Below are 220921 nucleotides of genomic sequence, written 5' to 3'. Positions count from 1 at the left end.
GCGCTGCGGCGGCACGTGGCGCCTGGGGCGCGACGCACCGGGACCCACCGCAGCCCCGGGGGCAGCGGGACGGGACCCCCCCCGGATCCCCTCGGGATCCCCCGGTCTCCTGCCCCCCCCTTTTCCTCCCCCCCCCCGGGCCCCTCGGTGCAGCCTGGCCACGCCCCCGCGAGACCCCGGGGTATCCCTGAAAAACGGGGGTGCTGCGCTGCCCGCGGTCCCCGCGGCCCTGCCCAGCCCCGGGGGGGGGGGGCGAAACACGATGACACGCAGCGGGAGCGATGCTCCACGGGCACCCCCAGGACATGGCGTTATCCCCCACCACGCAGCGTGACCGGCCGGGTGGGCTGCAACGGGCCCGTGGTGGGGGGCACGGCACACGGAGTGTCCCGGTGCTGCCGGGGCAGAGCCCGGTGTGGGGTCTCGTCCCCTGGACGCAGCTCAGGGAACCCACGGCTGGTGCCACCCCCGGCTCCACTCCTGCCACTGCCTCCCGATGGCTGGGTGGCCGCTGGTCCCCGGCCAGCCGGGGAGAGGAATGGCCGCAGGACACCGCTGACGGGTCCCTCCTGACGAATCTTGCTCTGAGTCACCCATCGCTTTAAACCTCCCCTTCCCTTTCCAGCATTGGGGGGGGGGGGGGGGGGGGGGGGCAGACCCTCCAGCTGGCCTGGAAACCCCCTCCACCACCCTGCTGTGGGACTTGGGGCACCCCAAACCCCCCGAACCCCCCCGGGCACAGCCTTTCCAGCCGAGGGCTGTGGTGCCCAGCAGCTGTGGGATGGGGGTGAGAAGGTGGCCCCGTGCCCCTGGTCAGAGCCCCCCACCCCGCTGTCCCCCCCCCCAGCTCCCCCCAATGCTCCGGCCCCAGGTGCAGCAGTCCTGGGGCTGCTCTAGCTTACTCCTGAACGGGATGAGCTCTGCCCAGCCCTGCGTGCTGGGGGGCTGCGGCCTCGGTTTCCCCCCGCCACGGGGCCCCGGCCGAGCCGCTCTCCCTCTGCAGAGAGGGGAAAATCCAGGGGGATGAATCAGCAGCGGGCGGGAGTCACGCTGGCGGCGCCGGGGGAGCAGGAAATCACGCTCGCCGGCCCGGCACGGCTGTGAATTGAGGCTTTGATTCCCCCAGCTGCCGCCGGCACAGGGTGAGCGTGGCCGGCCGGGTCCCGGTGGTGCCTGGCTCCCGACTGCAGCGCCGGTGGGGTAAGAGGGGCCCGGTGTCCCCCACGGGAGTCACCATGAGGGGACAGAGCCACGTCCCTGGGGCAGGAGGGGCTGCAGCCATCGCTCCCCACCAGTGCTTCCCAGCACATCCCAGTGCTGTGCCGGTCTAAGGCAGGGCTATGCCAGTATGCACCAGTTGCAGCTCCAGTCCCAGCATGAACTGAGATGGAGAAATGTCGGGTCCGGGCTGTCCCCGCCGGCTCCCCCTGCCCGGGGGGGGACGAGGCCCCGCTGCCGGGCACATGCCAGCCCTCGCCGGCAGCTGTGCTGAGATTGGGCTGAAAACCCAATAATCCTGTTAGTGGGAAGAAGGCTGCTTTTTCCCCTAATCCAGTTTGCTCCCATATGCCCTCGCCTGCAGTGTTATAAGCTGCTTTAGCCGCAGATGGGGCTGCACCCGGCACACGCCGGGGCGCGGGGGGAACCCCCCGGCTTTGGGACGGCACCTTAAGGGGTGCAAGGGCCACGAGTGCTGCCGGGAGCCTCCCCCCGCCGCCCTCCCTGGGGGGGACATGAGGGATCATGTCCCACACGGCCACCAGCTCCTGACATGACACATGGTGCCAGGAGCTGGTTTGGGTCCCAAATGCTGGATTTGTAGTTTTGAGCATTTTTACAGTCACAGGCTGCAGCGATGGCTTATTATCGGCGGGGGGAGTGACGGGAAAGGGCTGCGCAGTGGCTCATCCCGCCACTCACTAATTAACACTCAGGAACAGCTTGTTTAAAACCCCGGGCCCGGGGGAAGAGCCAGGCACCCTGCGAGGATCGTCCATCTCGATCCTGCGCCGCTGCCTGGACGGGCTCCCAGCTGCAGGTTTTGGGGGGCTTGGGGTGCCCCCAGCCCGAGTGGTCTGACAGCTGCTGGGTGCCAGGCTTGGGCACGGGGGGCTGCGGTGGCCAGAGCCATCCAGACCTTCCTGGGAGCAAATGGTCTTCTCTGAGGGCAAAAGCATCCCTAGGGACATCCCAAGGGACATCCTGATGGACATCCCGAGGACCACTGTGAAGGACATCCCTCGGAGCATCCCAAGGGATACACCACGCTGCAGCAGGACCGTGGTACCCCCGCAGAGCCTCTCCGTGGTGACTCGATGGGCACGGGTCCCCATCCGCACCAGCCAGGGTGGGGCGACAGTGGAGGGACAGAAGGGGGGGACAGAGAGGGGGGACAGGAGACCCGGGAATGGGGGGACAGAGATTTTCTGTCCCCAAGCTGAAGGTGTTGCAGAGCCGCTGTGAACACTGGGGGTGTCTCGGTGCAGGAGACCTGAGTTTTGGTGTTACAGTGCCCAGGGGGGCCACCCCCCCCAAATACCTGTGAGTCCCCCCGCCTTGTCTGGGCCTCCACAGCCCCGGGGGTCCTGGGGGGGGGTCCCAGCAGGGGGGACTGGCACCAAGCACCCCTGTCCCACCTTCCTGCCCCGGTGCCCACCGAAGGTCCCGGCTGCCCCCAGCCCACGGGAGGGTCGTGGGGACAGGAGGGATGATGTGGGGACAGAGGCGGTTCCCGTGGCCGGTGCCAGGGAGCCGTGACATCCCCGCGGAGCTGTGACTGTCCCCACGGAGCTCCGAGCATCCCCATGGACTTGTGACTATCCCAGCAGAGCCATGGCCACCCCCCGGAGCCGTGACTGTCCCCGTGGAGCTCCGAGCATCCCCATGGACCTGCGACTATCCCAGCAGAGCCGTGGCCATCCCACGGAGCCGTGACTGTCCCCAGGGACCTGTGGCCGTCCCCACGGAGCCACGGCCATCCCCGCAGAGCCGTGACCGTCCCCACGGAGCCGTGCCCTTGCCAAGGCCCTCGCAGCCTGCGGCGGGCCCGCTCCCCCCCCCGCCCCCCCCGCCCCCCCGCCTGCGCCCGTGTGCCCACGCGGCTCCCGCGCCCGGGGAGCAGATGGTTTCCGTGGCAACAGGCGTGATGACGCACGCGCCGCGCTCCCACCCCCTCCCCACGGGAGCGAGGGGCGGGGGGCACCCACCGGCGGCGGGGGGCTGCCGGGGCACACGCGCGTGCCCACGGTACGGCACGTGCGTTGGGCGCCGACGCTCGTACGGGCGCGCGCGGGCTTGCACACGCACCGCGTCCACGCACCTGCGCCCGCGGGGGTCACGCGTGCGTCGACACGCGCACCCACGCACGCGCCCGCGCGTGCCCCCATCCCTCCTTTTTGGCCCCTTCGGGCCGAGCCGTGACCCCCCCGGCGTGGTCCCGAGCCCCCGGCCGGGTGCTGCTCCGCGGGGACGCGGGAGCATTTCTCATCTCTTTATTGAAGGAAGACTATTTCTAGAATAAAGGCTACATCGTAATGTCACCTTGTCCCCTGGGCGATCGGGTCATGTTGTAAAAAGCCGGGGGGGGGGGGGGGGGTGCGGGGAGCTGGGTGCAGCGCGGGGGCCCAGCCTGCCCGGGGACACCCCCTCGGGGACAGCCCCAGGGACCCCGACGGAGGGTGAGCAGGGCCGGAGCGAGGGGACAAACCCCGCTGGGACGAGGGGCTGGTGAGAGCGCGGGGGCCCCGCTCCGGCCACGGGGGAACAAGCAGGGCTGCACCAGAGCTGGGGTGGGGGGGGGTATCGGGGGTCCCCGGGGTGTGGGGCCAGGCCACACCGCAGCAGGGATTCTGCGGGAGTTGGGGGGGGGGACGCTGACCGCTGGCAGGGCACTGCGGCAGGGAGCGGCAGCGCCCATCACCGTGGCATCGAGGCCCAGTCGGGCTGTGGGGCTCATCCTGCGTGGGAAGTGGGCAGCGGGGGCCGGGGGGGGGGGGCGCCCGGCTGGCTGCGGGGCCGGGGGTCTCCCACCGGAGCTCACCAGGATTGTGCTGGGTCAGGACCTCCCTCAGACCCGATGCTTTGTGCTTGGGCTGGCGGCTCCGGGCTGCGGCACCGGGACGGGGCTGGGGGCTCGGGGCTGCGGGGGCAGGAGGGGCCGCGGTGCCAGGACGGGGCTGGGGGCTCGGGGGGCAGCGGGCACCGTGCGGGGGCTGCTCCCGTCCCAGGACTCTGCCTGCAGGAGCAGAGCGCTATGGCGTGGGGACAGGGGCGCGGGGAGGGCTTGGGACGCGTGTGACTGTCCCCAGGGGTGACGCCGACACCCCCACGTTGCACCGTCCTTCCCACCCACGAGGACCGACGTGGGTTCCCCCACCGGGGAGGGGACGGGGACGGGGACCGGCCGGTGCCACCGGTTGTGCCGCAGAGCGTGCGTGGGGGGGTGTGCGTCCGTGTGCTCCCCGGCGGTGCCCGGCCGCGTGTCCCCGGTCCCGTTGAGCCGGGTGCGGGGCGGTTGAACATCCCTCAGCTCGACGGGACGCCCCGTCTTCGTCCCCAGACCTGGGGCGAGCGCAGCCCACGCCGCCGGAGCGCCGCGGCGTCCCCGCACAGTCACAGTGATGGCACGGAGGACGAGGAGACGGTCCCGCTGCGATGCCACGTCCAGCCGTGGGGGAGGAGAGGGGGGGACCGGAGGGGGGGTGCGGGCCAGTCCGGGGCTCTACATGATGCTGCACTTCCCCTTGATTTTGTCTGTCCTCTTCTGCTTGCTGGAGCGCTTCCCGTCGATGGTGAGGCTCACGTTCCTCCTCTTCTCCAGGTTCAGCAGCTCCTGGAAGAGCTCCTTGACGTTGTAGTTCATCTTGGCCGAGGTCTCCATGAAGGCGCATTTCCACTCCTTGGCCATGGCCTCCCCCTCCCTGCTCTCCACCTCCCGCTGCGTCTCGTCGCACTTGTTGCCCACCAGCATGATGGGGATGCTCTCCACGCTGCCCTTGATCTGCACGATCTGCTGGTAGATGGGCTTCAGCTCCTCCAGGGACTGCTTGCTGGTGACGGAGAAGACCAGGATGAAGGCATGGCCCTTGGAGATGGAGAGACGCTGCATGGCGGGGAACTGGTGGCTGCCCGTGGTGTCGGTGATCTGCAGGGTGCAGACGCTCTTGTCACAGCTGATGACCTGGCGGTAGGTGTCCTCGATGGTGGGGATGTAGGTGTCCCGGAAGGTCCCCTTCACGAAGCGCAGCACCAGCGAGCTCTTGCCCACGCCGCCGGCGCCGAACACCACCACCCGGTAGTCGTTGCTCTGCTCCGGCATTTTGCCCCGGAGATGCTGCTGCCGCTGCAAGGGAGAGGGCAGAGGGAGGTGTCACACTGAGAGCGGGCGGCTTTGGGATGGACCCCCCCAGGCACCGGGCTGGGGGGAGAATGGGGCAGCCCCCCCTCAGATGCCGGCTCACAGCCCCCTTTGAGATGCAGCCCCCCCTGCTCCAACTAGGCCAACGCGACTGGGGGGGTCTCAGCACCCCCCCCCCATGCCCTTGAGATGCCCTTGCCGGCGGCCGGGGCAGGACGACACTCGCCGCCCGCCTGGGGTGCAGCAGCATTTGCTATTTTTACCAGCCGCCCGCTGCGGCCATATGGCCGAGCCGCGGCCACCGGCACAGCAGCTGCGGCCGAGGCTGCCGGGCAGCGTGCTGGGGTGGGGGGGGCACACCGGGCACCAGTGGGACCCCCAGAGCCCCCGGACAGCAGGAGCAGCCCTGTGGGGCGGCCGCCAGCCCAGCAAGGAGCCGGTGGCACCCGGAGCCACGGACCGGGCTCTCCCACGCGCGGCTGCTGCGGCTGCTGAGTACGGAGGTGCCATTTCACACACACAGACCTCGGCGCCTGCCACGCTGCCCGGTGCCCTGCCACCCCGTGCCACGCTGCGCTGGTGCCCCGCCACCCCGTGCCACCCCCTGCCACCCCACACTGTGCCCTGCCACCTCGTGCCACCCTGCCCTACCCCGTGTTGTGCCACCCCGTGCCGTGCCGCTCCGTGCCATCCCTCTGCTCCGCTCCCACCCTGGGCGATGCAGCGGGGAGCGGAGAGATGTGGGCACCGGGGGAGAGCGTGGCATGGCTGTGGGCTCATGGCCTGCAGGCTCAGAGACCCCCACGGCTGCCCTCACGCTGCCAAACCTCGGTGTCCACTCACGGGGGATGCACGAGGCTGGGGAGGGTCCCTGCTTGTGCCCCCCCCCCCCCCCGAGCAATGCAGCCCCAGGGTGTGAAACGAGGGGGCACAAGGAGCCGCCGACGCTGAGCCTCAGGCTGAGCATCGCCTCGGCCAGGCCCTGCCTCAGTTTCCCTACTGCAGCACAGGAACGGCAGCATCAGCTCTGCCCCATGAGGTGTCCCTGGTGCACGCAGGAGCATCTCGGAGCCTCGTGGCCATTAAACCTGCGGTGGGACAGGGTTTCCAAAGGTGCCCTGCCAACGGTGATGAGCGGGGTGGGAGGGCAGGGAAGGGGGCTGCTTCGGGCAGATACTGGAGGGGGTCAGGTCTGTCCCCGGCTGGCTCTGCTCCTGCCACCCTCCACCTCAATTCAGGGACCCACAGGCCTGGAAGCGGGGGGACAGCAAAGCGCCTCGGGCAGCCCCACGCTGGTGGCCGACCCGGGCACCTCTGGGGGAACCAGCCCTTTCCCACGGCCGCTACATCCCCACCCCACAGCACCAGTGGGTCCGGATCCAGCAAGCAGCCCCAATACCCCGGAACGTCCCCAAACACCCAGGCAGGGGCTGGTGCCTGGAGAGCCAGGCGAGCAAGCAGCTGGGAGCTGGGGAAGGAGCACATCACCGTGGCCTCGGGCACCCAAGGAGCTTGTCCCATGGGGGGGTTCCCCGGGGAACAGGGCAGAAAAACACCCCTTGGATCGCACCATGTCGGAAGCATCACCGGCACACCGGGGCCAGGGATGGAGCAGGGGCCATGGCTGAGCCGGTGCGTGGGAACGTCAAATCTCAGCCAGGGCTGGCGACGGTCCTGCCCGTCCCACCTGCCCACGGCGCAGCCGAAAGCGCCTCCAGCCTCGTGGCCACGGCGTGGGGCACTGGGGCCGAGGGGCTGGGCTGGATGGGCCTTCACGGTGCCCGGGGGATGCTCAAAGGCCCCGTGGCCTGTGCCCAGCAGCACCCCAACCCCAAACAGCCCTCTGTGCCTGCAGGTCCGGACCACGGCCTCCCCTTGGCTCCTGGGGATGGGGCCACCGGCCAGCCAGGGACACAGCTCGGGCCTGATCCTGCTGGGGGGCTCTGCACTGCCCCCCTAGCATCCTCCCACTCGGACCCCCAGCGCCCTGGGAGACAAGCAGGCGGTGGGGAGTGTGGGGGTCGGGATGGAGGGCAGGGCAGGGGCAGGGTGGAGCTGCAGGACGGAGATGGAGGGGCAGGAGAAGGGGCAGGAAAGGGGCTGCATGGAGGGGCAGGTGCAGGATGGAGATGGAGGGGCAGGGACAGGATGGAGGGATGGAGAAGCAGGATGGAGGTGGAGAGGCAGGGACAGGATGGAGGGATGGAGGAGCAGGATGGAGATGGAGAGGCAGGGACAGGATGGAGGGGCAGGATGGAGATGGAGGGCAGGAGAAGGGGCAGGATGGAGATGGAGAGGCAGGGACAGGATGGAGATGGAGGGGCAGGATGGAGATGGAAGGCAGGAGAAGGGGCAGGATGGCGACGGAGGACGGGAGAAGGGGCAGGGAAGGGGCCGGAGGGAGGGGCAGGGGCAGGACGGCGGGCAGAAGGGGGAGGACGGCGGGCAGGGGCAGGGACCGGGGTCCCATCGCCCCCGTCCGGGGTCCCGGCCCTGCTCCCCGGCCCCGTGCCGGGGGCACCCCCCCCCGGTCCCCCCGGTCCCCCCCGCCGGTGGCGGCTGCCCCGTCCCCGCTTCCCCCGGCTCCCCGCCGCGCCGGTCGCATTGCGGTGCCCGCCGCCTCACCGTGTCCTGCCCGGGATCCGCCCTTGGCTGCGGGCTGCGCGGCGGCCTCAGCGCATGGCCCGGCCCGGGGCGGCCCCGGCGCGGCGGCTCCGGTCCGCCCGGCGCGGCGGGGCTCGGCTCGGTGCGGTGCGGCGGAGCTCGGGCCCGGCCCGGCGCGGCGGGGCTCGGTGCGGTGCGGCGGGGCTGGGCTCGGCACGGCTCGGCTCGGTGCGGTGCGGCCGCCGCAGAGCCGATCCCGCCCCGCCGCCGGCCCCGCCCGCCGCGCCCGCCCCGCCCGGGGCCGCCGGACCCCCGGGCCCAGCCCCGAGCGGCTCCGGGACGGGGCGGCGGCGGCGGCGGAGGGGACGGGCGGGATGGGGATGCACCGAGAGGGACAGGCGGAGAGGGATGGGGACGGGGACATACGGACAGCGACACGTGGACAGGGATGGGGACGGGGACATGCAGACAGACAGGGATGGGGACACACGGACAGGGACACACAGAGAGGTATGGGGACAGGGACACACGGATGGGGATGGGGACAGGGACAGACAGGGATGGGGACACACGGATGGGGATGGGGACACGTGGACAGGGATGAGGACAGGGACATGCAGACAGACAGGGATGGGGACAGGGATACATGGACAGGGATGAGGACATGTGGACAGGGATGGGGACACACGAACAGGGACACACGGACAGGGGCAAACAGACAGGGACACATGGAGAGGGATGGGGACAGGAACACACGGACAGATGGACAGGGATGGGGACAGACAGGAGTACCTGGGGATGCATGGACAGGGACACATGGACACGAATACAGGGGGATGAAGACACACAGACAGGCATGTGGACATGGACCACACAGGCACAGGTGGGGACACGCACACACATGAATAGGAACATGGATGCACAGACAGGGATGCACAGCCCAGGGACACATGGACAGGGACAGAGACCCACAGATGGTGACAGGGGGACTGAGGGACACACAGACAGGACAGATGGACACCGACACCCCAAGCTGGCAGGGCGCAGGCAGTGGCAGGGTGTTGTAAGCCCCCGTGGCAGCTGAGGGTGGCCTGGGCGGCAGGGTCCAGTTTTGGGGACAGAGCTGCCCGTGCTGCCACCGTGCCATGCCAGCACAGGGCCGGGAAGCCGTGCACAGTGGCACCGCGGGGCCTGTGTCACCAACTGCAGTGTCCCCTCCCTGGGCACCATGGCAGAGCGGAATCAGGAGCCCCAAACCCCCCCCGGCCAGGGGCAGAGCTGCTCCTCACAGCAGGACCTGGGCCACAACCCCCCTGTGAGGGGACATCCTGGGGGTCCTCAGATGGCACTCGGGGAGGAGGGGGGCCATGGGACCCTCAGCCCACTTCCCCAGTGCCAGCTGAGCAGGATTGGGGCCTGAGCAGCTTAGGGGTACGGGCTCAAGGGCTGACCGTCCCCAGCGAGGCCTCACCACAGAGGGGCCGGCTCCTGCTCCGAGGGTCCTGCAGCTGAGGCGCAGCCCCCCCAAGAGCCGTGGGGCTCTGCTTCAGGGGAAAATCCAGCTCCCTGCCCCGCTGCTGGCACGGGGTACAGGGTGGCTGGAGCTTGAGGTGACCACAGGCCCTGGGAGTCGAAGGTCCCTGCTAAGGTCAGGGTCTGCCGGCGCTGGGGACCGTGGCCGGGGGCTGCCGGTCCAGCGGAGGGGCTGCCAGGCCGGGCTGCGTGACTCACGCTCACTCCTGAGCAGCAGCAATTAAAATCCGCAGCTTCTATTAATAGCTGCCGGCGGAGGAGCGGGGCCATGGCGGCACCCACGCGGCTGTCAACACGCATCCCATTGAGAAGCGCTGCCGGGCCCAGCGGGAGCAGAGGCGGGGGGGACTACGGCCACCTCTCCCCCAGCCCCCGTGGGGGACAGCAGCCTTCCCCCTTGGGGACAGGGCCCAGTGCGGCAGCCACAGGGACAGGGTGGTGGGTAGCCAGAGCCCCTTCCTGATGAAAAGCCACCCTGCCAGGCAGCCCCCCATCCATCCCTGCAGTCCCCCGCAGTGTTATTAGCTGGACCGATACTACTCGTTAGAGGAAATGAATGAGTTTCCTTGATCATTTTCGCTGCGGCTCCTCCTCCGTTTCATTCAGTCCCCAGCTCCCCGCCAAGCCTTACACAACAGGGAGGCTGCCGGCTGCACACGCAAGGCTGAATCACACCGATGGTGAGCGGGCTGTGGGGTGGGAGAAGAGGGGGGACCAGATGATCCTGCCCCCAGCCGCCTCGTGCTGCCACCCACCCGGTCCCCTTGGTGGGGTTTGCCACCCCGAGGAGGGGGCGGGGGGGGGCTCAGCCCACCTCAGGGATGCGCACATGCACCCGCCGCGTGATCTGGGCACCGAGCAGCCGGCAGAGCAACGGGGGACTTCAAATAAACAAGTGACACAAAGGGGAGAAGGCCAGAGCCTTTATTGGGAGCAGCAGATGGGACTTGTCCTTCTCCACTCCTAAACCAACCCAGGAGCACTGGACTTTGCCCCTCACAGGTGAATAACCCCCCCCCCCAGGCATGGAGGAGCACCCCCAGGGTGGCAGGAAGAGGGTTGACAGCTCAGCAGCTCACAACACTTCACAACCCCCCAATCCTGCTCCCCCGGCCAGCCCTGAGCCCAGATTCCACCAGAAGAAAGGGTATAAGATGGAGGCTCCAGCCCCTTCCCCCCGCTGTCACGCTTCCCCCAGACCCAAGGACCTCGGGGGGGGGGGGGGGGGGGTCACCCATCCCTGCTTGCGTTAGGGGATCCCTGCTCATCTCTTGGGCACTGGTTAAGAAATCTCCTCCCATGAACAGCTTGTCTTGGCTTTAGTACATCAGCCCCTGGAGTGCAGATGGGGCCAGGTGGGAGGAAGGATGAGGAAGATGAGATGCAGGAACAGGGCACTAGGATACACCATGACCTCAGGGCCCTGCCTTCACCAAAACCATACTCGCATTTGCTTAGATACAGGGGGGAGAAACAAACCATAAGAAAAGCATGAGCTGCAGAAATTCAGAGGCAGAAGCAGGAACCCCATGGTTGTGCTTGAGAAGGGACACTTGGCGCTGTGCCCCCCAACCCAGCATCACACCTCACATCTCCCCCCTTGGCCCACTGGCCCGGGACAACCACCAGCACAGAGAAACACCCGATGGGAATGATGCTGCCCTGCATGAGTTGCCTGCGAGAAGTGAAATAACACACAGAGGTTTACCACGTCAAGGCAAATTACATTCTCATCAGGCCCTGCTAATTTGTGTCATCTGAGGCCTAAAATAACCCTCCCTCCCCCCTTCCACTCCAGGTTTTTCAAAGCAAGATTAATTGACTTTGGTATGTTGCAGCAATTAAAATAGCAAGCACCAGGAACTGTCAGATGATCCTCATCAGCCTCCATATGCTGCAGCTGTGCCAACCACTGGCTCCAAGATGCTGCTTCACAGTCTCACCCATCCTTCTTCCCACTTGGATCATGATAACAGGGACTGCGCCACAGCTAAGCCCGCTCTACATCGTTATAATTCCATCAGCACTTCTAAAAGCTTTGCTTTGCCTGCAGAAGCCGCTGCAGAAGCGAAGGCTACATCTAATTAAAATGCATCCCCCGCGAGAGGCCAGCAAGGAGCCTGGCTGCATTACCCTGCCGGGCTGCAGAGCGGGAGCCGCTCTCTTGTGTTACAGCCACAGGAGGTTCCCAGCTCCAGCCTCTGATCCGAGCTCCTCGCCTAGGAGGGCAAATCCAAAGGATCACGACAGGATCCACAGCAGGCTGAGCTTCCCCTGGGGCTGCACTCTGGAGAGACAGAAAGATCTGCTCATGTGCAGTCAGATTGCAAGCGCCTCTAATCAGCCCTTCCACAACCTCACAAACCCCCAGGGAAGAGATTTCTCTCCTTTGAAAACACCAACAAAACGCCCTGCAAAGCCTCTGTAGCGCAGTACAGCCACGTGAGCCTGCTGACAGCGAGAGCAGAGGCTCTGGGAGCAGCCCCAAAGACGTGTTTGATGGTGACTGCTAAACCCATTTCACTGCAGACCATTTAAACACAAGCACTTGCCCTAAAATATTAATGCTGAAAATTGCTGCTGCCCGTTTCTTACAAACTAATGGATCCCGGACTCCGCAACTGCTGTGAGAGGGCCTGCAGACAGGGCCACGAGGATTTTCAAACAATACTTTAACACACTGCTGGAGGTTTTCTTTAGGGAATGCTCAACATATGGATGAGATGCTGAGAACGAAGCATGGGACAGGGGCATGGCCCAGCCTCATTTCTTCCATTAATCACTCTGAGAAACAAAAGCTCCCAGAGCCACTCATGGGTTAAAATGGAAGCTCTGCTCGGAGGGAGCAGTGGCACCAGGCACACCGAGCAGCCCCAGAAGGGATGTTATTTTTGGCAGCTATTACAACCAGGTTTTGCTCAAAACTAAGCTAGCAAAAGCAGCTTAGTGCAGCTGTGCAATCCGTGATCCCACCTGCTTTCAACTTTATTTCTGCTATTGTTTCTCACCTTCTCAGAGCCTGAGAGCCAAGGAAGCAGGCTCTCAGCCATAGCTTCTGCAATGAGTGTGAGGGGAAGGAGGGAGGGGGCTGGCTGTGCAGATTAACAGAAAGCCACATGCTTGATGAGCTCTTTGAAGGCAGCCTTAGAACCAGATTCTTAATGTTTTGTGTTGACTAATCTCCGCACAAGCTGCTGCACCAGCAGATCCAACGGGCAGGGACAATACCTTGTGACACCTACACTGGGACACTCCTCATTTTTATCTCCCTCTGAGCACAAAGGAAGAAGTTCTCCTTCAGGTCAATATGGAAATAGTGCTGGACTGTGATGTTTCACTTGGCTGTTGAGCTTCAGTGTCCCGCTTGGCTGAAGAGGAGGCTCATCTCTGGTGCCATTTGCAAGGGAAGGAGGTGAGGTTTGCTTTCCATCGCTCCCATGCTCACCACTTGAAGAAGACGAGCCCAGCCAGAGCTGTGTAGCCCAGCACCAGAAAGAGAACCTTCAAGAGACGGTCGTTCTTGTCTTCCAACTCCTTTGCAAGGATCTCAAAGAAGGTGATGAACAGGAAAGTGCCCCCTGCAATGCCTTGCAGGAGCAGGGAAGTAATGTTGCTGGCTGCATTTTGGGTGCTTTCAATCCCCATCCCAATGCTAATGCCCAGAGGAATCATCAGGCTCACCGTCACAGCCATCTTCACAGCATCCTTCAGTGGCAACGAGGTCTTGGCCATGCTGATGCCCAATGCCACCGCTACCAGCGTCTCGTGAATTGCAACTCCGAGGAACAAGCTCATGACTTTGCCGCCCTCCTCCTGCAAGCCCAGGGCCAGTCCCTCAAAGATAGAATGCGTACACAAAGCAAACACCAGCCCGATGAGCCGTAAGGGGCTGGAGCGGGAGAGCTCCTGGATATTCAGGCCGTGGCTGTGGGAGTGGTGACCATGTTCACTGTACAATGTGCGCCCTCGGGAAGATGCAATGAAGGGACTCTCGTATTCAGAGTCACTCCCAACATCCGAACCGGCATTGAAGGTCTCTAAGTCAATGAAGGAGGGCTTTTCCTTCTGGAAGGTCAAGATGAGCTGCTCCACAAAGACCGTCACAAAGAAGCCAACCATCATGATGGTCTCAGCCACCGGGTAGTCTGTGGTCACGTTCCCCTGCCTGAGAACTTCATCAAGCTGGAACGAAGCAAACAATCCACAGTGAATCAGTCACCTTTGCCCCTCTAAAGGGAAATATTCCTATTGTGCTCACACACAACTCTAAATGGACACTAAAAATTGATCCATGATGCTCTAATACCCTGGTATACAGGCCTCAGCATAAGAGACAGGGAACCTATTTCCCTTCCAGTGGAAGGTTCGTGGCTGTCTGCAAGTGTTTGGAACACAGGCTCGATGGCAGGAGTTTAAGCCTTGCACCACAGGCAATGCTCAGCCTCCTTCTGCACCAAAAAAAGTCTCCAGTGACTCCACCTGGACAGACAGCAGTAGCTGAATGGGAGGCAGGCACAGCTCACCCTCCTGATCTGAAACACCAGGCACAGCACAGCTGTTTCTGAGGAGGCTTTGTAGGCCACTCTGGCAAGGAGTGGACCTCTAACCCTCCACTTCCATTTTCCACAGGGGCAGAGGTCTGGTGGCCAGGGCTCCTGCAGGGCAGGAGAAGGGAGGGTGGTACCCCCCGTATAGGCGTCCCTAACATACTCAGTGGCACAGGTTCATTAAAATTGCTCATAAGCAAGAGGCTCATAAGCAGTTACCTTTTCTCTGACGGCAGGCAGCAAGGCATTGAAGCAGGTGGCCAGGAAGACCCCTCCTCCAAAAGAATTGCAGAGGGCAAGGACCTTCTTGGAGCGATGAGCTTTCTCATAATCAGCCTCAATTATCTTGACGGGGAGGAGGGACCCAGCCAGCATGAGGACACAGATGCCCAGCAGACACAGCACTTTGGCAACCATGATCTTCATCGTGCTTCCTGGTGAACGCTCGCTGCCAAGGGCCCTGTGGACAGCACCTGGTGGGGGTCCCTCTGGCCGCTGTTAGAGCAGGCACATCAGCAGGTGACGGCACAGACAGACCTCAAGGGAAAGGTACTCCTGGGCTCAGTACCTGCGGACAGGAGTTAAAAAGAAAAAAAAAAAAAAAAAGAGGTTTTCCTAGATAAGCATATACTGTGCAGAACAGCACCTTGCATCTCAAGCTGCGTGCCAGCCTCTATACAGCAATGACCTTAACTCCCCAGAGGCAAGGAGTGGAGATGACAGTGGCAGCACCTCACATACAATGGCAGAGAAAAACTTAACTGCAGCAACTTAAAAACCTTGTAAGAATTGTACTGGCCACGCAGAACTGGCACAGCCTCAGTTTTTAGAGGTTCCATTTGAAACACCTACACCATGACAGACACAAAACACTTGATCTTGCAGTAAGATCCACCTGAGTCCAACTAAAGGATCAAGTCTTTGTATTTTAACCATGAGAAAAGAATATGGACTTGAGCTGGTGGTTTTTGTCACCCAGAAATTAACTTAAAGATCTCCCTTCAACATCCACACAGGTTTTTTTGTACTGCCCTTGAAGCAAGACTATTGGATTCATTCATGCTCAGTTTCCTGAGCCACTGTCACCGTCTCACTAGGGTGGGTTGCAGCCTCTACAGTTGGTTGCTTGTTCTGAACCAGGAGTCAGGGGAAGTTTCGATTGCCGATCGATATGCACATCTCTAAAGGGAAACCCTACAGAGAAATTCACTGCAAGGTTCTCTGTTGTCCATAGGGTGTACCAAAAGAGGGGGCAGAGGTTGTTTCATACAAGAGAAAAATGCCAAGATTTGAGTTGCCTAGGTCACAAAAATTGACTCAATCTGAAATGTAAAAGTGTTTCCCTGCAGGTTACATGCAGTGGCAGTGAAACTTGTTTTCCTAAAATCATTTTACAAAATAACAATGCTATTTATAAAATCTATTTATAAAAATACATAAACGTGAACAGGTCCCTCTACTGCTGCTCATTCTTGCAGCAGCACAGCCAGCACCTCAGAGGATTTCACTTACCACTTGCACCAAATTGACTTGTAAAGTCAAATCAATGGCACCTCAAGAAGGTTCCCTTGCAGGTCACCCAGGTAAGGGCTGCCAGACAGCCCCCAGCACTGACAAGATGCTGCAGTGTGCATCGGGGTAACAAACTAACACTGAACACTTCCAGCCACACTGACACCCACACCCGTGATGGACAAGGTAAATAATTGGATACCTGTTTGTTGGAGCGGCAAATTAATTTTAATACAAGAGATTCCTGAGGCTAAAGTCTCCCTTGAGGGCTGACAGCATTAATCACTATCACCATTTCTGCACAGCGGGCGGCATAAATGGTGCTTTTATTAAAAGGAAAGTGGGAGACTGAATGACTCTGTACTTGGTAAGGGAGTTTAAAGCCTTTTTCCAAGTTTGCCATTCAAGCAGGAGTGAACAGAGAGGTCATGGCGGTCAGGCCATCTGCAGCAGGTCTGGTTCTCAGCCAGGTATCCAAGGGAAGCGATGTTCATCAGAAGAAAACCCTGCTCAGATGACACTGATTGACTCACTCCCTGGTGAACCCAGCAGACAAGCCAGGTCTGAACAAGTCCAGAGCCTGAAATCTCGGTGTACATTGACAGGGCTTCCACAGCAGGCAGCCTGTCACTGCAGCTGACGAGCAGGCTCCCTCTCCAGAGGCATTGACTCCAGGACTGCCAACGCTCATCAGCACTGTGCTGACACAGCTAACGAGTCACACCGCCTTTGTAAAGCACGCGCTGCGGTTTCAGCGTCAACAGAACGACAAGGGTTTCACGTCGCACGGTGATGGTGTGTTGTTATGCCAAGCTTCTCAAATGAACTCTCAGAAAACAACGTTAGCAACAACGCCTTGGGATCACAGATCACAAGAGCTTGTGACTGCACCTGCTGGGTGTGAAGGCACCACCCACACCTGCTGTGTTAGGCAGCCAGACAGCTCCCAGGACAGAGGAGAGAAAGAAAAACCTCCTTTTTCCAGAATTCACACCTCCTCTGGAACACACCTGGCTTCCACTCAGAAATTCAGAAACCCCTGATCCAATTTTTTTTTTTTCCCTTTTCTTTTTTTAACCCAGCAACAGCCCCCAACAAAGCACAGAGCCTCAAGCTCCCGACAGCAGGTGGAGCAGCCGCCCTCCAGTGCCCCCTGACCTGGGGCAGAAAGCAGCTTAGCGAAAAACAAAGCGGTAAAGTACAAGAAATACCTTGTGTTTCTCCTCGCCTGCTCTTTCTGACAGCCCAGCGTTCAGAAGCCAGCGCCACCAACGTCTGGACTATTTCACCAGCCTGAAAACTTCTGTAATAAAGAATTAACTCAGGACAGGTACTGCTTGGCTTAGTGGCCCATAATGAAACATTCAAGCAATGAAAAGTGTTATATAAAGTACACAGCCCTCTGTGGGAGGGGAAAAAAAAAAAAAAAAAGGGTTCCTTATGTGATCCTTTAAGTATCAGTTTTTTCTGCTAAAAACACGTGCTCACGATGCCCCCAACACAGCGAAGACAGCACGATGCTGAAACCAGGCTGGATTCCCCCAGAGCCCCACTTGTCCCAGTACCCTCCCAACACCTGAAGCCTTTTGAAATCGTCCTGGTCACCCTGGAGAAGGAGGTGCTGGGGGGGGGGCTCCTCCCAGGCCACCAGAGCAGACATAAACCTGCTTGAGCACCCCCAAAACGTGCAGAAATGGGGGGCTGGGGGGGGGGGCGACAGGACTAGAAGGGTCACTGGGAGAAGGGGGTCGGCAGCCCGGGGCTTGCTTCAGCCGGGGAGCGGGATGTCCCCTCACAGCAGGGACGGGGCCCAGCCTGAGCCCCCCCCCCCCCCCCCAAACCCGGCCACCGACCCCCCCCCCCCCAGTTACCTCAGCAACAGCCCCCCCAGCCCCGCTATTACCCCCGTAACGCCTCCCGGCCCCCCTCAGCCCCGCCATTACCTCACGAAACCGCCCCCCGCCCGCCCTTACCCCCAACCGCCACCCTCCCGTTACCCCGGCAACGGCCCCCCCCCCCCCCATCCACTCACGCGCCGGCTCCCGCTCGCGCCCCCGTCCAGGCAGCCTCCGCAACGTGCTCCCGCCCACGACGCCCTCCCATTGGCCGCGACGGGAAGTCCGGCTTGCCCATTGGCCGCGAGAGCCGCCCTTCAGCCCGCCCACGCTTGGCGGTGTCTCGGCGTTTGCGGGGAGCCGCCGAATAACGCCCGCGGGAAACACGGAACGGGACGGCGGGTTCCGGGGCACCGGCGGGCCCGCGGAGCTGTCCCGGGACGGCTGCGAGGGAGGCGGCCAAACCGGCAGAGGAGACCCACGGCCGCTACATTCCCTATTCCTGCAGGTTTTCGGCTGCTTTTAGTTAAAGAAACACATCAATTCAGTTAGAATAGCGCAGAAGGCCCCAGGGAGAGCAGAAGCGAACCTAAAAAAATATCACGTTTTCTTGCTGTCAGCAAAGTTAGGAGATGTGGGAGTTCAGAAGGAAACCCTCTCTGCCTCAAGCAGGCTGCCAGCTCCCCGCTTCGAGTTCAGCCACAGGCACAGCGGGGCAAGCCATACCCAGAGCTGCAGCCACCAAAACGCCAGTCCTCCTCCATCAAGGACCGGCCAGATCCTTACCAGAGCAGGAGAGCTTCCCCCTGGAGAGCTGCTCCTTGGACTCGGTGGTATAAAAAGAAAAACAACGAGAGGCTTGAGGAGATAGATCTATAGCTACAAAAGAACAAGCAGGGTAAGGAGAGAAAACAGCACCAAAATGATCTGAAAAGGGAAGAAAAAAAAATCCCTGCAGTTTCCTCCTTTTGGACAATTCTTGAACTCTTTCTTTCCACACTGTCCCACAGTCTGAAACTTCACCTTTTGTTAGGTTACAAAAAACAGCCAGAGAGAACTTAAAGGGAGTAGGGGAAGCAGAAATGGAAAGAAAGATTTCCTATTTCTGTCCTGCAGAAATACACAGGGGGAGCATTTCAGCAGGAAAGAACACAAAAAACCTGGAAGAGGCAGATAAAAACCCATCTGTAGGCTGTGCCTGGCAGTGGCCCCGGCCCCGAGGGATGACCCCGCACAATGGGGGATGTGGAGGGATGACTCCACAGTCAGCAGTGCTGGAAATGGGCACCGCAGCCCAACGCACGCCCAAACCAGCCCCAGGCACACAGGTCTTTCTTCAGTCACCTGGGCAAGAGGGATAACAAAGAAAGTGTCCAAATATTTTATTCTTCACAAGTTACATTAACCACATATTACTTTATGGAGCATTTACAAATCATTTTTTTTTCTTGATATTAATCTTCAATTATACCTGCTCACTCACACCACCGGGTCTCCTGAAAGGGCGTTTTCCATCTCACACCTACCCACCCTCAGACCAGATGCTTTTTGCCCAGCAGTCAGGCCATGAACACGCCTTCCCCCCCCACAATTGAATAACTACTTTAAAAACAATTCTGAGGTCGATATAAGAGCCTCTGGCCTCAACTAGCAACTTCTAGGGGAGCTGGCCAGAGCCTTCTGTTCACCCAAGGAAGGACACAGGTAACTCTAGAGGGGCTGAAAGCTGCGGGTCACTCGAGTTGGCTACAGAGCTTTTCCCTCATCTCACACACTACATGCCGAGGCATAACGGCTCCTCACCGATCCCCCACGTTGAACCAGCAAACACTTGATTTCTGACTATCCAAGCAGCATTTTTATTCCTTCTGCTCCCTACTCAGGCGCCCTCTATTCCTACCATTAGCACAGTCAACCAGGCTGATTACTTACATGCATAAAAGACAGATTAAAAAAGCAGAAGAAAAAAACCTTTTAAAACACCAAAAACATCATATCTTTCTTACTGTCCACCTGACTAGTTCACAGATTGGATCATTCCAACAACATAGCCATAATTACTAAACACTAGACAAATTTTGTCAGGACTGGGAAAGATCCCCAAGAAGCGTACCAGGAAACACTCACTAAAGGAGCAGTTGCACATGGGCACGTTCTTCCTGGCCAGTCCCAACCCCCCCCCCCCCCCAACACATTTACACTAACCTTTGAGAGGTGAGCACCAAACTCCTGTGTATTAACAACAGTGGCAATGTTGCTACAGACCTGAATGAGAAACGCAGTCAATCTAATCAACAGAAACCCTGTTCCTGGAGGCAAGAAGATCCCATGATCTCCACAGTGTTCAAACACTACCATCTCGTAACTGGCAGGAAGATTAAACGCAGCAGGACGGGGGTTAGGTAGGACTTGAACACTTCTTTGAAGTGGCACGTGGGCAGGAAAGTGAAGACGTCCTGTAGTGAAGAGTGCATCGTTCTTCAAAAACGGGTTAAAAAATTCCCATGTAGCAAATAACATAGAAATGTAATAGTGTAGTTAATTTTCTGAGTTTCTTTAGAAAGACTGTTGATGCTGGTTTGTGTTCAGCTTGCTGGATCTTCCAGAAGAAAAAAAAGACTAACGGAAAGGCTGAGGGGGAGGAGCAGGGACGAAGACTAGGGAAAGAAAGCGTGAATCTGTCTTTAACATGCAGGTCATATAAAGTATTTTGTTTTTCCATTATTTTTTTTTCCCCCTCTTGGACACTTCCAACTCAAGAAATGGCAACACACACATGGCTTCCAGTTTTTAAAGCAAAGAACATAGTTCCCACGGACTGCGCTGCAGAGACAGGAAGACAAGACATTTGCAAATTCAATCTTTAAGAAAATAAAGTGTCCCTTTAACCACCATGAACACTAGATAATGAAACTCTGAAACTCATTTGTCAGTCACACCATGTGTGAGGCAAGCTCCTATTCACTACTCCTCAGGGCTAAGCCTTGCATCTGAGGCACAGTACTAGCAGTACTGATGCAGAGAACCCAGTCTGTACAGAGGGGAGACACACCAAATTGCTGCTGTACTGTGGCCAGCTGAGTGGGAATTTAAGTATTTGGCTGCAATATTTGTCTTGTGCCTTAATTTAGCATTCTCAGCTACAGCCTCACCTGGAGTGCTCATTCCTGCTGATCTTCGTTACTGGCACTTGGAGTTCGACTCCTAATCTGGCTTCGTAGCTGCTCTATTAGTTCAGGATTCTGCTGCTGCATCTGCTGAGCAAACTGCTGGCCCCTGAAGGAGAACAAGCAACAGTCCTATTAGTGTACTCACACACACTCTAACACAGTCTGGTGCTAGGGAATTCTTGACAGCCAATTGTCAAAACTCTAGCAAGTAGTTCACATCACCAAAAGAGGCAGCACTTCACCCAACATTTAAGCCTTTCTCAACTGTTAAATTAAGGTTCCACTTCTGGTCAGAAAAACCCCAAATCCATTTACTAACCAAGGCAATGGGAAACACCCAGCTCTCTACTCACGCTTGTATGAGGCTGGCAAGATCATTTGTGGAGGGGCTGGTGCCTGCTGCTCCCATGGCGTTGTGGCCACCAGAAATCATCCCGGACATGCTGTGGAAATAAGAGTCATTGCTCAGAGCAGGAAAAAACAACAGAGAAATTGTTTGGTTTACACTAGGAAGGGAACATCAGTGTAATGGGAGCACTTTCCCACACAGATCATGGAGTTATCTGCCAGGGAATCTTCTGCAACAACTTTTTGTTCATTAACTACAGAAGAATAACTATAACATTTAAACTGCACAATATGTAGAAATATTTATAATAGCGTCAGTTACTTTATTCCCAGAGATTCCCCCTTTTGTGTGCAAGCCCTGTGTTATGTTTAATTAAAACACTGCCCTTCCTCACACAAGCTATTTGCTTGCTTTGCGTGAAACAAGATCTACTGATAGGACAGCCTCAACACTGATTCCCTCACGGTGAACAGCCCAGAACACACTGGGTCTACATAGCCCTTTCCTCTGGAAGTCCTCAGGCTGCATCTGGCACAGAACCTCAGCTGGCAACAGCAGCGGAAAGAGCAGGCAGAAGCAAATGGAAGTAGGAGCTGACATTCAGCCCTTTAGCCAAATTATCTCACATGGTAATCAAAGGATGAGCTCCAGAAGGTCTCTAACTCACTGCCTACCTGTGCTCTAGAAGAATGGTCAGGAGAGTGTCCTGGTTTTGGCTGGGATAGAGTTAATTTTATTTCTGGTAGCTGGTATAGTGTTATGTTTTGGATTTAGTAGGAGAATAATGTTGATAATACACTGATGTTTTCAATTGTTGCTAAGTAGTGTTTATACCAAGTCAAGGGTTTTTCAGCTTCTCATGCCCAGCCAGCAAGAAGGCTGGAGGGGCACAAGAAGTTTGGAGGGGACACAGCCAGGGCAGCTGACCCAAACTGGCCAAAAGGGATATTCCATACCATGTGACATCATGCCCAGTATATAAACCAGGCGGAGTTGGCCTGGGGTGGGGGTGGGGGGCAGATTGCCACTCAGGAACTAACTGGGCATCAGTCAGCAAGTTGTGAGCAACTGCATTGTGCATCACTTGTTTTGTATACTCCAATTCTATTATTATCTTCATTATTATTTTATTCCTTCCCATCCTGTTAAACTGCCTTTATCTCAACCCAGGAGTTTTACTTTTTTCCCCCCGATTCTCTCCCCCATCCCACAAGTCAGGGGGGAAGTGAGCGAGCAGCTGCTTGGTGCCTAGTTGCTGGCTGGGGTTAAACCACAACAGAGATGTACATGCCTTATTAATTTTATGACTATATTATCTAAGCATCTCACAAACTTTTGGAATTGATACTCATAACCCTGTAGCACAAAGAATGGAAATATTCTCATTCTAACCGAGATGGAGCTGTGAAATCCTGTCTCCAGATCACATAAACACTGTGCAGAGCCAAACTGACTCCAAGCTTCCCAAACCCAATTCCAGCACCACGATCTATCCTGCCTCCCTTCTGCAAACGTTTATACCAAGATCCCTCTTCAGCACAGTCCAGAGTACTCAAAATACATGCTAGCTCAGGCAACTGGACTGGTTTAAAGGCTGCCCTCCATACTTCTGGCCCAAGCACCCTCCTGCTCCCACTAGTTCAGACTTACTGCAAATGCCAAACACACACAGAGCCTCAAATGAGCGATTCAAAGAGGAAATACAAGATGGGATCAAACTTACAGCTGTTGTACTTGTGGATTGTTCATTAGGTTAGATGCCTATTTAAAGAGGGGAGAAAAAAATGACACCCTATTTAATCAGAAATGACTGGGTAGATATGCAGATGTTGTGTGCCATTCAACTACAAACAACGTGAAGGCAAAAATACTTTTGAAACAGATCAATAGGACAAAAATAGCTAAGAGAAGAACAGTGCAACACGCAAGACAAGGCTGGTAATGCAGAACAGGCACCCTTTCCACATCCACCATATCGCAAGGAGAAGCCTGTGAATAAGTCACTGGGTCTTCACTTGACCTTAATGAAATACAAGCACAGTTTCCACACAGCAACACTGAAACGAAGAAATGAAATGAAAACAAATCTGCTAAGAGACACAGGAGCTCCCCACGCAATGTACTGATACATTTCATCCTGAACAGACCAAGGCGCAGACTATACAGCCTGGCTATGATCTGTGTCCAAATTTACCATACTCATGAAGCCAGGGTTGTTCAGCAAGCCAGCTAAATCAAATCCTCCTGGACCTCCAGTCTGTAAGAATAAAGAAACCGCACGCAGATGATGCATCCTCTCACTTCCTGATGCACATTACAATGAACATTAATGCTTTACTCTCAGTGTTATCAGAATCCAGCCCTTAAACCACAACAAAGGGAAGATGCTCTGCCCATACCCTTCCTGTAAAGCTCCAAGTCACAGACAGCCTCGGGGGATTAGGCTCACCAAGGGAGTCAAAGGGCAGATGTCTGCATTACATGACTTACTGATCACCACTCTCACCAGCTGAGCCACAGTAGCGATATACAGCTGTAACCCATTACAATTGCCAAATTAAACACATCCACTTGGTCACCTTTGCACTGGAAAAGTCTTTAGAAAATTAAAATCCCCTTCAAAATGATAAATTAACATGGTCCTGCACAGAGCAGGTCAGCAGTGCAGTCACCAGCTTTCTGGCTCCAGGTTTCTTAAGAAAATAACCTTTGTAAGAAAAAAAGCCACCCAAAGTGCTCTTTTGGTATTGCTAACAGGTCACTAGAAAAAAAAAAAAAAAAGCTGGATTTTAGGAGTAGCAACTTTAATTAAGAAAGGTGCTTAAGGCAAAATTGCTGTTTCAAAACACTCCCTTCTAATCAGTCTCATTTTCCAGCTCTTTCAAATAAGCCCAAGGTTACTGTGCTCAGGCAGTGAAGAGAAGTTACCCTCTCTGGATTTTAGTGGAAATGTTCACAGCAGGACTCATTAACTATCTCCCCTCTGTCTGCATACAAGATTTGCATTCTAAACACAACCCAGGTCATCAGGGCTCTGCCAGACAGCACCTGTTAGCGCTTACAGTGAAGAAGCCTCCTTCTAATCTTACCCACATATAACAAGCATTAGTTTCAGAACTTACTGGACTAGGAGTCTCCTTCATTTTCTGTTCAGCTATTTTAAGGTTTGATTTGTATGTGTCATTGTCTGGATCCAGCTCCAGGGCTTTTTTGTAGTAAACAACAGCTTCTGTGTGTTTGTTTAAACTGGAGAGGGCCAAGCTATTAAAGTGGAAATAAAATAAAGTTAGAGTTGCAGTCTTCCTCCACCCCCCACAGAGGTGAAACACTAGGTATTTTTGCACAGCATTCCAGGGCAGAACACCACTGATAGCATCACTGCCACTAGGTGTTTTGAGATTGAAATTCTGGCACAAAAACCCTGCTCTTACTTACCCCATTCTGCCATAAGCTTTGCTGTAGTTTGGATCAATGCCTATAGCTCTTTCACAGTCTCTCACTGCTCCAGCATAATTTCCTAGTTTACTGTATGCAGCAGCTCTGGAGGGAATGAAGAAAGATGTGCAGAAAAGACTTATCAGCTTGAAAATGCTGATCAAGGTCACCCCTGTTCCCTCCCTGTGGTCTCCTGTTGTACAAGGCAAAGTCAAGTGTAAACTTGACATAAATCCAGGCCATATCTAGGTAAGCAGGCTGCTATCCAAACACCCAGCTCCACATTCTGCTCCTACTGCAAATAAATCTAGGTTCTTACTTCTCCTTTCGGACTTTCCAAGAGGAGCCTGGGCTCCAGGGAGGCATGCAAGTATCACACTTGCTGGCTCAGACAATCTCTCTCAGCTTCCCTTATGCCTTGATTTTTTAGTCATAATGACCATTTCATCCATTTCCCCACACACTCCACATAAGAGGGAAAACTGGTTTTGAAGCCATAGCATGCTCATTTAAGCCTCAGCCTCACAACTCTTATTGAGGGGCACGTGCCCAAAACCTCATGGGACTGACCCTCATGCAGCTAAAGCAAAACTTAGCTAAAGCACCAGCTGGAGTTCCTTGCCCCAAGAAATACCTCACCATGTCATTAGCACGTGCACAGACAAGTTATACATGTAGCCAGCTGTACGTATGTACCCACGATAAGCACATTACTAAACCAAATCCTGATTCAAAATCTGTTTTATTTAACAATTGTCTTTCCACCAACTTTGAGACACTTTTGCTTAGAACTGAAAAATAGGAAATTCGCTTGCATACCCAATTTTGCACACACATCAACTTATATAATTCTCAATAACAAGCCTTCAACTTGTCTCATTTAACTCCTTTGTTTTTATTATTAACACAGCCTCTCAAACCTGGGGTCTCTATGCCACTTAAGAGTTAACTGCATGAAAGCAGACAGTATTTCTTGGCATCCTTATATCTCCTCAAATGCCCAGTAGAGTTTGTTTCCACACCCACATCCTATCTAGAGATGCCAGGGCACAGAGCTGGCAAGGAGGCACAGGGAAGTGTGTCACTATGAGCTTAAAAAAAAAAAACCACACAAAGAGCAAGCAACAGAACAAGCAGTCTACAAAATCACAAAAAAGGGATTTTGATCATTCAAGAGTCTTAGACCTAAGTGGTAAGAACAAACACAGGTGTACAAGGGTGGAGAAAGATAATCAGTACCTGTTGCAGAAATACACAGCATTGGATGGATTTAATTCAATTGCTTTTCCATAGAAAGACACAGCAGCTTCAAAATTTTCTGCCTTCATCTGTTCATTTCCTAAAAAGATAGCAGAAAGGCTCATTAACAAATGAAAAAAGGGGACAAACAAAAGCAACAGGCCTGGATCTACGTTCTACTTAAGAAAACAGAACAAGAGAGCAACCAACCGTTTGCAGCTTTTGCTGGTCAAGCAAACTGCTTGCAAGCGTGAGGCATGTTCGGCAGCAAGGTAGGGGACCTGCATCTTGGCAATTCCAGGTTGCCTGATCCCACCAGCTCCCCTCCCACCTCAGGTGCACCTGAGGCCTCCCCAACGCAGCACTGCATCCTGAAAAGCACTGCAGTGTGTTGGCTCAGAGAAAGCTCTCCATTGTACTTCAGCACTAATCATGCTCTCTTGCATGGCAGAGAAAAGGCAACACACAGAGGAGAGCTCAACAGGAAAGATGCCCTGTTCTACACAGCACAGGCTTCTTAGGATGCAAAAGAAAATGCTGACCCAGCTGTCTGTCTAGGCTCTGTGGCAGCTAAATTATGCCAACCTACACACGCTCCTGGAGCACAAGCAGAGAAACAAGCAGAAATGGAAGGGTTGATCCCATTTGCTTTTTTCCCCATTCCAAGCATTCCCCAGAATTAAGCCTCCCTCCCCATTACCATCTAAACCTCATTATACACCAGCTCCAGAGGAGGTTACCTTCAGTCTTGAGTCTTTCAGCTTCAGCTATGTCATCTTCAGAGGGGGTGATGGGCTCCGAATTTGTTCTGATGTGTTCAGGCTCCTTACAAGGAAAGGGAGAACGCTGTGATAAGGACTCCCACTGAGATGTACCACACCTCCCCCTTCACAAGCGCTGGCTCGTCAAGCCCAAAACATTTCACTCCCACACGCCTCCAAGGGGGCAGCATCACCACAGATATCAAGCAGAGCTCATTGCTTTGGCTGGTTAAATGGAGATTCAGCACATATTTTAGGGCACTCGCTCACCTTTCCTGCAGCAGCTTCAAATATTTCAGGAAGACTCTGGGACACAGCTAGGCCTTGGTCTTCCATTGAGACCCCAAATGCTGTCTCCAGGCACTGGATGGCCACTGGACAGGAAGAATCAGGTAATTAGCTTTCCCCACCCCATCTATATACTTAGCCTCCTCCCATAGCACCTGAATTTTTTACTGTTGAACATACCAGGAAAAAACCCACCACCCTGAACCATGCAATTCCACACACCAGACTTGATATTTGGACCATATCCTTGAATTTTGCCAAAACCTCAGAACTGGGCAAACCTTAGTTCTGGAGATCAAGCTTCTGGATTGAGTCAGTCACAACTCCCATCCCCTCAGGTGACCCCAGATCAGGTGCTGGGAGTAGAAGTTAACCAAACTGGGGCTTTACTAGCCTTCCCACAGCTATGGGTGGCACAGAGCAGGGAGAGATCTGCATGTTTCACTTGCTAGAGGGTGGCTGCTCTGTGAAGCACTGTGGCCACACAGAGGTGCATGGGCACCAACCAACCACCTTCTCCCTCATCAGGCACCAGGTCAGGAAGCTGTTCCCAGCACAGAGAGGAACCCCAGTGACACAAGAGAACTCAGTTTTACAGAACTCTCATGCCACATTTTACAGTCCAAAAGCACCAGGAATAAACCCCTCCTTCCAGCCAACACCCTCCTCCCGCTCTCTCTCCATTCCTGCCTTGCCCAGGAATGTACCCACCACTCTGCAGACGTGCCTGTGCTCTCTTTCAGTGGGACAAACGTACAAGCCAAAGACTAAACCATAAGCTGCTTAAGTAGATCTTTTAACAGCAGCGTGCTCTTGTTACCAGTGAAGCCCTCTGAAAAAGCCTGTATAAATACTCCAGGGCATGCTGTGGAAAAGCATTTTGATAGCACAACAGGAAGGGCACTCTACAAGCATAAAACACTCCCATACAACAGCAAAGTTCTCATTTTACACTACAAGCCTTCTGACTCCACCTCATTTAAGATAAAACTTGTCTCAAACCCAGGGTCAGAGAGGCTTTTGATCCCAGGTATATCCCTTCCTCAAGCTAATCTGCTTTTGAAAGAGATAATGAGAAATCAGCATCCCTAATGCCCTGCATAGCTCCCCAAGAAGACAAACTGATTTCAAATCTTGAGCAAGGTTTGATGTCAGGAACAGCCCAGTCAAGAAAGAAGCAGGAGAGTAACAGCGTCCAAATTTCACCAAGTGTTGGGCTGACAGACCTAGACGCATGAACAGGGAAGTGCATACAACCACCAACCTTCCAAACTCTCCTGAGCATCTGGAGACAGACCCCCATTCTGTAGCTGGTCATGTAGAAACTGGATGATGGAGTAGGCAAGGCGCTTCTGGTCTGCCATTCTGGGAGGCTGTGAGCGGTTTGTTTCAACTTCTTGTAACTCTAAAAAAATCTGTAGAGAGAAAAGTTATATGATGGACAAGAAGTCCAAGAGCTTTTCTGCTGCCCTCCCCCAGTACAAACATGGAGGATAAGGGAGTTGTTCAGGACCAGCCAAGGCCTCCAGAGCCTTCATTAAACTCTCTGCTGCAACCACAACCCCCTTTACATAAATTCTCTGGGCCTCAATTCACCCTCTTGAGCGTGAGCTGCACAGCACAGTCCTGCCCCACAAGGCTCCTGCCAAGGGAAATACATCAAAGGTGTTGCAGGCACTTAGGCTACCAAATGTCTCTGACTGACCAGGACTAGACAAACGGAGCACAGAGGACTTCATCACTAAGAAACCAGAGTCTTCTGCTTCCAGAGCATAATTTGATTCTGAAACAAAAACAAGGGCTGAAGCAATTTGCCAGTGTTAGCAGAGCTGGGGTTCAGGGCTGCCAATCCTCTGCGCTGCTTGCCAGCCTACTGATGGTAAAGAAGAGTGAGGACCCACAGCAAAGCAACCCCCATAAGCACACCCCAAGGCTGGGGCTTCCCAGAGATGCTGATGCTGCAAGTCCTGTAAGCTGCACTGAAGTGCTCTGCCTCTCCAGAACGCTTAACTGGCTTTGTAGGACAGAAAACCATTCAGGCTGATTTAACAGAGAAATTGTTTAAATGCAAACTCTGTGAAAGAGAGCCCAGCAGAGCTAAGCCAGCCCCAACCCAATGCAATACACCAGAGATCCCACCGGTCCCAGGCAGATGCTGCCATGTCTGCCTGTGCCGGGCTCCCGGCCCCAGCGACAAGTGAGGCCAGAGAGCCCACAGACCACCTCCCCGCTCCGGCAGAGAGGAGGGAAGCACCTCTCCTCTCCTGTACCCCCGGGCCCCTGCCCCAAGCCCCCACCAGTACCCCCAGGCAGGCAGGAGGGAGGCAGGCCTGAGGGCCGCTGCAGACCCCAAGCCACCGCCCCACTCCCGGCAGGGCAACCCCACTCCGTGAGGAGAAGACGGAATCACCGGCTGGGTTCTCCCTCCCGGACAGGAGAAGGGGCCCGCAGCCTGCAGACATCCCGCCACAGCCCCGGGCCCGGCCCACACCGGACCCTGGGCGAGAGAAGCGTCAGGCCCCACCGCGACCCCCAGCCCGGCCGTTATCGCCACCAGGGCCAGAAGCAGACGGCTCCCGGTGGGGAAGCGGGCCCGCACCGGACCGGGCCCGGGACCGACCCAGCCGCCCCTCCCGCCCCGCTCACCGGGCGCCCCGACCCTCTCCTCAGCCGGGGCGGGCTCAGCACTGCGCATGCGCTACGCTCCGCCCACCGCGCCTGCGCACTAGCCCCCCCAGGGCGCGCCTGCGCTACCGACAGGCACCACCCGCCCCCGCCCCTCCCTTATATGGCCGGGGCGGGGCGGTGGAGGCGGTGACAACGCAGGCGCGGAGTCCTCAACGCATGCGCAGTCTGCGCCGCTCGGGGGCGGGGTTGGAGGGCGGAAGCGCGGCTGTCGCTCCTCCCTAGTTTTTAACCATCGAGAGGGGGCGTTGCCATGGGAACGGGCGGGCGGGAGACCCGGTCCGGCGTGCTGCTCCCGGAGGGGCTCCGCTCCCGTTCCCGGGTCCGTGGGTTCCTCCCGCAGCCGCCGAGGCTGAGGGGCCGGGGCAGGGATGGGGTTTTACCGTGTGCGAGCGGATGGGCCGCTCCCCGCGTCCCGGATGGGGTGAAAGGGAAGGGGAGAGCGGCCCAGTCCTCCACTCTCCCAGAATCCCTCGGCGCGGCCGCTCTCTCTAGCCCGTCTCTATGGCTGGGGCACATGCTCTGTGCGTGGGGCCGGCGCGATCTTGTCCCGGCCTCGTCAGCAGAGCGGGGACTCCCGGTAACCCCGGCATGGCCCCCCCCCACAGGTACCGGGTGGCGGCGGAGGGGTGGGCGGGGGAGCCTGGGGGGCAGCGAGGGGGCTGGGGCGGGGTGGGAGCACACGGAGGGGGAGGGAGAAAATGAGGGCAAGGGCGAGGGGCTGGCCTGGAGCGGCTTGGGAAGGGGGAGGTGGAGGAGAGAGGGGTGGGGGAAGGAGGAGGGAGCCGGGGGCAGCCCCCCCCCCGCAAGGGCAGCCGTGGTGTCCTGCTGCCCCCCGCTGTCACCTCTCTGCCCCACAGCTCCTGCCCCGGGTAGGGGACAGCCTTTTTTCCCCCGGGCTGTGACAGCCGCCCCCTCCTCCCGTGGGCAGAGGCACTTGCCAAGGGAGTGAGCGGGGAGGGAGTCAGGTTTCTGTGAAAGGCTTGTCATGACTGAGAGGGTAAACAGTGCCCGGAAAGTAATCCGGCTGCTGATTGCCGCCAGCGCCCTGGTGCCTTGGGAGCCCGGTTGCCTGTCAGCGTGGTTTGTTTGCTGGGCCTCTCCTTTAAGTGCTTTTATCGAGCTTTAGCTATGCAGCTGAATTTTCTTTCCAGGCTGTGTAAGACTGTATCTCACAGAGGGTTTCCTCCCCACGTTCCCCAGGTAACGTTGTGGATAGCCAGTCCCCCAGGCTATTGGCAAATCAGCTAAGATGGGACCTGACTGCCGAACAGATAGAAAACATGGCTGCAGAGCTCACGGAGAGGACCAAGCTTGTGTATGACCGGGTGGGCGCCCAGGAGCAGGGTGAGGTGTCCTATGAAAACACTCTCAAGGCACTGGCAGATGTGGAAGTGGAATATACGGGTACGTACACCGAGAGGGAGTTCTGGCTTTCTGGAGATCAACATGTTGTTACTAAGACTTTTTTGGTGGTTTTTTTGCTCTGTACTGTCATCTTTTTTCTTCTCTTGGCTTCCTCAGCAGTATGTTGGGGTTTTTTCCAGTTGATGTTTATATAGCTAGATATAAATACAAAGAATAGATTATATTTGGAACGGAAGAGCGAGTCTAACGCGAGGATGGTGCTTTGGCAGCAGGATGGTCTGCGGGAGGAGTAGCCAGGTTTTCAAGGTTGTCTCCTGCTTTTATGTGTCAAGGTGCATTAGTGGAAACAAATTGTGCATTGGCAGAAGTGGTTTGGATGATCTAAGAAGTCTTCAGCTCTTTTCTAACTTTTTCCCTAAGGCAGCGGATAAATGTCTCTCCATGTGCCTTGTTTAAATACTGCTATCGTTTTAGGGATTATGTGTAAAGTAATGTGACATGACGGCGTCGTGCTGACAAATGGTGCAGGCTTCGATATATCTCTGGCTCATTACTTACAGCAGTAGAGTGCCAAAGTCACGCAGCCCTCCTTCTGCCTCATGGCGTCTGTTAGCTGTCCTGACCACCGGTGTTGCGAGGTGTCACGTCTGTATGAAGCAGAAACCAGCCTGCAAGCTTCTTTCTTCTCTCTGATTTATTTTTCCTAAAATAAGAGGAAAAGCCCTTACTAAGCAGGGGTAATGTTAACTTCAGCAGAACTGTCAGCACTTTCCCTGGGCAACAGAGAGTAGCTGCCTGCTCACCTTCTGCTGGGTGGAGAGTTCTCATGCCTGGAGGGCAGCGCCTTCCCGCTGGAGTTGTATTATTTGAGGTTTTGCAGAGATGGTGGCAGGGAATGTTCTCCCTGTTTTCACTTTTAAAGTGGAAATGCATCTGGACAGAGCACACCTGGGACGCGGTGACTTTTGGGGAGCGCCTGCAGTAAAGGTGTGCCACTTTTAGCCTGGTCCTCTAAGGAAAGGAATCACGCAATGATGCTGCCCGTGTGTCTGACAGCATAGAATTGCTGTGATTCTTGAAACTGTTGATACCAGCTATAGCTGGGGCAAAGGCATTGGGATCTCACTTTGTTGAGAATGATGGATTATAGTGAGAAATCAGTGGACAGATGTGCTTGTCAGCGAGGAAGGGGTGAACAGGCACTGTGGGTGACTGAGCGCTGCTCAGAGAGGACAGCTCTGGGTTTGTCTGACGGCAGCAGCTTGCCTTGCTCTTCCTTTGTGTGGGCAGGCAGGTCAGGCTCCAGGGCTGTCAAACTGGCTCCTGATTAACACAGGCTCTCTGTGTACACTCCCACTCACAAGCAGTTCTGGACATGAAGCCATTGCCTTCGCCGTAATCCCTCTTATGTCTTTCCAGTTCGACGGAACATGCTGGACTTCCCCCAGCATGTCTCTCCGTGCAAAGACATCCGTGCGGCGAGCACCGAGGCTGACAAGAAGCTCTCGGAGTTTGACGTGGAGATGAGTATGAGGCAGGATGTGTACCAGAGGATTGTCTGGCTCCAGGTGTGTGCTTGGGAGGATGCTCTGTTAGTGATACACCTGAGCAGGGCACTGAAAACTCCTGGAATTACAAATCTTTTTCCCTTGTCCCAGAACTTAGAAGTGAATGATGTCGAGTCAGGTCTGGAACTGAATCACTGTGTGATCGTGGCAGAATGGTCCAGCTGTTAGTGAGAACTGGGAGTTGGGGTTTGAGGGCTCTGCCCCCTCCCAGGGCCTCGATTACCCCTTTGGTAAAATGGCATTAGTAAACCCAGCCTGCCTCACCTGGGGAAGGGGCTGGGTAGTGCCCTGAAAAGTGCTGTAATACAGCATAAAGGCGAGATGTTTAAAGCAATCAGGTAAGAACTAATACACCAAACCAAAGCCTTCTTGTGGGGTATTTCCATCTACTTCTGGGTCACTGGTATTACAATAACCCACAACTCCTCCCAGGAACCGACTTCCTGCAACACCTGATCCTGCAGTTCCCTGTGCTCATGGGTTTTGTTTTACAGGAGAAAGCAGAGAGCGCTTCACTGAAGCCTGAAGCAAAGAGATATCTAGAGAGGCTGATCAAATTGGGTAAAAGAAACGGTCTCCATCTCCCTGAGGAAACGCAGGAGGTGAGATAACAGAGGTTAAAGTAAGCACACATAGAGTAAGCTTTGTGGGACTAACGGGACAGTGTAGCGTTAGAGCAGAGGACTGAGGCTCGGACTCTTGATTCTTGCCCCCAATTCCTGTGACTTTGGGTGCACTGGCTGACGTCTCCGTGCTCCTCTTTTTCCTTTCCATTGAAGGGGGTGACATTTACAAAGTGGGATCGACACTGGGAGTAGAGGGGCTCCTGAGAAGCTGAAATTCCAGATTGTGCTGTGTGGGTCAGGAGTGGAAGTAGCACCCAGTCCCCACATGCAAAGGGGCAGTTAGGGAAGGTGCCCCCCTGGAGCTGGGGTCGGGGTGAGTGGACTGAGGGGTACTGAGCTGCTCAGGGTCTCCCTCTCATATCCTGGGCCAGTGGCTCAGTGAAGGAGCTGGAAGCTGGGTTAAAAATAGAAGAGAAGGTGAAATGAAATAGGGGTAGAGGAGGTTGTTGCTTAAACACCTGCAGCTCCCGAGCTGGCAGAAGGTGGCTGGGACCTTGCTGAGGTGGCTGCTTTCCTACCAGGTGTGATCAAAGGAAGCCTGTTCGAGGCTGAGAGCTCAGCGCCTGCATGCAGTTAATTCTGCAGCGTTGCGTTTGAATAAAAGCCAAGTGCAGACTGCTGGGCAATTCGGCAGGCAGGCTGCTGGCTGGAGACGGGCAACGGTGCTGTTTGACTTCTCCCTTTGGACTGATTTTTCTCTCTTCATCTGTATTTTAAAGAAAATCAAAGCTATTAAGAAAAAGCTGAGTGTCCTTTGCATAGACTTCAACAAGAACCTCAACGAAGACACCACCTACTTGCCCTTCTCGAAGGAGGAACTAGGTATGGAGCGCTCAGGTGTATTTCTCAGCTGGTGTGGCCCTGAGTGCCTGGATTCCTCTGGCCAGGGAGCAAGACCCTATTCCTGTGCTCAGTCCCAGAGCTGGTATTTCTGGAGAGGCCTGGGCTCTCCATCGGTCCTGTCTGCTCTTTTCTCAGGGGGGCTCCCTGAGGACTTCCTGAACTCCCTGGAGAAGACAGAGGATGGCAAGCTGAAAGTCACCTTGAAATACCCGCACTACTTCCCTCTCCTGAAGAAGTGCTACGTGCCTGAAACGAGGAGGAAGGTGGAGGAAATGTTCAACTCCAGGTGCAAAGAGGTAGGTGGGCCTTGCTGCTTGCCAGCAGGGCCAGGCGGGATGCCAGGTCAGGTCCAGACACTGAAGGGGTCTTGTCTGAGATTTGTGTTTCTTTCCACTCTGGGGGTCATCCTTCCTTTCTTGCCTGCTTATCCCACTTCACTCTTTGTCTGACTCTACCTTGCAGGAGAATTGCTTGATCCTCAAGGAGCTGGTGGACTTGCGGGCTCAGAAAGCCAGTCTGCTGGGCTTCAACACACATGCGGACTTTGTGCTGGAGATGAACATGGCTAAAAGCAGCAAGACAGTGGCTACGTTCCTGGGTGTGGCACTTGGCTGTGGAGGGGCAGGGGCATGTGCTGGGCCGGGTGTGCTGCTCTCAGCCCCGGGCACTAACCCTGCCTGCCTTTGTTTTCCTAGATGAGCTGGCCCAGAAGCTGAAACCCCTCGGGGAGAAGGAACGGGCTGTGATCCTGGACCTGAAAAAGAAAGAATGCGAGAAGCGTGGCCTGGAGTTTGACAACCGCATCAATGCCTGGGACATGCGCTATTACATGAACCAGGTGGAGGAGACCAAGTACAGCGTGGACCAGAATCTGCTGAAGGAGTACTTCCCCATGCAGGTGGTCACTGCAGGCCTGCTGGCCATTTACCAGGAGCTGCTGGGGCTCACCTTCCATCTGGAAGAGAAGGCTCCAGTCTGGCATGAGGATGTCCAGCTCTACACGGTGAAGGACACCTCCTCCGGGGAGACCATCGGCAAATTCTACCTGGACCTGTACCCGCGGTGAGGCCTTGGGCAAGGCGAAGCGCGGGAGGAGGGCTAGGGCAGCAGGACTAGAGCCTGCCATGCGCCTGGGAAAGAGGAGAGGCCGTCCTGCTCCCAGGCGCGTGGCTGTGCGGAGGGAGCGGTGTGTACTCGGGCAGGACCGTCCCAGAAGCAGGGGGTCACCGGGGGCTTCTGCTCTGAGCAGGACTGCAGTGGCTCGTGGCTGGCTGTGGGGGAGGATCCGTGTAACAGTCTCCTCTTCCTGACCTAGGGAAGGGAAGTACGGGCACGCAGCCTGCTTTGGCCTGCAGCCGGGCTGCCTCTTGCCGGACTCCAGCCGGCAGATCTCAGTGGCTGCCATGGTGGCCAATTTCACCAAGCCCACGCCGGATGCACCTTCCCTGCTGCAGCATGATGAAGTAGAGACCTACTTCCATGAATTTGGGCATGTCATGCACCAGCTGTGCTCTCAGGTGAGGCCTTGCTGGGCTGGCAAAAGGTTGGTTTGTTAACCTTTTCCCTGCCGTGCTCCCCTGTAGGGTTGAATGACACCCCACTCTGAGCTTGCCGTGTCTCCTAGGCGGAGTTTGCCATGTTCAGTGGGACACACGTGGAGCGGGACTTTGTCGAGGCACCATCGCAGATGCTGGAGAACTGGGTGTGGGAGAAGGAGCCGCTGCTGCGCATGTCCAGGCACTACAAAACTGGAAGCCCCATCCCTGATGAGCTGCTGGAGAAGCTCATTAAATCCCGGCAGGCAAACACAGGTGGGTCCCTGTGGAGGGACGTAAGAGCCAGTGAGGAGGGGCAGGACGGGAGCGAGGGCCTGAGTGCTGTCCCCAGCGAGGGCAGAGCCTCGCCGTGGTGTCCCCTGTGTGTGGGGAGGGGAAGGGGACCCTTAGTGACCTGGCGAGGTAGAGGAAGGGCTTTGCCTTGCTCCCTGTGGTGCTGTGGGGACCGAGGGGATTGGGGAGAAGGAACCACATCTGCCTGCCGTTCATCTGGGAAGAGCGAGGGTGGCGTGGCAAGACGTGCAGCAGGCTGGTTGGTGGCACAGTGAGAAGAGGTGCCAGGGGGAGGCAGGGATTTATCCACAGGCAGGGGATGCGGCTTAGGCCTGAGTGGGTGCTGCTCAGCTGGATTGGTCTGGGGAAGTGGGTCAGAAATTGGGTGTGGGGAGAACTGTGGGAGCCTGCCCTGCTGCGTCCCGGCCTTGGAGACGCTCCTGCCTGCAGGCGGGAGCTCAGTTTGCCTCCTCCTTCTGGGAACAGGGCTCTTCAACTTGCGTCAGATCGTCCTGGCCAAGGTGGACCAGGCACTGCACACCCAGACGAAGGCCGACCCCGTGGAGGTGTTTGCCCGGCTGTGTGAAGAGGTGCTGGGCGTGCCTGCTACCCCAGGTACCCAGGGGCTTGGGGGTCCCGCTCTCGCTGTCTCTCTGGGCCTGGCCTGCAAGCTTGGCTCAGCAGGTTCTTTTCAGGGCTGGGGCTTCATGCTGGCTCAATGGGGACAGTTTCTGCTGGCTCCAGGAAAAGCAGGGCTGAAACCATACAAAAATAACTGGAAAGTTCTTCCCTGTTTCCCCTGGGATGGTGAACAAGCTGACCCAGTGCCTACTCTGACACATTTACAGCATGGAGGGGTTTTTCCGTGCTGTGAGCAGTTCCAGCAGCCTTTCCCGTTAACGCCCCTTCCCTTCCTTTGCGGCAAAGGTACAAACATGCCCGCTACGTTTGGCCACTTGGCCGGAGGCTACGATGCCCAGTATTACGGCTACCTCTGGAGCGAAGTGTACTCCATGGATATGTTCCACACGCGCTTCAAGCAGGAGGGGATTATGAACTGTAAGGTAGGGAGGACGTCCAGCACTGCCAGGCTCTCGGCGTGTGGCAGGGGCTGCCTCCCCTGCCAGAGGTGGTAGGAGATGGCAGCGTCAGTGAGAGGGTGAGTGTCCTACACATACCGCCGTCTCTCTCCTCGCAGGTGGGCATGGATTACAGGAATTGCATCCTGCATCCTGGCGGTTCCCTGGATGCTTCCGACATGTTGAGGAAGTTCCTGGGCCGCGAGCCCAAGCAGGACGCCTTCCTGGCCAGCAAAGGACTGAAGGTGGAGAGCAACTCGCTGCCTTCGGCCTGCTGAGAAACTGCTCCAGCCCATTTTGAGTAAAGCCAGCTCCTTTGTCTACGCACCAGTCCTCTCAGGCCAAGCAATACCCGGTACTTCTGTCGCCAAACGCATCCTGGGCCAGCCCCTGCCTGGAGCTGTTCCTCCAGGATCCTGCTCCGAGCTCACCCAGGGCTTCAGGAGCTGGGTTCAGCCCTGGTCCAGGGCTCTGCGGTGACAGCTCTGCAGAGGGAGTTGAATTGCCTTTGTCACCCTCTCCGAGGGGGTTGGGGCTTTTGGTAGCCCACACAAATTGGCTGAACTTTGAACCTGATTGCTGCACAAGGGTGAGTTTTGGCCTCATTTATAGCTGGGGAGGAGGGTGAGAGGAGTTACCAAACTTGAATCATTGTTTTAAAATCCCTTCTTTTTAAGAAATGAGACTTCCCACCGGGCTTGGCTTGTTTTGTGCCCTGGGGCAGACTTACTGTTCAGAGCACGAAACAAGCAGCGTTGGAAGTCGTGCTCTCCCATCTTTGGGCAGCTGGCAGCTGTGGAATAAAGATGGGGAGATCCCAGAGCTTAAAAACCATTGCATTTACTGGAACGTCCTGCCCTGAGCCCCTCAGACGTTCCTGCCAGGGCAGCAGGCCTGGGAGGGGGGCAGAGAGGGCTGGTACAGCTCTTCCCAGAACAGGGGATCTGGGGAGCGTGGCCTGGCCCCCATGCACTGCCAGGCGTCCTCGGGAGGTTGTGCCTTCTCCCAGGCTGTATCGGAACTGCTGGGATGCTGTGCCCAGGGCCATCTTATGGCAGCCAGTGCCTTCTGGGCTCCGGTCATAGCAGCAGAGGGTGTGTTGTTATTGCTGTCACCTCTAAGCCAGGGTGGGACAGGGGAGGGCTGTGGAAAAAAAAAAAAAAAACAAAACCAACAACAAGTGGACAGCTTCAAACAACACGGATGCCGGGGATAAAAATATCAAGTGGGCTTTGTGCCAGGCCTTGAGCGGCTGGGCTTTGGGTGCGGCGCCGAGCTGGGGGATGGCAGCCAGCCCTTTGACCAGCCTTGGGAGCAGCCGGGCTGTGCCACCTGCCCCCCCAGCTGTTCCCCTGTCCCCAAGAACCCTAAAACCGGTGCCCGCATGGCGTGGGGTGGCGTGGCATGGTGTGCCTCCCTCTGCTCGCCTCTGTGGTGCCGTTCCTCCTGGTGCCACCGTGCCCGAGCAGGCAGGAGTACAGCTCTGCTGATGCGTGCAGGGCTGTGCGTTGGAGCTGCTGGAGGAGAGCACTGACCCCATGGGCAAAGGCCGATTTCAGGTTTTGCTCACGTAGGAATCACGTGCAGGCTGGGAAAGGTTTTTAGCAGCGAGGGTGTGGGGCAGGTGGAAGGTAGGCTGCTTCCTTGGTAGCGGAGGGGAGCCGAGGACCTCGGAGGGGAGCTGCGAGCTCCCACCGGTGTGAGGGATTTTGTGGTGTCAGGATACTGAAGGCAGATCTCATTTTCTGGTGTCCCAGCCCACCTCCAGCCTCAGGTGCTTTGTGTGACGCCGTTTGACGGCTGCAGGATTGGTCCCTGCAGTTCTTCTGTGGTTTGAGCACACAGGGGGTGCCGTGCTCGCACCCACCACCCTCGTCAGGGCTACGTGTGGGAGCTGCCGTCCCTCCCCAGGGTCTCACGCTGTGGCTCCCTCCCCAACTGGGCTGTTCCCTTTGCTTCTCCTCTTGTCTGGGCTGCATCACCGGAGCGGTTCTGGCTTCCTTCCCCGCAGCCGCTGATGAGGGTGTTGGAAGAAGGCTCGCCCCAAGTGCAGACAAAGTCGTTGCCGTCACCTCCCTCCCCCAGACACCCCTGGTGACACGGGAAGACTGGTGACACCCTCCCTTGCTGGTCCCCTCTTGTGCTGACATGTGGACAGGTCCGTAAGCAGCGAAGTGGCTCCTTAGTGTTAGCTGGGGCCACGTTGAGCATCTTGTCTTTGTCCCCACCCTCTGTTTTAGGCATAGGCGAGTGTCTGTGTCCCACGTGCCGGCTGTGCAGGGCCGGGCGCTCTCGAGTTGATGCTGTGGGTGTTTTAAGTGTCATGTTTTACTGAGCTTTCAGCATTTTCTTTCAGACCTCTCCTCTCGAGGGAGAGAACTGAAGCTCAACAGGGAAACCGCGCACTTTCCTCCCTCCTTCCCAGGCCACAAATAACTCTGTTCCTCCCTCCAGTAACCCCTGCTGCTGGCAGTGTGGTGAGAGGTGCTGCCGGAGGCTGTGGCCAGGCAGAGTGGGGGGACCTGATGCCTCTCCAAGCGCTGCCGTTCCCTATGCATGGGTGATCCCCAGGAGCAATGCCGGGAACCGGGCTCCTTGGAGCTGCACCTTCTCCCCCCCCAGCTCCTCGTCCCCATCCCGTCCCAGGCTGGTGGGGAAGAGAGGTCCCTTTGGGGTTTGGTTGGGTTTTGGTTTTTTCTGTTAACCTTTTCTAAGGGCGAACTGGTGTGTGTGTGCCGTTCGTAATGGTCACGTCCCATCCTGCTTGTTTCAATGACTGGATTTTAGACGGTTCCTAGTGCTAATAAAGGTTTTCCTAAGCGGATGTTTGCATGGCTCAGGTCCTGCCGAGGAAGCTTCTCCTTTGCAGGGGGAAGACGGCTGTCCTCCGGGATGGCAGGGTGGTGGGTCCCGGCGCTCCCGGCACGGCCACCCCCTCACCAGCGCCGTGGCAGCCCCCCGCAGCAGTCTGCACAGTGGGTCCTGTCCCATGAAGACGGGCACCGAGCGGCAGGCGTGGGGCGGCAGCCTGTCCGGCGTGAAGCCCTGGGGAGCAAGAGGCAATGACACCCCCCCGTCCCCCTGCCGTGTCCGTGTGGGCTGTGTCCCCCGTGCCGGCCCCGCACCTGGGTGAAGAATCCATGGTTCAGCACGTCGCGCAGGCTGGGCCGTGCCGCGGGCTCGGGGGCCAGCAAGCCGGCGATGAGGGCCCGGGCGCGGGGCGAGAGGTGGGGGGGCAGCGGGTACCGAGCCGCCCGGATGCGCCGGTACAGCTCCTGCCGGTGAGCCGCCTCGAACGGGGGGCTGCCTGTCAGCGCCGTGTACCTGGGGGGGTCCGGCTGCTCAGTGGGACCGGGAGCACCCCCCCACCCGCCCTCCAGGTCCCCGCTTACACGGCGCAGCCCAGGGCCCAGACGTCCGAGGGCACCCCGTGTCCCTTGCGGTCCAACACCTCCGGGGCCAGGTAGCCGGGCGTTCCGCAGAGCGCCCTGGGGAGACGGGCACGGTGAGCCCCAGCCCGGCAGCAGCCCCCCCCCGGCAGCACCGCGGCCCCGCTCACCCCCAGCGCCGGCCAGCCGGTGCCTCCCGCCGTGCCAGCCCCAGGTCCCCGATCTTCACCTGCATCTTCTCAGTCACCAAGAAGTTGCCTGTGGAGAGAGATGAGCCCGAGCGGGACCGGTGCGGTTCACCCTCCCGCCGCCCCGGCTCTGCCCCACGCACTCAGCTTGAGGTCCCGGTGGATGATGCCCTGTCCGTGGAGGTATCGCAGCCCCGAGATGATCTGCCGCAGGTAGTACCGCACCTCCGGCTCCGTCAGCCTCCCCCGGGCCCGCAGGATGTCGGCGAGGGACTGGGGACGGAGCGAGCTGCCAGCTCGGGGGCCTGGCAAAGCCCTCGCATGGGGATGCTCCGTTTTGGGGTGCCGGTGCTCGCTCACCCGCCGGCTGCAGTACTCCAGCAGCAGGTAAACGTGGCTGCTGTCGGCGAAGTGCCCGTGGAGGCGGACGATGTGCCGGTGGCGCAGGCGGCCGTGCAGCTCCTGCTCCCGCTCCACCTGCATCGGCACGAGCCCGGCAGCCCCCCCCCCCAGGGAACCCTCTGGATCTGGGGACCCACGGCATGCACCCTTGGGGAGACGGGGACGGGAACCCATCCAGCGACCCGGGAAGGAGGGAGAAGGGGCAAAGGCAGGGCTCTGGGGGGTCTCCGTGAGTGGGTATCACCCCCACCTCCCTGGGGACTATCTGTGTGTCCCCCAGACTCACCCTCTCCCCGATGCCCACCGTGGCGAGCCGGACTCGTGGGATGACCTTTGCAGCGTAGACCCTGCCGCTGCCCACCTCCGTCAGCTGGTAGCAGCGCCCGAAGGTGCCCTGCGAAGATAATCCCGCAGGAGCGAGCAGCCCCCGGCACCCCGGGGCCAGCCGAGGGGCGAGAGGCTGCGGCAGAAGGGGGTCCCGGGTGTGGGGGTGCCCGGCTACGTGCCCTTCACTGAGGGCCAAGGAGCCCAGGGGACGTGGCTGGCACTGGCCCCAGGCACCTGCTCTGCTCTGGCTCGGTCCCAGCATCTCCCAGTTGCCTCAGTTTCCCCTTCCCCAGAGGGGACGTGGTGGGTCCCCCTCGGGATGGGACACCTCGGGGACCCCCTGCAGCCCCGTGGGGTGCGAGCGTGTGACACTGCCGGGGTGCCCAGCAGGGAGGGGGTGCTGGCTGGGGTGAGGGTCTGTCTGGGGGTGCAGGGCCGGGGCCGGTGTGGGGGTGATGGGGGGGTTTACCTCTCCCAGGAGCCGTCCCCGCTTGTAGAGCATCCCGCTGCCCGCGTCCTCGATGAACCATCCGGGGAGCTCGTCCCCTGCGCACCCCCGGGCCACCATCCTGCCCGCTCTGCTGTGCCCTGCGGTGGGGACACCCCAAGGGACACCCATACCCCAGCACCGTAACTCCTTCAGCTCCGGGTTGGGGGTGCCCGGGGCGGGGGGGGGGGCCCTGGGTGCTGAGTACAAGGAGGAGGCACCCAGCACCCTTGCCTCTACCAGCCCCTGACACCCCAAGCCCCCCCAGCAGCAGATCTCGCTGCATCTACCGATCGCTAAGCAGGGACCCCCAGTGGGACGAAGCCCCCCCCCCCCCCCCAGCATCCCAGGGTTACCGGGAGGGTCTTGGATCAGGATGAGACCGACTGGGGGGGGGGGGGGTGTCCCCATCTACACCTTTCCCCTCTGCAACTGGGGCTGATGGGGTCCCCGGGGGCCCACCCTCGCCCGCCGGAGCTCCGGGCCCCGAAGGGTTAACGGGCGGCCGGGGAGGGCTGGGCGCACCTTTGGGGCTGGATATTAATAACGCAGCGGGGAGGGACGGGAGGCGAGCCGGGGGGGGGGGGGGAAGCCTCGCCCCCCCCCCCCCCCGGAGCTGCGCAAGCGATGCCCGATCGTCCCGGGTCCCCCTTCCCCGCCGCCGGGCCGCCGGGCCGGGATTGAGCCGCCGGGACGCCCCGGACGAGGGGCGGCATGGCCGGGTGGGGGTGTCGGGGAGTCCCGGTTCCCAGCGGGGGACCCCACGGTGCCGGGTAAGGTCCTGATTTCTGCTTAACCCCTCGCGGACCCCCGAAGCAACCCCCCCCCTCCCCCGGGTCAGCTCCGCTCCTGGGGGGGAAACTGAGGCACGCCGTGTCCCCCGGCTGCCAGCGGGGTCTGGGCATCACCGGACCCTCGCTGGGCTCTGGACAGCCCCCCCCCCGCCCCGCAAAAGCAAAGGCACTGCCACCCCCCGCCCCCATCCCCTGCCCTGCTGGGGGGACCCAGGCATTCGGGGTGGCCACTCGAGACCCCTGGGTCCCTGTGGGAGCTGCGCGGCAGGAGGAAACCGGCTCGGCCGGGGGATTCCCCAACACGGGGCTGGGACCCCAGCACCCCCCAGCACCCCTATTCACCCCCCTGCACCCCCCCGGGCTGGGCAGGTTGGGGTGCTCCAGGGTCAGGCACTTTGGGACCCGGGGGGGGGGGGGGTTCCCCGCTACCCCCCATCCCGCTCACCCCCATGGCGGGGCCGGATCCGGATCAGGGAGCGACACGGAGTCCCGGCCCCGCCGCGCAGGTCTGGTCCTGTCCCGGCAGGCAGCGAGCCCGGCCCGGCTCCCCGCCGCAGGGCCGTGGGTGCGGCGGTGTCGTCTCCCATTGCCCGCCGCCGCGTGGGGCACATGTGCGGGACGCGGCGTCGCCGGCTCGGCTGCGCCCACCCGCCTGGCCTCGCTCGGGGTCCGAGACTCCGGCGTTGCCGCGTGGCACCAGACCCCACGTCCCCGGCTGGTGCCGCCGGTGGCGGGGACCCTCCCGCTGTGTCTCGTCTTGCCTCCGTCTCCCTCGCCGGGGTCCCCGTGGGGGACACGGCGGTGGCCCTCCCGCCTCGGCAGCGCCGGCAGCACCGATGCCGGGATGTGGGACACCCCGCTGCCGGCCGCCCCGGTCCCTGGGGACGGTGGGGCTCAGCACTCTCTGCTCCCACAGGTGCCGGCAGCCGTGGTGGCTGCTGCTCCTGGCCTGGCTCAGCCTGGGCTGCGCCGGCGGCACGGCGCAGGTGAGGGGTTCGGGGCGCGCGGCGGGACCCCCCAGGCCGCTCGAGCCCAGCCCCGGCGCTGACCGTCACCTTCCTCCACGCAGGGCCCAGCCCTGGGGACACCGGCGCGGGTCCCCGAGCCCCCAGCCCCTGCTCGGCCCCGCCGGCAGCCGGCCCGGGGCACCTGGGGGCCCTGGGGACCCTGGAGCTCCTGCTCCAGCTCCTGTGGGGACGGCGTCGCCCTCCGCACCCGGAGGTGCCTGCGGTGAGTGGGGGACGGGGCAGCATGACCCCCCCGGGATGTCCCCACTCCTCCACAGCCCCCGCAGCACCCACACCCCATGACACAGCTCTGTCGCTGACTCCTCACTGTCCCTGCAAGCCCTCGGCACCGCGCTATGCCCTCGCCAAATTTCAGCCTGATTTTGGAGGGGAAGGGATCGGGGAGGGTGGGGGGGGGGGAGCCGGACCCTGCCGCATCCATCCTGGGGTGCTGCTCCAGCAGGATGTGGCCCCATGCGGGACATCGTGGTCCCCGCTCCCGCTGCCCCGTGGGGACGCGTCACTTCCCGCCCGGCTGCAGCTCGGTGGCTCGGCGGCATCCTGGCCCCGGAGATGGGGAACGTCCCCGTGGGGGACGCAGGGTGCAGGCAGGGCTGCTCGGGGAGGCCGTGCCCCGGCCCCGCCGCGCTGACGCTGCGGCCGTAGGTCCACCGAGGAGGAGCCGTGCACGGGCGACCCGCGGCAGTACCGGCTCTGCCAGCTCCAGGTGAGCGTGCGAGGGTCGTGGCACGGCACGGCCGGCCCCGGTCCCGGCCCCGCAGGGCTCCGTCCTCCCCATCCCGCGGGGCTCCATCCTGCCGCTCCCGCAGGGCTGCCCCGGCGGCTCGGTGCCCTTCCGTGCCATGCAGTGCTCCCTCTACGACAACAAGCCCGTCCTGGGCACGCAAGCCCGGTACCGCTGGGTGCCCTTCCATGGAGGTGAGTCCTGGGGCGGCGGGCGGCATCACCGGGTTGACCGGGGGCCATGGCTGCCACCGGCGTCACCCCTTTCCCTTCCCGCCTGGCTCCGGCAGCCCCCAACGTCTGTGACCTCAACTGCCTGGCCATGGGGCACAACTTCTACTACTCCTTCGGCCGGGTGTTGGACGGCACCCGCTGCAGCCCCGGCTCCCCGGACCTCTGCGTTGGCGGGCGCTGCCTGGTGGGTGTACGTAGGGCCGGGATCCCCGGGACCCCCGGGACCCCCAGCCCTGACCCCCCACCCTGAGGCTGTGTCTCGGCTCCCCGCAGAGTGTGGGCTGCGACGGGATCCTGGGCTCGGGCACGCAGCCCGACGCCTGCGGCCAGTGCGGCGGCGGCCACGACGCGTGTCTCTTCGTGCACCGGCTCTTCCAGGGCACGGACCCCTCCTCCGGTGAATGAACCATTGCCCCGGCCCCCTCCATGGGTGAATGCTTTGGCTCTTGGCTCCCCTGTCCTCCCGTCCCCCGTCTGTGTTCCCAAGGCGTCGCCTGGGTCCCCCGTCCCCTCGTCCCCTCTCCCTCATTGCCGCTGGGGCATCGTCCCTGATCCCTTCTTGTCCCCAACACTTAGGGACGGGGACAGCGGGCTTGGAGGAGACCCCTCACTGGGGTGATTTTGTCTCGTTGCAGAGGGTATGCTCCTCCGGAGGGTGGGGGGGGGGATCTCTGGGGCACAATCCATGGGGTCCCCAGGGCTGTTCGGGGGTCCCTGGGGGCACCCAGGGTCCGTGCGTCCATATCCAGTGTCCATGGGGTGCCTGGCCAGGCTGTAGGGACGATGATGCCCGTGAGGGCAGACAGCCCTGGATGGCACCCCAGGGCCATCATCGGGTGCCCCAGATGTCCCAGCATGTTGGACCAGGCTGGGTTCATGTTGCTGGTTCCTGGGCTGGGGCTGGGGCTGCACCAGACCCAGAGCTCTGTGCCCGGTCCCCTCCCGCCCCAGCCCTGTCCCCCCTGTCCGCGGGCTGTCCCCTCGGGCTGTACCCTCGCTCTGCCCTGACTGTGCCCTCCCCGCCAGGTTATTTTGGGTACATGAATGTGACCAAGATCCCAGCTGGGGCCACCCATATCAAGGTGATGGACAAGAGCCGCAACTACCTCGGTAGGACGTGTCCTGTCTCCGTCCCAGTCCATCCCAGCTGGTCCTGGTTGGTGCCACCCATGGGGGCAGGCAGGGCAGGGCAGGGGGTGGCTGTGCCGTGCCGTGCCGGTTCCCCCGCTCAGATGCTGTTTTAAGCATCACGGGTTCAGTGAACTTGCCGGCCGGCGCTCGGCGCAATTTTCCAGAGGCTGCGGCCGTGGGTTTTGGGAAGGGCTGAGCTGGAGCGGGGCCAGGCCAGCCACCGTGGGACCAGGACCAGGACCCCTGCCCCCAGACCCCCCAGTCCTCCTCCCTATCCAGTCAGGGCCCCGTTCCCTGCCAGCGCCAGGGCTTGGGGGGGGGGTTTGCACACCAGGGTTTGGCTCCGGCTTGGGACCGAAGCCAAGTTCTTACAAGAACGCAGATTTCTCCCGAGCCCCGACCGCAGCTCTCCCAGCCCACGCTGCCCTCCCCGCTTGGGGAGAGGCCTCCGGTGGGGACCCAGGCAGCTGGGCTGCCCCCAGCCCAGCCCAGCACGGGGGTCCCGGGGACCGTGCAGTGCTCGGCCCCTGGACGTGCTCCTTCCCGCAGCCCTGATGACAAGCGATGGGCGCTACGTGCTCAACGGGGACTGGTCCATCGCCTGGCCGGGACCATACGAGGTGGCCGGCACCCAGCTGCACTACACCCGGACCCCCGATGGCACCGAGACCCTGGAGGCGCCCGGGCCCACCGACGAGGATCTGCACGTGATGGTGAGGGCAGGTGTGGTACGGGGATGGGGGCGGCTGGCCCCCGGCCCCCATCGCTCCTCTTAGCTCTGCCCCTGCCCACTCAGGTCCTGCTTCAGGAGCCCAACCCTGGCATCGAGTACGAGTTCTGGCTGCCCCGCGGGCACCCCCAGCCCGGCCGTGTCGACACCAGCCCCCTGCGGCAGCCCCAGCCCCGGGGGGCCGGCAGCCCCCCGCCCCCGGAGCCCCCGGTCACCCCGGCCCCTGCGCCGCCGACCCAGCCCAGGGGTTCTGCCACGGAGCCGCCGCCAAGAAGCCCCCCCGGCTGGACCGTGGCCGGGGCTGCCGCAGGTGCCTGCTCCCCCGTGGGGGTCCCAACAGCCCCCCCATAATCCTGAGGTCTCTGTTGTGGGGAGGGTCCTGGAGAGCCCCAGGGGTTCTCCATGAGATGGGGACCCTAAAAAAGGGCCCCCTGACTAAACCCTCCCTGGGACCCTCGGGAGCCCGGCGTGTCCCCTCTGTCCTTATGGGGTATAGACCCCCAATTCCCCCTCCCGCTGCTGCAGGAGGGGGGTTTGGGGGTGCAGTGTCCCCTCTCCCCCCTAAACTGCTACAGCTTTGGCCCCGCAGGGCAATGCGGGAGGTGCCGCCCACCCAAGGGACGTTCCCAGCGCATCTGGCACTTCTGCCAGAGTGACTTCGGTGAGCGCCGGGGACGGGAAGGGGCTCGGGGTGATGCCGGGGAAAGTGCCCAGCTCAGGGTGCCCAACGCTCGCCCCTCAGTCTTCCAGGGCCAGATCCTGGCACAGCGCTTAGTGGGGCAAGAGACGCGCTACGAGGTGGAGGTGAAAACACCGTATCGGCACCGCTTCCCGCTGGTGTCCCGGGAATACGTGTGGGTGCCCAACATCTGCGGTTGCCCCCGGCTCCGGGAGGGCGGCGAGTACCTGCTCATGGCACGGCGGCACGTCAACTACGAGCGCACGCTCAACCGCATCCTGCTGCAGGACGACGGCTATGCCCGGCCGTGGACGCCCCGTGAGGACCGGCTGGTGCGGGAGGCAGCCCAGCACTGTCCACAGCCCCGGCCGCCCTGAGCCCCCTCCCTGGGCTCCATCGCCAGGGGAGGGGGCAGCCGGCGGGACCCCGAGGGCAAACCCAGGGGCTGGCGATGCTCCTGCCGTGCACCGAACCCTTTCCATGGCTTTGGAGGGGCCAGGGCCCCCCCGTCCTGCCCTCTGCCCTGTGCCGGGCATCTCACCGTCCTTGGGGTCGACTTGGCTGTGGGGGGGCGGGGGGTGTGGAGGATGGTGGTAATTTATTTTTTTTGCAGAAAATAAACCTGTATATCACCTTGTTCGCCGCATGCGCTTTCCTGGCTGGAACCGGCCCAGGGTGTCCCATGCCTTCCCCACCACAGGGTGCCCAGGGGAAGGGGGTCCCCTCCCTCGTCCCCATGCTGAGCCCCCAGAGAAATGCCCCCACCCAGCAGCGTGTCCCTGTCCCTGAGATGGACGCCGGCCAGGTTCTGCTTTTCGAGGTCAGGGACCTGCTGCTTATCTCCCTTCCGGCAGAGGCGAGCGGGTCCCTCCCTGTGCTGGAGCCCCCTCGCCCGTAACCCAACCCGCGGGCTGGCGGGCACAACCGCGGGGCCCGTGGGGGGGACAGGACGTGTCCGGGGGTGCTGTGGGGTGCATCTCCCACTCGGTGCTCCGGGGGTGGTCTCGCACCCATCCGAGGGTGGGTTTGGAGTGGGTGCTGGGGAAAGGCTGAGCTCTCCCAGCTCGTGTCATGGGTGACTGTTCCCAAACTGGGCACGGGGCTGGGGCCACAGCTGGGGGGGGGTACCTGGGGTGGGTGCCCTGAGTGGCAGCTGCCAGCCCAGGAGGTTCCGTAGCACACCGGGTAATTAATCACCAGGAGCCAGAGATGAGCCCTGGGGGCAGCTGAGGCTCCGTGCTGGGCTCCCCAGCTGGTCCCAGTAAAGCCTGGCTGATGCCAGGTGCTCTGGAACGCAGGCAGAAGCACCTTGGGGTGATTAGGACTGGAAAAAAAGTGCCTCCACCCTATAAAAGTGCCCCCTCCCACCACCCATGGCTGGTTTGGGGTTGCTGGGGGAGTTTTGTCCCTGGGCAGGGATGGTTGTGCTGGCTGCTCTGTCCTTGGGGCGGGCGGGCGGGGGGGGGGGGGGAACGGAACGGGACGGGACGGGACGGGACCTGACCCAGAGCAATGCCTGGCAGCCCCAGGGCTGCTGCTCTGTGCTGTCACCTTCGGGCATCCTGTGCTTGGGGTGTCCCTGTCTGGCTGTCCCAGCCATGGTGGGGTGGGGGACAGTCACCCCACGTGCAAAGAGACCCCGCAGGGAGAGCAGCGGGGACCTGGGGCTCTCGGCCACCAAGGCTGGGGCTCGCCGGCGGGCTAAGAGCTGGCAGAGAGAAGGGGACTGGGATGATCGTTGCCCGCTGTGGGGCTGGGAGTCCTGGGAGCGTGTCCCCTGTCCCCCCTTGGAGTCCGTGACCCCCAGGAAGGGCCGGCTGGCAAAGCTGCGTCTCAAGGGGGAGCATTGCAGGTTGGTGTCTGCTCCCCCCTGCCCCAGGGAAAGGGGTGAGTGTGTCTGTGTCCGTCCCCCCCCCAGGGCAATCCCTGCCTGGGGAAGTGGGGGTCACCCCAGGACCCTTCTGTCCCACAGAACCTGTGAGCCCTTCGCCGCAGCCCCGCTATAAGGGTGCCTACTTCTCGGGGCTCCCTGCAGATGAGTGCCAGGACCCTGCTGCCCCCAGCCTGTGAGTATGCGGGAGGGGGTCCACACAGCCCCCCAGCCCTGCAGCACTGCCGACCCTCTGCCTTCCTCCGGCCAGGCTGGTCCCTGCGGTCCCAGCGCCTGGCAGGAATGGTCCCCGGAAGACCCGCAGCACGCTGGAGCGCACCCTCGTCCTGGAGCTGGTGAGCTGGGGGGGGGACACGACACTGCAGCCCTGGGGCTGGGGTCTGACCCTGTTCCCCGCTCTGCAGGAGGGGACCCTGGTCTGCTCCTCCATGCTCGCTGGCTGGCGGCAGGGTGCCATGGCCACCTTCACCACGGTCTTCCAGGGAGACTCCTACAAGGTGGGTGCTCATGTGCTGGGGTTGGGACAGTGGGGTGCTGGGTCCCCGGTTGGGGGGGGGACAGAGGGCTGTGACTCAGGGGTGTGAAGACCCACATTGTCCATGTGGCCTCTGTGCCTGTGTCCTCCCCTGACAGCCAGAGGGGAAGGAGACCCCAGGGGAGAGGGTGGCTGAGCAGCCCCTTGGATCCTGCTTGGGGTGCTGGTCCCACCTGCGTGCCAGGACTTGGGTGCTGGGGCTGCCTGGCGATGCTGTTCCCTTCCAGGTCCATGTGAAGCTGCGTCCCCATGTGGAGCAGTTCCTGGAGAGCCTTTCCAAGACCTACGAGGTACCCGGAGCCCCCACGTTCCCCTGGGGGCTTGCGGGAAGCCGGTGGGGTGCCTCTGCATCGGGGAGGGAGGGACTCAGGCAGCCGGTGCAGGGACCTTTGCCTGCTCCCCCAGATCTTCATCTTCACAACTGGAAAGCGGGACTATGCCGAGAAGGTCCTGGATGTGCTGGACCCCAAGAAGAAGCTGATCAGGTGATGATGGCCTTGGGGAAACCCCGCTGGGGACCTCCCATGTGGCAGGGACTGGTCCCCACGGGCTCTGCCTCCCCTTCCAGGCACTGCCTCTCCCAGCCGGACTGCCTCTGTGCCCGGGAAGGACCTGACCCGCCTGGGCAGGGACATGGCCAAGACGGTGGCCCTGGACCACGCCATCCAGGTCTTCCCCACCCAGGTACCGGCAGTGATGGATTTTGGGAGGGGGGTTTGTGTCCACCGGCTCACTGGGAGCACCATGGCTACGACTGCTCCTCCGTGGCCAGCGTTCACCCTCTCTCTCCCCAGGCTGCCAACTGGATCCCGGCGCTGAGGTGGCGGGGGGACCCGCGGGACGAAGAACTGCTGTGCCTCACCCCGCTGCTGGGACGGCTCGGCCGGGCGGTGAGGACCGAGGGGGGGGGGAGCTGGGGAGGGGATGGGCACCCTGGGCTCCTGCGGCAGGGCAGTGTGAGCTGCCCTGGACCCCCTCTGTGGGCACAGCCCTCCCCTATCCCCGTGTCTCCCCGTGCAGGATGATGTGCGTGCCGAGATCCAGCGTCGGTTCCCGCACCGCGGGCTGCCCACTGAGGACTAGGGCAGCCCAGACGGAGGGGAGCGGGACGGAGAAAACCCCTCGGAGGGGCCGGTGAGGCTCGCACTGCCACGGGAAGCCGCAGTCCAGTGCATCCAGGCTCTTAACTCATCCCGTGGCGCTGGGCTGGTGTTTTGGCAAAGCCGTTGCCCCCAGGCCCCTCCCTTGGTGTTTGCAGCCGTGCTCTGCTCGCGTTCCCAGGCAGGCTGCGAGGCACGGATCCCAGTGCCTTTTGAGGAAAAGCTCCATCCCAGCTCCCTCCTGTCTGCGCTCTGTAAGGTCCGGCCAAGGGCTTTTTCATGGGTGATTATACACTTGGACAAAGGTCTCGCTCTCTTCCGTAACTCCCAAGCACGCCTCAGCTGTGCAAACGCGCTCGGGGATGGCACGGCCGGCGGGGGGGAGCAAACCACCCCCACCCTGCCGTGCCACGGCCGTGTCCCGGGGCAGCGGGGTCCTGCGGTTGGGAGGCTGAGCGCGGCGCGGTGCCGATGCCCCTGGGAGGGCCCCAGTTGGCAGCTCTCCCCGTGCCCGTCCCAGCCCTGCCTGGTGCCGCGTTGCGTGCCGGGGTGCAGCTGCTGCTGTGCCGCTGCCAGCCATTTGCCTCTGCTCGCTGCCGTGGCGGGGTGGGGGGGAAGAGCAGGGCGGCCGTGGGGTGCAGCAACCCTGGGTCCCCTTTTTTAAGAATTAAAGGCTGCTGGTAAACAAGAACCAGGGACCGCACCGTGCTCTGTACTGCGCGGTATGGGTCCGGGCAGTTCTCCCCAAGCAGCGGTTTGGAGCGTGGCTGCCTCCGCTCTGCCAAAAGCTGCGTGGTCTCGCGGGTAAGCTTGTGCCGGAGGAGCTGGCTGCGGTCACTTGGGTGCAGCTGTTTGGAGAGAAGTCACATCTCCTCTTCCCTACGGCCCTCTGCGCGTGGGAAAGGGCACAGGGCTCCCGGCCGCACAGCCCGGCTCTTCTGGAAATAGCTCCCTTGCAGCAGCGTGCCAGATCGGGCCCCCTGGCACGGCTCGGGTCCCTGGGGGGTGTCTGTGTGTGGGGGGGAGAGCACGAGCCAGGCGGGGAGGGAAGCCACAACCCGTGTCCCTGCTGATGTGCAGAGCTGGACACAGGCTGGGATCAGCCCAGGCTCTGCTGGGAAGGGAAATTACCCTTCAGAGAGGGTGGTCCAGAAAGGCAACAATCAGTTTATTTCGGAAGCCAGGCAAGGGCAGCTCTGTTCCAGGCTGGGATCCAGCCCCCCTGTGTCCGTGCAGCCCAGGCTGGTGTCATGCTGCCTTTCCAGCCCGGGGACAGCAGGAGCTACCTTTCGTGACGCAAAAGGCCACGCGGTATGTGACATAGAGGAAGGCTGAGAGGATGAGGCTCCCGCAGACGAGGACAGGGAGAAGGTCACTCTGCAGCCCCTCCTCGGCGGGGAAGCCCTGCGGAGGGGAGCAGGAGCGGGTGAGCTCATCGAAGGTGCCGGCAGGAGGACAGGCCGTGCAGTTGTTGGCCGAAGCGCCCTGGCACGTGTAGCAGGAGGGGTGGCAGCTGGCACAGACGCGGGCTGCGTTGGTGGCGGCGGCTCTCTGGGTATGGCCGTAGTAGCGCGGAGGGCAGTAGGACAGGCAGGAGCGCCGGTAGGCGAACAAAGAGCTGCCGCAGTCTGCGGAGGAAGGGTGGCATCGGCCACGCTGCGGGGCCAAAAGCACCGTCCCCTCCTGCCCAAAGACTCACCCTCGCACGCTCCCCGCGCGTCCCGCCTGAGGCACTTGTCCGTGGCAGAGGCTGCAAAGTGCCTGGCTGTCATCTCCTCATCTGTGCCGTGGAGGTGCAGGATGAAGCCGGTCAGCAGACCTGGGGGCAGAAGGGACAGGATTCGGTGCTGACGGCACCCATGTTCCCACCCTCCAGCGTTTGGGATCTGCAAGCTGGTGGATGTGGGGCTGGAAGCTTTGAGGCTACATGGGGGAGAGCAAGCTGTGCCCCTTTCCTGGCTGTGTGCTGGCCAGAGACACCCTCAAAACAAACAAGCATGTCCCTGTGGAAAAAAAAGGCTCACATAGCCAGGAGGAGCAGGAAAAGGACAAGTCAAAAAGTTGCTAATCAAAGTAGGGGAAGGAAGAATGACCGGGCACTGGGTGACCCTCGTGAATGGCGTTTGCTCCCCCGGGGCCCTGGGCACCCACCTGTGTTATAGGCATCGCCCTTGTTCTCTAGCCGGAGTGTCCAGGTCCCGTTGGGGTTCTCATCCCAGAAGTGTGTGGACATGAAGGTCCAGTCCTTGTAGCCCTGCTGGCTGGTGTCGTACGGGCTGGAGGAGAGGAGAGCCGGGAGTGATGCCCAGGGGCTGGAGGGGAGGGATACGGCCCACGGAGGCCCTAGAGTCACCCTGTTCTTGGTTTAAGGGGGCATTGCTGAGACGTGGCAAGGGCCACAGAAGAGTTTTGGGCACGGCGAGCCCATTCCCTCTGGGGACCAGGAGCAGCCGCTTCAGTGTGGGGGGAGTCTCCCGGCCCCAGGAGAGGCTGTGAGAGGAGGACCCCCTCTGCCCCCCACCCCAGCAGCTCGCAAGTCTCACTGCAACGTGCTCCCTGCGAGCTCGCAGAGCGCCCTTACCGCACGGTCACCAGCGTGGATGTGGTCCCCATCGGGCTGGTCAGAGCGATCACCAGGTCCCCCCTGCGGCTGTAGCTCAGAGAGAGCTGGACCTGGACGTGCTCCAGCGAGCGGATGTGCTTGGTCCTCCCGGAGCAGGAGACGTCTGTGGAGACGGTGAGCTTGGAGCCAATGTTCCTACCAAGTACAGGACAGAGGTAAGGGCATCTCTTCCCCCTCCATGGGCATCCTGCCCTCCACCGTGACCTCTAAGCACAGCCCCGTGGTTACAGCAGAAGTTGTGCAGCGCAGACCACTTTTGGGGAGGCAACGTCTGTTCCTGCAACGGGCACAGCTACAAGAAAGTCCCTGCGTGAGGTCAGACCCAGGGGATATCGGCCCTTACCGGGGGGTGTGAAGAGCCTTGACCGAACACCTCCGCTGGGGCCGAGTTCCTGTCCACTCCTTGGCCATCTCCACCAGCAGACCAGCGTCCAGGAGCCCATAGCCATAGTGGTGGCTCACTGAAAAGCAGATGCCAGCCGAGAGAGGACGGGTGGGCCCCTCTGCACTGGGAGAGCACTGGGGGCTCCTGCCCCAGGTATGCTGGCAGGAGTTTGAGGGGCAGCACACTCCGGCCACGGCCAGGGGAGGGAAGCAGGGGCAGGCAGCGGCTGAGCCCTGAACTCACCCTTGCGTCCAACCCCGTTCACAGCCCAGTCTTCTGCCTGCAGGTGAGCGGGCTTGGAGGTCCTGATGACGAGATGCTGCAGGTCACGCCAGGTCAGTGCTGGGCTGGAAGCAAGCAGGATTTGGGGACAGAGGTGTCTCTGCTTTGGGTTAGCTTTTGAGGGTCAGATTTGGCTCTTCTAAATTCCGATGTGGGTAATTAAGTTTGCTGTCTGGGTCGAAGTTGGTCCCCCCACAACCTCCTTCACTGCCAAAAAGCGAGCAACAGAGACCTCCAGAGGACAAGTCTCCTTCTGCCTCTGGCTGCTCTCCTTCAGTGTCCTGGGAGAAGATGCTGCCCCACCACAGCCCTGGGAGACCTCAGCTCCGCACCCCCCCAACCTCCCTGCTAGCAAAGTCTCCCTTCCTTGTCCCTTCAGGGTCCTGGCGAGGCACCAGGCTCTCCTTGGGGATTGTCCCGCTGCCACGATGTCACCTACTTGGCCTCCAGCGCGAGGGCGATCATTCCTGCGGCCAGCGGGGCCGAGGCAGAGGTGCCTGTGTGCTTGTCGGTGCAGCGGTGGTGCAGGTCGGTGGTCACCTGGGGGGAAGACGGGGGGGTCTCGGCACCATTGCCGGCTGCTGGCGCAGAGGGCAGGACTGGTTGGAGTTGGGCAACTTCAATAAATGCTCCCTCCGGGTCCCTTCAAGCTTTTTGGGGTCTAATGCGGACACTTTAATAAAGGCTCCCTCTCCCTCCCCAGGTAAGGAGGGCTCGGATGAGCCAGCTCTGTACTGGGAACTGGTGTCTGCCCAAGCGCGGCTGCTCTGGCAGAGCCGGCATGGCACTTACGATCTGCACTTCGCTTGTGGTCCTGCTGCTGTAGGTGGTGGTGAGGATGGCGGAGCAGCCCTCGCCGTACCAGGGCCTCCGGCCGCCTGCCAGGACGCTGCCCACCGCGAGGGTATAGATGCTGTTGGTGTACCCGTCGCAGTTGCAGTTGTCGTAGTTGATCCCGCCGTTGCCGGAGGCCCAGATGAAGATGGAGCCAAGGCCACCCCGTCCCTGGCAGGGAGGGAGGCAGAGGGGGATGAGCAGGGAGTCCCTGTGCCGGTGAGGTTCCCGAGGCCAGCACCGAGCTTACTTTGGTGACCCCTCTGTGGAAAGCCTCCGCAGCCAGCACGCCTGGCCCGTCCACAGTCTTCCCGTCATCCTCGGGGCCCCAGCTGGCACTGTAGATGTGGATGTGCTGGGGACGCAGGCTGAGGGACTGAGCCTCCACCATGTCCGTGATGGGACCGTCCAGCATCCGCACGCCTGCAGGGCCAGGAAGAGGAGCAGCGGTGTCCGAGAGGCGGCAGCAGGCAGGAGGCCATGCTGGCTCTGGGTGGACAGGAGCCTCACGCGTGCTACACCGATGTAAAGGCTGAGGGGCATCTTGCTGGCCCCCACTTCACCCCCCCCCGGTTGCCTTGAGCACCTTTCACATGATGCTGCCCTAAGGAGATCAGGCTCCCGCAGATCTGTGCGACTGGCTGCTGCTGTGAGCTGGTTCCCAAAGCTCCTCGTTAAGCCCTTTGCAATTAAGCCCAGTGAGTTCTCCCACCTTTTAACCCCATTTGCCACACTTGCTTCCCCAGGGGAGCCTGAGCCCACGCAGTGCTGGTGCTGCCTGCCAGATCCTGGTGTTGCGGTGGGCATTAAACCCCCAGCGAGCACCGAGCCCCACACCATGGCTGGATGTGCGGTAACACCGCAGCACCCTCCACTCACCCGCAAGCCCCCATCTCCCCCCCAGAACAGCCCTGCCTGGGGCCATGTGTGTCCCCCCCCCAGGGTGCCGGAGCTGGTTTGCAACTTTCCTTCCACCAGCACGCCGGAGCAACAGCTCACCTCCAACTTTGGCATTGTACGCAACGCCTGCTCCGCAGATTCGGTTGTTAGCTGCGGCTGCCACTTCTCCTGCACAGCGTGTCCCGTGCCTGAGGGGCAGAGTTAGCCTGTGAGCCATCCTCTGTGAGGGGTGAAGGGGCCTGGGACAGCCCCAGCCCCCAGAGAGATAAAGCACCCAGCACAGGGTGCTGGGCAGAACTTACCAGTTCTCATCCCCAGCAGCGTACCTGGGCTGGGGATCGGGGTCATTGCTGTTGAAGTCGTAACTCGCCAGAGGGTCCTATTGCAAAAAGAGGCACCGGCATGAGCAAACTGCCTTTCGGCATGGGTTGTGACAGCTCGACATCGGTGCCTGGTGCTTTGCCCGGTGTCTGGCAGCACGGATCACCCTGCCTGCCTGTGAGCTGGCTGCCTGCCCCGCTGGGAGAGGGCAGGGGGTGCCCCTTCGCACCCAGCAACTGTACTGGGTTAACCTGGGGTTGTTGGAAATGGGATTTCGCTAAAGGAGCATAACTTTGCGCATCGCTGTGCTGCTTCATCGTGCCCAGGCTTATGTTCAGTGAGAAAGCCCAGTATGGCAAGTCACCTGAGGGCAAGCCGCACAGCTAGGAGAGAGGAACTACAAACCACTGAAACGATGTTGTTATAAACAACAACTAAGATTTACCTATCCTTTCCTCTCAGCTCTCGGAGCACGTGAGGGTTTACCAGCTTTACTGGCTTTGCAGCTTGCTGTAATTACATCTATTTTGGGGGCTTGACTGTGTACAAGTTCTAACGTTTCCGTGATGTGAGAATGCACTGCGGGAGACATCAAACCTTTTGATTCAGCCACAGAGAGGCTGAGTTCCCACTGCAAAGTCCCACGGGCGGGATGAAGGCACCAGCTCCCACCCTCCCCTGGAGACAACACGCCCTGAAGGAGCTGGTTCCTGCAGCCCACGCTGCTCGGCCCCTCATAGTTACGTAGTTGGCAGACAGGTCCGGATGGTCCTTCTCAATCCCATCGTCCAGGACGGTCAGCACGACCCCCAGCCCCGTGTACCCTTTGCTCCAAGCAGTGAGGATGTTTAGATCAGGATTGATGTCATTATTCTGGAAAACGGATTAAATTTGATCAGCCCCTGGGTAGCGGGCTGCGGGTGACCTTCAAGTCTTCTTCTGCTGCCTCATCACTGTTAGCATTAGTCCTGTTTACACATCAGGGAGGTGATTTGCTTGAGGATTAGACAAGAGACTGGCAAAATCTCACCATGTACCACTGTTTATAGAACCAGGGATCTGTTGGCACCACATTGACGCTTCTCTTCGTGCGCCTCTTTACGGTTTGTTGCTCAAACCAGAGAACCTGGGTGGGAAGCAGCGTTGTTGGTGGCAGGCAGAGCCTGCCCAGCAGGCATGCGGTAACCTGGGTCCCTGCAACCGCCTCCTCCCTACCTTTGGCTCTTTTGTCAGGCGCATATTCCAGCCCCAGTGTCTGCTTAAGGCTTTCTGCCTGGTGCCACGGTGTTTGAAATGATAATAAGGCTCTCCCTCCATCACCTGCAGGCAGCAAAGAGCTGTTGTAAGAGGCAGTTTCTAGACAAGCAGCTGGGCTGCGGACGCGTGCGCCAGCTCTATGTGGGCCGTAGAGATCAGAAAGGCGCATTTAATGCGAGTTGTACGTGGCAAGACAAGCAGAGAGCGTCGCTTGGAGAGAGGGTGGGCTCCCGGGGGGGGGGTTGCGTGTGCCCTTCGGGTTTCCTCGCTCACCCGTGCGCACACAGAGGCCATTACCAACGCGCGCCCCTTATGCTTTCACCCGCCTCCGATGGTTTAAAAGCACTAGAGGGAACGATCGAACAGCCCTATTTTAACATTAAACCAGCGTCCCGCTGTGCACACAGGGTGGGGGGTGAACGGAGGGGACGAGCGAAGGGGGACAACGGGGTGGGACGAGGGTGCGTGGACGGGAGCTGCTGGGCTCGCCCCACTCCCCGCCTGCCCCATCGCCCTCCCCGCGGCACCCGACCGGTCTGCGGGCACCGACCGGGCCGCACCTGACCCAGGCAGAGCAGGCCGTGCCGGCGGGCCAGACCCCCGGCCTCCCGCGGCCCCGCCGCCGCCACCCGCACGGCCCAGCTGCTCAGGTAGACGCGGGGCTCGGCGGAGACCGGCGGGGCGGCGGCGGCGGCGACCACCACCAACCCCAGGAGCAGGAGCAGGAGCGGCCCCGGTCCCGGCCCCGGCCCCGGCCCCGGCCGCGCCGCCATCCACGCCGCGGAGGGCGGGGGTGGGTGGGTTTGAGCCGCCGTTGCTATGGCGACAGCGTCGCCCCGCCCCTCCTCTCGCCTTGGCCCCGCCCCTCTGGGCCCCGCCCTGCCGCCGCATTGGCCCGGGGGCGGCGGGAAGGCGGCGGGGGCGGGGATTGGATCGGATCGGACCGGACCGGACCGCACCGGGGTCGCCGCCGCCGCCGCCGCCGCTGTCATCGCCATGGGCACGGTGCCGCAGCGCCTGCAGCGCCTCCTCGATCGCCCCGGGCCGTTGGGCGACCTACTGGGTCGCCTGGAAGCCCGCACCGGCGTCCGGCGGCTCTACCTGGCCACAGGTGCGACCGGCACCCTCGGTTCCCCGGGACACCCCCGGTTTCCCGGGACACCCCCAACCTTCCTCCCCCACCCCAGCGCGGCCCCCGCTGCCTGCCCCCTTCCTGCTCCTCCCGTTTTAGGGGGGGGTCTCCGAGGGTCCCTTCTCTTTCCTGGGGTGCCCCGGTAGCCCCTCACCGTGCCTCTGGGCTCTGCGGGGGGGGGCACGGGCAGGGCAGGCAGAGCCCCCCCCCGTTTGGGATGGGGGCCAGGGGGGGTGGCCACGCTGGCCGGTCCTCGCCTTCGGCAGGCGTGAAATCCCACACCCCAACCCGAGGGGAGGCACGCTCACAGGGGTCTGCGTGTCGGGGGGCTCTGCCGGACCCTCAAGACCCCTGAGAAGCCTGGCCCTGACAGAGGGGGGGTCCCCGCTCCCTGACCGGTGAGCCCCCAAATCATGGCGGGTCAGACCAGGCGCTGGGGACAGGAGCACCCCTTCCCCATGTCCTGCTCATCCGACGGGACTCTCCTCCCTCCCCAGTGGGAGGGCAGAGGTCCGGCTGTTAACGAGATCCTGTTTGCTCATTAATGAGAAACCAGCCGGCATCTCCCCAGGGAACGTCCTCCTGGCATGACGTGACTCCTCTCCTCTGTCCTTGCCACGGCTCTGACCCTCGGCCCCGTGCTGCTCTCTGCCAATTTACCACTTGCCTGTCCGCATTCTCCAATTTGGTATTTTATATAAAACCTCCCAGGAGGGGCTCAGGGTTTCCCGGTTGCCCACGTCCCACCAGGCCCTTCCCCTGCCTTTTGCCTCCCGGTCCAATTTCCTGGCCCTTTCCCTGCTGCAGGGCTCATTTTCCTGCTCCGAGGGGGGAAAGGGGTCTGTGAACGGGCACGTGTTGTGTTTGGATGCGGTGTGCGGTGGCTGGGCATCTTCTGAGCAAAATGGTCCCGGGGCTTTGGTCGTGCTCAGGTGTGATGGAGTTTTGGGGGTAGGGGAAGAGTGGAGGCACCGCTTCTTCCACCAAAGAGCGATGGTCCCATGTTCTTGGTCCCTGTCCTGGAAAGGAGAAGCTGCTGCTGAACTAGAAATACTTGATTTCTCCCTCCCCTCACTCTGGAGCAATTTCTAATTTGTGTTGGAACCCAGCAAGGTCAGTTCCGCATCTCTGAAGCCAGTAGCGACCCGTGGGCTGCAGTTTGGAGCCCATCTTGCCTGGCCTCTGGGCAGCACAGCCAGGTCAGCTGTGTGGTGGCTTCAGCTGATTAAAAATCATCCCGGAGGACGGTGTCCCCTTCCCAAGGCACGGGGCCGGCCGGGCTGGCCGTCACACCAGCTGCTTGCCCTCCTCACCAGGGAAACCTTTTCTCTGCCAGACTGGCAAAGCCTCGCTCTCTTTTAAGTGCTGTTGTAAGGATCACTGTTCTCCCAAATGTCCCCTCCTGTGTGGGGCTGGGGGGTCTCAGGGGTGAGGGGGGACGGGACAGGCACCGTGGGATGGCTCCAGCCACCCCCCTCAGCAGCTCTTCTTTGTAAGCGAAGCCTTTCACTTGGTTTTTTGCTGTTACATAAATTTCTCTGGGGGCTAAACTTAGCCCGTGAAATCCCTTCTAAGGCTCTTGGAGGAATGAAACCCAGTGCTGCCTGAACCTGCCTGTCAGTTTTCCTTGAAGGGAGGTTTATGATTGCTCCAAAGCCGCGTTGCTCTTGCCAGTCTCCCGGGAAAGACCCAAAGCCCCATTCATGCTCGGAGCCACGGCTGCTTCACACCGGGGGCAGAAATGCTGCAGTGAGCAGAGCGGGGATAATCCGTCCTCTGAGCCCGAGCAAGGGCTTTTCTCTAATTCACCAGCACAGACAGGTTAAGTCCTGGCTTTCCTACCTGCTGCAGGGCAAGGCGCTTACATCGACGGAGGAGTTTGTACGCAGGGTAGGGGAGACGCTGCTGGGCTCTGACAGTAAATGCCCTCGACTCCGGTTCTGCGTGTCCCCCGGCTGCTTTCCTGCCCTCTGCCCCTTCGGGGTCTGTGTTTCAGCTGCCTTGGGCAGGTTGGGAGGGAGCTGCTGGGTGCTGGCATCTCCGGGCCCTCCGAGCCCACACGGGAGCGAGGGCTCTTCACTGTGGCCGTGGTTTTGGCAGCAAGGGCTCCTTGCCCCGGCTTCCCCTATCAGCCAGCTCTCCCAACTCCTGCAAGCGTCTGAGGGCTGGGCAGGCTCCAAACGACCGAAGCCTTGGCTTACATTTAATTTTAATGATCTAATTTAATAACAGGGAAGCGGGATTGGATTGCTGGTTCTCAGGGGGCTGAATCCTTAACGCACAGTGGCTGCTCAGCACAAGCACATGCAGGAGATGTGTACAGGGAGCAGAAAGGAGACGCAGGCTTTGGCAGCAAGGCTGCTGCTGGGCACTTGGCTCCAGTAGCAAGGCTTGTCCTTGAACAGTCATTATCAAAATGCCAAGTGGCTCTGAGCCCCACGCGCAGAGGAAAAGCTCGGTGCCTTGACTTTGGACTGTACGTGTGTGTTCAAGTCTCTGCTTCCGATGACTCTGCAGCCTTGGCCCGGGTCCAGGCTGGCGATGGGTTGAAAGCGCAGCGAGTTTGTTGTGGTAAAGTCCCTTCCAGGCCAGGGAGGGGACAAACGGTGACAGGTCCAGGTCGTGGCTCCCTTGGGGATGAGCGAGCACCTGCACTCCACAGCAGACTCTGCCATGTGCCATGGCTCAGTGCGGCTGCGCAAGCGGCGTGTTGAGCACCTGAGTGGTCTGGTGTGCGGAGGGTCGTACTGGATTTAATTGGGGGTGGTTGTTATTCCCAACTGGAGCGTCCTGGCATGTGCCTCTTCTCACTACTGGGATGAGAATCCTGCTCAGCAGACTGAGCCGGGGTCTCTCCTTGCTGTCTCAGTGTCAGCAGCTACATGACCGTCCTTTCTGTGTCCCCCCCGGCAGGTTCTGCGGCGTTCCTGGGGCTGTACCTCATGTTCGGCTATGGTGCCTCGCTGCTCTGCAACCTCATCGGCTTCGCCTACCCTGCGTATGTCTCGTAAGTACCAGTGTCCCAGCCCAGCCTCCCTGCAGCATCTGGAGAGCGTTCCCTGCCCTTAGCTGAGAGTCTCCCTGGTAAATGAACAGGCAGTTATGGTTGGGAAGCTCTTGAGACCTTCCTGAAAATGCTGGGACCTGGCACGGTCCCAGCGTGGGCAGCAGGACCCGGTAGGCAGGTTTGCTCCAGGGTTTGGAGGACTTGGGAAGGAGGTGCCCACCCTGGCAGCAGGACTGCAGCAGCAGTGCCCTTCCCCTCTCCTGCCGCAGCATCAAAGCCATCGAAAGCTCCAGCAAAGAGGACGACACCATGTGGCTGACGTACTGGGTGGTGTACGGCGTCTTCAGTGTAGCCGAGTTCTTCTCCGACATCTTCCTCTACTGGTTCCCCTTCTACTACGTTGGGAAGGTAATGGCTTTGCCGGGGGCTGCCGGGGCCAGAGTCCTCTCGCCCGGTGGCAGAACTCGGAGGAACCAAGCGTGGTGGCCTCTGCCCTGTCAGCAGGGCAGGGATGGTGGCCGTGGTGGGGCCGCAGTCCAGCGCGGAGCTCCCTGAGGTTCTGATGCCTCCAGCGAGCTCCGGCCTTGGGAACCTGCCTTCGGACCGGGCTGGGGGGGGACCGGCGCAGCTCAGCTGCTGCCCCGTCACTGCCCCACTTCTGGGGGGCTGCCTCGCTCAGCCCCTGCCCTGCCCCGCCATCTTCTAGCTCTGGAGCGTCTCTCCTCCCCGCAGTGCCTGTTCCTGGTGTGGTGCATGGCTCCCGTGTCCTGGAACGGGTCGCAGGTGCTCTACCAGAACGTTATCCGGCCCTGCTTCCTCAGGCACCACCAGACCGTGGACAACGTGCTGGGCAACCTCAGCACCAAAGCCCTGGACGTGGCTTCCAGCATCACCCGAGAAGGTAACGCGGGTCCCCCGGTCCCCGCCATCCTGCTCCGTGCCCGGGGCAGGCAGTTTTCCCCGGAACACAGCCCGGCTCCACTGGGACGTGGGCAGCTCTCGTTTTAATTACCAGCAAGCGGCCATCTCTCCGTGACGGCGGGCCGTGCTCTCGCAGCCGCAGCCGTGTCCCTCCCCGTGGTGGCAGGAGCCGAGCGGGGTGCGGGGGGGGTTCTCTCTCCCCTCTCTGTAATTCTCTCTTTTTCTCTTTGCGCTTGGCGGTCCAGTCCTGCAGACTCTGGTCAGCAGCAGAGCCCGGCTGGCGGCCGAGGGTGGCACCGCAGCTCAGCCTGTCTGTATGTAAAGAGCCGCGGTTCCTGCTGCCGCTGAAGGGAGAAAGGGCCCTTCCGTGCCCATCGCCTCGCCGCTACCGCCAGACGCTTGGCCGGAGCCGGCGGACGGCTGCGGCCACGGCGGCGCCGGCCAAACCGAGCTCCTGCTCTCGCAGGCGCCGGCGCGGCTCACGCGCAACCGTCCCTTTCTCCCTCGGCGCGGGTAGAGCAGACGCTTTCCCTCCCGCTTCTCCGTAGCCGGATCCCGCGTCCTCCCTCGGCCCCGCCATGTCCGCGCGTTCCTCGGCGCTGGCGTCGACTTGGGGTTCCCGTTCGAAGCCTCCCTTTTCGCGGGTGCAGGCAGGGCGGGCAGCTGCCCGCCGGCCTCGGGGAAGGCAGGAGCTGGCTGCCGGCCCGGTGCCGCAGCGGGAGGGAACGGGATGGAGACGCCGGGCGTCGCGGGGAACGGGACGGTGACGCCGGGCGTCATGGGGAACGGGACGGTGACGCCGGGCGTCACGGGGAACGGGTCGGTGATGCACGGCCGGGATGGGCTCGTCCCCGGGGGCCACCGGCTGGGTGTCCACGTCTCCAGGGACAGACCGTAAGGCCATTCCCGTGTTTCCCGCAGCCTCCGGAGCAGCCATGAACCTGGCGCAGGAAGCGAAGAGCAAGTGAGAGCAGCCTCCGGCGCCACCGGCACCACGACCGCGGGCCTGGGTTCCCTGCCCAGACCCATGCCCCACCGCTGCTGTCCCCAATAAACCCCCCTCGGTGTTCCCCGGTGCTCCGCGAACCGCCTCTTCCCTGTGGGTGGCGGCGGCGCCGTGATACCGCGCGGCCCCTTTAAGAGCGGGGAGGGGTGGGAGTGATAAGAGAGAGGGCGGGGCCCGGGGGAGGGGAGGGAGTGTGCCGGGATGACGTCGCTCCGGGGGCGTGCCGGAAGTGAGGGAGCGGGGAGAGGCGGGCTGGTGCTACGGTGGCTGGGAGGAGGGCGGCGGGTGAGGAGCGGGGTCTGTCCGTCCGTCCGTCCGTCTGGAGTAACGGGCGGCGGAGGGGGTCGGTCTGTCTGTCTGTCTGTCTGTCCTGGGGGCGGGGCTTTGTCTGTCTGTCCGGAGGGGCGGGGGAGGGCGTCTGTCTGTCTGTCCGGAGGGGGAGGGAGGGGGCTCTCTCCGTCCTGAGGGACAAGGCCGGGATCTATCTGTCTGTCTGTCCTGGGGTGGACAAAGTGTGTGTGTGGGGGTCGGGCTGTCTGTCTGTTTGTCCGTCCCAGGGGCGGGGTGGAGGGGTCTGTCTGTCCGGGCGGGGGGGGGGTAAGGAGGGAGTCTGTCGGTCCCGGGGGAGGGCTGTCTGTCTGTCTGTCTGCCTAACAGGCAACGAGAGGGCTGCTGTCTGTCCTGGGGCAGCGAGGGGGTCTGTCTGTCTGTCTGGGGGTTGGGGAAATCGGTCTGTGCGGGGGGGGCAACGAAGGGGTCTGTCTGTCTGTCTGTCTCTCCGGGGGAGACAGTGAGGGGGGTTTGCCTGTCGGGGGGGGGCGGCGGGAGGAGATCTGTGTGTCTGTCCGAAGGGCAGCACGGTGCGGGGGGTGTCTGTCCATCTGTCTGTCTGGTGGCCGGGGTGGGCGCAGCCCAGCCCCCTCATCCCCCCCCCCCCCCCCGACCCAGTGCCAGCCCCCGCGCATGAGGCCCCCCCCGTGATGAGCTCCAAGGCCAAGCGGGTGCTGCCCACCCGCCCTGAGCCCCCCAGCGTGGAGCAGATCCTGGCCGACGTGCGGGGCACCCACCCAGCCGACCCCGTCTTCCTCCTCCCCGCGGAGCCCCGCCGGGACCACGGCCCCTCTCCAGGTGAGTCCCGGGATGGGGGGAGAGCTGTAGCGGGGGCTCCACCGGCCCTCGCTGAGCCCCCCACCCCTGCTCTGCCCCCCGCCAGGCTCCCCCGGCCCCACCAGGCAGGAGGCCGCCGCGGAGGAGAGGGAGCGGCTGTACCGGCAGAGCCGTTCCTACGTGGAGATGAACCAGCGGCTGCAGGAGTCCCGGGAGCGGCTGCGGGAGCGGTGCCAGGAGCTGCGACGGGCGGGAGCGGCGCTGGAGCGCGGCATTTCGGAAATGAGGCAGAAAGCTTTCTGAGGGCTGCCCGAATCGGGGGTAGAACCGTTTGCGTTTGATTTACCGGAGGATCTGGCGTTGCCGCAGCTTGCCGGCAACCTCACCGGAGTGCAGGAGGGCCGGGGCTGGGCCGCCTTGGCAGCCTGACTTTTTTCTGGGGAGCCGCGGGACCTGCTGCCCGTGCCGGCGAGGGGCTGTCCGGGCACGGCGGCAGGTTCCCGGTGCGGGAGGAAAGGCTCAGCCCCCGCATTTGGCCCCTGCTGTCCGTGAACTCGACGTCCTTGTCCCCGGCGGGTGGCATGTCGTCTGCGCCCTCACGCCACAGCTTCACCTATGACTTTTCCATCTGGTACTGCCCCGAGGATGACCACATCGCCTCCCGCATCTCGGAGCGCTTGAAGAAAGAGGGCTTTCGGGGTTACGCAGAGCACCAGGACCAAGTGGCCGGGACGTCCGTTGTCCTGACCGCCATCAAGGTCATTGAGGCCAGCCGGGTGGCCATCCTCCTCCTCTCCGCCAAGTCCCTGGGCGACCCGTGGTGCCAGCGCGTTTCTCAATGGAACCTCTATCACATCATCCACCGCCACGGGACCAAGATGATCCCCGTGTACGTGGGCGTGAAGAAAGCCGAGGTGCCTCCCTTCCTGCGGCACCTCATTGAGCTGGAGTACCAGACCGAGTTCTTCTTCGACAGGCTTGTGGACAGCCTGAGAATCTCCCACTCGACAGCGAGCAAAGCCAGGCCTTCCCCCTCCTCCAAAGCGAAGAGCTGAGGGACCGTGGGGGGGCCGGGGGCCAGTTTTGCAGCTCGTGTGGGGACCGGGGCCGATGGCCCCGCAGCGGTGGTGGCGGGAGCAGAATTGTCCTGTACTGCTAATAAAGGTGGTGGGAACGGGTCACCCCAGCGCTGGGGATTGTCAGAAATCTCATTAAAAACCCTTCTCAGAGAACTGAAGATGCGACTTTCTGTCCACACGCCCCTGCTTAGCTTGGCGAGGAGGGAGTAAAGCCAAAGTAAAACCCCAGGGAGCACCGGAGTCGCTGTGGGTGGTTTTCCACCCCTGCAGGTGTTACCCTGTGGGTGTCTCTTCCCCTTCCTGCCCCCCCCCCCAACCTCTTAGCGGGGGTCCGTGCCCCGCTGCCACTCTGCACCGCTTTCACACGTGACGTGGCACCTCCTCTGCCACCGTGGAGCTCGGCGTGGAGCGCGGCAGCGTCACTGTCACGGAGGGATGCGGAGCAGGAGGGTGCTGCCAGCCCGCAGCGGGCGAGGGATGGGGGCGAGGGGCAGCCTGGGGCGGCTGCTGCTGCTGCTGCTGACCCTCCCTTTGGCCGAGCTGGGTGAGCGCCGGGGCGGTGGGTGTGGGGTGGCCGGCAGGGTCTTGGCATCACTGGCCGGGGCGGGTGGCAGCCGGCTTGAAGGGATGGGGTTGCTGGATGCGCTGGGGGGACAGGGGGTGCTGGTTGGGGACCCTCGGCTTTTCCCTTTTTGGTGGGGCAGCCGACTGGCGGCGGCACGACCGGGACAGGCTCTCCTCTCCCCGGCAGCGCGGGGCCGACTCCGGCCGTCGGTCATCGGGGGACACGAGGCCGAACCCCACTCCAGGCCCTACATGGTGTCCATCCAGTTCAGGGGGGTTCACGCCTGCGGGGGAGCGCTGCTGCACAAGCGGTGGGTGCTGACGGCCGCCCACTGCTTCCCTCGGGGGTGAGTCTGGAGCGGCCGCATCCTGCCCGGCGCAGGGATGGGGGTTTCGGTGGGGCTCCGCGTGGCCGGCACCGGGCTCCCACCGACGCCGGCTCCTGCTGCGGGGCAGGATGAGCGTCGTCGGGACGGTGGTGGTGGGGCTGCACAGGCTGCAGGAGCGTGGGGCGGCCACAGAGACCTTCTCCATTCGGGCAGCGTGTCCCCACCCCGGCTACGACCGCCGGACGATGGAAAACGACCTTCTCCTGCTCCAGGTGGGGCTTGCGCCGGCCGCGGGGAAGGGTTTGCCATGGGGCTGGAGGAGCGTGACCGTCGGCGGTGCCAGGAAGCGCTGCCGGAGAGGGGGGCCAAGCGGGTTCACGCCGAGCCGGTGCAGCCGCAGCGAAGGGCTGGGTGACATTTCCTCTTCTCACCTCCGAGCACTTTCACATCTCGGTGACATCTTCCCGCTCCCACGGGCGCTGCGCCCGCTCGGCGCTCCCCCTCGGCCGCCCACCCGCTGCGGTGGGGTGCTCCACCGCCAGCCCCTCTCCGGCCGTGGCGGGGGTCCGACGCTGCCTGCCGCCCCTGCCCGCAGCTGGAGGGGAAGGTGACGCTGAGCAGGACGCGGCGGCTCATCGGGCTGCTGGGGCGGGAGCCGGCGGCCGGGACGGCGTGCAGCCTGGCGGGCTGGGGGGCCCGCAGGCACGGCGGGCTCTCGCCCACGCTGCAGGAGCTGGAGGTCGCGGTGCTGGACACGCAGATGTGCAACAACAGCCGCTTCTGGAACGGCGACATTGCCCCCACCATGATCTGCTTCCAGGGACACCACAGGGGCTCGGCACCCTCCAAGGTGAGGAGTTGGTGGGGGCCAAAGGTCTTTGCAAGGGGACCAACCGGCTGCAAAGCTCTGTCGTCCCCCCCGAGCCGCCGTTCCCGGGTGTGGGGGACTCTGAGGAGGATGCTCACCCCAAGCAGAGAGGCGAGATGGTCCCCCCAGCTGTGTGTGTGTGGGGGGGTCCCTGGCCCCTGGTAGGGGTCCACTCCCCACTGTCACCTCTACCCAGGGTGACTCCGGGGGACCCTTGGTGTGCGGGAAACGGGCGGCGGTGGCCGGCGTGCTGTCCTTCACCAGCCGGGACGTCACCGACCCTTTCAAGCCGCCGGTTGCCACCTCGGCTGTGAAGCACAAGAACTGGATCCGGAAAACGCTGCGGAGGGGCTGCGGCTCCCCCCAGCCCGGGCGCACGGGACAGACAGACCACCCCGTCCTATTTACACAGGTTGGCTTTTAATTCTTAATACTGTCCAGAGTCCCGGTAAAATAACATCCTTAGTACATACATACAGCGATGGGGGGGGGAGCAGGGCACCGCGAAACCTGGCCGGATTGTCCGCAGAGGAGGGCTGAAGCCCACGGGCACGCATGGAGCAGAGACGGGCGAGAGCGGGGCTGGGCGGTGGGGCTTGAACCCGGGGCCGCAGCTGAGCGCGTGGGGCGATTCTGGCCCTCCTGGCACATCCTATGATCGGTTACGGCACTTGGGAGTGGGGATGTGTGTAGCCCCTGGGGACTTTGCCCCCTTTTCTTCAGCCCCCGGCACTGGGTCCCACTGTGCTGGCCAAAGCTTCCCAGCCGCTGCTGGAGCCACGGTCTCCAGTGGGCACTGGGGTGTGCACATTCCCACACCCCCCTGGTGCACATCCCGGGGACCCCATCCATGTCCCCACAGCCCTGGTGTCTCCCTGGCCTCTGTATGTACCTCTATGGCCCCGCTGTGCATCCCCACGGCCCCGGTGCAACTCCCCAGAGCCCCTCGCTATGTCCCCACACACCCCCCCCCCCAGGTGTACCCCTGTGTCCCCTGCACATGTCCCCATCGTCCCATGCGTGTCCCTGCAGCCCCCGCCATGGCACTGGTATGTGGGGGGGGGACCCATAGGTCACCCCATCCAAAGCAGGCAGCGAGCCATAGGGTGGGAGGACCGGGAGACACCCAAGGGGTTGGGGAGCACCTAGGGGGTGGTTGGGGAGCACCTGGATGGGGGGGGGGGTCCCACGGCAGCTCGTCCCACTCCCTGGGGCTGAGGCGTTTCTCGCACACCCCAATCTCGGCCGGCTGGCAGCAGGAGCAGGGGCATCCCCGGTACGTTGGGGCTGGAAACCCCCGTGCTCGTGGGCGTAATCCAGTCCTCGATGGACTCGTGTCCACGGCCCGCGGGGATGCGCCGGGATCCTGGCTGTGAGCTGGGATGGGGCTCTTCCACCCCAGGGGTGGGAGGCTGGGGGGCTGCGGGCGGGGGTAAGGGGCCCCAGACCCTTTCCTAGGGGTTGGGCACCCCGGTGCCGGCTCAGCACCCCATCCCCTCCCAGGGCAGCTCCCCAGCCCGGTGACGTGACCCTGCGAGCAGCCCCCCGGGACGAGCCCGTCAGGACCCCGACCGCCCACCAGCGAGCCCCTGCCCAGCTCCCCCCGTGCCTTTTCCACCCGATGCCACCTTGAACCAGTGCAAGCACCACAGCTGCAGGTTACCCACTAGCAATCAGCCGCGCAGCTTAATTAGGAGCCTCCAGCAGCACAAATGGGGGGTCCTGGCCCCTGTCTCCCCATGGCCACATGCTCTCCCCCCACGAAGCCTCTCCCTGCGTTGATCCAGCCGTGCGTTCCCTTCCCCCCCCATTAATAAATGAGCTGTGGTTGCCGGCAGAGCCGGGTGTTGGTGCCGAGACAAGCTGAAGCATGCGGCGGAGACCTGGCGTTGGGGCGCGGCGTGCCGACTCCCCGGCGTGCAGGATCAGGCCCTGGTTCAGCCTCTGCCCGAGGCAGGCGAGCAGGATGGGGGCACATGGGGACACGGCCTCCCCTTGCCTTGTCCCGGGACCGTCTATCAGTGGGAGGAGATGGCCGTGGAGACTCACCCCAGGCTGGGGCATCAGCCCTGGCCCCAGCGCCCGGTGGGTCTCCCCGGCTCTGCCCGGTCCTCGGCGCTGAGAACTGCGACGCTCCAGTACAGCAAGACCCCAACCAGGGCAGGCGGCGGGTTGGGGTGACTTGCCGGTCCCCAGCGGTCCCGCCTCACCGTCCCCCCCCCCTCCCCGGGACAGCCCTGGCCAGCTCCCGTGGGGCAGGGGAGTGTCGCGGGACCTTTGCCGAGGCTTCATCCGCGGCAGCTGCTCAAGCTTGGATTTTCTCCACCGCCTTGTCCGCCACCACCGTCACCGCCATGGGGCTGGGGACGTAGTTGAAGGGGGTGACGCGGGCGGCTCTGCTCGGGGAGCCGTGCCGGCTGGCGGGGAAGGTCCCGGCGGCTGCCTCGTGGCCAAAGGAGATGGGCAGGGCGGTCTTGGCGGCGGCCGGAGCTTCGCCATCGCAGGCGGCGCGGGGGTGCGGAGGTCCCTCGCGGGTCTCCAGCGTGGGAGAGGTGCTGGAGTTGGTCTTGGCGGCGGAGAAGTCCTCGGTCTGCACCACGGCGTCGCTGGTCTTCCTGGGGCTGGGGGTGCCGGGACGCTCCTCCTCGCCGGCACTTGCCAGCGGCAGGGCGGAGGAAGGCAGCGTGCTCTTGAGGATGTGGGGGATGTCTTCGTCCCGAATCCTCCGCCAGGTACCCTTCATGACCACCACCGGCGGCTTTGCCGGCTGCCCGCCGGGGACCGCCTCGGTCTGCTGCCGCCGTGCCGAAGCCTCGGAGCGGGCAGAGAGGACGGAGGAAGGGCTGCCCGTCCTCCGCGCCACGCTGATGTTGGGTGAGGACGAGTACCTCTTGAAGGGCTCGGGCGCAGGGATGCTGGTCTTCACCGGCAGCCGGGACGGGCTCTCGGAGCTGGTCCTCCGTGGCGGCTTGACCCCGGCGGGGACTTTGCCACCGGGCTGGGCTCTGGGGACGAGGGGCCGTGGGCTGGGGGCCGCCGGCTTGGCCGCCTTGAGCTCCTCGCAGCGGGAGGAGCAGAGGAAGACGGCCGGGAGGGCGGCACGGCTGCGCTGCGGGGAGGCTCGGCGAGGCAGCGAGGCCGCCGGCTGTGCCGGGGAGAGCTCGGCGCGGTGCCGCAGCAGCAGGCTGGAGGATTCCTTGATGAAGGTGAGCTGGCGCAGGAAGCCAGAGCGGTCCGAGTCGCTGCCGCTGGAACGGGCGGACGACATCCGCACCAGGTTGAGCCGGCTGCCCCCCGGCCCCCCCCGGCCCGCTGCCCCGTGCCTTGCCGCCATCCGCCCGCTCCTCCAGCACCGGCATGGCCCCCCGGCCCGGCAGCACCTTCCTGCTGGGTTTCTGCATGAAGGGGATGCGGACGGGCGACTTCTGCGTCTTGGACTGCTTGGGCGCCGGGGACTTGGGGGCTGGCGCTCTGGCTGGGGGTCCCGGCAGGGAGGACGAGCCGCCCGCCTTGCCCGTGGCTGGGTTACCCTGCTTGGCGAGCTGGGAGGGCGACGGCAGCTTCTTGGGAGCGTGCTGGGAGGGGGTGGAGGTGCGGGAGGAGCCGGAGGAGGGGGGTCCCTTGCCGATGCGGGCGGGCGGCGTGGTGCTCCTCTTGGGCAGCGCCAGGTCCCCGGTTTCGGGGGGCTTGCCCAGCCGGTGCAGGCTCCGCGAGCGCTGCTGGCTCAGGGAGAGGTTCTTGGCCGGCGGCGCCTCGGGCTTCGCCGCAGGGCTTTTCTTCGGGGTGGCCCGCGGGCTGGGGCCATCCTTGGCCAGGTTGGGCATGTAGATGACGGTCCTGCCGCGGAAGACCACGGGCAGGTTGGGCACCGGTTTGGTGGGCGCCGGGCTCCGCTCCGCCCTGGCGCTTCCACGGCCAGCGGGACGGGCACCCGGCGCGTCCTTCCTCTCTGGGCGGCTCTTGCTGTGCTCCCTCCTCGCCGCATCCCGGCCAGCCGCGCTGCCGGCTCGCTGCTTCTCCTGCCTGCCCAGGGAGAGCTGCAGGGTGGACCCAACCGAGAGCCCCGACACGAAGGAGAGGATGGAGTCGGACTCAGAGGAAGGCTCCCGCGAGAGGGAGGCAGCAGCCTGGTGCAGCCAGGTGACGATGGAGTTGGCACCCTCCTGGATGGCCTGCCACTCCACGCTGTCCAGGTCCGAGCCCCGGTCGGAGCCGGTGTCTTCGGCAGGGCAATGCCTCGCCTCCGCTTTCCGCTCCCTCCCGCCGGCACCCGGCGGCTTCTGCTTGCGCTCCGCCACCCTCCGGCGAGCCGAGGGCCGCCGGCGCTTGGGCATGGCCGAGCCGATGCACTTCTGCAGCAGGTCGTCCTCCGAGTTGAGGCTGGGGGAGCTGGGGGAGCCCCCCTGTGCTTGCCCCGCCGCCGTGGCCGACCGCGGCCGGGGGGCTTTGCCACAGGGCTGGCTCCGCTCCTCGCCGTCGGAGAGGTTGGCGTCGCTCAGGGAGCTCATGGAGGAGCTGAGGGAGTAGCACGGCGGCGTCTCGTCGGCGATGAGGTTGTTCTGCGGCTTCGCCTTCGCCGGCCGGGGACCGGGCTCGGGTTCATTCCGGGGGACGGAGCCGCCCCAGCGCTCCCTCCTGGGCGCCCGGCTGGGCTGGGCTCTGCTGCCGGACGCCTCCCTGCCCGCCTCGGGCAGCTCGTCCGAGTCCTGCTCGTAGAAGCAGTAGACGGCTTCCTCCGTCGGGGTGGTGTGGCACAGTGACTGGAAGGCCACCCCGTCCTCCCGGGCAGCGTCCTTCCTCGCGGGGGGACCACCGGTCCTCCCCACCTCCAGCTCCAGGCTGGGTCCGCTCTTCGCGGGGGGCTGGCCCCGCTTCCCCTCCCCGCCTTGGCCACGGCTCAACCCCGCTTTCCCCTTGCAGGCTGAGCTGAGCCGGGCAGGCGCCGAGCTGCCGGAGGTGGCTCTCCTGGCCGGGATGGTGCCGGCGCTGCCCGCCTCGCGGTGCCCCTCGGGTAGAACCCCCGCCGGGCACCCCATCCCCGGGCCGTGAGGGTGCTCAGCCTCCTCGGCCGCCGGGTAGCGCAGGGTCTCATCGCTCAGCGAGGCGGCGCTGGAGAAGTTGACGGGGGTCCCGTCGGCCGAGTCGGTGAAGGAGTCGTCGTCCTTGAAGAGGTCACGGGTGGTGGCACGCAGGTGCTTGGGGACACCGGGGTGTGCGTGAGCTGGCACCAGCATGTAGACAGGGACGTGCACTGGTTTCTTTGTCTGGGGGTGCAGGACCTGGCCGGAGAGCAGGGAGGTCTTCACCTTGCGGAATCGGGAGGGCATGGCGGAGCTGATGCACTCCTTCAGGATCTCGATGTCGTCGTCGGAGGGGGGCTCGGGGCGGTCGGCCCGCCGCCGGCCCTCCAGGTACCGCTCCTCCCGCCGCTCCTCCCGCTTCTCGTGAGCCACGAAATTCAGGCTGTTCTTCTCTGGGAAGGTGGGCATCAGCTTGAGCTCCACGTCCTTCTGGACATAGTGCTCGTGGAGGGGCAGGGCGCTCAGGCTGGAGGCGCAGGAGAAGTTCTCGTTGGGTTTCTCCACCGTGAAGTAGACCATGGAGTCCAGGTCCTGGGGCAGCTGGAAGCGCTCCTTGAAGTCGGTGATCTCCATGAACTTCTTGACGTTGTTTTCCCATTGGATGTTGAACTGGCTGGTCTCCTTCTCCGGCTGGCAGCCCAGCTCGAAGAGGGGTGTCTTGCTGCGGCTGGGCGGCATGGTCTGCCCAGGGCTGTCGGGCAGCTCGCTGGGACTGATGGTGCCGCTGATCATCTCACTGCAAGGGTCGCTCTGGATGGAGCTGGCGATGGAGGGGCTCTCGAAGCTGCCCAGGGAGCTGACGGAGCTGCAGCGGCTCATCACCAGTGGCGTCTCCTGGATGTAGTTCTCCGAGGAGCTCGAGGGCGTGAGGTCCTCCTGGCGTGATGGCGACGACTCCCGCAGGAAGACCTTGTCGCGCTTCGGGAAGGGGATGGTGATGGGCTGGGAGATCCCCACCAGCGTGGCCGGACCTGGATCTGCTGCCTTCTCCTTCTCCTGCCTCCCATCCTCACCTTCCCCATCGCCTTCCTCCATCTCCAGGATCTCCAGGGAGGAGTCACTGTCCAGGTCGTTCTCACTGTGGCTCTGCCCGTCCAGCACGTTGTCTGCCGAGGAGAGGGAGGAGAGGGAGCTGCACCGGGAGAAGCAGATTGGGGTATCCTCCACCGAGTACTTCTGCACCGACTCCTGCTCCGCCATAGCCGGCGGGTGGGCGGGCAGCTTCTCTGGGATCTTGCTCAAGGTCTCGGCCGTCTGCAGCAGCGTGGGGGGGGAGCCAGGCTTGCTTTCTGCCCAGGAGGGAGGGGTGGTGGCCGGCGCCGGTGGCCGCGTTGCTCTTGGCCAGGGTCTCGAGCAGGGGGACGTGCTGGTAGGACGGGGAGAGTTTGATGGTGCGGACCTGGGGGTCGGGGGAGAGCTTGCTGCCCGCCTCCTTCTTCCACTCGGGCTCCTTCTCCAGCACTTTGGGGCTGGGGAAAGTCACCGTCTTCTTGGCCCGTTCAGGCAGGTCTCGCTGCTCCGGCTTGTCTGGTTCGGCTGGGTCTTTGCCCTTGAGCACGGGGGGTTCGACCCGCTCCAGCTTGCTGCCCAGGATGCTCTTGAGGTCGAGCCGGCTCGGCCGCTTCTGGTACCGCTGCAGCTCATCCCGGTAGTCGAGGAAGGCGGCTCTGGTGCAGGGCTTCATGTGCTCCTTGGTGCAGTAACCGTCGCTGGTGCTGCCGCTGTTGAGGCTGTCGTTGGACAGGCTGGTGTAGGCGGTCTTCAGCCGCAGCAGCGTGTGCGCCCGGCTCAGGCTCTCCCGCTTGGCAAAGCCACCGGCATCCGAGAGGCGGCACGGCGAGCAGGACTGGGCGCGCGCCTCGTGCACCTCCTCGGGGCCGTACTGCCAGTCCAGGCAGTGGTCCTCCGAGCTGAGGCTGAAGCTGTCATCTGAGGATGTGTGCATGGTAGAGATGTCCTCCACCAACTTGTCAATCTTGGCCACCGTGCTAGAGATCTTGTTGGCCAACTTCTCGGCGGCCAGCGAGACATCATCTTCCGGCAGCGGCAGCTTCTTGGGCTCGGCCGGCTTGCCGCTGCCGTCCTTCTCCGGCTCCGGGCATCGTCTCTGTGCCAGCGCCCGGGGCAGCGCCTGTCCCTGGAGGAAGGAGGAGTTGAGGAACATGGACAGGACAGAGGCGCTGGCCGTCTCCACACCGGTGGAGACGTTGGGCACCTCGTCATCATCGAAGCAGCCGGAGTCGGAAGCGTAGTCCTTCACCAGGCTCTCCATGTGCCGCGTCGGCTTCTTTACGCTCTGGCTTTTCAGGCTCTGCTTCTCCATGGTGTCGAAGGTCTCGGCCAGGTGCTTGGCATCCAGCTCGGCCTCCAGCGCCTTCTGCTTGCGCATGTAGAGCGAGGGCATGCAGGAGCCCGGCGAGACGACGGCGGTGTCCTTGTACTTGGGGGGCCGGTTGGTGAGGAGGTTGCGGAGAGCAGCCGCGCTGCCCATGGCGATCATCTTGTGCTTGGAGTGGATGAGGTTGCGCAGCATGCTGACCGCCCCCAGGTCCCAGAGCAGCTCCTGGTCGCGGGGGCTGCGGGCAGACAGGTTCCAGAGGGTGCCGCAGGCGTTGCTGACGATGGTGAGGCTGTGCGAGCGCAGGTGCTGCAGCAGCGTCTGCAGGCAGTTGTGGTCGCGGAGCACCTGCCTGCGGGGACAGGAGGGACCCTCGGCCATCAGGACGGTCCCTGACCCCCCCTCCCCGCCGCCTTCCCCACCCCACGGCGACCGTCACCTGTAGTCCTCCCGCGTGGCGACGAGGCTGGAGACGTTCCTGAGGATGCCGCCACCGCTCTCAATGATGGCCAACGAGTTGCTCTGGCACTTGTAGGTGAGGGTGCTCACCAGGAACCCCAGGGCTCCCTCTACCCCGCAGATGGCGGCTTTGTTCTCCGTGCTGTGCGCCGACAGGTTCCACAGCGCGCTCAGGACGCTCTTCAGCGTGGACTCCTGTCCCGGGGAGGGGGACACGCACAGCCCCATCAGCCCCCGTCCGGTCGCCCCGGTGCCCGCTCCCGCCCGCTCCCGGCGCTCACCTTGCCGGCGTGCAGCGCGCACCGCGTCAGCCCGGTCACGCTGCCCACCTCCCGCAGCACCTTCTTGCTGTTGATGTCGGCCCGCCAGGAGAGGTTCCTCAGGATGCTGGAGACCACCTGGGAGGGCAAAGCGGGGTGGGTGGGCACAGGGACCGTCCCCCTCCCCGGGAGAGCCCCCCCCCCCCCCCCCCGTGCCACCAGCACCCACCTGGTGCAGCTCCTCGCTGTCAGAGCCCAGCTGAGCCACGATGGCTTCCATACAGCCGCGGCGGGAGCACAGCGTCGCCTGCGGGGAGGATGAGGGTGATGAGGGTGATGCTGCGGCCCCCCAGCCCCGCTCCCCGCCCTTCAGCCCCCCCCACCCCCCGCCCCCGAACCTTGTTGACCACGTCGCCGAAGGTGAGGTTGGTGAGGGCCATCCCCGCGTAGCGCCGCAGAGCCAGGTTGAGGGGGTCGCTCGTCATCTTGTGCATCTCGTAGTCCACCTGCAGCAGCTCGGCCACCGCCTGCAGCCCGCCTGCGGGATGGGAGAGGGGATGACTCGGGCAAAGGACCCCCCCCCCCCCCCCCACGGCACCCCCCCTCCCCAGCGCTGCTGCTATTGCACCGGGGAGGAGGGTGGGGAGGGATGCCTGCGGTGCACCGGGGATGGAGCCCCCACCCCACACTCACCCAGCTCGTTCATGGCCCGCCGGTACTCCTCGTCGAAGGAGAGCTTCATGATGGCGCAGGTGGCCTGGCAGATCTGGGGCTCGATGGGCACCGGCGCTGCGGGGAGGGGGGGGGGGGGGGGGGGGCGGGGGTCAGCCCCCGGGTCTGGCACCGACAAACCCCCCCCCCCCCCATCACCCGCCACCTCTGGCACACACAGATGCTCACAGCCGCGTGCACGTGTGTACACACACGCACGCACACACCGGCACCCCGCTTGCCCCCCCCCCCGTACCCGTGCCGCCCTCGGGGCCTCTGCCCCCGTCCCTGCTCTGCATCTGCAGCCAGTCCCAGCAGGTCTCCGAGTAGGAGCGGATCTGCTCCAGCACGTGCAGCACCCGCATCTCCTTTTTGGCCTGACCCTCGTCGGGCTGGGAGAAGACGATGTTGTGGAGGGCGGCGTTGGCACGCATGCGGGCGTCCTTGGCGCTGGCGGGGCTCTCGGGGGGCCCCGGCTCGCCGTCCGAGTCGTGCAGGATTTGGATGAGCAAGGGCAGGCAGCCCGACTTGCGCATGGCCAGGCAGCTCTCCTGCGAGCTGGACATGGCCAGCAGCGTGCGGGACATGTCGTCCTTGTCCCGCGTGGCCAGCATGGACAGGAGCCAGAAGACCACCTCCACCTGCGGGAGGGGGACTCGGGGTTACGCACGGCCACCCCCCCCCCCCCCCCCGGCTCCTGCGCAGCCCGCCCCAGCGCGGCTGCCCCTCACCTTGCTGCTGCCCAGGCTGTTGCCCCCCTCCTCGGGGTGGGTCGGGGGGTCCAGGCTGCCGTCCCCCTCCATGCCTGGCACCTTCCCGCAGAGCTGCGGAGGAGGGGGCGGGTGGGGGTGGGTCGCAAACGCGCCGCTCTCGCTCCCCCCGCCCGCCTGCTCCCCGCTTTTCAGGAGCCCACCGGTGCCATTAAATCCGGCAGCGTTTCCCAGTCTTTGCGATTGCTGCTTTCGTCAATGCCAGGGTTGTATTTTAAGCCGGAATCGGGGCTGATCGGGGAAGGGGAGCTGCGGGGGGGGGGAGCCGCCACAGCAGCAGGCTGAGGAAGGGAAGAGCGCGGGCGAGCGGAGCGGGCAGCGTGGACCGTGCCGGGGCCGAGCCCACAGAACTCGCTTGCGTGGGTTGGCGATGGAGGGGCCGGCTGGGGCGATGGCGGGGCCGGGGGGACGACACGGAGGGTCCGGAGATGATGGGGGGAGACGTGGGCGGCGGGCGACGGCAGGGGCGGCGGGCGACGGCAGGGGCCATGGGCGACGGAGCGTCCGTGGGATTATGGAAGGACCAGAGATGGCGGCGGGGCCGTGGCGATGGCGGGGTGGCCGGCAGATGCTGCGGGAGCCACGGCGCCCGCCCGCCGTGGCCTACTTCTCGTCTCCATGGCAACTGCCCATTTCACGGTGCCCGAGCCACACAAAGCCCCGGCTGTGCCGAGCTGGCGGGTGACTGGGACACGATGGGGACAATGGCGGGGGGGGGGGTGGGGGGGGGGCTGCGCCTGGCCCCCCCCCTCCTCCACCCTCCCCCAGGCTCCACCGACCCCAGCCCCATCCCCACTACCTGCGGCTCCGGCTGCTGCACCTTGTCCTGCGCCTCCATCAGCTCTTTGTCGATCTGCTCCAGCCGGGATGCCCGGATCTGGGGGGGGGGGGGGGGCAGAGCTGGTGTCAGCGAGGGCTGGGACCCCCCCCCCCCCCCCGCCCCGGGACCACCAGCACCCTCAGAGCCAGGCGTGAGGGTGCACGGGGCTGGGTGCGACAGTGCGCAGAGGTGATGCAAGCGTGCACGGAGCTGGGTGCAAGTAGCTGGGAGCAAGGGTGCAAGGAGCTGGGTGCAAGTTGCTGGGTGCAAGGGTGCAAGGAGCTGGGTGCAAGGGTGCAAGGAGCTGGGTGCAACGGTGCAAGGGGCTGGTGCAAGGAGCTGTGTGCGAGAGTGCAAGGAGCTGCGTGCGAGAGTGCAAGGAGCTGGGCGCGAGAATGCACAGACCTGCGTGCAAGGTTGCACGGTGCCGGGTGTGAGGTTGCACGGTACTGGGTGCATGGGGCTGGGCGTGAGGATGCGTGGCACTGGGTGCAAGGGCAGCACACGGGGTTGAGTCTGTTGGGAGGGGGCAGCTGGACCCCCCCAGCGCAGGATGGGAGGTGCGAAGAGGGGAAGGGATGGCTCCCACCCTCCCTGACCTGCGCTCGCTGCACCATCTCGTCTGCCGTCCCGAAGCGCTCCTCCATCAGCGAGCGAATGTGCTGGGCTTCGAACTCCAGCTGCTGCCGGATGAGATCCATCTGCATGGAAAACTGGGGGGGGGGGGCAGAATGGGGGTGGGTCAGTGTGAGAGGGGCAGGGTCCCGCCTGCACCCTGGATCCCGGGGGGGTTCCAGGATGGCCCCCACTCACCGTCTCCACGTGGGGCAGCTCGTCCAGGCGTGTGGCCAGGCTCTGCAGCTGGGCATAGTACCACACCTTCTCCTTCTCCTCCTTCTCGATCTCGCCCAGCAAAAAGCACCTGAGGAGGGGGGGGAGACCCATCAGTGCTGCCCCCGGCCCCCCCGGCCCCGTGCATCCTCCCCCCCCCCCGGCCATCACCTCTCCCGGTCGAGCTCCTCCAGCAGCCGGAGGGTGGCTCTGCCCAGGTCCCCGGCACCGTCCCGGTGCGGTGCGGGTGGTGGTGGGCTGTCCTCGGCGCTGCGCCCTACTCCGGCCGCCTCTGGGGCGAACTTGAGGTTGTAGAGGCTGGTGATGTCCATCTGCAGGGCTGGGGACGGGGACAGTGGCGTGAGGGTGGGCTTGGCGGGGGGGACCCCCTCCCCACTTTGCCTGGGCGCCCACCTTTCAGCTGGTCCAGGACCTCCGTCTGCCCCGAGGACACCATGACCCGCGCCTCCTGCTCCAGCTTGCCCTGGAGGTGCTTCAGGACCTCCTAAAACAGAGATGGAGCCATCGGGGCAGGGGCAAACACAGAGAGAAACCCCCCGTGTGCCCTTCCCCGCAGCCCCAGGATGGGATCTGTGTCTCCCCCCACCGCCGGGCTTGTCCTCACCTTCATGTCCGAGGTCTCATTCTCCAGCTTGGAGAGGTGGTTGGAGTTGTCCTCCAGCTCCCGCCGGAGGTGGCTGTTCTCCTTCTTCAGCGCCTCCACCTGCCGCACCAGCTGGTCGTACGAGGCGATGGAGCCGGACATCTTCACCTCCTCCAGCGCCTGCAGTGGGGGGGGGGGGGGGGTGGAGGTGGGCAGCACCCCGAGGTTCTACCTTCAGCCTGCCCCACAGCACCCTCGCTGCAACCCGCCCCCCCCCAGCACCCCCCCACCTGCCCAGGAGCGCAGCACAGCCCAGGGGACCCCCCCACCACCCACGGCCGTCCCAGGGAGGGGGCAGGCTGCCCTGGCAAGACCTGGTGCCCCCCAAAGCCTTCCAGAAGGGACATCCCCAGCACGGAGTGGGCATCCGTCCCCGTCCCCCCACAGGCAGGCAGCCCCGGGCCCCCCCAACCCCCTGCCAGCCCTCGCCTGATTTCCATCTTCTGCAGCAGCTCAGCCCTCCGCTCCCTTCCCCCTTTGTCTCGCTTTTGTCTTCTCCTTCTCTGAACCATCTCCCGCTTCGCTCCCTCCCGCAGCAGGACCAACCCCAGCCCCCGCCCCGGCAGCACCCCCGGCCCCGTTCTGCCCCCCCCCCCAGACCCCCTGTCCCCCCCCCAGCTGGCCTCGGCCCCCCCCAAACCTCCTTCTTGCCGCAACGCCCGCGGCCGCCCCTCGCACCTGCCGGGGGGACGCACACGGCACCGGCACATGCGGACGTGGCGGGGGGGACGGGGACGGGGACCCCTCGTCACCACCCCAGCGGGTCAGGCTGGCGGCCGGGAGCGCGACGGCCCCGCGCCGCCTTCGTCAGCGCCACGTGTGTGCACGAGTGTGCGTGCAATGGGTGTGCACAGATGGGGGGGGGTTGCACAGCGGAGGCGGGGGGGGGGCCTTCTCCCCCCACCCCCCCCCCCACCCCGGATCATCCCTCCCCACATCCCCTGCAGGGCTGGGGCAGGATCGGGCCCGTCCCCCCGCCGCAGCGGGGTCAGGGACGGTGGCTGCCCGGGGCAGCGGCAGAGATCGATCCCCCAGCACCATCCGTGTCCCTGCCCACCCAAAGCTGTCCTGCGGCGGCTCCCGAAAGCTCTGGGGTCTCTCTGCCTCTGCCAGCCCTTTGCGGGGAGGGTCTAGCCCCCCCTTTCCAGCACAAAGGCCCCACCAGACAGCGGTGGGACCCAGCACCCTCCCCAAGGCCCCACCGATGTCCTTCCCACCCCAGGATCCATCCCGGACCCCATCCTAAGCTTCTCCCTCATCCCTACACCCCACACTGGCTGGGGGACCCCCCCCATCCTGCCCCAACCTGGGTCACACTGTGGGTTGTGCCTCCCCCTCCCCACCACCCAGCTCTGCCCACGCTGCGCCGGGGCCAGCTACGCTTCTGGAGGGAGACAAAGACCCCCACGGTGCAAATCCCCCCCCACCGCTGCCCAGGCAGCAAATAACCCCCCCAGGAGAGAAATAACCCCTGGGAGGGCTGGGCGGGAGGGGCGGTGAGGGTGGGGGAGCAAGGGGTGGGAGGCGGCGAAAGGATGGGGGGATGAGGGATGCAGGATCAGGACACAGGCTGCAGATCTGGGATGCAGGACGGACAATGAGGGATGCAGGAGGGAGGATACGGGATGCGGGAGGATGGGTGAGGGATGTGGGATGCAGGATGCAGGCTGAGGGATGCGGGATGAGCACGGCCTCCCGTTGCTACGGCGACAGCGGATGGAGCAGCGCAGGAGGGTCCCTGGTCCTTCCCGAGCACCCACCAGACACAGGGCCGGGGGGGTTCAGCACTGTGGGACACAGCAGGGTGAGGATGAAAGCCGGGGGCTCCCGCACCTGCAGGGGAACACGTCCCCACCCCCCCCAGCACCCCAAACCTCTCGGCGCTGACCGAACTGCTCAGAGTCAGGAGTGTCCCCCCCCGGCTCAGCTGGGGGTGGGTGCTGCTTGAGCCCCCTCCCACGGGGCTGCCCACGGGGTGTCCCCACCCTGCGCAATGCCGGGGTGCTCCAGCCACCCGCCCCACGGTGCTGTGTCATGCTGCAGCAGGTCAGGACTGGCTGGGACATTTGGCTGCTGGACACCCCAGGCAGTACATGGCACCAGCCTCATTGGATGAGGCAGAGGGAAACTGAGGCACGAAGCCGTTCCCCCCACCCACCCCCCGGGACCCCCATCCCCACAGCTCTGTGGTGACAGCTTTGATTTGCAGGGGGTGGGATGCTGCTGGGGCAGAGAGCGGCTGGAAGAGCCTGGGGGCTGCTGCAGCCCCTCAGCAGGGCAGTGGCCAGTCTGTGGCCCCCCCCCCCCAGCTCCAGGGGGGGGGGTGTCAGTGCAGTTGCAGGGCTGGGACACCCCACAGCACCAGCCCACCCACCAGCCTCAGCCCAGCTCCTGCCCTTCTCCTGCCCTGGCCAGGGGAGCCTGGGGAGGGGCAGGGGGTTGATGGAGGGGGGGTGTCTGAGCTCTGGACCCCCCCCCCCGGGTCCCCTGGCAGGGACGGCCAAGCGCAGTGGCCTGCAGCAGCGCTGGGCATCTGCAGCCCGTGGGGAGGGGCTGGCGCGGCTGCACCTGCATTTGCGAAGCGTCTAGACACAACGGGGAAGGGGGGGCCAGGGCTGCGGGAAGCGGGGGGGCCAGGGCTGCAGCTACGTTCTCGCAGCCCACGCTCTGGCACCGTGACGGTCACTGTCCCACGGGACCCAGTGTGTCCCCCCCCCCACGGGCTGTTGGGGGCTCTGCGGTGTGGGGCCGGGTGTCAGGCAGGGCGGTGGGCTGCCGTGGGCACACCCCGGGGGGATGCGATGGCTCGGGGTCCCGGGGACCCGACTTTTCCGACACCCAGGAGCTGCCCCTCTCTGCTCAGGGCACCCCGGCGCTGGCCGAGGCCACTGGTGGGGCCTGGATCCATCCGGCAAGGTGCCGGCGGGGCAGATGCTGCCGCAGATCAGTGGGTGGAGAAGCAGCATCTGCGCTGCCCACCGCACCGCACCGTGTCGCCCACCGCACCGTGTCGCCCACCGCACCCCGCGCTGCGCTGCCCTGTCCTCCCCTGCACAGTCCAAACCGCTGCATCAGCCTTTTGCACCACATCGCCCACCGCACCGCACCGCACCGCACCGTACGGCCTCGGCCTGGGCAGGGCTGGGGGACCCCTGCGCCCCACGCACCCCATGCCCCCCGCACCCCTCGGCTCCCTCCAGCCCGGCGGCGGCACTGGGGATGGGGACAGGGATGGGGACAGGGACCACGGCGGGCCCCAGCACTGCAGCATCAGCCGAGCGCAGCCGCCTCCGACAGAAGCCACATCTGAGCCCCCGACCGGCTGCGGCCCCCGGAGCCCCCGGGGACGTTAAACAAACAGCGTGTTGTCGCCAGCCGCTGCTGATCGACCCGGCCCCGGGGACCCCCGACCACAGCAAACCCACCCCAGGGAGCACCAGGCTGGCCCCAGGCACACAGCCCCCCTGCACGGCTGCTGGTCGGCACGGGCACGTGTGGGGCACACGCAGGGACATACATAGGGGAACATGCACGGACATACATGGGGGCACGCGCAGGGACATACATGGGGGAACATGCAGGGACATACATGGGGGCACACGCAAGGACGCTGGCACAGGGGACCTGCTCCCTCCCCACCCTCGGCATCTGACCCCCCTGCGGCACCCACGTCCCTCCCACGCCCCCGCACAGCGGCTACTCCCACGCACACGCACATGTGCACACGCGTGCACACGCGCACGTATGCTGCGTGCACACGCACGTCACGGCCTTTAGACAAATGTAGGGCCCTGGCAGGGCGAGTGCTGGGGTCCCCTGTGCCCCCAGCAGAGACACCCCCATGCAGGGACCCCCCCCCCCCCCCAGGGCCAGCCCCCCACCCAAACCTGCGGGCAGGGCAGCCGTGGGGATGGGCACTGGGGCTGGAGGGCAGGGGACAGCACCCACCCAGCACCCCACATCCAGGGGTGGCTGGGGACACCCTTGCCTGGGGACACGGCACTGGGACCCATGGGATCCCCCACCCCTGGGTGGGGTTGAGGTGCTGGTTTAGAGGCCGAGATTTTTGAGGGGCAGGTTTGGGGGGGGTGGAAGCTGGGATGTGGATTTGAGGGTGCGGGTTTGTGGGTCCAGGTCCGGGGCTCAGCCCCAGCCCCCCAGAGCAGCCCCACCGGGGTGGTTTGGGTGAGGAGCATCGGGAGGGGCTCCACGGGGAGCCGAGCCCGCACCGTGGGGGGGGGGGGAAATGCTGCCACCCCAGCAGGGACCCCCCCCCCCCCAGCCGCGGGCCCCGCTGCCCCCCATCCCCCTGCCCGCAGGGTGGGAATGGGGATGGGAATGGGATGGGGATGGGATGGGGGCGGTCGGTGTTGCCCCCCCCCCCCGCCCGGGGGCTCCCGGTAGAGCCCCGGCATTGTCCGGCCTTTGTCCCCGCGGCCGGGGATGCGGGGGCTAAATGCTGCGCGCCCCCCCGCCCCTCCGATCCCCCCCCCGGGGCTGGAGCGGCGCCCGCCCCATGCCGGCACATTCAGCGCAGCCACGGCCGGGGGCACCCTCTGCTGCGGGGGGGGGGGCAGATCGGGGCCCCCCCCCGGCCTCATCCAGCCCCTCCGCAACCCGGCACCGCACCCCGATCCCCCCCCCTCCCCTCCGCCGCGCAACCCCCCCCTCATCCCCCGGTCCCCGTCCCCCTCCCCATCCCCGGTGGCTGCAGCGGCCGGAGCCGCCGGGACCCCCGGGGGTGCCCGGGGGGGGTCCGGGGGGTGCCCGGGGTGGGTTGGGGGGGGGGGCAGGTGCGGCCGTACCTCATCCCCGGCGGCGGCGGCGGCGTTGCGGAGCTGGGCGAGGAGCCGGCGCGGCCCCGAGCAGCCGCATCCCGCCCCCGCCCCCCCCCGCCGCTCCCGGTCGGGATTTTCCAGCGGCGCCGCGGCCGGGAGAGGGCGGCGGCCGAGGGGGGGGGTCCCCGCGCCTTCCCCCCCCCCCCCCCCGGAGCTGCGTGGGGGCAGGGGGAGAAGGGACCCCCGCGCTGATGGGGGAGGTCTCCATGACCCCCCCCCAAAAAAAAACGTTGGGGGTTGCAGGATCTGCCCCGTTGCTCCTGTCCTGGGGCCAAATCTGACACCACCACCCCCCCCCGCCCCTAAGCCGGCCGGGGCTGTCACCGTGTCCGGGGGGATCAGCCCTGGGGGTGGTCGCACTGTGCCCGGTGCGGGTCTGAGCCTGGCATCACCCCGGGAGGAGCGGGACCCCCGGCCGATCAGCCCCCCCCCCCCCCCCCCCCCCCCCAGCCAGGAGCATCGAGCAGGGCCCGGCTGGACACAACGTGGGGTCGCATCCAGCCCCAGGCCTGATCCTGCTGCTCTGCCCGTGACCTGTGCCGTGCACCACGGCGGCACCACGCACGCCAAGGCCGCCGTCACCCACCGCCCGGCTGGGGTGGCCTGGCTCTCCCCCGGGGGTGTGGGGACAGGGCTGGGGGCTGAGGAGCCGGGCTGAGGGTGCGCCCCCGGCCTCGACCAGGCCGAGTGACCCCAGCCCTGTCCCCCCATGCCAGCGGGAGCCACACGAGGACCCTCAAGGTCACGTTTCTTGAACAAAAGGGACCTCGAGCACCATGATGGGAGATCTTCCCTAAAGGACAAATGGCCCCGGCTGTGCCACGGCATTGCCAGGGAGGAGGAAAGGGCTGGTGGGTGTTTAAAAGACCCGAAAGGCTGGCGCCAGGTGCCGAGAGACCCCCTAACACGCTCAGGGCCAGTGGCAGGGACAAGCCGAAACCACCCCTTGAGCTCAGCGTGTCCCAAAGCCCCCGGGCACGGCCCCCACTGCCACCCTCCCCTCTGCCAACAGCCTGCACCAATCCAACCAGAGCCTGGGGCTGGTGCTGAGCCCAGCCGCTCCCAGTGCTGAGGCCTCACAGGGCAAAGGCGTGGCTTTTCGGTCCTGGTAAAACCAGGATGAGACCGTCAGAGCGTTTGCCACCATCTCAGCTGTGCGCCTGTGTGACTGCCCGCCTGAAGGTCGCGAGGTTTTCCCAGCGCAGCTTGTGCCAAAACCCGTCCATCACCAGGATGCTCGAGACATGCCCGGGCAGGGTGGTGGTGCTGGTGCTGAAAGGGGTGACAGCAAGGAGCAAAACCAGAGACAAGCACGCCAGGAGCCGCGGGGACAGTGACAAACGGCCCCTGGCTTCGCAGAGCATGGCAGTGCCGGGGGCTCCCATCACCGCCGCCGGGGCTGGAGACTTGGCCCGGTGGTTTTTGGAGAGGCCACGGCCTCAAAAGGCTCCTCAGAGCTGGGGACACCGGCCAGCCCTGTCCCCATTCCCTGGCACTGACAGCGGCTCTCGGCTCAGCCATCGGGTGCTGGCCGGCTTCCCTTGGCCTCGGCCCAGGACCCGGGGGCACTGGATCATCCATCTGCCCCGGATCATCCCCCCTGTTCTGCAGAGCAGCTTCTCCCCCCAGAACCACTAAGGGAAACGTTCCTCCCTCTCAGCCCAAGCTGCGAACCACCAGCTCACCGCCCCCCGCCCCAGCCACGACCACTCTTGAGCCAACAGGACACTAAAAGCCTTTGGAATCCCCAAATCTAAGATGAGAAAATAATTGTTTGGGATCTCGGTGTCTTTAGCAGCCTCCCCGCCATGAGCAGGGCTGGCTCTGAAGCCCCGGGAACCCACCCACCTCTCAATTTGGCAAGCACGCCCTTTGTCACTTGCCCAGGGCAACGCAAACATCACTCAAAATGCCGCAAAATGAAGGTAAATAGATGGAAGTGCCATAAAATAACATGGTAAGTGCCATTTGCCACTTCCCAGCAAAGCACAAGGAATTCTCCTTCATCCACCAAACCCACTTGAAGAGAAGTGTTTGCTGCATGTGTTGACCGAAAAGGAGTGCCAAAAAAAAAGAAAGGGAAATCTTCAGGAAAACATGAAATCGTGATTAAGTTTTGCTCGCTTGTGCCCCAGCCCGCAGCCCGTCCCGACGTGAGCCCACAGCCCCAGGAGCCACAAGGCCAGGAAAGAAACAGCCGGGAGAAATCTCTTTATTTACACATGGAAAAGGCTCCCAGCAGCGCCTCGTTACTTCAGAGGGATGAACCTGGAAGAGTGGGTGGCACCGATGCCAGGCCGGCCGTGCTTCACTGGCTTGTACGTGATGGAGAATTCCCCCAGGTAGTGACCGATCATTTCGGGCTGGAAGGGAAAGGAGAGATCCACGTTGGAGGCAGTGACCCAGGCCAGTGGCACAGACCACAACCCCGCTCCCCAAACTGCCCCTGTGGCAGGTCTGGGACAGTCACAACCCTCATCCCTGCGCTGGCAGAAGCCCTGGTGCAGCCGGTTGTTCCGACAACGCCACGCGTGGAGCAGGCACTGCCCGCGGCACTGTCACCGTGTCCGGGCTCCTCCTGCAGTGGCCAGGGCCTGTGGCCAACGGGCACTGCCGGTTTCGTGTGGGGCCGGAGGGCTTCAGCGGGATGAGGGGCTCCCTCTGCCCCCCAAGAGCCCCCGACCAGCACCGTGCCTCCCGAGAGAGGGGGGACATAAGCCTCAGGGGCTTTTCGGTGCACTTTCAGGTTGGATGTAACACCAGGTACAAACCGAAAGCGGCATTTAATCGCACCAGTGATATCAGGTCACACCACCCTGCAGGTTATTCCACTCCCAGGAAACCTCACCAGGATCTGTTTCATCCGAAACCGGTGCCGGTGGGCAGGGAGCCAGGGCTGAGCACAGCCAGCACATGTCCCCGGCCCTCCTGAGGCAGCAGCACACACGTGCTCCCAACTGCCATGTTATCTCGTTAACTTCCAAGCCACACCGAAGCCTTGAGACCCCTGTGCGAGCAGCCTGTCCTCAGGACAGACACTTGCAGGTGTCCCTCAGGGCTGGCTTTGCTCCAGGCAGGAGCCTCGCCCTCCCCCTCAGACAGAGGGCAGGAGCAGGATTACAGAAAGCATTAAAAAACATAACGCAGATGCGTTCAGGATGCTCAGCTCAGCTCGGAACCGAGCTGTCGGGATGCTACTGTGACGCCTCACCTTGATCTCCACCTGGTTAAAGGTCTTGCCGTTGTACACGCCGACCATGCTGCCCACCATCTCGGGGAGGATGATCATGTCCCGCAAGTGGGTCTTCACCACCTCTGGCTTCTCCATGGGCGGTGCCTCCTTCTTGGCCTTACGCAGGCGCTTCAGCAAGGAGTGCTGCTTGCGGCGCAGACCCCGGTTGAGACGCCGGCGCTGTCGGGCGCTGTACAGCTGCATCAACTGCTCGCTGGAAGGGATGGAGAAACCGAACCTGGAACGCAGCCCGCGGGGAGCCCACTCCCCCGGGGACCTCGCACTGGCAACGTTACCCACTCAAACACCCCAGACAAGAAATTACAGCACCACCCAACCAAAACACCATTTTTTTTCAGCTGCCCCAACCCGCAGGAACAGCCCCCAGCCCCCCAACCCCAGGCCGGGGGGGGCAGTGCCCCACTGACGGCTCTTACTAGGACATGTCGAGGAGCTGGTCCAGGTCCACCCCTCTGTAGGTGAATTTCCGGAAAGTTCGTTTCTTCTTCTGCTCCACCTCCGCCTGCAGCCGGGAGCACCGGGGAGAGGGGTGTCAGGGCTGTCCAGACCCTCGTTCACCCCCCCACACCCACAAGAAGGCCGCAGGCACCGAGTTCCGCAGGGCCCCCAAGCCGCCCCCACTCCTCCCCTCCCCGGGATCCTCAACGCCGCCGCCGGGCCCGGCCCTGGGGAAGCGGGCTCCCGCCGCTCTGAGGCCTAACCCGGCCGGGGCAGCTCCGGCCCCGGCAGGACCCAGGGGAGGGCAGCCCCCTGCCCCCCAGGGAAAAGACCGAGCCGTCCTCGGCGGCAGCGGCGGCCCCGGCCCCTGCGGGCCGCCCCCGCGGAGGATGGAGCCCGATTAGAGCCACCGGCTCCCCCGCCCGCACCCACCATCTTCGCCGGGTCTCCTCGGAAAAGGCCGCGCTCGGGCCGGAAGCGGCGGATCTCGCGAGAGCTGCGGCGGGGCGGAAAGTGGCGGGAAGCCCCGCCCCCCGCAACCTCCGGCAGCGCTTCCGCCCTCACTTCCCTTAAAGGGGCCGCGCCCCGCGCTACTGTGGGGGTTCGGGTATAACGCGGGGGGGGGGGGGGGTGTGGCGGCGCTGGTGCAGAGAACGGCTACAGGGCGGAGCAGGGACACTCTGCTTTGGGACAGGGTCCTGTTTGAGGGACAGACCCTCCTCTTCCCCCCAAAACCCGCTCCTTCCCCACGGGAGATGGCGGGGGACACGCGGGGCAGAGAGGGGGTCAGGAGCTCGAGGCAGAGCCCCAGGAGGAGATAAACCAGAGAGATAAACGTTGAGAAGGGATGCCGAAGTCACCTTCGCGGCACGGCTACTACCTGCTGCTGCAGCCACGCCGCCGGACCTCGCCACCGCATCCCTCGCCCAGCCTTCACCTTTCACCGATGGACCTTCGTCTTCCACTGCCTTCCTGCTTCCCACCAGGAGCTGGGCAGCTTTTCCAGCTCGGGCTCCGAGCGGAGGGTTGAAAGCGAGGACAGACGGCTCATCTCTCGGCACAGGTCGATTGGGTTTGTCCCTGGGCGGAGATGAATTTCACACAGATGCAACGTCCTGCGCTAACCTGGAAGAGCTGGTTCTGCACAGAAGGTATCTGTCTCCAAAACCTTTTATCCGAGAAGAGCTTGAAAGGCGGCAGAGCAGCAACAACTTCAGGCCTCCTTCCGTTCTGCGTGCCGTTGGAACTGCCATGGCTTTGCGCCAATACCATTTCCCAGGGTGTATTTTGCACAGTGGTAAATTACAAACCAAACCTCAACGAGGAAGTCAAAGCGGTCACACCACGTCAAAGGCAGAGCACCAAGTTACACCTCTGCAAACGGAATGCAAAACGGGCAGCTCCCATTCCGGCAGGGAAGCACCGCATGCTTTGTGCTCGTGGAAGTAACAGAGTGAGAAGCAGAGCCAAGAGGATTCACAGTGAGCAGAACTGGTGCAATCCAGACAAACCACAAAAAAACCCCCTCTGAACTGATCAAAGTCCTTCCAAGAGCAACCCAGCGACCTCCAGCACCACGGATACATCCCAACACATCCTGAATGTGAAGTCGTGCTGAGCAACACCACATCTGCTCCTGCAAAAAGAGTCCTTTCAACTTGCAACAGTGCGCTATCCATTCCTGAAGAGATAAGCCCTATTAATAGCGATTAACGAGAGCAGAGACAACTAACAAGCATAGATGCACACACAGCGGTACACGAGCCCTGGGAGAAGGTTCCTCGGATAAGGTTCGGTTTTGACACAGCAGCTTGCCCTCAGACTCGCGTGTAAAGGATGGACAAGACGTGGCATGTTGCTGTCTCTGAGCCAACGACCAGTTTCACTGCGCGGTGCTCATTTACCACGTTAGAACTGTTCCTTTCCCATGCACTCAACCCCGCATTTAAATGAGACAAACGCCAAAGCGGTACTCCAGAAGACCCAGGTCTAATCCACACAGTAAGATGCTTGTAAGATGCTCGTAAATCCATGTTTTACCCGTTTTATGCTGCTCTCAGCAGTTACAGAGAACCTCCCCCAAAAAGAGGTACACGGTAACCAGTTCATCAACCTGAGGTAGCGGAAGCACGCTTACTGCATCAGGACAGAAATGAGGAACGTGAGCCCTGAACAAGCACCAGCAGATCACATCACCAGCAACATTACCTCTGGATTTCAGAAGTGGGGAAAGAGAGAGACGAAGGACACTCTCCTGGAGGTGCACAAATCCGTGAGATACCTACACGTGCCCCTTGCAGCTCGTAAGAATGCGTTCTGCACAGCACCTTGAAGCCTCAAGGTCAGATGAAGAGCAGCATTCAACATCACCGCCGTCAACACACGACTGACCTAACGCGCGCAGAGCCGCCTGCAGCTCTGGCGACGGGCACGCCGGCAGGTTTAGGAGACTCCGTGCAAAAGCCCTTCACCACGTCAAATCCAATCCAGGTCAGAGCCAACAACAGCTGCGATGGCTCTTCAGCCTCTACAAAGCAAATCCGACAGTGCCACCCCACACCCTGCACCAGCACAGCTGATTCTCTCATGAAGAGGGCAAGAGTTGAGTGGGCATGAAGAAGTGCTGACTGAATTCCACTGCTAGTAGTTTAACAGTCCACTGAGGCACAGCGTAAGCCTGTATACTGATGTTAAGACGTGATTTTCAAGGCTGCCAATTGATTTCTCATGAAAACACAAATTCACAAGAAACTTTTTTGTCAAAAGAAAAAAAAAAAATGGAGACAGGCTTGTGTTTCTAATCCAAATGTACTTCTCTTTATTCAAACCAGGGGTAATCACTGGTTAGTGCAAAATGCACCTAAACCTTTTGCCTGAGGGAAATCTACATCTTAACAAGGCCTCCGTTAACCCCTAATGAAATCCACAGAGGATTTGAAAGCGTTTGAAGCACAGATCTAACACTGCGCTTCGTAAGTGACTCTGTGCGTCAACAAGTCTGCACCTGCCTTGTTACCAGTTCTATACCATCAGGTAACAAAAGCAAAATACACTCAGTAGATTTCTTTTAACTCCCAGAGTTTCTGAACCATCCGCCCCACCACTAATGTCAGGAGTAAGGGGGTTGCAGCTTACCCTCACTTCCAACAGTGCTAACGGAAACCCTGTTTTAAATTAAAAAATAAGCCAGCATACATAGTAGAAAATTTCTCTTAAAAATTTCACAATCTGTAAATGTATATATTTTTTTCTTTTAAACATAAAAGTTTACAATATACGGTAAAACAAAGGCTCAGGAAAAATAATTTCAAAAAAAAGAAACCTGAAGTTTTGAATTAAAGCTGAAGACATTTTTAAAACCCTGTAGTTTGAACCAGTGACATTTTCTTTATTTGTGCTGATGGGTTAGAGAAAGGAAAATATTTAAAAACTGCAGTCCAAACACCCACAGCTTTGCCTTCAGAAGCCATCTTCCCCCACCCCCCAAAAAAAATGTTGTTAGGTTTTTCTTCCATCAAGTATGTGATTGTCACAAGTTCAGAAGTCTGGGATTCCTGGGTTCAGCTGGTACCAGACATCCCTGTGTGGACAGAATTCCCTGATTGCCAGCCCACGCTAGCGCCTGTAGGGGTGAAATCCTTGCACGTTATGGTTCTGTCCTCGTCCAAAACCACTTCCTCCTGCAGGTGGGCCACTTGATGGTTGCACCGAGGGGCCTCCATAGGGAGGGGGTTGCTGGCTGGGATCAGAGAAACCTTGTCCAAAACCACTCAAGTCTTGTCCATAGCCTGGGGAGAAGTGGAAAAAGGTAGCGGGGTTAGCTTCCAGTATCATCCACACGCACAACAGAGGCGCAAATTCAAAATGTGGTGCCGCTCCCTCCCCGCATGCACGGCCTCAGGAGCTAACACCTCGGTCTAACATTTTAAGATAAGCAGCTGCTTTCAGTTCTTGCAATTATCTACCTTCTATACAGAAGAAAGAGGCAAAAAGCAGAACTGAATAGGTATGCAGAAATGGTAGTTTTCACTTTTAGAGGTAATCCTACCCAGGCTGGTAGTTAAACTATCATATTACGGCTGTTCAGAAACTTGAAGTGGCTTGCAGGTTTGCTGTCAGCTTATTCTGAATATTTTTATTTTGTTTTAGGTTGGGTTTTTTATTGGCTAAAAACTAGTACTGTCAGGTTCAGCAGAGATGAAGATGTAGCAAGGAAGTTTTTCCTGAAATCTCACAGCTATCATAGTGCAGCACCTCACACTGACCGCACAGTTATTAGAACTCAGGCTTCATACAGTCAGCTTCACCATCTTCCCTGGACAGTCAAAAAAATTCCTTCGTGGAAAAGACACACTGGAGAAGACAATCTTAAATTCCCTTTCAAAAAACAAGAGCACTGCTGCCCAAATATTTATTTTAATTAACTAATCAGCCTCTCTTTCAAGGAATACTCCATAGAAAAAAGGTAAATTGAAACATGAGGGGGCAAAGTTGGCAAAGCAGAATCCAGAAGGTTGCGACTACTGCACCCATTATATACTTCATATAATGGAACCCTTGGTCCAAAGTTGCCCTTAGAAAGAACTAACATCCCTCCCCGAAAACTCACTGCATGGGCAGGCTGAAGTGTATTTGTTGCAAGTTCAAAAAACAAAGCTCCGTTTCAAAACCTGACACCCTACTGCTACTGCAGGTGGTGGCGAATACTTCTAACCTGACTAAAGAGAAGCAGCAGTCAGTAAGCAACTATAAAATCCTTCTCCCAAGTCCCCTACACCACCAACTGCATCTGAGTTCAGTTTTAAGCCTGAATGGGTACTGTGTCTCAACTAAACTTTATGCTAATGCATGCTGCAAGTTAACATTTATCTTGTTCTTCCTCAATCTGAGGAACTAAACACTTCTCCTCTCCTGCCACACTGTCCTTCTGCCTACTCAGTGAGACTGTGACCACCACTCTGCAACATAATCCATGCCAAAGACCAGACTCAGAGTAGGTTTAGAGTAAGCAGAATTTGGGGATAGGAAAAAGGGTGAAGACGAAAGGCTTGCTGGAATTCTTGCTGCCAACACATAAGACAACTAGATGCAAATTAAGAACACTGAGAAATTGAGAAATTTAATAAAAGTTCCCATAATTAAATATGACTCTTAATCATAATAGTGGCATCAGTGCAAGCCTCTGCTATGAAAGATGGTATTAAGAATCCTAATTACTCAGTACATTTCTGCAGTTCTGCTTCTCTCTATGCAGGCTTAAAGCAGGTTTAACTCTCTTAATCCAAAACAAAGTCCTTAGCATGTCTTCAGTATTTCAATTTCAAGCTCTGCCTGTCTCTCAGGACTTGCTACCACTAATGAGCATTAAAACACATCTATCACAGGCCTCTATTAGCAAAAAATGCTAATCCAGTCATTTTTTCAGACGGAGATAAGCAGGCAACCAAAAATACAATTTGATCGTTTGCCAAGGGGTGAGGCTCAGAGTGGGGAAAAAAAAAAAAAAAATCAGAAGTTATTCTCACTGTACACTGCAGTGTTAAGAGCATGAAGTGGTGGAAACCACAGTTCTCAATTTGTTTATCACGAAGGAAACCTACAGCATAAACCTGAACAGCCAAACATTTAAGTACATATTGTCTTCCCCCTGCTTTCTTAATTCCTGCTGCAGCTCTCAGCTTGTACCAGCACCTCACAGTGGAACACACAGTTCACCTGCCGTTTCACCGGGCTCTGCTCTCTAAGGGAGCTGTGCCAACCATGACAGTTTTACTGTCTTAAGAACCTGAGCTTAGTTCGATTACACAGGATGAAGCCTCGCCAGTGCAGCAGCTTGGGAAGCGAACAGCAGCATCATTCATACTTCAGTCATGAGTTTTCACTTCAGCCAGCTAATGAACATAGAGAATTGTATTGCCCTTACTCACAAAAGTAAACATTTGAGCCACAATGCTCCCCCCCACCCTCTTGAAAGAGACCCTGCAAGAAACACAAGTTAAGTTCCCAAACGCAGATATATCAAGAGCATTGGTTGTAAATAGGCACCACCTACCTAGGTTTCTCACTGCTCAGCCTGACCATAAGAGTGTAAACAAAGTATTGGCGCGTAGCCTGAAGGGTCTTGAGAATAGGTACCCAGCCCTAGTAAGAAATGAGGAGACCAGGGTGACGAACCCCAAGACAGCCCTGTACAGAGATAATTTTTCAGGGTGAGGGAGACACACCCATGTTAGTGTTTAATTTACTCGTGTTTACATTCATCCTAGCTGTAAACATAGCAGCATTTAAGATGCTGTCAAGCTAGGACAAATCTTAAAATGCCACAATGATTAGATAACTCAGTGCCTCTTTAAAGCCCATAAGCTTTATGCATTTATGTAAATACATGCAGATCAGCTAGACTGCCTATTGTACAGCAATGCTGCTAACTAATTTGCTATCACATGAAGTGCTGAAGCTCTTTAAAAAAGTTTAAAAGATTTTACATATAGCTTTATGAACAGGTGGGTGATTCTGCAGTACTGTAGCATATTAAATACCTCTATCCCTGTTAGGACTTGTACTCATAACAGCTTTCAGGCTAGAAAAGCACTCTTGATTTGAGAGACTAACTGCAGTTGCAGTTTAAACAACTAAACTCCTTAGCCTTCTTCCTCAAAACCCAGTACTACACAGCTCTTCCTCCCTCCTCCCTCCCCAACCAGCACTGTGAAGAGACTAACTAAGAACACCTGAAATATTTCACTGGCAAAGAGGCTTCCCAGAATATACAAGAGGCAAGTGGTACCATACACACCAAATACTGGAATCCCCCCTCCCCACTTTTTTACAATGTTGGAAAACAGATTCTTCCTAAACTCCCAACAGATCCAAAATATTGGCTCCCCACTGAGTATAAACGACTGTGCACGGATTTATACTTTATTTAGTAGGGTCCGCCCCCCGTCAAAAAGAGTCTGCAAAGAGACAAGTTCTGACAAGACAAGAAGAACTTCCTCTTGAGTCACAAGGGCAAAGCTATCTATGAAAGTAACTGCGTTTATAACAAACAAATTGAAAAACATTTCAAATTCATCAACATGAGAACATATGCTTGCTTTAGAAACACATCTGAAAGGCTAATCTTCCTTCAGAGTCCGTTTTACATCTTTGGAACTTCAAATATTATCTATTTAGGTAACTTTACAAAGTGTTCGTTTCATAACAGTTTCTGCAGGCACTTCAAACGAAGCAGGCAGGCACTAACACACATGGAGAACTTGTTCAAGTAGGGAACAGTCTTAATCCATGGGTCTACTGCATGCAAAAAGTTCACTTCAGAAATAAAAAATGACCAATTACAATCCCTTAAAAAAAAAAAAAAAAAAAAAAAGGCAGTATGCCACAAACAGCTCTTTGGAGAACACTGCTCAAAAATAGGGCTGAGTGGAAAAGCAAGGTGAGAACTTCCTCTCAGCTTCCACAGGGAGGAGCAGAAATCTTACTCAGGAGCACAAGCACTTGTCTAGATTTTTTTTTTTTTGTAGTACTGTCTGCCTGCCTTAAAACTTGTTATATCAATGTCTTCTATCAGCTATCTGAAACAGTTACCTATTTAGCACAATTAAGCTTTACACACTTCTGACAGAACTAGAACTTGAGATAGACAGGAAAGGAATAGGGGGAAGGGAGGAAAAGGCACACAGCTTGGATTCTTATATCCTGTACTGCTTGCCTCTCGATGCTATTCTTACTCTTGAAGTCTACTCTCCAATCTGACCAAAGTCAGTTACACAAAAAAGTTGACTACAAGCTCCATGAAGCTCTTGCAGAAAAAAGTTTTAACTACAGATTCAGGGAGAGTGCAAATCAGTAATTTATCCTAGCAGTACACAAGTCTCTGAAGACTATTTCACAGCATACAAGCAATGTTTTAGATTTGAATAAGAAAATACCCTCTGGCTAGAAAGCTGAATGATTTAAGGATCACTTGAGAGCCGGTGGCTGGCATTCCCACTCGGGAGAGAAGTGCCTTCAGTGTTAGCAAACTGTTCCTGAACACTGACTTTCTACCAAGTATAAAAGAAAAGAAGGAACGGGAGAAAGATCAAGCTGAGTTTATTTTATATGCAGTTACTTACCAAACTGACTATAAGGGAATTCTGGCTGAGCAGTTGGGGGTTTGCTCATGTCCTGAGTTGCCTGAGATGGTGGTGGTGGTGGTGGAAAAGCTAGTGGTGTTGCCCCTGGAGTGGCAGGTGGAGGGGGTACTCCAGGTGGGGCAAACTGGTCAGGTGGAGGAGGTGGAGCACCATAACCAAAACCTGAAACATAAGGGAAGTACAATACATGTGAAAAGACACAGGTAAACACCACCCTGACTTCTTGCTTGGCTTTAAAGTATGATATATTTCTTTTTAAAATACTTAGAAGTCTATTGAAACCAAAGTGTTACCTTGAGCTGGCCATACAGTAATTCACTCCTACACTCTGGCAGCCACTGCGGCTGAAAGACCCCAACAACAAACCTTCTAACATGAAAAATCTCACCCCAAAGGAAGACTGCAGCCACATCAGCAACCAGCAAAGAGAAAGTGATAAAGCAGAACTAGGGACCAAACTCTGTGTGCTTACATGCACACAGGAGAGACGTGAGAAGGAAGCCATGTTATTAAACATCTTAGGAGGGCAAAAAAAAATCCCGAACAAACAGTTTCTTCATAGCAGAACAAGCAACTCTAGATAACTGCGTGCTATTTTCCGCCTTCTTTTTTAAACAAGGTTTGTGACTAGACTTTTCAAAAGGTGGCCTGAGGGGGTAGGTACTAAAATCCTATTTACATTTCCAATGCCAGTTGCGACCTTAATTCCTTAAGCTTCTCCCAAAATCCCAGCCTGTGTCTAGCCCAGGTCACCACACAGTAATCTCTAACTTTTCTCTCAGATGTCGTAATAGGGGTACACAACAAATCTAAACTCATTTAGCAACACAGATGTAAACTAGAGAACATAAATGATTACTGCACCCAAGAAAAAAGTAACCCAACTCACTGGCAAAAAGTTATATAGTTAATTATAGCTCAGAATATACAATCTAGGCAAAATATCTAAGGATAGACGAAACCTAGGGGAAAAAAATCCAAGTCCAGAGAAAGATGAGCAAAAGCTGAAGACTGAATTTGGTGATAGACTGTATCCAAACTCCTGTAGGTCACTTACTAAATGGTGGAGGGGTGCCATAGCCCTGTGGAAATCCTTGTGGAGGTGGGAATCCTCCAGGAGGTGTAGAGACTATGTATGAGGTAAATGGTGGTGGTGGTGGAGGAGCTCCTCTTCCTGGAGGAGGTGGTCCATATCCACCTAGAAAATTAAGAGAAACCAAAAACTAAAGCAGCTTAATAATGAAGAGCTGCTGCTTAAGTCAGCAACCTCTAGATGGGGTAAAGCTGTTTGATAGATTTCAGACACAGTCTCAGCCTTCTATGAATTCTTACTTTGGGAAATATTTGTCCTCCAAGTATCCCTACTGTAAGTAATTGCAGCTGAGAATGTAATTCCTTGATAACAAATTAGCGTGGTTGGCAACAGCAGGATGTATGTCAGCTCCCATTACTGATTTGGTAAGAATACACTATCTTCTCTTTTGTTCTTTCAGGACAAATTCAATCAAGCTTTTAAATGTAGGTTAAATACTACAGAAATCCACAAATCACTGTGAATTCTTAAAGAAACTGCACCCTCACTCAGTAGGATTTTTTCTTTTAAAATCAGTCCCATATAACGTACTTACCAATTGCCTGTCCAGCTGGCACCCACATCCCTAAAACAGAACAAAAAAAGCGACTTATACGTGCACTGAAGCTGTATACTATGAAACAGGAATGATTTAAAAGAAAGTTGATCTTGCTCTGGGCTCTGGAATAGACATGGTATCCTCCCAGTGTCCCTTACAGATCTATTTTTATGGTCCAAGAAATAGTCTTGGACTATTTCTGAATATGCAATTCTGAAAAGACTCTGAATCATTCAGCAAATAATGCACAGAACAGAGCAGTCCCCAAACTCAAATCAGATGGAACGTTCAAGAGCTGCAAGCATACCAAGTGCAAGAAACATACTAGTATAAAGAACAAAAGCACCGAGAATCACAGCAGAATACACATCCAAAGCATTTTTAATATACTACCAGGTTTATCCTAGTTATTTTTGAAGTTTTTGAACCATAAAAACATCATCTTCTGCATTCGTTGCAGCATTAAGATTGAAAGATAAATGCATTTATGTTTTACATTAATCTTTCCAGTGGATCAGATATCATCTTCTCTACAAATAACCACATTGAAAATAATCTAGTTTCTCAATTTGCGCAGTTGCAGATTAGCACATCTGTGCAGAATGTCAAAGCCTCAGCTGCAGCTTTCAAGTTAATAAGCACCATGGGGAAACAAGCAATCCCTCCACTGAGGTATCATCTATTGTAGCAATAGATGAAGCAGTGACACTCCCTTTAGCCCCCCAGGTGAAAATTTCTCATATATCAGAGCAAGCAAGTTCTGTTCTGTCAAACGCAACTCAATTATACCACCATATTTCTCCATAAGTTATCAAAACTGTCTTTGGATGAACTCAGCTTATTTATCCTGTCTACAAAATCTTGTGGGGGTTATAGCCATCAAACCCAAAACACATGCCTGCTCTCCTCTCAGCCCTGAAGGGTTCAAGCTGAATCAAGAAAATTATATGCAATAAATGCTCCCCTGCACCACTGCTAGCCCCATAGCTGCTTGTTATTTTTCCAGGCTACATTAAGCAATAAAATCTAAAGATAAGACCATCTGTTTTTCTCTCATCCTTTTCAAATTTTACTTATAACCTCCTTTGAAACTGCCTCATCCTTGAAAACCTGTATTTCAACAAGATTTTTCATTAGGGTCTCACGCAGGCCACAATCCCACAGCTGGAGACACAACTTGAGCCGTTGAACTTTCTCAACACCTTCTCCGCATTACCGAAAACCGTGCCGATTCTATGCGGGGAGAGGCAGAACCAAACAGAACAGGTGAAGCACCGCCTCGGACACATGCTAGACTTGGCACAACCCTATGAAACAAAGTTTTTTGGGAAAAGAAGCGAAGGAACAATCTCAACAGACTTGGGAAGGACTGATGTGTGCAATTTTAGTTCTGCTATCAATAATCCAGCAGAGCAATAGCATTGATAAACCTGGGAATACTGTCATTTGCCAGAAAACCAAATTACCAGCAAGCTGTAAAGGCAAGACTCTTGCAACAGTGACTCCAAGAAAACTAACGCAGTACCTTGAGGGCCATATCCTTGTTGCCAAGTCGGAGGGGGCTGACCTGCCCAGCCATTGGCAGCACTTGGCATGATCCTGCTTCCCCACTGACTGGCACTGGGTGGCCCTGGAGTTTGGCTTTTGCTATCACGAGGTTCTGCGCGTTTCACCTCCACCTAAACAAACAGAGTCACCATTTAGGAGAGATGGTGCAGGTTAATATACCCCCCTTCCCTTCACACACACCCTTAATTACACTTAAGACTACACTTAGCATCTTATGACTTATGTCTAAATACTTAATTATTAAACTTAAGGCCAGTAATTTAAAATGTTTCTCAGGTACAATATATATGATGGTAAGACATTACAAGTCCTACTATTGAGGTATTTCAAGTAAAACACATCCTACAAATCACTGAGGTTTCATCATAGTACAGTATTCATTGGCTTTAATCTTAAAACAGCAGTACCCTCTTACAACGGCTCTTCACTTAAAAAAGCATAATCTTAAATTATTTATATACTAATTTAACAATTAAGGCAGGCGTTATAAAGATGACATTTTCAGTAAAACAAAAAAAACTTTGAGTAAAGAGTACGCTCTGAAAAAGGGTACTAATGCTTTAACCATTCAAACATGTTTGGGGTTCATTTGAAAGTTACAGTTTAAACCCACCCCATCTAACTACAATTTCAGCTCTGCTCATACCTGAGAAACACACATTTGTTTGTTTGTTTTTTTGTTTGTTTGTTTTTAAACTTAGATTTTATTTAAATGTCTAATGGAAGATAAAGACTTACCTTCCCCAGGCTAACGCTTAAAGAATCTCAATTAACTCAAACAATGTCAGAGGGAATGGATGTGATAAGAGAATCTTACATTACATCTAACAAAAAAGTAAACAAACATGCAAGTAATAAAAATGGACAGTTGAGTCAATAAGAAGCAAATCTTCATACTGTGTTAAGTCAGTGACAAAAGCCCTCCTGTTTTTAAAATTAGTAAGCCACAGTGCTTAACTTATTTTATTCAAAGATAAAATGTCCTAGTGTTCCAAGCCATCGAATAAGTGCATTTGACCTACTTAAAATAAGCTGCACATTCAATATAAACCTCTCAAAAAAATCCAGTTTCTGATTTAATGAAACACTCTCAGCACTCATGCATGCTGAATTAAAGTCTTTTTTATTTTATGATTAATTTTAATGGGTGCCAGAGTACAAAGAAAATAAATCTCAATCATCAATGGGCCTGAGTAGTATGGAAAATAAAGTATTCAGAATTCTTCCTGCCATGTCTTAAAAACCATTCATGTCAGAGAACAAACAGGAAACAGGCACAAGGCAAGGACAAAGCCCCCCCCCCCCCACCCCACTGCAGATGCCCCAAGGACATTAGACATGACAGTAACCAAATCTCTGTCAGCTGAAGGCCCTTCCAGAGAGGAACCAAGGGAATTTTTCAAAGGACTCAAATTAATGAGTCTTAACACATTTGCCTTGAGGGAATTCAGTTATTGCTTACAAAAGCAGAGTCCTTCTTGCAATTTTAATTTTTTTTCCTTTCAACAACATATGGATTCATTTCAGCAATACCTTTTTAATTACCAAAAAGAAAGAGATACCATTTTTAAAGTAGGCATTATTAGTCAATGAAGAGAGCGGAGTATCTGGAGTTCATTAATCTATGTGGAAGAATTCCATTAATTTTTCAGTGCACATTTGGAAGCAGTGAACTGCCAAACTGAGGACTGAAAAATCCCTGTGCAATATTCTTAGCACCAAGGTTAAAATTCTACACCTGCCTAAAAAGCCCAGTTCACACCAAGAAATGAGGCATCTCCATTGCTCCTAGCTGAAAAGACTCTGTGTATTTCTGCTTTTTATGTCATTGAAAGGAGGAAAAAAAAAGGGGGGGCAAAAATAGATTATTTCATTTTGGTACTGAGATTGTTTGGGAAACAACGGAGAACTCTGAATTAGCACTGACGTGTTCTGAAAGCCAGCAGCATAAGAGGCGACATTTCGAAGGCTCAGACAGGGTTCTCCATACTTTCCCAGAACCATTACAGCATATGTACTATCCTTTGTTCCTATTTATATCTAGCATGCTGCTTCGTGATATGACCTCTCATTTAAGTGGTTCATGTAAGTTTAAGGCAATTCCAAGGAAAAATCAGAGGATGTACATAGGATATAGATAATTCTTACACATACCAATGTAAATTTACTGCTGTCAGTGCATCTGCTTGCAAATGGGAGTGCTCAACTGCTCACAAGAGGAAAATACTAGTAATCAAGAACATACACTAGTGTTCTTGATTACACAAGCACATTTCTTCATTTGCTTCATTTCCATTATTAGGAAATCAGCCCACCCCTCAACCCCAAAACAAGTTCATAAGAATAAAAAGCATTATATACTGCATAATTACCAAAATTCCACTGATACACAAGAATATATCCCCTGCTAGCTAAATAAACACTTATGAAATATCAGCACATAGAGACTTTAGAAGACAATCCAAAATTATACAATGCAGTAATTTAAGGAAAGTGACAAGTGTTCTTGTGTTTCCTTGAAATCTACTCACTCTAAGGTTAGCAGTTTTAACACGTACTTTAAAAACTGTGCATATACTGTAAAGCTGCAAGGACTTTAAATTTACCAGAATTTCCTGTGGTTATTTTTTCTTTAAGAAGTTATTATTTTCTCTATATAAAACTTGGGTGTCCTGCAACAATTTACTTCGCTTTTAGTTTTTTCCACAGGTACAAGCATGTTCCTTGCTGAGTAACATCAAAGCAAGCCTAAAAAATTCCTCCCTATCAAACATCCATTTGCTGACAACACAGTATGAAGATGAAACAACCAGAGGTCACTTAACTGCATTGTGGTTAAATACTATATAGAGTACGTGGGTTTGTATCAAAGTTTCACAGTAAGTGACCCAATTTTTTAAAAAACCAATCCTTCACGATGTTTTTTTCTTTTTCTTTTTAAGTTTTAAGATTATATAAAGTAGATTGTCTCACACCACCTCAAAATTTGAGTATCAAATACACATCTGAAGGAGTGGTATCTTAAACCAAGCCTTGAGCAACTCAGATTTCATTGGGATTCTGATTTTCAAACAGCTGGAAACAACTAACTTCTATCCTTGCACCTAAGCAGCGCTCAAAACAAAGGTAGTCATCATCAGTTCATCCCAATGTAAGCTATGCTCAGCCAGAGCAACCCCCCAGGTCTGTAAGCACAAGGCCTTACCCAAAACAATACAGCCCACAGCCGAAGTTCTCAGGCTTTCAAGATCTGTCTCTTCTACGGGCTAAGCCGCAAGCTAACTGCCTTTCTCGCCCGTTTAAGCAAACTCAGAAGACTTTCCCCACCTTCATGGATAAAGCCTCGAATTTGGACTTACATGCTGTCCCGCCTAACTGAATCAATTAAGTTTTATTCACCAGTGAAATTGCTAGTTGCCCAAGACTTGGTTCTTTCTTAAGGTAAAATAAAACTACAACTACACACTTTTTTGCCCATGATGTCGTGAAAATGCATGTTGACAGCCTGGTCCACTGATTGTTCGTCCTCGAAAGTAATAAATCCAAAACCTAGCCAACGACGAAGAGTGAATCAAGGTAGCAGGGTGTTGTGACACAAAACAGGATGATGAACAGTATTAGGGGCGGACCAAGGGTTCAAGCAGGGGTTTCAGATAACCGAGACTTGTGTTAAATTTTCAAAAGAAGTCAATCCGAGAAAATTGCAATGGATACTTCCTGTAGTTAGGCAATTAATGCCTCATCTTGGTTTCACACATGCAACTTACAAACTGAGCTTGTTAACTATCTTTTGATTTCATTCCTAACCCACCTACCAGGAAATGGAAAAAAGTGCTATATAGTCATAAATATAACTGTGCCACATGATTAAAAACAAAATACTTGTGGGACAGCAGATTAAAGCCAAGCAACTTTGCTGCTCATATCTTTGATTCAGACTAGGTTCCCAGGGAAAACCTATTATGTCCCTGTTCCCCAAAGCTGCAAAGCAACTTCCTCCCATCCCTTATCCCATCTTCCAATTAGGGAATATTTTCCATGGAAAATAAGAAAGTTGTCTTTGAAATGTAGCTGTTAAAGCATGAAAAATTTTACCACTCCATGGATGAATGAGAAGCTTCAGAAACTAACAACCTAGATCAGAGGTTCTCAAGTTTTCCACACCTTAGAAAAAGCACGTAATAGACATTACTCCTTCCAAACACAAGCAACCCCTGCCAACTTGCTTATACAGAATGAGATACTCGCCGTTACATCCCTTAATCTATTTTATTTCTTTTATTTCCTGCTGCTTTTCTCTTGAAAATCTATGCAACACTTTTCAGTCCCTCTTTTTGCCCAAGACATTGCTACTAACTGCTCCAGATCCCCAAGGGTGGCTCATTCCCTTTTATCTGATGACCATAGCCCTCAATGGTGGCAGCTCAGCTGAATCCAGCAGCTTTTAAAAAGGTTGCGGGGGAGTGCCTGATGCCTGTAGAAGATGCTGGAAAAGAGGCAAAGCCCCAGGACTAAGTCACTTTTTGAGGTCATGCTTTGAGAACCACTGCACTTAGGTTGTAGCTGCTGATACTGCCGAGAGAGTGGCAAAAGAGTGGTTAATTTCACAGAACACGGAGGCTGGTTCATGCCATCAACCACTCACTGCTGGTGTAACAACCAAATCCCAGGAAAGGTAAGAACACATGCAGTACATAAATTGTGCCATTCTTTAGATTAGCTAAGGTAGAGCAATAAAAATTAGAAAGAAAAACGAGGTGCGGCATCAAAAGCATATGGAACATGGATGCATTTCTGCTTTTCTGAAACCCAAGATTTCCCCCTTGGTTTGCATTTTGCTTTGCAGCTAGTGCTGACAGCAGCCATATATTGCTCTAAAGCGTTAAACAGAAATACAGTATCTATAACAGTTAGTGTCTCTCTAAGCTTATCCAACTGGGTTGGGTAAGCCCAAAGAGGCCTATTGTAGAGAAAGTTTATATATAAAAAAATACACAAAGATACAGGCCAAAATAGATTCCAGCAGGTCAAATTCTGCTGTCAGCAACAAGAGCAAAAGACATCACTAAAATAAACTTAAAATAAAAAGGAAAAAACTTAGCATTTCCCACACACAAGAGACTGGCAGTATAAACGAAGTTTTGTTGACCTGTGATGAAAGCAGCCTCAAAATTGAGAGCAGCATTTCATCACAATATATTTGTCTGAGATTAACTAGCAATCTAAGTATTAGAGCCAAAAGAAAAGTATTTGTATTTAAATCACACATTTAGTATTACAGCCTTTATCTAAAAAGACATGGGAAAGAATAATGATGGATACCCATCTACATATGAAGGTTGCTTGTTTAACTTGATTCCAAGAAGACCAAAGGAGAGGAATAGATCGTGGTATGGGGATGGGGTTTGGAGGGGGAGAAGGAAGGAGAGTAAGAGGTTATTGAGGAAGCCAGTAAAGGGGTGGGGGTGGGGGGAATAAAAAAAAAGGATTCAAAAGGGTCAAACACCACAAGATAAGGAACAGTGAAGAAATCAGAGTACAATACACAGCAAAATTCCAACAACATGAGATTTTAAATACAGTAAAAGTGATGAAGTCTAACATGCAGTAGCTTTATTTTTTGAAGGACAGGACTTTATTGAAGACTAGAGAAACTAATTGCATTTAGCAGGAATCCAAGTGGACTACAGAACAGAGCAATGACGCTGGTTTGCAGCCAAGGGGAAGAAGAGAACAAACGCAGCAAGAACCTGTAAATTACTTCACAGTTGTTGGTTTAGCCAAGAATAGAAAGCATGAGAAGCAGAGACTGCAACAAAGCCACTGTTTCTTTTAAGATGTAACGAGGCTGGCTGTGCTTATACTTGGGACTCTGAAAAGAATTTTGATGAAAGCACTGCTTGCAGGAGAGCTAACAGAAGTAGGTAGGGACTGCAAGTAAGCAAAGACGACTTGGATACTTGGAAGACACACAGCCAGCTCCTCAAGGGCATCACTGTAGCTCTGACACTAACCGAAAATCTGGTTCCCAGTGTTCTTGTGAGAAGCTAAAGGTAGATGAATGCTACAGGGATTAGTAACAGGGATAATTTTTCCCTCCTCCTACCAGCAAACTAGTAAAATGACATGCAGTAAGGGATCTGTTCAAAATGCAAGTATGGTAAAGTTAATGGAAGAGGGCAAAATTCAGAATGGTACGAGTGGAAGATGGCAGTGAATTGGCCTTTTAAATTTTATAAATATATAGTCATTTAGGTATCATATTAAAAGGACAAGCGTATAGACTGAGTAGCACTCTGTGCAACAGAATACAGATCAGAAAGAGAAGGCAAGAGAAAAATGTGTTCTGGGATGCACGACCAGGAATACCAAATACAAACTATGAGGAATTTTTCCTAGCACACCCCCAGGGACTAACAAGGCCATTTTTGGAGATGACAGTTAGTTACCACGCTACATAAAAGAATGTAACAGAACAAAAATGAAAGCAAGAGCAACACGATTCAAGAACACTGTTTAAGAAGTCAGATCAATTAAGGGAGAAAGTATTCTGCGGTACATCTGCACACTGGATGGAGACAGACAGGTTTTCAAACCTGTGCACATCTGTCACTTCTGCTTTAAGCTACTACCTAGTAAGTGGACCCAAAGCCCTCTTTTTTTTTTTTAGTATAGCTTTAAGCAGAGAGGCCATTAATTGAGACCAGGATTAAACCAGACCAGGCATGATGTTTTAGTACCTTTTGCTCAGAGGCTGCAAGGCTGGGATTAAATATTACAAAGACATAGAAGATACAATAATTACTGAAATATTTCAGAACTTCAGTCACAAATTCTATTCAGATGCCCGTATCTTTGTCTCCACTGCCTCCTCTATTTAAAATCAAACGCTCTAGAGCATTTAAATCGATGAATTTATGTTCTGCTTAAATAAAAGGTAGCTGTTGAAAGAAGATTAAGATAGCTAAAGCAAGAAAACAAAAAAACAAATATATTGAAACTTCGTTTACACTCCAATAAAAGACAAAGCCCGTCCCTCCTCTGACTGTGGAACTGGCCTGTACCTCTGTGATAAATTATCACCTAGAGAGAAGAAATCTAAAGAGATATCGTTAATCACAGTCAAACAATTCACAGAGAGAAAAGAAAAAAAAAAAAAAAAAAAAGAACTTACTTAACATTACCATACTTTACTATGAAACACTTAAATATGTCACTAAGGATGTATGTCTAAATTAAAAATAAAACTAAGACTTAACAGCTTAATAAATATGAAGTGAAGAATATATTTCTTAATAATGAGTCAGAAGAGAAATGAAAGTTCAGATGGCAAACTATTCTCTAGCATGTAGAACATGCTACAAGGTGGTCAGTGCAACTAAGCTTTACGTATTTAAAATATTGCCTCTTAATTGTCAAACAGATGACAGATGCAATGGAAAGTGGATGACATGAAACTTGCTTCATATTTTGACCAAAGGTTACCAACTTGATTAAGTAGTCTAGTGAAACTTCCAGTTCTTTTTTTTTTTCTTAAAAAAGCAGTCTAGCATACAGGGATTATACATCCCAATCAAAATATATATATTTTTCAGAATTATTTTCTGTAGTTTAAGAAGTGTTTTTCTTTAAGTGAAGCCATTTAACCAAAACAAAAAGCACATAATGGATGGATTCTGTTCTAATCTCATGTTCAGAAGTACTCTGAACTGGAGTATCCCCACCATGCAATTACAGACATCAACATACCTTTCATGTGGAACAGGAGGAAAGTCTGGTTTTTGGTTGTTTCCCCCCCCCCCCCCCCCCCCCCCCCCCCCCCCAATAGTACCTTAAGCCACAGGAGCGGCTCGAGAATCAAATTTCATTCAACTAAAAAACTAGCAAAAAAACCCATAAATGAACATGAAACATCTGACTTTAAATGCACAGATACCAACTAAAGCTGTAGATGAAGAGTCTAGACTTGAAGTGATATTTGCCCAGTGAATTATTCTTTTTCCTGAGGCAACATAGAAAAAAAAAAGTCTACCTTTTCTGATGGTGTGAAATAGTTTGCCATCTGACTATAGGAGAGTATGAAGAAATTTCAAGGACAAACTAGATCAGCCTTTACCTCGGGGCCTCTGTTTCTCTGCGTCATAGATCATTACAACTTCAGTGACCTGGAAGAGAGAAGGGAAATTCTACTAACTGTGCTACCAGGGGAGTGTTATAAACAGTTACTACAGGCTGGTTTCCCGCACTCTATCCACAAAGCACAATTAAATGCTCGATGTAGCTATCAATACCAGGCTGTCCTAGCACAGTGCAAACAAATTGGTAATATTGCTCTATGGCAGTTTAAGAAAAGCCTGAGTTCATCTGTTCTGAAAAGCTGCTACATCGTGGCTTTTTAAGGTCTCCTCACCCTTAAGATTTTAATCTAGCATTAAGGTAGCTACACTGTTTATATCCACACTATAGCCTATAAAAAAACCCAAAGGTTTCTGTTTTTCAACATACTATTCATCAGTGTGGCTTCTTAAAAGATCACTTTTTCCATTTTTAAACATTTTCACTCTCAACATGAAAAGCAGCTTTAACTCCAAACACATTTAAGAATTTGCACGACTTCTCTGAATTACTTGAATATCAGTGTGGCACAGAGTACCAATTATAAATTGATGCTTTAAATAGCATTACAAAAAACCCCTAAGTTATGGATGATCACTATCAGTGTGATTTTAACTTAAAAAGGCAAAAAAAACCAGAAAATGCAAGCTGTTCAAAGGCTTCGAGATTTTTTTCAGAATAAGCACCACTGAGCACTACAATTTAAACAAAACCAGCGGTGTAACATTTACGTCAAAGGCAATATTAAAACAGCTGAAAGGAACTGCCGTTAAATTTCTCAGATGCAGAAAAGCGGTCACAAAACGTGTATGATCTCATGGAATCACATCTTCGCCTTCAAGTCAATCTTAGGATATTTTTTACTAGAAACCCCTGAATTTGCTTAAAATCTGATGCAAATTCACCTTTTACTTACAGCTAGAATACATACTTTTCAAGTTATTACACCATATACACTCACTTGAATATATCCTACTGGATGCTAACACTTAAGATTTATCCCCATTCGGGGATTATGCCATGTGACAGTGCCAGATTTTTTCCCCACTGGTCCATTTGGATCCCCCTTCTTCACACTGGTCTTATTTACCAAGCAACTACCATGTCTAAGAATTAGTGCCTGCTTTTGTCTCTTCACTCTGTGGCCACAAAACATACACATATAAGAGCTTCTACTTCTCCAAAGATAACTCATTAAGAATGCTACATAGACGCCCAATTTCTATACTATTGTTAAAGTTCTACTACTTACTTTTAAAGGCACTTACACTTAATGGCTGTTGCCTTCTATATTTGGTGGAACATAACCCTGTATCTCCCAAGCCATCCAGAGGTCAGAATTGGAAAGCCAAAAGTCTGTGAGGAAGAGCCTTTAGAAATTATGCTCCACAGCTGTGGAACATGCTCCCCCATTTTTATTTACAAGTCTACTGCAGCCTTTCAAACTAAAGAAACAGTTGTTAGCCATTGCCTTTTATATTTTTTTTAAAAAATTATCTTAATCAAATTTTAAATACAGTACTGTTGATAAACTTAGCCACTTGAGAAAGAATCAACAAATCCTTTGCTGCCACTAAGAAGAGATCTTAGAGAAAGGTGATTAAAAGCATCAAAAGAACACACTAAATGCCACTCAAAGATGGCAAGTTCATGACCACTGGCACAGTCTTGAATTTAACTCAGGCAATCTTTAAGTTTCTCAGACTTATTCACAGCTGAATTTAGTAACTTAGTTCAATAGTTTACCATCTTAAAGGAGCAACGACAGTTGGGATAAATGGGAATTAAAACTAAATAGAAAAACAAACCCCCAAATCAGAAGATATAGCCATTTCAGTCTGAGGTTACAAACTGAATTAAAAACAGGTGCATAACATGAGTACCAGTTTGTCTCTAGAATGGAGGTTCTAGGGACAACAGAACTCAGCTGATGATTTAAAAGCCACTACTGCTACCAAAATAATGGCAGGAGACTCCAAAATTTAACCTATCTGTACATGTAGTCAAAGACAAGGATCTTAGACATAAGCTCACTGAAGTACTTGCTGTTCCCCCCCTCAAAAAAAATTCAACAAAAATTTTTTAATTGCCGAGCTGTAAGTTATCAATTTAAAAGAGAAAAAAATTACTCTTAAGCCAGCTCAACTCAGGAGTTTTTGCAAGAAGGGAACAGAATAATGCATCAGGTACACTTAAACAAGAGGAGACAGAAGCAGCAAAGTAAGTTACATATCAGAGCAATAGATTTTGACAAACAGCAAGATACGTTTCAAGATGATGAACGTTTACTACAGTTTATCACAAAATGCTTCAATATGTCCCTACAGCAGTTTGTCTAAATTAATCCAAAATTTGACAGCTTGACAAAAATCTGAGAAAAGGCAGTGGGGAGGGAAAGCATCTTGCAACCAACTGATAACTGCCATCATGCTGAATGACTCACCACTCCGAATTTCTTGAAGTATTCCCTGAGCTCTGTCTCGCCACAGTTATGAGGAATCCCACCAACAAAAATTTTATTTGATTTATTGTTATCACTCCTGGATCCTTTCTGCTAAATCAAGGAGGAAAAAATTCAGTCAGAAGGACAATAAAGTTGGCTACTTCTAGTGTTTTACACTTAAACATGAACAATGGTCTCTTGCAGGTTGAGGGGGAGCCATCTCCAGGCTTGAAGTCTCACAGTCATTAAAGTGACACAACTGCATGTTCAGAGCTCAGAAGTTTAGTGTTTGCAGTTATAACCCAGTCTCTGTTCTTCAGAAGATCAGATAACTAGGGACTGTGTCCTGAGGCCATTTACTCATTTTATAAGGAAATCATATTAACCTGCAGGGTGTGAAGTAGGCTGGAAAACAGCATCAGTCCTGTGAGTGCACTTCCAGACACTTGTTTCAAGATTTGAAGAACTCAACTAAAAGCACTGCTAAGAGTTTAAGAAAATACCACACCCACAAACTGAGTTTGATGCAAACACAAAATGTTCGTTAACACTGTATTGTACTTGGAGTCTTACCACGGAAATCCAAGTAGAAGACACTGTTCAGAAATAAAATTTACACTCAAGGCCTGCATACCGACTCCCAATTTTAAAACATGGATTTAATCCAAGTGAATTCAATTGAACTGCTGGAAGGTAAGCCAAAACTTGGAAAACAGGCAGGATACACCGAGTATCTTTCCTTACCCATCCTTCTTTCGGTCGTGTCCTTTCTGGTTGCATCCCCCTAGGTGTACATGGCTTTGGATCAATCTGGAAGAAGTTCCAGTTTGGTCAGATCTCAGCGTGCAGAATATTGTTCTAAAAGTTATGTTTATGGCAGCTGAACACAGCACTGCTGAAATCCAGCGCCTCAGATCAAAGCTATCATAAATACATCGCTTCTACAACGTGACACAAATCATTAAGTTAAAGCTGTCTTACAATAAATAATTAAAACCAACAATCAGGTAACTTTTACACTACCCAGTCTGCAGATAAGCAGCCAGAATTTAAAACAGATCTTTGAAGCAGTCTGGAGCAGAAAGTTCCGAAGCAGACAAAAAAACAACACACGAAAGCAACTTACATTTCGGCCATCTAACGTATGAGGTCTACTGGCCAGTACTGTTCCCACACAGTTGGGATCTTTAAATTTGACAAATCCAAATCCTCGAGACTGGTTTGTTGTTTTGTCTTTCATTATTACACAGTCTACAACTTCTCCATACTGGGAGAAGTAGCTACGAAGAGTTTCTGTTAAAAAAAAAATAATAAAAGAACCAGATATTAACTTTACCAGTCTATGTTCACAATTATGAGACAAAAAATAAGCAAACAGCTAAACAAGTTCAAACTCATCTTCTGAAAAGGGTTAAATTTTACTTCCTCTACACAAATGGTATAGAATGGTTTATTTCCACTCATACAAAAGGAAAGTAGTATCATAGTAAAGCAATGACAGAAAATTGTCATCTTCCGAGTTGACAAAAACTTCAGTACCAAACACCGATAGAAAATATAAAACCAGAAGTGATTAATGTATATTCAAACTCTCTACAGAAAACTGTATTCATTAACAGAAGAGAGCGGTAGAACCTCATCCAAATCTTCCTGCCACAGTATTGTCTGTTAAAAGGCTATGTATCTGTACATTGTTTTGGTGTTCACAAAGGCCTGGCTCAACGACTGTAGAATACATAGCTTACCTTGTGTTGTACTCCAGTCCAAGCCACCCACAAACAGTTTTCTGCAAATGAAGCATACAGCAGTTTTAGGGTGCTACAGGACAGATGCTTTATCTTATTTAACACAGAAGTCAGCAACTCTGAAGAGGTCTGGCAGTACTGAGGCCTCCAAAATACACTACAAAGCCCATTCTTCACTGGAATTCACTATTCTTTGTGACAACTACCTTCTGTTTCATGAAGATTCGCATAAAACTGAAGGACCCCTTTTGTATACCACAAGCATAAACAGAGATTGTGAGCTTATTACAGGAACACATTTTATTCTTTTATGCAAAGAGAAGACAAAAATATCAAAAAAAACCCCTACGTTCCTCCAAACGCCTTATTTCCAGGTATTTGAGAATGCAGTGCTGCTTTGAAAAATCACTGCAATAGCCAGAAGGAAAAAAAACAACGTAGAACATCACACTAAGTACATTTACCTCCTCTTTTGGGGCAGAAAGGAGTTCCAGCATGAACCACTTCATAGTTCAGAAAAATATGTGTAAAGCATCACTGAAATTCAAAAAGTGATCCAAGAACACCATTATAAAGTCATTCTACCTGGTTAACACCCATCCCCCAATTAAAATGGGATGTTTGGATTCCTGTCAAGGACTGGATCATTGGTGCTAAGTTACTTACAGAACTTCTCTTAGTAATAGAAGAAAACAGCTGCAGGGTCCGTGCAGTTCCAATTTAAGGATGAAACTAAAATTCAAAACTTCTGAGATAAAGCAAACTGACAGAACACCAGACAACCTAGTTTAAATACCCAAGTCCGTCCCATTAACTGCTTTAATCCCAGGTTAAGGATCAAGAGGTGTGCAAAGTCTTGCATTAGGCCTCCAAAACCAAGTTCAAAGAACAGCTGGGCTCTCCTACATACATTTGCTACTTCAAACTGAATGCTACCAGGAAGATAACTGACAACCGAAATAGGTTAAAAGAATTATTCTACAAAAATACACTAGCAGCACAGCTGCTGCAGCCCTTTATAACAGGTATTGTAGGAAAAATAACACCAGGCTCTGAAGTTTATACACTTGATGTTACCATCTCCTACATTTAGAGGCATTGCCATATGAAAAATAATGCCAGCAGTTGAAGTTACTTAATACCAACTTACAAATAGTAAGCAATGTAAATGCATCTGCCCTGGGATGATGTGGCCAACTTTCAGTGCCAGACGGTCAAAGCCCAATGGGAATCGCAGCTAAAAGAAAGAGACTCCACAGGAAGGAATGCTGAACTAGATGTAATGGTTGGATTTGGGCATCACCTGAAATTTCTATACTTGTTCTCTAGCTGCATAATTGGGTAAAACAGCATATGAGTTTTTTCCATCCTCAGATAAAAAAAAGCTTAAGTCAGCCCTCACGCTTCCTTGCCCCTGTGTTCTTGAAGTACTGTCCTGGTAAAGAAAAGTCCTTAAACTGCTGATTAAAACAAACAAAAACCCTTCATCCATTCCTTTTACATGCTACTCCCTCTGTCACCTAGAAAGACCAGTCAGAATCACTTTTGTCTACCATTATCTTCTAGTTAAATGAAAGCAAAAGTAGAACTACCAAGTTCAAGTCTAAGATAGAAGGCAAACTTGTGAGGCAAGTACTAAATAACAGAGTAGCACTAATTTAGCAATTAGTTGTGAAACCATTTCACAATCTAGTTTAGAGATATCTCCAAACAGATGAGAAAGTCATGGCTAAAACCCAAACTAAATTCCATGCTTAAAACTTAAGACAAATCCAAATCAACTCATCTTCTGAAAAGAGCATCCAAATGGGTACCATTTCATGTCAGAGCATGCCGAAGTACTTGGGTAAGTGCACAAAGAGGAGCAGCGAGATGCCAGACTGCCTGCTTTGCAACTCTTTATCAACTTTAGGGTGTGACAAAACTTCCAAGCAAAGTAATTTATTCCATAATTAAAGGTTAGTTCAAAGCCACCTCAACACTTGGCCCTTTTCAGTAAGAAGCACCAACTCAAAAGCTCTTCTGTTAATACTTTTATGGGTCTGCACAGACAAGTGCTGGGATAGTTTATCTCTGGAGGACGCCCTCTGTTTCTCTTATCAATCCTCAAAGTGAGGAACCATATTCTGCTTTGTCTTCTACTTGCCCTCAGATACATCTGAGCATAGCTGCAGCGGAGCTGAGGTTGGCAATTGGTGTACCTTCACTTACATGGGGAAAGTTGAAGTTCTCCTAACAAAAAAAAAAAAAAAACAACACAAAAAAAAAAAAACCCAAACCTTCCTCTCACCTGCTTTTTTCAGGAGCGGCTAACTGCAGTAAGAAATCAGCCACCCCCCCAGTCAGAGAGCTGCTAGTGCACAGGGAGCATCAGTAGTGAAAGCCTTGCAACTAGAAGGTCTTCTGTAGCAGGGCAGCTTGCAGATGAAACCAGCAGTCCCTTTTCACTTTGATTTGCTTCTCTGTGATAGGGCATCATGTCATGACCCTTATACAACAGCCAACAGTGTTAAGGATTGCCTTAAGAGTGCCTTAAGAGTGCAGGTATACTACACATGAAAATAAGGGGTGACTAAATTCAGTATTACATGGTACCTACAAGTCTTGTTCCATCGAGGCAAATTTTATTTCTAAGTCACTAGTTGAGAGCTGACATAAGTCTTCTCTTTCAAAAAAAAAAAAAAGACCAACTGTTAAGCACAGATCAAAGCATCTTCTTAAGCAGGCCAGAAAATAACTGCACTGGTAATATGCAAAGAAAGTACAGTCTTCACAGTGTTGCAGAAGACAGTGGCTGCATCTGCTCCTCCATTATCATAATGCATCTGACAATAGCACAAGCAGGACATTTAATCCATTATCAACCCTCTCTGAAAGCAGGTCTGTTTTCTACTTGCATGTTTCAGGATGACAAAGTCTTTCTCAAGGATAGGAAACGGCCCCCACCTCCCTCTACTGGCAAAGAGCTTGCTCATGGCATCGGTTCAAAGAGCTTATTCAACACCAGCCAGTTTTCAGCAACAGGTCATTTTCTGGTAAGAGCCAAACTTCACCCAACAGTCGTCACCACATGCAGGCTTCCTGGTAGCTTCCATGACTGTCCCTTTACTACGTTTCTCCTCCACATACAGGGCACACGCACAAATCTGTGTGCTCTTTCTTGTGCCATTATTTTCAGGGAAAGAAGTTCTATAAGGAAATAACTTTATTTCGTAATAGCAAAGAAAAAAAGAACTGATCTAATGCTATATTCAGATTAAAGTTTCGATGTAGCCCATGACTCTGTGTTAGCTACATTTTCTCAACCAACCACATTTTGGGACCGTTGGTTTTGTTGGTTTTTTTTCTTTTTAAACTAAATTTGATAGCTTGGTGTATAAGATCAATGTAAAAATACTAGCTGCATTCTGACAGAACATCAAACCGTCTGCAGGGACAGAGGACTCCCCGCTGTTAATGGTCACTGAAACCTTCCAATTCCATTATTAATTATTTGTAGTCACCCTACATACATTTAAACAAACAAAAAAGCTGGGTTGTCTAAGGTCAACTACAGCAGCTGTATGTAAATACATGGCTTCTATTTATATGCACACTATAGAATGCCAAAAGCCAGGACTACCGTGCCTTTGACTCCTTGATGGACTGGTCTGAACACACTGAGCAAATGCAAGACTTAACTAATCCCTACCTAACACAAAAATCCAGACGCAATATTGTACAAGACAGCTGTCACATGCAAGACAGTTGTATGAAATAATGCTAGGTGAGTGTTCCTTTCCCTGTGCTCAGCTTGCATCACCAGCCCGTTCATAAGGTCTTACGTACGCTGCCTCCTGGCCTCCTATAAAACTTTTTGTTCAAACAGTTTATGGGCTGGTAGTTTCTGAAATTATGCTATCAGTTTGAGCCTGCTAACATCACTGTCCTCATCCCTATTTGCACCACCCTCAAAAATGCACACCCCCATAAAGCTCCATATTTATAGACTGTAGTGTTAGAAGGCTGCTATAGTCCCTCCGCAACAGAACGTAAAGCAATTCCCCAGCACGAGCCTGATGAGAACACAAAATGCCAGCCTGTGTCTTTGGGCAGGTCCGTCTTTCCACCACGAACAGTACAACAGTGTGCACTGTACACCAGTAAGTGAAAGACACCGACAGACACGGCGCACCTCAAGCAGCAGTATTCCTCGCAGTGCTCAATTTGGGAGCAGGGAGCGGAATAATGACTCTTCAGAAGTTACAGTACGTATAATAAGTTTTAACCAAGTTTCATGAACCCACGTGTTCTGCTTCAACTATTTCCTGACAAAATTTTACTTGCTAATTTATTCTTTTCTGCCATAAAAGTATCTGTCACAGAAGCAGATAATCCCAGAATTAGTAAGAAAGCATGCACAGGTATTTTAAAATTGTCGAACCTCAACAAAAGCACAAACTCTTTGCCTATGTAAAATAATCCAGCAGTTTGATTAACGTCCATCATTTCTCTTAGAGCAGTCCCAATCAGCTACGTCCTGTAGGACAGAAGGATCTCAAGATCAGCACTTTTCTTTCATTCAAAATAGTCCCAAGTACTAATTACAACAAATAACACGCACAAGGCCCTACCTACTCACATCAACATCACTGCAAGGCCTAGAGCCGTCGTAAGTATTTTTTCCCTCAACTCAAAATCTCTGTCTAGAAAAGCGGTTAAGTTCATAACTTCCTATTAAGACTTGCATCTCACAACAGCTTTCAAAACAGAACTTCCTTCACACAACTACAGGCAGCTGACTAAAACTGCAGTTTATTCTACGCTTCCACCTTTCCGTTTGAGCACTTTTGGGGGAGAAGAAAAAAGAAAACTAACATCTCTGATTAAAATCCAATCCTTTCAAATCTGATCACAACTTAGAAGGATCAAAATCTAAGCAGTCTGAAACTGGGAACAAGCTCTGTGACAACCAGGCCTGTTCAGGATGAAAGTTGACAGTATTTCACCAAGTAACTTGGAGCCTGTGCTCACCTACAGTTCCAGAACAGCAGCACACAGAAAGCTGCTCATCAGGTCTCTCAAAAGGCACCAGGCAGCAATTAAGGCCCAGGACCAAACAGAAATACTTTCAGAGCAAAACTGACCCATTTAAACATACCTCATGCAATATGCGTTGTTCGTAGCAACATGTTATATTCAAAACAGTTATCCTGCCTCTCCTATTTTTAAGACTGTACGAATTAAGAACACGCACAGTAAATAAGCAGCTTACTACGCGCTGGAGACAGTGCGAGAATGAAGACTGGTACGCGTCCACCATAGCTTCAAAAAAGGTGACCAGTTATGATGTGCATGTTCTGTGCCAAAACTTGTAGTGAAAGCTAAGCAGCCAACCTTTTTTTTATTTTCAGTTCTAACGTGCCAAGTCTACAGTCCCGTAATTTAAATGTCGCTAGGCTTTAGAATAAGCGCCGAAGCAGCATCATACTAAATACATCTCAAAAGAACTAGACTTATGTCAGGCTACCAGTTTGAAGAAGCCACAAAATCTCTGGAAAGCCTTTCAAGTAAAACCAGCGTTTTTCTGACGGGGAGGCAGCTTGCACAGACGGACAGCTAGCAGGAGGCATCTGTCAGCGGAGGGGAAGTTTGGAAGGGCAGCTACACGCAGCGCAAGGACTCCTCTGCAGCACGGATGAGGGAAGCGAGGGGAGGCTCCCGGCTGCCGCCTTTGTCCCGCCATTCCCCCCGTGAAGAACCAAGGTCCCTGCCCCGCGGCCCGGCCGGCCCCTCCGGGCACAGGCGACGAAGCCCTGATGAGTCACCGGAATAAAGTCACCGGTGGGTTTTACACCCCCCTCCCCTCGTTAGCAACGGAAAAAGGGGGGAAAACAAACCGGGGCGTGTGTCGTGCCCCCCGTGTCGTGTGTCCCCCCCCGGCCGTGGCGGGGCCGGGGCTCCCGGGAGGGCGCGGGAAGCGCCGCGGGTGACCTTGGGCCGCGCGCACCTGCCGCCGCAGCCCGGCGCGGGCCGGTCACGTGGGGGGGGGGGGACGCGCGCTACCCTCCCGGTCCGCAGGGGCCCAGCATGGCGGACGGGCCCGGCGGCGGACGAGGGGTACAGGGGGACGGGTCCCCCCCCTACACACACACACCCCGCCGGCGGACGGAAGCCCCGGCTCGGCCCTCGCCTCAGGGTACAGAAACGGGGGGTCGTACCCCCGCCCCGGTGCTTCCTCAGGCAGCGGCGGCAGCCGCTCCCCCCCCCCCCCGTCCCTCCTCACCCGATCTCGTCGGCGCCTCCCACGCTGTTCATGGCGGCGGCTCCTCGGCGGTATCCGGGGCCGCGCCCGGCTCTTCCCTCCGGCGGCGGCACCAACGACAGGTCGCAGGCTGCGGGCGGGCGCTCCTCGCCGTTCCCCGTTTTCTTCCCCCCCCCCCCCCCCCCGGTAAACTCCCGAGCTGCGCAACGGCCGCCCCCGGCCCCGGCCCCCCCCCCCCCCCGCCGCGCGCTCGCGCTCCCTCAGCGCCGCCAACCGCCGCTGCGCGCGCACCTGCCCTCGCTACGGGGTCTCCGGGGCCGCGCCCAGGGAGGGGCGGGGCGGGGCGGGGCGGGGCGAGGCGAGGAGGGGCGGGGCGGAGCGGCGCGGCGCGCAGGGGCCGACGGGAAGGGCAGTCCGCCAGCAACACGTGCAGCCGCGGTGCTCGGCGCTGAGCGGAGGTTTGGGGGGGGGGGCCTGCGGGTCCGCCGGCCCCCCCCCCCCCCCCCCCCCTTTCCCCGAGCCGGTTCCCCCCCAGGACCATCCCTTCCACTCCACCCAGTGTAGCCCGGCTCTGCCGTGGGGGGGTCCGAGTTACCCCCGGCCAGGCACAGCACTGTGCATGGAGGAGCGGGGGCCCACGACCCTGTGCATGGCCCCCGGTGCACGGCACAGCGAGGGGAAAAGCCCTTCCTGTGTGTGTGTGTGTGTGTGTGTGTGTGTGTCCCAGTTGCAGTGATCCAGCTCCGGCAGGCAGCGGTGCTGGTCATTCCCACTCCAGCCACGCATGGCATGGTGCCACCAGGAGTGGGGCCCAGCTCCTGCACACCCACCCCCCCCACCACCCCCCCCCCACCCCCGCTCCAACATGGGGCACCGGGTCACTCCCGCCTGGCCGTGCCTGTGCAGGCAGCCATGCATGGCTGCTTGGGCCTGGCAGCCCCTGCCTGCCCCACGGTGCACCCCCCCGCCACCCCCAGCTCCTGATAAGGAATCCCTTTCACCCAGAAGGTCCCCAGCCCCCCGTGCACACTCAGCACTTTTCCAGCCCCGGCTATTTAAAACCGGCCAAGAGCCGAGCGGCCCCTTTCCCTCCCCCAGCACTGCAGAGCCCAGCCAGTGGACTTTCTTCCCCTCAGCAGCGACGGCACAGCCATGAGCACCCAGACGGCGGCAAGGCCCATCTTTGCAGAGGGCGAGGATTGCCGGGCGGCTTGGCAGGAGGCACCAGCCGGCTACGATGCACCCGACGCCCACCTGGAGATCCTGGGGAAGCCGGTGATGGAGCGCTGGGAGACCCCCTACATGCACTCGCTGGCGGCTGTGGCCGCGTCGAGGGGTAACGGTGGCTCCGCGGGCTCAGGGCCGTGCTGTGGGGGTGCAGCTCGGGCATGAGGAGTGGGCAGCTTTCCCATGAGCAAGCAACATTGGGGGGGGATGTTGCTGCCGGGGAACCCCACTGTATGCGCTCCGCTTGCCGCCGGTGCTCCCCATGCAGCGACAGTGGGCGTGGGGCCATGGTGGCACTTGTGCTCCTGCGTCAGGGCGACACATTCCCGAAAGGGGCTGGGGCTGCAAAGAGGAGGGGGGGGTGCAGCCGCCGACGGGGGCAGAGCACAACCCAGCTGGGACCTGCTGCTTTTTGGGTTGCATTTCCTGCATGCCGGCAGAGAGAGGGTATCGGCAGCACCACTGCAAGCGGTTGCTTGTTCCCACTGCAGCCGACCGGGGCGGGGGTTCAGTGGGGGCAAAGAGCTGCTGCAGGGTGCAGCTGGGGAGGCAGCGGGTGATGGGGGCACGGGGCTGCTCCCGGCTTCTCACCCCAGCACGGACAGCACCGTCCTTTACCAACGTGTGCCAAAAAAAGCCCCATTCAGGGAAAGAGTGGGGCAGCATTTGGGGCTGGGGGGGGACTCTGAGGTGGAGAAAACCAGGTCTTTGTGTTTGCTGCGCTTGCACCGGCTGCCCGGCGTCCCTGGGGAGGCATAGCCCCCGCCAGCTGCTCTCTCGTCCCCAGGCGGCCGCGTGCTGGAGGTGGGCTTCGGCATGGCCATCGCCGCCACCAAGGTGGAGGAGTTTGACATTGAGGAGCACTGGATCGTCGAGTGCAACGAGGGAGTTTTCCGGCGGCTGGAGGAGTGGGCCGGGACGCAGCCGCACAAGGTCTGGGACGGGTTGTGCCGGTGCGCGGTGCCGGTGGGCGCCCGCCGCCGAGGCTCACCCCTCTGCCCTCCCGCCTGCAGGTCGTGCCCCTGAAGGGTCTGTGGGAGGACGTGATGCCGACGCTGCCGGACGGGCACTTCAGGGGTAAGGCACCGCATAACCGAGCCCGGTGGGACTGGGGAGGGGGCGACGGGGTGGGGGTCCCCGTGGCAGAGCTCAGGGTACAGGGAAGCACTCAGCCTGGCTCCCTCCTGCAGTGGTGGGGACAGGCTGCGGCCAGTGTGCCTGGGGAGCGGCACCTTGTCCTGGGGAGCAGCACATCGCTGCCTTCCAGGGGTCGGAGACATGGGGTGCAACTTGAAATAGGAAAAAACCATGAACAGGCCATGGATCTTCCCCCTGGCACATGAGCCCCACTGGCACCTCGGTGGTCTCTCCCAGCTAACGGGCGGTCTCCGGTGTTTCTGGGCAGGGATCCTGTATGACACCTACCCGCTGTCGGAGGAGAGCTGGCACACGCATCAGTTCACCTTCATCAAGGTAACGTCGCGGGGTGCAGCACCCACACCTCCCACCGCCCTTTGTGAGGGGCCAGAGCCCCCAGCTCAGGTGGGTGTGGGGGAGATGGGGGGCACACGGGGCAGAGAGGAGAATTTCGGAGCTCAGGAGTCAAAGCCAGAGCTGGGTGTTGGTCTGCAACCCCTGCCATTCCCAGCACCCTCCCTGCCAGCTGGGACTTAGTGCCCTCTGGAAAACCCCAATATCCCCGTGATGTCCCCAGCACGGCGGTGTCATTGGCAGCACTTTCAGTCTGTGTGGTTGCAGCCAGCCAGAGGGGAGCAGCAGGAGGGCGTGAGAACGGGGCCAATGTCCAGCTCTATGGGGAGAAGCGAGAGCTTGGAGGGGGGTAAGGCGGGGGCCGGGTGCCGAGCGCTGGGTGCGAGGCGAGGCGAGGGCCAAGTGCTGGGTGCTGAGCCAGCTCCCCCTCGATTCTCGTTGCAGGACCATGCCTTCCGCTTGCTGCAGCCCGGCGGGGTCCTCACCTACTGCAACTTGACCTCCTGGGGGGAGCTGCTGAAGACCAAGTATACCGACATTGAGAAGATGTTTGAGGTGAGCGTTGTTCCCCGGGCTGGGGAGGCCCTGGCACCCCCAGCCCAACCTGGGGTCCCCAAAGCCACCCCGTCAGCCTGCACACCTCCTGCAACCCCAGACACTTGCCTGACACTGTGGCCACAGAGCAGCACAAGCCAGAGCACTCCATGGCTGTTTAACTCATCCGTGATGGCTGGTGCTCAGCAGGGAACACGGGAGGGAAGGTCAGAGGGGTTTTGCCCACAGCAGCCCAAGACAGGGCTCCTGGCTGCTCGTGCTGTCCTATCTCAGACGGGCCGGGTCTCAGGAGCATCTCCAGTTGCATCCAGGCAGCTCAAACCATCGCTGCTCCTTTCTCCCACAGGACACCCAGGTAGGGCAACTCGTGGAGGCCGGGTTCAAGAAGGAGAACATCAGCACAACGGTGATGGACCTGGTCCCCCCCAAGGACTGCAGGTACTACTCCTTCCACAAGATGATCACACCCACCATTGTTAAGCAGTGAGGGTGCCGGCAGCCTGGCACCGTTCTTCGGGACTGCTCCGAAGCCGCAGGAAGCAAACGCCGACGAGGAGGGGCTGATTATGTGCACTGCAAGGAGAAAAACTCTTATCTCCTTTGATGCTATTGAGAGAAGATTGAAGCTGATTAACCTGGAGACGGGAGATGGCTGGAGGCTTGCGATGGAAGTCCTGGGTCTCCAGGGGACCTCCTGGAAAAAAGGACTCGGGACTCTTGCCTCACCGCAAATGTCACCAAGCCTGATGCAGCCGCCTGCCCTGGAGGGGTCTTCTGGGCTCTGTGGAGGAAGGTCCCACCCTGCATCTGTCCCAGAGGCCAGTTTCCACTCAAGACTCACCCTCATCTCCAAATACCTCAATTAAGCTGCAGTTCAAGAGTGTGGCTCAGAACCTTTAGCCAAAGGGGTTCAAGGACGAGACTTTTCCTCTAAAAACTGGATCATTTTTAGAAGCCGTGGGGTGGCTTTCCACACACAGGCCAAATAATCTAAACCCGGCAGGAGAAATGGGGAAGACGGGGCAGTTAGAGGCATTTCGACTGCTCCTGGAGCAACTCCCCAGTGAAGGTTCCTGATACTTTTGGCTAAAGCCCACTGCAGCGAGTTCTGCTCCTGACAACCTCCCTGCAGTTCAATAGCGCATAAATGACGTTTCCTCTCTCTACCCAGATGGGGTAAAATCCATTAAAAAGGAATAAAATAAACAACTGCTGTTTCAGAGCAATTTATTTGTCTTTCAAAAGTGCGTGTGTAATTCTGCCCTGACTGTTCCTCATCCCAGGCTGCCAGGAGAACACCACACCAGGCTCCTGGGACACATCCAGTACCAAAGCCCGCCATGGGCTGCTTTATTCCTACTGTGCTAACGAGTGCTGCAGCATTCATTTTTATTAGTCATAGTCTGATTTTAAGCATTATTATTTACTTACATTACAGAAATATAATTAATTTCTGGCTACTGAGCACACAGATAGAAAGGATTTATTAGATCCTTTGTAGGAATTATAAACAAAAAGCAGGTGGCGAGTAAGAGACAAGCTCAGGGAGGCCTCAGGGCTCACCTGGATGTGCGATGGTCTCAAAACTTCCCAACAAAGCTGAAGAGCAAGTCCTAGGTTTCTGGCAAGGCATTTATGTCATGATAGGTAACTTCAAACATTCTCCTTCCCTCATGGGCTATTCAGACCAGAAAACACCACACCAAATGTTATCAAATTCAACTCCTGCTTTTTAATGCAGTTTTTAAATGAGTTAAAAACACTTTAGATAACAGGGATATATTAAAGACAGAAGAGCATCTTAACCAGGTAGAGGTTTATTGGAAGGCTTGTGAGAATACAGATTTATTGTGCGTACAAATGCAAGCAAGTGCCCCAGGTGGGCAGTAGTGGGAAGGTCATAAATAGGAGACTATTTCCTGTACCAGATCTGAATCTTCTTCTCCCGTTTGATTTTCTTCTGAAGCTGCAGGATTCCATACAACAAAGCTTCAGCAGTAGGTGGACAACCTGCGGGAGAAAAAGGAAGCCCGCAGGGCTGCTAGCTGCACTGAAATGTAGCCAGCAGAAGAACTACCGACAAGCTTTACCCCAAAGCAGGCTGTGATTTCCCTCTGGCTTCGCGTATGTCTCAGGCTGCAGAGTTCATAAAAGCAAGAGGGCTCCTTTAGTTTAAAGCAACTGATGGTGTTTTTTGAAAAAGGCCTTTACAAAATGTAGAAAGGCTTTGCTTTTAAGCAAGGTGGTATCTCACAGGAGATTATGTGGTTGACTAAACTACAGCCCACACTTTACACAACTATTACTGGCGAGTGACATCACCAGAGCTCCACTCGCTTACTGGAAACCCCAGGCAGATCTTCCTGAAACATCTGCAACTTCAGCAACACAATTTGAAACAGAAAGATCTTCAAAAACTACACCAAGCACCTTCGAAACATACAAAATTAACTTCACTCCTGTTCTGCTCCGAGTTAGCGCCGCGGCACGCAGAGCTGTGTTTCCTACCTGGCACGTAGATGTCCACCGGCACAATGCGGTCACAGCCCCTCACCACGGAGTAGGAGTAGTGGTAGTAACCCCCGCCGTTGGCACAGCTGCAAGAGACGGGTGGGTTTCAGCACCTTGTTAAATGCGGCTCAACAGCCCACGGGAAAGATGAGCAGGAGGCAAAGGAGAAGGTGAACCTGGCATGCGAGTGCTGTGAGGCAAGGAGCCACCGGACAGATTTTACAGTAAGGAAGGGATGGAGTGGATGCCAAGGTTTACACCGTGGCCATTCAGCTTCTTCACAAGCCCTGGCTGGAAGGCAGAGGCTACGCTCACAGGCTGTTACGTTTCAAGCTGAATCAAACCAAACTGAACCGTTTTCATTACTCTTACAAAGCAGATATTCAGAGGGTCCTTCCTCTCTACTGCAAAACCTTTTTTATTTTGCCACACCCGTACAGAGCATTTCTAGAACTCGTTCTGTCCCCTCCAGGCCCTGGTGAAATGGCCGCCCTTCGGCCCCAGGAGCACCAGAAGACAAACAAGTAGTCAGTTCCATCATGCCAGAGCTCCACAGAGCGCAGATTTCATGCTGCACAGTAGAAGCATCTTGAAAGCTTTCATCTAAATGCAAATTCTGAGATTCTGGACTCTGACAGCCGCAAAAACCCCAGAATCTTTCACTGGGAAGACTTTGCAGTTCACGGTGACTTGACAGACATCATCATCCTCACCCAAATCAAAGGGATTCTTTACGTTTCATTTGTAACAAGGCCTCTGTATATAATTTAAGGGGTTGGAAATACAAATGAGAAACGGGTTCCCCTCCCTTCATCTCCCCGCTCAAGCAGAGACACCAGATTTCTCCCTTGGAAGATAAGGATGTCCTGGTACTTACCTCCCCATGGAGACCACGTAGCGAGGCTCCGGCATCTGGTCGTACACCTGCAGAACACAGACATTTCAGACCGCTTTCCACCTGCATCCAGCACGTGCAGCCATGTGTGAGGTGTCCACCGCAGTCTGTACCTTTCGAAGAGCCGGAGCCATTTTGTTCGTCAGGGTGCCAGCCACAATCATGACATCAGCTTGCCGGGGACTAGCTCGAAACACCACCCCAAAGCGGTCCATGTCGTAGCGGGGAGCCGCCATGTGCATCATCTCCACGGCGCAGCACGCCAAGCCAAATGTCATCGGCCACAAGGAGCTCTGCAGCAGGAGAGACGCGGCTTATGGGTAAGAACGCTGAAAGCAGGAGCTGAGACCCTGGGCAGGTGACTCACAGAACAAGAGTTGATCAGACAGAAAAGGAAACAGAACAAGAAAAGTTTCAAGGTCTGTTTAGTCAGAGCATCATAAATGAAAATGGTGTTTGCCATTACACGGGACAGCAAAACCCACAGTTTCAGGGAAACAGATCCGCGGAGATCAGTGCATTTGCGGCCTCAGAGATGCTGAACGCACCCAAAGCCGTAGACTCTCCCCTTGACATCTCACGCTGCTGAAGCAGCCACCTCAGAAGCCCCACACAAGGGCTGGAGAAGGGAAAACTCAGCTCAGCCAGAGCACACTGGATTCAGGGCAGTGTCACTCCACCGCACAGAGCAGCTGTTCATTACAAGGACTACGTAAAACCAGAAAGTGCCTTTTGCTCGTTACTGAAGGACAGCTCTGTTTAGACAGGCAGCCTGCGCTGCTTTGCACCACCCTCACATTAAATGTCTCTTCTCTCTCCCACTATGACACAGCACCCCAAATGTCAACCTCTAGCCAAGAAACTTGGCTATTTCCCTGTGGAGACCTTTGAACCTATTTTTATCCTGAGGAGGAGATGGCTCAAATCCATTCCCACCAGCACCTCAAAGCATTCAATACCATTTCTCTCCCTAGTGAGCACGACAGTTTCAGCGACTCACCCTTCGTGCCCAGTTGATCAGGTCATCGAGTTTGGTGACAATATATTCGCCCCTGCTAGTGGGCACGTAGGATTTTTTCTGGACAACAGCTGAGCTCTTTTGCTGGACTTGGACAGAGCTGAAGACAAACGGCGCAGTAGTATCAGTCTCCAATTATTAAGCGTAACTGCAGAATACAATCATTAGCCTCGAGCAGCTGTGATCCCATAAAGAATCCATGGTACATTGCTTATGGACAATCTCACACCCTCTGCTACCGCTGGAGACTGTGTTTATAACAGGGTTTTTTTTTTTCCCCCCACTGTGAGGAGATCTGTGGGGTTTTGTTGCTCAGGCAGAGTCCCTCTGTTCGCAGTACCCAAATTACGGAGCGTGCCCGTCAGGCTCATCACAGACTGCCAGCAGCCTGCCAGTCAATCCTGGCTTTTAAGAAGTGAAGCGCGGAAAAGATCGTCATGCGTGGGGAGACAGAGCTACAGCAAACAGAACCTTTTTTTCCCCTGCACCACCCGGGATCCCCCACCCACGGGAGGAAGGTCTTAGCCCAAGAACCTGCCCTGAAGCACCAGCGTTACCTGTCGGGGCGGTCAGCCACTGGTGTCTGATGGAGCAGCTGAGTGTGAACGGAGGTCACGGCACCCGGCCTGGGAAAAAAGAAAACCCATCGCACCTCTGTGTGACACAGCCCCCACCGCTGTCCACGCTGCCCCCCCCGCGGGGAGCTGAGCCACCCCAAAAAACGGAGAAAGCAAGCGCTCTGACCAAAGCCAGCAGGAGAAGAGAACCCCGCTGAACACCCAACCCTCCCACCCACCCCGACCCAGCTCGCTAGGGGCTCCCTGGCACGCGAGGGGGGGGATCGGGGGGGGGTCATCGCCCCGGGCCCCCCCCGCCCCGCACCAGCGCTCCCACCCACGGACACCCAGCGCCCTCCGGCCCGGCCCTCACCGCCAGGCCGGCACTCCGCGCCGAGAGAGGCGAAGACCTGCAACGAGAGAGCACGGGAGAGCTCAGCTCCGGCCGGAGCCCCTCACCGGGGGAAAGGCGAACGGCCCGAACCCGGGAGAGAGCTCGACGTGGGACGCCCGTCCCGGGGACGAGCCCTGGGCTGTCCCGGAGGGGACGGGGACGGGGACCCCCCCCCCCCCCTCACAGCCCGCTTCCCCGGGGAGAGCTGCGGTCCCTGCCTCGCCCCGGAGCCCCCGGCCCGGTCCCCCCCTCAGGGCTCCGGGACCTCCAGCGCGGCCCAGGTCGCCCCCCTCCAGGCCTCTCCCCCCGGCCCGGTCCCTCCGCAGAGGACCGAGGCCCCGGCCCCGCTCACAGCCCAGCGCCGCCATCTCGCCCGCAGCCCTTCAGGCAACCTCTGGGCGCGGTGCACCCGCTAAGCGGCCCGGCGCGGAGCCGGTACGCCGCCTCAAAGCGCCGGCGGGCAACGCGGGACGGGGCTGGGAGGGTTCCGCGGGCACCCGCCAGGCCCTGCCCCGGCCCGCGGTAAAAGGAAGCGGGGGGGGGGGGAAAGCGGCGGGGGGGGGGGTCCCGGTGCCGCGGATGGGGGTCCGGAGGACCGGCCGCGCAAGAAAAAGAAGCGACCGTCCCTAGGTGGGCTCGAACCACCAACCTTTCGGTTAACAGCCGAACGCGCTAACCGATTGCGCCACAGAGACCACGCTGCCGCCGCCGCCGCCGCGCCCGCCGCTGTGGGCAGCGTGGACCGCCCCGGTGCTCGCCGACGCACGCCGCTCCCGTGTCCCGTGTCCCACGTCCCGTGTCCCTCTCCCCCCCACTCCGCCCCGCCGCCCCGCCCGGTGGTCGCCCCGGCCCCACCGAGGAGGAGGGGGGGTCACGGGAGGGGGGGAAAGGCCGCTCCCATGCAGCCGAAATAGCTCAGTTGGGAGAGCGTTAGACTGAAGATCTAAAGGTCCCTGGTTCGATCCCGGGTTTCGGCAGCTACTTCTTTTCCTGCTGGGACTCGGGCTGCAAAACCGGCCGCTAGCTCTCCCTTAACCCCCCCAGCCCGGGACTGCCAGGCGTCGGTGAATGCACGGCACAGGCACCCTTCCCCAAACGGTGCTCCAAGTTGTTTTAATGTCCTAGAAACAAGCACGGGCAGGTACAGATAGAACGCTGCGCATGGGAGGCGGCCACTCAGGTGAAGGAAGGTGCATCCATTAAAATTGGACAACCATAACGAGTCGTTTGCTCTGGGCAGAGATGATGTATGCGAGTACCTGTTTTAAATAAAGCACAAGAACAGAAAACAGTAAGTTTGCTTTCTTGTACTCACCCCTATGTTTAATAATGTGAAACTACAACACTGAAATGCGACACTATGCTTTTATCTGACATACAAAAATAATCTTCACCTGATGAAACATACAGGTTGAAGTGTTTCCCTGCACACACTGCAGACCACAGCTTAAAACTGGTGTTTGAAATAAATGAGCATATTTGAACAAAAGTAATGACAAGCCTTTGAGTTTCACTTCATCCAACTTTTAATTGACTTAAGACCACATAATTCTGTACATCACAAAACTGAATTTGGTCTCAAGGTACGAGGAGTACTGTAAGTAACCTTTAACAGCTGGTTCAGAAGTTGAAAGTGGTTTTTAAAGATGTAAACATTTTAGTGTGCTTCAACACAATGTATACTCTTAGTTGTCCTTAGGCAGAAGAACACATTTATGATTTTTAAAATGAGAATTCATCCGTGTTGAATTAAACTAAGATAGCATTAGCTGAAAGGTATGGAAAGTAAGGACTGAGATAAAGGTAAGGTGATTGGGGAGTTCTGCTTCTGTGCAACAGTTTGAAGAAGGATCTCAACAGTGCTTTAGGAATTTTAACTGAGAAGTGTAGACATGATTAAGTTTTAAAGGAGGGGGAACCTTGAGGATATGCCAATCTCTGAATCACCACAAACAGCACCCAGCTTCATGGGCTGGAAGTGGAAGCTTCTGCATTCTGAAACAGCTCCACATCTCCATTTGTAAGTGCCACGTGCATCTCCAGAATTAACTCTACCAACCTGCCATCAAATTTTTATACTGTTGCAGAAAATGCATTATCCCTTCTCACAGGTTTTAATGAAAAATGAAGAATAATCCAATTAAATACCTGTTCTATTCCTACAGTTTAGGTACTTGTGAATGTCCCTTTGATAACGTGAAAAAGGATTCCAAACGCATATTGAAACTCATTATAGAGTACAGAGTAATTAAAATATATTCAGATAGTTACTGTAGCCAGAATACACATCAGCATCCCAATGTACATTTAAACTTCTTCCTTAATTTCAAATCATCTTGACTTCTATTGGACAAGCGAGTAGATCACACTTTCATTATAAAATAGAAAAATACTAATCATTGGGCTTTTATCATTAAATACTTATCAATAACACCGCAAGTCTGTCAAAGGCAATTTGCAATATGCTACACCTTTAGCTGGGGGAGGGAACTACACATGATTAAATCTGATATTTAAATCAGACAGAAAAGACAATCAGAAATGTTCCTAAAATCATGGCCTCAAAAAACAAAACAGCATTCAAAATGGTTTCACTTTTAAATGGAAAAATGAATACTTTTTGGTGGGTTTTTTTTAAGCAAACATTTGATTCCTTTTCCACTGAATTTTACAATTGTCCTATCAACAGAAACAAAGCCTTTGTTATTCAGATTGCATCATTAGGTACCAATTTTATTTCTCACATGTTGGGAGACATGTAAAGCAAAAATAATCAACCCACTGGAAACATTTTCAGACAGGAAACCTGCATACATTCAGTAGCAGTAAAGTCATGAGTCAATACACGGCTACATAATTTACCAGTACATGTTTCTCCGAGAACAATAGCCATTCCTTTGTCAGACATTGGGCCAAAATAATCAATATAGAACTTAGTGTTGTATCAAGCAGCTCTGCAAAACACTTGCAGTCTTTGCAAGTTCCATGTTAAGAGCACTGAACAGATGAGGACCGAGGCGGCCGCACACCCACAGCGCTCCTATGCGGTTTGCATCGTCTTTTACAGGCAGTTCAACATGGCAAGACCAAGGGAAGCAGTGTGCAGCTCCAGTACGCAGAATTGAGAGCAAGGACTGAAGATAGAACTGTATCTGACAGTCATACAGCATTATAGTGACTACAGCTTTGAAGACATACACATGGATTTTAAAAAGTAAGAATTACACATTTTATACAAATAACCACTTCATTATATACACTCAGTGCCAGTATAACTTGGGAAAGTTTGTACCACTGTTCAGCTGCTGTCTGCAGATGCTGGTTTGGTCTTGCACTTTTTTCTTTCTAGAATTTCTTCATCAAATATTTCTCTCTCCCTGAAAAGAAATACATTGACGTTCTATAGTAAAAAAAAAAAATCTTAACATTTTAAACAGTTTGCAGTGTGTTACAGTAACTCAGCAAGAATGTTTCCCAGGTTTAATCGTTTTGTTACTTAGACAATGAGAAAGCTTGCCTTACAGAAGGGAGGATACTGAACTCCTGCCCTTATACTCAACGCTTGTCCATATAGACAGTAAACTAGTAAGAAAAATTCAGAGAATACTAAAGAGATACCTTTTGCTCACAGATGGTCCTTTTATGTATTTCTCTTCTGCCTTCTTGTAATCTATGTCATCCACAGCAGAAATCGCATAAATGATGGCCTATAAAAGTATTCAGTTCATTTATACTCACGAAACAAAAGCTCAATTACAAGCGATTTGAAACTGTCTCAGTAGATAAGCCCATTTTTAGAATAAGGTTCCTCAATCACTTAGAAAATTGAGTGAAACTGCTTGTTGTGTACATGAAGTTCTTAAATAAATAACACAGATTTGTCCTTTACCATTCCCAGGAGAGTATTTTTATAACCAGATTAAGATATTCTTCACAGTAATTTTGTTTCTACAGAAGTTACTAATGTTTTCCTAGGAAAGTTATCCTAACAACAATAAGTATCTAAAAGTGCAACTGTAAAAACAAACAATGCACCCCCCCAACACACACAAAGAACCCAAGAAAATCCAGAGATAACTTGCCAAATTAAAAAAAAACATCCAAAGCTTTGAAGAGTTTCAGAAGTAATCAAAATACACCAGAAAGCAATCAATCTGCCTTTAAAAACATCATACTACCTAAAGCTTCTCCATTCTGTGCTAATGGCTTAAAAAAATCAGCACTTAGAATTACATTGGTTCACCTCTCACCCCTAACCCTGCCAGCCTACTAATGCCAACATCTGCAGCACCCGCAGGAAGCACACAGTGATTAATACTGGGGCTTTATTATTTATTTTCTCCAACATGTAATGTAAACATGTTTGTTCTCTGATTACCAGCCCATGAACATGACTTAAGGGCCTCCTGCACTGATCTTAATATTCTTTGCCCGAGACATACATAGAAACTACACACAGTTTCATGCCCCTTGAGCTGAAGGGACTGTGACCCAAGCTGGTAGGCAGGCAGGTGTGAATATACCTGCCTGGCTCAAACATCACCCAGCTCCCAGGGAACACTCCGCAGTCATTAAACTCGAATCAGGTAACACTAGTGTTACTTACTTACTTCTACGTTTACTTTTCTCAGCTTTTCGTATTTACTTACTTCAGGCAAAAGGACATCTGAAATAAATTTTATTCCATCTCCACTTATTTGATGCAGATTTTTAGCATCTATTTCACGATACACTTCCTTCAAGTAGTTCACTACAAGGTCTAATTGTTCTTCATCCTCTAAATATGTTTCAATGCAGGTCACATACTGCCTTGAATTCAGGAATTCCTTCAGCCAACGGGATTGTTTTCTGCTTTTCAAAATAGCCAAAAGATGCTCTTCGGCCCCCTTAGTCTTCACTATAAACTCCACTATCTTTTTATTCGCTTTATCTCTAGCAGCTCTTGTTCTGTCAGGAAGAAGTTTCTTGGAGGGCTTCTGAGGTGAAGTTTCTGATAAATACTCTTCAACATCTTCCTCTGCCGCATTTGGAAAGGTCATTTGGACTAAACCTTGATAACCTTCTTTTCTAACTGGGTAACCTGAAAGAAAAGCCACAATCATTCATATTTAAATACACAAAACAAGGGGCTCTCTCGCATACATACTTACATAAACAAATACAAAATAAGTGACTTCCTTGATAAGAGAGAAGTTTTTCTTCCTCCCCTACTAAAGACAGTAAAAAAACACCACTACCAAAATCTTAATTTTGCCTTAAAAAAAAAAAAAAAATTAGGGAGTTGAAACTCTGACAGGAGCTCTGAAATGAACTCTCTACAACGTGAAGTAACCAGTTACCCAGTTGTCTTTAACAATCAATATTTATTTAACTTTTGTTGTGGGACTGAAAAACCTTAGAGTACAATAATGGTGTGTAGTAATTTTAATGGTAGCCCCACACTGGGTCTGATGCCTAACTCAACACACACGTGTAAACATTAGAGCTAAACTTGCCTACTAAGAGAGGAATATAAAAGATAATGAATTCACTTACTGATATCAGCAGCAAAATATTCCAAGAAGGATCCCGTAAAAGAATGACAACCTAAGAAGCCCAGAACAGGGTTATTTATCAGTTCAATTAAGACTATGAAACAAAGCTGACAGTTTTGGCATTATCTTTTTTCTGACGTATATCAGAATGGATGACATTATCCGACTCATCTACTTACCTACTCTAATTCGATAGTCAGAAATCAATCGAATACACCACTCAATTTCTTGGCGATAATCTTCTTTGGCTCGTTCCTACAAAACAAGAGCTGTTTACAGTCCTAAAAAGAGTAGCCTATTAAAGCTCTTAGGTCTAGGACACTAACCAGGTAACAGAAACAGCTAATAATAATGAATCAAGGTTTACTTGCAGTTTTCTGCATTCTCCTGAAATTCAGCTTCTGCCATCACTTTGTCACACAGCATCAGAGTGGCTTTGTTGTATGTAGAAAACCCACAAGTGAAAGCACAGTAAGAGTCCTAAGCAACTGCCTGCCTTCCACATACACAGTGTTCTTAGCAGCAGCCTCACTGAGATGGAAAAAGGTGTTGGGGGCTCCCCTTCCCATATTATTCTCCATCTTGTGGAGCATGAATTATGTTTAATTACTTTGTTGAATAGAGTGAGAGAGAACAGAGAACCGCGAACAAACCCAGAGTAGCCAGCTGCACCACACTCCTCCCCCAGCGTCAGTTATACATTGTGTACACAACTTTATTTTTTCCAACACATGTATACACTTGCAGTTACATGTTACTGGTAGTACTTACTATGAGCTCCTGCTTTTCTTCACAATCAAAGTGCTTCAGATTCTTAAGAGATACCGAGAAACTTGAAACAAAAGAAACACAGTTAGGGAAAAAAGGTAGTTGAGTTGCATCTCTATTTATTCACTGCAGTTGTACACCCTCCTGAAAATTAGGTTTCATAACAAATCCATAACGCAGGTTTTACTAGTTTTGGTTTTCATAAGAAGCTGGAGCTAAAACTATAGAATCTTTTAACGAATGAGAAGTACCTCATTTTAAAACAAAACTAAAGGCAGGCCTGCATTTCCAAGAAGTTTAGGCACCACACACACAAAAAAAAAAACCAAACCACTAGCTGGGTCCCCAGCCCTTTTTTTTTTATTCCTCACACAAGCGTCAGCTGTTCACAGGAATGCCAGCCTGTCTCAAGTGGCAGCACGATAAAGCACCTAGCCCACACCTGCAAATCCTCACCTTACTTGGTCCCTCCCTTCCAGATCAACCTTAGTTTTAACTGACATGTAATTGCCCTGTACCAGGAAGAGAGTACAGGACACTGCCTAAAAGAAACTGAAAGTTCAGAACATGATCAGGACCCACAACATTTACCCTTTTTTCTTGTCATTTGTATTCCCTTCTATCAACAGCACGCATGCCTTTCTGTGTTTCCGCTTCACATTTTTTACCTGTTGAAAGGATAAGGTCTCATTAGCATCCTAAAATCCTAATACCCTTACAAAGCAGGAACATTTTCCATCAATATTATACAGTACACCCCATACTTACAGGAAGTTACACAAATACAAAAAATTAAGTTTAAAGTGGCAAGAATAGCAAGTTACCCCAATGGAGCATTTTTGGTAGTGCACAAGGACCCATCCTCTTTCTTTTGTTAGTTGGGTACAACAACCCTAATTCATGATACAAGATATAAAGGCTCAGCAGTAATCCTCTGCTCCGACATAAACATGTGTGAATTAACCACATTTATTTTTTATGTGCTTTTGTCATACGTAAATTTACTTCTATTATCTTTGGAATGCTTGTACTGGAAGATCTTTAACATGTGCGGCTCTACACGAGTCAAGAAGGGCAAAAGACACTCAAGAACTCGGTAAGCTGCTCCTTATCAGACCCCTTGCAATATCACTCTAAGAAGGCAGCGAGCTGTTCTTACCACTGCTGGCCAATAAGGATACCTTCGCAATTTGCACCAGACCAAAATCCCTTCTTCAATTGATTGTGGTTCTACGATGAAAAATAAAGTAATTTTTCTTTGAAAAAAAACGAGACAAGACAGTTAGCTCGCCCTCTCTTATCAGCCTCCTTCCAGGAGTTTCACTTCAATGCTTTTACAAGTTTCAACTAAGGTGACAGGGCATCCACCCCCCCCCCCCCCCGCCCCCGCAAAAGGCAGCACACATAATTCTGAATACAGGAACTCAGAAATTTCAATCCTAGGCCCTTGCCCAGTTTCACAATGATTTGCATTTCATTCTGTTTCAAAATGCCTTTCTGGGGCATCCAAGAAATGCATTTTATTCCAAGCTTGAACAAAGCTGGATTCACTTTCTAGAAAGGTTAGGTTTCATTAGCAAGGCTTGTCAGCAAACTAGAAGCACATGTACCCTAAAAGGGCACACCAATCTTGGGTGAAAAAGTGTCATATAGGTACACTGATGTCTCACCTTGATGTGATAAAATACTAGGAAGTTCTTCATCCTCCTCCTCTTCATCTACTAGTGCTGAGATGCGATAGAGACTCTCTGAGGAAACTACCTTTGAAGACAGGTCAGACAATTCCAGTCCTGCCAACAGCAGCAAGCACCAGCATTCGTAAGGGTGGAACAGTGATTAAAAAAGTATCAGCTTCCGACCAGGTGAAACACACGACCATGGAAGTGACCCCACAGGAGGGTGAGTCACCGTAACACACACACTCTCAATTCTCTGCCTAGGTAAAGGCCTAATAGTCTGAATAAAAGATGAAAAAGGGAAAGCAACAAGAACAGGCTGGTTTCAGGACTCTGTACCAGCCTGCTCCTTTACATAATGTCATTTCATCTCAGCACTGACCTGCACACTAACTAGATAGCAGTAAAGAAAAAAACCAAACCACCTGCATGTGAAATTAGCAAGTCAGCAGTAATTCTTACTCTTTACTAGATAAGTCCAGTTTTTCAATGCAATACCCTAAACAACTCCAGACAACCCAAATGCCACACTAGTTTTTAGCCAGTATTAGAGCAACTGCATTTTGTGCTTCTCCAAAACTTAAAATTAAAATCAGCAATTTAAGAACCTCATTCACAAAAGCAATGCAACATTCCAAGAGAACAACAGTGCTCAACGATCAAATGGGATGAGGTTTTCCCTTCCCCAAGTGATATGCCCACCTTCATCTTCCTCAAAGTCAGGCAGTTGAAACTGCTTTATTTTATTTATAACCACATGTGAAGTAGTCTTATTTTCCTCCTTTTTATGCTTATTTTCCTCCTTTTTATCAGAAAGCGTCCCATGGTTAGAAGGCCCAGATGAAGATTCAGGGCAATTCCTTTTTCTGTACGAGGACACCGTTGCACCAATGTCTCGTTCTCCATTAATCTGTTTTAAACTTGCTGGCTTTTTTCTGCCATCTAATTGTTTTGCTAGACTTTCGCTTTCACTATTGATGCTTTTTTCCAAGTCATCTGAGGCACTTTTACAAGAGGAATCCAGTAACGTCCTTCTAGGCTGACTCCTGGTGTTTGCCCTGCTGACAGGTACCACTTTGTCAGACTGGCAGGGGACAGACAGAGGAGACCCTTCCTCAGCAAGCGGCTGTGCTTGATCCTTGGGGAAATCATTCCTACACGATACAGGTGATCCTGCACCTCTTGGTCTTTTTCCTCCTTGCTTACTTTTTTCCTCCTTTGGCTTAAGCGAGACTTTATTTTCTGGTTTGGACTTTGTCAACAATCCGGGCTTGATTTTTTTCTGCCTTGGTAGTGATTTTGATTCTGGTACTTTGCAGTTTTGACTATCCAAGTCTGAGGTACTACACAAGTCCCCAGTACCACATATGGGAGGGTTTGTTCCACTTTCACTTGCTTTAGCACTCTCCTCCAAAATGAACGAACCTCTCTGGTCTTGTTTTTTTGTATCAGTCTTCAGGCTGGGGTTATTTTTTTGTTCTCTTTTCTTCTTGGAAGTCTCAGGCTCCAACTTTGCCTTAGAGTGAAAGAGCAATTGGCATCTACATAAGGAGGTAGGTGAGAGAGCGCCTGCATTGTTCTCCTGGGATAACGGAGTATTTGGTCCCTCTTCTGAAGGTGGTACTTGTCTGGGTGAGACATTTTGATTCAAAATATCCAGGGCAATTTTAAGAGAACAGCGATATTTCAGTTCTTCCACAGCGTCACTGGAATCATTCCTTTGATCTGATGAAGAACAACATGCAATAAATGCAGTAATCTTTATTTGTATATAAGAAATAAGAAATTTTATTTATAGTATATCTTCTGTTTAAGATGCAACTTAACACTTAAATCATCTGTGATTAAGGCAAAGAATATAGAGACACACAAAGTGCAAGATTCCAACGCCTTATTTTGATGGAAGTACACACAAGTTCCTTCACCATTCCTTCCAACACACTACACAAGGGAAGAGCAAAAGTAGCTGTGATAACGTTTAGTCTGTTTTCAAACTTTATGGATGGAATGGAAAGAGGGGAGAGGAAATGCAAAAAAAACCCTCAATAAATACATAAGTGAAATATGTAACTACTGTCCCCCAGGTTGAGTTTCTGTGTATATTTTACATTCAGAATACATACAAGGCAGCAAATGTTTTGACATATCCTCACCTAAGTTAGAGGCAATGTTTTCTATACATTCTTTCTTCAGTGGTACAGCATCTGCACAGTTCACACTAATCCTGAAAATACAACAAAGCTGACTGAAAACATCACAGTGTTAAGCACTACTAACAGCACAACACTGCTTTCATCTGGCAATAACTTGCAGTACTTTTTTCCCCAAATCCCATACTTGTTAGCAGAAGGAAAAAAAAAAAAACCACCACATGAAGAACGCCCGAGCTAACAGTCAGCATGTTGTTTATGGATGTTCCATGAGACAACTACATGGCCAGCTCTAAAAAGGCAATGGGTTTTGGGATAGCCATCTAATCCTTCTGTAAATCAATGATCTCATTTCACAGATATCTTCAGATAAAGGAGCTACTTTTTTTAATGTCTAAGAGTGCAAACATATGACAGTAACAAGGATACTTAACTCTTCTTTCAAGCCAAGTATTTCAACTTTAAAAGAAGTCTCCTTTGCGTTAGTAACAGATGTCTTCCCAGCAACTCCAGTTTTGCACAAAACCTACATTAAAGAGAAAAACTTGCATTTAAAATCCTTGACCAAGTCTGTTAAGATTCTAGGATAGATCTGATGTGAAAACATTTTCAGTATGAACAGCACAGAACAGACTGACATTCCATGGCATCTGGTTGCAGTATTAGGATCTCTATAGATTAGCTCTTTTTTAAAGTATATACGTGTTTACTTGGAGCTCACTCTTACTGCTCCATTTCATCCATTTCTAAGTTATAACCACAAACATTTCCTCATTTGTACATCTGCTTTACCTTCGCTGGCCACAAACGCTTCTTCCACATGCAAAGAACATACTCTTGTTCTGTCATGACTGTGTTTCACACAGAAAAGGAAAATCCCAGCGTGCTCTGAAGAAAAAGCAAATAAAAGAGTTACCCAACACTTGGTCCATTTTTGTCTTCCTTTTTTTTTAAAGAAATAGAGGACTTAAATAGAACACATTATTACAATTATGTATCATTTTACCTTCGAGATCACTGGACTGATATTACCTTGCAGGCATTCTCCAAAATTAAGTCCTAACAGTGTATCTTTCTATAGCTGTGCAACATAAGAACATCTTACTGAACATGTAAGTGTAGAAAATACCATCACAAATAAATAAAAAAAATGCTGCTGTGGGCCTGCACATTCTGCAGCTCCCTATGACCAAATCCTGATAACGGAGACCACTTGTCACATCCGACAAATTATGCCATGCTGTGCCAATTTTTATGTGTAGTTTACAACTATAACCTGCGTGAACCAGCTAGAGTCCTCGCGTGTTTCTTAAAGACTTGAAAGGCTTTAAGAAAGACCCCTCAAGAACAAGAAAATCTTCCTGTACTTACAAAGCCGAAGACTCAAGTTTCCTCGGCGCGCTGGAACTCGGTCCTGCCACCGAAAGATAGTAAGAAGTAGATATTGCTGCTGCACTGAAGCGCCAGACCCCGTGGGCCTGGGGCAGGGGCACAAAGCCTGTCACTGCCACGCCGTTTAGGGAAACTCTGAAGCTCCCAACAGCCCCCACCTCAGCCCGCTCCCCCTGCCCGGGTTTCCCCTCCCCGGCTTCCACCGCCTCAACAGGACCCGCCGTGAGGAAAGGGCTGTGAGGAAAGGGCTGGGACGTGGGGGAAGCAGCCCCGGTGCCCCCAGCCAGGGGGTTTCCGGCCACGCTGAGGGGATGGGCCGCCCTTCCTCACCCCCCCCCCCCAAGTTCCCCCCACGAGAGGACGGGCCGCCCTTCCTCACCACCCACCCCCCAAGTTCCCCCCACGAGAGGACGGGCCGCCCTTCCTCACCACCCACCCCCCAAGTTCCCCCCACGAGGGGACGGGCCGCCCTTCCTCGCCCCACCAAGCTCCCCCCATGAGGGGACAGGCTGCCCCTCCTCGCCCCACCCACCCCTCAAGTTCCCCCCATGAGGGGACAGGCTGCCCCTCCTCACCCCCCAAGCTCCCCCCATGAGGGGACGGGCCGCCCCTCCTCGCCCCCCACCTCCCGAGTTCCCACCATGAGGGGACGGTCCACCCTCTCCCCGTTGCTGGTGCGAGGCTCCGGGCCGCCCGCCCCTCAGGGTCCCGGTGTGTGAGGGGGGGCTGTTACCGTGCGCGGGCCCGACGCGGACAGCGGCGTCGCGCCCCCTCCCTCCATATCCGGCCGCCCGCCCGCCCGCGTCTGCGCATGCGCCGGCCTCCCCTCCCGGCAACGACACAACCAATCAGCGACCCCCGCTCGCGCTCAGGACGCCGCCTTCCCTCCGCCAAAACACACAACTCTCCGGCCAATCGAAGCGTCCGCTCCTCCGGTTGCTCCGCCCCCTCGGCTTCTCCCTCTATTGGAAGAAGGAGGGGGTCGGGGCACGCCCCGCCCCCGCTGCCGAGCGTCCTTGCCCAGCGGCGTCACTTCCCCTTCCCGCCGAGGCGGTGACGTCAGGGCACCTGTGCGTCCCCTGCGTATCCCGGGCGCCATGGCAACGGGGCGGTGGCGGTGACGTAGTCCTGTCGGAGAGCTGCACTGTGACATCAGGGTGCGGCAACCGAGCTCCCTGCCCCCCCCCCCCGGCAGGCCCCAGAGGCCCCGCGGCCCCCAGGCTCATCCCAGCCCTTCCGCCTGCGGGTTACTCAGAGGCGCTTTTTCTAATTCAACCTTACAAGGGATTTGTCTTTTTTTTTTTTTAGGTTAAACTACTTCGCAGGCCCAAGCGTCCTTGCGTCACACAGGCCCTGCTCAAAAAGCCTGGTGCGTATTTACACCAAGAGGCGACAGGCAGAACAAGCGGGAGATCTGCGTCGGTGCTCGGACAACAGAAATCACCCCAGACAGGCAGACAGAGCGCGCGCTTAGTTGTCCAGAGCCTGGAAATAAATGGTGGTATGAAAATGGGGTAAAAAAAAAAAAATCAGGAAAAAAAAAAATGGCCTTCAGCAAGCTGCTATTCAGCCCCGCCAGTTTTTAGCCCTTGTATTCTGAGAATAACAGTGAAAACGGAGCCCACATTACGATGTTTGATACTTTATTAGCTGTCTATACTTCCTTATAAATACCTGCGATATTGGAAATGTCACCACTACACTGAAGTAGTAAGTTATTAAAACACATTCTGAAAACAGCATACAGACCAAAATGGCATCTCCTATTAGCTTTACTCCCACGAGTACGTGGTTTTTTTCTACCTCGAAGTACTGATACTTGTGGAATAATACTTTGTTGACATAACAGAAGAGGCAAACTCCTTGTTTTTGCTTACAGTTTTCCCTCAGGTGCCTTCCATCGCTGAAGACACTTTGTTACTCGCTGTTACCTAATCGATACCCAATTTCCCATTATTCTGCAGGATCAGGAGTGGTCTGCAGGCAGGGCATCCTTACTCAGTGTTTTCCAGCATCAGTCCATGCATCACAGGCTCTGGGTGCGCTGAGCACTCTGGCCTGGTCCTGCAAGGCGTTAATTAAATAGGTATTTCATGTCAAAGGATATAAAATAGTCTTTTAAGACCCGGGTTAGTAAACATGGTTAAAGTTGGAGTTCTGGCCCCACTGGAGTAAATGGGGACATGTCATGGAGTCTGGAGGACAGAGAGCATAGGATAAAGCATAGGATAAAGACCGGAGTTCAGCACACTGCAAGGTTCAGCCCTCTATAGTAAAAAAAGGAGAGAAAACAACTGCCCCTCCTGCAAAATGCAAAGAAAAAGAAATAATTATCCCCTTGCTGAAGCATTCTCCCATTATCCCCTTGCTGAAGCATTCTCCCATGTTATCAGCGTTTGCTTTCTCCAGAGTAAAATCTTGCTGTGCACCTGCTTCCCCGTTGAAGGTATGACTGTTATTAAAAAACCCGCACATTTCTGGTTGAGACCTAATATTTTTCCAATTAAAAAACCCTCCTGAACATCTGATCTCTCCTCTGTGTTCGGCTTTACAAGCACTCTAAACATATGAGCTTCACACAGTATGGGTCAGCCCTTACACATAGTCTTTATGATTTCTGCTTGTGCTGTAACTAAATATGAAAGTTGTTGTGTTACATTTGCCTTCCTGCCACTCTCACTCTGATTACAGCTCTGACCTGCTGACCTACCCTCTGCGCCGAGCCGGGTATCTGTAATGGCGGCTTTCAGCTTCTGCAAAATTTACATTTTTGTTTGCAGCCTCTCCTTTAGCAGCTACTCGGTTCTCTGTCCCCATCCTGGAAAAATGAACCTCATATACAAATTTAGTTCTTCTCCATTTGAGATTTTTTTGCCCGAACACGCTGTTATATGCGTTTGGCCCAAACCGCGAGGGGTGCGGGTCATGGTCATCGCCTTGGGTTAGCAGCCCTCGCGCTGGATCACACCAGCTGGGACTGCGGAGCAGCCACCTGGCTTGCTATAATCCCCCACGTGCAATATGGCTTTTCTTGTCTGATTACTTGTTCTGTATTAAAATCTGCAAATGCTTATCCTGTGGCTTGGTAAATAACTGCCTAAAAAATTGCTTTTCAAGAAGTTTGTCAACTGATTTCATTAGTCTTAAAAAACCAAAATATGTATAAACTCATTGTCCTCACTCAGGAAACAACAGCACCGTTACACGTGACAAAGTCTTACAACGCGTCGTAGAAGGAGTTGCATTGTTCTTCGTTAAAACTCGTCATGTAAATCATAACCTGGAATGCCAACGCAGAGGCCAGACAAGCCAGCATTCCCGGTCCGTGACAATCCTACCATCATCATGTATCCACAGCGAGACTGAACGTGGGAACAAATGAAACTGGAGTGGAACAAAAGCACAAATCAAGCAGAGGTTGTCTACCATCTAGAGATAATAAAGGAACCACTGGCAAACACTTTTTTTCCGGATAGGATCAAACAGCTGGGTTCAAAGGCTCCTACAAACCTTGTCTAATACAGCAGTAAACCTACAGCTGGGTCTTGTAACAGCGACTGTAGATGTAACGTCGATGGTCAGCGATAATCCAGATGCACCCTCTCCCCTAAGCCAGTAAGGACTATTTACAGGAACTTACAAAACTGTCGTAAAGACAACTTACTGCCTTTGTAGGGAAGGAGAAAGAAATCCTTTTTCTGCTGTTTGCTCCTCCTTTTTAAGCCACCTGGGATCTTTTCAAGCCACAGTGGCCAAAACTGTTAATTTGTCGGAAGACCGAGTCACCAGCCTTGTTTCCTCAGTCGGGTCCGTACAGACACACACTCACAGCAACCAGATATGACTGCACTGGCAACAGGACACTAAATAAGGATGTTCCACAGGACAGACCACGGGCTCCCGACGCACACCTACACTCGGGGAGCTCCTGTCCCCCCAGGCTTCTCCCGCCTCTCCCCGTGCCAGCGTCCGAGGGTCAGTGGGGTATTGCTTGTCGAAGCCATGGCGAGCCGGTGGCGGTGCCGAGCGCGTTAGCTCTCACAGCCGGCGCCGTTCATGGGAACCTTGGACACGGCAGGGCAGTTGCTCCGGAAAGCGTCGAGGTCCTCGGTGGTGGTGGCTTCGGGGCCGGCGGTCCCTGTCCCCTGGGGCAGGCAGGCGCCCCGGGGACCCCCCTGGCTGCGCCCACTGCGGGAGCAGTCGTGGTGCCCGTGGTTGCCCAAGCGGCTGGAAGCCACCACGGCTTTCATGGCAGCCTGTTGCAAAGGCACAGCGGCGTGAGCAGTTATTAGCACGTGTTTGGCAGACTTCTCCCATTTGATGCCATTCCCAATGCACTCGAGCCCCCGGAAGGTGCAGAAGGGGAGACAGCACCCACTCCTTCAGCCGTGCTGAGCTGCGAAGCACAGCCCTTTGCCTCGGACAAGGCTTTTCCCAGCAGCAGCTGCCTCCACGGGCAGCTCAGCTGCTGCTCCCCGGGGACGCAGCTGCGCAAGGAGCCGCTCCGTCGTCCTTCACCCCCCTCCCCGAGCCAGCCCCCCAAGCTGCCACGTGTCGCTGAACATTTATCTGCTCGGGGCAGGGGATCCTTAAAACCCAGCGACAGCAGCTCTCGGTGGCCCCAGCCATTTCCATGAGGGGACGCAAACACGAGCCACCCCTGGGGGTTAACAGGGCTTTTTCACCTCACCTTCAGTTTCCGCCTGGCGTTAAATTCCTGCAGTTTCTTCTGCGTGCTGTCCATGTGAGCAAATTTAGCAGCTTTCCCGGTGACCCAGGGATGCTCCAGAGCCTGGTAAACGGTCAGTCTCTTCTGGGGGTCCAAGACAATCAATTTTCTGACCTGTAACCAACAAAAAGGCTTCCTTTGTCAAAAGACCCTAGTTTTGTTATTTCACAAGCTTTGACCCGAAGGCTTCATACTTGGGCAGCCCCGAGCCCCAGCGCTGGCTCTCACCAAATCCTTGGCATTGAGGGAAACTTCATCCCACCACGGGGACACGAACTCGTAGTCGCAGGTGAGGATGCGGCTGTACATGTACTGGTCCCCTCGCGGGTCGAAGAAGGGCTCGAAGCCACAGAGCCTGCGAGGAGAAAGGAGGTTTCCCGGCTGCTCGTGGTGGGCTGAGGTGGAGTAAACCGTCTTGCCGCCGCGGTTTCACCGCCTGCGGGGCCCCGGCGGCATTACTCACAGGATGTAGGTGATGACGCCCACGGACCACATATCCACTTCAGGGCCGTACGGGCACCCGTGGAGGATTTCGGGGGCTGGAAGTAGAATTTGGGGTTCAAATGCACGGGTTTGGGGAGCTCCCAGCAGCGTGGCCACGGTGGGAACCGCGCAGCGGAGGAAACACCTCCTGGGCACCAGCAGCGTCTCCTGAGCCCAGCGCAGCCGTCAGCCATCCCTGCACTGAGCTGTGCGCAGCCTCAGGCAGGGAGCAGCCCCACCTGGGTCTTCCCCCGCCGCCCCCAGCTCTTCCCTCCACTCACCACAGTAACCTGGTGTCCCGCAGACGGTTTTCATGGTGTCCTGTTCATCCACGATCTTGGAGAGCCCGAAGTCACCTTGGAGGGACAGAGAGGGGAGCAGTGCTGCCGTCAGGGAGAGGGACTGTTAACCCCCCCCTCCTGCCACGACCCCCAGGCCCCCTGGCAAACCTACCGATTTTAAGGGGAGCGTCGGGGGACAGGTCTGCGTAGAGCAGGTTCTCTGGCTTCAGGTCACGGTGGACGACTCCGTTTTCGTGCAAATACTACAGAGAGAGAGAGAAAGCGGGGATGGGGGAAGGAAGGGAAGGGGCAGGGGAAGCCCCGTCTGCCTTGGACAGAATTCGGGAGGAGGCAGCAGCGATCTAGGACCCGGCACAAACATGGACCAAATCACCCGACTAGTCCTTTGGAAACACCCGACACCTGTGGTGCCAGAGCTGCCGGCACGGCTGTAGGGGCACGGTAAGGACGTTTCCCATTATTAGTTTCCATTTTTAAACCCTCCCGTTGCCATAGAAACCCCATCTCCAGTGGACCTGTGATGCAGAGCAGCACTGACCTTCCTCCCTTCTCTCCTTCATCCCCTCCAAACGTGGATCAGAAGAGGCACCTCCGCCTTCAGAAGGCCAAGGGCGAGTGGGCAAACGCCTTTCCCCAGGGATATTTGGGATGGGTGTAGCTCCCAATGCCTCTCCCCAGGGATATTTGGAATGGGTACAGCTCTGGATGCCTCACCCCAGGGGTACCTGGGGGGGTGCAGCCCCTGCAGCAACACCCCTGAACCACACAGGGGACTTCCTTGCCAGGCCATCCCCAGGGGCTGCGGGGGGGACGACGGATGGACACATGCTGGGGGCAAGTTACCGAAACAGCTTCCAGTATTTGCTTGACCACGTGGGCCGCGTCCCGCTCGCTGTAGAAACCCCTCTCCACAATCCTGCGGGCAGACGGGGTCAGTGTGGCAGCGCGCTGCCCCGCATGGACCCCCCCCTCACCCTCCATCCCCCAACCACAGTGTGCATCAGCCCCCTCCATCCTCATCCTCCCACCATCAGGGTGGTGGGATTTGTCCCCCCTCATTAGGAGCTGGGATGGGGATCGTGGGGCTGGGCATACCTGTCGAAGAGCTCTCCTCCCGTCACCAGCTCCAGGACGAGCGCGATCTCAGAGGGCGTCTCGAAGATCTCCTTCAGCTTGATCTGAAAGGGACAACGGGAGGGATGCAGATGCAGAGGCTGGCTGTGCTGGGAGGAGCACACAATCACCGGGCTGCCAGGGCGTAAGGGGTTTACTGGGGCAACCAGCACTTTTCCCTCCTTGCCTTTTTATTTGTTTGAACGTGACGTTTTTAACTGTTTGCCACAGCCCTGCTCGCTTAGTTGTGCATTAAAGATGATGCTGGGAATGGGAAGAGACAGGCACGTGGTGCCTTTATCCTCTTCATGTCTCCAAGCTTGTTAGCCAGAAGAGGAGCTGACTGAAAGCTTTTTAATTTCACAGCTTCGTCAGCCACGCTGGCACCTTGGGCACCTCTGTCCAGCCCCGCGGCGTGGGAGCGATCTGTGGCAAAGCCCTGCCCTCACCCCTCCTGGGACGGATTCTGCACATCTGCATTTGCAGGGATGCAGGTGAGATGCACAGAGCCCTGAGGGGCCAAAGCCACCTCTGGAACTGGGGTGCTGGGACCTCATGGCCACTTTTGGAAGTGTCCCTTGGACCATTTTGCAGCAGAAGAGGCACTAAACAAACTGGTTTTCTCCTGATTTTTGTTTTTTAGCTCCCACACAAGGTGAGTTTGTCTGCATGAGACCTTTGTGCCACTGCAGCAAATCTGGAATTAACAGGTCTCTCTTAAAACTACGTCAAAATGCAATTTTTTTATTTTTTTAATGGAAAACAGAGAATTTCATGCTTCTTAAGACTTTTGTGACACTGCGAATTTCATGGGGCTTTAATCATTACCTTCATAGGCTGGGTGACAAGCCGTGATACCCCGCAGGGTGAGAGACACTATGTGGCAGCTTATTGCATTATAATAATACACGGAAGCACTATAATTTTCCTATTAACTTCAAAAGTTTACAATCCTATTATCATCCGCTGTTGAGGTTGGTGCTGAACGACAGCGAGCACATAGACAGCACCAGCGTAAATAATGAAATGGAGCATCTCTTCTTCAAAAATCACTTGAACTTGGGAGTGAGCAGAACCCTACAGAAAACTCAGTGATTTAAATATTAAAACTGTCTGCCTGGTTCCTCCTCCACATCTCCGTGGTGCTGCTGCCTGGAGAGTGAAGGAGGAGGGAGGGCAGAAATTGAATTTTCTGTTGCATTTCTGATAACACATCAGAGAGGAGCCTCTACCCATCCCTGGACAGTATCACCTGAGCATCCTCCTGGGGTGCTCCGAGGGGGCAATCCCCATCCCGGCTGTTGTCCCTGCATCTGCCCAAATGTCCTGGGGTGGGGAAAGCACCCGATTGCCCCAAAACACTGAAACATCCCGACACCCAAGGCAGGCCCATGCTGAGCTGGCTCAGGGGCTTAGGGATGCCCCGGCTCCAGCGTGTTTGCCCCCACCATCCCCATTTTTAGGATGTTTTTGACTTCTCTCAGCTTTATCTCTTTGCATCAAGGTTTTGGATGGTGGCAGGTGGGCAGGACATCCCCGCTGGGCTCCTCCAGAGAGCAAAGCCTTATCGTTCCAAGGGCAGTTGATATGGGCTGGGCTGGAAGCAGCCGTGCCCAGGGTTTTTAGTGCTGCTGAAAAAAAAAAGGCAGCTTGGGTAGCAGCAGCCAGCAGCAAGGCAATGTCCTGGTGATGTCCCGGCCACAAAAAAAAATCAACTGGAGAGGGGTCTGTCGCACCCCTGCAGAGCCAGCACTCAGCACCGTGGTGGCAGCAGCTGCCAGGTGGCTTTTTGTGTTATTTCTTTAACTCAGGTCATCTCCGCGATGCTTTTGCAATTTGCTGGTGGAACTAAGCAGCCGGGAATAAGCCTTTTTGGCAGGTGGAAGGACGGGGGCACAGAGCCCCTGAGCCCCCTGCCATTGCAGAGGGGCCGACACGGTGGCCCCGGCTCTGCTGACACCGGCGGTGATTAGATCCGCTCCTGGGCGTTGCAAATCGTTCCAGCCGAGCTGCCGTTATCCCCCAAGCGCTGAGCAAGAGAAACGGCGGCCGGCCGCGCCGGGACGCAGCACCCAGCACCCGCAGCCCCGTCCTCCCCTTTTATCTCCCCTTGCAGGATTCATTACAGATGGGTAATTTTCTGTGGTATTCATTTGATCTCCTCGATGGAAATTGCTTACCAAATGGAAATCTCAGGCCAGGGGACAGGGGGGAGGATGGGGGGGCCCCGGCCCTTGATATCGGAGCTGGGAAGCTCAAAGGCACTGCAAGGACCAGGAGTTTCATGCGGCAGCAAGCAGGGAGTCACTGTGCCATGGCGAGGACTGGGCATCTGGAGCCTGTCTGCAAGGCAGGGAGGGGACGTGGCGTGCAGGCAGGGTTTCCCATGGGGTGATGGGTTCATCCTTCACCGAGACAGGATGAGGACAAGGACATCCCAGCCCTTCCCTCGGCACTGCCGGGCTGCCCGTGAGCAGAGTTAAGGGGAGAGCTGCCCTCATCAGCCACACCGACCCAACACAAAGGGAGCTGCGAGCTGTGCCATGAGGGTCGTACTCACAATATTGGGGTGCGAGAGCCGCAGCAGGACCCCGATCTCCGTCCTCACGATCTTTTTGTCGATCTAGAAAGCAGAGACCACGCAGAGGCGGTGTTACCTGTGCTGCCAGGTCTGCGTCTGGCCCCCCGCCATGCAGAGACACCCCCCCATTGCTCCCTGCCGGTTCCCATGTCTGTCCCAGGGCCCATTTCCTCAGCAGCAGCAAAATGCACCCAGTACCCCCCCCAGCCTGCTGAACCCCCAGCCCAAACCCCAGTGCTTTTGTGCATCCGAGACCCCCAGACCTGTGGGAGCGATGCCTGGCTGACAGCCCTCTGCCCGTCCCAGTGCCAAGGTGCTTTGGTAGTGGAGCAGAAACACCCCCCCACACACACCCCCCACCGACACTCACCGTCTTCTTCAGTATCTTGGCAGCGTACGGGGTGCCCGTGCCCTTCTCCTCGCAGCTGTACACCACCGAGGTGGCTCCCCTGCAGGAGGGCAGAGGGTGTGTGAGGTGGCCTGGATATGGCCAGGACAGAGTGGGGGGTCCCGCTCGCCCCATGCCCCCCACCGTGACCTTTGCCAGCGCCACACCCTGGGAAGTCAGCATGCATCCCCTCCTGTGCACCCCCCTCCCCACATCATTTCCAGCTTTCCCGGGTAAAGCCATTTTAATTAAACACGAGTCCTACTGGGGGTTTAAATCCTTAAGCAGCTTTCATGACAGGATGGAGCCTCCCTCTCCCCACTCACGGCCACAAGGACAACCTCAGTGGAGACCGCAGGGACACTGCGAGGGTCCCCATCCCAGCCATGTCCCCAGCAAGGCCATGGCACACAGGACGATCCCGTGCTGCTGCAAAACCTCCCCGCGAGGTTAAACCACTCCAAGTTACAAGAGGGATCGTTCCCATTAAACCCCCAGCAGTGCCCCTCAGCTGCCAGTGATTTTTAGATCTAGTTAATAACGTTTTCTAACCACTGGACGGTGAAATCAACCCATTGCTGCAGGCCATTACAGGGCTCGTTTGCAATTTCATCTTTGCTGCCTGGCTCCTCAGAGCAGATTAATTCTCGCCCCCGAGTAATCGACCACGTTTTATTGCTCTTTGGCTTCACCGTCTTCTGGGACCAAGTTCAGGCTCTGCCTCAAGGTGCAATGGCATGCCCACCTGCCCATGCCCTCGGCCCAGGCAAGCACCGACACCGAAAGGCCAGCCCCGTGCGCCCAGACACCGTCTTTTGCATCAAAATCCCCCCCGAGACCAAAACCAACCCACAGCGTGGCTGCGAGCGACCTTTTGCTGCAGCCCCACATGCTGAATGCCCCGGCGCTGGTGGTGCTCCCTGGGGTGCTCTCTTGAAAGAGAGATTTGCTTTAAAAATGAGTGCGGATTTTGCAACTCATCCGGCTGAACTTGGGAATCGCGTTCCCATGGCAACGGCAGAGCTGGGTACCACAGGGATGCTGCGGGTCCTGGGAATGCTGCGGGGTGAGGAAAACCCGGCAATTCTAGACCTTGGTCATTTTCAAGACATTTGCTTCCTTTTGCTCAACATTTTCTATGAAATTTTAATTTGCAAATAAAAAGTGATTTGGAAACATGCCTCTCAGGCTTGGAGGGGAGAGATGGCTATCACCTTCTTCAGCTCAGGAAAATGGGCAGAAGGCTTCAATTTGAACCAAAATGGCATCACTGCTGCTGCAGCCGCAGCAATAATGTTGTTCCAGCAGGGGAAAAAAAAAAAAGCCACGAGCATCTCCCCTGCCTCCAGCAGCCCTCCCGCAGCAAGGGCTCAGCTCACAGCAGGCACGGTTTCCAAACGCGCCGGATGGATTGCAGCAAACAAGCAGCACTCTGACCTGCCAGCGCCTTTCTGCGTGTGGCAGACGCCTGGTTGTTATCCTGATTTCCCAGCCGGCCTGGGCGCGGGGGCAGGACCCGGCAGCCCCCACTCCTCGTCCCTCCGCCCCCTCGACACGGCTGAATCCCAGCCCGGACCTGGTGCCTCTCGCCCTCCCGCAAGATTTTTCCACACGGACAATTTGCAGCCTGATTCCTGCTGCTAACAGGATCATTTAGAAGCCCTCGGCTCAGCGTTTAGGAGGTGCTGGGGTCACTCCTCGGATGCGGTGCAGCCTGCTGTGCCCGTGGCACGGCACCGACTGCCCCTCACGCGTTCCCAATTATGGCAGCGGCTGGATTCATGCCGGCATTCGCTACGCCCCAGCCCTTCGCCCTGCCAGCCCCAGCAGCCGCTGCTCACTGCTGCTTAAGGCCTCAAATAAATATCCGCAATCAACCTTGACTGCGACAGGAGATAATTGCATTTGCTTTACAGATGAACTGGAAAATGTCGAACAATGGGATTTGCCGAGAGAGCCTGGACCGGTGGCAAGGGCACGTGCAGCCTGCCAAGTGCCAGGGCCGGCCCGTGGGGAGGAGCGAACCCGTGGCCGAGCCGGCACCCCAGCCGGACACTGCTGCCCGTGGCCACGCTGTGACAGCCGAGAGCAGCCCCCAGGCTGCTCTGAGTCACACCTGGGGCACGTAAGGCTGGGTCCTTCCCGCTGGCACGGCAGCACGGCCGGTGGGACGGCCACCCCACACTCCCTCCATCCATCCCCTGTGGCTCCTAAGGCCAGAGCAGGATCCGACCTCGCAGCCTGGCACGGCAGCTTAGGCAGCACCGGTGCACCATGGCAGAGAGGCACTAAGCAAAAGCCACGTGTGGCAAGCAGGCTCCCACCGCCCCGGGTCACATCTTCTGCCTAACGCACTGGGCGTGCAGCCGTGAGTGGACGGCTCCAAGACTGAGGCCAGTTTGATTTAAACCTGGATGCTGAAACCAGGTGGGTGGGTGGATGGATGGATGGGGCTCAGAGCCTGTCCCTCTGTCCTACATCCATCCGTGCAGGGCTGCGTGCTGCCGAGCCCTGGGCTGACACTGGCCATGTCTCAATAAGAAACCTTAAATATCTGCTTTTACCAAAGCTGCTGTTTTTCAGGCTCAGAGGCTCCTCTGCCAATGGAAACCCTACGGATGGCTGGGGCTGGCCCAGCCTGAACCACCACCTCCGAAAACATCTGCTCCAGAGCCAGGGCTTGGCGGGCAGCACTACCTCCTCTCTGCCACGCAGCCCAGAGCCCCCCTCAAACGGGACTGTCAGACTTCCCGCACACAGGTTCCCAGCACCCCCTTGCACCCCCCTGCCCTGGGAAGACTGGGACACCAGCTGCCCCTTGTCACCTGCCCTCCGATCGGGAGCGCTCCCAGCGCAGGAGCTCCTCGGTGCCAGCACTGCCGCTCTTCTCGACCGTACCTGGGAGCAGGGCCTGGGCATCTCTGGGATATGTCATGGCCCCTGGAGCACCGGCAGCCTCCCGGGCCCGTGGGTATTTGGCACCAGCACCGGGCTCCCCCGGACGCTGCACCCCGAGGGGCCCGGCCAGGGCTGGGAAAGGGTCAAGCTGCCGTGGAGGATGGCAGCGCCGGAGCGGTGCGTGCCAGCAGTGAGGGCAAACCCGCCGGGGAAGCAGAGATGGGCACTGCCTTTGGGCAGGTTTAAAACACGTGTCTCCTGTCAGCCCCGGGAAATGACACACAGCACCCACGGGACCTGGCACGCCAGCCCTGATGTCCCCCGACCATGAGGATTTACGGTAGGGCCTCTAATAAATAAGTCGCAAGAGCCTCCACCAAGCAGCTGGTGGCTGCCGAGGCGCCTCCCCTCCAAGGCATCACACACGGGGACGCAACCAGTACCCTCGGCGGGACTTTCTCACTCAGGTGGGACAAATCCAGATCTGGGAATAAATCTACCCTGGGCCCATGTCCCTTCAGCGAGGCTCACGCTGCCTGTCCTTTGCGGGGGGGCTGCTGCGGGAGGGACCCGCCGCAGCCCCATGCCATGCCAGGCTCATCACCCACCTCCCCAAAGCCTTGGGCTGCTCAGGGGGGAGATGGGTCTCGCCACGAGCCCGCTCTCCACCCCAGGGAGTGAGAAACATACAGCTCCACGTCCACAGGGAACCCGGGCCCCATCCTGCAAAACCTCAGTGAGCATTCCTGAAACAACTGCTGCAGCATCACGACAGATCCCGAGCACCAGCTTACATGTGAGGACAGGGTGTCCCTCCATCCCCCCCTCCCATCCATCCCTTCCTCTCCCCACCAGGCCAGTCCCAGCCCCAATCAGGACACATGCCCGTGTAAGGTGGGCTCCTGCCCCCGCCGGCCCCTGCTGACCCCCCCCGGCAGCCGGTACCGTCCCAGCTCGGGGCCCACGACGTAGAAATCTTCCAGGGCCGTCTCACGGTGGGACCCATCGATCCAGTACTCGCTGCCGGTCTTGGAGGAGGGCATGGTGGGCCAGGGGTGGCAAGCTCCCGCCAGCTGCTCGGAAGAAGAGACCCAGACATCGCCGCAGGCCCCCCCCCCCCCCCCCCCCGGCCTTGCTGCCCCCATGCGTGTGAACACCCAGATGGCCCAGCAAAAAACAGTGCTCAGGATTATCGAGCGTGATGAAGTCGCAGCCACAAATCTCCTTCCCACCAGGCACGTACGCTGCCTTTTTGGAGATAATACCCTCCCCGCCTATGTTGTATCCCCCCCAGCTTTTTACACCAGCCCCCCCAACCCCCATTTCCCACCCTATCCCCACCTTTCTGGGGCTACCTCGGCTTTTCAGAGCCCGGCAGGCCAAACGCTGTGCCCGGAGCCCAGGCTCTGCCCCCATGGACTGGCACATTGGGGTGTTTGCACCCCGATTCCTGCGGTCACCCCCCAAAACCACCCCAACACCAAGCACGCCTGCTGATCCCAGGAGCCCACATCCCACCGCGGGGCCCTGCAGCCCCTTGCGCTTTGCAACCCCCTTAATATTGGGGTGGGATTTGGGGAGCCGGCACATACCGTTAGCTGCGACGTCGTTGCGCGGCGAAGCCGTGTCCCCCTCGATTCTGCCTCATCCCCGGCGCGGGCCGGCTGTGCGGAGGGTGGGTGCTGGGTGCGGGGGCCGCTCAGCCCCCCGCACGCCTCGCTGGCTGGCACCGAGCCTGGCTGCAGCCCCCCCCAGGGCCCGGGCTGCCAACCGGTGGGACCCCCCCCCCCCCAGGCTGGTCCCCACTGGGGCGGGGGGGGGGGTGTTAAGGCTCAGCTCCTTGTGGTGCTCCGCAGGGGGCTGAGCAGTGCTGGGGCGTGGGGTGGAGGGATGCAGGGATGGAGGGATGCGGGGACTGAGGGATGCGGGGACGGAGGGATGCGGGGATGGAGGGATGCGGGAACGCAGGGATGGCGGGATGCAGGGATGGCGGGATGCAGGGACGGAGGGATGCAGGGATGGCGGGATGCAGGGACGGAGGGATGCAGGGATGGCGGGGCCCGGGCTGCGGTGCACGGGGACCCTCCCAGGCAGCAGCACCGGCTGCCGCCGCCGTCCCGGCTGGCTCGGCCGTGCCACCCCCCGGCCCGCGGCCGCCACTGCACCGCCAGCCCCGCCGCCCCCCCCGGGGCTCCGGGCTGTGCTCAGCGGTCGGGGGGGGGTGATGGAGGGGGGGTGCAGGGCAGCCCCGGGTCCCCGCCCCACGCTGCAGCCGCTCCCCGGCGCTCGCAGCCCCCAGGCTGGGGCGGGGAGGGGGGGGGGGTACCATGTCGGATCCGGCCGCGCTCCCCGGGGAGCACCCAGCACCCCCTCGGGTGCCGAGGGACCGAGCCTGACCCGCACCGCGGGGAGCACCCACAGTCCTGCACCCACCCGGGGGCTGCGGGGGGGAGAATCCTGGCCCGACCCGGGGAGTACCCACAGCCCTGCACCCACCCGACGGGGGGGGGGGATCCTGGCCCGGCCCGGGGAGCACCCAGAGCCCGGCATACGCCCCCCCCCCCCGGGTCCGGGTCCCGGGGGCTGGATCCTGCCCCGGGGGGAGGACGCGGGCGCTGCCGGGCACGACCGCACGGTGACGCCGTCGCCCGCCGGATGGGAACCGGGGGGGGGGGGGGGGGGGGGCGGGTGAAATAGGGGCGGGAGGGGGGTGAGAGTGGGAGGGGGCAGGGCGGGGCTGAGATTGGGATTGGGGCGGGATTGGGTTGAGGGGCTGAGGGGGGGAATGGGGATGGGAGGGGGGCGTGGCGGGGGGGGATTGGGAGGAGGGGTTGGGGATGGGGGGTGATTGGGGCTGGGGTGGGCTGGGGCCAGGAAGAGGATGGGAACGGCATTGGGGTGGGACTGGGGATGGGAAGGGATGGGAGTGGGGATGGGATGGGATGGGCGTGGGGATGGGGTTGGGATGGGATGGGAGTGGGGATGGGATGGGATGGGATGGGAGTGGGGATGGGGTTGGGATGGGATGGGAGTGGGGACAGGGCCGGGGTGCAGTTGTCCCCGTGGCTGGGGCCCCCCACGCTGTCGGGGAGCCCCGTGGGGTTTTGTGTTTCCCCGCAGCAAAGGGACCCGAGCAGGAGGTTTCTCCTGTTCGTACGTGGGGAGGAAACGAATCCCGGCCCGAGCCCACGGCCGCGGGTCACACCACGCAGGCAGTGTCAGCTCTGACAGCAAAAATGCAGGAGCTGTGCGGGGGGGTGTTCAGCAACACCCTCCATTCCCCCCTCCTTGTCAGTCCTGGCTGGGAACCGGGGCTGCCCTCGCCGCGGGGCCCACCCAGGCGAGAGGGGCTCCTTTTCAACCCTGCTCCTCAAAGCTGCGAGCCAGGAGCTGAGTTTAATGGTTTGTTATTAAAAATTGGAAACAGGGAGAGCATCCCGTGGGGCAGCGACCCTCTGTGTGGGACCGACGGGCAGTGGGGCCCCAGGGATGCTGCACGGCCCCCCCACTGCCACGACTCGGATGGGAGACCCGCATGAAAGGCCCCGCCGTGAAGGTCTCACCGGCACGAAACATTCTCCTTGTAATGGGCTTCCCAAGTATTTATTAGAATATTTTATCATATCTGAGGGAGGCAAGCTCAGCCCTGCTTGATCTAATCTAGTTGCAACTCTCTTTTGAAAGGGATGTTCTTAAAGGGAGTGACCTGTTAAGTGAATAAATTGACTCTGCCTCCGTTTCTCCCTGTCCTGGAATGTTGTGGAGACAAGGGTGGGCTGGAAGAGGCTGGTTTGCATAATTAATATTTATCGCTTCATCCAGTACAAGCACAATCCCCCTGTTCATCCCTAGCCCCAAAAGAGCTGGGGGGGCTGCCTTCGAAGAGCAGAGGCAGCCCCTTTCCTTCAGAAACCTGGTAATTCGCCTCTTAGCGAGGGGACTGCAAACCCACCCCATGGCACCCACAGACACCCACTCTGCCACCCATGGGTGGGCGCTGGATGGAGCGTGGGGCTGGATCCAGCCTGGGCAGCAGGAGATGGGATGGGGCTGTGACAGCAGCCGGGCAGCCCCGGTCCCCTGCACACCCCGGTGCCCCACAAACACGGAGGGGGCTGCCCTTTGCAGCACCCTGTCCCCAACCGGGCCACCACCCCGGGGTGCAGATCCAGCCCCCAGCCTGTGGGAAGGGGCTGGGCTGCACCTCCAGGATCCGGCCCTGGCATCGGGCGAGGTGCCCCGGGAACCGGCCCGTCCTCCCGACGGCTTGGTGGGAAGACGAGGCTGGAGGAAAGCCTCTAGCCTTTTGTCTGCAGGAGAGGAATTAATTATTTTGTTCTCTCATTACACTGGAATAAAATCCATTTTAGAGCAGCATAAATTTAGGTGCCTGAAGTCGCTTTTTTTAACATCCCGGGAAACATTTCTCTCCCTCTCTCGCCCCTTTCCAAATCATTTCTCTCTCATTGCGCAGCCATCGACGTTCCAGATGAAGCACAAGATGGAGGGGCATTAACCAAAGTGTGGTGAAGGGGCTGCACGGGGCACGGATCCTTCCCTGGATGGAGGATGGGAAGGCAAGGCCAGAGCGGGGACCCCCTGAGATCGCCCCCCAACCCCACAAGCTGCCAGCGCTGGGCTGGGGGTCACCGGCAAAGCACAGCCCAGGCAGAGCGGCATCTGGGAACCGTACCCACGAGAGGGGCCGGCCACCGCCTCCCATCGCCGAGCGATGCTCAATTGTTTGGAACATAAAATGGAAATTAATACATACGGTTAAACTCCCCCCGGCATCCCCCCCCCCCCCCCAGCGCCGCTCGCCTTGTTAATTGAATGGCACGAAGCAAATGAGGTCAGAGCTCACTTAAGCCAGACAAGGACACAGAAACACATTGCGCCGCCTGACAGCGAGGCAGGTCTGTCTACCTAGTGATGTTTAGCATTCCTGCCAGGAACCGCTCATTAAAAACCTAAAAGACGGCTTAAGCATCCCATTAGAGACTCTCGTGGTCTGTAGTTCCTTCCCTCGCAGATATGTTTGCGGTGAGAGGCCAGCGAGCGCAGGTAGTGGGGATCAGAGCCGGGCGGTGGGAGGGAGGAGGGATGGGGTTTGGATGCCCGCCGTGGGGCCGCATCCTTCCCCGTCATCAGCAGCGCCGGCCCATGGAGATGTGGGGCCCTTTGGGGTGCTGTGGCAGCATGTGGGGGACCCTCGTGCACCCAGAGCCAGAGGGTAGGAGAGGCAGGGAGAGATGCGGCCAGCTGGGATGCTGCCGGAGCAGAGCAAGCCCTGTGCCTGGGACATGCTGCTGGGGCTGAGCTGGTGCTGCTGGTGATGCCCAGGGGCCCCCCCACCCCATCACCTTCCTCGCACTCTCCCCTCTCTCCAAAGAGATCTCCTCGGCTGGCGTTGCGGGAGCGTTTCCCATGCCGTGCCTCAGTTTCCCCAGCTCTGGCAGGGCAGCACGGCACAGCCCGCCCTTGCAGAGCCCCATGGGTGCTGAACCTCCCCATTTTCAGGACGTGCCCAGGGATGCTCCCAGCTCTGTCTCGGGCACCGACTCGGTGGCCCACCCGTGCCGCTCCAGCAGTGCCCCACCGACAGCAGGAGGTGACCCGGCCGTGGCTCACCAAGGAATCTGGGCAGAGGCGGCACGCGGGGACCTGCCATCCCACAAATCCCCGCAGGACCCAGACCCTCTGGGCTCCACTCCCACGAGGCTTCACCCAGGCGAACCCAAGGGGCTCCGTGCCGGGACTGGGGATACCCATCGCCACGGAACACGCTGTCCCTCCGGCACTGGTTGCCATCACCGCTGTGGGCTGCGCTCGGTGCTGCACGCCAAGGTGCCGGGGTGGGGTCCCCGCTCCCCGTGTTCCCCCCCCAGCAGGACCCCGGGGCAGGCGGGTGGCAGCGCTCGGAGCCTCCCCGGAGCTGCTCGATGCCCCAACCATGAGCACCTGCATTTCGAGGCCTTGCTCAGACAGGAGCACGTTGTGCCGCTGCCTCGGAGCTTCGGCTTCCCCGGCCACACCGTCCTTTCCCCGGCGAGCGTCGGGTGCTGGGACAGAGCCCACCCGGCATCTCCCCTCTCCCGGAGGAGGCTCAGGCATCCAGCATTTCCCTCTTTAAACAAAGGCAGCATCTCCCTACGCCACCGCTCGTCCTCCTCCCGCTCCTCCTCTGCTTCCTCTTTCTTTCCTTTCTCCCTCTTTTCCCTTTTTTTTTTTTTTTTTTTTAAAAACAAGAAATGAGTTGTCTTCCCACAGATGTGACTAAAAGCACTCTGGAAATGTCAGCCACTGCTGGAAAGGGACCCAGATAACATTTAGCTTTAGGTAAGAGAGTAGATTTTCTCTGCACTAATTCATATTTATAAGCTCTCCTGTTCCCGGGGAGAGCGCGGCACTGATAGCACTTGCTGATTGCTAGCGAGCGGAGCAGGGAATTGTTTTCATATCTGAGATTAAAGAGTGGTTTCTGCTCCCAGTGGCACCTGTGTATTTACGCTGGTCATTCTCAATTCATTCTTATAAGATTAAGACTGGAAATGGGAAATGGTTATATAGTGCCGAGCCCCGGAGAGGCCAGGGGGGACGGGGCAGTGCCGGCTCGGTGGTCCCGGCACACGAAAGCCCAAGGCAAAGGTAGCAGAGCCTGGACCCTGTGCCGGGCACAGCCCAGTCCTTTGCTGGGGGACGGGGGCTCTGCACCCCTTTGGGGGTTCCTGATGGAAACGCTTCACCGAGATGGAAACTCCTCAGCCAGATCCCGCGGGACGGTCCCTCCGCACAGCCCCGGCAGGGATGGATGGGTGATGGATGGCCAGAGCGGAGCGGGCAGCAGGATGGACGCAAGCGTGCGATAGATTAGGTGAAAGATTTATTTCTAGTATTATTTTTCAACACATCCTGGGGTTTGTGTCAGCTGATTAAAAGCAAACAAGTAAAGCCCTTCTTCTCCATGGTGGATCAAGGATCTGGGAACTTTTAGAGCTTTATTTAGTTTTTCTTTTTTTTTTTGAAATCATGTTTGTGAACTGGCTGAGCAGCTCCAGAGAGAGTCAGAGCATAAACATGGGGGGAAAGAAAAAACTGGGTTGTGTTAGGGATTGTAGGGCCTGGAATTAGGGGGAGGAAGGGGAAAAAAAAAAGGGGAGGAGGCGGCGGGGGAGGCGGGAGGGGATCGGGTGGAAAGGGAAAAAGGCGAAAGGAGAAACAAGACAATGGCAGAAGGCACCCCGGGGACTTCCTGAGAGGTTTTAGAAATTCAAAATACGCCTTAGAGCCTCAAAGCTGTGTCAGTCACAGCCCCGGTGCAGGGATCACTAAGGCTGCGGCCAAACAATACCAGATTGTCTGAGGAAGGTGGGAAAATAGGGGGTCTCAGCGGCTCCCGCTCACACCAGCGGTTCCGCTCGTCAAGCACGCGTTCCACATGAATCAATTCTGGACAGAGCCTCGGCATAATCCCCGCCAGCCTTGCTATGACAACTTGAAGGAGAATTCGGCGGCTGAGTGACAGCAGACGGAGAACTGACACGGCAAAAGACTGCAGGACTTTCCTTTGCTTTTTTTCCTCTTTTTTTTTTTTTCTTCCCCTCTCCCCTTCCCCCCCCCCCCCCCCAAGAAACTTTTTTTGGACAGCTCGTTTGGGCGCGCACGCGTCCGCGTGCTTGTGCGCTCCCGGCTGCGTGCTCCCGGTGCCCCGCGCCGCCGGAGGGGACAGAGGGGCTTTGCTCTCTCCTTACAGCTGAAAAGACCCCTCTGACCTTGCCCCGCTCCTGGGGACCCCCCCCCAGCCCTGCCCGGCACTGGGGACACTCACGGTCCAGCCAGCTCTCCCGCCTCGACACTGCTCACGAGGCCGAGCCGACCACACTTTTTGGGGAACAGCAGCAAGTGCACGGGGCGGGGGGGCTGGGGGTGACAGGGGGACCCTCCGACCAGGAGTCCCCAGGAGCCCCGGCACCGATCCCCATCCAGAGCTTTGGGGAAGGACGTGCGGTGCTGCACCTCACCTGCGCGCTTCTCTCGAGCGTCGGCCAAGGCTTCCTCTGGCTTTAGCGCAGCCCCTCGGGGGGGGCACAGGGCAGCTACAGGACCCCCCCCCCCACCGAGCTGGGGGCTCACAGCATCCCCTGGGAGGCTGTGGGTGCGCGGGCAGGGTGGGAGCTGGGCAGAGCAGCAGGGAGGGCTCCCTACAACCCAGCCATTAAGGCTTTAATAACCCCAAGCTCGTTATCAGCGGGGCGTGATGTGCAGCAGGGCTTTTTCAATTAGTCCTTTGCTGGGCTCAGCCACATGTGTTTGCGGTTTGCCGTCGAGGGGCTCTCGACACCTTTCCCTCCCAGCCCGGCGGGATGCCGCCTCGGCCGGGCTCCCGGCCGCGATGGACCGGGATGTGGCCGAGCAGGGCAAGGACCGGCAGCGATCGGCAGAGCGGGGCTGCTTTGGGTGCAGGCGGAGGGGACCTGCTCTGAGATAATATTTAAAGATTACGGTGGTTAAAGATGCTTCTCCAGCCCTGCAGCTACAGGATGCACTAATCACCTCCCTGCGCCTGTTGCCACTTACCCCTACCCTCCCACGCTCCTGCCTCGTTAGGTAAATGGTGTATATTATTAATAATCATATCAAGGATAAAAAGTGCTTTTGTCACCTCTGGATCCTGCTCCTTTTTGGGCTCCCCTGTTCCGGTTCCACATGCCTGCTCGGGGAGGCAAGAGGTATAAAGGAAATTAATTAAAAATTGCCAGTGTCTTATGTTGGAGCATTTGGGTGCGTTCAGTAGTGAAAGACAAGCGTCTTGTTGCAAGAAAATCAATTTTACAGTTACAGGAGCAGAATAAATAGAGGTGGTGCATTAAAGCAAGAGGATGAGCAGGGGCTCCGAGGGTGCCAGCTCGGTGCTTGCCACAGGGATGCAGGACGAGCCATCCTGGGGATGCTCCGGGTACCCCCGTGTCCACACCCTGAGCCTGTCCTGGGGCAGTGGCTGCCGCGGAGCTGCAGCCGCTCTCCCCCAGCAGCGGGTTTTGCTCAGAACGTGGGATTTTTACCCAAAGCACTTCTGCAAACCAGGCTCACCGCCACAGCCTGGGCTGGCCAGTCCCATGGGGTGGTTTCCAGGAAAGTCAGAATTGGCCCCAAAAAGCCACCCCGAGCATCATCACAAGGTGCACCTGGGGCCAGGACAGGGGTCATCCCGTCCTGACCCCCGGGCAGCCCCGGCACATCCCCGCTCACGCTATGAATCCATTACCCATCCCCACCGCACGAATCCCTATCTGTATTTTATTTGTATCGCCTCTCTCTCTGCAGGCATGTGGCTAAAATCTATTGGTTTTGTGCACAATTTCATTGTCTTTCTGGGGTCAGGAAAATGGTAAACAAGCCAATTATCCTTGGCGGAGGGGGTTAAACACTCCTCACCCCGCACAGCTATCGGTCCCCAGCCGGTGGGTTTCCCTGATTCTCAGGACAGTTATCAGCTGCTTGGAAATGAGGGAGCAGCAGATGGGGGGCCCAAACCAAAATGACTTTTATGCTAAACTGGATGCAGGTGGGCAGGGAACGGGTGAGGAGCGCGGCAGGAGCATGGGCAGCCATGGGGGGTCCGCTCCGGGACCCCCCTTTGCCAGCACCGGGGTCTCGCCGCCGCTTCCGGAGCCATCGCCGCCGCGGTGACCCCTCCAGCTCCGCCGCCCCGGCTGGACGCGGCGTCCCCTTCCCTGCCCGGCAGGATTTTCTTTTCTTTGCTTGTCACACCAGGACAGCGCCGATCCCTAATCCTCAAATCGTCCCTCGCCGGTTTTACATACATCTCTAAGCTCCTCATAATAGATTTATTTAAAAAAAAAAAAATTAAAAAAAGGAAGGAAATAAAAACCCCTCTGTGGGTTATTACAGGATATTTTTGTTTTAATTGAAAACTACTCCAAGCACAGAGGACCGGATCCTTGCCGGTGTAACCCAGCACAGTCAGCACCACTTGGAGGGATGAGACCACTTTATGCCTGTGCAGGATCCGGCCCAATCCCACCCAGGCCCCTCACAGCTGCTGCCACGAGCATCCTTCAGCCTGACCGGGGAGCTTGGCATCCCTGGGAAACGGATCGAGCACGGCCGGGGGAATGAGGGACCGTGGCAGAACCGGCCTGGTGAGGGACCCCCAGTGTCCCCCCACCCTGGCAAAATACCTGGGGGGGGGCTTGCAGCCTCGCACCCACCGTGCCCCTCGCACCGCTCAGCCCCGTGCCTGCAGGGTGGGAAAGGAGAGGCCAAGGATGCCCACACACACGGAGCGGAGCAACCCCCTGCAAAGGCCCCCCCCCCCCCCCCCCGCACCCCATCAGCCGCTGCCGAGGACAGCCATTAATTGCAGGGATGACTTTTCGGCCGAGCAGCAGCGAAAGCCAGGCTGGCTCTGCCGGGATTGTCTTGTTTCTCTGCACCAGATTGAAAATCGATACGGGAGAAAATTGAAAAATACATATTTGGGGTGACAGGGAGAGGAATGGGGGGCACCAGGTAAAGCTGGGGCTGTTGTAACGGGTTTCGCACACCCGGCGGGTGGATAAATCATCGCCTGGTCTGCGCCAGGTGACAGAAGGAGTTCCCTGGAAAAGAGGAGCCAGGAGCAGAGGGGATCCAGCATCGATCGCCTGGTTGTGGAAGGCAGGGCAACTGCTAGCGAGCTGCTTTCCCTTCGTTAGGATCCATGCCGCTCATTTCCCTAATAACCCACCTTGGAAGCTTTTTAAGCACTCCTGGAGCTTTTAAACACGGCTGAAGGCAGGAGCTGGGCTAGAGGCTCTGCTCTTTCCCCGGTCACCCCCTGGTCAGCTCGGGGCTGGCTGGGCTCCGGCCGAGGGGCTCCATAGTGGGGTTGGTATCCCTGGGGGGGGGGAACCGAGGCGGGCGAGGGGCTGCAAAGCCGTTCCCTGCAGTGTTACAGCTCCAGTAAAGGGGGGCCGTGGCTGTGCCGCTATCGCCGAGAGCCTGCCTGGCCTTGCCCGCGGGCAGTGCGGAGCGGCGATTCGCCTTCCTCCTGCATCGGTGCCTCGAGGAAGGGCAGCACGCGTGCACGGGGCTGCCACAGCAATGCCACAGTGCATGCACACGCATGCGTGCAACGTGTGTGCGCGTGCGTGCTGCAACGTCTGCGTGCGCCTGTGCTGCACGCGGCGGCGTGCGCGCGCACACGCTGCAATGCCTGTGTGCGTGTGCACAAGCGCATGCCGCAACACCTGCGTGCACAGGGGACGCAGCCCTCGCCATGCTTTGGCGTTCACACGCCGTAGGGCCCCCGCCAGCCCCTCGCTGCCCCCCCCGGGTCCCCACGGGCAGCTCCTGCCCCGCGCCCCGTAGATGGGGTTTGCTGGGGCATCGCTGGTGCCAGGGCGGCCTGACCGAGGGGAGCTGCTGCATTGCTAAACAAACTTAATTAAGTTGCTGAGATGGTTTCTTGGAGTTTGCTCGGCCGAGATTTTTTTTTTTTTGGAGAGAAGTTGCCTTGAAACCTCGGTTCTCTGCGGTCTGGGGAGAGAGGAAGGTCTCCGGGTGAATTAGCATTTATATAGCTGTGCCTTGCATTTCAAAACCCCCTTTATCTCTATTAGCACCTAATAAAGACAGAGCTTTGCTCTAATTCATAATTATAGCACTGGATGGAAATATTTGTGTTTCTATTCCCTGGGAGTTTGCCTCCAAACCCCTCAGCCAATTTGGAGTAAAAGATGGCCGGGTTTCCCCCCGGCCCCATCTGGAGCCATCCCTCTGGCCAGCGAGGGGCTGCTCGGGCACCCAAAACCTGGGGCAGAGCCGGGGTCACCCAAAACCTGGGGCGGAGCCGGGGTCACCCAAAACGTGGGGCAGAGCCGGGGTCACCCAAAACCCAGGGGCCACAACTATTTGCACAAGGGCTCGATTGCACGAGGGATGCTTGCTCTCAAGGGATGCTTGCTCGAGGGGTGCTTGCACAAGGAGTGCTTGCACGAGGGGTGCTCACACTAGGAGTGCTTGCACGAGGGCTTGGCTGCCTGAAGCAGAGCCCGCCGAGGTGCCAGGACAGGCAGCGTGGGCAGCCGCTGCCTGCACGTCCCTCGCAGCTCCTGCCCGGCCGGCTGCCGGGGACACAGCGGTGGCCCCAGCGCACGCAAGCCCCTGCCCGGCACGGCGCTTTTGGGGTCCAGAAACCCCCTGGGCTCAAAGGACCACTGTCCCCTCGCTGGCCGTGGCCACCCAGGGCTGGATTTGGCCGGCAGCCGTGCGGGCAGCTGCCAGGCCGGCACCCACCGTGCCGCCCCGCCGCGGCTCTGCCTCAGCCGTGCGAGGAGCTCGTTGTGGATTCACGGCACTCCCCGGCACAAATGGGTTTAAACTACCTTAAGTGTTTCAGCAGGGAACTGGCGCTGGCGGTGTAACACTGTATTACCACAGCATTAGGAGTGAAGTATTGATCCTAATCCCCTGGTTCAAAAATAGGATTATCAGAAGGGGAGGGGAGGGAGGGGGTGCGGGAGGATGCCCCGTCCCCAGCAGACCCAGTCCCTGCGGTGGAGGAAGAGGCCGGGGGACCACGGTGGTACCCGGCTGCCCCTCGCCCCAGGGTGGCTGCGACCCCCCCGGGGCCGGCACCAGCCCCTCGCCACCCCACGGGGATTCGGCCAGCCCGGGCTCTGTGGGAAGGGGCCGAAGCGGCGTTTGGGTGAGGGCGAGCTGTCGTCACAGAGTTTCTCCTTCTGCAAATCAGGTCGGCGTCTCCTCGTAGCAGTGACCGTGGCATTAGCGGTTCCATTTGACTGTCTCCAGATGCATATTTCCATTACCCGGCCCCTGAAAAGCCATCTTCCCCGATCAATACCCATGCCTTTATTCCTGATTGATTGATTGACCGATAGAGCAAACCATGGCCGGCTCAGCCCCCGCTTTCCCAGGCCTGGGGGGCTTTACTGGATTTCTGCTACATTTTCCTCTTGCTATTACTCTTTCTTTTACCCTTCGCTGCCCTGCAAGGGGGGAGCAGACCCTGCCGTGCAGTCCCAACTCCTAATGGGGTTGGCTGCCGTGTGCCGCACGAGGATGGGGCAAGTGGGACTGGGGGGGCTGCAAAGCCTGTGAGAAATGGGGTGCACCAGGAGCAGGTTGCACCAGGAGCAGGTTGCACAAAGGAGCAGGTTGCACCAAGGAGCAGGTTGCACCAAGGACTGGGCTGTACCAGGGAGCTGCCACCATGCCCTGGCCCCCCTGCCGTGCCCCCAGCCCCCCCCAGAGCCCCCTGGGCTGATGGCAATGGTTAGTCAGTCATGAAAGGGGGAAATGGATTCACTCGAGTCCTCCGGTGTGCATCTTATTGCCTGTGACACCGGGCTGGATGGCTGCTTATTATTATAGATTAATGCGTATGATTGAGGCTGGGGATGGATTCAGGGCTCTTCTGTGCAGGAAAAGAAGAGGGGGGGTCTCCGAAGTCCCCCCCCATCCTGCCCACCGTCCTGCCTCCTCTATCCCAGCCCCGGAGCTTTCTCCTGCCGCCTTGGCCCCGGCGCAGGACCCGGCTGCCGGGCTGAGCCCCCACGGCACGGCTGTCCCCTCCTCGGCTATTTGCTTCTCCCTGCCTGGCTGACTCTGAATACAGTTTGCATTTCACTCCTAATCTCCTCTCCTTAGTTTTTAATCCCCTCTCTCCTCCCGGGCTGCTTTTCCCTCTCCTCCCTCGCCTCCTCTCCTTCCCTCTCTCTCTTCACCCTCCCCCTCCCCGCAAGACAAATTACCCTTAATGATATGCTGAAGGCCATGACACCCATGTTGTCTCTTTGTCATCCTTCGCGGTGCAGCGTGAAAAGATAATACAAAATGCGGCACTTATCTACAATTGAGCGCCAAGACAACTTGCTAATCCCTTAATAACGTGGCGGCCAGGGCCCCATCGGCTGGTGGCTCCCGCTGCCGCATGCCAAATCGCCGCCGCCGCTGCCAGAGGCCGGTTGTGCCCCTCGCCGGCGCGGGTGCACGGTGCGTGCCAATTGCCAGGGCCGTGGGTCCCCCGGTTCCCGGTGGGGAGATGGTGGCAGCAGATGGGTCTGCGGGGGGGGAAAAAAAGCAATAAATGGACCCAAAAGGACGCGGCGAGGGGATGGGGCAGTGGGAGCCTCAAGTGGCAGCGTGGAGGGGGTGGATGCCAGCCCCGAGGTTAAAAGAGCCGTATCCCCACGGGCCTGATCCTGACTCTGCTGGTGCCCATGGAAAACCCATCCCCGATGGCTGCTGTCGGTCCAGCTCTGCTGCAGAGCGGAGCAGGGCACGGCCTTGACGTGCACCAACCCGTTGTACATCGGTGCGGCGCTGGGCATTCCAGAGGGCTTTATCCCTGCGCCCACCCCCCAGGGTCCCGCTGGGGGACGAGCATCCCTGCACCCAGTGCCTGACTGCCTGGGACAGGGACACCGGGGCCCCCCCGAGTCCGGCATCCCCCCGGCCCCACGCCGCCGTGACGGACAGAAATTGCCACTTAATTTCCGGCTTCCTTTCCCCTTCCCACCCCCGCCATGATTTACCTCTCCCCAGAGGAGCCCAAAAGCTGTAAACACACTTTTATTTGTCAGTTGTATCCCTGCAGCCGGCGAGGCTGTTGAAAAGGTAATATATGATTTCAGTCCTCTTTGCTTGATGATGTCGGGATTAGGAGCCCTACATATTTTATAGAAACCTCTACATGATCTTCCTTTATAAATCATTTAAATAGGAGTGTCTTTTCTTGGTGTGTGATATAAAATATTTACTGGAGTGGATGAAGGCTATTCATCCGTGTTTACCCTCCCGCTTTCCAGACCGGCTGCATTTACAAACAGCTCAGCCCGGTGCAGCCCTTCGCCGGCTGCCTGCGATGAGCCGGTTCAACGGCAGCTCGGCCGTGGCACAGGGAGGGTGACAGCCGGGCTGGGCTCCCTGGGGATGGGAGCTCCCGTCAAGGGGAATTTTGAGAGCTGGCACATTCCCCCAGCTCTGGTTTGCTACAAATAGAAACGATTTTGGTACAGCACCCCAGAGCATCCTCCCCATAGCACCCACCAGCCCTGTGCTGGGCCAGGCCGTCCGCCACGTGGCCGGCTCTAGTCTGCAAACCCAGGGTCCCCCAGCAGCTCCCACGTTCCCAGGGCCGGACCCCCCCATCCCCGCTCACCCCAGTTCCTGCCCAGCCCCGGCTCCAGCGCCGGCAGCCTCTGTCCGCAGCATCCCGCTCCCCACCCCATTAGCATTCATTGCAATTCTTTTCATTTGTTACCTGGCAGGGGAATGAAAACACGTTGTTCCCCCCAGCAGGGTGTTTCCTACGGCGAGCCCCAACTTTTCAATCATTTCTTGGCACCGCCGTGGCAGAGAGCGGCCCCCCCCGCCCCCCGGGCAGGAGCCATTGCTATTAAAAGGCTCACCCAGGGGCATGTATTTTACATAAGACGCCATGTACATGCTGTGCAACATTCAGGAGGATCATGCTGGAGCAATTGGTCCGAATATAATGCCGGTTACCTTGCGAGAGAGGAGCTCTCCGAGGGGAATGGATGTTCACTCGGTGCCTGGGGGAGAAATTGCTCCTCGGCAAAGCTCTGGGGGCTGGCAGAGGGCAGGGACGCGGATGCTCGGTGCTTGCTTCGCCTCTCCCACCGGCCAAGCTGGGCTCAGGATGGTGGCAAAGGGGCAGGGAAGGTGCCCTGGGTGTGGGCAAGGGGCACCGACCTCCCGAGATGCTCTCGCCCATCGCTCCCTACGGATGCTCCCATGCCCGGGGGGCTGCAGCAGCCCCCAGCCCACCCCTCCATCGCCCTCCCTGCGAGGCCGCCCTCACCCCCTCCTCTCCCTGGGGCGGGGGAATTAACAGCTGAAGAAAACTAAATGTCTAGTGGCCTGAAAAGTTTCATTTCCTGCGAGCAGGACCCTGCCAAACGGCATGTAAAGGAGGCTGCCATCGCTGTGCGCAATTACACACCCGGCTGCCTTATTTCATGGAAATCAATGGCCGCAAAGGGACAGCGCGGGGGCTGCACGCACCCGCCTCCCCCCTGCGCTGCCCGTTCCAGCCGCCCACCGGCACCAGGCACGGCCCCGCATCCGGATCAGCCGGGAGCAAAGGTGCCGGCGATGCTCTGGGAGCGGCGATGGGAGCCGGCATCCCTCACCACGTGCGACTCGTCTCTGCCGCGGCTCAGCAAACTCCCCGCTCTCCTCTCTCGCGCTATTTTCATAAATCATTCCCCCGATCTGGTATTCTCCTGGGTGCTCGGCAGCCGGCAGCTTGTTACATGAACGTTTCGGGTTGTATCGCTTGTACCTATCAGGAGATAAGGCTGGGGAGAGGGATGGCGGGAGGGAAGGCAGGGAGTGAAGTGCAGATGTGACAGCCGGGTAGCAGAAAACAAGCAGCAGGGACGGCGGGTCCCCCCGCACCACTTTATCAGCGCTTTCCCCCCGCGAGCCCGGCCGCCTCTCACGGTGATGGATGCACGCTCTTATCGGAGCCGTGCCGAAATGGGGCAGGAGCCTGCGCCGGGAGCTGCCGGAGAGAAGCGATGGAGCCTGGGAGGTGCGAGTGATCCCACGGTGAGCACAGGGCGCTGCAGGGTGCTGCGGTCCCCTGCGTGGGATGGGACCGGGGGATGCAGGGACGAGCCCCGCACGTGCAAACCTCGGTGGCCACCGTGCAAGCTGGTGGATGCAGGAGCCCGAGCTCTGCAGCACCCACAAGCCACGTGCAAAGGCACAAGGCCACGGGGGACGCAGGGAGGCGAGACGGTAGCCCGGCCCCTGGGAATTCATTTAAATGGAGCAAATTGAAGCCCGATGCTGGGGAGGGGTCGTGGGGCAGCTCGCAGGGAGGGAGCCCAGAGCACTTGGTGGGGTTTGGGGGAGGCAGCATTTCGGTGGGTGGGCTGGCCGGAATGGGGGTCAGGGTGCCGGCAAGGTTGGGGAATCATGCAGCCTTTGCAGAAAGGATCATTTTTAGCACGGGATGCTGCCAGCCTCCTGCTCTCCCTGGGGAGAGCTCGGCTCAGCCCGTCCTCGTGCTGTGAATATTTCCCTCGGCACACGATGCTCGGAGCTGCCCCAACGCTGCTGGAGGAGCCAAGGCAGCATCCCTGCCCGAGCAGGCACTGGGCTGGCCCCTCCGCAGCGCAAATCGGGAAAACCCTCGTGCAAAGCATGGCAGGGATCAGACCTGCCCAGCTGAGCATCCCTCCTCAGGCTGTGTTTTGCCTGCAGGCTTCTGAATCTGGAGCAAGAACAAGAGGAGAGAAGGCAGAGAGCTGCCAGGGGGAACTGGTGAGTTTCTGGCCAGATCCTGAGCCTCACCGAGATGTAAACCTGGATGATATCACCGGGGCTGGGGAGGCTACACCCTCCTGAGCAAGCTGCGGATCAGGCTCCTGCGCTGTCTGCAGCTGTAACTTCACACCAGGCGGGATATTCCACGGGCCAGTGGAGCACGGTGCGCCTGCTGCCTTCATGGGATTAACCGAAAAAACTATTAACACCGAAACGTTGAACTGGGGCAAGGAGCGGCACGCTGGCAGAGACGGACAGTAGCTGCTCTCCTCAGGAAGGTGCACACCATGACCGGGCAGCTGCCGCCATGGGGGCTCGGGACCCCCGAGCTGCCCCGGGGCTGGCCCCGGTGACTTTGCACCAGAGTGGATGGGGAGCACCAACGCGGGATGCCGCAGGGTCGCAGCCAAGGGTCCGTCACCTCCCAAAGCTGCCCTTGGAGGTGCAGCTGGGTCGACCCAACCGTGCCCGTGGCCGCCGGCACCCCAGCAGCCGCCCTGCCTGGACACGAGCTTCGTCCCCCCCGGGATCGCAGGGGGCAGCTCCCACCACCCCCTGTGTGGCCAGACAGGGGTCCGGGAGTTGGTGGGAGAGAGATGGAGCCAAGCATGTCCTGGGCTGGGAGGAAGAGGAGGAGGAGGAAGGTGCAGAAGGGAGAGCGCGTGCTGGAGCAGGGCTGTGCTGGGGGAGCTCCCCTTCACCGCTCAGCAGAGGAATTACGGCGAACCTGAAAAGCCATGGCCCACGAGCTGCCCTCATCCCACCCCACACCTGAGCATCTGGAAGGAGGGCACGGACCCGGCCCTGCCGCCCCGCACCAAGCCCTGGGGTCCTGATCAATTGGTGCAGCCGTATCCTGGAGTAAATCAGCCCTTAGCGCAGCGTGCGGAGGTGAAGCCGTATCTCCGTCAGCCCTCAAACCCCGACCACCGGCACAACGGGGCTGTCGACCTCGGGGGCTGCCAGCGCCCACGCGGCTGCGAAGTCCTGGCACCGACAACGTAAAATTGGTGCTAGAGAAGACTCAGGCCCGTAAAAACCCATTTCAGACACCGCCAGCCATTCGTGACGTCCCCCCCCGCTGCCTCCCACCTGCCTGCGGTGCCGGCCGCACTCGGCGGCATCGCCCCGGCAGCTGCTCTGGCTGCGGTTGCAGCCCCCCCAACCCAACAGCACCCCAGGGCAAGGGGGTGCTGGGCAAGCCCCATCCCATCCCTCAGCCCTGGCTCTCCCCTGCTCCAGCCCACTGCCCTGGGGACACCCAGACCCCTGCTCATCCCTGCGCCCCATCCTGCCCCCTCGGCCCCGCCCCGGCTGACGGCAAAATCCCAATTGCAGCTGGGACTAAGGGTATTTGGGGGCTCATGGGGCTGTCGGTGGTTGTGGAACCCCCCCTGGGGCTGGGGGCTGTTTCCTTCCCCTTCCTTCCCACACGCTGCCACATTTACGGATAAGAGATTTAAGACGTGTTTCATTTCTCCAGGTCAGCGTGCAGAGGAAATCTTTGTTTTCCAGCAGTGCCAGACACTTCAAATAAGGAAGGAGACGGGAAACCCATTCCCATTCCCTGACAGCCCGTCTGCTGCGGCGGGTTATCACCCCGGCATCGCCGCAGCCTCCAACCAGGCAGGGAGCCGCCGTTCCCCCGCACGGTAACGTGGATGCTGCCGATGGGATAGTCGGTGAGAAGCGGTGACGCTGGGGAAGGGAACGACCCCGGCCCCGCTCGCTGGGAGGGGACGCGGCTCCAGGACCTCGACCTTCCCTCGACCAGGGGCTCGACTCCGCGGTGGCCGTTTCAGCCCCAGTTACGGGCTGCGTTAATAACCCCGCTCCCATCACCCGTGCGCCGGCGTCTGCAGCGTGTGGGTGCTGCAGCGGGTCCCCTCTCCCCTTTGCACGAGGCTGTCGAGACCCCCAAGGCGCAGGGACCCCCGCGCACGGGGCGGGTGGGAGACGCGGGGAGCCTGGCCGTGCCCTGGCCTCATCGGCGGCCCCAGTCCCGTGTGCCCCCATCCAGCCCCGGGTTAAATATAATAAAAGGACTGAACTGCGCCGGCGGGCGATACCTGGTGGGCGATACCCGGCGGTGCCGGCCCCGGCGAGATGCAGCAGGAGGAGCATCTGAGGCTGGACCAGCTCTCCATCACCGCGAGTCCTTAAATCAAACCTCACCGCTTCCGTGAGAGAAACGGGCTGCCTGATCTAAATGATCCCTTTCAGGCCTTAAAAATCCATGACTCTATTAATTACTAACGATGATCCTTCTCAGCCTTGTGCCTGCCAGTTTGCTATTTTTAACTCCGTATTTCCAACCCCCAGTGTTAAAAAAATCATGAGTCAGGCCTCAAAAAAACCTACTGACTGGGTCTAAAAAATGGCCTTTTTTTTGGTAAGTCCCTGCCGGGCTCTCTCCCTGGCACTTTTCACTGCCCGAGCCCATCGCTGGCAGAGCTGGCAGCAACTGCAGAGCTCGATGTAGCACCCACCTCCCCAGCGGTGGGTGGTATTTATCCCTGCTCCTGGCACACAGATGGCCCTTATTAAAAAGCAAAATTAGTCTTTCACTCTCTCGTGGCAAACTTCAGAGCCTCGATCAGCTGTACGAGCCTGAATTAATTAACAGCGGATTGTTCCTATTCTGCTAATTATGCTGAAATACGCATTAAACGGCGGGAATGAACACGGGCCGCTCAAAAAAAGTTACTTAGTACTTACGGAACAAAAAGAGCAGGCGAGCGGGTGCCCTGCCCTCCCCGGCTGGGTCCTGCTCTTCCAAGGGGTGGGAGTTGCGACAGGGTTAGCAAAGGATGCTGTGATGCCACGTACGAGCAGCCTGTCCCGGCTTTGGTGGCCTCCCGGGATGTCACCTGTTGGTGGCCCGACGCTGCCCCAGCACGGGGGAAACTGAGGCAGAGGCGGGCGAGCAGCCGGGGCTGCCACGGCACCCGGGGAGACGCCGGAGCATCCCAGCCCTGAGCACCCACCCACCGGGCTACATCGCCTCCGATAATTAAGTACTATCAACAATTGCATATTAATTAATTTAATATCCATTATTATTCATTAACGCGGTAATTAAATCCTTCCCGTAATTAACACACCACCCAGCAGAGCGGTCTGGTGTCTCAGCCCCATTGCACCAGGGGAGAGGGCTGCACGGGGAGCGGGGACGGAGCCGAGCGCGGCCGCCCCGGTGCCGGCGTTGGCCCCCCTGGCTCGCCCCGGCCGGCGGCTCCCGGTGCCTGCGGGGGACCGGACCCCCCCCAGGGACACGGCGCAGCTCAGCCCGCAGCGCCGCGGCATCGGGAGGGAAAGTCACTTCTCGAAAGCAAGGGCCTCACACGACATTTATTTTTATTTTATTATAAAAAAATACAGAATCCAAATGGGGCGGTGATCCGGTTACCATCAGCACGACGTCGAGGACGAAAGCGGCGTGTCTAAGGACGAAGCTAGGCGGAACGGAGACCAACACGCAGAACCAGCGCCCACGATGGGCTGCTCCCGAGGGACAGCCCGGCCACAGCGAAGCACCCCCAGCCCTCAGCACCCCCTCGCCTCGGCTGCCGGCCCCTGCCAGCCTCGCTGCCGCGTTCGCTTTTCCACTCTCCCACAGTCGCTGTACACAATATAGATATTTATATATATAATCTATATATATATAAAACACAGACCGAAGGCCAGGTTTTGCCGTCGCCTCTCCCCCGCGAGCCGGCACCGTGGCAGGTGGGTGCTGCCGGCTCCTCCTCGGAGCCCGGTGGGTGCTCAGCGCCCAGCTGGGTGGGTGCCCTCCCTCATCCCCTCAATAAACACGATGCTTTCGCTCGCCTTCGAGAACCACGACCTGGTCTGGACACACGGGGACAGGGACGGGACGGCAGGGAATGCGATTTTTTTTTATTGGGTGTTTTTTTTGTATTTTTTGGATGGTCAAGATGAGCTTATTGCGAGATTTCAGCTTCCTAGTCTAAAAAATAAAAATAAAATAAAAATAAGATAAACCCTTCCATAAAATTCATTCTCAACAATACATAAAAAAAACCGCTCACAGTATAGCGCTGTATGTACAGGGACGGAGCCCCCGCCGGCCCCCCTGCTGCCGGAAGGCTCTGGGGTGCGCTCGGAAAAGGCGCCCGCAGGAGGGGCTTCGGCCGGGTCCGAGCCCATTGCCGTCGTCCCCCGGGACCACCGACCCCCCGGGGCGTGGGGGTGGCTCTGCGGGATGGCACGGGAGCCCCCCCAGGTGGGACAGCCCCAGATTTAAGGCGAGGAGGGGTCAGGCCCCGGGGCTGCGGGGGGGGGACCCCTCCTTGGGGACCTGCCACCCCTGGGGTCAGGGCCAACCTTGGATCGGGGGTTTCAATGAGTTTTTCTTATTAATGCGAAGAAGGAAAAGGAAAAAATCCCCAAGCCCAGCCCCGGAACTCCGGGGATGCCGGCAGCAGCCGGGGGACAAAGGGGCGACCGTGGGGAACGCCGCGATGGTCCCGCACGCGGCCGCTGCCCCCCCCCCCCCGTGGGGGCTCTCGCACCCCCAAGGCATCGTGGGGGGGGGGCGCGGTGCAGAGCAGAAGGCTGCGGAGGAGGAAAACCTGCTCCACGGGCAACGCCGGGCCGGCACGCTCCTCCTGCCCCGGCGAGATCAGCCCTGCCGCGGACGGGGGCTCCAGCCCCGGCTCCAGCCAAACGCCCTCGGAGCGATCCCAGCTGCTGGGCGAGCCCGGCCCGCCGGCTCCCAGCGCCCGGTGGTGCTCCCAGTGCCGGCCAGCCATCTCCAGTGCTCCCGGTGCCGGCCATCCTCAGCGCTCCACGTGCCGGCCGGCCATCCCCGGTGCTCCCCTCGGATGCATCCAGTTTGCTTCGCTGCTCGCGGAGCGGCCCCGGGGTCCCATGGGGACAGCGGTGACATCCGTGGCACGAGCGGCGGGGACGGGGTCACCCCACCAGGCGCTCAGCGGGGACTCGTGTCCGTCCAGGCCCCCCCATCCCCGCGCCCCCACGGCGGAGGGGTGGCAGGGGAAGCGCGCCGCAGCCGGCACCGCGACGTCCTGCTGCCGGAGCGATGGCCGGGCTGGGAAGGAGTCTGCGACAACGGAGCCGTCGGCACCGTCGCCGGCATCCGTCTCTCCTGGCTTCTCGGCGCTGCCCGCGGCTCTGCCCGTGGCCGGGCGAAGGTAGGGTGCCGCAGCCGCCCCGGCGAGGGGCTCAGCGGGAGGGGGCTGAGCCCGGCCCCGTGTGGGTCAGTCTGACACGGGGAAGCCCGGACTGAAACAACCCAACAAATAAAAATAAAAATCTTTTTTCTTTTAAAAAAAAAAAAAAACAAAACCAAAACAAAACAACGAGGACTCTATATTTGGTCTAGAAATGTAAAAAGCGACATCCGACAGGGAGGGCTGGCGCCGAGCAAGCCGTAGCGCAGAGATGGGAGCTTTCGGCAAGCGCAGCCAGGATCCATCCCGCGGGGCAGCCCTTCGCCATTCCCGGCACGATGTCCTGGCGCGGTGGCCGTGCGAACATGGGGACTTCACGCGGCAGCAGGATCCGGGCGAGCTTCTCGCCGGTAGCACCAACCCTCCACACCGGTGATCTCCCCAGGCACGTCCCGCTGCCGCAGGAGCCACGACTCGAAGGCGATTCGGGGTGGCCAGGATCTGTCCCCAGGCTGCTCCTTCCCCGCGGAGCCGCTCCCCGGCACGTCGGTGTCGGTGCTACGAGGCCAGGAGCGTCCAGACGACCGGCACCACCACGAGCACGGCGTGCGGGACCCTGAGGCTGCAGCAGGAGTTGTTGCTGGTGAAAATGGGCTCCGGGGACTCGTAGAGGGAATCGTCTGCGGAAGGGGAGGAAGAGAGGGAGGCGTGAGCTGACGGCAGAGCCGTACAGGACGGCCGCACGCCGGGGCGGATCCTGTCCCGGCAGAAGGGCGGTGCTGCTCAGCACCCTGGGGCTGGGGTCCGGATGCTGCTGATGCAGCAGCATCCCCCGTGGCGAGGAGCTGGGTACCGATCCCCCCCCCCCAAATCCCGGCTTCCCCGAAGGCGCGGCTGCCGAGCCGCCCTGCGCCACTCCTGGGACCCGAAGCAGGGACACCAACGCGCAGCTCCGGCAGCCCTGTGCCGCGGGGATGGGCAGCGCGGGGATGCGACGTGTGCCCTCCGGGGCCGGAGGGTGGGCGAGGGCACGGGGCGCTCCGGTTCCTGCCCTCTAAATGGGATTAAGCAGCGTTGCATCCCATCCCCTCCTAAGCCCCCCCGACAGCCCCTGGGTCAGAGGCGGGTGCCATTGTGCGAGGGGGATTAGCCGCGGCGGCCGGGGCGGCTTGGACGTGGGTCTGGGGGCTGGGGACGGACCAGCCTGTGCGGGGCAGGGGCACCCGCTCGCCAACAGCTCGGTGGTCCCGCAGCCAAGCCCCGACCGGCGGCAGCCCAGAGCGCGCAGGGGAACACGTTAAACGATGGCTAAAGCTGTTAACGCGCTCCCTGGGCTTGGCTTGCCCGCATGTGTTACTGGATTAAGGATTTTTATGGACCCAGAACCAGGAAAAGCAGAGGCTGGTCCTGTCTGGGGATAGAGCATCCCCCCTCTATCCCCCCCCACACCTGGTCCCCTTGTCCCTCCCTGTCCAGGAGGGTCCCTGTGTGGGTTCACTCGAGACCAGGGTCCCCCTGTGCCGGGCGCTTGTAATTGAGAAGGTTTCAAGGACTCGTCCTGGGGCCAGACCCAACTGAGGGGTGCCCAGCCTGGACAGCCCTTGGGGAGCCCCTGCAGCCTCCTCTCCCCGAGCTGCACAAAGGCAGCCCTTCCTCTCTGCGAGGCATCAGCATAATGAAATCCTGATGTTATTAAAACACTAAAAAATAATATCATGAGAGATTTTTTCCCCCTATTATGCCCTAGTCCTGAACAAAACAGAATGATTTTTTACAGATGGTTTCATTATATTGGGTTTTATTTTAAAGCCATGCAAATAAAAAAAAAGAAAGACATCCTTTTAAATGGTGACATTTCGCAGGCACTCTTCCCCAGGGAGAGCTGCTGCCATTTGCTAATTACACGTTAACAGGAGAAGAAAATTATTAATTTGTTTTTTTAAATGGCTGAGTTATTTGATTCTGAAAAGTAGCCACTGTGCAGAGATTATTATTAATTTTTTTTCCCCCTATCTGAAACTCAGCGGCAAATGTCCACCGTGCAGGCGATGCGCCCGCTGCGGTCCAGACACTGCCGGGACGGCTCTGGCAGGGCTGCGGGCACCGTCCCCGTCGGGGTGCTACCCAGGTGGGACCCGGGGCATCCCGTCCCCCTCCACGGTCTCCACTCGCCCGGGACCACCAGCCACCGCTGGACCACCAGAACCGCTCCCCCCTGGGGACCCAGGACCCCCCCCCCAGCTCGCTTACTTGTTGGCCGAACGTAAACCTTCAGCTTCAGGCAGGGTCTGTCCACCATGTTCGGGGGGGACGCGGCTGCAGAGAAGCAAAGGGGAGAGAAGGGGGTGGGTTAGGGGGGCAGCGGCTCGGCCCCCACCATGGGGACGGAGCAGAGCCCGGCTCGGGGCAGGGACGCATCTCAGGGACCCCCCCAAGGGTCCGCGCACGCCGTGACCCCCTGAGCTCGGCGGGGAGATGGGTGGCCGCATCCAGCCCCGCTGCACAGGGCCGGGGCAGGGGGGGTCGGAGTCGGGAGCGGTACAGCCCCCCCCCCCCATGGGGTTTTCCAGCTCATGGTGTCACCGAACCTTAAAAGCCACCACGGGGGCTGCCCTGCCCCGGCACAGCTCCAGCGGCAAACCCTGCCTGCCGAGCCAGGTGCCAGGGCTGTTACGGTGGGGGGGGGGGGGCACACAACCTGCGGGGACGAGCCGTCTCCGCGTCCCCTCCCGGGGTCACCTCACATAAATGCTGAAGCAGCTTGAAATGCGGATCATAAGGCTGCTCTGCTGCGGAGGCTCCCCGGGGCATCACCTTGGGCAGAGGGAAAAGTGGGGGTCCCAGAACCCGCTCGCTCTGGGGGAGCCCCCCCTCCCCGCTCCCTCCCCAGTGCCAGGGGGGCCGCATCCTGCGGGGAGCCCGGAGGAGGGGAGCAGAGCTGCCCCACAGCATCCCTGGCACAGAAGAGCCCTCAGCCCCCTCCCCAGCCCCCACATGAGGGAGGGCGGGCTGGGGCTGCCCCCACCACATCCCAGGTGAGCCCAGTAAAGGGTCCCTGATGGTCCCAGCACAGCTGGAGCGACGACGGCTGGTGTGGCTTTTGTCCCACCGCCTGCGTTGCAGAGGGCTGCGAGAGCACAGGCAGGGCTGCGCGGCTCTCCCTGAACAGGCAAAAAGAGGATAAAGGCACAGAATAAAAATAATACTCATTGGGAGAGAGAAAGGGAGTAATTGCAATAATTATCTTGGTGAAAGTCCCCTCTCAATATGAGAAAATGTGATTTTTATATATATGTTTTTAAAGGAATTTAATTTTCTTTTCTCTTTTTTTTTGAATTAAAGAAGAGGAGAGAGCATTATTCGCAATAAAGTTTAATTTCAGCTGGAAGAAGGGGGAATTGGGATGCTGCTCGCAGGAGGGGCGGCAGCAAGGGGCCAGCCCTGCCTGGGCACACGCAGTCCCCTCCGGCAGCACCAGGCCACGCCGTCCCTCCCCTCCGGCGCTTAGGGGGGGACACGGCGGGGTCCCCGGTACGGATGGTGACACAGGGGCCTCCCCCCCTGCTGCTCCACAGGACCCGTTTGACTTACTTTTACCAAATAAAACCACGGGGCAGCTGCGGAGGGGCCGCCGGCTCGGTCGGGTCCCTGGCCCCCCCCCCAATCTCCTCCTGACCCCTCTCTGCACCCCGGAGCTGTGCACCCACCTCGTGCAGCCCAGCACCCTGCCGTGATGGGGGCCGTGTACCCCCGGACCCCTCGACAGTCGCATCCAGCCCCCGCACCGGGGTCAGCATCTCGCCCGTGCTCCCACGGGAAGGGGCGCAGCCCCGGCACCCCTGGGCACAGCCATTTCGGGGAGATGCCGGGGATGCTGCAAAGCCTCCATGGGTTTTTTTTTTTTAACCCTTCCCTTTTCTTTTCCTTCCTGGCACTACACCCCACGCGGGGAAGGAGAAGGTCACGCGAGATGCTCCTGGCGCCTGCCGCGCCGTGCCGTGCCGCGCGGTGCTGTGCCAAGCCGCGCCGCGGGCATCCCGCAGCAGCTCCGTCCACCGGCTCCATCCCCAGGGCCAGCCCATGCCCTTGACCCGGCACCGGGAGCACGAGCGCGTCCCCGTGCCTGCGAGGTTAATGGCATTCCAATTTGCGAGCTCGAGGAGGAGGTAATTTCTTTTCTTTCATGTCTGCTAAATACGGTTCCTCAAAGAGGCATAATTTCTAATGTTCCGCATGACATGAATTCTAACCGGTTTAGCAATGATCAGCTTCACCATTTACTTCTGTGTAATCTCTCCCTAACGACATTAAAAATAAAAAAAAAATAAAATAAAACGGGGGGGGGAGGAAGAGAGAGTTGTAGATGCAGTTATTTCGCAAGTGACATTTTACAGGGGGAGAGGGAGAGGGGGGAAAAAATGGTAATTTAATATAGATAAAAGGAACAAATTAAGTGGGCTGAAAACAGATGCTTTAGGAAAAAGGGGGAGAAATAATAAGGAAGATAAGCATGCCGGCTGGGTCCTGTGCGAGAAGAGAGGCGTCCCTGTCTCCCTGTGACACCGTGGAGTGCTTGGGGGTCATGGTTTCTCATTTATTTTATTTTTTTTCCCTCTTTATTGATTGCCAGACTCCCAGCGCCTGATCCGAGCCCCATTAGCTTATTTTTCCATGGCTCCAGCAGGCTCCCGAGGAAGCCAGTCCAGCTCCTCTCCCCCTCCTCTGCCCTGGCCCCTGCGTCCGGCCGCTCCGGAGGCAGAAATTCAACGAGGGTCCTGATCCACCCCATCCCGGGGTACCCTGATCCTGCCACCGGTGCCTGGGCACCTACAAAAAAGTTTCCCCCAGAGCAAGTCGGCCAGCTTCGGCTTCATCTGTTGGGCGAGAAAGGGGAGCGCAGCCCCGGGAGAGCACGGGAACACGGGAGCGTGCGGCAGAGCGCGGGAGCGCGCGGGGCCGCTGCCTGGGGCTGGCAGGGCTGTGCCGCCGCACCGGTGCAGCACTTTTACCGGTGCCCGGTGGTGGTCCCACAGGGATGAGATCAGTGTCCCCATCATCCCGCGGTCCCTGGAAAGTCCTAGTCGCTCTCGTGGCCACCCCATGCCCATGGCTGTGACTCAGCCCCGGCGAAGGCTTTGGGCACCAAACGCGTGCCAGCGGGGATCGCCACCTTGAGCCGGACGTGCCGGCGCTGCCGGCACAAGGGCACGGCTGGGTCTGGGGGCTTTGCAGCATTTTGGGTGGCCAATGCAAACCGAGCCGTGGCTCAGCATCCGGGTCCGGTCTGCACCGCGGGGCGATGCCGAGGACGTCCCCGGAATGTGCTCGCCGGACCCCCACGTATCCCCTCCCCGCCGGCCCCTACTCACAGATATAGTAGTACTCGTGGCCGGGTCTGAACTCGAAGCCCAGCGAGAAGGGGGTGAAGAGCTGGAACTTCTCCGAAAACTTGAGGGGCCCGTTGGGGGAGTCGGGCCGGTTGCACTCCCAGCGCTTGAAGCCCCTTTGCCGGTGGTCGCAGGACGCGTGCCCCTCGTAGTTGACCATGTAGAGGATGTAGCGCTCCATCCGCTCGGGCAGCGGCTCCTCGTAGTGCGGGCAGTAGATGTCCAGGTAGTCGTTGATGCTCACCTCCACCGTGTAATCCCCGCGGTGAAACCTGCGGGAGAAGCCGGCGTCAGTGGGACCACGTTTCACCGGATCCCGCCGTGGGGATGCCGGTGGCCCCGGGACACGCTGAAACCTTGGTTTGACCGTGACCCCGGGCCGGATCCAGCCCAGCCCAGCCCTGCACCGCTCTCCTCTCCCCATCACCCCCTCCCAGGCACCCCAGCCCCCCGCCCACACCAACACCCCCATTAACCTACAAGATTAACCCAGAGCTTCTTTGTTTTACGCCCGATAAACCGGCACCACTTGGTAGTAAGTCACAAAAAAATCATTATTCACGGCGATGCCGTCGAAGCGTTGGCATCGCTGCAGCTGTGCGCTGCAATCCCAGTGTAATTTGCGTTTCTGGCAATGATTATCTGAGAGATTAAGGGATTAGCAGCGCTGGAGAACTCCGTGGCACATGCTGGCAACTCCCGCCTGGCAGCCGCCCCCCCCCGGCTCCTCGGGGCGACCCCTGCAACCCCCCATCCCCAAACTGCACCCCGGGGGGGGACGTTGCAGACCCCCAGCACTACTGGCACGGCAGCCGATGAAGCTCGCCGGCCAAGCTCACTGGCTCCCGCAGGAGCCAACCTGGCAGCCTGGCTTTTTTTCCCCCTCATGTCGAGCACGTTTTCTTTGCTAATTAATTTGAGGCTCCTGCGGCACGGCCCTCCTGCCAGCAGAAAGCCCCCTGCCTTGGCATGACCAGGGATGGGGGGACGCCCCAGGGCTCCAGGGCCAGCGCTCCCGGACCCCGAGGAGCAGCTCCGCACGCATCCCCACGGCTCGGCCCCGGGGTGGTCAGCGGCTGGAGGGGTCAGTGCAGGCCTGGGAGGGATGGGGATGGTGGCCACGGCCCCCCCCGGCCACCCCAAAGCAGCATCTTTGGGCTCCCCAACATCCCTGCGCCCGCCCGAGTCTCCAGCGGCTGCGAGCAGGGCTGAGATCGGCTCCAACTCATCACACGGGACAACCCAACCTTGCATCCCTGCATCCCTGGGGCGGCCGAGCGCTGACGGGGCAGGTGGGGATGGCAGCGAAGTGCTGGCAGTGGGAGAGGGTGACCCAAAAAGCACCCAGCACCCCAAAAAGGGAATGGGGGACTGAATACAGGAGGCGGGGGGGGGGGGGGGGGGCTGGTCTTCCAGCCTCGCCAGAGCCACCGAGCAGCGGCGTCCAGCCCCCATCCAGCTCATTACCTGCTTCATAAGCACTCTGATCACACAGGGAAATACGCTAATTAAGGAGAAGGGTTTTTCTCTCTCCTTCTCTCTCCTTTCCCGAGTCAGTTGTGCCAACCCTGCCCCTGGCAAGGTAACATTTTAAAATGTAAAATTAATACAAAGGGCCGGGATTTACTGGGAAACAATTTTCAAACGCATACAAAACAATAAAAAAAAAAAAAAGAAAAAAAACCCCTCTTCTCTCTGCCTTTTATTTTAAAAAATTATTTATTTTAGTGATCGTTATTAAAGCCCAAGCAAAGGTGACTGTAACGGGAGGGCCCATGCTTATCAGGTGTATAATAATAATAATTATATTTTTGGGGAAAAAAAAAAAAAATCAACTAACTCCAAGGGCCTTCACCAGACTGACAAATTGCTGAATTAAAGCTGATTAGCTCTGATAAATGGCACAGAAGGAGACGGGTGCTGGCGGGGGCTGCACGGAGGGGTCACCCTCTGCTGGGGCGGGGGGAGGCGGTGGGTGCTGGAGAGCCGTGGGGACCCTCAGCACGGCGCACCCCAGCCTGTGGTGGGTCCTGGGCTCCCCCCGGCCCCACCGAGCACAGGAGAGACCCCCGTGCCCGCCCGGCGCCCCCGCCTGCTGCCCCTCGGTGTCCCTGTCCCCGTCCCTGTCCCCATCCCCGCAGCCCCCTCACCGGGGCCGGGAGCGGCGGACGGTGCCCAGGTGGCTCCGAATCGAGGAGCCGGGGCCGGGGCCGGCACGAGGCGACGGTCGGTCCCGGGGGACGCTGCGCCGGAGTCCAGGACAGGGCTGGACCGGGCGTCCCTGCCATCGCACCGCGGCCCCCCGCGGCACAGACCGACCCCAGTGGGACGGGGACGGGACGGGCAGGGGACGTCCCGCATCCCCTCAAGTGCCAGGGGGGCACCGGGGCTGTCCGGACCCCGCGTTTGGCGAGCAGGAGGGGGCCGGGGCGCTGCCACCCCTGGGACCGCGCGTCCTCAGGCACCGGGTGACTTTGTCTCGGCTCCGTCCTGGCTTTTCCTTGCCGGAAAATCTTTATTTATGTCTCCATTTCCCCCTGCTGATTCACCCCCTCCTATAAATATTACATCTCTGCCTGATCAAATATTCCCTCCCAGCGGCTCTGCCGAATGCTGCGACATGCGCGACCTGGGGTCCCAAAGCGGCCGCTCGGTGGGAGCGTGACGGGTGCCGCGGCACCGGGCACCGCCGCCCCGGCACACCGGGCAAAGCCCAGCACAGGCGGCTCAGGGAAGAGGCAGCCGGGCAGCCGGCACGGGGTAGGGGCTTTTCGGAGGCGCCCCAGCGATGCCTTCAGGAGGGGGATGTGGGGATGGGGTGACGTGGGAATGGGGGGTCTGTGCCGCTGTGCCGGGCACGGGGCACCCCAGGGCTGGGCAGAGCACCCGGTGCAGGGACAGTGGCTCACGGAGCTGCTCTATCCTTGTTCCATCCCATCCCGAGCACCAGCCCTTCGGAGCCACTACCGACCTCTGCTTGGTGCAGGACCGGAGCTGCCACCACCTCGTCCTGGCTGGCTTCGGCTTTACATCCCTCCGGCACCATCGGGCCAATAACCGCACCGACAGCCCGGATCTGGGGGTTACCGGGACGCGCCCGTGTAACAGGGTGCTCCAGCGCTCACACCGAGCCCCCGTTCCCGCGGCGGTAACCGCTCACAGCCAGCTCCGGCAGAGCAGCCGGCCCCGCGGTGCCGCCGGGACCCCAACGCCGGAGCAGCAGGGAGGGAGGACGGATCCAACACACAGCACCCCGAAAGCCGCCCCCGAGCAGCGGCACCCATGCAGAGACCCGAGCACCCACCGTAGGCACCGGGCCGGCATCGGCGTGGAGCAACCGAGCGGGCGGGGAGAGGCGCCGGCACTCAGACACGCTCAGATAACCGAATTTGCTCACAGAGGCGCGTGGCGGAGGCTCACGCCGAGCCAGCCCCGCGCGCACGCACGGAGCCGTCTGTTAATTTGTTATCGTTTAAGTCATTCAGTTCGCAAAATGTCAACAGCATTTTAAAAACCCGCCACCTGGAAAGCGCGCTGTCGCCCCGTGTAATACCCGCAGCAGGGCTGCCAGGCCGCGCTAATTAAAATGAGTGGGATTTGAACTGTCTAAACGAGGCACATCGCTAATTCGTCTGCTTCAAAATAGAAAAAATAAAATACGCCTTTCAGCAGGGCAGGGAAGGGCGAGCGGCCGGGGCCGAGACGGATGCCAGCAGCCCCTCTCCTGCTGCCCGCATTCGGCACGCTCCACGTCAGCGGGAGCTGCAGCGTTGCAAACCGCAGCCGGGGCCCCTCCGGGAGCTGCAGCGGGCGCCCGGGCAGAGCCCTGTGCCCGGCACAGCCTGCTGCGGTCTGGCACACGCTGCAGTCCCCGCACCCGCGTCTCAGACGCGCGCGTGGTTTCTGGGTGCCAGCCTGGGGCGAGCGGGACGCGGAGCCCTGTCCCCCCCCAACGCCGAGCCATCGAGTCCCCGAGACACAGGGACACTGGCTCAGGGCAAATCCCCGGATCTTTGGTCCACTGGGAATTGCAGTAAGCGAGAGGAGAGAGCCCCCCGCTTTGGCACACCAACAAACACCAATTCACGACATTTTCAAGCCAAAGGAAAAACTCAGCTTTGAGCAAATCCAGGTTTCGGTTACTCCGCCTGGAAACGCGCAGCCCCGGCCGCTCTTGGCAGCAGGGACCCCACGTCCCCCCGGCCACGGAACCGGGGCAGGTCCCCCCACCACGGTCCCAGGGCTGCGGGAGGCAGCCGGGTTATTCTCCATCCAGCAGCTACGGGGTAATTACCGTCTCCTCAGCAGCTCGTGCTTAACCGCTCGGGAAAATAGAAACCATGGGCGTGCTCCGGAGGACGTGCCGGCGGCAGGGCTGCACCACGGGGCTCACCGCAGCCGCTCAGGGGCCGACCGCGGCGCCCACCACGCTGCGCCTCTGCAAGCTGCACGCGTCTGGCACGGAGCGGCCCCTCGCCACGGGACGGCTTTGCCAGGAGAGGCTGGGGGGGTCCCCCCGCTCCCCGGCCAGCCCCTGCCCGATGCTGGAGAGCTCAGCGGGGCCGGGGGTGGTTTTGCCCGCGGTGGTGGGAGCCACACACGGGGAGGGCAGCAGCTTTGGCTGCCTTGTCTTCACGCCCTGTGATGCACAGAAAAATAGAAGGAGGGTGTCGGGTGCACGGGGCTGGTGGGGTGCCTGGGGGGTCACACCAGCACCGGGCACAGGGCAGCCCCCATGGACAGACACCGGGTCGATGCCGTGGCCAGGGTGGTGCACACCGTGGGATGGGGCTGATGCCATGGGATGGGGCTGATGCCATCACCAGTGACGATGCCATGGGATGGGGCTGACGCCAACACCGGGGCCGATGCCATTGCTGGGGCCGATGCCACGGTCCACCGTGGCCAGCGGAGCCCCGTCGACGGGCACGGAGCTCGCCCACCGCCAAAGGGGTTAACGCCGGAGCTTTGTTTTTCCCTGACAGAGACGGATGGAGCAGCCTCCCCGCCTCACCCCGGCGGGATGTTACACTTGACAATTGACTACTCGCAGCTTTCAGCTCTGTCAGCTACCATTAAGGCTGGGATCCTGGCTAATTGGGTGTTTCATTAGGGGCATTCGTTACTGTTAGTGCTGCCTGACAGCCAGACCTGCTCTGCCGGCAGGGCAGGGGACAGGCAGGCTGCTCAATGGGCTCATGGCCCCTCCGCTGTCCCCCACATGCGGGGGCTCTGCCGGCGGCACGGTGGGAACCCCCCGGGGACAACCCATGGCCTCGCCAGCACACCATCCTTGGGATGGCCACGGCTCCCGCCGGACGGCAGCACCGCAGAGCCGGGGGCGGCTGTGCCGCGCTCCCACCCTCTGGCACCCCGGGGGTGCCGGTGCCGGGACCCGCCACCCGCTGAGCTCGGTGCTGCTGGCAGCCGCCCTGCTCTCCCCTGGCTCCATCTTGGTTTGCGTTTAATTGATAACTTTCCCGGTGCTGTCACGTGCCTGCCCCTTTGCATGACAAGAGCGGGAATCCATTGGAGTGAAATTGCCTGGAATAAACTATTGGAGCTGGTGAAGCGGCTCCGCCGCCCTCCCCTCCTCCGGTGCTGCGGCGGTACCCAAGCCCTGCCCGTGCCCCTGTGCCACGCTGGGCAGGGTGGCATCTCCATGCCGGGAGCCCGTTGGCTCCCAAAGTTTTCACCTCTCGGATATTCACCATGGAGGGGATAAACCCTCCCGAGAGCCCGTCCTGCAAACCCACGCGCCGGAGGCATCCTCAGCCTGAGACCCCCGGCCCCTGCGGGGCAGAACCAACCGGGAGAGCAAACCCTGCCTGCGCCCAAACCCCCATGGCTCTCCCAGCCCCGGGTCTGGGTGTCATGAGACCCCTGACCCTGGTCCCGGTCCCCCCTACCGCAGCCAGTGCCTCAGTTTCCCCTCTGGGTAGCAGCAGCATCCGCCCAAAACTCCCAAACAAGGGCAGCAACCCAGTGCGGGAACAAAGCATATTTGTCTCTTGGTCTCGCTACACCCTGCAAGAGCAGCCAGTGTCCCAAGGGTTAAATAATTCAGATTTTTCTTTCCTGAACAGCTTGAAAAGAGATATGATTGCGCTTGCTGAAATACGTGGGGGGGGGGGAGATATTATGGATGGAAAGGAGCTATTTAAGCTGAAGAACAGTGTTGGCACATAAACAAATGGGTATAAACTGGCCATGAATAAATTGAGGCTGGAAATTAGGAGGTTTGTAACCATCGGAGGAACGAAGGGCTGGAAGGGGCTCGCGGCGGCGGGGGCAGCGAGGCGAGGAGGGGGTTTGGGGCAGAGTGCTGCCGGTGCCGGGGTGCCAGGCGCTGGGGTCCCCCAGCTCCAAGGGCACCCGTCCTTGCGGGGCCAGGCGCTGAGATACTTAAAATCTCCCTTACGCTTTCATCTCCTGAAATCTCCTTCATTCAAATAGTCACAGCGTGATCAGCAGTAATAAGCCTATTACAGAGCAAAATAAAACACAGCAGCCCCCCCACCCCTGAAACCAGCCCCCCAACCTCGCCCGCCGCCCTCTCGCTGTCTTTTAAACACAACCTGATGAAAAATCAGCTGCGGAGCAGCCAACGCCAGCCCCCCGCCAGCCTCCGTCGTGGTGTCCCCCCCTCCCGGGAAATAAGCACAAAGCGGCTCCTTGGTGCTGGGGGGGCGGCGGGCAATGGCCCCCGCGGGAGGAGGCGCCCGCCCGACTCCTTTCAGCAGCGTTACGGCTCTTTTCTCCATTAATCCTGTTGCTCGGCTGGTTCCTGGCATGTCCGTAGCCGGCAATGGACTTCACGCCGGGAACGTTTAAGCTGGTTTTCCCATCTGTTTCTCCTTCTCCTTGGACAGCCGGCACCGCCGCGCCACCGCAGAGCCGAGCGCCGTCCCGCGGGATGCTGAAGGCAGGGCCGGGCGCGAGCGGCGGGAGCCGGACGGGGCCGTCGGGGGATTTTGGCCACGTGTTGGTCCCAGTGTCCTGGAGGCAGATCCGTTTTCCGTGCTCAAGAGCGGTCACGGTGCTCGGGGCGAAAGAGGCAAAAGTCACTTGCAGGGTCCGGGAGGGGATGGCACCGGAGCCGGATGCGCCCGTGACACCTGGGTCCATCCGGCGTCGGTCCAGCGGGGTCAGGCGTCCCCCCCACCCCGTCCCACCACCCCACCAATGCCAAGGGTTACTTTAACCGTGTTGATAAAATGTTTTGCAAGGCCAGAGAGTGAGCGTGGCCACCCTGGCAGTGGCACCAGCACCCGGCGCCACCCAGACCTCCGCCGGGCTGTGCCGGAGGATCTCAGCATCCCAACCTGGCCAAGCCCCGGCGCTTGCAGGAATGAGACGATGCTCGGGGTTACGGCAGGAGCTGCCCCATCCTCGGTCTCATCTCTCCCAGCCCCGCAGAACGGAGGCGGTGATGAGCCCCAGTCCCGGCGGGGCCGTGCAGCGCCGTGCGCGCTCCGGCAGCGTCCCCAGTGCCACGGCGGCGGGGCAGAGCGGGGATGCGCGTCTCGGGCTGCAGCTCACGGTACGCCTGTAATGTGGTCCTGAGGGACCCACCGTACACACACCACCTAAATTATTTAATTTCTCCAAACTGCTGCACCTTTATAAATCATTAAAAGCTCCTTTTGATCTGTGTTAATGAGGTTTCCTGAGTGCGGTGGTTGGAAACACACTTTGGTGCCAGATAGCGAATCAGCTAATTAAAAAAATAAAGAAGGAGCGAGCGGGAGCACGGCAGGGCGGGAGAAGGGACGGGCACCAGCATGGGGCGGCGGGCGCAGGGCGATGGGCACAAGGGCTCCCCGTGACCTGCCCGGGCGGTGGTGGGGCAGAGGGTGGTTTAGGGATGCTCATTATGTTTTTCTTCTTTTTCTTTCTCTTTTTTTCTTTTCCCTGGGGATGGGAGAGTTCTCACCGCCCGTCCCCACCTCGCCGCGCGTCCTGACAGGTGAGCAGCCAGCCCGGCAGAGCAGGAAAAGCAGCGTCAAGTGAAATCCATCATGAAAAAGCCGAAAGGCAGGGACGGCAGCGGCAGAATTATATTTACTTTTGAATTTCCCAATTGTTTGAGCCCCGTGCGCACCGGCTGCTGCTTTGCTAGGCCAGCCGGGCTGCGGGGGCCACCCCGTGGGCTGCAGCACCCATTGCCCCCTGCCTCCCCCCACCTAGGGACCCTTTTTTTCCCTAAGCAACAAACCACGAGCTCCCCAGGAGGCTTCCAGCCCAACTGGTCCCGGCTGCGACCGCATCACCTGGAAATGCCCGTGCTGGCCACAACACGGGCAGGGTGGGGGTTGTGGGTCCTGATCGCCGCCGCGGGGTGTTGCCGGAGCTTCCCAAACCCCCAGGGTCGGGGCAGGTGTGGCGAGAGGGACGTGGGGACCGTTTCGGTTGGGGACTGTGAGTGCCATCCCGGAGGCTGAAAGCCCGGGGTTGTCCTTTTGCTTTCGGTGAGCCACCAACCCGGCCGGTGCTTCGGGAAACATTCCCTTCTCTTTGGGGAGCAGCGGGACAGGGCGAGACCCCCGCGCCGGCCGGTGGGAGCCAGCGCCGCGCAGGGCTGCGGCCGGTGGGAGCTGACGGGTCAGGCGGTGAGATACCGGCGGAGCGGGTGTCAGTGTCACTTCGCCAGCCCTGACAGCTTTAATATCAATATTTATCTCAACTACAAAACTCCGAGCCCAGCTACATATTCAGCAGCTCGATTACAGTTATCTGGAATGACGGTGACGGCTCCCACGGACGAGAGGTTAGTTTGGGCTTAATGCCGTTTGACAGCCCCGGCGCGGCCGTGGCCGGCAGCTGCGCGACGGGGATGGGGACAGGGACAAGCAGCACCGCCTGCCCCCCATCGCCCAAATCGGAGAGACCAAACCGTGCCGAGAGCTGCCGGGCCGGCGGTGGGACGTGTGACCCCAAGGGCCCCCCCGGCAGACCTTCGAGCCTCCTTGGCACCCCTTCTCCCCGGCAGCAGCTGGCACAGGGCAGCGTGCGCGGGCTGCCCGACCCTGCCTGCTCCGACATGCCCCTGCGAGCCTCTCCCGACGCACGCTCGCCCCATTAGTCACCGGGGCTGGCCCGGCGTGCCCCGGCTTGGCTTCGGCGTCAGCCTCCCCGAGTCACCCCCAGCCGCATCCCGTGCAGCCCGCCGGGACAGTGTGCTTTGGCATCGGTAAATCATTCATGGATTCATCATTAATGTGTTTTTCCACCCGGCAACTGAAGGATGCACGCCCTGGTGGGGAAGGACCCTGACAACCAGGTCTCTGTTATTTTTTCATCCTTAAAAACCCGGCAACTATGGGCTGTGAGCCTCTGCACCGGGCGCTGGTTTGCAGCACTGAGCAGCGGTTTCACCGAGCGGCAGTTTCACGGCACAGGCGGCTCCCCGGCAGGCACCAGCTCTGCTGCGAACCCCAAACTTGCTCCTTCTAAAAAAGTGCTTTTTTCCAACTTTCCGGGGGTGCCGCAGAGGCCACTGGCTCGCCCGCACCGGCACCACGCGGTTACGGCGAGCCGGAGCACGCGGCAGGAGAACAAGCCGGCACACGCAGCCTCTCAGGCGGACTGGGGAGGGCAGGGCATTGTGGGTAATGTATGCAAATTCCCATGCAGAACCGCCACTCGCCAGCCGGTGAACGCTTTCCCCAGCGCCGGCACCCCTTGAGCCAGCACAGTCTGGCACCGGTGATGCTGCTGGTCAAGGACTGGTGCTGGCCCAGCCCGGGACTGGGGAGCAGCAGCCCCCCAGGCTGGTTCAGCCTGGCCCTCCTGAGGCTCACTCCTTCATTTATGGATGTTTCCCTTTCCCTACTTTTAATGTAAATGACAGAAAATCCCATGGCGGCAATCAGACGCAGGAGAGCGGATGTAACCTCGTCCCGGCTCGGCCGTGCTCCCACAGGAGACAACGGCTCCTGTTACCTGGGGCAACGGCAGGGAAATTATGGCTGGCATCTAAATTGCCATCATTATGCTCCAGAGCCAACACTCTCCATTTACACTTTATTGTCATCTTTTGCTTTAGGGAGATGCTGAGATATTACAGGACTGGGTGACAGAGTGGGATGAGATGGGATGCACGACGAGATAGACACAGAGATAAATGGGTACACCCGGAGCTATTATTTCAGCCTGTTTGCAGATCTAGAAAAAGAGCAGCAATCCCCACTCCCCCAGGCTAAGGGTAGGCTTTATAACAGAGAATAAAACAAAATTTGTTTAAATGCAAGCGCCAGCCTGCCGAACCAGCGGCTCTTGGCGGCAAAGTGCCGGTACCACGTCCCACAGCCGCTCCCTGGACACATGGCACGGCAGAGAGGTTTCTCACCAAACTGGTGCCAAAAACGCAGCTGGAGCAGCCCCAGTGTCCCTCCCGCTGCGGTGAGCGGTCCTACAGCAGAGCCTACCCGGTGCCAGGCGCATCCCATCACCGTTCGGCGAGGAAGCACTCAGCCAGTCTCCCCTCTCAAATATTCTCCAGGCGACACACTTATCTTACAAGATGTGCCCTCAACCACACAGATTAATTTGGAGGCAGAATCACGCCAGCCGGCTCTGGGTATACCAGGCAAGTGATAAAGTGACTTGGATGGAATAACTCTTCTCATGGGCTTTCGTGTACAAATCGATCCTCGCCAGCGCTCACAGGCAGCCAGTACTGGGCTGGGGCTGGTACCCCACTGCGGGGCCGGCACCCCATTGTGGGGCTAGTACCCCACCTGCAGAGCCACCCCCAGGGGTACTCATGGGCACCCCAAAGCAAAACTGCTCTTGATAATTGAAAGACCAAGTTTATTCTCCACACACACACAAACACTTTTTGCAAAGTTGCACAAAGAAAACGTGCAAAGAAAACCCAAATTCGGGCATCATTCCTCCCCCTGCATTGCACGGGGATGATGGCGTAACAGGGGTGGGGGGGTAAAGTAAGGGAGAGCTGTTAGAAAAAGTGGAGGTGGAAGAAACTTGGTCTTTCAAGTATTTTCAAGGGGAAAAAAAAAGCAAAAAGCAAAGGAGTTAAAAAAAATGAGAAGCTTTGCAGGAAAGAGGCTGTATTTTGCCATGCACAGGACTAGGAACCTGCTGTGGATTTTTCCTTCTGCCTTGGAGATCCCTTCCCACCCGAACCCCTTGTTACGAGGGAAGCCAGAGCTTGTAGCACCACACGTGTTTGAGACCAAATCTGACCAGACAAGGCAGAGCTTTTAACACAAGTGCTGATTAGATGGGAGCTGGCTGCTCTGTGATGACCATGTACAGCACAAATGAGCTGGGTGGATGGATCCTGCACCCTGCTCCCATGATGCTGGCGCAGAGCAGACAGAGTTCTTTCCTTGGGCTCACAACATTACTCACTTGTCCGGAAAAAGCCACAGGTGTCGATGGGAAATATGTATTTTTGCCACACCAAGACTCCCTTTCCCGTGTGCCAGAGCCTATCCCGGGGGAACGAACCCACTCCCTGGCCAGGCAAAGCCGGTCCTTGCAGTGGCAGCCCCTTTTTGGGGTGCTCTACCCTTGCCCCCCAACCAAAGCTCCCTGGAACCGCAGCAGCTGCTGCAGTTCACACCACTCACCCCTCATTAACATGGATGCTCGTTAGCCCAGCACTGAGACTAATCAATACTGCCATTAACGGACTATCCTGAATTAATGCATTTTAACCTGGCAGGCCTTAGGATATTGGTCATTTTTCCACTTAACCTAGCAGGAGGAGTTTTTCTCTTTGCCAGTGCCCGGTGAGCGTGGCAGCGGCTCGGAGAGGGATGCGGGAACAGTTTATCCCAACCAGACCCGTCCCCCCGAGATGCTGCCGAAGGGGAGCAGGACCCCTGCCCACGAGCCCCGGAGGGGATGGAGGCAACCCCACCGGGAGCCCTCCTCCCCCGGGGCTGCTGCTGAAGGCAGCGCGTCGCTGCCAGCTTTTGGCTTCGCCACCAGCTTTGGGTCAGCCCCGTGGTTGCCAGATGCTCCTGAACCTTAGGGAGCACTGTCAACGCAAGGGAAGGGCAGCCTCTGCCCCACGGCCGTGGGGCTGGGGACCCCCGAGAGGGCTCTGTGGCCTCTGCCCCAGCACGGGGACCCCCAGGTCCTTGACCCTCCGGTGCTGCCGCATCCCGCCTAAGCTGATCCATCACCGCTGCCACAGGTGATGGACCGCAGGTCCTTGGACCCCAGACCCCACCAGCCCGGCCCCTGTGCCCTCCCCGGACCCCAGGCAGCAGCAGCCGAGCTGTTTTCCCCCAGGCACCCCAGAGCCACCCTCCCCTGCTGCTCCCCGCCTGCCTCGCAGTGCCTCTGGCTAAACAGAGATCAGAAATGTTAGATCTTTCTTAACATCTCCTGCCAGCACTGTCAGTGGCCCTCTCCAGAGTACCAGGGCCCTCTGTTATGTAAACACAGCACATTCTCTGTCAAAGATTAAAAAAAAAAAAGGCTCATTTGCACATAAAAGCAGCCTCTGCACTAGTTACGGGCACTGTGGCATGTAAGAAGACTGTAGGTTAAATTCAATAATAAAGCGAGGCGGTGCAGAGGTCCCCGCTCCGGCTCCCCCTCCTGCAGCCCAGCCCCGTCTGCTCCCAGCCGGACTCTGCGGCCATCGAGCGGTGCTGGCCACGAGCCCGTGGGCCAGGGACCGGCAAGGTGCAGAGATCCCGAGGGGCAAGACGTGGCTAAATGGCCCCGATGCCCCTCGCCGCACCATGCTGGGCCACCCTGGGACCCCCACCTGCCCTAACGCTCCTCAGTGCCCCCCCTCATGCCAGCCGCTTGCCTGTGGCACCCCCAGACCCCACCGGATCCGCAACCCAGCACCGTCCCCAATCTTCTCCGCTCGACATCCCGGCCAGACCGGGGCACGTTGCCCGGCATCCCTTCCCGCGTGCTTTTGGGACCACCACGCGCGCCTGCAGGGCTGCGGCCGCGAGCAAGGCTGACCACCGCCCTTGTGTCCCGGCAAGGCTCGACCAGCGGCACCGCCGGGCATCGCCGCAGGAGCAACTCCCGGCTAATGAGGCGCAAGGAGCCACTCGCCTCTAGAATCATGAATGCAACGACATCTCTCGCTGCCAGCCCTTGGCGCAGAGGTGAAGCGGTGCCCGCTCCGCTCCTCTCCGGCGGGACGGCCCTGGGTGGGGGGGGGTCTCTGGCCGCGGCTGCCCCTCGCCCTCCCCGGGGAGCGCCCGCGCCCGCCTGGCTCCACGGATGGCGGCAGACAGCGATACGTGCAGCCAGGGTCCGTGCAAATTTAATCAGATCAGAAATTCATTGTCGGAGAGACGACGGCTGGAAAGTGTAATGGTAATTGTGTTAGTGCCGGCAGTCCCGCGGCCTCGCCTCGCCACGCTGTTCCTGGAGAGCCGCGGGGGCACAGCGGGATGGGCACGGCAACGCCGGGGGCCCAAAGCCCCCCCGGTCCCTGTGGGGAGCAGGTAGAGAGGACCGAGGGTCCGGGAGGGAGGGAGGGAGAGGGCCAGGGGAGGGCAAAGCGGGTCTCTGCAAAAGCAGGCGGCCAGATGGCTCAGGAGAGGGCAGAGCCGCGGCGGCAGAAGGTGTTTACGGTGGCGGCTGACAGCAAAGGTGAGAGGGGCACCGGGCTCCGGCGAGGGGACGAGAGGCCGCCTGCGCTCTCCAGATCGCAGCTTGCCACGGTCTGGCACGCGCGCAGCCACGCATACCCAGCCCAGCACGCGCACACCCGTGCGCACACCCGTGCACGCCCGTGCACACCCAGCCTCGTGCCTACGCCGCGCTCGTGTCCCCGCAGCCGTGCAGGAGCTCCCGCAGCCGTCAGGTCCCGCACGTCGCTCCCAGCCGGACGCCAGACACGTGCCAGCCCGTGCACGAGGCCACGCGTGCTCATACGTGCTCCGGCTGCTCACGCTGAGCGCCCTAATTAACACGTCTGGCGAAGCGGGCGGGCGCTGATAACGGGCACGGGACGGGAGCCGCTGGGGGTTATCTGCCGGCGGCAGCCGGGCCCCCCACCGCCCACGCCGGCTCCGCGCCGCAGCCCGCTGGGACAGCCAGATCAAGGCGCCCATTTGGGGGTCTCCCGCAGGGGGACGGGGTAAACAGCCCCTGGGGCTGACCTCGTTAGCGTCGCCAAGCCCCGACACTCATTAAGGCTGGCCCTGGCCCGCTGCAGAGTCCCCAGCACCGCGGCCATCGGCACTCGGCCCCGCGGCACGGGCGGCGGCACCGCGCCAGCCTCTTGTCCCGTCTGCCGCCACCTCCCTGCCATCCCGCAGCACCGTCACAGGGGTGGGGGACAAGCCCTTCCTCGGGGCACCCACCCTGCCAGTCCCACCGCCATCGGGCTGGGGGGAGATGCTCCGAGCGGCCCGTTGGGTGACAGCCGCCGTCTCGCCTTTCCCTAACGGCCACCACCGCCCTGATCTGCAAACCCCTTTAGCCGGCATTCGGCGCGCAGAGCGCACCCCAGCCCGGCTGCGGTGCCGGCACTCGTGCCGAGCGGCTCACGGACCGGTGGCCGGGGTGCAGCCGGGAGCAGCGAGGGCTGGACGCGGGGACGGCTGGCGGCAGCACCCCGAGTCGGCCGGCTGCAAAGGGCACCGGGGGGGATCGGCGTCACCCTTGGGTCTCTGAGCCGAACCAGCCACTGCCCTGGTGCTCCCTGGCGCCGTCTGCAGCCACGGGAGCTGCCGTTGGTCTCATCCCAGAACCACGGCCAAGACTTGGCACAGACCTGCTGCGACGCCGGTGCAGCAGCCGCTGCCTCCATGCCTCAGTTTCCCTGTCCCAGGGCTGGACCATCCTGCACGGTGTGGGTCCGGCAGCACAAGCAACAAACAAGGAGAGCCTTCCCCACCCCACTTTGAGACACGCAAATTAATACGGATAAACACGTACTACTGCATTATTTCAGTTGTCGGCCACTTTATTTTCCGGCGGCGTCTCGGTCCCAGGCGGTCGCAGGGGCCGGGGGGGCAGCGGGGTGCACCGGTGACTCTTTAACCTTGCAACACTTTAATTTGCAAGAAATTTCACGCGAGCGGTGGGAGCGATTTCTGAGCGCGTTTGCCGGCGAGCGCGGCCGCGGTAATTTGATCGGCGGGAGCCGGGGAGAGCGCCGGCCCCGCAATCACTGCAAAAACGCCGACGAGGTGGAAATCGGCCGCCCGACGCGCTGCCGGCAGCCCGGCGGGACGCCGTGGCGGGGCCAGGCGGGTGCTCGGAGGTGGACAGAGGGACGCGGCTCAGAAGGACGGACGCAGCGGGCACAACCGTGGCATGGGGCACGGACCTGTCTGTTCGCCCCCCAGCCCCTTTCCCGGCCCCTCTGCCCCAGCCCCGTGGCCCCTGCCTGCCCCGTGCCACCCCAGCGTCCCCAGGGGACGCCAGGCGGGATCCAGACCCGCGGTGACCCCCAATCAAAAGGACAACGCAGGACTTTTCCTCCCAGCCCTGATGGTGACGGGCTGCAGAGCCAGCGGAGCCGTAATTTATCACGCCAGCCCCTGACAGCTCCCTTTGACGGGGTCCCCGGGGGGCCGAGCGATGCCTTTTGTCTGCCCAACAATTAATTATTTCCTGGCTAATGATGAACTCCGACTCGCAAAGCAGGTAGCGGCTGTGTGCAGGAATGAGAGCGGTTCCTTTTGCTCCCCTCCCTCACCCCACCGTGCCCCCTCCCCACCACGGGACCCCCCCCCACCTCCCCCATGGCGGGTGGGGGCAGGGGGACAGTGGGGTACCTGGGGCTAAGGCTGGGCTTTGGAACCCCCCTGCATCCCGCCGTCCTTCCCACGGGCACACTGTCCCCCAAAAAGGGCACCCCGAGACCAGGCGGCACCCTAAGCAAGAAGGAAGGTGCCAGTTCAAAGGCGCACACGGAGCGTGCCGGGGAGAGGGCGCCGGCAGAGCCGGGACGGCAGGACGGAGCCCGCTTTGGCGGTGCCGGCGGGTGGGTGCTGCGCTGCGGCAGCAGATGTTGGCTGCGCCGGCGGAGAGCACTTTAAGTGCCAGCCGCTGCGACCGCAGCCCCAGAGCGCTCTGCGCCGAGGAGCTGATAACTGGATGATGGGTCTGTGTTAATGGAGAAAATCCATTTAGGTTCACTCGATACTCTCCCACAGGCTTTCATTACACCTCAGGGGTCCGCGGTGCACGGGGCCCTGATACGGCCAAGCTGCAAGCCCAGATCGCATCTCCGCCGTTTATCTGCCTCTCGGCAGAGGCTCCGGCGGGATGCAGGGAGGGATGCGCGCGCAGGGAGGGATGCGCGCGCGAGGGCTTCAGCCCCGAGCTCGAGGCCGCGGGTGGCGAGAGCGACGTCGGCATCCCGCTGCCCGCAGCCCTGCGAGGGACAGGCAGCAGCGGGCAGGGGCAAACTCCAGGGGTGCAAACGGGGGGACCCTGCCCCGGAGCAGCTCCCCCGGAGCCCAGCCTGGCTCGGCGCTGCGGCACGGGCAGGGCAGCAGGCGCGGGCAGGCGTAGGGACCCCCGGGGCTGTCGGCGGCGGGGAGGGATGCTCGGGCCGGCCCCCCGCAACGGAAAAAGCGACAGAGCCGTGAAAAGAAGTAAAATAATTATCGGGAGCTCCCAGCTCGGCCTCCCCGCCTGGTGCTTTCTGTTTAAGGCTAGTTAATAGCTAGTGTTCTCTGGTTAGGCCTGAATGACATTTCCAGAGTTATAATAACTGAGCTATTACTTGCCGTATTGATGCATTCCCCCTGCCGGCAGCCTGCTCATCCCGCGCCGCGCCGCCCGGCCGCCGAAAGCTCCTTTAGTCAATAGCACTTCTATTTTTCATTACTCCCTGGAAATGTGGCTCTTGGAAGCTCATCCGTCATTCAATTACGCCCTGGTTCAGTCCTATCATACACGTGTCATAAAGTTCCTCAGATCTGAACTGCTGTTAATTTTCTGCGCCATCCCAAGGGGATGCCCGGGACGTGCCTGGAAAGCAACCAGGCAGCCGAGGGCATGCCGGGTACGGGCGCACCGGGGAGCGGGGGCTGCGGCAGTGCCGCCGGGTGCCCGGGCGCGGGGGGCTCTTTGCCGGCCGGCTCACCGAGGAGCTCGGACGCTGCCCCCTCCCAGCGCGGCAGCAGCAGGACCGGCAGTGCTCGACCTTGGCAGCGCAGGCAATTTATTCCTCCGGCTGGTTTATTCTTTTATCAGGTGTTGGTTTAACAGGGCGAGCTCCCCCCCTTCCCCTTTAATCCTATCGGCATCTGTGTTCGGCACGTCCGTACACAGAATAATCACCTGCCTGGCAGATTTGTCACTTCACCAGATGTAATCGGGGAACTTTTTTCCCTTTTTTTTTTTTTTTGAAACCCTCCTTATTTTCTGTTTCTTAGAAGCTGCAGCTCCCAGGCAGAGGCGGCTGTCGCAGGCGGTACCTGCTCCAGGTCATTCCTCCCCTAACCCAAGGGTTTGCTTTTTGTTCAGCTTCGCTCTCCAGCTGCGTTTTGGCCAAAGGAAGCGGGGAGGATGGCGGGGCAGCGGCACGAAGGGTGGATGTCAAACGCCATGCCATGCTGCTCCCTCCATCCTCTGCTGCCCGCGAGCGCTCCTGGCTGGGCATAGATCTGCAAGCCGGGGGGGAGAAATGGGCACAGGATGGGGCATGGCTGGGGGATGCTGCGTCAGGGGGGATGCCGCGTCAGGGGGGATGCCGGGGGCAGAGGGGCTCGGTCCAGACAACGCCCAGGTCCCCTCTGGTCCCCAGGGTCGCTGCTTGGCGAGCTGCCGGAGAAGGGACGGGCACCGCGCTGTGCCAGCGCTGCCCTCCGGGGACCGGCTGCCAGGCATCCCGCGGGCACCGGGACGAGACAGCTCAGGGCGGCGGGAGGCACCCGCGCCCATGCGGGGGCACGCGCCGGCTCCAGGGGGTTGCAGAGGTTGCTCGAACACGGAGGAACCGCAGGCAGCCCTGCCCGACGTGTCCCTGCACAGTTGACGAGGACCTGCGGGTCCTTCACAGGCTGAAGAAATTCGAGCCCCGAGAGGTGACGTTCGTCCTGCTCCCCACCACAAACTCCCCCGAGCATCGCTCCTCCTGCTTCCCCACACTCCCGCACCCTGGGGTGCCCGTGGCCGTCTTCCAGCCGGGGCTGCCTGTGCTCTCCCATCCCCGGGGGGCCGAGGCGGGGGTCCCATCCAGCCCCCGCATCGCCGCCTGGGTGGCCTCGGCCACGCCGCTCCGCCTCGCGTGCCTCCCAGCAGAAGGACAATGACTTTCGCCAACGTCCTGCTCCTCGGCACGCTGCCGGTCCCCGCGGGGCCTCCCACGGGCTGTTTTCCCTAAGCCGGGATGGACGCACGCCCGGACGTTTGCAAACGCCGCGCGTCACTTGTCAGCTCCCGGGACAGCCGCATGGTGCCTCCGGCCACGCTCCTCCCCGGCCCCTTCCCGCTCCTCGGGACAGCTCCGGCCACGCCAACGGGTCCCAAAGTGCTTTATAAACGAACGTTCCCTGCCAGGAGGATGCTGCTGCCGTGCAGCCAGGGCCAACCCCGGCCACGGGGCTCTCACGGCCCCCGGGACCATCACCACCCCCTCGGTCCCTCTGGAAAGGGCCTCTAAGCCGGCTGCTGATCTGGGAAACTGAGGCACTGAGGGCTCTGCGCACGCTCGGGGTAAGGTTCGCATTCTTGGCAGCTCCCAAAGCCGGTAAGCCCCCGGGACGTCCCCGCTCCTGCAGGAAGGCGGTGACCCCGGGAACCCTCCCCGGCAGCTCCAGCCCCGCTCAGCACCTCATGGCAGTGGCGGTGCTGGGTGGGCACCTTCTCCCCTCCCAGCCCAGCATTTCCCCCGCTCCCCGTCCAGCTCACCGCCCAGACTCACGCTTCGCTCTGGGGCATGGCTAATGACTGGCCTAATTGATCCCTGACGAGGCTCTGCTCCTCGCCAGGAGATCAATGCTGGAACCCACTCAAGGCTCTGCGAAAAGCCATTTCTCCCTGCCTGCCTGCCCAGCCGGGCAGCACCGCCCCTCGCCCGCAGGGAAGTGCCCATCGATCGGGGCAAGGATCGATCGGACGGAGAAGAGGATGGAGGGGAGGGTGGCCACCCTCGCGGAGGGGTCTGGGGGGAGCAGACCCCCAGAGAGCCTTTGCTCCCACTTAAAGTCTAACCCCGAGGCACCGCGGGTGAAGTCAGCGACCGTGCCTGGGACTGGGGTGACCCTCCCGGCCGTGCCGACGGCATATCCCGTCTTCCCAAGCCTCCTCCCAGCAGCAGGCAGCTGCCAGGCTCCTCCTGCACAAGGACGCGCTTGTGCCACCGCTGATGGCAACTGGCACGGCCGGCGCCGGCCGCGCGAGCCCGCAGCACGCACGCAGTAACAGCCGCAACCGCCCGTCCTGCAACACACCGCGCTTTGCTGGGTTTGCCCACCGTGGCTCTGTTGCAACCCCCCCAAAAAAAAAATCCCAGGTGCAACCCCTGTGCATTGCTGGAGCAAAACCATGTTCGCATCACAACCTACCTGGAGGTGCCGCTGGCACAGGCTGCGGAGGAGGCACGGGGTGCCAAATCCCGACCCGGCACACGCTGAGAGCTGGATGGATGGGAGGGCAGAGCCCGGTCCGGCACAGCTTTGCCCACGCCGGCGGCCGTGCCTCGCTGCCGCCTGGCACCTCCACCCCGTGGGGCTCGACTCCTGCCTCCAGCTCCTCTCCGGCAAAGCCTGGCTCTGCCGGTGAGCACCGCGGCTCCCCAAGGAGCCCAAGCGACCGATACGCGGTGACTGGAGATACGGCGGGTTTTACCAACTCACCGGCACGGCGGTGCCTGAGCCGCACTCGCCGGGCAAGGGGCTGCCACCAGCACCCTGGCACCAGGAGCTCCCCCTGCCCCCGGCTCGGCGGCACCCCTGCGGGTCCTGGCTGGGGGGCACGGGGAAGCCCCTCGTCCCCATCGAAGGGGCCGGGTGACGGCGGGTCGCAGGCAGCAGCGAGGGGGTCTCCTCCCCGGCACCTCCGCCACCGCACGAGGCTGGAGGGGAGCAGGGGAGGGGGAAAGCACCTGCGGCGGGGGGGTCAGCGGTCACCTTCACGAGCCCAGGGGAGGTCACAGGGCCAAGAGAACCACGCTTATTTCTTCGCCTGGCTCTTCCCCGCCTTATTCCTTCCCCTCGTATTCCCCCAGCCAAATTTGACCTAATTTGGCGAGATCGGCCGGGGTCTCTACTTCTCAGGGCGCAACGGCCCCCCCGCCCCTCCCCGCTCCTTTCACTGGGGTTTAAGCCTTTTCACTTTGTCCATTCACTCCAAGACTAATCAGATTAAAGCCTTGCCCAGGGTGCTCCCCGCCTCCCTCCGTCGCCCAGCTTCACCCGCTTATCCTCTGGCGGGTTTTGGCAGCCGACTTTGAGGTCCGGGCACCGCCATGCCAGGGGCCGGCGGTGGCACCGGGCCGCCAAGGTGCCCCTAGAAAAGCGCACAGGGTGGGGGGGCTCTGGGGGGCAGCAGGATGGGGATGAAGGCAGCGGGGCAGCGGCAGCTCTCCCCCCTCAAAGCCATCGCGCTCTTTGGGGAATCCTTCCCCTTTCTCAGCCATGCTTCACATTTCAAGTCAGGCTAAAGGAGCATCTAAGAACAGAAGAAATTTAGAAAAAAAGGGTATTTTTTTATTTTTCCTCTCTTTTCGCCCAGGAGCCGCTCTGCACCAGCTGCCCTTCACCAACATCTGGGGAGCGCGATGGGTGCCTGCCTGCGGGCAGTGACGGACGAAGCCGGGACCGTGGCTCCGGCCCCAGAATGCCCCAGATGCACAAGAGACCTGGACCCAATGCCCAGGCACTGGGGACAGCCAGCAGCACCCACATCCCATCCCCGTCCCCCAGGACCCCCCGCTCCACCGACAGCACCCCGTAGCACAACCTTGCTCCTTGCCCACTTTGGAAAGGGAGCAATTCCACACCAGAAACTTTCAGGCCCTGTCCCACTTGCCTCCCCACGTGCTCCAGCCCCCCCCCCAGCCCCCAAATCACCAAATGCCCCCCGCCTAAACCTTAAAAATTGATTTCAATTCACTTTGGTCCAGCTCCGCACACAAATGCATTCGACACGGGCACTCTCCCCCGGCCAGGATTGTATGCAAAGGCAGTTAGGGGTCAATGAATAATTCATACTCCGCTGTCTTTCAGAATTATACTGTGGAAAAATAAATCTGAGACTATATAAAAAAAAAAAATAAAAGAGAAAGAAAAAAGAGGCTGGGGGGTGCGGGGAGGCAGCTCTCGCCCCTTCACCCCCTTGGCCAAACTCAGGCGCAGGGATGAAAGCGTCGGCGCGTCGGCATCTCCTCTTCCATTGAGCAACTCGACATTCAGGTCTGCGCGGAAACCACCTAAAATCCTTCCTGTGCTTTGTTCTGCTGCCTTTTCACCCGAGTCTTACGGAGATGGGGAGAGGGCAGCGGGGAGGGGGGCAGAGAGGTCTTGGGGGGGGGTCCCTTTGAAGAAACCCACTCATCCGTTTGGCTGGTTGAGTTCAAGGGGCAGCGTGCTGGGGCGAGCGGGGGGGCTGTCCTGGCCGTGGGGCCGGCGGGGGGGGGGCGGCGTGCCCCTGCCCCGGCTCAGCCAGGACCCCCCAGCATCGCCCTGCCGGGCCCACCTCTGCCTCCCGCCAATGGACTTTGCAAGCCCAGGGAGAGGGAGGAAGGCTGTGCCCCATCCCGGAGGGGTCCCGCGGGGCCGGGCTGGGTTTTGGGGTGCTCGCACCCCCCCCCACGCCCAGAGCACCCAGCCCAGTGCCCGGCATGGGACCAGCTGTGCCCGTTGGCCGCATCCCCCACTCAGCTGGCAGGGGCCACGTGCTCGCCGCACGATGTGCTAACGGGGAGGAAAGGAAGCAGGAGTCACTTTAATTTGGCTATTTAAAAATAAAGAAATAACACAGGCTTTGAAAGCCCGGAGGGGTCCCAGTGGAGAGACCTCCATCTCCCCCTTCAAAGGCCGCCTCTGCTTTCTTCCCCCCGTTAGCAGCACACAAAGGTGCACGAGCACTTTCGTCTCTGTGGAAAGACCTTTTTAATTGGTTCCAGGCAGAAGGTTAAAATCTCTCCCCTTCCCTGCGTGCTTTTCTAAGAGGGGAAAGGGGAAAAAAAAAAAAAAAAAAAAAAAAAAAAGAGGCAGAGGGGAGGAGGCAGGGAGGAGGGTTTGTATCAAGGCAAGACAGCTCTGCCCTGTGTGGGGTGGCCGAGTCAGGGGGCACCTGGGGCCAACGTCCCCCCCCCAAAAGGGTCCAGGGTGGCCAAGGGTATTGGGGATCCCTGGCGAGAGCAGGGGCGGCCAAGGGGGCTGTGCCGGGGACACCAAGGGGGCCGTGCCAGGCTCCGGAGCTGGAGATGCTCGTGGGGAAAAAAGAGAGATGCTCGGTGCGAGGACGCTCCATGCGAGGATGCTTGGCGCTCCCGTGGGAACGCAAGTTTCGAGGGTTTCTGCAGGGATTCCCAAAAAGAATGGGCAGAGACGTGCTGCCCAGGGCCTCCCCGTGCAGAGGAGGCTGGGCAGAGCGGGAAGGGAGCACGGAGAGCTGCTCCGACCTCCACGGGTCTCCCCAGGCTGCAGAGCACCCTCGGCACATCCCCATCCACCCCGTCGGGATGCGCGGTGGCCCCACGGCACCGTCCCCGAGCATCACACGTGGCACCCCAGCCCCTCGCCGTTCCCACCCTGCCAGAGCCGCCATCCTCCCGGCACTTGGGTTTCCTTTCACGGAAGGGGGAGCTGAGAAAAACGCATCAATTATTGAGCCGGGGCGCCGCGAGCCCGACGCGTCCCCCTTGCTAATGCCGCTCAGGTAGAGCCGCGCGGAGCTGCAGTCAGACACCTCCTAACACGATTAGCTGCAGGGCTCTTCCAGCGCGCTTCAAGGTCAATTTTTCTGAGGCTGACAAAAGGAGCGGGGCGGGCAGCGGCTCCCCCCGCCACGGCCTGGGACGGGGCGGCAGGATGCTGGGGACCGGCGCCGGCAGCCCCGAGCGATGCCAACTGGCCGAGGGGACCTCCGGGGCAGGACGGCGGGGCTCCGGGTGGGATGGGGACACGGCATGGGGCTCCCAGCCACGGGACAGGGAGCCGGCGGGTCCCTCCGCAGCAAAGCGACTCCCATCGTGCCGTGCAGGATCAGGTCCGGCCCAGCCGGCTGCACATGGAGCGGCAATTGGATCCAGATGTTTCCCCCAGCAGCCGGAAACCGCTTCCCCCCATCCAGAAAGCGCTCGGCAGCCCCTTCCACCGCCCCGGCTCTGGTGGGGACGGGAAGCACGGGTAAGCCTTGCCGGCACGGCTGTGCGCCGGCGGGGCAGGGATTTACCCCGGCGCGGCGAGGCCGGGCAGAGGGAACGGGGCGGCTCGGCAGAGCACGGGCATGGCAATGCCAGCTCTGCCACGGTGCTCCTGTGCTCCAGGTTTCGGGACTCACGGTGACGGGACCCCCGCTCAGGCTGCACATCCAGCCCCCTCCAGCCGGGCTGGCACACGGGTGCCCGGCCAGCTGCCGTGCTTCACCCCGGCTCATCCGCGCGTGCTTCCCTTCCAAAACCACCTCGGTCTTCTGCGCGGCGAAGGAGGGGGCCGCAGCGGCAGGCGAGGAGGACGCCGTCTCCTCCGTCACTGTCTGCTCCCTTGCAGCCAAAGGGAGAACGGGAGATGGACATCCAGGGCTCCCAAGGCTCATCGAAGGGACAGGAGCCCACCGAGGGCTGGCGCGGGGGCCGGGACGAAGCCCCTGCAGAGGTGCTCTGCTCGAGGCGAGCCACCTCCCTGCCCCAGAGCCTTCTCCTCTGCAGACACGGCGTCACCCCACAGGCGGGAGATTTGCTCCAACGTGCCGGCATGAGCATCCTCTGCCCTATGGCAGAAGCAGGGCTGGGTGCCCACCGTGCCAGGCAGATGGTAGCGAAGCCAAAAAAAAACCCCAAACCTCAGTCCGGGAGGACCCAGCTCCAAAGTCCGGGTGCGAGCGGTTTGGGAAAGGGCTGGCAGGCGGCTCCATCAATGGGGCGCACGACGCAAGTCACCACCAAAGCCATTCCCAAGAGATCTCCTGAAGGACACCACAACCCACGGGTCCCTGTCTCCCCCCCCCAAGTCACATCCTGCTTTGGGGAGGGTGCCCAGGGCAGCATGTCCCCGCACGGGACAGGGACGCGGCTTTCTGGCCCCTCCAACCTCAGAGCAGAGCGAGGGAAACCACAAGAAAACCTCAGAAACTCATTTGAAGAGCCAGAACCCGAATTCACCCACTCTCACGTTATTTAAAGCCCATTGCAGCTTCCAAGTCCTGCAATGATGCAAGAATCTCAATTACCATTAAAAGAATGCGTTTCTGCTCTTTGCATTATGGAGAAAAGCCTGAAAACCAACCCCCGGGGATTAAACAACTCTAGAAAGACGAAAAATAAAAATTCATGTAATTTATATTATTTAAAACCTGGCAGTTGGCAAACCAGTCTCTCGACTGGAGAGAACTGGGGCCGTTCACACCTTGCAGAAGGCAGGGAGATTGTCAGGGCTGGAAACCAAGATCCCAGCCCCATGGCCACGCAGAGCCCAGTGCCACCGCCTCCGCACCCCGCACCGGTCTGACAGCAGGATCCGGCTTTAAATGGGTTTTTAAACACCTCTGAGCTTGTGGGATGCAGCACGCTGCAGAAGGACAGCGTGTTATTTTTATCGTTGCATTAGTTCCAGTTTAATTGCCGGGATGTTATTAACTGCACGGAGCAGGGTCCGGGCAGCGGGGACGCTGCTGTCAGTCCGTCCTGCCTCAAACTCCCCGGACGCCCTTGGCGGAGCGGGGTTTGAGACCCGGCATGCTCGCTGCGCACCAGCACGTGCCTCTCCTCCGCACCGCCGCAGCTCTGCGCTGCGTTTGGTGACAACCAGGGACAGGAGCCATCGACCAGCGCCGCAGCCTCTCGGCTCGTCCTCTCCCACCTCCGCCAGCCCCGACGCTCCTTCTCCTCTGGCTCCGTTCAGCAGCACCAGGGAGCTCCCCCCAGGATGGTGGCTCCCCCCAGACCTCCCTCCTCCTCCTCCTTGCCCCACTGCGGGTCCCAGACCCCTCCGGTGCTCTGCAACTGGGGATGCTCCCGCCATCTCCAATGCTTCAGCCCCGGGGCTCCACTGCACCCCAGAAACCTGTCCTGCCCGGGACCGTACCGTCCTCCCGCTATCCTCCCTCCTACCAGGCCCTCTTGGAATTCACACGTCTCCAACACGTCAAAAAGCCCCCGGTTTGTGCCAGCACCCATGGCGGGTACCCCCCCAGGCCACGGGCAGCCGGGAGCACACTTGGCTCTCGCCTTGGCTGCTCCCATGCGGGAAAACTCCCACCAGCGACGGTCCAGAGATGCTCGATACCCTCCCAGCACCGGAGCTGAGCAAACCCTGGGTTTCACACCTGACATCTCAAAAGGCCCCCAGGAACAGCCCTGCCATCGCAGGGACCCCTCTGCCATCCCTGTCCCCGCAGCTCCCAGCAGCGGAGCAGGAGGGAGGCAGGAGCGCATGGCAGAGCAGAGCTGCTGCTGAGAAATCATCTCGGAGGAAACAAAACCTGCCAGTCAGCGATCTGACTAATGGCATACGGGAATTAAGATACCAGAAAATGCCCTCCCGCGCCTGCCAGCAGCTTCCCAGGCAGGTGTGTTCGCAACAACTTGTTTTCACGGGGAAAGCCGGGTTCGTGCCTGCGCAGCGCTGACGACGTATGCTCAGCGCTTTGGCTCCCACTTCTCCCAGCACAGCATCCCCGACCCTCCTGGGACCAAGCCACCCTCCCGGCCAGTCCCCACAGCCCCACTCCCAACCCAGCAGCCCCAGAGATGCTGGATGGCATCGGAACTGGGATGTGGGATTTGCTGGGGGCAGTTTCCCACAGCGCAGGTGGGGACAGGAGCATCCGAGCAGGTCGAGCCCGTTGGGGATGGGGATGCTGGAGGTGCCCGAGCAGGCTGGGCAGGGATGAGCAGCATCACAGGGAGGTGACAGTGGAATAATCCCAACATACGAACTGCTTCCAGCAGGGAAAGCCTGGCAAAGGAGAAGGATCAAGCCCAGGCGGACGCACTGGGGAGCCGGGGTGCAGGGCTCCGGGACAGCCCTTGTGGGACGGCCGCCACGGAGGGCACCGACCCTGGGACCTCCTGCTCAGCCCCACTCTCCTCCCGATACCAGTGGCCTCCCAGTTCAGCACTGGGGAGACGATGCCTGCCAGGGATGAGGCCACCCAGCTCCTGTGGAGACCAGCAACATCCCGGGGTAGATTTACTTTATAGGGTCATGGAGGAAGGTACCAGTGCAGAGATATTTAAGTGGCGTTTCACCATCGGAAAAAATTAGAGTCACAATATTAATTAATCCTCAAAGCACTTTACGAACATTAACTAATTAAGCCTCCCAACCCCTCTGCGAGGTGGGAAAGGTATCATTGTCCTCGTTTTACAGCTGCGGAAAATGAAGCGCGCAGAGGTGACGTGACTCACCCAAGGTCGCTGCAAGCCAGGCGAAGGTGGGAAGGGGACCCCGAAATCTCCCCCGGGCACCCCTTGCCCCCTCCTCCCGTCCCCGAGCAGGACAGGACCCAGCAGTACTGAGCACCACTGAAGCCCCCCCGCAGCCGGCATGCATCCCAGCGCCCTGAGCCGGGTCCCAGCATCCCGGTCCCCACCCAGGGCAGACAGCGATTCGGAGGGGCAGGAGTCGGGGCCGCGGCACAACGCACGGAGCCGGGACCTGCCGCGTCCCTGCCAGCCGGCACCCATCGCGGCAGGCAGAGCCCCCCACCCTGGCACGCAGCCCCGGGGGAAAACCCACCGGAGCCTGGGGCAGAGAGTTAAAATAGAAAACGCTGAGGGGTTTTATCGAAAGCACAAACGACCCTGCGCGGTTTAAAAGCGATTAGAGGCCCCGGCTGGGTTATCAACCGGTGTCTCAATCACGCAGCATCGATCCAGATAATAGCCGGCAATTGTTCAGATACAATATCATAAAGTCACTTTAACTACAGCCATAAAGCTTCCCCCGCCTGCAGCACTGCCGGGCGCTCCCCGCGCCGCGCCGGGGCACACACCGGGGCGGGGGGACGGATGGCAAAGCCTCAGCCCCGCCGAGCACCGAAAGCACGTGCTCGGGTCTGAGCGTGGCAGAGGATGCTGAGGGGCCGACCTCGCTCCGTGCCGGGGTGCGAGGGAGCAGCCGTCCCCAGGCCACCGACCTTTGCAGGGATGAGGCCACCCAGCGGGGTCCCTACCCTACGGCCCCCCCCGCTTCTGCTGCTCTCCTTTGCTGCACTGGGAACGGGGGGGACGCCGAGACCCCCAGGGTTCCCCTTGACACCCCTCCTGGGAATCAGCAGCACGTGGTGCCAGGGTTAGGGGAGCTCAAAGGCAGCCACTGAGATTCACCGTTTCAAGTTTTAATCTGTGGGATTTACGACAGTTTGGAGAAAACGCGCAGTGACAGCCCCCCCCGTACGGCGGCCGTGAACCCCCCTGCCCGCCCCCCCCCCGGGTTTGCTCTTGCCCCCGACAAACACGGGGCTCCCGACCGCGCAGTGCCAGGACCAGCTACCCTGCTCCCCGCAGCACACCGGGGCATGGGGCTTCCCACCGCCAGCCCCCCAACCCCAAGGTGCTTCCGTGCCCCCGGGGCAGCCACGGTCCCTGCGGCCGGCAATCGCCATCTCCGCTTTCCAGCCAGAAGCCGGTGGGGTTTTGGTCGTCGCCAGACCCCGGGGGACGCCACCGGCAGCCCCTGCCCGCGCCGGAGAACGCCGCTTCCTCACCCGCCGCTTCCCACTGCTTAATGAGCACAAAATATTTCCATGTTGCCAATTACTTGGTTCGTTTGTGCTGCTGCGGGCAGCGCTGGCACAGGGAAAATCCCCCTGGAGCTGCCCCGGCCCCTGGGAAGCGGGGAGAGCCCTGGCAGGGTCCCCCCCAGCCCTTCCAGGGCCAAGCGTCCCCATCCTCACCACGCACCCCCAACACCCCCCTGGTCCCCAGAGCCGCATTCATTAGCAGCCGGCTAATGGCTTTCCCACGTCCCCAGGGTGACGATGATGCGGCTGTGGTGGGAAGGCGAGACCTTCCCGGGATTTAAACCGGCCTTTGAGGGACTCGGTGAAGCCCCCCCTGGTTTGCACTGGCTGCAAGTCCCGGCTGTCCTCTGGTCAGGCACCTCGGGGGTCCCCACGCCGAGTTACAAACGAACTCGGGGGCCGGGGCTGCTGCCACCCCCGTGTGACAGAGCCCCAAAAGGGCAGAGACCCCCGTTTCCAGCTGCCAGACCGGGCTGAGGCGTGAAAGCGAAGCGCAATTAAACACACCAAGGCGCCCATTTTGGCACCGAGCGGCTGGCAGGGCTGCTCGCCCCGGGGGTGCTGATGCTCCCTAAGCATCCCGGCAGGATCCGGCCCCACCAGCCCCTGTGCGGGGCGCGAGAGCGGGTCCAAGTCGGAGCGAGCCCAGGGCACCCGCCGATGCCTCGCACGGCTCCGTCCCTCGGGAGCGACGCCAGGAACAGCTCAGCCGGGCGGCTGGACCCGCACCCGCCCCCAGGCTTCAGAAACTCCCTTTTTGGCTTATCCCCCAAGTTTCACTCTGCTGATTTACACCAGCAAAAGATGGTTTGGGGTACGACCTGCCGCTGTGCCAGCATTGCAACCCCTTCCAGCACGGAAAACACCCCCGAGCGGCACCGCAGACGCGTGCCGGACCTCGCACCATCCCGGCTGGGTCTGTCCCACCCCAGGGACCGATCAACCCTCCCGCCACGGCCCTGGCAGCACCGCCCGGGCAGGATTTACAGCCAGGCGAGACCTCTCCCCTCGACGAGATCGCTGCTGCAACACTATCATTATAAAAACATTAAACCAGGTCGGTCCCCAGGAACAGCGCTCCTCTCGCTGCAGCTACACCTGCGCCCATAAATCCTCCCTCCACAAGGCAGACCGGGTGGGGTGATTTATAAGGTGAAACAAATATTACAATGTTTAAGAAAAAAAAAAAAAAAAAAACCAAAACCTATCCAGCTGGGCTCCCCTCCTGCCAGGGACAGGATTGCCGGCATGAACCGGGGAGTCTTGGTGACACCAGGTTTTTGCCCGCTCTTGGGGCAGGGAGGGACCCCCTGGCAAAGGGCCGTGCCCCCAAGAACCCATAATGAAGTTGGGCTCCGGCACTGTCAAACACACTCGGCCACGCAATGCACGCAGCCGCGGCTCTGAGTCACCGCAACCCCGGCACGGGGGAACCGGGTCCCCACCGGGGCCCCAAACCAGCCTGGAAGGAGCTGGGGGGGGGCCAGGAGCTGCAGCCCCCTCCTCATGCCCCGGGCTCTGCGGATGCGAAGGAGAAGGGGCTTCACAGCCGACACCACTGGCACCGCTTGCTGCTTTTGCGGAGCTGCCGGGGGATGCTCCGGCTCCCAGGTGAAATTCCCGGGTCAGGCCACGGAGCAGGAAGACACGCTGTGCAGCGGGGTACAGCACTGGGAGAGCGATGTCCTTCTCAATCTCTCCATGCACTCCACAAATATTAATTGCTTAATTTAGCATCTGGCAGCGATCCTCACCTTAACAGCGGAGAAACTGAGGCTGGGAGGGAGGAAGCCATTTGTCTCCGTGTAACGAGCTGGAAACCGGATCCAGAGCTCACACCCCAGCTCGCCGTCTTAACGGTGAGAGTATCCCTCCACCTTATCCAAAAGCTTTTCTATTTGAAAAGACAACATTATGATTTATTATTATTAATCAGCTTCGAAATGTTTTCTGGAGTCCAGATTCCTGTTGCTGTACGCCCACGCCGGGCCCCCGACAACCCCCCCCGCTGCCGCCCAGCCCCGCCGGCGCTTCCCATCCCGACGCCGGAGAGAGCCCCGGGAAGGAGCCAAGGCAGAAAATGAACAAAAATGAACAACTGCAGATGGCGATGGGGACGAGCCCAGCCGGTCCAGCCGGAGAGGCGGCCGTTGGGGGTCCAGACCTCAGAGCCACCGACCCCAAGAACCAGCACGGACTGGGACCGCAGGCAGGGAAAGCTGGGAGCCCAGCCCTGGTGAGAGGCGAAGGCAATTCATGGCGATGAACTTTAGGCACGATGCCACCTCCGCAGCACACGTCCCGCAGCAGAGGGTGATCCCCATTCCCCGTTCCCATCCCTCATTTTAGCCTTTAATTCCAGCTCGCGGGACCGGGGCCGCGGCGCAGGGGGACCCTGGTGTTTCACAGGACTCGGCACGCTGCGCGCCCGGCTCCAGCCAAACCAAGACCTGCGAACCCGAGGCGATCCAACAGACGACGTTGGATGGGGACTGGAGCCAAAAGCCATTTCTATTCTGGATGGCGGTTTGGATTCTTTGTTGGAAACCAAGCCGGCAGCACCATTTTTGACCGGCATTTGCAGCTGGAGCTGGTGCCAGAACTGCCGCGTGCCGGTGCCGTATCCAACAGCGGTTGTACAACCGCAGCATGGTGCCGGTGGCAGCAGGACAGCCCCCGGGACATGGCACGGCACAGCCTGGCAGGGCCATGGGTCCATCCTGAGTCCCACAGCGCTGCCGGAGCCGGGGGGGCTGGGGGGGACAGACGGGCAGCGGGTCCTCCTGACCACCCTGCATGAAGGATCTTGGAAAACCCAAGGAGAGAGTCTGGAGGATTTCCAAGATGGACACCGCACCCTGAAGCACGAGACTGCCGCGGAGATAAGAACCTTGCAGGGTTCAGGCTAACAATAATTTCTCCAAATAAAGGATTTCGGAGCCTACCCTGTCCTCACCGGTCTCCCACCGTGCACAGAGAGGGGACGGGGGACAGCCCCCACCCCAAAATGGGGACCCCGGGAGCAGGGAGCTCACCCACCGGCAGGAGAGCGGCCGGGCAAACAGACACCGCGGGGAGAAGGAAACGCAGTTACAGGTTTTGTGCAGTGTTTTTAAACTGAAGGAAAATGGTGGAAGGGCACGAGAAAGAGGAGCTGGGATAAAAACCAAAGGAAGAAGCTGTGGGGAGCGGAGAGGGGGGAGAGGCGGCGATTCCCCTCTCCCTGTGTGGGACCGGTGCCACACCGGGCACGCAGCCGCTCCGGGGACCCCAGGACATTTCTACCCCCAGCAAAAAGCCCGGCAGGGAGATTCCCCCAAACGCAGAGACCCTCTCCCCTCCCACCAGCCCCGTGCCCCCAGGCTTTCCGGGGCGACAAATAAATCCAGGCTGATCCGTGGGAGATGCCCACCCAAAAGGCGGCAGGTCCCATTTTAGGTGACCCCGGGAGGGCAGCGAGGAGCCGACCGCAGCCCCCTGAGAGGCTCCGTCGGGATTTGATGCCCCAACGCTCAGCGCCCAGCTGGGTCTGGGACCACTAAACCCGCCCCAGCTCCGAGTTTTCCAGCAGAGAAAAGGGAAATTTCGATGAACACCCAAGTACCAAACACCAGGAGGGAAACCCTTCGGGAGAGCATCTTCTCTGGCGGCATCTCGCCCACCTCCAAGTGTCCCGCTCGGCAGCACCGTGGCCGTGGCGGGAGTTGGTCCGAGATTTGCAAAAAGCCCTTTCCCAAGGGCCGGCACACTGGCTGAGGCACGGGCAGCTCCAGCAAATTGTCTTGGTAAAAATAAAACAAAATTTGCAGAAGAAATGCAAGAGGAAGCATTGGTTAGCAAAGCACTGAAGAACATTTGTGTGATGGGAAGCAGGGGAATTCAAGCTGGAAGGCCCAAATATAGAAAAAGCTGATATTCCTGGTGTAAAGGGGGAGAAGAGGCTGATAAAGGTTCCCTTTAATTTCAGGGCAAGGCGAAAATAACAACTATTTAGCAAACGTTTACGTATTCTTTTAAAACACCTATCATTTCAAAATGGAAATAAAATGAAATAAATCTGAAATACACTGAAATAAAAGCGCCCATCCCAGAACTGGGGTCGTTCCACCATGCGAAGCCCCTGATGCAGCCACAACAGCCACCCAGCACGGACGGGGGGACACGGACAGACGGACACGACCCAGGCGGCACAGCCGCCCGCACCACCAACCGGACCCTCCGCTGGCACGCAGGGACGGGGCAGGCGCACCGCAGCATCGCTCCCGTGTCCTAAAGCCGTTTGGGGCTGGACCAGCATCCACTGGCACTTCAGAGGCCGAGTACCCCCGGCCCCCCCTTACCCCCAGCCCCACCGTCCCGGGGGGCTCTGCCCCGCGTTTTTCCACTCAATTTCCTTCCCGAGTCAGCAGGAGATAAATCCCTCTGCCGAAGCAGGCGGCCGGAACGGCAAAGCCAGCGGTGCCAAGTTTAATAAGCAACCCTGATCGAGAAACCAGATAATAATCGGGATTATCGAGCTGGCTGGGAAAGAGCTTCCCCGGCTCCTTGACGGCCCTTGGCAGCCGCTCGGGATGCTCCTGACCGCACCGGCACCCCGCACTCGGCACGGGCTGGCAACGACACCCACGGGGCCACCAGCAGGACTGGGATGGCTGCTGGGCACGGCGAGGCCAGGACACTGCCAGGGAGCACCTAATTTATAATATTAAAAAAAAAAAAAAAAAAAAAAAAAGCAAACAATAAACCCCTTTTTGGCTGCACCGAGCACGGTCGGTACCTGCAGTACAAGGTACTTGGCCACCGCCCTTGCCCTGTGCCCCCCAAGTCCCGTGGAAACACCCAGAGACCCCCAGCTCCCTCCCCACCTCCACCAGCACATCCCAGCTCAGGGGGGCCGACGGTGCCGCCGCCGTCCCAGCACCCGCGGCTGCAGAAAGCTCAGCCGCCGAAATAATCCCGTCGCGGTTGGATTTTGTGCAGGGCGCGAGGTCCAGGGGCTTTTTTTCTCAGTGGAAACAGGATTGGAAAAAGGAAGAATTGGGATTTTTCGAGTTCTCTACAGGGTCAGGCTTGGCTGATTTTATTTTACTGCAAATATAAATAGGGCTTTTTAAAAATAAAAATAAAAAAAAAATCAAGCCAGTCTAAATAAAAACCCACTAGAAGACACAGTAAGAAATCCTGCTGGAGGACAGGCAGAAATATCTGTAGCCGGGCTGAGTGCTCAGAAATATTTGTATTTGCTGTCTAAACACTTTATCTGTTTCCTAGCACATGGGAGAGTTTTGCTCTCCGTGTAATGTTAAAGAAAAATAAACCGATACAAATAATTTCTCCTCTTCTGCAGAAAAAAATCCTACAAAACTTGGTTGCAGACACACCAGGGGAAACAGCAAATATTTCCACTGAAATTAGGCTGAACGCCACGCTAATCAAATAGATGGAGGAGACAATTCAGATGCATCAGGAGGAGGAACAGGCTGGGGGATCTAACGGGTCTTTCCCATCTCCAGTCATTACAAACCCCCTTTGCAATTTATTCGCCTTTTTGCCAAAGCCGGCGGCCCTGGGGAACGGAGCCAGGGGAGATTTACGTTTTGTACAAAAGATCTGAAATACAAAGTTTAATTCTTGGGGGCATTTCAGGGTTGCGTGGGGAAGGAGCTTAAATAAAAGCCCGTTCCTGTATTCAAATAAAAAGTACGGAGTGACGGTTTTAAACTCCGTGGATCCTGGTAATGCTTCTGCAGCGGGCGGTGGGAATACCAGCGGTGTCTGCGCGGATGCCTGCAGACTCACCGCCGCATCTCGGGGGACCAGCGGCACCGGGTCCAGTGCCAGGCTGGCGTTTGGTGGGACTGATTCTGCACGGGCAGCCCCCGGGCAGGCGGCATTTGCACCGACACACGTGCGCGCACGGAGGTTGCGGCTGCAGGGAAAAAAAAAAAAGGAAAACCCCACAAATGCAAAGCAAGGCCAGGGTGGGGGGAAAAATGCCAAGAAAAGCAGAAAATTGGCAGGTCAGGAAGAGCTCACGTGCAGCAGGATCCCACCACAGCTGCCCCTCTGGCACAGCCCCACCGGGACGTGGCTCGGCTCCGTGGCCGTCCCTTGCCCAGCAGTGGCATCGCTCGCTGCTCCTCTGCTCTAACGGCCGGGTCTTGGAAAGCAAATGCGGGATGAGGGGAAAAATTTAAAAGGTGAGGAAGAGGGAGGGGGAAAGAAAAAAAAAAAGAAAAAAAAAAGGAAGACTTAATCCCCGTTTCTGTCTGCATCCCTCTCCCTCCATTAATGACCCGGAGGAAAACGTCAAATGGATCCAAGCAGGGCTCTGAAACGGGAGCGTGGGTCTTGCTGGCCCCAGCGCTGATTGGCTTCACCGGAGGCCGTGAGACATCGATAGCCGTGCTTTATGGCATTTAAATCACTGCCAGGGATCGATACGGCAGAGCGCTGCGGGCCCCCACCACCATCACCAGCCTCACCGGGCGGGCGAGTCACGGGCAAGCTGGGCAGCCGGGGGCATTTTTGGACAGCGTGGGAGCTAGGGAGCCCCAGTCTCACCCCGAACCCCCACATCCAGCACCAGCTGCCCAGCCCGGTCCTGCCCCAGGCTGGTCCCCACCAAGACCCACCGGTGTCCCCTGCCACCCCACAAAGCCAGCCCCTCCGCCCAGGGCTGGACCGAGCCCCGGCTGCAGCCCGGGACGGCTGGGCAGGACAGGGGGGACGACCCCAAAGCTCCCACCAGCCCAGGCTGGGGCTCCAGTCCAGCATCTCACGTGCTTTTGCACTTCCATCAGCTCGCAGGGGCTCGCTCCCCTCTTCGGGGGCTGCGAGTGCCTGCGGGGTCAGACCCCTCGCTGCCCCCAGCGCTCCCCAAGGGCGCAGGGGAAGGGGAAGTCATTCCCTGTCTTCGTTATTATTCTAGGGAGTAAATTTTCCTCCTTTGTTTTATTTTTCCCCACTGTTGTTGCTTTGACCGCCTCGTCCCCCTCTGAAGTTTGGGATCCTCCCACCCACCCCCGGCGCGGGGGCACAAAGCCCAGCTTCAATCAGAGCGGGGCGGCTGGGGAGGGCGGAGGCGGGTGCTTTCCCAATCCCTTGGGAGAAGGATCCTTTTTTTCACCCCATCACGTCTGCGGCATCACCATCCGGCACACGGACGAGCCGCCGCAGCCTCGTGCCCGCGGTGACACCCCAGCCCCGCCGGCCCGAGGGATGCACACGACTCCAGGGACAGAGCCAGGATCCGGCAAGTGGAGACCAAACTTCTGCTTCTCACCCCGGGGGGGGCAAGGACCCTCCATCCGCACTGCCCAGCTCCCTCCGGCCAAAGCTCTTGAACCCCGTTGGGGCGAGGGCTGGTGCCAGCCTCTTGCCAACGGACGGGCTAAGGTCAGAAGAGACAGGCTGCCTCGGCAAACCCCGCAGGGTTTTCGTTTCCCCCCGGTAGTTGCCAGCTTTGGGGCTCAATACGGAACTTTTGGCAAAGCCATTCCACTGGCCGCCCTTTGGGACGACGCTCCAGGCCGGCAGCTCCACCGCCGCAGCGCTCACCACAGCCAGCCACGGAAGCCCCATTTTCACACGGTTGGTGCGGCAGAGCCAAACCCAACCGGTGCCCGCGGGAGGGTCCGGTGACCCCAGCCCTCCCACCACCCAGTGCCCTGCCAGGCAGCCTGCCTTCACCCGCCTGCAAAGCAGCCCACCCCACAGCCTCCACTCTTGCTTGGCTTTTGAGTAAGGAGCCTCATTAAGAGGTAATTAGCTCTCGAACAATGGGAAGCTATTTAGCAGCCCAGCCACAGCAGCATCAACAAGCAAAGAGGGAGAGGAGGGAGGAGAAATAAATAAATAACAACACTCCGACCGCCCAGGAACAAGCTGGGACTGTGCAGGGCTGCAGCACCCTGCCCGGACGGCGGCACGGCACGGCGCTAGCCGAACGGGCTCCCTCCCGGCCGCCCCGCTCTCACAGCCTCGTCCCTTCCCAGTTTTCCTGCTGGGGATGAAACAGCCCCGGTGCACCGCACGGGCTGGACAAGCCCGAATGGCTCCACGGGTGCTGTCACCCCGACACGGCTCCCGCCCAGGCTGGTGGCACGGTGGGGATGGCAATGGGGACCCCAAACCCAGTGGCCGGGGGAAAAGGGCTTGCTGGGCTGCTGACAAAGAGTTTGCACCCACACAAACACCTCCTACGCACCAGTGAAACACAAGCCCTGTTTTCGGGGTGTCGCTGGCTTCAGGGACGTCTCCCACATTCATTTGGCAAAGACCAAAGCATCAGTGGTGGCCGCCTGCTCACACCAGCGCTTCTCGGGCTTCAGACCCATTTGCCACAGTGGCTCGGACCACGGTGGCTCGGACCGCGGTGTCGGCGGTGCTGGAAGCGCCGCTTACCCCCGCGCCTGCAGAGGCAAAAATGGGGTTGGTCTTGGTTTTGTGGTGGTGCTCAAAGCACAGGAAAATGGCTGGACTTGGGGCTGGAGCGCATCAGGTTCCAATGGGTCATGGCGGAGGGGGGGAAAAAATAATTTACGCTCCTCTTAGGGGCTGAAGGTAGCAACGCCAAGATCTGCTTGCCTTCCATAAATGCCATTAAATCCAATGAAGTAGGGCGAGATCTCTGCCCCGAGTGGGGAAAAACATCTAGGATAAAAATGAAGCCTCTAAAATCATGATTAATATCTAACACAAAAGAACTGAAATTTTCACCATCAGGAACAAGGAGCTATTTAAAGAACAATTGCTGCAATTTTACAGACAACCCGACAGATGAACCTTGTCAAACGTATGCAGGTACAGATACAGATAGCCACAGCCACCGGCACGTGGGACATACGTGTGTACGCAGCGAGACAGACAGACAGCTGGGCGAGATTAGACCTGGATGCTGAGATCTGTGTTTAGAGACATGTAAAAACAAACCTATTTATATCCCTCAGCCCACAGGTAGGCATTACATGTGTATATAACACAGGGATGGTTACAGGCATGCACACCTTCCCACGCATGCAGGTACGCCGGGTGGGCGTAGGTGTGTTTGGGCATCTGTATTATTTATGTGTGTGTGTGTAAGGTGTATATACGTATGTGTGCGTACATATATATATACACACACATATATATATATGAAAGAGTACTTTTAAAGCTTTCCAGTGGTAACTGAAGGCATCTCTCTCCCCCTCAGCCTCTGCACCGTTCTCACTCCCATCCTCTTTGTGCCTCCCCGCACCGGGACAAGCCGGGGGACGCCGGGGGTGCCGGGGAGCAGCTGACCCGCCGGCAGCACCGCGCACCCCCCAGCCCGTCCTCGCATTAGGATGCAGCGCATGGCCAGCATTTGGATACCAAATGTGCGACCAGCAGGGAATGTAATTGCGGTCCCTCGAAAGGGACAGGCAGAGAGACAGAGACAGGCAGAGAGAGAAAATCTTGTCAGAGACGCTGGACCTGTTTGTATCTGCTCTCCATTAACCGCGCTCGCCGCAGACCTGGGCTGGTGAAGAATAGCTAACACGGCTTAACGGGCTGGAAAAGAGGGGTGGGAAGGGCTGCAAATGATCTCGGCACAAAGGGAAAACGGAACAGATGAAAACTAAAAGAGCAGTAATTGCCCAGGATGCAGGACGTGGCCGAGCGCCAGCAGCCCCAGCCACCCCGGCCCCCCGAGCCCGGTGCACCCGGTGAGGGGACTCAGCCTGCCGGTGATATGGGAACCCCCCAAGTGCCAGAGTTAAAATTCACGTTAAAATTGCTCCGAGGGGGGAACGGGGTGTGTTTCTTGCAGAGACTGGTGCAGACCCCCGTGTGACGCCTACGGGAGCTGGGGCGGGGGGGCGGGCAGGGGTGGGAGCCGACCCCAAAGGTCTCAGCCCGGGCAGCACCGGACAGAGCCGGAACACAGAAGTTTTGGGAACCAGCCCCACGGCAGAGACGGCACCAAACCCGCCCCAGCACGGAGACATGGGTGGGCGCATCCAGCGCCGCGCACACTCCCCCCAAGCCGAGCCCTCCCGCTTGGCCACCCCCCTCCAGCACCAAATTCCCCTGGAAAAAGGCAAACGCGTCGTCTTCGCTCCCTCGAAGGAGGGCCGGCACACGCGGGCTGCCATCGCCCTGGCCGCAACCCCTCGCGACCCACACGCAGGCAGGCAAGTTTGCTCAGGCTCGGGCCGTTAACGGGGCACGGCCCCGGGTCCGGCCGGTCGGGGCTTCGCCACGGCTCTCCTCGCCCCGGCTGCCGCGCACCGAGCTCTCGGACAAAGCACCAGCCAGACGGCACCGGCGGGTGCCGGGGCTGTGGCTCCGGGAGACGGCAATGCAGGAGAAAAGGGGCACAAAAGCCGACAGGCTGGGGAGCACGATCCAGACACCACCCCACCCCCCCCCAAGGCGTGCCTCCTTCACCCCAACTCCACCATCCCTGCGGCACGGACCGCTCGCCCGCTCCCGAAGGACAGGGCGCACAAAAAGACCCCCATAAAAGTCCTGCTCTGCCGTCACCACTGTCCCCGAGCATCACCCGGGCTCCCGCCAGCGGCGGTAAATCCCCCTGCTAGAAACCATTTCTCCGGCTTCCCAATGCTGGGATTGGGGAGTGCAGAGGAGCAGAACCGAAATCCCAGCTGTGCTCACAAAACCAAAAAAAAAAAAAAAAAAAATCAGAAAAATAAGCCTTCCAAGGCAGAGAAATGACCTCACAGTTAAATATAGGCCACGGGTAAAAACTAGACCATTTACAGCATTTGTATCTGTACTGTAAACAGAGAGAGGAAAATACCTAATACTTTGCACATTTCCCTCTCTGTAGATACAGAAACACACGGCAGCGTATATGGGAATTGCATTTGGCTGCAGGAACACTGTCATTCTGGAATTACTATAACCTGCCCATTACATAGCTGTAGGTAGAGCGGGGGACGAAAACAAATCTTAAATCCTCCGTCCTTCCTTGGCCTTCAAGAGGTTTCCAGTCGCAGCCCCGAGGCCGCGGGTCAGGGGGTCCCGGGATCAGGGACCCTCTGAGGGCAGGTCGCTCCTTCCCACAGACCTTTTCCCCCGGTAGCGCGGAGGTTTCCCAAACCCCCGTTTTTTCACCACACGATGCACTGTAGTGCACCCGAGACATTCATCCTAAATCCTGCTGCAGCGCATGGGTCGTGTGAGCAAGGGGGGCCAAAGCTGGAGACCCCGACCCGCCCAGGCGATGCCGTCCGACCGGCGGAGACTCCGGGACGCCCGGCTCGACCCGCTGCGCCTCTCGTCGGGTCCCAAGGCTGCAAATCCGCTCAAGAACCCTACGGGCAAGCGGTTCCCACGCCACCGGCCACGCCGGCTGGAAAACAGTGACTGCGCGGGCCCCCGAGACCCCATGGAGGGAAGAGCCCTGTCCCGGCCGGACCCCCAACCGCGACGCTGGACCCCCGCCCACGGTGCCGGACCCAGCTAAGTTCTCGTGCCCCGTGGTCCCGTCCGCAGGCGCGCTGCCCCGGCCACAGAGCACCCGCATCCACGGCCGGCCCCGGCCCTGCTGCTGCCCGGGCACGGCCATCGCATCCCACGCCCGGGGAGATGAAACGGTGTTAGTGCGTCTGCACGCGCTGTAGAGCAAAAATCCACAGTTCTATGCGGGTATCGAAACAGCGCATTATTATATAAAGATACATTCTTCCTCCTTTGGCTATTTCCAGGATAACCCAGGAGTTACACCCAGCAAAACCCGTGCATCCTTTTCCAAATGCATGCTTACAAAATCATTTTAAAAAAAGTAAACCTGTAAATCCACAGCAAGTGGCTAAATATCTCCACAGAACAGGCAAATTGCAGCATCCCGAGGTACCACTTATTTTTAATTTAGACCCAATTATGAAATATAGAATTATTCTAAGCTGGGCAAATCATATTGACCATGAGATTTATTACTGTCTTTTATAAAATATAGATTGCAATATAAACCTGAAGAAAAATATTTATCGCCAGATCAGGTCTGTGGGTTCAAACAAGCACCGGGCATTTTTAACCTCTTTTTTTTTTTTTTTCCTTCCCCTTTTTTTTTTTTTTTGTTAATCCCTTTTGATTTCCCCCTTATTAAATGAGATGGTAAGGGGGGGGAAAAAGAAGGAAAACAAGAGACCAGGAAAAGCATATATACGTTGTTCTTCATTTTTAAGGATGAGAGAGTCTTCTAGTAACTCCAGAAACAGACAAAATAAAAACACCGCTGGGTTCAAAAAGGAAATAAGCAAAAAACTCAATGGCAATTTCTATATTTGCAACATCTAATAAATTGTCTTGAATTCCGAGACCTGAACGTACACGCAGGGAACGCACAGCGCATCGGCCGATTGCGACACAGGGTGCTCCCACATTGGGGAAATTTGGGTCACATCCCGGAGCCAGGCGCTGCGGATGTGCCTGCTAAAACCCACCAGCCATTGTCTGCTCTTCCCTCCTATCCCTTCACACTTCCTTTGCCCTATTTTATTTTCCCCCCTCGAAAATATTTTCCCTGCCAACGTCAGATTTAGAAAAAAAAATATATATATATACGTAATAATGAACTACCACTTATTTTCGAGGATAAATTCCCTGCTACCTTCTCTGCGGCACCCATCCCAGTGATGGGGACGCGGGCGGCTCGCGAGGCTGAGCAGAAGCCATCACGAACACCGGGTCCCGCGCCGGCTCCTGGGACACCCATCACCCAAGGACAAGGGGCTACTTTTGGCTATCGGCACCACCGTAGGAACCCTTGGGTGCAAAATCTCACCCGCGGCCCCGACCGTTCAGCGATGCCACCCTCGTCTCCAGCGGCCGGGATGCTGGCGTTTGACCGGGGGGGCCCTCGCACATGTTTGGCATTTGGGAGAACAAAAGAAAAGAGCCCAAAGTGTGGGAGCTGGGGAGGACCAGGAACTGTAACCAAAAACTTTGCAATGGGCAAAAAAAATTCCCTGCCTCTTACAATCCCCCACAAAAATGTGAGGGAGATAATAAAATCCATATGCACCGCAGGCGGCCCATGGCGAAGGCACTGCCGCGCACAAAGAGACGGGCTCGCCCCAATTTTGGGGCGGCGCGAGGGCGCGAGGTTGGGGACGACGGCACCCGGTCGGTCCCCCCGAGGGGACGCGCGGCGGCCGGCCGCCGATGCTCGCGAGGGTCCTCGGCCCCGCGCGCATCCCGCCGGCTCTGGGCGCCTGCGGCCACCCGCCGAAATGCAGCCGGGAACTTTAATAAACTGCGCTGGTGTCACCAGGACGCTGCCAGGACGAGGCCAGGAGTGCATAAGGTGCCACCGAGGGTCTCCTCCCAGCTCTCCCACTGCAAGAGGGGAAAAGCCTCCCAGCTGGGCAGCACCGGAGGAACCGCCTCGCCGGCAGCCCCAGCTCCTGCCGGCTCTGCCGCGGCCAGGGCCCCAGCCCCGGCTGGGGGGGACGAGGGCCAGGCCCCGCTGTGACCGACGGGGGACAAAGAAACACCCGTTTTACCCAGAGAACGGAAAAGCCCAAACCTGAAGGCAGCGGTCGCAGCGGCACCCACCGCAGAAGCGAACCGAGCATCGCCACGCGACCCGCCACCCTCGGCTTGGCTCGGTGGGGGACGCTGCCGGGGCCGGTTTAACTTGGATTAATTGGGGGGAAAAAAATGTGGTTTCGGTGGCAGGTTTTTTTTATTTTTTCGTCTTTTACAAGAGTCCCCGCGAATCGGCCCGTTCAAAACCCTGTGGTTTGTATCCGAGGGGAGGAAGGGGGTGGGGGTGCCGGTGGTCACGGCCACCTGAGTCAGAAGTAGAACTCGTCCTCGCTTCAAACTCTCCCAACAGTTTTTGGTTCCTCAAAAATTATGAACAAAGACAAGAGAGACGAAACTCGCACCGGGGGAAAAAAAAAAAAAAAAAAAAAAAGGATGGTTAAAAAAAAAAAAATAATAAATCTAAATTCAAAGACAGACCAGGGAAACTAAACCAACTAGGCAGCGATTTCTTTTCCAAGACGAAAAGAAAAGGGGCAGCAGCGGGGCCCCAGCTGCCCCCAGCTCCCGGCCACACGCACCCATCCACCAGCGGCTTCATCGGGCTGGCCAGACCCCCCCCAGTCCCCCCCAGCGCAGCCCCAACCAGCCCATTTTACTGTTTCACCCCGAAATCGTTATTTTAAATACTCCCGGGGCCACCACCGGCAGCACCAGGCGCCTTTCGGGTCGTATTTCGGGTTTTTTTCGCAGGAGCTTCGCCGAGCGCCCCCGGAGAGGGACCGGGGGGGGGGAACCGGGACTGGCAGGGAGGAGGAACTTGAACTTCCCCGAAGTTGGGCGCAGCGGGGCCGGGGGGGGGGCCAAGCCGCAGCCCCCGCCGCTCCCCACCACCACCACCCCCCCCCGCCACTGACCCCCCGCCCCCCGCCGCTGCCTCCCGTGGAACGCGACCCACCCGCGGGCGGTGCTCCCGGGGCTGCCGCAGCCCCCGGGGACGGCTCCCCCCGGAGCCTCCGGTGAACTCTGACGCTGGGGGGGGGGGGGGGTAGGGATGGCAGCCGGAGGAGGAACCGCCGGGGACCCGCACCGACCCCCGCTCCCCCTCCCCGGGGCCGCCCAGCCCGTTCACCGGAGCAAACCGCGGGGCTGCAGCGGGACCCGACCCGCAACGGACGGCGGCGGCCGCCTGTCACCGGGCGGCTGCGGGCTCACCGGGGAGGAGACGGAGGGGGGGGGGGGGAAGACTCCAACTCGGGCGTCGCTGCAGCCCGACCCCCGCCGCCCCGGGACCGGCCCCCGCCCTCACCTGGGATTGCTCCGGTTCCAGTAGACGGCGTACCGATCCGAGATAACTTTCCCGGTCTCGTCGGTCCACACGCAGACACCGACGAGCGCGGCGAGCAGCGCGGCCGCCTCCCAGCGCACCATCGTCCCGGCCGGCGGCGGGCGCGGCTCCGGCCGCTTCAGGGGGCGGCGGGGCGGCGGCGGCGGCGGCGACGACGACGGCGGGCGGCGGAGCCCTGGGGCCGGCCGGGGGCGGCGGGCGGGCGGCGGGCGGCGGCGGGCGGGCGGCCAGCCCTCACCATCGCCCGCGGCCCCGGGCGCCGTCAGCGGGGAAAGTTGGGGGCGGCCGCGGTGCGGCGGCGCCGGGGCAGCCGCATCCCGCGCCCCTTGGGCGGCGGGGACCGGCCGGTTCCCGCGGCTCAGCCCCGGTACCGGGAACCTCCCTCCCCCCCCACCCGCCCCCCTCCTCCCCCGCCGCCGAACTTCGGCCAAGTTCCTCCGAGCCCCGCCGCCGCCGCCGCCCGGTACTCGAGCCCCGGTGCTGTCTCCGCACCTGC

The 220921-nt window shown here is 58.1% G+C and overlaps 19 protein-coding genes, 1 long non-coding RNA gene and 2 other non-coding genes across 47 annotated transcripts; 9 read left to right on the top strand and 13 right to left on the bottom strand.

The window, feature by feature from the left end:
- Positions 1-3476: 3476 nt before the first annotated feature.
- DIRAS1 (DIRAS family GTPase 1) lies at positions 3477-8109 on the bottom strand. The gene is given in 5 exon segments (XM_030032236.2): positions 3477-4622; positions 4624-4722; positions 4724-4761; positions 4763-5341; positions 7982-8109. Coding segments are annotated over 4 exon segments (1248 nt in total). The 5' UTR covers positions 5318-5341; positions 7982-8109; the 3' UTR covers positions 3477-4066.
- Positions 8110-10401: 2292 nt separating this feature from the next.
- Positions 10402-18536, bottom strand: SLC39A3 (solute carrier family 39 member 3). 2 transcript variants are annotated; one of them, XM_030032253.2, is made up of 4 exons: positions 17585-18536; positions 16764-16855; positions 14260-14608; positions 10402-13675 (listed from the first exon to the last, which is right to left on the bottom strand). In XM_030032253.2, the coding sequence occupies exons 3-4, from the start codon at positions 14464-14466 to the stop codon at positions 12935-12937; spliced, it is 948 nt and encodes a 315-aa protein (XP_029888113.1). In that variant the 5' UTR covers positions 14467-14608; positions 16764-16855; positions 17585-18536; the 3' UTR covers positions 10402-12934. The 2 variants fall into 2 exon arrangements, with proteins under 2 accessions (XP_029888113.1, XP_029888114.1); XM_030032254.2 differs by lacking the exon at positions 17585-18536 and having other exon boundaries at positions 16764-16951.
- Positions 18537-18754: 218 nt separating this feature from the next.
- On the bottom strand, positions 18755-29357 carry SGTA (small glutamine rich tetratricopeptide repeat co-chaperone alpha). Of its 5 annotated transcripts, none has more exons than XM_030032255.1 (12): positions 29276-29357; positions 27894-28044; positions 26612-26715; positions 26321-26405; positions 25581-25680; positions 24342-24446; positions 24029-24167; positions 23101-23163; positions 22630-22667; positions 20911-21000; positions 20540-20663; positions 18755-20210 (listed from the first exon to the last, which is right to left on the bottom strand). In XM_030032255.1, the coding sequence occupies exons 2-11, from the start codon at positions 27991-27993 to the stop codon at positions 20549-20551; spliced, it is 939 nt and encodes a 312-aa protein (XP_029888115.1). In that variant the 5' UTR covers positions 27994-28044; positions 29276-29357; the 3' UTR covers positions 18755-20210; positions 20540-20548. The 5 variants fall into 5 exon arrangements, with proteins under 5 accessions (XP_029888115.1, XP_029888120.1, XP_029888116.1 ...); XM_030032260.2 differs by lacking the exon at positions 29276-29357 and adding an exon at positions 29040-29146; XM_030032256.2 differs by lacking the exon at positions 29276-29357 and adding an exon at positions 28335-28412.
- Positions 29358-29556: 199 nt separating this feature from the next.
- Positions 29557-39451, top strand: THOP1 (thimet oligopeptidase 1). Its single transcript, XM_030032221.2, has 13 exons — positions 29557-29922; positions 30518-30721; positions 32102-32250; positions 32745-32852; positions 33596-33698; positions 33855-34015; positions 34182-34317; positions 34415-34781; positions 35035-35236; positions 35344-35530; positions 36035-36163; positions 36476-36612; positions 36747-39451. Exons 1-13 carry the CDS (start codon positions 29568-29570, stop codon positions 36903-36905), a joined length of 2397 nt encoding a protein of 798 aa, XP_029888081.2. The 5' UTR covers positions 29557-29567; the 3' UTR covers positions 36906-39451.
- On the bottom strand, positions 38938-41621 carry LOC115348856 (inactive serine/threonine-protein kinase PLK5-like). Its single transcript, XM_030032244.1, has 8 exons — positions 41403-41621; positions 40893-41000; positions 40565-40681; positions 40348-40477; positions 40187-40274; positions 40020-40115; positions 39753-39951; positions 38938-39672 (listed from the first exon to the last, which is right to left on the bottom strand). The coding sequence occupies exons 1-8, from the start codon at positions 41550-41552 to the stop codon at positions 39397-39399; spliced, it is 1164 nt and encodes a 387-aa protein (XP_029888104.1). The 5' UTR covers positions 41553-41621; the 3' UTR covers positions 38938-39396.
- A 419-nt stretch (positions 41622-42040) lies between these two features.
- ADAMTSL5 (ADAMTS like 5) lies at positions 42041-47378 on the top strand. Of its 3 annotated transcripts, none has more exons than XM_030032229.1 (12): positions 42041-42193; positions 43131-43200; positions 43284-43444; positions 43888-43948; positions 44052-44160; positions 44256-44389; positions 44473-44596; positions 45226-45355; positions 45880-46043; positions 46127-46370; positions 46650-46721; positions 46803-47036. In XM_030032229.1, the coding sequence occupies exons 1-11, from the start codon at positions 42135-42137 to the stop codon at positions 46714-46716; spliced, it is 1323 nt and encodes a 440-aa protein (XP_029888089.1). In that variant the 5' UTR covers positions 42041-42134; the 3' UTR covers positions 46717-46721; positions 46803-47036. The 3 variants fall into 3 exon arrangements, with proteins under 3 accessions (XP_029888089.1, XP_029888088.1, XP_029888087.1); XM_030032228.2 differs by having other exon boundaries at positions 42043-42193; positions 44256-44383; positions 45226-45309; positions 46803-47378; XM_030032227.1 differs by having other exon boundaries at positions 42043-42193; positions 45226-45309; positions 46803-47378.
- Positions 47379-49414: 2036 nt separating this feature from the next.
- On the top strand, positions 49415-50303 carry LOC115349021. The gene is made up of 3 exons (XM_041127880.1): positions 49415-49650; positions 49734-49849; positions 49960-50303. The coding sequence occupies exons 1-3, from the start codon at positions 49415-49417 to the stop codon at positions 50301-50303; spliced, it is 696 nt and encodes a 231-aa protein (XP_040983814.1).
- Positions 50304-51193: 890 nt separating this feature from the next.
- On the bottom strand, positions 51194-57655 carry PCSK4 (proprotein convertase subtilisin/kexin type 4). Of its 2 annotated transcripts, XM_030032226.2 has the most exons (16): positions 57428-57655; positions 56826-56930; positions 56641-56736; positions 56355-56483; positions 55592-55668; positions 55389-55477; positions 54640-54812; positions 54348-54560; positions 53995-54095; positions 53517-53620; positions 53232-53349; positions 52847-53023; positions 52417-52541; positions 51965-52084; positions 51397-51893; positions 51194-51274 (listed from the first exon to the last, which is right to left on the bottom strand). In XM_030032226.2, the coding sequence occupies exons 1-15, from the start codon at positions 57638-57640 to the stop codon at positions 51514-51516; spliced, it is 2220 nt and encodes a 739-aa protein (XP_029888086.2). In that variant the 5' UTR covers positions 57641-57655; the 3' UTR covers positions 51194-51274; positions 51397-51513. The 2 variants fall into 2 exon arrangements, with proteins under 2 accessions (XP_029888086.2, XP_029888084.1); XM_030032224.2 differs by lacking the exons at positions 51194-51274; positions 57428-57655 and having other exon boundaries at positions 51382-51893; positions 52417-52577; positions 56641-57095.
- A 132-nt stretch (positions 57656-57787) lies between these two features.
- Positions 57788-63003, top strand: REEP6 (receptor accessory protein 6). Of its 3 annotated transcripts, XM_030032250.1 has the most exons (7): positions 59688-59820; positions 60232-60570; positions 60913-61006; positions 61276-61414; positions 61739-61907; positions 62173-62241; positions 62849-63003. In XM_030032250.1, exons 1-7 carry the CDS (start codon positions 59703-59705, stop codon positions 62893-62895), a joined length of 975 nt encoding a protein of 324 aa, XP_029888110.1. In that variant the 5' UTR covers positions 59688-59702; the 3' UTR covers positions 62896-63003. The 3 variants fall into 3 exon arrangements, with proteins under 3 accessions (XP_029888112.1, XP_029888110.1, XP_029888111.1); XM_030032252.1 differs by lacking the exons at positions 59688-59820; positions 60232-60570 and adding an exon at positions 57788-57978; XM_030032251.1 differs by lacking the exon at positions 62173-62241.
- A 108-nt stretch (positions 63004-63111) lies between these two features.
- C12H19orf25 (chromosome 12 C19orf25 homolog) lies at positions 63112-65266 on the top strand. 2 transcript variants are annotated; one of them, XM_030032274.2, is made up of 3 exons: positions 63112-63218; positions 63882-64061; positions 64147-65266. In XM_030032274.2, exons 2-3 carry the CDS (start codon positions 63914-63916, stop codon positions 64341-64343), a joined length of 345 nt encoding a protein of 114 aa, XP_029888134.1. In that variant the 5' UTR covers positions 63112-63218; positions 63882-63913; the 3' UTR covers positions 64344-65266. The 2 variants fall into 2 exon arrangements, with proteins under 2 accessions (XP_029888134.1, XP_029888133.1); XM_030032273.2 differs by lacking the exon at positions 63112-63218 and adding an exon at positions 63226-63276.
- Positions 65267-65351: 85 nt separating this feature from the next.
- GZMM (granzyme M) lies at positions 65352-67404 on the top strand. Of its 2 annotated transcripts, XM_030032247.1 has the most exons (5): positions 65352-65663; positions 65871-66030; positions 66140-66284; positions 66608-66862; positions 67077-67404. In XM_030032247.1, the coding sequence occupies exons 1-5, from the start codon at positions 65555-65557 to the stop codon at positions 67302-67304; spliced, it is 897 nt and encodes a 298-aa protein (XP_029888107.1). In that variant the 5' UTR covers positions 65352-65554; the 3' UTR covers positions 67305-67404. The 2 variants fall into 2 exon arrangements, with proteins under 2 accessions (XP_029888107.1, XP_029888106.1); XM_030032246.1 differs by having other exon boundaries at positions 65352-66030.
- On the bottom strand, positions 67284-83743 carry APC2 (APC regulator of WNT signaling pathway 2). Its single transcript, XM_030032217.2, is given in 17 exon segments — positions 67284-70175; positions 70177-73233; positions 73235-74651; positions 74739-74953; positions 75040-75156; positions 75248-75325; positions 75417-75556; positions 75712-75807; positions 75986-76370; positions 76461-76553; positions 77299-77376; positions 77919-78032; positions 78133-78241; positions 78322-78490; positions 78565-78655; positions 78776-78934; positions 83620-83743. Coding segments are annotated over 16 exon segments (7290 nt in total). The 5' UTR covers positions 78917-78934; positions 83620-83743; the 3' UTR covers positions 67284-69185.
- Positions 83744-85848: 2105 nt separating this feature from the next.
- On the bottom strand, positions 85849-87896 carry RPS15 (ribosomal protein S15). The gene is made up of 4 exons (XM_030032276.2): positions 87776-87896; positions 87322-87407; positions 86864-87098; positions 85849-86015 (listed from the first exon to the last, which is right to left on the bottom strand). Exons 1-4 carry the CDS (start codon positions 87776-87778, stop codon positions 85902-85904), a joined length of 438 nt encoding a protein of 145 aa, XP_029888136.1. The 5' UTR covers positions 87779-87896; the 3' UTR covers positions 85849-85901.
- Positions 87897-90132: 2236 nt separating this feature from the next.
- DAZAP1 (DAZ associated protein 1) lies at positions 90133-117418 on the bottom strand. Of its 7 annotated transcripts, XM_030032239.2 has the most exons (13): positions 117253-117418; positions 110988-111028; positions 110369-110535; positions 109987-110052; positions 109243-109353; positions 106801-106849; positions 102151-102233; positions 98641-98794; positions 97113-97142; positions 96542-96682; positions 95464-95646; positions 93396-93484; positions 90899-91131 (listed from the first exon to the last, which is right to left on the bottom strand). In XM_030032239.2, the coding sequence occupies exons 1-12, from the start codon at positions 117282-117284 to the stop codon at positions 93405-93407; spliced, it is 1137 nt and encodes a 378-aa protein (XP_029888099.1). In that variant the 5' UTR covers positions 117285-117418; the 3' UTR covers positions 90899-91131; positions 93396-93404. The 7 variants fall into 7 exon arrangements, with proteins under 7 accessions (XP_029888097.1, XP_029888098.1, XP_040983465.1 ...); XM_030032237.2 differs by lacking the exon at positions 93396-93484 and having other exon boundaries at positions 90133-91131; positions 117253-117417; XM_030032238.2 differs by lacking the exon at positions 93396-93484 and having other exon boundaries at positions 90133-91131; positions 109243-109350; positions 117253-117417.
- On the top strand, positions 116793-121713 carry GAMT (guanidinoacetate N-methyltransferase). Of its 6 annotated transcripts, none has more exons than XM_041127533.1 (7): positions 116793-116810; positions 118330-118567; positions 119246-119391; positions 119472-119535; positions 119864-119931; positions 120394-120504; positions 120851-121713. In XM_041127533.1, exons 2-7 carry the CDS (start codon positions 118384-118386, stop codon positions 120989-120991), a joined length of 714 nt encoding a protein of 237 aa, XP_040983467.1. In that variant the 5' UTR covers positions 116793-116810; positions 118330-118383; the 3' UTR covers positions 120992-121713. The 6 variants fall into 6 exon arrangements, with proteins under 6 accessions (XP_040983467.1, XP_040983468.1, XP_029888121.1 ...); XM_041127534.1 differs by having other exon boundaries at positions 116794-116810; positions 118368-118567; XM_030032261.2 differs by lacking the exon at positions 116793-116810 and adding an exon at positions 116874-117165 and having other exon boundaries at positions 118368-118567.
- Positions 121714-122305: 592 nt separating this feature from the next.
- NDUFS7 (NADH:ubiquinone oxidoreductase core subunit S7) lies at positions 122306-126327 on the bottom strand. The gene is made up of 8 exons (XM_030032263.2): positions 126232-126327; positions 125859-125895; positions 125486-125554; positions 124911-125028; positions 124024-124203; positions 123893-123939; positions 123013-123101; positions 122306-122514 (listed from the first exon to the last, which is right to left on the bottom strand). The coding sequence occupies exons 1-8, from the start codon at positions 126245-126247 to the stop codon at positions 122417-122419; spliced, it is 654 nt and encodes a 217-aa protein (XP_029888123.1). The 5' UTR covers positions 126248-126327; the 3' UTR covers positions 122306-122416.
- Positions 126328-126500: 173 nt separating this feature from the next.
- TRNAN-GUU lies at positions 126501-126574 on the bottom strand. Its single transcript has one exon. It is a non-coding gene; the product is annotated as a tRNA-Asn (tRNA).
- Positions 126575-126783: 209 nt separating this feature from the next.
- TRNAF-GAA lies at positions 126784-126856 on the top strand. Its single transcript has one exon. It is a non-coding gene; the product is annotated as a tRNA-Phe (tRNA).
- Positions 126857-127387: 531 nt separating this feature from the next.
- Positions 127388-138246, bottom strand: PWWP3A (PWWP domain containing 3A, DNA repair factor). Of its 2 annotated transcripts, none has more exons than XM_030032222.2 (15): positions 138133-138246; positions 137379-137421; positions 136800-136895; positions 136442-136533; positions 136011-136081; positions 134560-135582; positions 133852-133971; positions 133341-133411; positions 132773-132849; positions 132185-132245; positions 131593-131668; positions 131415-131465; positions 130529-130959; positions 129498-129586; positions 127388-129256 (listed from the first exon to the last, which is right to left on the bottom strand). In XM_030032222.2, the coding sequence occupies exons 3-15, from the start codon at positions 136854-136856 to the stop codon at positions 129178-129180; spliced, it is 2298 nt and encodes a 765-aa protein (XP_029888082.1). In that variant the 5' UTR covers positions 136857-136895; positions 137379-137421; positions 138133-138246; the 3' UTR covers positions 127388-129177. The 2 variants fall into 2 exon arrangements, with proteins under 2 accessions (XP_029888082.1, XP_029888083.1); XM_030032223.2 differs by having other exon boundaries at positions 138040-138205.
- Positions 138247-139025: 779 nt separating this feature from the next.
- LOC115348857 (calcium/calmodulin-dependent protein kinase type IV-like) lies at positions 139026-152055 on the bottom strand. The gene is made up of 12 exons (XM_030032245.2): positions 151486-152055; positions 150839-150966; positions 146978-147056; positions 146587-146649; positions 144009-144091; positions 143757-143829; positions 143065-143155; positions 142893-142967; positions 142592-142667; positions 142357-142483; positions 142090-142242; positions 139026-141655 (listed from the first exon to the last, which is right to left on the bottom strand). The coding sequence occupies exons 2-12, from the start codon at positions 150934-150936 to the stop codon at positions 141431-141433; spliced, it is 1143 nt and encodes a 380-aa protein (XP_029888105.1). The 5' UTR covers positions 150937-150966; positions 151486-152055; the 3' UTR covers positions 139026-141430.
- A 14209-nt stretch (positions 152056-166264) lies between these two features.
- Positions 166265-170708, top strand: LOC115348874. The gene is made up of 3 exons (XR_003925947.1): positions 166265-166495; positions 167156-167215; positions 170600-170708. It is a non-coding gene; the product is annotated as an uncharacterized LOC115348874 (long non-coding RNA).
- EFNA2 (ephrin A2) lies at positions 170559-220551 on the bottom strand. 2 transcript variants are annotated; one of them, XM_030032264.1, is made up of 4 exons: positions 220387-220551; positions 177744-178033; positions 174625-174690; positions 170559-173054 (listed from the first exon to the last, which is right to left on the bottom strand). In XM_030032264.1, exons 1-4 carry the CDS (start codon positions 220506-220508, stop codon positions 172933-172935), a joined length of 600 nt encoding a protein of 199 aa, XP_029888124.1. In that variant the 5' UTR covers positions 220509-220551; the 3' UTR covers positions 170559-172932. The 2 variants fall into 2 exon arrangements, with proteins under 2 accessions (XP_029888124.1, XP_029888125.1); XM_030032265.1 differs by lacking the exon at positions 220387-220551 and adding an exon at positions 218200-218415.
- Between the last annotated feature and the right edge of the window lie 370 nt (positions 220552-220921).

Source organism: Aquila chrysaetos, chromosome 12, assembly GCF_900496995.4.
Source record: "Aquila chrysaetos chrysaetos chromosome 12, bAquChr1.4, whole genome shotgun sequence".
NCBI lineage: Eukaryota > Metazoa > Chordata > Aves > Accipitriformes > Accipitridae > Aquila > Aquila chrysaetos.
Note: the sequence above shows the minus strand (reverse complement) of the source record. Positions and strands in the feature narration are given on the sequence as shown.

Excerpts from the sequence above, each read along its gene's own strand:
- SLC39A3 (XM_030032253.2), bottom strand. The coding sequence starts at position 14,466 with ATGAAGATCATGGTTGCCAAAGTGCTGTGTCTGCTGGGCATCTGTGTC. Across the intron at positions 13,676-14,259 it reads TGCCTGCCGTCAGAGAAAAG|CTTGATGAAGTTCTCAGGCA; the intron begins GTAACTGCTTAT and ends GCTTCGTTCCAG.
- SGTA (XM_030032255.1), bottom strand. The coding sequence starts at position 27,993 with ATGGCAGACCAGAAGCGCCTTGCCTACTCCATCATCCAGTTTCTACAT. Across the intron at positions 25,681-26,320 it reads TGAAAGACTCAAGACTGAAG|GAAATGAACAGATGAAGGCA; the intron begins GTAACCTCCTCT and ends CTATCTTTTTAG. Across the intron at positions 21,001-22,629 it reads AATCCACAAGTACAACAGCT|CATGTCCGGGATGATTTCTG; the intron begins GTAAGTTTGATC and ends TTATTTCCACAG.
- THOP1 (XM_030032221.2), top strand. The coding sequence starts at position 29,568 with ATGGGAACGGGCGGGCGGGAGACCCGGTCCGGCGTGCTGCTCCCGGAG. Across the intron at positions 35,531-36,034 it reads ATCCCGGCAGGCAAACACAG|GGCTCTTCAACTTGCGTCAG; the intron begins GTGGGTCCCTGT and ends TTCTGGGAACAG. Across the intron at positions 36,164-36,475 it reads GGGCGTGCCTGCTACCCCAG|GTACAAACATGCCCGCTACG; the intron begins GTACCCAGGGGC and ends TTTGCGGCAAAG.
- LOC115348856 (XM_030032244.1), bottom strand. The coding sequence starts at position 41,552 with ATGGGTGTCCCTTGGGGTGTCCCCACCGCAGGGCACAGCAGAGCGGGC. Across the intron at positions 39,952-40,019 it reads TGGGCCCTGGGCTGCGCCGT|GTACACGGCGCTGACAGGCA; the intron begins GTAAGCGGGGAC and ends GGACCCCCCCAG. Across the intron at positions 39,673-39,752 it reads ACCATGGATTCTTCACCCAG|GGCTTCACGCCGGACAGGCT; the intron begins GTGCGGGGCCGG and ends CTTGCTCCCCAG.
- ADAMTSL5 (XM_030032227.1), top strand. The coding sequence starts at position 42,135 with ATGGCCGGGTGGGGGTGTCGGGGAGTCCCGGTTCCCAGCGGGGGACCC. Across the intron at positions 46,044-46,126 it reads ACGAGGATCTGCACGTGATG|GTCCTGCTTCAGGAGCCCAA; the intron begins GTGAGGGCAGGT and ends CTGCCCACTCAG. Across the intron at positions 46,371-46,649 it reads CGTGGCCGGGGCTGCCGCAG|GGCAATGCGGGAGGTGCCGC; the intron begins GTGCCTGCTCCC and ends TTGGCCCCGCAG.
- LOC115349021 (XM_041127880.1), top strand. The coding sequence starts at position 49,415 with ATGTGGAGCAGTTCCTGGAGAGCCTTTCCAAGACCTACGAGGTACCCG. Across the intron at positions 49,651-49,733 it reads CCCAAGAAGAAGCTGATCAG|GCACTGCCTCTCCCAGCCGG; the intron begins GTGATGATGGCC and ends CTCCCCTTCCAG. Across the intron at positions 49,850-49,959 it reads TCCAGGTCTTCCCCACCCAG|GCTGCCAACTGGATCCCGGC; the intron begins GTACCGGCAGTG and ends CTCTCTCCCCAG.
- PCSK4 (XM_030032224.2), bottom strand. The coding sequence starts at position 57,036 with ATGCGCCTTTCTGATCTCTACGGCCCACATAGAGCTGGCGCACGCGTC. Across the intron at positions 53,350-53,516 it reads GAACGGGGTTGGACGCAAGG|TGAGCCACCACTATGGCTAT; the intron begins GTGAGTTCAGGG and ends TCTGCTTTTCAG. Across the intron at positions 52,578-52,846 it reads TCCACGCTGGTGACCGTGCG|CCCCTGGGCATCACTCCCGG; the intron begins GTAAGGGCGCTC and ends CCTCCCCTCCAG.
- REEP6 (XM_030032250.1), top strand. The coding sequence starts at position 59,703 with ATGCTCGGAGCCACGGCTGCTTCACACCGGGGGCAGAAATGCTGCAGT. Across the intron at positions 59,821-60,231 it reads TAATTCACCAGCACAGACAG|GGAAGCGGGATTGGATTGCT; the intron begins GTTAAGTCCTGG and ends ATTTAATAACAG. Across the intron at positions 61,007-61,275 it reads GCCTACCCTGCGTATGTCTC|CATCAAAGCCATCGAAAGCT; the intron begins GTAAGTACCAGT and ends CTCCTGCCGCAG.
- C12H19orf25 (XM_030032274.2), top strand. The coding sequence starts at position 63,914 with ATGAGCTCCAAGGCCAAGCGGGTGCTGCCCACCCGCCCTGAGCCCCCC. Across the intron at positions 64,062-64,146 it reads GGACCACGGCCCCTCTCCAG|GCTCCCCCGGCCCCACCAGG; the intron begins GTGAGTCCCGGG and ends GCCCCCCGCCAG.
- GZMM (XM_030032246.1), top strand. The coding sequence starts at position 65,555 with ATGCGGAGCAGGAGGGTGCTGCCAGCCCGCAGCGGGCGAGGGATGGGG. Across the intron at positions 66,031-66,139 it reads GCCCACTGCTTCCCTCGGGG|GATGAGCGTCGTCGGGACGG; the intron begins GTGAGTCTGGAG and ends GCTGCGGGGCAG. Across the intron at positions 66,863-67,076 it reads GGGGCTCGGCACCCTCCAAG|GGTGACTCCGGGGGACCCTT; the intron begins GTGAGGAGTTGG and ends ACCTCTACCCAG.
- RPS15 (XM_030032276.2), bottom strand. Across the intron at positions 87,099-87,321 it reads CAGCTCCTCGACATGTCCTA|CGAGCAGTTGATGCAGCTGT; the intron begins GTAAGAGCCGTC and ends CATCCCTTCCAG. Across the intron at positions 86,016-86,863 it reads TTAACCAGGTGGAGATCAAG|CCCGAAATGATCGGTCACTA; the intron begins GTGAGGCGTCAC and ends TTTCCCTTCCAG.
- DAZAP1 (XM_030032237.2), bottom strand. The coding sequence starts at position 117,284 with ATGAACAGCGTGGGAGGCGCCGACGAGATCGG. Across the intron at positions 110,536-110,987 it reads GGACTGGAGTACAACACAAG|AAACTCTTCGTAGCTACTTC; the intron begins GTAAGCTATGTA and ends TTTTTTTAACAG. Across the intron at positions 91,132-95,463 it reads ATTCCCTTATAGTCAGTTTG|GCTATGGACAAGACTTGAGT; the intron begins GTAAGTAACTGC and ends ACTTCTCCCCAG.
- GAMT (XM_041127533.1), top strand. The coding sequence starts at position 118,384 with ATGAGCACCCAGACGGCGGCAAGGCCCATCTTTGCAGAGGGCGAGGAT. Across the intron at positions 119,392-119,471 it reads CCGGGACGCAGCCGCACAAG|GTCGTGCCCCTGAAGGGTCT; the intron begins GTCTGGGACGGG and ends TCCCGCCTGCAG. Across the intron at positions 119,536-119,863 it reads GCCGGACGGGCACTTCAGGG|GGATCCTGTATGACACCTAC; the intron begins GTAAGGCACCGC and ends GTTTCTGGGCAG.
- NDUFS7 (XM_030032263.2), bottom strand. Across the intron at positions 125,555-125,858 it reads CGCGGAGTGCCGGCCTGGCG|GCCGGGTGCCGTGACCTCCG; the intron begins GTGAGGGCCGGG and ends CTTTTTTCCCAG. Across the intron at positions 122,515-123,012 it reads GGTGGACATCTACGTGCCAG|GTTGTCCACCTACTGCTGAA; the intron begins GTAGGAAACACA and ends TTTCTCCCGCAG.
- PWWP3A (XM_030032222.2), bottom strand. The coding sequence starts at position 136,856 with ATGACAGAACAAGAGTATGTTCTTTGCATGTGGAAGAAGCGTTTGTGG. Across the intron at positions 136,534-136,799 it reads AGCGTTTGTGGCCAGCGAAG|GTTTTGTGCAAAACTGGAGT; the intron begins GTAAAGCAGATG and ends TCTTTAATGTAG. Across the intron at positions 135,583-136,010 it reads AAACATTGCCTCTAACTTAG|ATCAAAGGAATGATTCCAGT; the intron begins GTGAGGATATGT and ends GTTCTTCATCAG.
- LOC115348857 (XM_030032245.2), bottom strand. The coding sequence starts at position 150,936 with ATGCCCTCCTCCAAGACCGGCAGCGAGTACTGGATCGATGGGTCCCAC. Across the intron at positions 147,057-150,838 it reads GTGGGCCCCGAGCTGGGACG|GGGAGCCACCTCGGTGGTGT; the intron begins GTACCGGCTGCC and ends GCCCTCCTGCAG. Across the intron at positions 143,156-143,756 it reads AAATACTGGAAGCTGTTTCG|TATTTGCACGAAAACGGAGT; the intron begins GTAACTTGCCCC and ends CTCTCTCTGTAG.
- EFNA2 (XM_030032264.1), bottom strand. The coding sequence starts at position 220,508 with ATGGTGCGCTGGGAGGCGGCCGCGCTGCTCGCCGCGCTCGTCGGTGTC. Across the intron at positions 178,034-220,386 it reads TGGAACCGGAGCAATCCCAG|GTTTCACCGCGGGGATTACA; the intron begins GTGAGGGCGGGG and ends CTTCTCCCGCAG. Across the intron at positions 174,691-177,743 it reads CCACGAGTACTACTATATCT|CCGCGTCCCCCCCGAACATG; the intron begins GTGAGTAGGGGC and ends GCTTCTCTGCAG.